The sequence below is a fragment of the Cygnus atratus genome, chromosome Z (genome assembly GCF_013377495.2).
Source record: "Cygnus atratus isolate AKBS03 ecotype Queensland, Australia chromosome Z, CAtr_DNAZoo_HiC_assembly, whole genome shotgun sequence".
Taxonomy (NCBI): domain Eukaryota; kingdom Metazoa; phylum Chordata; class Aves; order Anseriformes; family Anatidae; genus Cygnus; species Cygnus atratus.
Genome location: NC_066396.1, coordinates 62,048,506 through 62,286,723, shown reverse-complemented (window position 1 = coordinate 62,286,723; position 238,218 = coordinate 62,048,506). Strand labels below are relative to the sequence as shown.

Genomic DNA, 238,218 nt, shown 5'->3' with positions numbered 1-238,218 from the left:
ATTGTCAATGTTATGTGGGAAGAAATGTCTGTCTTCAAAGACTGAAGTAAGAAGAGTAACATATGATAGTGCAGAAAAAAGGTATGCCCTTAAAAACAATTGTTTTTCCATATGCAGAACAGGAGATTTATCTGACCTAATTGGTAACACAGGATGATGAAGTTAGAAATGTAATGCTACTGTGAAGCAGGCAGATGCTGTTCTGGGCTGTTCAAAATTTTATTTCCAACAGGGATAAACGATAACATTACTATTGTGTGTGCTGATGGTGCAAGAGTTTTTTCACACCAGTAAGAAAAAAAGGACTCATTAAAACTTAATCAGGCATTGAAAAGGATACTAAAGGAAGTGAGGGAATACTAAAGGAAATATTAAATGAATGAATGAATGAATACTAATGAATACTAAATGACGGATTCTAAGGGAAACACCAAGGGTGCTAAAGGAAATGAAGAAACTATTTTGTATGTGTGAGATTATTTTTTTTTTCTAATTTAGCAACACGATTTCTGTAGAGAAAAAGACTTTAAGTGCAAAGGACGCAGAAAGACAGTGAGAGGCAAAAGCAAAGAGTAAGTTTGGAAAATAGGTGCTTTTTAAGAAGCTATGTGATGGTGTGAAGAGCCAACGACCTGCGTTCCGGGTAAGATCTGGTGAGGGGAAAGGGTTTAGCTGTGCCAAAAAGCGGCGGCACGCTCCCACCTGTTCAGCACCCCACCGAAAGCGCTGCGCGTTGCCGCAGCTCGCCCGGCCTCGGCATTTACGGGCCATCCAAAGCCAGCCGAGGCTGTGCCCGCCGCACCCAGCAGCAGGCGACCACCAGCGGCCCGGCCGAGCCCTGCCCCGGCCCCTGCCCGCCGGCCGGGCCCGGTGCTGGGGGCGTTGCTGCGGCGCCCCACTCCCCGCCACGGGCACGCGCCTGGGCTCGGCGGGGCCGTGGGCGCGCCGCGGGGGCGCGCCGCGGGGGCGCGCCGCGGGGCTCCCCGCCCCCGTGCCGGCTTTGTGCTGCCGCCCGCCCGCGGTTAGCAGGCGCGGCGGGGACCGGCGGCTCCGGCCGCCCGAGGCTGTCTCCCCTCCTCCTCCTCCTGCTGCTCCTGCTCCGGAGCCGGGCGCATGATGGCGGCAGCCGCCGTAGCGGAGGCGAGCAGCGGCGGGAGCAGCAGTAGCGACACGTCCAGCACGGGCGAGGAGGAGCGGATGAGGCGCCTCTTCCAGACCTGCGACGGCGACGGGGACGGCTTCATCAGCAGGTACCGGCGGCGGACGGTGGCGGGCGCCGCAACTTCTCCCAAGTTTTTGCCGGCAGCGGGGCGGCGGTGCCCCCACCGGGCCGGACCCTCCGTCCCGCTCCGCTCCGCCCGCCGCTGCCGCCCTAACGGCGCCGTGACGGCCGGGGCGGGGCGGGGCGGGGCGGGCGCTCCCCGCGGGACGGCCGTTGGCCCCTGAGGCGAGGCCTGGGGAAGCGCCGGCAGCCCCAGGGTGCTCGCCTCGCCTCGAGCCCGTGCGCGTCCTGCGGCCCGGTGCTCCTCGCCAGGAGGCCAACCGGCCGGGGGGCTCGAGGAGGACGTCCCCTCCCGTGGACGTGCTGGGCACAAACCTCGCCGTGCCCGCTCCTGTCAGTCTGGAGAGGTAGGGCTGGCTGCAGTGCTCGCCCTGCTTACGTCCAAAATAGATACAGAGCCTGAAGTATTACAATGTAAGGCAAAGCACACACCGGTCTCCCAGATCACCTGATTTCCTCTCATGTTTTTACCAATATCCATGTTTTAGCACCTCATGTAAGTCCCCGTACCACTCCCAAGTTAGTTTCTTGATCATGACCCAAATTGGTAAATTTCTCGATAAGTGATGAACTTGTACAGTTGCGGTAGGTGTTTGAAGTAAGCCACAATGAAGTGTTACGTTGTCTGGAGTTACCAGCAGCGTGTTTTGCTCAGGATTGGGTTTAGTTGGAAGGATATTTCTGTGACTAGTGCTATGGTCTCACACTGAAAGTGTAAAAGTATTGAGCTTCTGAACATTAGATTTGTAAGAGATGATGGGAACTAGCATTTCCAAAATCTTCTGTTAGTTGCGATTAGTGAGTGCCTCTGGAGAGCCAGGTCAGGGTGAGGGAATTTCCAAGTTTGTCACTAACCTGAAACCTGAGAGTATGACCCTGCAGGAAGGCTAAGTAAACTTCAGTCTTCTCTGTCCTCTCTTTGGAACCAGGAAGTTGTTGAAAATCTCTAACAGCTGGCAGTCCCTTAAAAATAAAACTTAGGGGTCATGATATTTCTTATCTAAACAGTTCCCCAAACACTTTTTTTTCCCCAATCTGGTCATTATTTTGACAGTTGTGGTTCTGAAAGGTGAACTTTGAAAATCTATGCTTTTTAACCTGCATGTTAAGATCACTTCTCTTTCCATTTGTTTACTGTCCTCATGGAAATTATTCTGATGTCTGAAAACTTTGTACGTTCGCGTAAAGTGTGCACTGCCTCCTCTGAGCACACTCTCTGATCTGCACTTTGATGCTTTCCTGTAATGTAAACTCTACTGAGTTTTGTATATTTGTATTTTAAAGCACTTACTGAGAGAATGTTGATGCCGTTGTGCTTCGTACAGACAGCTGAGAGATGCTACCATGACATAAACCACTCACACTTCTGACTGACTTTTCTTACCTTTCCTAAGTTTCATTCCAACTAGTGTTATGTGTATTTCAGAACACGTGTTTCTGAATGCTGCTTGAGCTACTCTGCTGAAAGCTTTGAGGACTAAAGGACGTGTCTGAGAAGGGATACTGGATTTCAGTAGCAAACAGAAATACAGCCCAGAGGATAGTTGAATGCCCTTCTGGAGGCAGTGAGTCTGTTGTTCAGAGCTGTTAATACCTTGCTTCATAAGGGAGTTGTGCTTTCAAGGTGAAATTGGTATGGCCTTGATCAGAACATTGTGTCATAAATTACTGTCTTGCCTTAAATTTCCATATTTGCAAGAAAGTAATGAATGAATATTTAACAAATGATCTTTGACATGAGAGGGAGTAATTTCTTCTTGACTTCATTAGCAAGCCTAGGTAACCAGTCTTGTAAATGCAATGCGTTCCTTACTTTATGTAGTGTCTCAGTTTCTCTCATGATCTATTTTATGGCAATGGCTTACGCACAAGCAGACTGACTCAGTGTTTTTAAAATATATTTGTAGCATGTGCCACCACAGTCTTGAAGACAGTTCCTTCAGGTTCATGGGCACGCAGCATCCCTATGGCATAGTAACTTTTTGTCATTGTTTACAGTCTTAGTGTTTGGGTAATTGCATCTTTTTTAATGTAGTAAATTAAAATAAAGAAAAGAAATGAAATCTACTTTTGCGGGAAACTTAATCTTGCCATTCTGTGCCTACTTTTTGTCTTGCTACTTCTTTTTCTTCTCTGTACAGGCCAATTAATTGATTTTCCTGTTCCCTTTTGCCCTGTTTCCATGGTCTTCCCTTTACTGGTGGAAACCCTGGTGTTTTCCATCTTTGAGGGCAATGCTACCTTCGTTGCTTTCCGTGTAGCCCAGCACAGATGGTAAGCTGACTTCTGCATGTTACATGTGCTTTTACAGCGGGTTAGATGTTGCAATAAAAGCCTGGGCATCTGTAGGAGGAGCTGAAAACAAGAAGCTGGCACTGTAAAATTGTCTGCTTCCTTGTGGACTGGAACTGTTTTACAATCTCTTAGTAGTTTGAGCCTCTTCAGAACTTAATTATTTTCAACGCAGTGGGATCAAATTTTGCGGTTTTGCAGCTGTCACTCAACATAAGTTGTCGTATCTTTCAAAACGAGTATCCCTTCTATTCTGCTTACAGGGCTGAAGCTTACTCAGTCATTTGTTTGCACAATGACTGCAGCGGTTTGTTTATAAGGTATCTTTCTCTCCTATTCTAGAGTTGTTATGGGAGGGATTTTTGTTCTTGAAGCAAAGGCAGGCATCTTCTATGCCTGTTTATTTAGTTCATATTGCACGAGGAGAAGAGCTGTTTGCATTGCTAATGAAGTTTCATGGTGTCTCAGCTGTGGAAATGCTTTGTTGTGCATCAAACTGTAAACCTTTTAAAATAATAGCAGGGAAATAGAGGCACACAGATGGAGAGGAGGAGCACGTCCTGTGATACTGATTAATTTTCCTGCTCTTACCTGAGATACTGATGACGTCCGAGGTTCTAAATAGTTAGGATGATATGGAAATGAGAGTGTGATTGTTATGTGTGTATTGGTTGTTGGTGTTCATAACCAAGAACAAGCTAAATGATGGGGCATGAAATGCTTGGCCTGTGTCAGTCTCTGCATGTTGCATTTGACATATGAACATTGAAATTTTGCAACATCTAGCTATAAAAAAGTATTATTAAAACACCAAAGCTCTAACTTGTTGGTTTGTAGTCAAATGTTTTTTGCTCCTTTTGGGAGAAATAGTAGTTACTTAATTATTTTAATATCTCACAAGTGCTTGGTATCTTTCTGATACCTCAGCAAGAGGTAACTTTACTACTAAAAATATATGCAAAACAGTCCATGATTAAGACTGGATTTTGAACACTTGTTATCAACTGAGTCAGCCTTGCTTGGAGCAGAAGGCGGCCTTAAACTCTTTAGAGCAAAACTTAATTTTTGCAGCCGTAGGTGGATTGTGTTGTTATTAACAAAGAGCTGTTAACTGAAAAAACTGTAATTGTATTCATTTGTTGAGCTTCTGTTTACTTTGAGGAGCTTTGGACTCTGATGCTATGGTTATTTAGCTTCAGGGGGTTGGTGCCTTGGGGAGGATATAGGGTGGCATGGAGTAGAATGGAATATGTGCTGCCATTTTAAAAAAAAGTAACTTTTATTTTAATATTAGCGTATGTAGTCTTGGTGGTTGTCGGTAAGGAAAGTGAGAGCTTGCTCAGTTTTTGCAGGTGTTGGGCTAGGTAAATGCCTTTTTTAGAAACTTAAATGCCTTTATTATATATGGAGGGTACTAAACATCCATTTAGAATAATAAATTTCACGTTTACGGCAGAAGTCACTAACTGAGTTTCCAGGTTATTCTATTGCAACACTGCATGGTGTAAAATTAAGGTAACTTTAAACATAAGTATTTCCTGCACATTCAAAAAATTGCAGCTATGAGCTATGGAGATAATGGGTGAAGAAAAAAATTAATTTCATAATTAAGTTACAAATATATGCTAATTTTCTGATTTTAACTTTTAAATGCAGAATAATAATTTTTAGGGTTATGCAGCAGAAAGGCAAAGCTAGTGTTTAATTCAGAAAGAGAAATTTCATTGTTATATTAAGAATAATAAAGTTCTACTTGTACAGTTTGACAATATTTTAATCTGCATAATTTTTTTATGTTGTGCTCAGTGTCTTAATGAAAATCTCTGGTAAATGTGGAGTGAGATGTTTAAAAAAAAAAACACAAACCTGCAGACTTCTTTTTGAGCTTGTGCAGCCCATTAAAAGCACTTGCTGAAAGAGTGCCTCCTTTGACAGTCCTTTTCAGAAGTAGTTAAAAGAAACTTGTTGGGTTTGATCTATTACGTGAATGGTTTTAGTGGTACATAGCTTTGGGAACTAACAAGCTTTCCAGTAACAATCTGATGCTTCCCTTTCTAGTAGGTGCAATTGTTGGGGCATTCCCAATTTTCTTGTTCTCTGAGTATATTTTGTTAACCACTTCAGTCTTTTTCTGCTTCTGGTGGCCACATGCTGTTAGAAACAAACAAAAAAGTCTTTTCAATAAGACTTAGGTTGCCCTCTACTGCCTCAGAGTAGGCTGAGCTTTTTACTGGTTATAGTGTAGTAGCAGAAAATCTGTCCCGTTGAGCTTGTCTTGGTGGGTCTTAAGGAGAGAACATATATAAAACAGAACTATAAAGTAGCAAAGCTGTCAGTGATTTCTTTGTTTAAAAGTAGTATGAAAGTTACTTTTTTTAGCCTGAAACAATCTTCTGCTATTCCCTTTTTTACTCTCCACTTTAAAAATAAGTAATTATTGCAAAGTGTTTAGAAGGAACATAGATAACGTTTTTCAGGCTTGTACTCTGACTTTACTTGTTGCAGCTTATTGAAGGGAATACATCCTACTTTAGGCTATTGCTCCACATGAAGCCACAAATTGCATTCATGCAGAGCATTGTCAGAGATCTTGATGAAGCATCGTTTGTTTTAAAATTCATATATAAATTGGAGGGAGTGATCTGAATGTCACAGAATATGAATAAATGGTGAGTTCAGAACTCCGCTGCACACCATTATGATGAGGGGAAAAAAAAAAAAAAAGAAGAAGCTACTGATGTAGGGTAAATCATGATGAACTTCTGAAAGGTCCTGTAAATAACACAGGTAAATGAAATAAGTGTGAAGTATTTAACACCAGTATTTAATGAGAACTAAATGGATAAATGCAGAGTTCCAAATTCTCAGTAGGTTAACTGCTACTGTTTTACTAGAGGTGAAGAAAACTCAGGTTTGGCCTTGTGTTATTGCTGGCATCTCTCTGTTGCTTCTACTTAGTGGACAGAGGTGCACTGTGTTAACAATGTTAAGGTAAAACATGTATTGCTTCCAGGAGAGCTGACTGCAGCGTATCAAGGTTATAAGGTACATAAGGAAGGTACATACCTTCTGCATGGCCAGAAAGTTTCCAGACTCCTACTTCCTGCTGTGTATTTCTGAGTGTTGCAATTAAAAGATTACCAGTGTTGGTGAGAGTTCTGAAGTACACAGTTCTGTTGACAAGAAAAAAGTCATTTTTTCCTCAAAGGTTGTACTTACTAAAGAAGTTTTTACAGTGGTAGTGACAAGAAACCATACAGTAAAGAAAACATAAGCAGACCCTTCCTGTCATTATATTTTCTTTCTTCAACTTCTGGTAATGCTCTCACGTGGTTGAACTGTTTTCCCTTCACAGATGACCTCGGGCAAAGGTGAGCAGAGGCACTTGTATGGTTATAGTAACAGGGACTTGGAGTATAATGTTGAAGTGATGCCTCTTCTGAAGCTAGCCTAATATACAGACTTTGTAAAAAGATCTGAACAAAGAGCTGTTTTGTCATTTGCTCCATATATACACAAGTCACTTGTTGGAGACTTAATTTACAAACGGGTTTGTCAGAGATTTTTATCAACTTCTTTTGTTGTTCAGGGCATAATGTTTTATGTATTCTACATGCAGTTCTTCAGCCCCGTGGTCATAAAACATGATTTTTACCTGCAAGATGATTGTTTCTGAGTCCATGCAAATATAGTCAGTGAGGTTCTCTCAAAACTTAATTTGGACATGAGTTAATGCTTTGCATGTAGGTGCTTTCTAGCCCCTTCAGGCTATTCTCTGCTGGTTGGAAACAGCATAAGGAACAAAATGTGTAAGTAGAACCTGCTAAGTGCTCATCTGTGAGCAGACTAGGGAGCAATACAGCCGTACATCCTGCAAGCAAGGTGTTTAAAAATAACTCTGTAACTGAAATTACAAAAAAAAAAAAAAAAGGCTTGTGAGAAAAGGTAATATTACTCTGCTAGTTTAGCCACCTCCGTCCATCTGATTAAAAAGGCAGTATCATGTAGAAACACTCTGCAGATATCATCAAGGACAACGCATTTAGTCCTTGCATTCTTTCTGGCTCTTCTGTATATTGTTGGGTCATTCTTACCATCATGAAGTTTGTAATGTTGTTATATTCAAGATGTTCTTCTCACTTGAGATCTGGACTATTTGCTCTGTGCTTTCTTGAACCACAACATTCTAGGAATTCCCACAAAAATTGCCTGAGCCTTTTTGAAATTTACTTTGCTCTTGCCCTGTTATTTTATTTTGTTTTTCCCTGTGTGTCTTGAAAATAGTTTCAGCTCCCAGGTACTGTTCCTAGACTTAATATCATTTTTCATCTATCTCCATTAGGAAGGTGCTGCAGGGACTGTGAAGCAGAGCAGGTAATGGAAAGAGTGCTTTTATACAGTTACAGCACAATACTGTATGTCAAATAAGATGGTGAGTTGGAAGCACTGTGCTGTTTTTTACATAGTTGTACTCTTTGTTTCTTTTGCAGCTCGCCTTAGTCAGTGGTTCCACAGTTATATAGAATTCTGTGGGTTTTTATTCAAAGTTTGTCCTCCATAGGTCCTCTTAGAGCATCATAACTGAAAAAAGGAGTGAGTTATGGGGGAAATCTGAGGGACAGGTATAGACAAAAAGCCAGAGGAACACCCTGCATGCTTAGTTCGGGCTGAAGAAAAATTATCCCTGTGTTAAATATTATGTCTAGCAACCATACCAAGAATTAACATTCACTAAAGGCTTACACATTTCAAAGTCTCTGTTTGTTACCATTAATAAACAGTCAGAGGAATATATTCAAACTTGAGTTTTCTGAACCTTTCATATTTTAGCATTAGTTAGCTGTCCAGTCTTTATGTAAACATCAGACTCATGAAGAAGGGGTATAGTAAGACAATTTAGCTGGAGCTACTCAAGTTTTAAAGTTAGTGTGTTTTACACAACTTAATCCATTTTTCTTTCTCATTGGCATTAGTAACTTGTGAAAAGTGACTTAAGTATAAATATCAGACTTTTTGTTAAGTGGTTTTATTGTATTCTTTTTCTTTGAAGCTTCATGTCCAGGTAGATTGTAATGTTGAAAAACTGAGCAATATGCTCAGTTTGTTGAACTTTTTGATGTCTTTGAATGAATGTTACCATTAAGTTAACTTAAAAGTGCTGAAGCTAGTTCTTACTTTATTCATTTTAATGAGTTTCTTGCTAATACTGTGTTATTGGGGTTATTACCATAACAGAATTGAACCTCTCTTTGAAGTCAATTATTTGTGCCTTTTGTGGCCCTGGAGGAAAAAAAAAAAAAAAGTAGTAGTTGAGCAACTGGCATCTTTTTATTGTGCTTTGCTGGGTTTCTTGATGGCCATTCTGAAATATTAAAACTTTACTAATATACTTGTGACTGGTACCCCTCAGCTCCTGACCCCGGTAATATGGTTAGAATAACTACACACTATTTTATAAGGGAAATGGCTATTCTCTGTGACCGAGCTGGTCGTGTATCATTCCTCTTTCCCTTCCTCATCAGACCTTGAAGGTCCTGCACACTTGGCAAACTTCTCCCCCTCCATACCAGCCTCAAGGTTCCTGGGCGCCAGGCTGACTTCCTCAGTTCTTAACCAGCCTTGAAGGTCCCAGGCACATGGCCAGCCAGGTTCTGATGACCCCGTCAGAGAACAGGGAAACATAACAGCATACAGAGCACTGTCTATAAAATCAAGCAGCTACAAGTTGTAGGCAGGACTTGGACCAGATCTCCTGCAGGACGGCAAAACCAGTGATCCTCCAGTGTCTGGGGACATCCCACTGTAGTCTGCTTCCTCAGAGCGTTGAGTGAGTGACTTGTATTCTTTTGTGTGTTTCAAGTCCAGAATATGATTGTTATATTGCGTGCCAGGAGATTTGACCCAATCTGCAGAGGGCCTGGGTGATTAGAACAAACACATTGAGAGACCATAAGCTAAGTTGTGCTATGAATTTTTGTGGTATGCTACTTGTAAAATTCTGGAATAGAATTGTTTGGTTGGAAGGGACCAACAAAAGATCATCAAGTACAACTGCAAAAATCTGTGGTAGGCTTATTCTGATCATAAAATCCTCTGCTGATCAGAAAATTCTGTTAAATAATAAAGCTCTAATTGTAACTACAACTTAGTGCTGTTGTCATTCTGCCCAGGATCCCCAAAACAACTTGTCTGTCCTTACAGCATCGGGGACAGTACTCTTCTCTAGGCTCATAGCAAGCAGGTAGCCTTACAAGATGTTTTGGTACCTAGTCCTTCTAGCAAATCCATAGCCCTACGGTTATAGCACAGAGATCAGTGGTGGCTATTTCGGCAGTAGTATTGGGACTTCAGTAAATACTTGAATCGGTCCTATTGATGATTGCATCTTCCTCTGCTCGTGACGGACAGGGTAGTTGGCATCCTTCTTAGCCAGTGTTGGTTAGCTCATGCTTCTGTACAAGAAGCGACTTTCTAGATGATTTGAGTGTTAGGTTGCCAAAACCTGTAGTTGAAAAGTAATGGATAAGTCGACTGTTTTGGGAAGCAATTGGATGAGAGAAGACTTCTGCTACTGAGTGGTTGACTCCTTTTATTTCTTTATCTCCCGTTTTTGGTGCAGTTTGAGGATACCGTGCACAAATATTTTTCAGGCTATTGCGGATGGATTCTAAAACAATTAAGAAGTCTTTGTCTTGGATTTCTGGGGTAGGGTAATTAGTATCTGAAATTTATTCAAACAACAGGTTATGCGTGTTTTGGCAGGGAGTACGGAGCCTCACAGGATACTTGGGCACAGGGCCTTTTTTGCAAATACATAGCCCTGAGCTCGGTGCCTACATTCCTTATGAAATCAGTTGCAAAAAGTGGAGGTGTTTTGTTTGTTTTGTTTTTGTTTTGTTTGTTTGTTTTTTAAGTAAATCTAAGGGCAGGATGCTGCTGAAGGAGTTGTTCCACTGTGTGCAGTCCTGAAGTTTCACTTCTGTCTGCACTAGAATTTGTTCAGTGAGCGAGAGTGAAGAACTGCTCTGGCTGAAAACTAGCCCCATAAAAAAATATTTATTTCTGGGCCAGGTAGTTCATGGTTGTGGCTTGTCATATGGCTGTGTTGGTACAGGAGAGGGGCCAGAAACACTGGGGTTAGGGTTTAGTTGTGATCCTTCTGGCAATGTCTGCTTGATTGTTTTCAACACTGTTCGATCTAAATACTCTCAACTAAGAAACATCTCTAAAAGTTAATTCATGTCCAGAAAAACGACATGGTTTTAAAAACCACAAAACAGAGCAGAGGTTTTAATTGTACTCTTGTCACCTCAGCTTATAAATGAAAGAGATTAACTAGGCTCTGCCTAATTGTATTTTTGGAAGGATGGGCTTGGAACGGCACCTGGAGAAAAACAGTTAAGCTGTGGATTCACGGCTTCAGAAACCCACCTAATTTTTACTGTGAACACTCGTGCATCTCTAGAATAAATAGTACTTATGTGGAGTATGTCCTGGCAGAGTGACTATTCCCATATATGACTTTCTATATTAATTAACTGTAATTAACTGTAATGATTAGCTGTAATGAGTACATTTAATGTCTTCTTTCTTCTGAGAGTTTTTGTTTTTGCAGCACTACTTTCTGAAATTTAATGGAACAGTATTTATGTAGCACTAGCAGTAATTTATTCAATGAAATCCCTTACGCTATTTGTATGGGTAGGTAAGGTAACAAAGACCAGACTGCCAGGGAATGAAATCTATGCTCCTGGTAGTTCTTACCCTATGGTAGAGTCTGTAGGCTGAATTGATACTGTGTTTGTGCAAAATTTGAAACTAGTGAGCAGCACAAAGGAAAGCATAGAGTGGCAGAGGTTCTATTGACAGACTCTGCCTCTTGTCGATAAACGGACCTTTGTTTGCCTGCAACAATTCCCTCTTCAGAGGTGACAGCCTTAGCTGAAAATGGGCATATTGCTCTCACAGGTTGCAAGATGCAGTTTGTGCTAACAGTTTGAAGTGACTGTTCAGAGTACACCACTTATTTCTAATAAATAGAATGTGCATTTGTTGTTCCTGCTACAAACCAAACATTTCATTTCTGGAACTTCCTGCGAGAGATGGTTGGTCTTGTCTGCATCTAGTCTGAAGTGTAGCAGGGACCGTGAAGTGACATACTGACTGTTGGAGAAAGCTTCCCCCTGTAGGAGAAGGAGCGCTGTCATAGGCTGTGCAACGGTGGTGTAGGCTCTGTGTATAGAATGGTACTGTGAGAGGTTGACAAGCCAGGGCATAGCTGTGAATTAAACCTTAGCTGGTTGAGTTATGAATAAAGCTTACGTAGTTCAGGGGCTGGTTGGCAGTTACCCCTTCCTTCTTCCTGCTACTGCTCAGCATGATGGAACCGAGTCAGGTTGTTGAGTTTAATTGTGAACTTGCAGAACATACAGCGGAATATGCAAGGCAGAAAACAAAACTAGCAAGGAGTTTCAAGAGTGACAAAAATTGTTCCAGAATATGTAAACAATAAGAGGAAAACCAAGGAAAAGGCGCTCAGGAAAGGGAGCTAGTAAGCTGTTGGTGGCTGATGCTGAAGGGTGTAAGAAATTGTTTTGTTTGTTTCTGACACTGAAAATACTAAATACAGTGAGATGGTTCCTGTAAATAGGACTGATAACTACTACCTTGAAAGGCTAGGGGAAGAAAGAAGTTAGAGATATTTGGATTTATGTTTTAATTAGCCTTACTTGAAAAACTTGGTTTAAGTTAAGGTTCTTAAAGACAGCTTCAGAACTATTTTGAGTGTTTTCTTTTTTTCATTCTTGAGATCTTTCAGAAGATAGAAGTAACAGAAAATTGGGAAAGATAAAATATGCTTCTTTTCTTTAAAATCATGTTGAGATGGGGATCAGTCTGTAAACAGTGTTTAACTGGCAGAATACCGAATTGTTAAGAATACGTTGTATCAAACCCATATGATGTATCAGAAATCTATTAGAAGAAGTTAGTGGTAGAAGTGAAACAAGAGATGCCTTCTGTCTTGTGCTTACCAAAGCTTTTGATGTTTTATGACACTACTAGCAGATCCAATTTTTTTTTTGAAACCTTTACTTAGATTGTTAGATACCAGTAGTTTATTTTACTAGAAGATTGTATCAAATTGAAATTGTAATGGCCCAGGCCAGATCAGTACTGTTAAGGATTAATGATCTGGATGACATGATAATGAGTAAGCTTAATTAAGTTTAGGATGGCACCAAGATAAGATTGCAGATGTGCTGGAGGAGAGGACTGGAATCTAAATTGGTGTTGAGAAAATAGAGATACATCTTGAAAAAAAATCAGGTGAGATGAAGTAGGGATAAGTGCACAATAACACATTTGGTGGTAAAAATATAGGATGTGTAATTGAAGAAACTCTGAGATTTATAGTAGGTTTCAAGTTAAATCTGAATCAGTAAGATAGGAATTCTGCTTTCAGCTTTTCTGCTCATTTTAGTGTGTGCTTTAAGACGATCTCTAGTTTTACATGCCATCATCCATCAAGTTGGTGGATCAGCTAGAGATCAGAGCAGCTCACTGAATATGATCAGAGACACAGAAACTTCTTCATTTCTTTACTCAAGAGAAGATGGGACATCAGGCAATGGGTTTTAAATATATAATGACTGTTTTACCTTAGTTACTGTGATTACAGAAAACAAATTGTTAACATCCTTTCTGAAATAATGCTCTAAATTGCAGTTAGGAAGTTTTAGGTTACACAACTTGTAGGAGAGGACATGGAAGCACTAGGACAGGTCATGTGTAGAGCTTGTGGAAGCCTTAAGAATAGGGTAAAAAAACACCTGTCAGAGATGGCATGGGTTTATTTATTCCTATCATTGGTCCAAGACTGGATAATTTTTCTTTGCAGCCTTTCCCATGGCCTCATCATGTGCTGTATTTCTGTAGGGTGACACTTCAATAACATAAGGTGTGTTCTGTTGACCTTTACACACCTGAGAGTGGAGTTCTGCACTGTTCCTCTTCATATTTAAAACATTAACAGAATGTCCTCGCACTCCAAGCTTTTTCTTCACCTCTTCATGCTATTTCCCAGAATAGAGTCCTGCCTGTTTCCTTCCCTCCAAGCTCTTATGTCTCCTTTTTGTTTGTTTGTTTTCTGAAGCTTCTCTGACTCATATTTTTCCCTTAATTCTGTAAGAGCAGCTACATACCCTGGTATCCTGCTGTCGGCCCAGACTAGGAGAATAGATCATGTGTGAGAAAATAGGAGTGGTGGTTCTTAAAACAGTTTAAAGCAGTATTGTGTTCCTCGTGCATAGGTTAATAAATTCCGTCTTTAAGAAATGCTGGCATGATGTGGGCAGTGCTGCGCTCCTCTGTTCCCTCCTTCCTTGTACAGGCTATTTACTCCCTGCAGATAAGGCAGCCTAGCTTACTTCTGCAGTACTTTTCTTGCCTTCTTTTTTGGCTTTCTTTTTTATCTTTTTCTTTGAGATGTGTTTTCTCCACAATAAGAGCTTCATTGCTTGCCTTCTGCAGTTTATTTGCTGAGTTCTGCAATTTGGCTCTTGTACTTACAGGATAATCCAGCGAATATGTAAGAACCCATATAGTGCCATATAGACTCTAGATAATGGCACAGAACCCAGTGGCTGTGGAATAAAAGCTTCTTTGCAGAACTGTGGTCTGTTTTGATGATTCTTTTTTTTTTTTTCATTTGCTTTCAACTTTATGTTTATATTTTGCTTTCATCCCTTGAGATTTTGGAAAAAAAAAATCCTCTAACCAGCAAATGTCAAACAACAATCTTATGTCTTCCCCAAGTTTTCATGTAGCCTGGAAAAGCATTATCATGAATTCCCTTCCTGATCACAATGAGATGAAAATTCAAACTGAGGCTTCAGCTTTAACAAGTCCCAGCAACAATGGTATTGCTGCTCGGCATTTTAACAAGTGTGTCCAGCTAATGCCCCAGGTAACATGAGCCTGACTTGTGGTATTTATGACTCACTACAAATGTCAGTTTAGTTGAAAATGTCTCCTTTACAATCTTCTACCTTGTTCTGACATAGATCTGATACACTGAAAGGAGAGAGTATTGAGACAGTATAAAGTAAGTGGAACTTGACATCGAAAATGAACAATATGTGTTACTGCATGACATTTATACAATAGTAGACACAGACACAGACACAGATTTCTAGGTTGGAAGAGACCTCAAGATCATCGAGTCCAACCTCCGACCTAACACTAAGTACTCCACTAAACCATATCGCTAAGCTCTACATCTAAACGTCTTTTAAAGACCTCCAGGGATGGTGACTCCACCACCTCCCTGGGCAGCCCGTTCCAATGCTTAATAACCCTTTCGGTAAAGAAGTTCTTCCTAACATCCAACCTAAAACTCCCCTGTCGCAACTTTCGCCCATTCCCCCTCGTCCTGTCACCAGGCACGTGGGAGAACAGACCAACCCCCACCTCACTACAGCCTCCTTTAAGGTAACTGTAGAGAGCGATAAGGTCGCCCCTGAGCCTCCTCTTCTCCAGGCTGAACAACCCCAGCTCCCTCAGCCGCTCCTCGTAAGACTTGTTCTCCAGACCCCTCACCAGCTTGGTCGCCCTTCTCTGGACTCGCTCGAGCACGTCCATGTCCTTCCTGTAGCGAGGGGCCCAAAACTGAACACAGTACTCGAGGTGCGGCCTCACCAGAGCCGAGTACAGCGGGACAATCACCTCCCTAGACCTGCTGGCCACACTGCTTCTTATACAGGCCAGGATGCTGTTGGCCTTCTTGGCCACCTGAGCACACTGCTGGCTCATATTCAGCCGACTATCAACCAATACTCCCAGGTCCTTCTCGGCCAGGCAGCTTTCCAACCACTCATCTCCCAGCCTGTAGCTCTGCTTGGGGTTGTTGCGCCCCAGGTGCAGGACCCGGCACTTGGCCTTGTTGAACTTCATACAGTTGACCTCAGCCCATCGCTCCAGCCTATCCAGATCCTCCTGCAGAGCCTTCCTGCCCTCGAGCAGATCGACACACGCACTTAGCTTGGTGTCATCTGCAAACTTACTGAGGGTGCACTGGACGCCCTCATCCAGATCATCGATAAAGATATTAAAGAGGACCGGCCCCAGTACCGAGCCCTGGGGGACACCACTTGTGACCAGCCTCCAACCAGATTTGACTCCATTCACCACAACTCTCTGGGCCCGGCTATCCAGCCAGTTTCTAACCCAGCGAAGCGTACGCCAGTCCAAGCCCTGAGCAGCCAGTTTCTTGAGGAGAATGTTGTGGGGAACGGTGTCAAAAGCCTTACTGAGGTCAAGGTAAACCACATCCACAGCCCTTCCCTCATCCACCAAGCGCGTCACTTTGTCATAGAAGGAGATCAGGTAGTAGAACGGCTCAGGTTGGAAAGGACCTTGAATGATCATCAGGTCCAACCTTTTGTGGGAAAAAAGGAGCCTAGATGAGATTATCTAGCACCCTGTCCAGTTGAACTTTGAAAACCTCCAGTGACAGGGATTCTATCATATCCCTGGAGAGGTCATTCCCGTGACTGATTGATTGTTCTTACTGTAAAGAAATTTCTTTCTTATGTGAAGACAAAACCACTACCAGTGCAGCTTGTACCCATCACCCCTTGTCTCCTCTGTCTTCCTCATGGCCTGCCTTTGGACCCTCTCCATTCTGTCCTTGTCACTGTATGGATTGTGTGGACCAGAACTGGACGCAATACTTTAGGTGTGGCCTGCGGAGCTCTGAGTGGAGGGATGTGATCGCATCTCTATCTCTGTTGGTAATGCGCCTGTGGGTGGAGGCCAGGGTTTGATTTGTCTTGGTTGCTGTAGCAGGACACTGCTGACTCCTGCTCAGCTTGTTGTCTGCCAGGACCCCCAGGTCCCTTTCAGCAAGGCTGATCCACAGTCACACAGATCCTAGCCTGTACTGGGATCTTTGGTTATCTTGTCCTTGCACTTGTCTTTGCTGAGATTCAGACAGTTCTTGCTTGCCTGCTTTTCCAGCCTGTCCAGGTCTCTCTGTAAGGTAGCTCTCCATTCTGACATGTCCATCTCACCAGCTAGTTTGGTGTCATCAGCAGACTTTGTGTGGGTGCTTTCAATCCCCTTGTCTTAGATCATTTATGAAGGTGCTGAACAGCATAGGGCCCAGGATTGATCCCTGGTGGCCCTCACTTCGCAGAATCACAGAATCACAGAATTGTCTAGGTTGGAAGAGACCTCCAAGATCACCGAGTCCAGCCTCCAACTTCTGCAGGCTGCCAGCCCAAGTAAAAACCATTGATCTCTATCCTCTGAGTGACCACTTGCAGGCCAATTGGTGGAACTGACAGAGTTCAAGAAGTGTTTGGACAAAGGTCTCAGACATAGGGTCTGGTTTTTGGGTGGTCCTGTGTGGAGCCAGGGGCTGGACTCAGTGATTCTTGTGGGTCCCTTCCAACTCAGGGTATTCTGTGATTCTAAGTTTTCAGCTGCTAAAAAGGTTTTATGGTAATTTTTCAAGAAAACATCTGATCTTTGCCTATGCAACCTGCAGTCTAGGTGTACAAATGACTTTGAAGAAGAAAAGTCAAAATTAAAGACAATCCCAAGTTTCCTAGATGCAGACAGCACGTGTTTCTAAGCACCGGGTCCAACCTTTCCTTGAACACCCCCAGGGACAGTGACTCCACCACCTCCCTGGGCAACCCATCCCAATGCCTGACTGCTCTTTCTGAGAAGAAATGTCTCCTCATTTCCAACCTGAACCTCCCCTGGTGCAACTTGAGGCCATTCCCTCTAGTCCTGTCACTAGTTGCCTGTGAGAAGAGGCCGACCCCCAGCTCCCCACAGCTTCCTTTCAGGTAGCTGTAGAGAGCAATAAGGTCTCCCGTGAGCCTCCTCTTCTCCAGACTAAACAACCCCAGTGCCCTCAGCCTCTCCTCACAGGACTTGTGTTCCTGGCCCTGCACCAGCCTTCTAGCCCTGCTCTGGACACGTTCCAGGGCCTCGATGTCCTTCTTGTACTGAGGGGCCCAATACTGAACTATGCACTGTTCAGTAACATCCCCAGGAAATGAAGCAATAAGAAGCGGTCAATATAAAATACATGGTGGAATCACTGCAGTTAGACTACTTTTATATGTGGTAGCAGTGTGTTTAATTTATTTCTCTGGTGTAGACATCAATTTTCAGAGCATCTTTTGCGGGATGTTTACCAGACTGCTGTGTTTCTGGGCCTCATGGAGTGGCCCATCTGTTCTGACTCCCTCTTCATTCAGAGCAAGTCCAACCCCTGACTCATTAAATCATGGAATTACACTGACTCCCTGGTACTGACTTTTCTGTGAGCAAGCACACAACCCTGGAGAAAAATGTTTGTGGGTGGAGATTAGGAAAGCTCTTACCAACTTTCGCCATATTGGTTGTTACACTGGAGGTCACTGGAAGTTATTTTCTGTAGTGGTGGTAGCCCTCGGTTATTTTAGTAGTTTCTGATTTAATGTTCTTTGTAATTCATTGCATCTTTTCTAGCGCTTCTATAGGTTGCTTCAGGCAGTGCCTTCAAACTGTAGATGCTACAAATGATATTTAGTTAAGGTATGTATAACAGGAGAGAAAGCTTAGCACCTTTTGACTGTCAGGAGCCAAACATCAATTTGGAGATGGTCCTTTGTGGGCTGTAGTGAGACATGAGTGATGGAGACTTAAAGTTGTTGCACAAAGGCACTGTGTAAGGCACTCCCACAGAAGTGTGAGAAAATGCCTTTTCGGAGGCTAAGGCAGCTTTGTCCCTGAACCCCCTGACAAAATCTCTCTACACTTCATTTCCTAGTAATAATTCCAAAGATTAGTTCTCCTCTGGGGAGTCTGCCTATCTGTGGTACTGTATCTTGTCACACATGGTGTTAAGTGCACGAGTAGTTCCTTTGTAAATTGCTTTTCATAATTTTGTTGCTATAGTTGAAGTGGTACCTAAAGTAGTTGCTGTCAATGCCACCGCAGCACTTCTGTTGTTAAAGGTGGGGGATAATTCACGTTTAACTGTTGGCATCTGAATTCAGGTTAGCTCTGCTTTATATTGTTAATGTAGACATAATTTAGTTGTTTCCCTCATGAAAACTTGAATGTTTTGTCATACTTATTTATTTATTGACCAGATTAAATGCAAAGAGCAAAACTGACCAAAATTTTAACTGCAAGTATCGGTCACTTTAGGGTTGGCACATGTAATTTAATTCTCTTATCTCCGATTAGGTCAAGAAATTATTGTATACATGATAAAATACATGGTAATTATTTATAATAATAATTATTATTATTACACTTCACTCTCACTATTAGAATCTCTGCTAAAAAATCCATTGTTCTAGAACTTTTGTGTGAAACACTTACCAAGCTCCACCCAGCATACAGCTTTTTTTCTCTAGAATGGATAGACGGATAGACATGGATTGTGATACTAAATGCCTTTAGTGAAACACTTTATGCAAGAACTTCAGATACTTCACTTGACCTTGTAGACACCTTAGAAACCTTCGGAATAATGTTCAGGTATTTGTATTGAAATAATAATACTAAATATGCTATAATTCACGTAATAGTAATTTTATTACACGTTTCCTTTGCCTTCTTCCTATGGAAAGGTCCGCACAACATAAAAATGAGCAGCATTTAAAATAAGCCATGAAATACTCATACTATTTGTGGTGTGAGTCAGTGTGGTAGTATTAAGCAATCCAAACGAAAAGTTTGAGAAAATTATGGAGGGAAAGAAATAGTAAAGGGTAAGACTGCTGAAGTAGTGATAATTTTTTTAACCTTTGAAATTTGAGAGAATGATGCACCAAGAAGATCTTGATAGTGTAGAGCAGCTGTTGATTCAGATCTGAATTGTCACCCACATGTTATTTAAAATATGATTAGTTGTCATTTAACAAATATGTATCTGTCTTCCTTCAGTTGCTGGAAAGGTTGTGTCAAGATTTTGTTTCCTTCTCTTTCTCAATGCCTCTTCCTTTCTTTAAGTGAGATAGGGCCAGATGGGAGGGGAATAGCAAGAAAAAAGTATGAAATAGGGTCTTTTGCTGTCACTTCTTTTGGTGGCTGAGTCTTTCTTCAAGCCGTAACAGTCTATCAAATTTGTCTCCTGCTGTTTGTGAAAAATGAGCGTATGGAAAGGAACAGAGGTGCTGTCTCTGTATGGTCAGGAAGATTATTCATTCTTGGTTTGCAGAGTTGTGTTTGCACAAGAAAGCAGTGGTATTTTTAGTGGGTAACGTTTTGGAAAAAGTCAGTATGACAGTCTCTTCAAAAAGAACCTTCCTTTCCTGAGGGTCATTGTTGAAGAATGTCAGATGTTTGTCTAATAGTCCACTTATTCACCATTATTTAGTAATCAACTTCTGATTCATGGTGCATTTTATACAACTGTTGCTGAATTTTTTCAAAAAACGTAATCTTACTACGATTTTAATAAAGGAAGAAGACGTTGAGAATAGTGGGGAACAAATGTCTTGAAACGCATTCTGCTGAGAATAATGTCATACCTCAAATCAAGCTGAAGGTGTGTTCCTGAAGTTCTTTTCTTTTTCACACGAAATAGGAAAATAGCATTGGTCATAGTGTTGCTGACTGTTCTTTTTTTTTTTTTTCCCCTTGGCAGTATGTTTACATTTTTTTGCATGCATTTATCCTAAGATAAATCCACCGCATAAATTTTAAGTGTATGATTTAAGTATCTTCCATGTTGACCTGGTTGCAGCTGTCTTATAGCCACTCACACACAGTGCCAGAGTATTTTTCGTAGTATTGCCGTCCACACAACTTTGTGAGTTTCATTAAACAGTTGGACCAGTCAAGTTTCTTAAGAGGATTTTGTAGTCACAGCGTTTGGAGACAGGTTTCCAAATGCTGTTTCTCTTTTCTGCTGTTTTCTTTGTCCTTCATATTTGTCCTCTTTAACTTAACTGCTTTTCAGTGGCAGAAGTCCCAAGTGCGGCCTGTCGCAAGTAAAAGGGAAATTTAAGTTGCCATTGATCTTATTGGAGCATAACAATTTAAATTCTTACTATGTCACTTCTTCAGAAGATACTATGGAGATCAGCAGCAAGATTCAGCTCCCATTTGTGTCTGTCTCTGGTTGCAGAAATGTGGGTAATAGCATGAAAATAGAGGTTAACAAAGAAAAATGTTTCCTGCTTTTCCATGGTCTGTGTTGTAATTTCTTGCCAACATCATGGTTTCTTTGTTGGATTGACAAAAAAAACAATAGTTGGCTTATTGAGTTAAATCTATGCATTAATTCATTTCCAGATTAGACAGTCAGTATTTCTTCTAAACTAAATTGTTGTTTTTTCTTCTCCGTTCCCATTTCTCCAATCTTTCTTCCACTTTCATCCCTCCCCTGCCCCCATTTTCCCTCTAAAAATATCCTTAGGAATGACTTGCTGATGGTGTGCCGCCAGCTGAATATGGAGGAGTCTGTCGCCGAGATCATGCACCAGCTGGGAGCAGATGAAAATGGAAAAATTTCCTTCCAGGATTTTAGTCAGTGCCGCATGGAACTGGTGCGAGAAATCAGAAAGGAGGAAGTGGAGCTTTCTGTGAAATCGGATGACTCTTATAAAAAGAAAAAGTTAAGGGATAGAATAGCTTCCTGGCCGACTAGCAGCAATAACAGTTTAGGTAGGTATGACTTTTAAATGTCCTGCTGATGTGGTTTAACAGACAATAAACTCTGGAGTTTTTGTTACCAATTTTTCTGGCATCAGGATTTTCTGTAAAGGGTTTTGTGAATATGCTTTGGCATAATTTTGTCATATATTAGAGTGCTGTTAAAACTGATGCAGCCTTTTCATCTGGTGTGTTAACAAGTATCTGTTGCAGAACATCCTCTTCAAAAAATCCTAGTTAGCCAAGACAACAAGCTTTCTTGAAAGGACAGGAGCTGTGGAGCTCAGCTGATAACTGTGATAGAGTGAGCGTTTGTTGTCCAGAAAGCCCACAAAGGCAGGTAGTTAGGTAGGAATATAAACAATTAGGAAAGAAATAATCTTTGTATTGCAGATATAGGGTTCTCTAGGAATGTGGATGTTTCCTGGCTGCTTTAAAAATTGATCCACTTAGTTGGGGATCTGAGTGCTGCATGTGCCAATTGAGAGGATACAGTAATTCTGCTTTCCTTTTGCCCTCACTCTACCCCCTAAAAAAAAACACAAGGGAAAAAAAAAACGTATAATCTCATCTGCAGGGAGACAGGATGTAGGAACAGAAGATTGTCTGTGTCATTGAGTCCAGTCTTCCTTAGCATTTTGATCAATTGGCATAAAATCAGAAATATTTACAACTACAAAATGCTTCCTTTCACCCTGTAACAGATGCAAGAGATCAGAAGACAGCTGCTGGTCTTTAGACAATAGCGTGTGGTCAAAAACCCACCAATGCAAGCTACTGTGGAAACTGCTGAGGAGACTGTTGGCGCTCTAGCTTCCTGCAGTAGCTGCATGCTAGCTAAATATGACTGCTGGCCCATGGTCTGGGTACACCCATGCTTCAGAAGAAATCTGTGATTGTATTTAGTGAGAGATAGATCCCCATACCTTTTGTTTAGACTATATGACCCTAGATTTTTTTTAAATGCTTTTATAATAAGAGGTCTTCCATTAGCCATCCCAATAGTCTTCCCTTTTATGTGTCCTAATTAAGTTAGGAATGTATTTTTATTTTTATTTTTATTTTTACTCTTAGATATATTTCATGCTTCTTCCTGAACAGTTTGCTTGTCTCTGTTCTGGTTCCTCATGTTACTGACCTGTCATTCCTTTTCAGTAGTCAGTCTCCTAGAATGTAAAACATAGTGTGTATTATTTCTGTTTTTCGTTTGTTTAGCGGGGTTCCTGTTTTTTTTTGTCTTACAGTAACTCTGTCTGCGTGTATTCGTGTCTTGTCTCAGACATTCAAATGTTGCTTGCTTGCCTTGGATCATTGGTGAATTTCCTGTCTTCTTGCTTTTTAGATTGACTGTACTTCTCTCTCACCACCCCATCATCTGATGCTCATTTGCATTTTTCTTTTTGGCTTCTCAACGTAGCGAGTCTGTTTCACAGTGCTCTTTGTTTTCTGTCTGATCTCTTTTACTATTCTTTATAGCCATACTTTGTTGTAGTTAATATTTCCTCTGTTTATCTTTCTTTGATGTATATGCTTGAGGTAAAAGATGATTAACTGTTTAGTTTTTGTGTCCATTCTCCATCACTGGTTACATTGAATCTTCATAATCCCTGGGCTCAATTGCATTTCCAGACCATGAATCACCTTCAGGAGCTGTAGCAGACAACACTTCAAAACCAAGATGACCCCTGAATATCTTCTATATTGGATTAAGAATGGTGTATATTCTGTAGCTCATATATTCAGTTATCTTCACTGCCTTTGTTATATTGGTTGTTGTTTCAGTGCTGCTATTGTTGCATTTTCCTGGAAAATAGAAAACCTCTTCTGCCCTCACACTTCCCTAAAGTTTCCATGTTTGCTGTCCCCTATATGGCTGCTAGAGATTTCTGGCAACTTGGGCTTTAAAATGTTTTTCTTGGACAAATCTGCTTAATAATTATGGTTTATAGTAATTAAAAGAGAGGGCCTAAACTTTACTGGAGAAAGGTCTACATTACAGTCTCAAAATGCATCCCGCAAAGAAATCTTGTTAATTGCTGCCCAGAAGTGGTCAGGTGGCAGAATTGTGGTCATGTGTCATGTACCTATTCAGTCTCTACCTTTTTTTTCCTGTTTTCTAATGTCTGTATTTCTAATGGCTGTATGAGAATAAGGTTATTACAATAGATTTGCCCAACAAATGTTTCTACTCCTGTATTTCCAGGCGGCATGCCAGTAAGCTAAAATGGATGACAGTTTTAATCAAGATACAGGATTCAGGTTTAGTAATACTGAGTCATGAGCATATGAGTATATATGCTCAGCAAGCCAAACCTGCGTGTGTCTACTAGCTTGAAATTCAGTAAAGAGAGTGTAAGATTTAATAGTTTAATCTTTTATTCAAATGCATGAAAAAGGACGCTTTTCAAGTTCCAAGAATGACATTTTTAGTTGCTTGGATATCAGCAAATCAAGGCTATTACAATGTATTCTAGTTCTCACACTGTTAAAATTAACGGAATCTTTAGTTTGCAAGTACTATTTAGTGCTTTTTCTGTAGATGAAACTGAGTGTGAATTTTTTTACTTCAATGTTCTTCTGACATTCTTTAAAATGTATTAAATATGAATAACTTCTGAAAGTGTTGCTGGAGACTTGCAATGACAGTATGCTAACCTGACTCTTTAGTATATCACTTCAGTAGGATATATGGGAAGAATGGCAGTTGCTGATCAGATCTGTGGGCACTGCTCCGGTTACAGAGACTGAGAACCATGATGGGTATATTAAATCTGTGTGAATAGTGTATCCAGTGATGGAAGTGGATTCCTTGGCAAATGAGCCCTTACAGTACAGAAGAACTATGCTTCTAATGATTTAAGGCAGGAAATGACCTGAACAGCTGTGGCTTCTGTCAGGTTTTTCAGTGCTAATTGTTTTACATGTTTTATGTAAAAGCTAGAATTAGAAGCATTTATTTTATAGGTTCTATAGATTTGTGTGCACTTTCCAGGTAATTAGTAAATTGCTGTTTTTTTGTTTTGTGATAAAGATAGCCTGTTTCTAATACCTGTTGTTTTGCCGATGAATAAGAAATGATGTTTATTAGTGAATTCATTCATTAGACCAAGTGAAGGATTTTCTGTCGCACTGAGAGCTGCTTGTACTTACTGGTCTGATTTCATATTCTAGATAAACAGTTATGAATACTGGAGTCCATTAGCAATCTTTAGCTGTCAATTTGTGATAAGTAATCAGTTCATAACCAACTCCCCTTTCTCTTGAATGAAAATAAGTCCCTTGAAAATTTCATATGGTAATGCATTTACATTATGGATCAAGCATGAGAATAAATCAGAGGAATTATAGAAATTAAGTCTGAAATTTAGCTTATGGGTAAACATGAGAGGCTGGCCGGTTGGAGCTGAAAAATAATTACTTTTACTTTGCATGAATTTCATGTTTGATCTTATTGCAAATAAATTGCCTTCAAGAAACTGATGCAGTGACTACATTTATTTATGCTACATTTCATTGAAAGCTTCGGAGCTAACATGATCTCAAAGGTGCACTACAGATTGTTCTTGAGATTTATGAGCAGAATTTCACCCTGGATCTGTTTGACTGAAACAGCCATGACTATCTGTTAGGCTAAACTTAACTACGTATGAATTTACATCAACTGTAAATGATTCAGTTTATTACTTTTAAATACTCCTTTGATACTGCTGTCTTTGTGCAGAGCAGCAGACTATATGTAACCTTTTTTTCCCTAGAAACTTAGAGTGCTAAATTCTATGAGCAGCAGAATAAATGAACCTGTTTTTCTGTGGGATTTGTATTTGACAGCTGAGTAATCTTATTAAAACTGCAATATATATGTTGTATTTTAAACACCAGCAAATCTAGAAAGGAAGGTATTATATAGAATGGGTGCTCTCATCTTTGATAGGGCACATACTTGTATAAAAGTTTCCTGTGGTTAAAATATGTGTAGAAATTTAAGAACAGCTAAACTGCTTTAGTCTAGAGATTATTCTGAAATTATATCCTGTCTCTTAGAGCTGTGAGAAGGAAATTCTTAGAGAAGATAATAGGAATAGAGTGAGTATGTAATGATCTTTTCCTATTAAATTTCAGTTCAGGGACATAGAACTAGAGATATACATGCTCGTGCGCTTGCTCCCTCCCTCTGTGGAACTGTCTTCCCGAAATGAGTCTTTGAACCTATGCTGGTCTTCAGCATTTGTTATGTCCTGCAGCCAGGAGTTGTACAGCTTAATCAAGGGTGAGCATTGCATCACATTGCATTATTTTTCTCAGCAGCAGTACTGTAGTTCTCATTCTTCTCAGTGCCTTCAGGAATTTAGTATATTTGAGACTGTGACACCACTATCAAATGTCTTTGAAATTATCAAATAGCTTAAAAAATTGGAGGGAATGGGGAAGAAGGACAAGACTGGTGGGCAGAGTATGCCTATGGTGGAAATACAAGAAGTAAAATACTAGATTCTAGAATGATTTTCTCCCAGAAGCTGTGAGCTGTGTCCAGTGCACATATGAATTATGTTATGTATTAAGTGTCTTAAATGAATATCTTTAATTAACTAAATGTCACTGCTACCTCATGGAAAATAGCAATCAGACTTTGGATCTCTGCTGTCGAAGACACACAGTTGAGGTGTAACTGTGTGACCTAGAGATCAGTTGTGCTTGTAGTATCCTTCATTGTCAATTGTCTTCATGTTTGCCATTCACAAGCCAGACTCATTTGAGAAGCCGATGCAGGGTAATCTTACAATATCACACATTTCCTGATATTATGGATCCTTTAGTGCCCTACCATTTTGGTGGATTATCTCTTGTACTCTGTGAGCAAAGATGAAATCATAGAATGCCAGGTCCATCTGCATAGTCTGGTAAAGCTATCTTTTATCAAACTAAAAAGCATGTTTGTATGGATAGACTTATAGTCATGACTTATAGTCACCCACTTCTCTGTTGCAGTATGCAAGGCTTCTGCACAGAATGTTAATTGTTAGAAGATGATATGTCATTTACGTTCAGATTAGCACAACGAAATGATGCCACCACCAGAACATGGTCCTCTGTGACATTACCTTTGCGGGAGGTATGGCATCATACCTAATGGATCCCCACTTTCTGATTACTACTGTAAGAGCAAGAGTTGTATGTCAAATACAACATACATCCTGAATGAATTACCAGCTATAACTGAATTCACAGTTTTGACAACTCCAGAATTTCTCTGCTGAGCTGAGACACCAAAGGTGAATGAGTGAGGAGGACAGCATGTTAGCAGCTGGAGTTTCAGAATCTGTTATATTGGTCAAATTTAGAGATCAGAAATAAATTACTAGAGATACTGGAAATGCCTTTCTCTCTAATAGTCATGCCTCCTTTCATTTTTAGAATGTATATTTTATGCCAGGAGTGCAGACTTGAACATTTAAGAAAACTTGGGTTAAACATACAGTCACAGTACTGTCATTACAAAACAAACAAACCAAAAAACAAACCAACAATAATTCCATTTGTGACTGACAGGTGTTTTCTGCGTTGCCTCAGTGTTTTAATCCAATAGCAGATAGTGAAGTCTGTGAAGGCCACTTGGTTCTTCAACAATGCTGGTATTGTTAATTCAATGAATATGAGAGCTTTTTTGCCGGACAATGTCTTTCAAGTAATAGAAATTCACAGTGCACATACTCTGTTGAATATGTGCCATACTTAGTTCTGTAAAAGCAGGTGTGATACAGCCTGCCGTCAATTTTGTGGCTGTCCCTGTGGAGACAGGATTGTATCCAGTATTCTTGTCTACTCTGGGAGAGGACAGAACTGGTTCTCCATCTCCCCTTGTCTCCTGAGACATCTCTGCTGCTTCAATTCTGTTGGTTGCAGATTGTTGTGCTATACTGTATACTGTAGCCACAAGAGGGCAGAGATGCATAACACTGTACTTAGTAGTCAGTACCCCACACAGGATGTAATATATTTATGCTTTGGATGTTAAACAGCTGGTAGCGGTATCTCAGTTCAACTGTGCTGGACAGCTTGCAGCATGCAGCAAGATTATTCATGGTTGATGCATACTTTTGGTGTAAAAGTAATTTAATTAATCTTTAATAGTTACCTGTACGTGTAATATGAATCATGTTACTTATGTTAGTATAAAATATAATTCTTTTGTTGTTATTTCTACTTAAATGCTTAAAAACTAGTGTGTTCTCTTTACAATAAGCCAGGGAAACCATCTCTGGGTTTCTAAAGAGGATTTATCAGGTATAGCTGCTTTACAGGGCTGTTAGGATGTTGATCTAATGATACGGATTAGTTACTACCTTGCTTCCCTTCTGGATGGTTTTTCATTTGCATATTTGCAGATTTAACTTTCTTGGGGGAGGGAGTGGGAAGGCACTCTATTAATAGTTCATTATATAGTTTGTTCTTTCTCCCTGGCATTTTACTTAATAAGTGATAAACACTGATTAGTGAACACTCACTTGGAATGCTTAGAGTGTTCAGAGAGAGAAATAGCTATAAAGGAAAAACTTTTGAGCCATCATGATGGCATTATAGACAATTACTTACATTTTGCTGATGGCATGGTGGATATAGATCTTTGCTATAGTTTGTAAATCTGGATTCTGTTCTGACATTTAACTTAGAATGGGTGTTTGGACAAGTCACTCAATTGTTTTCAGTCTTCATTGTGCTACATATGAAAAACTACAGTGCTGCCCAGGGTTATTAAATAATCTATGGAATATTTTGCCATGCAAAATTTTTAAGCCTAAAATATAAAAAGATTTAAAAAGGATTTAGACTGTTGTATATAAAGCAGAAATCCCCAGGGATTAAATGGTTACTGATAAAATAAGAAAACTGTTTAAAATTTGGTTTAGGGTTTAAACCTGTCTCTGACTGTAAGAAGTTGGAAGGATTATGCAAGGAGAAACAGCAACCCTCCATCTTCCTGATAAAAAAATTTTCCCTGAAGCATTCATTGTCTCTTGCTACATGATTGTAGTGTTGCAATGATTTTTTAATGAAACACCTTGTGACTGATGTTTCTTTGAAACTTGAACTGTAACTGGCAATTCTGAGATAATGAGAAAGTGTTGACTACATAAAAATGTCATAAACTGTACACCTAGAGAATTCGTATGTTGTGTTGTTACTCACAAAACAAAAAGTTAAGAATTATGGTTTTCCTCTTCTGTTCTTTGATTAATGCTGTTTTTTAATCTGACATAGTTACTGACACTTTTTCATTCCATGGTTCTGGTTCATAACTACTGTAAATTAAACTAGTTATTTTATATTCTTTAGTAAATAATGTATGCAAATGCTTTTCATTTTTTCTTCTGGATCTTGTGATTTGGTAAATGTGCATTGAAAATGTTACTACTTCTTTTCTGTCTTTCTGGTATTGTCAGCATGTGCAAGATGGGATATTACAATGGTGGAGCTGTTTGCTTTTTATCATTCTGGAAAGGCAAGCTGGCTTGTTTCTGTGTTCTTTATACATAGCCCATACTAGAGTGGTTTTCCATTTCTGCATTTTAGGTGCCTTATCAGGAGCCAGGGAAAGCTGGGAGTATGATTCAGGAGCAAGAGACCTTCAGAGTCCAGACCTCCAGAGTCACTTTACACTACAGAAGGTGTTGGAGAATGGTGGAAGCAGTGGGACTCAGCAGGCTGCTCTGCAGAAGCTTCTATCTCAGGCCTCAAATTTTAACAGCTCAGTTGGAGGAAGTTACTTGGAACTTGCCAACACAGTAAGTGCATTTTGCCTCTGCTTTTAAGTTCTGTAGATTTTTTTTTCTTGTTTTTCTCTGAAGAAGTGTATTAATCCATCCTTTGAGCTGTCATGGAAACAATGCCAGGCTGCTGTTGCCTTTCATTTGCAAGGAAGCTAATGTGATTTTAGCAGTTGAAAGGTGCATAATATTTCTAAAGCTTGTATAATTGAGTTCTACCAGAAAGGATAGGAGTTGCTGAGGAACCAAGTTCAAGTTCTTAATTTATACAGTTTAACAAAAGACAAGGTACGCGTGAAAACTTCCTATCAAATATTTATTTATTTAAATCAGGGCATCAGATTGTTTACAAGTATTGTGCAGAAAAGTTCTTCCAGTGTTATTTCTGTACTAGCCACTAAATTTTTGATACTTGCTTTAAACCCTCTGTTGCAGCATTGTGCTCTTTATTTCTGTAATAACTATTCTCCATTGTATAAAAAGTGCAACTGTTGAAGGTATAAGGCATTATTTTTGGCTTCCCCATCAATGTATTGGGATCAAGTTTGTGTTTTAGTTTTAAGTGAGGCATGTTATAGAAGTCTGTTTTGTAGCATGTTTCTGATTATGCTGCACAGGGTTTTAAGTGGAGAAATAAAAGATGATAAAATGAAAGTGAAAAGTTTTTTGATTTTTAAAATGATTGCTTATTGTCACATTTGACTTTGAAATTGATACAGGATAATTCTAGCTGTAGGGGTAATTCTAGCTGTAAGGGAGCCTTAGGAGGTTGTCTAGTTCAGCCTCTTGCTCAAGACTTAATGTCTAATGGAAGTGGTTACTGGCAATAGAGTAAAATCAACTTCTTTAAGGTACATTACTCAAAAAGAAAATACCCTGAAAGTGTTTTTAAAAGACTTCTTCTAATATATATATGTTTTAAATTCATGAACACAGTCTGATGTAGGACCGAAGTTTCCAGGTGCAAACTGAAAATACGTAGATATTAAAACATGTTTTATCTAAAGGACAAAAGACCTCAAGGAAGTTGACAGTTCCGTAAAAAATTGTGTCCTCATTTTCTCTAGCAAGCATAGTAAGAATTAACTGTGGTAAATTGTGAGCTCTGATCTTTAAGACTGGACAGGAACATTTGAAAACTGTAAAGAGCAGAAGAAGTGCCAGCACACACATAAAGAAGGCAAGATGGAAAACCTGGGTAATTATAAAACAGTTAGCAGCATTACTTATATCTCCCAGTATTTTTCTGGAGATGTGTGCAATTTTGACTAAGAGAGGACATCTAGATTTATATAAGAACAATCATGTCCAGCCAATCTAAAACCTGTTTTTACAGAACATTAGACTTTGGGTATAGTGGAGGGATAGTAGATGATGTGTATCTCTGGTAAGGCATTTGACCCTGACTTGAATAAGGTTGTCATAATCAAATGCAGAATAGGCTATAGACTACTAATTAGGTGAATTTGTAATTGATTTTAAAATTGTGAGGTGCTGTGTTTTTAATATCTTTCTGAGCTCTTTTCTGCCCCATTCTCCGGTTTGCATGAAAACACTACCAAACTCAAATCAAACTCTACTGGTAAAATCAGTGCTTATCCATGCTGAAAACTGCACTTGTGGTCATCCATTAAAAAGGTGCAAGTCTAAGTTTAAGGAGCATAGTGAATCAGTGTTCAGCTATACATATTTCCATGACTTTGATTGGTTTGCTTAAAAAAGTATGGATTTGGAAAAATGTGAGCTACTTCCCATAAACTTATTTTAAAGGATGTAGGATGATGCTTAACAGAAGTTTAAGTGGAGCTGTTTAAGACCAATGTAGCTGTGCAAAAAGAGTGGAGTGAATATTTTTATTTCTGGGTTGGGAACTGAGTTGCTGTGTCCTTTTTGACTGGAGTTCATTCAGGTTTCAAGGTGGATGTGTACTAATACATCCTCTTTCTGTGCTCCTGCTGACTTATGGTGGTTCAGAAGCGGTGGGCTTTAGAAGCTGTTGTACGTTTGCAAATAAGAAGACAGGTCTGCAGTGTTATTCAAGAATGCACGGTGTGAAGGCTGCTGCATCGCTCTAATATGTAGATATCTTAAAAATAAAAATGCTGAAGGCTCATATGAAATAAGATCTCCAGGTATAATGGCTTTCTTTATTTCCATCTCTAAATTCCTTTTATGCTTACTGTTTTGAAAGACACCTGATCTTTGTTTTAACAAGCATCTATCATACTTCTTCTTTTAAATATTCAATGCTCTTTCAAACCATAGGTACAATCAATAGTCTCTCATTTACGTATAGATGAATATAATAGCATCTCCATTTGACTCCTACTCAAGCACTGGTGTCATGAGTCACACACAAATTTTTGCTTTGGCTTTCTTACAATGGAAAGAAGGGGTGAGAGAAAATGGAGAGAGAAATTTACTTTGTTTTTCACTATTTGCATTTATTCCATTTACACTGTTAATACTGAGGGATGTGCTGCAGTTTAAATTTAGACTTCTAAAGAGAGAGACAGGCTTAGAGCTGTGAGTTACTATGATACTTTATTCTCTGTCTCTTTCTCAAATTGTTTTACCTAACTATATTTGCCACAATGATGAGACTACATGCTCCCTCGTGTTCATTTTCAAAAATCCCAGATTGCTTTCACACTTTTGCGGGCTGAATCCAGGGAACTTTGCCATTTGTACACAAGGAGCTGGGCAGACTCCCTTGCACTGTAACTACGGTTACTTTTAAAAAACAAACAGAAACAAAACAACAACAACAAAGAAACCCCAAAAAACTGATGTATTTTTAATAACTGCATTTCTGCCCTTTTAGAGTTGATTGTTTCTTTTTGTAAAACTGTGTGATAGAAGAGCAAAAATTTTAAAACAAACCATGTATGGACATTTCCTTCTGGTACATAAATGCTCCTGAAGTTAGCCAGAGTTTTAATCTTCTTCAGAATGATTACAAAAAAGTAGACCAGAGCCCTTCTATGTCATCCTGCTCATATGAACGGTTCTTGACAGTTGAACATCTCCCAGATATATCTATATAGGCCATATGGGCACATTCTTGAAGGTAATGTTTTTTACATTTCTTTGTAGGTGTTTAGACTTCAGACTCAGAGCTCTGAAAAAGTGTCTGTTGTATGGGTGAACGTGTGTAACCTGGGTGATTTCTGGTTAGAAGTTGTGATTCTTTTCTCTCTGAACGTATGACTATGCAGTCAGGCTAAAGACATCCCAGTGGGGATTATGTACAGCATATCCTACAGCATAGATTATATTCCTCAGTTGATACAGAGGGTCTTCATGCTGCTTTTAAATATTTAAGTACTCAGGAGCATTATCCCTGTTCCTTCAAAAGAGTGATGAAATTAAAAAAAAAAAAAAAAAAAAAGAACTGTTTGAAATTTAGCCATGCATGTTCATTGCATGTGTTTCTACCTTTTCATTTCATTTTGCAATATTTTTGTTTATTAGCACATGTTCACATTCAGCTTTTGTTTTACCTGAATAATATATTCTGTAGACTTTCTATGAAGTAGAACTCTTTCAGTGTTTTTCAGATTCATCACTGTTACCCATGAATAGTAAGAACACATTTTTCTTTATAGCTTCTCACATTGGTACCAGTATTTATGACTAACATATTAAGCTTTAATGTGACCTGTCACCACTTATTGATGATGTACCTGTTTGTGTCAGTAGGTTAAATACTACTGCGAATACCTCTGACAGGAACCATCAAGTATGTTCCAAATGTAGTCAGTCTGAGTTCTTCCTTTTTTTTTTTTTTTAATTGCATTCAGATCTAAACAACTTAAATATGGTTCATGGATAGCAAAGATTTCAAGCATTTCAAATGATTTCTGTCAGGAGTGTGCCTGTCTGGCAATTTGTTTTGTATTTGTTCTTGAGTCTGCAAAGATGGATGAGAATCGCTAGTCTGGGTAGTTGTATAACTGCAGAGAAATAACTGATTCATGTAGTGTCGCATCTGCTTGCTTCCCAGGAGGCCATGCAATCTTGATTTGTTCCTGTGGTGCTATCAGGAGGAATTGCACTCTGTTGTAGAAAATGAAGTGTTGTTGTTCTCTGAAAACTTGACACAAGGCAGCATTCTGATATGATATGCACCTTTCACACTGGAATTCCAGTGAAGTTCAATAAGCTGAAGGAATGAGGTTTGCATATGTTTAATTTTCTTTTCATACTCTTCTTGCACATGATTGAAATAGAGTAGGTAAACTTGATACTTTTTCTTTATTGAGTAGAACATGTACATATAAATGCTCATGCATGTTTGTGTGCTTATTGTTGGTTTCTGTTGCCTTATTTCAGTGTTGGTAAGATTAATGTATTTGTTGTCACAAGCAGCTATATTTACATAAGTAAAACCAACTGGGATGGTTTGATGATATGTTGATATGATTTCATACCTCTGTTCTGTCAGCTGGAAATAGCTCTGTTTTGTTCAGAAAGTTCCTGCACGAAGATCTTAAATTTAGAAAATGTAGCTCAAAGTATGCTGATGTATATTTTTTAACTAGCCAGTCTCTGGACTGCTGTGATCTGGAATCCTTTAATCTCTGATTTTTTCCTTCTAAAGACACTTTAACTGTGAGTACACCTTCCTTGCTATAGCTATTCTTGTTGAAAACATTTAGGAAATATTTGATGGGGGTATGGTTGACTTGCAGAGGAGAAAAGTACAGCTTTATTTTTGTGAATAGTCTGTGGTAAGATTCCTTCATGACCACTTGCTTCTAGAAGCCCATGTTGCTGTTTCCTCTTCAAAGCAGTTGTGCAAGTACCACAGATTTGCATGTTCTTATTATCTTAGAGAGAAGGGCAAATTTACAGCGTTACCTTCATTGCTTCTTTCAGCATCTCATTGTTCTGGCCACTGACTAAGCAGGCATAATCCTGCTTTATGTTGAGCAGAGCTGTCAGTGCAAGATGAATGTGTCCAGAGCACTGGTGCAGATTGCTCCACCTGCCAAATCTGCACTCATTTCTCATCTTAAAGGGTGCTGGTTTTGGAGCATCTCCATGAAGAATAAAACAGAAAGCTAATGCAACAAGATTCTTAATGCATCGTCTTGTAACTTCTCTGGAGTGTGCTCTGGAGTATGCTCTTCCTCAGCTAATCCTGTTTGGTTTGTATGTATGTGTACCTCATTTGGAGGTATTAAAGACTATTGAGTTTGGGACTGGATTGTTTTGATCATGTGGCTCTGTGTGACAGGATGCTTTCTGTACGGTGCAATTAAGGTGACTAAAACAGATTTAGTTCTGACTGGATCATCTGTGCCAAGTGTAGGTACCATCTCTGCAGGACACACAATTCAAAAGTTTGTGAAGAACAAAGGCATACTGTAAGATTCATAGCAAAGCCATGTAGTAGTTGTATTGACATAAGCTTCTCACCATGATCACTAGCAGATGAGAACCTGATGTGTTTGTTTTAGGGAAGTATCGTGTTCTCTGAAAACAGATATTACTGCAGTACCTCTTTGTCAGACTCAGTGGATGTTTGCATTGCTAATATTTCCTTCTTAAGAGTGTTGAGCTGCAAGTTATGACAGACAGAACCATTGCTTTCGGAAAGCTATTCCTTTTAGTTTTTACTGAGTGATAATACTTCAGAAGTCACAATTTTTTTCAGGGATAGGTGGCTTTTCCTTTGCCACCTAGAAGATCTGTGTCATAATCAGGCAAAAATCCTTTGCTATGTGACTAGCAGAAGATGTTTTTGTGTAACTAAAAGTCTTTTCTTATAAAGACTGATACGATCAGATTATCACAGGTAACAGGAGTCTGCTTGTTAGTCTCATAAATAAGTTTTTATTTGGCATAACTCAATGTAGAGTGTTGAGGGAGTAAAAATGACAGTACTGAAAAGCCCATAGCACTCTCCCTCACCCCCCTAAAGCTGTAAACCTTTATATATGTACTGTAATTTTGTTAAGCTACATTATTGGCACATTTAAACTACGCTGGTGAACGCAGGTTTTTAGATTGACTCCTTAAGTACAGGAAAGGTTGTCTGGTTGCCAAAGAAAGCAAAAATGCTTTTGTAGGGAGAGGGAAAACAGGACTTCACAGAAATTTGTGACTGCTGTGGAGAGACTTTTTTATTCAGTCAAGGTATACTCTTAACAGCTATCCTAAGTATGAAACATTTTTTCTGTTGTCTAATTTGTAGCAATCAGCAGTAAATTAAGCATGAATTTTATTGCAATTGCACAGGTATTTCTTTGGGTAAACGTTCTTTTAAATAGAAGTGTCAAGGAAGTTGAAGACAGAACTGCACTTTGAAAGGTAATTCCACAGCCGGTTTGTAGGTCACTTTTGTTTCGTGTCACAGTTAATGAGACCGTACTGTTAGGCTTCTAATTTCTTTTCTAAAGTTTTTACAGTTCGACAGCTCAGTAAGATGTCCTTTCCTGGTGCCCCTTTTTGTTCTTTACCTTCTCTCCAAATTTTCTATTTTTAAATTCAGCCTGCATGTTCCTCAGTTTGGGAAGCCTCACTCCGTCAGCTTCCCCATCCCTTCTCTTAGATGCAGGGAAATTTGGACCCCAGAGCATCAGGTATCCCATGCTCTCACGGAACATTTTTTTGAATGGGAGAGAATAATGCATTTCTAGTCCATTTGCATGAGACTAGTGTTGATAAGAAAACATGTGTTTCAGGGAATTTATTCAGTGCTATGTCCACACTGTAGGTTAAACCAGAATGCACAGATTGATTTTTCCCAGGTTATTTTGTTAGGGAATCTGTTCTGTATTCAGCATCTAGTGCGTACTATCACAGTAAATCACAGGAGCTGGGTCTCTTCCCCTCCTCCCCTTATCCTCACTTGTTTTCAGTCCTACATGCAACTGTTACTACAATTTCGTTTTTATGCCAATAAAAGCTGTTAGCATAAAAATGTAGGCTAATGATTCATTCAGCTGAAACCCTCCTAGGTAGGAAGGGTTGAAGTTTAAGAAGAATTCAGTGGTGTCGACAATGGAGCCAGCATTTCATAAAATATTTGTGCCTAAGATAATCGTGCCTTTTGTGTCTTTTCTTCCAAGCTGGACATATTTCCATTCAACCAGGCTTAAAATAAGATCTGAGAATACCATTGAAGTGAAAACTGATTATGGGAATTCAGGATTCAGGAGGCTTGGCTTGTCAGAAAGCAGTCACAAAAACAGTTTTGTTTGAGGGACATTTTTTATGTTTTAACATTATGTTGGAAGCTGTTTGTCTTTGATTTCAAGCCAGCATTGTAATGGAGTTAGTTTGTTGACAGAGGCATCGTGTGTAATAGGATAATGCAATGTGTTCATACAATCCTGGCTTCTGTGTCCCTTTACTAATGCTCAGTTACTCATTTTTCTCTTTAAAGTTAAAAATGGAGATTATGGATTAGATCTTCCTGGAATCATCTATGCTATGTAGTTATTGGATCATAACAGACATAGCTGAGCAAAAGGCAGATTATAAATTTTCTTGAAAATTTCTTTTGCTTGCATATTAGCACCATTTTTTCTCTGTATTAGGTGATATAGTCCCTTTCTAAGGACTCTATGCTGAGGTTCCTTTTTTGTTTTGTTTGAATCCTGTTACTACCTCCATCTGCAGATGATCACAGCCCAATGTGATGGGTTTCAGCACAGGGCACATTTATTCAGGCAGCCTTTTAATAAATCCTTTTGAAATAGGCTTTTAATTGGATCTTTTATGTGACAGTGGAACAATATCCTGTACAACCATGTAAGGAAGGTAAAGCACACAGAATGATGGTTTTTAACCCAGTTGTAATTGTGTAATGGGAACTGGCACGTGGCAATCAGGTACTACAGGAAAAGGAGCTCTTAACCAGTCTGTCTAAGTAGATGGTTTGAAGGCCTAGCTACTGTGTTTCAAAACTTCAAATTTAGGTTAGTTGCAAGGACTTTGTACCCTGCACTTCCCCAACTTCTTTACTACATAGAAACTGTTTATGCGTCTCATTTTGTTCACTGTTGTTCATAGAGCTCTGAGTATAATGCACATGCTCAGGTCTTTTCATTTTTCCCATTTTTTTTCCCAGTTGTCTGCAATGAAGAGCAATTCACATTGTATACTGGGCTAGCACCACGGCACATAGCTATACAGAATGTAGCATTATTATTACCTGCTTGGCAGTGGTAAGCTGAGCCTGAGACCTAGGGTTAGACATCTGAACGACTTTACATCCTGCATTCCAGCGTGCCAGAAAAATTACCATGTAGCTCTAGTCACAGGAACTTCTGTCTTATCAGACTTTCTACTTGTTCTCATTTGGCTTGTTGCAGTTGTAGTTGGCTGAGCTTCTATGAACCCTCATTTATTAAACAGTTGAGAAGACTTTTCCTTCTCCCCTTTTATACATATGCTAGACCCTTATGTTTTGATTACATGATATACAGGTATTTTGAAAATGAAGTGAAAATCTTTCCACAGTTTGAAAGTTTGCACAATTGAAAATGGACTCTAAGTGCTTTTCCAGTTCAATGCTAGTTCAGATCAAATGGAGTAGTCAACCATTGTAATGTCAACTGTGAAAGACAAGGCAGGGTATCCACTGAAGTCTATCAGTGTCATGATTAAATTCATCAGGATGTTTCTGCTCTCTGGAATCATTTCTGTGTCACTGGTCAGGTTTGGGATATTGACCTGAGGCAGTGCAAGCTATTGGCACCATTCAAATTCCCTGATTCTCTTTATGTTTTGTGTTTTTGTAATGAATGTACAGTTGTCAGCATAGCTGTTCTGGGGAACTATTTTGGTGCCAGTGCAGAGAAAATGGGAAGTGAGTACTTCTTCACGTAAATTCTCTAGCACTTACTCTTTCTACATTTTGTGAAGATAGTTTTCAGTATGATTGCTTCATTTTGGGCTACAAAACCATATTGTCACTTCTCAGCTGGGAGACAGATTATGATAATACCTGTTTTGTACTACACTGGTAAACTCCACTTTTCATCATGGGAGAAAGTAATCAAAATAAACTATTTGAATTTCAGGGAGGGTGGTGTCTGTTATATGAAGAGTTGATAATGAAATGAGAACCCCGCTGATGTGCCCAAGCGAGGTTTGTACCCTTAAGCTAAATAGCCATCTCTAATGTTCTACACAGAACTTCCTATTGCTTTACCTACTTGAAGCTATAATTTTAGTGAATTGACTGGAGAAAAAGATGTTGAATCTTTCTACCTTATGCATATTTAAAGAGATGGTAAGTGCCTATTGTTGGTTGAATCTAATTTTTTGCCTGAATGTTGATTGTCTGGTATATATTATAGAAATGAATGAAAAAAGTTTTTGTTTCTGATAACCCCCCACAAGGATGCCAGGTGTTTCTTTATAATGATGAAATGTCTTGCGCTAGATTTCTAAATCATATTGGCAGAACAAACAAGACTTTTCTAAGGTGGAGTTGTGTATTTGCTGTGGTTTCATTGGTTGAAAGACCCTTGTCTGAGTGAGTAAACACTAGAAATATTTAGCAAGACATTTCTGAACTTAATGAAGTAAGGGACTATCTAGGTGAGGCATAAAAGTAAAGAAGCTTTTAGCTTTGTAACCATGTTCATAAATGGTATTGTCCTGGTTTCAGGTAGGACAGAGTCAATTTTCCTCCTAGTAGCTGGCAGGGTGCTATGTTTTGGATTAGGATGAGACGAGCGCTGATAACATGCTGATGTTTTAATTGTTGTAGAGCAGTGCTTACACCAAGCCAAGGACTTTTCAGCTTCTCGCTCTGTCCTGCTAGCGAGCAGGCTGGGGGTGCAGCAGGAGCTGGGAGGGGACAGACCCAGGACAGCTGACCCAAACTGGCCAAAGGGGTATTCCATACCATCTGACGTCATGCTGAACAATATATAGGGGTGGCTAGCCGGGGTGGGGGGCCGGCTGCTCGGGGATAGGCTGGGCATCGGTCAACGGGTGGTGAGCAATTGCATTGTGCATCACTTGTTTCGTACACATTATTACTATTAATACTATTATTATTATTATTATTGTTATTATTATTGTTATTATTTTCCCTGTCTTAATAAACTGTCTTTATCTCAACTCACAGACTTCACTTTCCCATTTCTCTCCCCCATCCCGGAGAGGGAGGGGGGAGGGTGAGTGAACGGCTGTGTGGTGTTTGGCTGCCAGCCGGGCTAAACCACAACAGGTATTTTCATGAACATGAAGAAGTGTAACTGGCTTCAGGAAAGTGTAAACAGGTCTTGGGTTGTAGAACCAAACAGCCTATAAAAAAAAGTCAAAGATAACGTAAATGCTAAAGCAAGATTGCGCCCTGTCCCTCCCAGTGTAAAAGTAAACTGTCAGGTACAAAGGGTGAAGCAGCAATGAGGCAGCAGTAAGGCAGTCATGAAGATTATGTTGAGAAACATAAATATAGAAGCATGTATAGGAAAAAAAGTCACTGGAGAAATTCAAAAGTTAAAAGGCAAAGCAGTTAGAAGAGCAGAAAACTGCATTTTGTAGACTAGACAGGCAGTTAGAGTAGAGAGCTTGGATTTTATGTTTAGCTGTCTGGAGAGAGGAAAAAATAGACCTTTTAGGAAAAACAAAGAAGATTCATATTTAGTAGATCCTGAATAGTAGGGAGTTGAGAAATGATTTGTAGACTAAATTCTTGATCTTCATGAGCAGTCACTAAACTGTGTAGGCAAGGAAGACAGCCAGTAAAATAAACTTCAGATGAGCTATAGGAATTCAGCTGCAACTGTCTTATATTTGTTGGTGGTAAAATGTATCTGGTTGAAAACTAGGGGTTTTAATTCACCAGAAATTTATATGCATCATTTCAGCTCCAATGATTGTTGAAGTAATTTTTGCTACAATTTCTGCCAGACTGAAAGCTCCCAAGACTTCGTAAGCATTCAGTGAAGTTAATGCTTGTTATTTAAGTGCTCATGAGCACAAAAAACAGTCCCGTAGGCCTTCAAGTTGGCATCTGTCAGATGCTTGCCTTGCATGTTCAGAATTCATCTGATTGAGAATGTTTCAAATGAAAAATTTCAGTCTTGATGAACCCAAACTTTGTAGTACTTAGACATCTCTATATAAGTACATTTATATAGAGGTGTGTGTATACACACACACGCATATATATAACTGCATGGGTATATATATGTATACTTGTTTATATTATAATATATATAAACATCACACATTGCACATGCATATACTTATGTATATATACATGTAGTCATAAAATCTCCAGCAGTTAATCCGTTAAGCAATCTGAAGAGATACTAACGATACATACAGAAATGAGATGTTTGGCTAGGTGGGGAGTGAAGACTCGAAGTACAGCTCTGATGTAAACCAGGGATCTCTCAGTCTTTTTGTGTCACTGTGAGCACTTAAATGATCACAGATCCAGTCCAGGAAGTTGTTTATTTAATATGCCAGTGGTAGTAAAAGTCAGTGGAAAGAATTCTTACTATGAGAAAAGATAATTGCAGACTGACCACACGTGGATGTCTTGGAAGAGTTCATGAGTAAAAGAAGTGGCCAGCTGATGAGTTGGAGTACTGAATGTTTAGAGATGAGAACGTGGCTGGGGAGTGGGGACTGGAACTGGAAGTAAGAGTGTTTGAAGGAAAAGATACTAATCTCAGAGAGTTTAGGAATAAGAGGAGAATGTAAATGAGGAATTCTCACTATCAGATATAGGAAAAAATAGGAGAGGCTTAGAAGCAGAGTCCTGGTAAGCCTTTATTATGTAATTGAGATTTTTTTGAAAGAGATATAGTTGACGGCTTATATACATGAGGGACTACAAGTTTTGTTGAAGTGGAAGAGGAAATATCTTAAAGGTAGGATTAAGCCATATGCATATTACTTAGAATGGTCTTAGAACAATAAGTATGCAGAACTAACAAGCTATTTCAAGGGAATTTAAATCAGAATGGCTACCAAGCTTACAGACACTAGAAATGAATTGAGTGAAATTACCCTGTACTTATCGCAGAATGACAGAATGGTAGAGGTTGGCAGGAGAATCTGGAGGTCGCTGGGTCCAACCCCCTGCTCAGGGAGGGACGCCCAGAGCAGGCTGCCCAGGACTACGTCCTCAGAAGATGTCCGAGGAGGGAGACTCCACAACCTCTCTGGGCAGACTGTGCCAGTTGTGCTCAGGCACAAGTAAAGAAGTGCTTTGTGCTATAGAGATGGGGCCTCTTGTGTTTCAGTCTGTGCTTGTTGCCTCTTGTCCCGGCACGTGGACAGGAGGAATGCATGACTGAACTGAGGGAATGCTGGATGATGAAAGGAAGCTCATCAGAAATAAGATGATGTGAATTGTACTTTACAGAATGGCCTCATTTTAAGCAAGGAGCAGATGAATAGTGATGATAATTAGGTGGCTGCAAGATAAAAGCAGTGTAGAAATTGCTACCATCTTTCCCTGTTGTCCTCTCAGACAAGTCTCAAACATGAATAACAGGCACACATTGATTCCCTGGTCCTTTTACTGTCCTGACCTGATGTTTAAGGCTCAGTGGGGTCAGATGGAATCAAAATGAATGTGATGGCTTTGGATAAAATGACAGCAAATGAGAGTGGCTGGTTGACAAGTTGGTGAGCATCTGCATGGCGTGAAATACTGGAGAATAGAAAAAGGGATCAAATGTAAACTCCAGGTCAAGGACATGGCTTTTTAAGTGGATTAAGTATTTGGAGAAGGGTGAAGGGGTGAGAGCAGCTGATTGAAGTGCTATTTGGAAATTACATTATTCTAGATGTTTTAGACTAATTGAGATGGTGTGATTGAAGGAAGGAAGATAAGTTTGCTTGTGTTTCTCAGAGAGAGTGCTTCATTCTTGGGTGTAAGGTTACTTGCAATTGTTTCAGGTGAATTGGATTTTTTAGATGCATACACTTCACTAACAGTAATGGGAACAGTTTGCATCAAGAAGAACCTACACCCCTTTCAGCCTCTCACTTTTAAATCATAGTGCATTAGTGCTATTGAATAAAGGATTGTCTGGAAACATTATCCAAATATTATTCTGAATTTCCACTTTGTCCATTGAAATTCAGACCTTGATATTACACCTGTGTGTTTCAAGCCAGAGTGAGAACAAAAACATGTACTCAAGTTGTGTGCAGTAGATTTACAATATATTAAGGTGTAATTTTTTGTGTAAGGATTATATGGAGTACTACTCTAATTGTAGAGAAGATGTTGAAACAAATGAGCTAAATGCGTAGTGAATTTCAGTTAGAGTCATTTTGATTACAGAGCTAATTAAACAAAACAAACTAAGCTGATCACAATTCTGGGACATATGGAATCAAACCTTCTAATTATGCATGTTGTGTGCAGAATTAAATTGTTTATCAGAGAATGGTACACTGTGCTGAAAAATGTGATACATGCATATTTAATAGATAGCTGCTTTTATGCTGTCGCTTTCTGTCTGCAACTGTCAAGGATGGAAAATTCATGTGTGGCAATTGTCACACCTGCTCCAATTAATTAAGTTAAGAAACTGAGAGAAATTGTGTGGGAAAGACCTTTTAAAATAACTGCAGTGCTAAGTTTTTCCATATTCTATGGGATTTTCAAAAGTAAAGGTGAGAAGGGCAAGACTTATCTTGCTCCATAAAATCCTATTACAGATCGTGTAAATCTTATTAAATGATTATTCAGATACAACAGTAGGCTCCTGAGTAAATCTCTGATACTTATAAATGATTGTTTTAACAAAGGTTTAAAACAGTAACAAATGGAATAGAGTGACCGTAGGACTGTTAGATCAGACACAGACACACAGACACAGATTTCTAGGTTGGAAGAGACCTCAAGATCATCGAGTCCAACCTCCGACCTAACACTAAGTACTCCACTAAACCATATCGCTAAGCTCTACATCTAAACGTCTTTTAAAGACCTCCAGGGATGGCGACTCCACCACCTCCCTGGGCAGCCCGTTCCAATGCTTAATAACCCTTTCGGTAAAGAAGTACTTCCTAACATCCAACCTAAAACTCCCCTGTCGCAACTTTCGCCCATTCCCCCTCGTCCTGTCACCAGGCACGTGGGAGAACAGACCAACCCCCACCTTGCTACAGCCTCCTTTAAGGTAACTGTAGAGAGCGATAAGGTCGCCCCTGAGCCTCCTCTTCTCCAGGCTGAACAAGCCCAGCTCCCTCAGCCGCTCCTCGTAAGACTTGTTCTCCAGACCCCTCACCAGCTTGGTCGCCCTTCTCTGGACTCGCTCGAGCACGTCCATGTCCTTCCTGTAGCGAGGGGCCCAAAACTGAACACAGTACTCGAGGTGCGGCCTCACCAGAGCCGAGTACAGGGGGACAATCACCTCCCTAGACCTGCTGGCCACACTGCTTCTTATACAGGCCAGGATGCTGTTGGCCTTCTTGGCCACCTGAGCACACTGCTGGCTCATATTCAGCCGACTATCAACCAATACTCCCAGGTCCTTCTCGGCCAGGCAGCTTTCCAGCCACTCATCTCCCAGCCTGTAGCTCTGCTTGGGGTTGTTGCGCCCCAGGTGCAGGACCCGGCACTTGGCCTTGTTGAACTTCATACAGTTGACCTCAGCCCATCGCTCCAGCCTATCCAGATCCTCCTGCAGAGCCTTCCTTCAACAATCAGCAAACTTGCCACACTAATGGCTGTAACTGGATAATTCTGAAATTATCTTGGGAAGAATCTGTCAGTGCAAATGCACTTACCTACAAGCAGCTTGCATCATGAATGCTTTAGAGGTACAGAAAGCAGTAATTGATCCGAATGTGCTGAGACTGAGTGGAAGGCCAGACCAGTATCTCTTTCTTGACAGAACACTTTTGGTGGAGGCTTTTTCTGTCATCCTCGGTGACAGTTGAGTTTATCCAGCTTGTTGTTACCTCCTTCTTGTTTGTGTCATGGTAGCACACACTGAAACATCTGGTACATCATGTGCTCTTGGGCTAAGAAACGTGCATCTACATATTAGGAGATTCTTCTTCCCATGCTCCCTGCATGTGCATCCATGCATGTACAAGCACACCCTAGCAAGTGGAGATGCTAAAAACGAAGGCAGATTGTGGGCAACAAGGGAGCATTGTTATCCTAGGTGAGGAACAGAGTCGGGCGAGAGAGAATGAACAGTCAAATGCAGAGGGACTGAATCCCTAGGCATCTCTGTCATGCTGGATCACCAGGTGCTCTGTTCTCTTTAGCATAAAATAGCATAAGTAGCATAAAATAGCATAAGTAGCATAAAATTTGCATTCTTGAGATTTTCCTTTGTTTTCTTTGAACCCTGCCTGTGGCACAAGTCAATGGGAAAAATACATTTGTTTCAATATTGTTAGTGCCCTGCTATTGCATTAGATCACTTGCATGTATTTGAAAACAGTGAAACTGTCTGAAGAAAAGTCAGATCTATCTGGGAAATTAATTTTGTGATGTAATGGTTTCATTGAGTTAGTAAATGGACTGACAGAAATGCTAGATAATGTGAAATTTCAGGGGAACAAGTTCTAAATCTTCAATGTTCAGAAGATGTTCTAGATGTTGTTGAGTATTTAAAAGTTGTGGTATAATTAGTTTAAAAGAATTACTGCATTTGATCTTAGCTAACCCTCCACAATAAACGAAAGCCTGAACAGTTTGTAGAAGACTTCAAAAGACATTGAAACAGGCAGTGGAGGTACATATGGGTTAGTAAAAGATAATGATTGATGCTTTTTAACTCAGCAGTGTGTAATCCTATACCACTCAGTGCAAGCATGCACTGATTGCAGTGGGAGTCCTCTGGAATTAAAACAAAATCATTTTTTCATCAGTTTGGTTTAACTGTTTCATTAGTTTGCACAAATTAATTTTAATTTTTAATTTAAAAATGAATATTGTTCTGAAAGTATCTGCATGTATCTCCTGTGTTCTGGTGTACATCTGAAACTGTAAATTCTGCTGTCACTTCTCAGTCAACGTCTCTATCTCTTTCCGTCATGTTACTATATGGATTTGGAAAGAGGCAGAAAAAAGTCCTGTGCAGCGTACAGGTGCAGTATGATGTGGTGCTAGCTCAGATCCTCACCCTTACGGTTGGGATGCTTCTGTAGTGCCATGTGCTCTCGTCTGTTGGATCACTGCTCTGCCTGGAATGGACAGCAATGGTGAGTGGAGAAAGTAAATCGGAACTTTTAATTTCTAAGTGCCTGTTTTTAGTCAGCAAGGAAATATTTTGCATATAGGGAGGTAATATGGGAAATGCAGTATATTGGAGCCCTAATAAATGTGATCTTACTTTAGTGAAGGAAGACTGTAGAATTTTATTTTTAGATAATCCTGGGGCCATCCCTTTGTTGGTGAACCTTTGATACAGCTGCCAAAATTGGACAAAGATAAGATCAGAAGAGATTCTAAGTATTTGAGAGAAAATATAGAAGTTGTTAGGGATACTGATACAAAGTACAGAAAAGTTTGTCACCCTCCCATTTGGGAAGCCATAACTTGGAAAAAATAAAATGTTTTAAAATGTAATGTGTCAGCTGCAGAAGGTTTTGAACTCAAGTGTTTTTTACTCTTGTATGTGAAATGAGGTAGGACACCTGTTTCTGGATATAAAACACTGTTAATCACATCTTAATGCACAGGAAATCAGTGCACAAAACTACTCTGGATACACTGTTTCACACTGCAGTCTGGAGGACCCTGCATCTTCCTGGCAGCCTACCCACTGGAGGTGGAATGTACTGTTTGCCCTGTGTCGCACTGTGCTGTGCGTCTCTTGTGGCTGAGACAGCAGCAATCTGCCAGCAGAGAGCAGTGCAGCCCGTTGTCACTGCTTGAGGGGAGATAAATGGAAACATATGTCAGGAACAAAGCACATAAATAAGGAATACAGAGAAGCACTAAATGCACAGTTAGAACTGAACATAAAGGTGAGGCAGGAAAGATGCTCTCAAGGAGTAAAATAGTGAAGAATGAAGGCAACACTTGGTGAACATAAAAAAAAAAAAGAAGGTAAATATAAAAATAGATTACTAGAAAGCAAACTGGAGAATAAGAAAAATACAGAAAAGAGAAGGGAAGACCTTGAAAACAGACACAGAGATTAAAAGGAAAAATGTAAAGAGACTGAGACATTCCCCTTTACCTTCTGAGCCAAAGTTGCAGTTCCTGATCCTGGGCACTGGTGAAGGACAGGGACACAGAAAATGCTAGTCCATCATGGATCAATATGCATGTGTTTATCTTGGCCCTACTTCTTAATGCACTTTCTGTATTGTCATTTGGATGAATTATCTGTATGTATGCATGCTGGTATTCATCTGTGATTAATAGAGGATAAAATAAAACTAAAGTCCCAGGCTGACTTTCAAAATCTTACTTTTGGAGAGCATCGTTTTACAAGTAAATGTTTTTGCAAAGGTGCAAAGGTTGTACCACAGCTTTTATAGAATTTGTTCCTGTTTCTCATAAATTTTTTTAGAACCCTTCTCAGGAATTGACACTGTTATAATACATTGTATTAAGCTGATAGGTAAATTTCAGCTGTGGAGTGTGGCATTCCCCAGTTCTAACTCAGAAATGCATCATAATCCAGCATCACAAATTGTGTAGGACTGCCAGTAGATTTTAGGGGATGGAAGGAAGGGGAACGGAGGTCTTCTGTTCTTGCAATGAGTAGAGTGTGTCTTCAAATCCAATTTCTTAAGGATTTTTCTAGGTTATTTGTTGCATGTTGAAAGCAAGTATTTTTTCCCACCTTCTTCCCATAGTATCTCCCCAAAGTCTTTGTGAAATGTCAGTGTGTTCTGTAAAACCTGCAGCTTTCTAGTGGTGCTTTTGGTTTTACTGTGACCTTTTGAGATCATTACAACCCCCATCCCCAGAATCCCCTGGCTCTCCTTACTTAATTGCACATGGGAATGGGAAAATAGGATTCCAACTTGATTGTTATCCAGGTGGCGTTTCCTGTTACTTGCTTAGCTTTACAGTTTTGGGTACAGTAATTAGTATACAGAAAGCTGGAAAGATGCCTGTAATTCCAAAATGAACTCTCTATAGCTCTCTCCCTCCCACTTGCGCTCTCCTTTTAGTACCGCCCCTTCCATGCACCCTTTAGCCAGCAGCAAGACAGCTGTGTTTGATCATAAACCACTTAAACTACAGGCTCACTGGAAGGGGAAACTTTAGCGTGAAGTGCAGGATTGGTTTGTCTTGGGGAGGGGGTTTGTCTTTTCTTTTCCCTTCTCTCTCCCTGAACATTGAAGACTTTCGCAGCACTCTCCTTTTATTTTCTCTGTGAACTTGCATGAAGCTTACCAAATCATTACATTAAGTGGCTTTGTGAGATGCCCTTAAACAGAGTTGTGGAAAAGAGCAGCAGAAAACGGACAGTGGAGGTGAAGCACGACTTGCAGATGGACTGAGACAGCCCTGGGATCTGGGCAAGCAGTTCCTTCTCTGTGTTTTCTGAGCACTCCACAGTATTAACAAATCGCTAACAGCAATGGATTATATGTGACGTGAAAACCAGTTTGGCTCTTTTAGATTATCTTACGTCATTAATTTTAACTATGAATGTGGAGTAAAAATGGCTGTCTAGAGCAAAATATGCAAGACGGGGAAAAATTGCAGAAGAAAGTATTGAATCAGTTAAACAAAGCTTCGAAGCATTAAAACCTGCAGAAATCATCAAGCTCTGAGAAGTCTCATCATGAATTCTGGAGTTGCTTTGAAATATGGAAATGACTCTCCTGCAGAGCTGAGTGAGGTAAGCAGTTTCAGTGCCCTTCTTTATGCTTTAAAAAGAAACGCTCCCCGTTTGGGTTTTCACTCTGCAAGCAATGCAATTAAAAATTAATAGAATGTGTATCTTGCTATAACTTGCTGTGCCAGTGAGGAAATGACCTGAACTTTTCTTGCTGCTTTAGACTGGTGAAAAGCAAATGATTGTAATCGTGTAGAGATGCTTTTTCCTGTTTCCCTGCAGCAGAGATTCCCTTACCTCCCAAGAGCTGTGTTTATACCCAAGGTTCATCTTTGCAGTAGGTGAAATATGGAGATCTCAGCTGATATTAACCAGATGGTGACTAATTTAGGAGGGAGGTGGGGTGAGCGGAAGATGACAAATATTTATTGGTGTGACAACAACATTGGCAAAGTTGTATTTGATTGTATTTATCCAACGTGATGTTGTTCCTTTAGGTTAGGTGAATGTTATTTTCCTTGCCTAAAAGATATCAAGCCATGGGAAACTTTCTGCTTTTCCATTGCAAAACCTAGTATGCTGTTATTTCTTTAAGTTGTGGGTATGTCTGTTTTTTGTACAACATGTTTGTGTATGTTTTTAATAAATTAGAAATTAAAGCCATATCAGATGTTATGCAAATACTTAATAAATATTTCAGAAGTGGTGTATTTCTGGCAGTCGCTGAAATGTTTTGGATGCATCATCTTTATGGGTTTACCTGTCCTGAGAACTGCTAATTTGAATTATGTTCTGAAATCCCAAGCATTTTATTGAGGTCATTTTGTAGAAAATTGAATCTGCTTTCCCAGTTTAACTGAAATGGTCCTCTTTCTTCTTTGCCTATTTCTTTGATACATCTTACATTGTAACATTATTTATTTTATATTTTATTAGAAATAATAGGACGTGCTTAGCAGAATGAGAGAGTTCACAATTTGAGGAGTTAATTGTACAGAGATAGGAGACAATGAGGTATAGCATGGAAAGTTAATCAGAATCAGTAGGCTTGTGGGGGGGGGCAGCAGTGTAGGGGAAAGCAAAGTAAATATGAGAGACCTAAGCCAGTGCAGTATCTCGCCATGGAAGATGAGTGGTAGGTTTGTGGCTGGGGAGTTCTACTAAAAGAAATTCTGTATATATTCCTCCTTTAACTACAAAATAGTTCAATTAAATTAACTCTATGTTACTTTTTCAAATGATTGTTTAGAAATTGTGTACTGGCAACACAGCATAGATTGAGTTCATAACCTCAGTATAAAAGCCTGGGTTATTTTTGTAAAGAGTCTGCCATGGGGTTCCTGGCTACACTTTTCGTGTTGGTCTGTTGTTCACTGCTTTCTGTTCCTTCAACGTTTGATTTTCAAGGCTCCAGGGTCACACACAATGTGGAGTGTCACAAAAATCTGATACTTGCTTAGCTATTTGGAGCAGGCAGCGACTCTTCTACCTTGAAACATTACCTGTTCAAGTTTACTTTACCCATCACAAAATAAGACTTTTGTTGTAAGTATGTTTTGCATCCGATGTTTTAACATGAGAAATATCAAAAGGAGTCTGTGTCCACGCACCATGGAACATTTTGTTTGTTTGTTTATTCCAATGAACTTTAATACTTGATTTACATCTGTAGTCTGGTGCCACAGATGAGTTAGAAGTAGGCCCCTTTCTGACTGCAAACATACCAGTGAAGATGTTACGTTCCTGAGTTTCCCCAGCTGCTAATCATCGTTTCTTTGCTGCTGGTTATCATCTCTGTGATTTGAGCTGCTTGTGTAAGCATGCTTTAGTCCGTTTCACTCAAAGGGCCAGGTCAGCCTCAGTATTGGTCTTTAAATAAAACAGCACATTCTGAATGAAACATGGAGGGCTTACAGAAATAAGCCCTACATGGGAGAATACGCATAAGTACTCTGAGATGCAGTTAGTTGCTTGCTTACCTTTAATTATTCAGCCAACTGTTGTCTCCATGTAATTTGCATGCTTCCATTATGCCTTTTCCTACTGTTGATTTGAACTGCTGTTTTTGTTGTTATTGAAGACAGGAAGCCTTTGGGAAAGCCTATCTGTGTTTCTCACATCTTTGTCGTGCTTTTCCCTTTTCCTTACTTTCTGATTATATCTTCTGTATGCCATATTTATTTTTGATCAATCGAAGACAGAGGCACTGTGTTCAATGGGAGAAGTTGAAACTGAACTGTCTACAAGAGGAAATTAGTGCAGTCCTACTCTGTTTTCACTTGAAACTCTGACTCTACTGTCAGCTCATATTTTCCTGTTGCAGTGGTTGTTACCAGTGTGTATGTCTACATGGCAAAAGAATGACAGACCAAGAAAGTCTACAATGCACAGTGGATTTTATTGTAGGTGCTTTTGTCTCTTTGTTTTAGTATGTGAAGTTCTAGGCATGAAACTACTATTATTAAAATAAATAGGAAAACTACAAAGCCCTGGAGGTATAGTAAATGTGTTCTTGAATGGATGCATTAGACAAAATAGAAAATGAAATTATTGCAACTCATTCCATTTGTATTGAAACTTTCTCTGCTTGAGATTTAGATCTCTCTTTGGGAAATGTGCAAAATATAAGCTACATAATTTTTTCAAGACACAGCTGTAATTGTAGAAATTTTTGTGTGGTTGATGTTTGCTCTTCCTATACTCTTGTCCAGGTAAACAGAAATCTCGATAGTCTTTATTTGCTTCTCCCTGTTCCATTCCAAAGGTCATGCAGAAATTAAATAAAATAGAAAATAATCAGATTTCTATCACAGGTAAGTCTGACTTGTACAAAACTCATGCTTTGTGGTTTCTAGCTTTAGAGTTCAAACTGTTGCTTATTGATCCGTATATCAGTATGTTGCCTTATTTTCTCTGCTTTTCTTTCCCTTCAGTCTTATTTTTGTTCTGTTCAAAGAAAGATTGGCCAATGTGCTGTTTGCATGGGAGATTCAGTGTGTTGTAACTAAATACAGTGGTAGAAAAAACATTGTTCTTGTGTTGCAAGGCTTTCTGTGGTGGTGCTAGTGTCTTTTTTTTGTTTGTTTGTTTTTAAGTAAGTGATACATTAAGAGAGGCAAATTTTTTTTTAAAATCTGAATTTCGCAGATGACTCTTTCTGTACTCCATGAGAATGCAGTACAGGCTTTGATACCTTTTAAGTAAATAGTGATATCCAACTATGTGGGCTTTCACCTGCCAATCAATATTATGCCTTTAACGTTATTTATGGAGTTTGCTTTTTAAGGCTTCATTAAGTATGGATGTGATGTGTATACAATACATAACACACAAATTAGGTATGTGCTCTTTGGATTCCTTCTTTTTCTTTTTTTTAGTCATGCAGTACTGTAAACCTTAAGAGTACACTATGTGATTATACTTAAAGCGAGCATCGTGACTGTCACTGAAAACATGTACAAGTAAGTAGTTCAGTGCACAGAAAATGCAATTATACTGTTTCTGTGTTGTTGTTTTTTTTTTAAATGTGGTTAAAATGAAACTGTATCAGAATTCATATGCTTTGTATATATTCACTTGGTAATTTTGCAGAAAGAGGTGTTTCTACAGAAGGAGCTAGATGGTCTAATCTGTACTTTCTTCTTCCAAATTCAAAGACTCTACCTCAGGAAGCCCATGAACCTTGGTTTGCTAAAGCTGAAGTAGCCTTACAGGGAGGTGCTACTACATGCTAGGCTCGTTCTTGTACCCTTCCCTAGCTATCCACTGATACGGGTGTGCTGAGGTAGGGAGATCTGTGGTCTGACCTAGTACAGTTGTCATGCTAAATATGGTCAGCAGTCACGCACATGCCTAATCTGAGACAGTTCAAATGAGTAATGTAGGAACACTAAGGGAATAAATAGCTGAGCTTTGTGATGTCCTTCTCAGTTGTATACTTAAGGGCTAAATTATATCCTTGGATCAAGAGCCAAATTATATCCTTGGATACGATTTTCACTAGAGGGAGGCTAGTGAACTTGGTGCTGCTAAGACAACGCCAAAGAGATTTTGTTGTGGGCTAAGTGTTGGTGTTAGAGTATTGCAATATATTCAGCAGTTTAGATGCAAATGTTTTGTTTAATGTTACCGTTTATGTTCTTTTTATCATTCAGTGTATAAACTGATGGTGTGTAATTTCTAAAAAAGGATATATTTTCTGCACAGCAAAATTAAAAGGTACTGTGCTGATTTAGGTGCACACTTTATACCTTCTGCTTCTTTCTTTGTGCTTGGGAGTTAGGTTTTTGCAAGCCAAAATGTTCACTTCCTAGCCTTAGATAGAGAGCGAGTGAGTCTGAGAGGAGTTGCGGGATGAGGTGCAGGACACCAGCCTGAGCCCCTCTGGGAAGGGGAAAGTTCAGCAGCAGCAGTCCCCACCCTGAGGTACTTTCCCATGTGTTTCTCTGCTCTTCTAGAACAAGCGTCAGCTTGTGCTCATACCGTACATGCATGTGAGGAAATAGCACTGATGGAATAGGGAACAGGTTTTGTATGCATTGAAGGCTGGGATTAAATCTCAAACACTTGTTCTGTCTTCTGGGTTTGGCAGTCTTATTAAGACAGTCAGCGAGCAAATGTCACGCCGCATCTGCTTCCTGAATGGTCTTTGGCTGTGCAACAGGCGTGCAAGTGCACTCTCAGTACTTCTTGTAAACAGATGAGCACCATCTCCCATTGGAAGCCTGTCTCTGCTGCTGGACGTGCCTTTGGCCTTCAGTGTGAAAGGTGTATGGAACCTGTAATAAAAAAGCATGTACAGCATCTTCCCACCAGAGAGGGTGTATGTTTTTCGCCAAGCAGATGACGATGTTCTGGGAGTTGTGGTATTGTCACAATCCTTTGAAATATTGCGGTCTTGCAACAGAGCTGAGTGAAATGTGATTATCCAATACTAAATATGGCATCTTTTTAAATTACTTAATTTCAGTAGATAAACTGAAAAGGTGAACAGTGTTTGTGAACTGCTGAGCAACAGCTGACGCTACACATAAGTCTTGGAAGAGTGAACAAAGCAACCCAGTATGCTTAAATCAAAGTGTCATAAGGAGAAACTTTCTTAAATGGATTCTAGTGGAGATCTGGGTAAAACTCTACTGGTAGCAATAATATCTGTAGTCTTAGAAGGGTGTTCTTGGTTTCAATGTTACAGAGGTGGGGAGGGACAGTTTGCTGTACCTCTTTAAAAGTCTTTTTTAGGTGAACTCTGCCCATTGCCTGTCCTTTTTCTTGATTTGAATGGCATATGTGACAACTTTAGAAATATGACATTTTAACATATTGTTGTCTTGAGGGGTGTTGAGATAGTAAATGTGAAATATAATTAAAGAATTTAAAGAGTTACTGTGCATTTCAGTTACACTGATATAGCTATCTAATTTACAGAAGAGACTTTAATGGGAAACTTTATTGATTGTGTTCCAGGATAGTAACTATTGAGTCTGAATGCAGGTTCTAGATTGGATTCACTGCTCTTCTGTTCCACAAATCTATGGATTATTCATCTCTTTGAAAAATCTAATTTATTTTTATAACTTATTTTGAAACTTACTATATGTTATATAGGTGGAACCATTCTTTGAAAGAGGAAAGCCAGCTTTTCCTGCATCATTTGGACATACATCCACAGTTTATTAACAGACAAGTTTGCTCTTATGTTATCAGTGAACTGTACTGCTGATTTTAGAAACATGGGTTGGAACATGAAATTGAATCCATAGTCTAGCTGAGGGGGTTCTATTTCTGGCATGATCAACGTATGTAATTTACGGTGTGACTGATGCCTGGTATTTCCGGTGTAAAAAATACAGTGACTTCAAAGAATGTTTACTTTCTGGATTTGTATGAGCTGCTTATCAGGCACAGAGTGTGTTCCAGGCTTGGATGTTATTAAATTGAAGCACTATAAAAAGATTACTCAAAATGCCCAGACACTGTCAGCACAGATAATGCTCTTCTGCAGCCTTCCAATGGAAAAAAGACAGATTATGTAACTTATCTGCCTGATATTTTAATATTCCTTGGTCCTAGAAAAACGTATTTGAAAAATGCCTTACAGGCTGAGAAATTAATAAAGACAAATGTGTGCTGTGAAAGTAACGTTACCAATGTATTGGGTCCTCTAAATGTTTATAGAGACTTCCTGTTTTTATTCTTACATTAAAAAGCCAAAATTCATTCCCAGGAGATTTTTGGAGATAAAGGTCAACTCGACCTTCCTTTTCTATTCTTCCAGTCTGTGTTGGAGAATAAAAACGTGTTTTTGCCTATGTACAGTCTTGAACTTACCAAGACCTGGCCACGTGTGGGAACAGTTGTGAGACTCCTTGTTTTGCAAGGGTTTTTGGGTTTGTCTTACTCTGCCATCTATGGATCTGCAGTCTGTAAAGGAACACGTAAATGAAACTTTCTGCAGGAAGACTCCATAGATTGCAGAGTCACTGTTTCCAAGGCAAAAGTGTCTATGCTGTATGTATGTGTGGAGAGAGAGCACAGGGAAAGGCTTTGTAGTGAAACTGGGCAGCTGTGGTAGGATATAATGAGATATTTTGTACTGGAGCCCTGAGTAGCGTGATACAAGATTGAAAAGGAAATGTGTTGTTGCCACTCCTTTTTTCTTTTTTTTTCTCTTTTTTTTTTTTCCCTCATGTTTAGGTTTTATAGTCTTTTTGACTTGCATAGTGTTTAAAGTTGCAGATTTTACTTCTGCTTCTAGAACGCACAGAAAAGCCTCCTTAAATTATTCTGTTGCATGTAGTAGTAATATATCAGCCAATGTACTCTACAGGGAAATGTGGTGATCTCTGAATTCAAAGATTTTTTGTGATGAAACAAGGTGTGGGGAGTGTGATCTGGTGCTGGTAATGATAATTTTTTGATGCTGTTGGTAGTCTGCATTAGTCCTGTGTCAGAATTTGCTATATAAATGAACCTTCTGTGTGAATGATTTATCTTTTCAGAAGATCTAGACTTCTGCCATCTATAATGAACAGAGATATTCATTAAAACTGGAAATTGGGTTCTGTATTCTAACTAAGTCGATGTAATCATACATGTAAATTTGTAACTTAAATTAAACTATTAATTAACATCTTTTCAGTCCTACCAAATTTAAAAAGATAATGCATAAATAATAATGATTAGGGTCACTTAAAGATCCCAAGATACTTGTAATAAAAAGTGAGTTGTTAACAAAGAGTTGTGACAGAATTCAAAATCTGACATTATAGTTGAGTTTTGAGAGCTTGGAAGCAATCAGGGTAACAGGTAAAGGTTTCCACGTTGTCATTAAGTCATCGACAGAGTAATTCTCCCTTTCATGTTCGGAAGTTTTGCTTGGAGTGCTGTGTGCTGTTGACTGCTGCTTTGACATGCACATTGAAAAGCTACTTCTCTCAATGCAAGCTGATATTACATAAAATGTTTAAAAACAGTATTTATGTAAATATTTAGACTTAGGAGGTGAACCTGAAATTGAAGCTTGTGGTATTTAAATTTGTATTTACTTTTAAACATGACTTAACTATGGTCAAATGTTTCTTTCTGTAGTATCCAGATGTCTCTGTCTTAACTATTTCTAAATGCAGATGAAAATGTGATCAGTGAAGAATTTCTGGTTTTACTTAATGTCTTGAGAACTTTTTACTTTGTGTTATTTCTAATTTCTGCTTTTGTTGCTCTGTTATTCTCAGCTAAATGCAAAGGTATTGACAAGAATAGTGACTTTTATTAGTGGCTGCTACTGTAACAACACAATTTTTGTTATTAAAGTATAGAACATTGAAAAAATAAGGCAGGAAGAGACTACCCCTTTTAAAATACTAAGTTTGTATGTTAAATATTTATAGCAATTAGAGAAATTCTAAAATTTTGGTCAGCCTTACCTTTATAATATAGCTCTTTTAAAAATTGGAATTGTAATGCAATGAAAGAGTTAATATCTTTAGGTGGGACTGATAATGCCATGGTTAAGGCTGCTTCCTAATGTAAACTCCTGTTACATTCTAGCTTTGCAAAAAGTTGACTGTTGAAATTGAAGTCCATCCATCCCTAAGTTGAATTTATTGGGAAAATTATTAAACAATGTTACATTTGTTTCCACAAATAAAGCCAGTGAAGCAGGTAAAACTTTCTCCTGTTAAAAATACAAGAACTTCTGCTGATTCTGCTGTCACCAGGGTTTGAAACAGAACTTGAAATTTGCTAGGGCATTACCATTTACATATCTTTTCTTTTAACTGACCTTGTGAAGGTAATCAGGGAGGGGGAAGGGCAAGAATGTTTGCAAGTGACTAGTTTAAGACTTGTCTAGATCAGTGCAGTTAAAGTTTCTGCAGTGAAGATCTAACTGCTTAATTTCAGAGGTTGGTGGAAATCTTCCACTGTTGTATCGCTGGGCTTTGGGTTATGCTGGAGTCACTGTGACATGGTGTGAAGATGTCAGCTCCTTTCTGGCCTCAGACAATTCCCAACTTTACCCATCCAGTCAAGTCTTACCACTTGCTGAGGATCTTGTTTTCTGATTAAAAGTTATAAAGGACAAGAGCTGGGCTTGGTGTTGTGGTTTAGCCCGGCTGGCAGCCAAACACCACACAGCCGTTCGCTCACCCTCCCCCCTCCCTCTCCGGGATGGGGGAGAGAAACGGGAAAGTGAAGCCTGTGAGTTGAGATAAAGACAGTTTATTAAGACAGGGAAAATAATAACAACAACAATAATAATAATAATAGTATTAATAGTAATAATGTGTACGAAATAAGTGATGCACGATGCAATTGCTCACCACCCGTTGACCGATGCCCAGCCTATCCCCGAGCAGCCGGCCCCCCACCCCGGCTAGCCACCCCTATATATTGTTCAGCATGACGTCAGATGGTATGGAATACCCCTTTGGCCAGTTTGGGTCAGCTGTCCTGGGTCCGTCCCCTCCCAGCTCCTGCTGCACCCCCAGCCTGCTCGCTAGCAGGACAGAGCGAGAAGCTGAGAAGTCCTTGGCTTGGTGTAAGCACTGCTCTACAACAATTAAAACATCAGCGTGTTATCAGCGCTCTTCTCATTCCAATCCAAAACATAGCACCCTGCCAGCTACTAGGAGGAAAATTAACTCTGTCCTACCTGAAACCAGGACACTTGGAAATCAGGAAAAGGCACAAAGGAGTGGTAGGCTCTCACTGGCAGGTGCAAAGGAGGCTGGAAGCAGAAACTAGGACTTGAAGTAATGACTTGACATAGAAGGATGGGGCAGTGGAGGTCACCAGGAATACTGCTTCGACAGCAAGCTGGATATGTTGCAAGACGTCTTTGCTGGAAGGTGAGAATGGGGATCTGTGAGGCTGGCGGGAGAAGTCAGCTGCAAAGGGTATGGATGAGACCTGGATACGGGCTCTGTAACAAATAGTTGGAGACAGTGTAATCTGGAAAAGAAGCCCATAAAGGAGAGACTAGAGCTGAAAATGTGTGGGTACAGGATATATATTCAAGTTTCCCATCTGTGCAGCAGAAAAACGTTATGCGGTTGTAGTATCCATTTTAATACATTAGTGTAAAGTCTTTGAATTATGTTTACATTAGCATTTTAAGTCAGGCACTTTCAAGTCCCAGCTGCTGGATTTTGAACCATTATAGTGCTTCTTTTTTAAAATAGTTGTTGGTTGTGTTATTATCGATTGCAGGCTAAACTTTGTAGATTACAATCACTAGCCATTGTAGAATTTTGGAAATGTTTCAGTGGATGCTGGCTGAATTTTTTTACCGGGATTTTTACCAGGATTTTTTACCAGGATTTCACTAGGATATAGTACATCACAAAGTAGAAATTTCCATCAGGCTTATGGAAAATGGCCATCTGATGATAACTGAAGTGAGAGTGTTCTTAAGATAGACCATTTACATGCTAAAAAATGTGAGGATGTTTCAGTGTTTGCTACAGACACAACAGTACCTCAGTACTGTTGCAACTTTTTGAAATATGTCCAAAAGACTAAATTATATAGTTGCAATGTTGACAATCGGAATTCCACAATAGAACGATGATATATGATTGTGATGACATAGAAATATAAGATCATTACTGTGCACTATGGTAAGGCCAAAATTATTTCATTGACAGCTCAGTGCCCTTCTGAACCATGTTTCCAAAGGTATGGATGAAGCTGATGTTCCCACAAAACTGAGCATGGGTGACGGTCTTAGTAAGTCTATCTTTGGCAACCTGCAAGTCCTGGTGTATCATTTGTTTGCAAAGGCCTTAAATTAACTGATATTTGCTTACAATAGGCTATGATGACTCTACCCCGAACTGCTTATACTTGAGATCTGTTTTGTAGCCAGTGTCCAGGTACCCATTTATGAACAGTGTGCTGAGGACTGTCCTTTGCTGCTGCTAAATCTGCATGAGATAATTTCATCTTTCTGCTCCTTCTCTTTCCCTTTTTGCTTGTATAACATATTAAAGTGTATGTTTTGCTGGTTATGGATGTTGCTATTGTTTGATTTGCAGACTTTCTTGGTTCTTTTTATTTAAATTCAAGATGGTCTACCTGTTTATCAGCTGGTTCTTTCTCTTTATGTATGGCAGTCTGATTCCTATAGGAACAAATGATTCTCTTGTGATGCTTGGTATACCAGAAGCCAGTGCTCAGACAGGTATAACTAACGCAGTAGAAGGATTGGCCTGTGCTAAGTAAATATACTGTTGTTTTTAGTAAGATCAGTAAATCAGTTTTGAGGAAAAATATATCTCTGCTATAGCATGATACGTCACTTAAATGCTGTGAATGGTACCAGTATGACAGCAATATCAAGGTGACTGCTATATGTAAAGGATGAAATTTGTTATGATACTTCCTTTCTTTTGAAAGGAATGACTTTTCTTCTGTCTTATGAGAAGCTGGTATTAAGAACAGATAGAATCTCTTTATTTCATCTTCTCTGCTGAGAGATGCCTTCCCTGTGGCGCAAAGATTTCTTTTTTAAAAAAAAAAGTGTGTTGGCTCATAACAGTTAAACACTGTCTGGCATAGAGATCTGTATGGATTTAGTTACTCTGATATATCTCTGCAAAACAAGAACTTTTTTCATGCTTTTAAAAATGTACAGATTCTCTCATGTCCTGCAGAGCTGAATACTTATGTATACCCATAATTATCTTTCTTTGTGAAAGTCAACGCAGTTGAATTTCAATACCTACCCCTTCTGCAATATGCTAATTTAATGAATGAGGTTTTCTTCTTTCCTGTGAACATTTCTTTAACTTCCTGTATTTCCATGTTATGTGTATTATGCTGAATCTCTTTTTATGTGTCATTTAAACATTTTAGAACTTAATAATTGATTCCAATTAGGTATAGGTGGCTGCCATATCTCATTTGGAATGTTATATAATAATATTCTGCAGTAATAAGATTTCAGTTTCCATCACAGAGTGACGGAGTAGTTGAGGTTGGAAGTAAACTTTGGAGATCATCTGGTCCAGGAATGCTGTTTAAGCAGGGCCACAAAGTGTAGGTTGCCCATGGTCAGATAGCTTTTGATTAACTCCAACGGTAAATACTCCACAACCACTATGAGCAACCTATGCCAGTGCTTAGTAATACTCCCAGGGAAAAAGCGTTTTGTGATGTTCAGAGGGAACGTGCTGCGTCTCAGTTGTGCCCATTGCCTCTTGTCCTGTCACTGGGCACCACTGAAAAGAGGCTGGCTCCATCCTCTTTGCATTCTCCCTTCAGGTGCTTATATACACTGATGAGATTCCCCCTGAACTTCCTCTTCTCCTGGCTGAACAGTCCCAGATATCTCAGCTGTTCCTCACAGAAGAGACGTTTCTTCATCATCTTCATGGCCCTTCATTGGATTCTCTCCAGCAGCTTCATGTCTGTCTTGTACTGGGGAGCCGGGAACTGGACCCAGTACACCCGGCATGGCCTCACCAGTGCCAAGAAAAAGGGAAAGAAAGATCACCAGGCTGGTGACGCTCCTCCTAATGCAGCCCTGGATATCGTTAGTCCTAGTTGCAAGGGCAGATTTCTGTCTGACGTTTGACTTGGTGCCCACCAGGACCCCCAGCGTCTTTTCTGCAGAGCTGCTTTCCAGCTGGGTGGCCCCAGCACAACCTGGTGCCTGGGGCTGTTCTTCCCCAGGTGCAGGACTTTGCCCTTCCCCTTTCTGATCTGCATGAGGCTCTTATTGACCCAGCCTGTTGAGGTCCCTCTGAATGGCAGCACAACATCCTGGTGTATCCACCACTACCCCCACTTCTGTTTCATCTGTAAGCTTGCTGAAGGCACACTGCCCCATCATCCAGCTCATTAATGGAGATGTGAAACAGGATCAAATCCAGTACTGACCCATGGTATACCACTAATTATTAGCCTCCAACTAGACTTTGTGCCTCTGATCACCACCCTCTGGGCCCAGCCGTTCAGCCAGTTTTCTGTCCACCTTGCCATCTGTTTATCCAGCCCATGCTTCAACAACATTTCTGTAGGGATCATATAGGAAACAGTGTCAAAGGTCTTACTGAAGTACGGGTAGACAATACTGACTGCTCTCCCCTCATCTACCAAGCCACTCATTTCATTGCAGAGGTTTCTCAAGCTTGTCAAGTGTGTCTTCAACCTGATGAATCCATGCTGACTACTCCTAATCATTTGCTTGTCCTTTGTATGCTTGGAAATGGTTTCCAGATTTAGGTGCTCCATCACCTTTGCAGGGATCAAGGTGAGGCTGCCCAGCCTGTAGTTCTGTGGGCCCTTCTTCTTGCCCGTCTATAAGATTACAGTGTTGTTTGCTTTCCTCCAGTCCTCAGGCACTTCTCCCAAATGCCTCGATCCTTCAAAGATTATCAAGAGTGGGCTTGCAATGCTCTCTGCCAGCTTCCTCAGCACTTGTGCGTGCATTGGCTTGCATATATCCAGTATATGTAGGTATTCCCTGACCTGATCCCCTTCCACCAAAGTTGTATCATCCTTGCTCTAGTATTTCCCAGGTCTCTGGGACCTGGGATTCCTGCTGACCAGTCTTGCTTGTGAAGACTGGCAAAGAAGGCATCCAGTACCTCATTTTTTCCATGCCCTATGTCACCAGAATCCCCACCGCTTTCTGCAGTGTGCCCACATTTTCCTTAAGTCATCCTTTTGTCACTTGTGTGCTCACAGAAGCCCTTTTTGCCTTTTACATCCCTTGCCAGGTTCAATTCTAGCTGGGCTTTGGCATTCCTAACTTCAGTCCTGCATGCTCAGATGATGTCTCTGTGTTCCCCCCAGGTTACCCACTCTCTGTTTGCTTCCTTTTTGTACTTGAGTTTTGGCAGGAGCGTTCATGTAGTAGCAAGGGATGCTTTAAAAACAAAAACCTTTCTGCTGTTCCTCTTTGTGCCCTCTCTGCTAATCTTTATAGTAAGTTGCAGTGGCTTTTTATGGAAGAAGTTTTCCCTCAAAGAGATCAAAGGAAGATTTTTGCAGTTTTAGTTCTTACTGGATGTTGAAAGCACATATGTTCTGCCACATGCATTGCTAAGAATCTCAGAAAAACAGTACTATATATATTACTGTAGGGAAGTTTAAATTTAGGTTTTGTTTCTGAAATGCAGCCATTTGGGGTTTTCTAGTGATAGCGCGTTCTCTGTTGATCCAGAATGTAATAGATTAGATATTAGAAATTCTTCACCATGAGGGTGGTGAGGCACAGGCCGCCCAGAGAAGCTGTGGATGCCCCATCCCTGGAGGTGTTCGAGGCCAGGCTGGATGGGGCTTTGGGCAGCCTGGTCTGGTGGGAGGTGTCCCTGCCCATGGCAGGGGGTTGGATTTGGGTGACCTTTAAGGTCCCTTCCAACCTAACCCATGCTATGATGCCTTGATTCTGAACACTGCAGTGTGGGGAAAAAAGGAACAGGAATTAGCATCCACTGGGTGAGGGGAAGGAAGAAGAGGAAAGAAGATGGCTGGAAGAAATAAATCTCAAATTTATTGCAGAAAATTAAATTAATTTAACTTTTGTGAACATTTTCCACTATTGCTGATTCATGACACCTTTTAAGGGGTGTCAGAACACTGTTCTGACAACTGAGTTAGTTACAAATGTAACAGTAGAGAACTTTTTTTCCCTACCTGTTGACTGTTTAAATGAGATCTGTGCTCTTACATTCATTTTTCTTTTTCATATGTCATGAGCTTAATGGCTCTTAATGTTAAAAAAAATAATAATTGCAAATGCATAATTTAGTAATACTTGGCATGCAATAACTTTGGGATATTAAGGTACTGCAAAACAATGCCATATGTATGGTAAAACATGATATATATATATATATAAGAAATCATGATAATATAAAATATTTAAACTTCAAAAATTCCTATTTAGCAGAAATGTAGATAAAGGCATAGAGGACACTGAAGAATTCTAGAACTGTTTTTTAAAGTTTTTCTTTAGCTATTTTTTGCGTATTTTTATTTTTACAACAATGAACAAATGAAATGAATTTACAAATGAAAATACATGATCAAAAACATTCACAATTGGGATACTGAAACATTCATGTGATTAATTTTAGTGGTCCTTTGGACTCGATGAAGTCATTCACAGTCCTGTTTTAGTTCCATTTTTCACTGCTTTCTAGATTGTTTTCTTCCCATCCAGCTGGGCCAGGACTAAAGCTGCACTTTTTGTTTGGCTGAATAGGAATTGTGATCAGTTGGTAACACTAAATTTTCTGACTTATTATCCTAGAATAGTTAAAGGACCAAGTTGCCACAGTTTAGTGGGTGTTGTTTATAGGCCAGAGTATAAGTAAAGTAAGTAAAGGTCCTTTCCTTTGTTCAGAACATATTAATAGGACAACTGATAGAGAGTAAACCTTGTGTTAAATTTGAAATGCCAGTAATGTCCAGTAGCACTGCAGCAATACTTTGTACTTCATAGTGCATTTCATTTGAGGAGCTGAAATAAGCTGTAAACTATTATTGATGCAATTCTGTCATTGTGTATGAGAACTTATGTTTCAATTTGTTAATTACATTATGTTACATGCTTTATCAGAAATCTTATTAGTCAAACTGATAACTCAATTCTTGTTGCCTGGCTTGGTCTCGCAGAGAGGAGTGTGTCTTATCGGGGCATGGTTATGAAATTATACTTAAAAAGACCATTTTACAGAAAGGGATTTTAGAGGATCTTAATGGTAGGTTGAGTTGGGACAATTCTACCCTTTTAAGAAAGACATTGTTGCAGACTTTAAGTAGATTTGATGGCATTGCATGAGGAGATATTGTAATTTAGTAATTTCGAGAGAATAGATTAAAAATAAAATAAGTTAACCATGACGCACAGGATTTTTAAGTCACGATGCCTCCTATTTGTACACTTAAAGATGAATTGTTAGCAAAACCATTGGCAATTCTTCTCCCACCACGTAGTAGTTGTATTTAGACCCTAGAGGCTCAATCAGCAGATGTTTATTGAATTTTATGGGTTGCCTTTGGGGAGGCTTTTCTGCTTCTCAGTTGTCTGTGTCTGCTGTTCATTCTCTTGTGTCTTTCTCACAGCTTTACTGGATGCCGTGTGTACTCTCAGCTTTCATTAGCCCTTCATTTAGGTCCTCTTACAGTTGGTAATTTATTGTTACTGCCCTTTATCCCTTTGCTTTTGTATGTGCCCAGCCCCTTCTTTTCTGTCTTTTTATTTATGTTTTGCTCCACAGTTCTGCACAGTGCTTCAGAGCTCATTCTAATAGCCTTCATTAAAGGACAAGGGAATTATACCTCTTACAGAGTTGACCATATGAGGCTGCAAGTGCTTTGAGCAGGGGGCCAGTTCTGTTGGGGTGAAGGCATGTACCTGCCATGTGATTAATTAGCATGACGTACAAAACGAACGGTCACAGTTAAACCAGCATAAAAGAGGTTAGCATGTCTTGGTCAGGGTGATCTGTGGTGTCAGTCCAGCTGTAATGCAGGGCTTTGCTTTGATGGGAAACCACTTCTTGTTTTGTAACCACAGATTTAGAGTTCTCGGGGATTGTGCAGTACTTCAAATCCTAATGCTAAAAGTAAGGTTTCTGGAGAACTTACGGTTAAGAGAGAGCTCTCCTGTAGTCTCCTGAAATATCCTCATCTTCAGTAACTTTTTACTGTTGAGGCATTTTAGAGTTGTCTGAAGGTAGTTCTTGGCACTCTGAGCTGGATTCTCAGTAGTAATATGCAGCTGTCTTAGGTCTGGTAGATCCCTGTCCCCAGTGCCACTACTGTTTCTTGTCGTTGCCCACGGCCATGGTCTTAGGGGAGCTTAAAAGGGAAAACAAAGTAATGTAAACAGTGAAAAAGCCTTATCTGTATCTTTGATGTTACTCTAGAAAATACCCTTTTTATTTATAAGAGAATAAAATGGATTTAAGGTTTAACTTTGTTCTCTTTAGTGTTCTACTAACTTATCTTTGGCATTTTAATAGAAATTATGAAAAACGATTGACCCAGACAAACTGAGACCTTTGTGACCAGAGTGAAGTCACTGACATTTTGGCACTGCTACACTCATTAGTGGTACTAACCCAAGTGTTTTGCTTTCAGCACTGCTGCATTTCATGCATAAAATTTTATACGCAGGAAGATAAAGACCTTACAACCTCCTAATTAGCAAATCTAATAAGCAATACACAATTTATGGTTATGCACCAACTACATTGATTATGATTATGAAGTCATTGCAATATAGTAATGTAATTTGTCAATATAAATCACAATCCTTCTCATTTAGTGAAAATTTTAGAAGCCACAGGAAAACGTTGTTTCTCGTTAGGCTAAAATAAAATGAATGCTGAAGTAAAAAGAGAATAAAAAGGACAGAGAGTACAGTTCTTTTGTAGGCTAGGTTCCAAAAAGTATTTTTGCAAGCCTGGCAATATGTTCAACTTTTAATTTATAATTTGGCAAACATAAAAATAATATCCTCTTTTTTTATTCACTTTTTTGGTGAATCTATTTTTGTCAAAGTGCTTTAAAAAAAAAAAAGTGCCATCCTGAAAAAATGTGCAGTTTCCATATTACTGCTAAGATAGTTCCGTTTGGTTTTGAACAGAATCCTTTATCCAAGACTGGGTCACATGAAAAAAGTAATTTGTTGATGTTGTTACATGATCAATAATTGCTGGTTAAAAAAAAATATTGACTTAATAGAAGATTAATAAAGATCACATGATTTTATGTCACTTACTAGATGGGGATTTATGTTATTTCTCCTGAAACAATTTTTTCTTTGCTCCTTTATTATTCCCTTTCCTTTGAATTCTTAAGCTTTTTCTGTCTTCATGTGTGTATGCTCGAAAAGCTATTTATTGTTTATCTGTGCCTTAGTCTTAAACCCGTGTTTTTGTAACCAAACAAGACAGTGTAGAGACCGGCATTTTTTAAGTTGTCATGCTAATGTAGCATGCAAAGTAAGTTATCAGAGCCACCAGAACAGTAGCGCTTATGGTGTTTCTAGTTTGTTGGTAAACACTGTGCACTTACAAAGCTGCTATAGCAATTAGGCTCCCTAAGAGGAAATGGCTGAATTTGAGTATTGCAGTGCATATTTAGATGGGTCTTAGATTCAACGTGTCACCGAACTGCAGTCCTAGGAGGTAAGTAGCCCTATAGCAGAGCACAGAGAGGAAGGGATAAAGGACTCAGAAAACGGAGGGAGAAAAAAAGAGGAAGGAAAAGGAAGGAAAAAGTTGCACTCACTGTTTGGAATTGTTCAAAATATTTTGACATGTTACCTTCTTAACAGTAGGCTTCATGGCAGGTCAGGTATTGCCTGCCTGAAGTACGTTACTTTTACACCTGATTATCTGTTGTCTGTCCTCCAATAGCCAGCATAAAGGTACAAGCTGGTATAAATGCTGTTATAATTACTTCTGAATTATTCAGTAGAAATACAGACATGTGGCTTTGCCCCATACAGATGGAATTTGTTTTGCTACGAGGTCTGGCAGTGTTGAGATACGATATCAATAATCATGGAACCACAGTCTAAGTAAGTAGTAGCTTTCAGACATTTATGAGGTACAAAGATAGAAAGAGGCATAGAGATGCTTGAGCTCAGTAATCATTTTCCACTGTTGTGCTGCTGTCAAGGCAAAGTATGGAGGGAGATGAAAATCAGTGTAGGAGGAGTTCTACCTGCAGATAAAATGGAAAAAGGTTTTGTTATTCTTTCACAAGAGACTGAAGAGTAGAACTAGATGATGAAGGGTAGAACTAGATGCTGAAGGCAAGCTTCAAAGAGAAGTAATAAAAAAGTGTTTTTTTGTTTAAAAAAAAAAAAACTGGGACTCAAGTTAAAGTAGTAAAATGCTAAAGCACACTGAAATCTGAGGGCATTATTAATCTTGCACCTGATCTGTGTTTATTGAGGTAGGCCTACATATGATCTTAGTGAGTATTTACATGAAAGATGAAGTTACCAGTATGAAAGTAATCCCTGTTTATGTAGAAAAAAAGTTCAATACATGTTTTAGTACAGTGTTTTCTAAGTGTTCTGTGTCTGAATGGGAACTGGACTGGCGTCCTGTGATTCTATCAAAAAGTTTTTGTGTGGGTGTTGGGAAACACTGTACAGTCATAGCGTGTATCCAATCTTTTTAACTGTTCCAGAACACAGATTTTGTTTATAATTTGGGGAAAAAAAAGGGCCATTTTTCACTTCTTTAAAACTTGTGATTCCACTGGCAATGGGTGGAATTCATACACAGGGAAAAAAATCTATGTATATTTTAAATTTCTTCAGGAAGAAGCAAATTAGTTTATTGCAGCTGAACACAAATGAAAGATAAAGTCCTTTCCTTTTGGATCCCAGATGACAATGTAGGTTATCTATTACAGAGCTTTATGGTGGGGTAGCTGCAGGTCATGAGCAAATACACGTAAGTATTTAATATCGTTGACCTGTCTAAAGTTGCAATCCAGTCAAGGGCTGTTTATGGCATATAGCTTTCACAAAGTACAGCAGGACTATTTGGACTTTTTTAGTGTGTAAGATTCTTGGCATGATTTCCAGTCTAGGTGGAGCAGAAAGCCATTAGAGACAGCACAGATTCCAAATGTCTAATTGTTTTAAAAGGAAGAGTAGTAAGTGCATGTACAGTTTTTGTCCCAGGGCAAGGGGAAACTTAGTGATCCCTCCCTTCCCATGCTTTATTTAATCAGAAAAGAAATGACTCCTATTTTTATCTATTTATCTACAATTAGAGGGGTGTTCTGAACATTAGTTACTATTTGTATAGTGTTTTGAAAACATGAAATACTGTGTATCTATGATATATTATTTGTGCCCCTTTAAAATATCAGTTATATCAGAAAAAGATGGCTTTTTAAAATTTAATTTAGGACAAGGTCCTCTGTAGGAAGAGGATTTAGTGATGGAAAAGAAGACGACATTGTTTGGAATTGTATTTTTTAAGCTAAATTACTTGCAGAATCATGTCTTGGGAAATGAGACTGACACTTTCTGCTTTGCAAATATCTGGATTTCATTTTTTTTTTCCTTCTTTGCACAGTTGATTTGAACCTCACAAGAGGCTGGCCATTTGTTTCTCATGAACCGGGGGTCAGTAGTATTCTAGCTTTGTCCTCACCTTGTTGTTGTCTAAATGGAATGCAGTACCGTTTTTTGGCTCTTGGAAAATTTTATTTTAGGGCATTATCAGCCTCCTTAAAATGTCTCCCTCCCACCACTACCTACTGTTTCAAATCTATGAAAAATCCAAGCTTTTTGAGAAATGGCATGCACTTTTTCTGTTGCTGTTGAACTGATATATTTTCCTTTGTTAACAGGGTGATATGAAATATGCTTTTTTCCCATGTTTTCCTTCATGTTTTCCTATTCCTTTGAGCCGTGCTTTCTCTGGCAGTGTTCCAGAGCAAAGGATGTTGTTTCCCCGAAGGATTACTTAATATATGTATATAATTTAAAACCCAACAATCTCAAGGTCTTTTTCTTTGTATCAAAATACTGGTCTCTGGTAGACCTGAGGACATGAGAGAGCATGTCTGAGAGAATGTCTGAAGTCACCATTAAAGTAGGTAGGATCAATTTCTTTAAAAATACTGCTCTTTGCTTTCTACCACTTCTTATCATGATTAGTTTTGGGTCCCTTTTAAAGACATATCATTTGACTTATTAAATGAATGTGCTGTTTTACTGTAGTAGTAATAATAATCCCAAAACAATTACCTGTGCAGCTGTCTGAAAGACTCTGGTATTTTGAAAACCATATCTGCTATGAATCACAGAGCAGACTTAGCTGTTATTGAAAATCCAGACTGCCCAGTGTTCCAAAGTAATGTTCTGTCTGACATTTACTGAATAGGGCATAGTTATCAAAGAAACTGGAGAGATTGCAGTAATTACACTGAATCTTTATCTCTGCTCTGATATGTAGCTGACAATAAAGGATGTGGAAAATAAATGTATTCATTTTAATGCATCCATTTATGCAGTGTTTCTTAAGAGCAGGTGGCAGTACAGGAGAGTTTTCACATCTTAGATAGTAGTTTTAAAGAATTAGCTCTTTCATAAACTCTGCTTCCATGTTTCTCTGTGATTTAAACTATATCATTTGATAATCATATACATCTGTGACTTCGGCTGAGGTCCTTGGGAGGAGAGGGTACTTGATCTAACATTTCTCCTTTACACTTGTTTCTCTTGAAAAAGTTTGTTATGTGAATGCCTGTTTAATCTCAATAAATTAAGAATTTGTTTTTGTATTGAATTTTGTTAACATATCCATATGCCATGGTTAGATCATGCTTTCTTGACTACAGCAAGTTTGCTATCTTGATGTATCAATGTTTTAAGAGAGCTACTCTCACTTGGTGACTCATCTCCTAAAGACTATCAAGCCCTTTTGTTATGGGAATAAATTATTCGTCAACACAGAGTGTTTGGTCTTGTTGGAGATGAAAATACTAGATGAAATAAGACAAGAATGTCAAGATCATTTCATAAGAATTATCCTGGTATAATCATCAAGGTTTTCAAGAGTCATAGCAATTTGTACAAACCATGTCTTTTTTGTCGTAGTGACTGTGTTTTGTCTTTAGAGCCATAGTTATGCAATGTAATTAACTGTCAAGGGAATTTGGGTTTTTGCTACATATTGCCATTCCAACAGATGCCTGTGTTTTAACTCTGCCCAGCATAAAGCCTGGCTGCTTTTAGCTTAAATGCTCCTTCATTAGAAATATTGCCCTTCCTTGAGCAACAAGTGAAGAAATTCAGGTAGGATATCCAGAAGTGTTTGGACTCACCACTGTTGGGAATGCTTGTTCTGCTGTTAAATGTCTGAGAAATGAGTTTCCTATGGCAATGTGATTTCCTTATTGGCAACGTTATGATTTCTGTTCATGTGTAAATCTGGTCTGGCTCATCTATCTTAAACTCCCAGCTGACTCTTAGACTCTTGTTCTTTCCAAAGTGATTTTCAGGTTGTATGTCATCCGTGTTCTCTTTTCTTACAGATTGGCAGATAGGCTATAACCCATGCTTCTGCTCTCCTTTACTTTTTTTCTTCTTTCCAGCCCAGTATGCGTCCTCCAATATCTGCGTTCAACTCATTGTTTTCCTTTAGTGCCTGGTAGCCATATATGCTATGGATGCATGAATGTACAGACTCACTGGTTGTTTCCATTGATCTGCTCTAAGCCCTGGCTGTGTTTGGCAGACACAACTCAGCGGCTGCGAGCTGTTGCCAGGCTGCACAATGCACTCTTCATTTGGAAAGTGTAGCCACTGATGTGTAAGTTAGCGGCTGCCTGAGGCCAGAGACTGACTCCTGTGTTCTTTGTTTTAAAGAACAGGATCCTACTACTGTAGCTGCTCTGAGCTTGGGAGCAAGCTGTCCCTGCAGAATGGAACAAATTTTCACTACCATTTTCTAAGCATCACTACTGCAGTTGATATTGATGAGAAATTGATTGAATAAAAGACGTTATCATAAATATATCTGCTATATTACTCAGTACCTGTGAAAACGCTTTAAATATGTCTTTGTAAAAGAAAAGAAAAAGTCCCAGAAACAGTCGTTGGATTTTTTGAAGACGTACATTTTGAATATTTGTATGTGTTTCTGTGTCTGTAAGTGTATTTGTAAATAGTTGCAGCTAAGACATCAAACAGTACTTCTGTGTATTGTTTGATTATTGTATTGATGATTGGATCTTGCAGTATTCCTAAGAACTGTATCGTGTTTTCTTGTTGTGAACTTGTGTCATGAGAAATATCTGTTTCTTTCCTCTGCTAAGTACCTATTTGATGAGCTGTTCTAATAGTAATTTTCCAGGGGTCAGTGGTATAATGGTGATTTAGTCGGGCAGTCAGAGATAGGGCAGCTGAACACTTTGTCCAAATTTAGAGGAATCGTACCATCCGTATCTGTTTACTGGTCACAGTTTGTGTGTTGCTCCAAGGCTTCATAAGCTGTTCCACAGACTTTTGTAACCGTACAAAAATAAAATGTTCTGTTCTGTCAGCTATTGGTGGTTTTGGCAAGACAAAATGTTACAAATTTACTGGAATACAGTTACAGTTGTGATAATCTGAAAGTGAAATCATATTTGTATTTCCTACTTACTGTACTAATAGGCTGATCTGATACTTCCAGGACATGGCATTGTGCCAAATATTGCCAGCATTTTCTGAAGTTAAAATTTACCTTAAGTCTTGATGTTTTGATCAGTCCATCATCTCCTGCCTGCTGTAATGAGATGAATATGTGCTAACAACACTTTAGAATAAAACCTATCAATGGCGTTGAGTACAGATAAACATGAGGTTATGTAAGGCACCGTGTTTTGTCAGGAAGCCACTGAGCAGTGTCTTCTGCTGCCTCTGCTGTAAGAATGGCAGCTTGTGGCCAGAGAGACAGCTGGAGGGCAGTACCTTTGTAAATTGCTTCCATGACACTTGCTAAATCTTGCTTTAGTGCTGTGAAGTTCAACACTAATGTCTGTCGTCAGTTGTGTTGCTCACAATTATGTAAATGCCATGCTGAGGGACTGCATATGTGGTTTATGTGCGGGGATACCATAGTTAGTGACACAAGTGAAGTGCTTTCATGTAAAGTTTTCTATCTTTTACTTCTGTTATTAAAAGCTTGATCCTAATAGGCATGCATCCTTTTCTTGGATCTCTGTGTATTTAAATGTAATTGCTGACTTTGATTGAGTGTGCTATCCATACCAGGTATCCAGAATAATTAGTCTTTGCCTTCTTGCCAATATAACTGACACTACATTAAATTTTTTGTCAGCTCAGTAAGAATAGCTGAAATCATGTATTCTTTTTGTTGTTGGCTAGTGTAGGTGTGCTATCAAAACTCTAGAAGTGTAGATCAGATGCAGAATTTCTGTTTTTTTTTCTATGGGGAACTGCCCTACCTGAGTCTGGAATGCAAAGTTTTGCTTTGACTATATTTTATTTGACAGTGCAGACAAACTACACAAGTAATATTCATACCAGATGAAGAACCCTCTCATAGAAGCATCAATCACTTTCTGCCACAAAATTACTTTTTTTTTATTATTATTATTTTTTTCTTCCTCTCTTCTCACCCCTTCCCTCCCCATGTAAATTGTGCTGGGTTTTCTGGAACTAGTTTCATGTGGAGATTGGATATTATGTGAAAGTTTAGTCTGTGCCAAATTCAGATTTATTTTTGCTTTTTGAAGTTTTATGTTTACAGTACCTCTCAGCACCTAGAAAGGTATGTGAAGGAAGCTTGATAATATGGTTGAGGAGGTTGATTGCAGACTACTAAAATAGCAAAGGCTTAGGTGCTTTTTACCTCTGTCTTTCATACATACTGGCATACGCAGTACCTTAGCATGAGAACAGAAATCTTTCTTTAAATGATGAAAGATTATGATACCTTAGGGAGAGTTATGAAAAATGCCTGAAAAAAAACACAAACTGAGTGTGCATAAAGGAAAAGTTCTTACAGAAAATTTGAATTGATACCTTAGGTAAAGAAGTAACTACAGTAATTTAGAGCCTGGTAAATAAAAATGTAATTTTGCTCTACAGGGTAGCATCCCTGATATACTGGCAACTTTTAGTACGTTGCTTTTTTTTTTATCTTTTTTTTCCCTATGTGACTTTGTCACTTGTTTTAGAATTCAGCTGAATTCTAGAATACATGTGACATGAATTCTTTTATTACAGTTTCTATAAATCAGAATAGAAACTTTTCTGGTTCACTTCAATTGTATTTTTCCAGCCAACATCTCTGGATAGCAGAAGAAACAGCAGTGTAATTTTAACTGCGTTTTGAGAATCCATCTGAGAACCACATGCCTTGTACCAAAAGGCATCCATGCGGCACCGGGTGGAGAGAGACTGTGAACGAGACTATGCATCAGACCAGATAGCATGGTATTCTTACTCTGAAAAATAAAACCCTCTTCAGATCTTTCTGTGCAGAGTTAAGTGTTGACCCAGCATCATGATTTCAAATGTACTTAATCGTTCAGTGCAAGCAAGCTCTATTCCAGATGTAAATCCTCAGACTCATCGCTGGGATCTCTCAACCAGGTATATCTTTTGCCTTCATGTTATCTTATGGATTTTTTCTTGTACCATTTTACCCTTGCTAGAAATGTCTTAGATCTATTTAAATAACATACAAAAACTATCAAGCTTACATTATTAAATAAAATAGGTAATAGAGCACCCAAAACTATTGTAGAGAAACACACGAACCCATCTGCTTTAAATAAGCTGTTTTCTGCATGGGATAGCTTCATTATACCAACATCTAATAAATCATGGTGTTGTACTTCTTTCAACACAGCAGTGGTTTCAGTTATTTAGTTATATTTCAGCTGAAGTTAAGTCTATAGCTTTTATTTCATACTTTTAAAAGTCCAGACATTCCCTTTGAAAGTATGCAGCATTACTGAAAATAAGTTCTTCTAGACTCCAACAGACTTACTTCAGACTACTCTGATGTGGTTATAACATCTGCCAGTCAGAAGCGGGGTGCTTATTGCTCTAAACTAATCCCTGTCTACAACAGATTCCTGAGGCTTAGATGTTAATGGAATGAATAACTTAATTCTTTTCAGGGTAGTGTTAATATTTTAGCTTTCTAAAGGTAGCAGGGACATTGATAACTCATTGCAGTGAAACATTATTTAGAGACTGTCATTTGACTTGGTTGCCATCACGGAGACGTGGTGGGACCGCTCCCACGACTGGAGTGCTGCAATGCCTGGCTATCGGCTCTTCAGGAGGGACAGGCAGCACAGAGGGGGTGGTGGCGTGGCTCTCTACATTAGAGAATCTTTTGATGTTGTGGAACTCCAGGCTGGGAATGATAAGGTTGAATCCCTGTGAGTTAGGATCCGCGGGAAGGCTGGCAAGGCTAGCATCCTGGTCGGGGTCTGTTATAGACCGCCGAACCAGGATGAGGAGACGGATGAGGAGTTTTATAGGCAACTGACAGAAGTTGCAAAATCGTCGGCGCTTGTCCTCGTGGGGGACTTCAACTTCCCGGATATATCCTGGAAACACAACACGGCACAGAGAAAGCACTCTAGGAGGTTTCTGGAGAGCGTGGGAGATAGCTTCCTGACGCAGCTGGTCAGTGAACCTACCAGGGGTGGTGCCCCACTAGACCTTCTCTTCACAAACAGAGAAGGACTGGTGGGAGATGTGGTGGTCGGAAACTGTCTTGGACAGAGTGACCACGAAATGGTAGAGTTCTCTATTCTTGGCGAGGCCAGGAAGGGGACCAGTAAAACTTCTGTCTTGGACTTCCGGAGGGCTGACTTTGAGCTGCTCAGGACGCTGGTTGGCCGAGTCCCTTGGGAGGCGGTTCTGAAGGGCAGAGGAGTCCAGGAAGGCTGGGCACTCTTCAAGAAGGAAATCTTAACGGCACAGGAGCGGTCCGTCCCCACGTGCCCAAAGACGAGCCGGCGTGGAAGAAGACCGGCCTGGCTCAACAGAGAGTTGCGGCTTGTGCTTAGCAGAAAAAAGAGGGTTTATAATCTTTGGAAAAAAGGGCGGGCTACTGAGGAGGACTACAAGGATGTAGCGAGGCTGTGCAGGGAGAAAATTAGAAAGGCCAAAGCTCATCTGGAGCTCAACCTGGCTACTGCCGTTAAAGACAACAAAAAATCCTTTTACAAATATATCAACGCGAAACAGAGGACTAAGGAGAATCTCCATCCTTTACTGGATGCGAGGGGAAACCTAGTTACTAAGGATGAGGAAAAGGCTGAGGTGCTTAATGCCGCCTTTGCCTCAGTCTTTAGCGGCAAGACCGGTTGTTCTCTGGATACCCAGTGCCCTGAGCTTGTGGAAGGGGATGGGGAGCAGGATGTGGCCTTCGCTATTCATGAGGAAATGGTTGGCGACCTGCTAAGGAGCTTGGATGTGCGCAAGTCGATGGGGCCGGATGGGATGCACCCGAGGGTACTGAAAGAACTGGCGGAGGAGCTGGCCGAGCCGCTTTCCATCATTTATCGGCAGTCCTGGCTATCGGGGGAGGTCCCAGTTGACTGGCGGCTAGCCAATGTGACGCCCATCTATAAGAAGGGCCGGAGGGCAGACCCGGGGAACTATAGGCCTGTCAGTTTGACCTCAGTGCCAGGAAAGCTCATGGAGCAGATTATCTTGAGGGTCATCACGCGGCACTTGCAGGGCAACCAGGCGATCAGGCCCAGTCAGCATGGGTTTATGAAAGGCAGGTCCTGCTTGACGAACCTGATCTCCTTCTATGACAAAGTGATGCGCTTGGTGGATGAGGGAAGGGCTGTGGATGTGGTCTACCTTGACCTCAGTAAGGCTTTTGACACCGTTCCCCACAACATTCTCCTCAAGAAACTGGCTGCTCGGGGCTTGGACTGGCGTATGCTTCGCTGGGTTAGAAACTGGCTGGATAGCCGGGCCCAGAGAGTTGTGGTGAATGGAGTCAAATCTGGTTGGAGGCTGGTCACAAGTGGTGTCCCCCAGGGCTCGGTACTGGGGCCGGTCCTCTTTAATATCTTTATCGATGATCTGGATGAGGGCGTCCAGTGCACCCTCAGTAAGTTTGCAGATGACACCAAGCTAAGTGCGTGTGTCGATCTGCTTGAGGGCAGGAAGGCTCTGCAGGAGGATCTGGATAGGCTGGAGCGATGGGCTGAGGTCAACTGTATGAAGTTCAACAAGGCCAAGTGCCGGGTCCTGCACCTGGGGCGCAACAACCCCAAGCAGAGCTACAGGCTGGGAGATGAGTGGCTGGAAAGCTGCCTGGCAGAGAAGGACCTGGGAGTACTGGTTGATAGTCGGCTGAATATGAGCCAGCAGTGTGCTCAGGTGGCCAAGAAGGCCAACAGCATCCTGGCCTGTATAAGAAGCAGTGTGGCCAGCAGGTCTAGGGAAGTGATTGTGCCCCTGTACTTGGCTCTGGTGAGGCCGCACCTTGAGTACTGTGTTCAGTTTTGGGCCCCTCGCTACAGGAAGGACATGGACATGCTCGAGCGAGTCCAGAGAAGGGCGACCAAGCTGGTGAGGGGTCTGGAGAACAAGTCTTACGAGGAGCGGCTGAGGGAGCTGGGATTGTTCAGCCTGGAGAAGAGGAGGCTCAGGGGCGACCTTATCGCTCTCTACAGTTACCTTAAAGGAGGCTGTAGCGAGGTGGGGGTTGGTCTGTTCTCCCACGTGCCTGGTGACAGGACGAGGGGGAATGGGCGAAAGTTGCGCCAGGGGAGTTTTAGGTTGGATGTTAGGAAGTACTTCTTTACCGAAAGGGTTATTAAGCATTGGAACGGGCTGCCCAGGGAGGTGGTGGAGTCGCCATCCCTGGAGGTCTTTAAAAGACGTTTAGATGTAGAGCTTAGCGATATGGTTTAGTGGAGTACTTAGTGTTAGGTCGGAGGTTGGACTCGATGATCTTGAGGTCTCTTCCAACCTAGAAATCTGTGTCTGTGTCTGTGTCTGTCATACTCTATGACATTATTCTGTAGCTTGCCCTTTTGGAAACAATGTAGATATATATTTTCGGGGGGGGGGGGGGGGGGGGGGGGAGTGTGTTTTTTCTCTCAGTTGTTTTGCCACAAAATCATGGTGAAGGTTATAAGATTTTCTGAAGGATTCTAGTCACCTTGGAAATATCCTCACAAGAGTTCAATACTATGCTGTTTGTACACTTCGGGTACCCTGCCCAATATAGTCATGTCACCTACTTTTGGGCACTTCTCTGAGTCATTTCTTCCTTAAATTAGCTTCTAAATGTTTCCAGTTATTGTACAGATTCAAATATATGTGTAATTGTTTATTCTTGTATAGCAATTTCCAGCTGTCCCACTTTATAGTTCAGTAAAAAGATGGCTACAATGTGCATGTTTCAACAGTTGCTCCCCTGAGTTGATAATAAGGTCTGGGATTGTACAGTGCACTGTACAAAGGAACAGTGTCTTAATTTTCCTCTGTCTTAAGGAGTTTGTAATATAAAAAGGAAACCAAAAGTGCAACAGAAACACATGATAAAAATAGTACTGTGAACATATTTATCCATTTGCATTTTAATTTTAAAATAAATATTAGGACTTAATGCCTTGCCTTAGAGGGGTGGGAGTTGAAGTTGCATATTTATATCCCTAAAGTGATTTGTTTAGTCTTAGAACTAATTTATCTAAATAAAAACAACACTATTTTATGCATCATAAAATCTAATTTTACAAACTATGAATATATATTTCAGTCTCGGATAAAGCCTGAGGAATTGACCTGTTTTGCAAATACTGAAACTGGGCTATAACGTGTCAAATATAAAACTGTTCTTACTCTTCTAATTTTTGCTACTGTGAAGTTAAACACTGCTGCCAGTGATACGCCATTGCCTAGTTCTTACCACAGTGTTGCCATTGATTCTGTAAATAGTTTTAGTCAAATTGCTTAATTTTTGCTGCTGAATTCTCTCTTTTTTCATAGACACAGTATTTTTGACAGTTGGTATTTTTCAGGAGATGCTTACTGTTTATGTTTAAGTGCAAGCATCCAGGTGTGATTTTAAAGACAAACAAACAAAAAAAACCACCTTGACTTAAAAAGCCAGAGCAGGGCACATCTTAGAAACAGTGAAGTATAGAATTAACATTAAAATGTTCCCTGCATTTAAGTATGTGCTATTGTCTGTTTTTGTTTTGTTTTCCTACAAATAAAATGTTATGGAATATGCAGAGTGGATGTGGATATAGGAGAAGACACCACCACAAACTCCCAATTGTGAATGAGAATGTACCTCATGGTTACAACACACAAGCATAGCAACAATGGGGAAAAGGCATTCCCATTAAAAGTGTGCTCATAGAAGGCACGCTGACAAAACCTACAATGACAAAACTGTACAGCCTCATCTACAGAGCATATCCTTGCATTGGCTGTTCCTGTACATCATACTTTATTACCTGGGCTTGGACAAGAGCTATACTGCGTGTCAAGCTTACTTGCTTCTAATGCATGGTTCTGCTACCCCTGCCATGTAGATTTCAGTTACAAAATCAGGCAGACACACAGACACCCTCACTTTTGTCTCTGCACCACTCTTCTCCCACCTCCATCACTCACCTTCATACCCCTGCTAAAGAGCTCCCACCATCACAGCAGTGCTGGTTTGCTACTGTGGCTCTCAGATATATAGGTCATGGCATTCATCGTGAATCCCTTGGGAATACCCGTACCTCTTCTGTAAACTGTGCTTCACATGCCAAGAAGCACTGGCAGGGGTTATCCAGAAGGGAGTCTTTGGATGCTGTAGTAGTCCCTGTTGTCATAAGAAATAAACATGGTGTTCCTTTGAAAGACTACATCTGAGTTTTTGAAATGACTCCATGGAAGCTGAATACCTAAATCCCAGGGAAATAAGTTTGGACTCTGAAATTCTTTGACTGCTTTGAAAACTCTGAGTTACATTTCTGGATACAGATTCCAAGGTTCTCTCTCTAATATATGCAAGACTGTAATCTTAGTTCAAGTGAGCTTTCTACATCCATATCTTTTCAATTCAGAAAAGTGTGCTAAGTTTCCTTGAGATATTTAAGGGAAGTACTAATACAGTCCAATATTAGCTTCCATAGATAAACAACAGGGAAATGTATTGGTGAGTGTTTGATCTACTTTTCTCCATGTAGCAATTTATATCTACTGCTACATAAATAGCTATGGTGCTAGTCTGGAGGCCTAAAATCTCTAAAGTTAGTTGGATAAATACTCTTCTACTGTATGTGTTTCAATAAAGTCACTAAAGACAGTAAATCAAGTCAGCTTCCCTCCTTTTCTTTATTTACCTCTCCAAAAAACAGCCTATCCCAGCAGTCAGCAGGGGAGGTGTTTATGTTGGGTTTCCATATTCTTTCATGAATTATTCAGTTCACAAACCTGTTTTAACGTGTGAGGTTTTGATGGTTCAAAATGGTGCTGTTTCACATCTGAGGTGACCATCCTTACATTGGTCCAAGTTTTCATCTCCTTACAGAAGCAGTAGTGGTAGATGTAACCAAGTGTTGGAAGTTGTTTTTTTTTTAAACCTCCTGTAGATTCCCTCAACGTTGCATTTCCCTTTATTTCATAGCCTCTCATGTATGCATCAAGTTCACTGGTTACCCGTTGTGTGACATCCCAGACACCTGGGAGAGCTGGGAATGTTCCAGAAGCAGCAGCAGCAATTTCAGTTCTGTTTAGTGCCAGGTCATTATTTTTTTTAAAATGATCCTTCCAGATGATTTAGGTGAGCAACAACTTCAGTAATATTTCCAGGCAAGACACATCCTGCCCTAAGCTAAGGGGATAGCTATTATATTGTGGAACTCCTAAAGACAGTAATTTTTGGAGGAGAGCTTAAGAAAACAGTCCAATCTGAAAAAAAAATGATGAGATTTAATGTTCATATGAAAAGAATACATGTTCTATTATCTAGAGTATTGTAATTAATTAACACTTGTAATGAAAGGAAGTAGTTATTCCCACATTATACATGAGCAAACAGTAAGGGCTTGTCTACACAGGGATGTTTTGCAGTTGTGCTGTTAGCCAGTGCACTACTATATTTAAACAGCTGTAATTATGGTGGTAGAATTCCCTGAGTGAGACTCTACTTTGACTAAAAGCATGCCCTTTTCTGGCCTGAGGTATATTACTTTGGAAGCAATTTGAAATGAGCCAAAAAAAGGAAAAAAAAAAATAAAAAAAGCTTTTGGTTCAATATAAAATAAGAGCAAATACACAGGAAGTTATACTATCCTATATTGCTTTCCTGGCTAGACAAGCCCTGGAAGGTCAGTAATGTATGTGCTTGTGTCACCATTCAACCTGCGTATTAATACAATATTACTCTCCTTGTATCTGCTCTCTTCTTCCTGTATCATAACTATTTATTGTCTCCATAACTGTAAGTCTTGTGCTTAGTCTAGAGGGGTGCTTTTGCAGAATAGTTCATATGTACAACAGTAATGCAAAAGGAGTAGAGAAGAGATTAGATCTCAGGGCGGTATTCTGAGCTGTATTATTTTTATGACAGGATGGATAATATTTATTTGTATTAATGTTGGATGTTAAATACATTCCTATTAGTGTTTAGGTGAAATGAAAGATACGTATGAGGAAAGCTCTGCAGCTCAAAGTCCAACCTGTTAGATCATATACATTCTCAGGAAGCTCTAAAGTCCACTGCAGACTAAGCTATTTTTTCTGATCAATTAGAACTGTAGAAAAAGTATAGGAAAAAAGACAATTAAATGAAGTGGGAATTGCCTTAGTCTATTTTTCTGTATTCCTTTGGGTATTTTGGTCATAAGGGTAGATGAAGTAATTTCAAGTGTTCTTTGCAAACTGTATATATGACTTTTTTATTGTTTTGTTTAGAAGATGCAGATAATTTTTGATGTTACATTGATGATATTTGAAATTATGTCAACTGAAAATCCATACAAGTTACAGAAAATCAATACAAGTTACAGATAGAAAGGTCCATGAAATTGTGTACTCCATATCTGTGTCAACGTAAGAATGCTTCCCAAAGTGTCTTTGTTATCCAGTGTATGTTTTCTTCCCAAGCTGTATGCTTCCCAAGTCAAGGGATATTTAACACTTCCGTTGGGAAACCATTATACAACTCTTCTAAATTTTTTTTTCAGGAACCCATGTTTGGAAAGTATGTGTAGATGTTCTTAGTTTCACTCCTCACATCTACCATTCCAGCTGCATTTTTTTATTATTATTTTTAAGCTCACTTTCTACGTTTCTGTATTTTCATGTGCAAAAGAGATTTGTGATTTTTCTCACTCAACAGACTGCGGCGAATGTGAGTGTACTAGACAAGTTTTCAAGTTAATGACGATCAGCTTCCAAGTTGTTCCTCCTGGACAACGATTCATTCACAGACTTTAAACTATTTTGTTCCTTTCTTTCTTTCTTTTCTTCTTTCCACCCTTGATATGTTTAAATTGCATGATTGCTTACATAGATTCATACACCCAGTAACACCTCATAATAGTTGATTAGTGTTAATTCAAATACTGTTCAGCGAAGTAACCTTTGTATCTCAAAATCATAATTGTTTTCTTGCACTTCAGTAAGATTTCCCGTTGTTCATATATGTTCATGGCCATAGAATCACAGAATCATAGCATGGTTTGGGTTGGAAGAGACCTTCAAGACCACCCAGTTCCAACCCCCTGCCATGGGCAGGGACAACTCCCACCAGACCAGGTTGCCCAAAGCCCCATCCAGCCTGGCCTTGAGCACCTCCAGGGATGGGGCATCCACAGCTTCTCTGGGCAGCCTGTGCCAGTGCCTCACCACCCTCTGAGTGAAGAATTTCCTCCTTATATCTAATCTAAACCTACCCTTTTTTAGTTTAAAGCCATTCCCCCTTGTCCTATCACCACAATCCCTGACTAGGAGTCCCTCCCCAGCTTTTCTGTACACCCCTTTAAGTACTGGAAGGCCGCTATGAGGTCTCCCTGGAGCCTTCTCTTCTGTAGGCTGAACAACCCCAGCTCTCCCAGTCTGTCTTCATATGTCAGATTTTTATTCATTTGCATGTTTCTACCCATCGTGAATGAATTAGCACAAGCCCCTAACTCATAGAAAAATGAACAAAGTAGTCCCTTCTCCTGGTGAAAGGAGGAAAGTAGAAGTTACTTCTTTCAACTCTTAGGAAAGACGTACCTCGTAGATTTAAACTTCATAGGGAAAGGAAGGCCAATGCAAATGATGGCATTGCCTCCAAAGAGGCCAAAGGATTCAAAGAAAGAAGAGGAACTGGACGCAGGGATTCTGTTTGAGGATCTCTTGAATCCTCAAAATTTCTTTCACAAAATAAATCCTGGGTTTTTATGTCATTATGTGTCCATCAGCTATTTTTTCTCTTTCACAAGGCAAAACAAGTGATCTTTTTTCCTTTATCTGCTTGTGGCTCTGTAAATCTTCAGATTTACATCTGAATGCTGTTGGAGAACTCTTCAGTAGCCTTGCAGTCACACTGTAAGAAGGTAAGAGAAGTCATTAGACCAGAAGTCTTTCTTACAAACATAACTTACAACTGTTGAATTACATAGAGTGTAATTTCACAGGGGCAGAGTTGTTCCAGTATATAGGCCTGAGAGTATATAATCTTTTGCTATTTATTCTGTATTTCAGTTTCCTTTTTTTTTTTTTTTTTCCAATTCAGAATGTTGTCTAGTGCCTGTCTTATCCTGGACGTACTAATTGGTATAAACTTTTGCTTGTGATCATTTTCGTGCGGCATTTTTTACCCCTGTTGGGTGAAAAAGGTGTTGGCATGTTGAAAGGAGAGAGGACAGAAAGATATATGGGGGGAAATCTGCTTGTTAACTTGTGGTTAGAAGAGTCAGAATTTTTGTGTGTGTGTTTCATTCAGTTTTGTTTTATTTTTCAAAAGCAGTGAAATAAAATCTGCATTAGCAGAAGCACTTGTCTTGTTACTTCTTTGCCAGTTTCTTGGCTCATGTTTCTGGCCCATTGGTAAATATTTCCAGCCTCAGACTGGACAGAGTTGTTGAATATTCCTGGACCTTTCAAGAAAAGTTTTCACCACCACTGCAGATACAAGAGAAAAGATGCCAAATCTTTGTTGGAGAATTGCCTAAGCAAGCAGTTCTCATTGGAAAAAGCATTTGGGTATCTTCTCATCTCACCACACCAGTTACACCCCATAATCCCACCCTGACCCAGATGGGACTTTCAGACTAAAGATTAGGGCAGCAGGGTTGTCTGGTAGGTTGCACTTTCATCAGTATTTGTGTAATCTTCCAATTATGTGAAAGTGCAAACACTTCAATTTTTGAAACTCATTAGTGGGTAGCGCTTGTTTGAAGTGTTGCTTGTTTGAAGGATAGAACTGTTCGCTAAATGGTTGATAACTGACACATTAACTTTGTAAATCAAACTACAGTTTCTTCACAATGTTGTTGAGAACAGTGACTGAAATACATTTTTGATTTGTTTACATTTGTTTGAGGGAGGTCTTTAACCAATTTGATTATAGTTCATCTTCCAATTTTAACTTTCAAATACTTCACATTCTATTACAAAGCATAATGTATGGGAGAAAAGGAGGAACGTTCAGTTTCAAGCACTTGACGTGCATGAAATTAGATTTAGTCCTAATGTGATAAGCATTGGTACATATCATTAATTTTGCTTATTTAATTTTGTAGATGCTAATTTCATGTTTCAAAAGTGAGGATATTTTTCTTATTTTTGCTCTCATGTCCAAATTCTGACCTTTTAGAAGAAGCTGGACCTTTCATTATCATTAATTTCTACTGTGCTTACTACTCCTTTAAAAAGTTCTGTTAGAGAGTCATAACACTGGAGCTGAAGACACTCATTCTGAGAAAATCTTTCTGGAATGAGAGAACGTAAACTACTACTACTACCTGTGGGTAAACTACCTTTGTTTGAGATAGCATAGTTTACTTTATCTCTTCTTTATTTTTCATGTCACTGTTAAAATGCAAAATTCTGGATGTCATTAATATAATGAACGATTTTTGTGTTTGGTTCTCATCTCTCAGGGAGCACAGACACATATGTTGCCTTGACTCAAGTAATCCTATGCAGTGATTTCAACAGAACTTTTCTTTCTTGAAGTCTGATATTAATCAAGCCAGAAATAGTTCAATGCTGATTATAGTCAAAAGGAAGAACAGGAAATACTGGAAGAAACTTTTATTAGTTCATTTGATTTTGATGCTGGTGCTGAGGAATGTAATTCACACAATTATTTCAGAACCGCAGGACAACTGGAATAAGATTTCCATTTCATTTAGCATGGTCAGAATTTTTCAGGTTTTTCTTTACCCCCAGACAAATGTGGCACTTGCCATATATATATATATATATTTATTTTTTTTCTGCTTCCATCTGTATCTTTTCTTTTGCTTGCCTAAGTCAACTAAATAAACTTCATGAGAAGGGAGAGGGCAGGGAGAGAAAATCATGGTTTTCTTAAATTACATATTGCTCATATGTGGCTGGGTTTGTATATATACATGTTGTATTTTAGACATAGGAATCTTCGTGCTGTTGCTCTGTCTCAATGACAGGTCTGTATCTGTATCATTTTATTCAATTTCTGATTCCTATTTGAGATTGTAGTCCTGAGTGATATAAATCTAATGCTGCCATATATATATAGATCTTAAAATCAGTTTATGTTCTTTTCCACTAACCCAGGGACCTAAAGGCATTTCACTATGACAGAGATCCTACTCTTTCCACTCCTTTTGTTCTGGCTTTCTTGAGCGAAGCATAGAAGCTCTCCTTTTCTGAAAAACAAACAAAAAAATGTACCATGACCCATTTTAATTGTTTTACAACAGTGGGAGCAGTAAATAAAACTTACTCTGGCAACCCATAAATGTTGGGGGCTGTGTAATAAAACCTATCTATGCAAATACGACTATTGAAAAGCATTTCTCAAGGGTTAGTTCAGCTGTTCACAGTGATAAAATACGTTATGCTTGGCAGAAGATAATGCTCGGCAGTTGAACAGCTGCAGAGTAAATGACAAATGCTCTTCTAGAATTTTGTGAAGATGCAGTATCAGCCACCACCAGTAGTGGGTCAGATGTGTGGTAGGAAGAGAAGCTGCACACGCATGGAGCTGCTGGGGACTTGATCCACCGGCATGGTTTCCCTGAGATCTGTATAGCAATCTGTTGCGGCCCAACCAACTCCAGCAAATAACTGGGCCAAGGATGCACCAGTGCCTCTGTATGGGAACCGGAATACAGATAATTGGGACTACGAGAGTCCTGGCCTTGTCCTCAGGCCACGTTCAGATTTCAGTCTGCAGTGTTTTCAGCTGTGGCCTCTGCTTGAGGTTTCATAGGCGATCATGAATCCAGCCTGAGCTGAGGTTGGAAGTGGCTTCTGTTTATCCCACTCTTCCAAACAAGACAAAACAAAAAAAAATCACTGTTCTTTTCCACTCCTCTGCATGACTCAGGATTTTAGTTCTTCACTGAACAATGAAGAGATAAGTGGTTATTTTCAGTTTTTGTTCTACAACTGGGACAGTGTTCCCTTTCTTTAGAGGGAACTGCTATAGTGGCTATGCTGTTTTCATTGTAGTTAAACAAGGGTCAAAAAGCAAAATTCTTTGAAGTCAAGTAAATGATGATAAACCTTTTAAGGTTATAGATACAAACTAATTTTAATGGTGTTTTAACACTGAGCCTGTGATAACTGGCATTTTTTCTCTGACTAAATTCTGCTGTGTTTGCTTTCATAGAGCAGAAATTTTGTTTCAGAATTCAAGCTGGAGTAACCTCAGGATAACTGTAAACCAACTGCTTTCCCACAGCACAGTAAACACTGAATTCAGACCAGTTTACTCAAAGCTTTATTCAGACAGGTCTGGAAGCCTGTAAGGATGGAGACTGCACAGCATCTCTGGGCAGCCCTTTCTTCTGCTTGATTGTCAGTTGAAAGGTTGTTCTACACATCCAGTTGGAACCTGCTTTTTTTCAGTTTATTTCCATTCTCTCTTTTCCTCCTGTGGTGTACCTCAGTAGTGAGCCTGTCTCTGTCTTATTGATATCCTCTTCACACCTACTGTCAGGCTGGTATTCAGCAAACATACCTCTTAAAATTGAGCCCAGGACATAATACTTGACGTTGTATACTGTAGTGGGTGAGCCTTGCTTGGCAGCCAAGGGCCACCCCAGCTGCTCACTCGCTCGCTCTGCCCTCAGTGTGGAAGAGTAGGAATGGGACAGCTAATGAGTCAAGGTAGAGACAGGGAGATTGTTTAACAGTTGCTGTGCTGGGTAAAACAGGCTCAATTTGGGAAAATGAAACTGAAAACACATGAGGAAAGCACCTTTACCGCCCCCTTTCCCAGGCTGAGGTCTGCTCCAGACTTCTCTCTCCAAGCCTTGCCGCAGGCTGCACTCCGTCCCCTCAGCACCGTGACAGGCCGCCCGAGGCAGCGGCAGGTGGGCTGAGCAGTGCGCTGCGGTTCCTCCCTGCTCCTCCTCTCTCCACACGCTTTTCCTCTGCTCTATCACAGGTTCTCCACAGGCTGTGGTTCCTTCAGGGAAGTTCTGCTCCAGAGAGAGCTCTCCACAGGCTGTGGTGGATATCTGCTCCCCCATGAAGCACCTTTTCCACGACCTCATCCTCCTCTGACCTCAGTGTTTCTTGTGCTGTTTCTGACTCTTTTTTCCTCCTCCTCTCTCTGGTGGTGTTCTTTTGTGCTTTCTTAGATACGTTTTCCCAGAGGTGCCATGACCTTGGTAGTGGTGTGTGTTATGTTGGGACTGCTGGAGTCAGCTGGCATGGGATGACAGCCCCTGGCCTCTTCACACAGAGGCCTCCCCACCCCTGCAGCCCTCACTGCTAGCACCTTGACAAGGACACCCAATACCACATGTGGAATTTGGGTAGTGACTGGGTTTTGGTTCCCTTCAAGCAATCTTTAATAGCTACAAGTGACATGTTTAGTCACGTAGCTTAGAAACTAGGTCAAGAATGGATGAACTGGAGAAACTTCAAGCAAGCTGCCTGTTACAATCCCTTGGAGGTTTGTTTGTTTGTTTTTTATTTCTATCTGTTTTGGGACCTGCCATTTTAATCCTTGCTGCTAAGAGAAGATGTGGTTTGGCTGAAGTATGTAGGTACTTAACCATTGTCAGATAGCTTCTATGTTATCGCTGAACATTTCTTGCTGTTGGCTTCTGTCAGTGACTTGTTCTGTTTTTAACCTTCAGTTAATATATGTAAAGTGTACTGCTGTGTAGGAGAAATTTAGTGGTGGGTTCCTAAACTATTCATGGAATGGGCTGGAAGATAAGCTTAGTTTTAAACTCCAAATATTGAATGTATTTATGTGTATATCTGTCACCAAAGCTTTACTTAATGTCTGCTTTCCTTGTCTGAAAAAGGAGTTCACAAAATGTAATGAAAAACTGAGAGAAGAAGAAAGAATGAAAAAAATCTTTGATGAGCTTCATAAAGCTTCTAGAGAAATGTCTCTTATTGGTACTAAATGCCAAACTATATTGTCAGGGATACGGGACTTAGTTACAAAGTACCGTGAAGTGTATTTTCAGGCCACTTCTGTGGAGTCAAAGATCTGATAACCTTTATAGATAATGGGAAATATTTCTGGGAATACTTACTCTAAAAAGGAGCCAGTTGCGCTGATGAAAACCTGTGATTAAAATAATAATAATAAAAAAATAAAAAGAATCTTTTATGCATGTAGCCTGGATGTTTATAAAGATTTCTAAAGAAAAAAAAAAAAAGTGTACTTACATGAAAACCTTGTTACGAGTGAAGTACTGAAGGTATTGTTCAAGTATAGCTTCAAATAATTCCAAAAAGTAAAGAAATGCTGTGAAGATAAAAGTTGGTAATTGTGCTCAGTGAGTGCCTGAGTTATATCAAAGTTACCAATACATACTTAAGCAGGGGGAGGTGGTTAGGAGCCCTTTGTTGTTGCTGGTAATTCAGAAGGGCTTTTAAAAATCTTTGATTTTATTCATCTTTTTAATGTAAAACTTACTTCCTCTTCTCATGTGGTATATACCCCTTCCGCATTTTACATTGTTGTATTTTGCTCATTTTTGTGATCCCTTCTGTGAAACTCACAGGAGCTGAGTTCTTTCATGCAGGGAATGAGTTGCTGGTGTGGTGGGGTTCAGTTTTGTATAGAGTCCAGAGGTGTGTTGTATGATTTTTTTTTTGTAACCTTCTGTAATGAATCTTTTTCATTCCTGATCCAGTAAATAGTAAATCCAGTAAATCCAGTAAAACTTTTGATTTCATTATAAGTTCTCATTTTGACATCATAGCATAGCATTAATTGGTTGTATGGCACACTGCCTCGGTTAATTGGCTTTACAATGGCTTGCTTAGCTCTTATTTAAGTTTTCACTCCTATAGAAATATGACTGTGGGAATTAGCAAGTTAATGCCTCAGTGAAAAGTACTGTATAAATTGTAAGTGTTGTATAGTTGGCTGCTGTTAATAAATAATAAAGAATGTTTTATTCAAATGGGAAGGGAATCTTTTGGTTTGGGGAATTTCCAGAGAAACAGAAAACTGCTTTTACTGGAACTGCTGTCTTAACTTTCTTGGTCTTTGGTGACCACTCTAAATCGGTCATGGTACAGTACCTGTTTTCCAGATACTATTTTTAACTTTGATTGGAAGGTGCAGAGTGCAGAAATTATTTTCAGAAAGTGGTACATGAAATGCCTTTTGCAGAATAAAACGGCTTGGGTCAACTGAATTTACCAAATTAAACCTGAAATGATACTTAAATATTTTGCCCAAATAAATAAATAATTCCAGCTTTTCTGAGACGTACTATTTTATGCTCTTGAGTAGGTTGATTATAGAAGTATTAATGAATACATAGGGAACAACTAAATTTAAAAAAAACACCTGATGGCAGGAGTTGGATACATGATCCAATTAAAAACCGTGTTGTTGGTTTTTTTTAATACCAAGAAAAAAAATATTAAAATTGAACCTCACTGAAAAGAAAGGCTAGTTGGGTGTTGTTTGAAACAGGATGATTGGATGTTTTAGCACTATTGCAATTCAAGCAATGCTAATTTTATCTCTGATTAGGAACTAATTTTGAAACTCTTCTAGTCATCTGGAATTTGCCAGAGTAATCGAATAATTGGATGCAGTATTTGTTGATGTGAAGGAGAACATGGCAGAATGCTGAAGTTTGGCTGTGTCTTTTCAAGTCTAGATGCCTTTTAAAGTTTTGTCAGTTTTAGAGGACGTAGTAAGCTTTTTCTATGTGATCTATGTGTCAGAAGAGGAGGAAGGGTTTTGTTTTCTGAAGAATGCAAGATGCTGAAAATTGCATGTGGTTTCTGGTCCTAACAGTGAATATAAAACATCCAGACAACTCTAGCTTCTTAAGCCACTGAACATGAATAAAGAGATCACCTCTTTAAGTTTCAAGTTTGTACCAGCTTTGCAAAATATAATACCAGTTAATAAGTGGGTCATCACAGAAAAGACTGAACATTTAGCGCAGATAGAGTTGACCTGTATCGCAGTCAGTTGTAGTTTGAACATTTTTAAGGTATGCTGAACAGGTTAAATAATCTCAAAGCAAATTTAAAACATATACTAAGACGTGCCTGATTACTAATAAAACTCTACTTCCAAATCACAACCTCTCAATCCATTCCTTTCAGAGTTGTTGACAAGTTGGCAAGAATAGACTGTGCTATACTGTTAAAAGTTTCACAGCTGTCAAGAAAATTTGCCTGAATTTGAACAGGATTTCCTTCTGGAAATCAGACTAACAAGGAAGTAGCAAAAGTGGTTAAATGATGTTTCATAACAGATTTAGCTGCACAGAAGGAATGTAACAGGTAAAAGGTCGTATCCTGTAAATGAAGCTCTCATTTCTCACTTGCCAGTAATTTATGAATTGTAACCAGATACAGCGTGTGATGTGGTTGAGTTTGGGATTTCAAGAGAAGATTTCAGTGGATTAATTGAATTCTGTAATGCTTACACAAAAACATTTAGGAATCTTGGACTAGAGTAGGGAGGAAGGAAGACTTCATCTCATAATTAGAAAAAGAGTGCTGGCCTTGATTATAGCACATAGTTTAAGTATAAACATGGGCAGATCTATTTTTTGTTTCTTAAAGTGTCAGAAAATAAGGTTGGAAATAAGCCAATATTAGAACGGAATTTTAAAAGAGGAAATACTTTACTGGTGGATGCTTTCATATCCTGAATACATCCAGATGGATGCATCTAATACAAATTTGCACAGTGTAGAGAATAAACGTTTTTATTTTCTAACTTCTTCTTTTCTCATAACATGGAGATACTGTGGAACCCTATGGCATTTAGTTCTATGTGTTTGTGTCACTGCTGACAAACGGCATAGGCAATGGAAAAAAGTCAGCCTGCTTAGTTGTCAGTTCCCCATAGTCCCTCAGACCACAGTCGAGCTGAATGCTTGAAATCTCCCATGGTTAGAAGACCCAGCCAAGCCCCTGTCTCCCAGGAAGGAAGAGGTGACTGGCTGCCCTGACCTTTGTGAGTGCTAGCAGTTGCTAGGCTGATGCCTTTTATTTGGATGGGGGATTTCAGGGGACTGCTGGATAGACTAGCTTCTGTGAAATGAAGTCTCTTTGCCTATAAGAATCGTGCACATAAAATCTAAAGGATTATAAAGCAAACAGCAACCGTCTCTAAGGGAAGCAGGGTTTATGAAGGAAAAAGTATGCTTTTGGATTAAAAATGTGTTTTATGTGTTTTTGAGAATCCTTCTGTTGTCACTTAATATTTGTAGTCTGTATATATATGTTTCTGTTACCATTGTTGGTTTTTTTTCTTCTATTGGCTCTTGTGATAAAGTTGATTCAGAAATTATTTAAAATTGAGTAGGATTCTTCAGACTAGAACTGAAGCAAGCTATGCAGGCCATCCTCATGAGGGCATGATCTTGAATACATTCACCAGAACAATATTGCTCATCAGTAACACAAGAACAGAATAAGATATCGATACACTTCTAAATGAGACCCACAGAATAAGCTTTCTAAAATAAACATCTCAGAAAAGAGAATTTTCTTAAGCAGAATGGGTAAGTGTGCTCCCTTGGGTCACTTTATGCTCCATCCATTTCAGTGAAACTTAAAAAAAAAAAAAAAAGTAAAATAAAAAGGTTGCAAAAACAGAAATGGACTCCTTCCCATTTCAAAACGAGATTAAAAATAAAAGCTGTTGTCTGATACTGCTTGCTTTCTGCTGCACTGGTCAACTGCCATCCCAAGTGTACCAGGAAGACTGCTTATCATCCCCAATTAAATAAGCAATGCAGGAGTTAATGATTCACACTCTACAATTACTACTGTCGCTAGCACCTAAGCTGCTTCCTGTCAGAGATCAGTTGTTCATATCTTGAAAACTTGATCTTGTAAGTCTCCAGACTTGCCTCTTCATCACATTCCCATCACGTTTTGCAGTTTTCGCTGTGATAGTGACAGCTGAAGACCAGTTATTATTTCTTAAATTTGCAATGTAGAGGAGAAAAAGCAGCTTTGCAAAGGGGCTGATATCGCATTGGAGCTCACCATACCAGTTTTTGAGTGTTCATTCTCTTTTGCAGGAGTAACATCTCAAAGTTGTATTTCCTGGGTAGAGGTTGAGTGAAAGATCGGAGTCCCTAAGATAGCAGATTTATTTCCAAACCTCCCATACTGATAGAATTGCAATTTAGACATTACTTAATGTGTTACCTACTGCAGAGGAAGTACTAGTGAAGGTGTCAGTTGCTACACTACGGAACTGGTAAGGCGAAGGCACAGAGAGTACGAGCTAATACCGGTGGGCCGTGAATCTTTTTGTAACAGATTAAATAGAGAGGGTTTAGAATAGCAGAGAGAGAAAGACAGAAGTCAGCTGACGAATGGAAAACGGGGACTAGTCTTCCTTTGCACTGTCTCAACACAGTGTGAAATGCTTTTGCTATTCAAAGTCCAGGAAAACACTCACCAGGAAAAGACGGGTGGATATATGCTCATTTTAGAAAAGAGCCGATTGCACACATAGAGCACTGCATCTGTTAAACACCAACAGGAAAACCTTACAAATTACCCCATGTGTATGTGCATGAATGCAAATGAGACTCCTCAGAGAACACTTCATTGTCATAGAGGTGTGGTAGACTTCAGATTTGAATTTACTAAAGGAACGATACTAATGGCATCCGCTTTTGAGTCACCATCCCTGGAAGTCTTCAAGGAACATGTAGATTTAGAAATCAGTAGCATGGTTTAGTGGTGGATTTTGTGCTAGGTTCAGGGTTGGACTAGATGGTCTTGGAGGTCCTTTCCAACCTGAATGTTTCTCTGGTTTTAGTTGGGACTTTTTTTTTTTTTTTAATATACTGCTAGTACGTCTCTTAACAATAAAGACTATGCAAACAGAAGGAACATCTCTATCAAAAACATGGCAATGCCCCTCAAATACATGCACAGCCAACCCACTCTCCTAATGTTGGCCAAATTCACATAGGTGCTGTTTCCACAGAATGTTTCAGTGCTGGGATAGGGGCAGAAATTAGTACTGAAAATCATTCTTCTGTTGCTCAGTATGCTCTGTGATCTGCATGTGAACTGCCCCCTCCTTGTGAGTGACTGAAATGCAGACCTCCCGGTCACTAACAACTGTACCTCTCGGTGTTGATGAGGAGAGGTGTTACAGGCCCTGGGGAATTGTTGGGTTGAGTTACCCCCACCAGAACAGGAGTCTTACTTTGCTACCAGCTCACATTTAAATGCCTCCTGAGGGAGGAATGGCAGCTAGTAGCAGGCTGTGTGCGTTGTCCTTGTGTGAGTATCATTTCTGATGGTGGGAGGTCAGATACAGGTGAGTGCACCAAAACCTCTTGTGAGCTGTTTGATTTACATGCGCATACCCAGACAGGCGGTGTTGGGTATTGCCAGTGCCCTGGCAGTGTATGGTTTCAGAACAGCTTCCTAGGAGTCAAAGTTTCTCTCCACTGAGGTGAGATGGCTCTTAATGGGTATTGCCCTCTGTTTAGGTAGTCACAGGGAGTAAGTACCATGCTCCTGAACACTCTGAGAAACCTCAAAGTGATGTGTTTCTCTTTGGTAAGGGAAAAATCATGATAGTTGAACTTGAAGTAAGTTCTTTTCAGATACGTGCTCAAATGTGTCATTTGTCTGCTGGTATCTCAATGCACAGATGATAAAATCTGATACTCAAAATCCTTTTAGAGTACTTATTATATTAAAGCTCATGAACAAGTATGTCTGTGATCTTGAGTTAGCATGTGAGAACATCAGCAAAAATTTTTTTTTTTTTTTCCCCTAGAGCTTTAAGGACTGTAGTTATTTCCTCCCTTTGAAACATGGCTTGAAACAGACTTCTTTGTTTCTGTTTGAAAACCTGCTTACCAACAGAGGATTCTTCAGCGTGTCTGGTCCAATCCTTCTCTGTATTTTAAACGTTTCTGAATAAAAGTTGGTAGTTTATTGTCTTCCTTGGATCATTTATCTCATTTATGTCATCTTTTTTATTCTCACTTTGGTACTGCTGTTTGGCATTAGTGAACACTGGTGCTGTCACAGACTGGCAGCTCTTCCAATGACATGGTGTTTGCGTGGTGGTCAAACTTCTGCTGACACAGTGTGCTAAACACATGAAGAAAGCTTAATACTTTCTTTTTTTGGTAAACAGAAATCACCTCGGTCTGGTGTGTTTAATGGAATTGAGATTTAGCTTTCAGTTAATCCACATAGGGCTGAATTTTGACAGGGGGATTCACAGTGCTGTTGCATAATAGCTTGCTGGTCTTCTTGACACAGTCTGTGTTAATCACGTCTCACATTTCAGCCATGTGTTCCAGGACTGCTAGCAGTACTAATCTTGTCAAGGAACGACTTAGAGTAAGAATAACTAAAATGTTCCCGGTAGCAGCCGTGGTGGTCTCAGGGGCCTGGTTCATTAATTGGAACTTCAGGGAATTTGAGAAAGGTGTAAAACTATCCCTTCCACACCTATTAACAGGTCTTTTATCTGTGTTTGTGCTGCTGAGCTGCACTGGAAAAAGCCCCGTGCAGAATCTGTTCTTTATCTCTGTGGATTAGATTCTCCCTTGCAGCCCTGGCTCTTATCCTGGCTGTGGAAAGAAGCTGCACCATTCTTGGCACTCCAGTGAAAATTTTCCTTCTGTAGGCGCAAATCTCCCTCCTCTGTAATGTTCACCAGGTGGTTTCATTTGATATTGTCACTGAATTGGTAGTTGAGGCTGCAGCTGAACGGAAATAGCTCTTGTGCACATCTCTCTCCTTTTTTTTTTTTTTCTTTTTTCTTCTGTAAGATTCTCTGCTCTCTCTCAAACACGTATTTTTAAAACCAAGCTGTCCCTTCTCCTTTCACACACTGCATTCCTGGCTGACTTGATATATGAAACCTATACGATGATGTGTTCCCAGCTTCAAGGATTTTTGAACTCCTCCAAAATCCCAGATCTTTTCCTCCGTGCTTTGCTGTGACTGCTACCAGCTGTAGATTGCATTCTCTCAAAAGAAAATACTCTATATAAAACTACTTTTCTTTCTCATTCCTTCAGTGTTTACTGCTGAACCTCTGTGCTGTTTACCTATCTAAATCCTAGTGATACCTTGGTAAAACCTTGGTGTGAATGCTTTAAGTACTCCTTTTCACTTTGCTGATTGATCTCATCACCTGCTTCTTCTGCTGTACTGTGTTCAAGTTGCATTCCCATTCCTCAGCTTCAAACTCCTGAAGGGCTTTTCTTCTGTTTTCTTCTTCTCTTCCTCTTCCTCTTTGTGCTCTTGCAGATTTTTTTGCTTTTCAGTCAATATCCCCCTGGAGTTTGTTTATCTTATTGAAAACAAGCAGCACTTAATTTGGGGGGAAGTGGGGTGAAAGAAATTGTTCTTGCCCACTCAGGCAGCAGCCAAGCAAGCTGGCATACAAGCCAAGCAGTTTGGCATGTGTGAGGAGGTGGAATGCCCTAGGCAGAAAGCAGGAGAGGGGCTGGCACTTCCCTCTCTGAGAGGAGAATTTCTGTTTCGCTGGTGGCAGTTCTGCTGCTGGAGGCTTATGTTCTTGTGTCCGTAACGCACTGCTTCCATCTGGGCTCAGTCAGCCCAAGGTGAGGGTCTGGAAACATCCTTGTGAGAGTGGGATTGAGCAGAGGGACGTTGAAATGGAAAATCTTTGATTAGAAAAATGAGCTTTTGGGGGTTGTAGAAATGTAAATTGATAAATGAAAAGGCAATTACTTAACCCACACTGAAGGGCCATCAGACTACATCAGACCAGAAAGCCAGCTACGCCACTATCTGATTTTAGGTGGTGGCTGAAAACAAGTGCTTGTCCAGAAGTGAGACACCGTAAAACGCTGCTACCCTCTGCCAGCCATGTGCATTAGGAGACTTTCTGGGCTAGAGCTGTTCTGGGAGTAGGCAGTTCTGCTTGATAGTTCTTGGAGGATTTTTCATGCGTTAGTAGAACCATAAATTCTTTGAATTCATGTAAACTTCCAAGATCAACAGCATTTCAGGGCAGTTGTCCCTAAGCTTGATGGCACATTGTGTGAGGGTTGCTATTTGTTTTTGTAGAGCCTGGCATCTGATCATTTCCAGTGTTACAACTTTATTTTTGCATTTTGAGACAATAAAGACTCAATCCTCAATTTTCTTGTCCTTAACAGTCAGTATTTTAAAAACCTTGGCTTTATTCCATGGCTCAACCATCACTCTTTTTATACTCTTTATAGTTTGTTAAATTATTTTTCTTGTGAAGACCCTGGATTGTTCCTGATGTCCATCTTTGCTTTATTTTTAGCTCTCTAATGTCTTTGCATACCTGGGTTAGGTGCCACTTAATAGCTTCACCCTCAAATTAGCATAGTCTTTGCATTCATTCAATTATTTTCACAGAAACATTTTAAAAAGATTTTCCTAACATTTTCTCCTTATTTTATTTTACACTTACAGATATTTTTTCTTGTTTTAACATGTGATTGTTTGCTTTAGTTTTTCATCCTATAGACATTTTCTAGTTTAATAAAATGTTTTCAGTTCCCACTCCTTGAGGAATAGACCATATCTGTGCTTTGACTCAACAGATGCAGGTGAAAAATGGGGTGTGGGTTGGACTTTGCTGTTACTTTTGTTAAAACAGAATGAAAAGACAGATTGGTGTTTTTTTTAACTACAAAGATTAAAAACAATGAAAAACGACTAATGTATCTGCTGTAATGTAAGGTGATAGCCAAAAGCCTCTAACGAGAAACCAGTTACCAACTTCTGAGTTTCTAATTTTAATTGCTTGTGTTGTAGGAAGCTATGGAATTACTGAGACACAGCTTTGTAACATTGCGTGTCCATAGTTCACTGGAGATCATACTGAATCACCTTAATGTTCTTCATAACAGCTTTGGAACAAACTGGGCACAGGAGGCTCCCTCTGAACACCAGGAGCGCTTCTTTGCTGTGCAGGTTACCGAGCACTGGCACAGGCTGCCCAGAGGCTGTGGGGTCTCCCTCCTTGGGGATCTCCAAAAGCCCCCTGGACGTGGTGCTGGGCACCCTGCTCTGGGTGGCCCTGCCTGGCCAAGGGTTGGAGCAGTGCCCCCAGAGGTCCGTGCCAGCCTCAGCCCTGCTGTGATTTTTTTTTTCAAAGGGTTAATGTTATGATGAAATATTAACATGGTTGCATATTAATCTGGGGAGCTGTTTATACCATTAATAAAGATTATACCAGGCACTGCTGGGAATGGTGTAACTGAGAACTATTTAGCAATGGAAGGAAAGAGCAATAGGGGTTAATTATGTCAAAGAGCTTTAGAAAAATCATTTACTTTTTAAAGTTGTAAGGTTGTTATCTCAGATGAATAACATTGATAGGAGGGGAGCTTGGTTTCATTAAATAATTTTATTAAAATATTCTGAAGTAAGGTTAATGTGGCTGCTGATTGGAGGAAATATGTTCAGGAGCCAGGGTGCATATAAGTTTTAAATCTAGTGCATGTGCAGACAAATGTGGTTTACATTCATGGAAATACTGAAGTAACTCTGGAAAAAGTTTTGAGACAACGTAAGAGGAAAATCAGCGGGGAGATATCTCTGGAAAGGTAAATGTATACTCATGCAAAACTGTAAAAGGGGGAATAGCTTTGTGACATCAGTGAGAAATTGACTCTAAAATGGGGCTGTTTGTAAGGGGAAAATATTTTTGCAATGATAATTTTGGGCAACAAATTTAAGAAACTGTATATAGTGCTTCTGGCCTTGATTTAGGTTTAGATTTAGACTAGAATACTTTTCCTCAGTGTTGCTTATATAATTGAAATATAATTGAACTGAAAAGGTACAGAAGCTGTAAGGATCTCAGCTTTCAATAACTGTAGTAAGGAGCATAAGAAAAAAAAGATACCAAAAATGCAAGTGTAGAATTTACTCAATTACCATCTTAATACTTTACACCTGAGTAGACCATGTGGTATGCTCTTAGTAGATACAGCGGATATATGTCTACATGTAGAGTATACCAGCCTCTTGGGCTGCAAGTTGAAAGCATTTACAAGAGACTGTTTTAAGCTCTCAGTTGCACTGTCAGGCAGAGCTAGTTTTTACGTCTGAGGCTGTCCATCCACCACTGAGGCTGCTGCTGTCTGTAGGAGACCTGGCTCAGCTGGACGTGAGCGGGGCTTCTCAGCCTCCTTATTTGCATGGCTGTGTGTTGGTAGAGCCAGAAGCTGGGAATGATTCATAGGCAGCGGTGGTGGCTGAGGAGCAGGCAGGTATGTATTCCTGAGGTAACCAGAGGGGTCATGCCAGGAAAGAGCTGCTTCAGCTGCACCACCTGGCTCTTCCTGGCAGCGTGAGTCAGAGCTGGGAGCCCAGCCTCCTGCCCTCCTTCCCCTGCACAGAAAGCAGACAGCCCTAGTTTTTGGTATGACACGATGTGCTTTCGTGTTTCATTATAAATTCCTAATGGAGAGGAGACAAGGCTGTTTCCACAACAGCTGAAGTAATTCCCTGCAGTCGTCTACCTTACCTGGTTTATCCCATGATGACTGAAGCCTTCATCGCCATCATCTGTGAAAAAGCTCATATGCCAAGATTTCTGAACTCCAAAATAACGTCCTTTTTGTGGTTAAGATGGTGAAAAAACAGCCTTGTTTTTCAATCAGTCAATCTCTTTAAAACTGTTTTCCCATCTGAAATGCGGGAAACAGTGTAATATCATGGAAGTATGGAGTTGGTGCAACTTAATAGGATTGAAAAAATATGAGAAGCTGTAAGATAACTTGGATAACTTTTTGCAATTAAGTCAGTGGCCTGTGATAACAGCATTCTGCTGGAAACTCCTCCCTCAAACCATATTGCCTGTTGGCCCAAAAAAACACATCCTGGTTTGCTTAAAGATTACATGCTCTCTCGTGCTCTTTCTATGTATATTTTAAAATAAAAATTATAAGCATGAAAATAGTATTTCTGCATAAAAAGCATTATGCTGACTCTTGTTTACTAAAGGATTACTGTATTTATAAAAGAACAAACACAGCCATTGTCTTCAGTTTATACACGTGAATTGATGATGTCTCTGATAAATGCTGAAAACGTTCTTCAAAAGGCTGAGTCCAATGTTGAACAGGGGTTAGGCAGAAGTGTCTCTAGAATACAGACTACAGGGACCTGAAGTGCTGTGTCCTTCAGCATGGTGGGTATCACGTTAGAAGCTGCCAAAAAACATATCTGAACATCAGCAAAGTAGGAAAAAGCCCTTGTGTTTAGTTAAGGATTTTATCTTTGTTTTGGTATCTGTATTAATTATCTAGACCATCTGTATAACTCAGAAGGAAAACTTGGAATGTAAAAGGCAGATCGTGGTTTTGTTCCAAATCTTGCAGAAACACTTTTGGTTTTAAAACTTGACGGGCAGTGGTGGTAGTGATAGATGAAGCAGAATTGAATATAGCTTCCTCGTTAGTTCCTATAGCACCAGAAGAAAGAAATCAGAAAAAAACCTTCTCTTTAACAACAATGTTAAGATGTTGTCACCTGAGGATGCAGAGAGAAAACAATGCACCAAGTTAGATGGTGCAGTTGCAACATTGTTGGTTTTCCAACTCCAATCACACTGTAGTTCTTTTGACTTCACTTTCCAAGCAATTTGTTGCCGTTCTTCCAGAAAGTTTTTATTGCATGAAATGATTTGGCAGACAGGTACAGTAGGCAAAAACTTTGTCTAATGCTTGCTCTGCTGATTACTGCTACACCTGAAAGGGCAGGAGAGAGTTAACCTGAAGGTAGATTTCTGAGGCAGACCACTTTGGTTACTTTCTTTGGTTTTGATTTATGATAAACACGGTAGGGGAGCATCATGAACAGAGTATGTGTGTAGGTTGCAGCCAGAAAGCTAATATATTTCTGGGATAAATTTTCTCATTATGTCAGTACTTGTGGGTAGAGATTAGGTATATACAGAACCTAATTTGATGAAGAATATGAACATTTGAAATAATTTGTTCTTGACAAGCCGATTGGTTTTGTCTCTGTGACACAAACAATATGTTTATACTTACAAAATATATCTGCAACATAAGTCTTACTAAAATGTTTGTGTTGAAACGGTAGGTGTCTGCTCGTATATCTGAATAATTTATTTACCTATGTCAAAAACAATCAGAAGTTAAATGAATGTTGGTCTTGGGTTATTTCACTTAGGTGTTAGGGCTTTGAACACCTTGACTTGAGAAAGCAGTAGGAAACCCACAGCAGCCATGCTGGAGAGCTGCTTTGGATCATCCATGGGGTGTAATGGTGACACAGGGTACAAATCTGACTGAGGAGCAGCACCCATTGTCCGTCCTGATGCAGGGAGAGAGAGCTGCTGGCATTATGGTTGCAACTATTGCCATTATCCTGTCCTGCAACACCCTGCTAATGCCCAGGTGTTACATTGGGTACCTGCACTTCCCGGGGCGCCAGACAGATATCTGCTCTGCTGGAGAGGGAGCTAATTCGGCTGTGCTGAGCAGTTTAACAAGGGACTGCTCTGTCAGCACAGCTGTGGGCTGGTAGAATGTGTGGCAATAATGTCTGGATCTCGAAGAGGATGTCGCTCCATGCTCTGAGAAGTGTGCTTAGGAGGTGCAAAGCCTACCTGATGCAGCATGCTTTGAATTAGCATTGTAGGTGAATGTTTCAAAATGGATCTGGCAAAACCAGTGTTGGTGAGTTACCGTATCAGACTTGTCACAAAGGCAACTAATTGCTAGGTGGGGTTATGTAGCTTGTGTTGTGCAGGAGGTCAGATTAGATCATCACAATTTCTTCTGGTTTTAAATTCTGCGACTCTAAAGCAACCAGTTGTTCCATGCAATCACTGTCCATACTTGTTTATCACTGGCACACCCAAATCAGCTTGCATCCTTGAGTGGCTCACGGTATAATAGAACTGCCTGTTTTCCAGGGTGTAAAGAGCTTTCACACAGGTCAGTGTGGCAAGCAAAATGAAACTTAGCTCCATGTCATGCAAGTATATAGTTTTTAATCTGGGGGGAGAGAGGAGACTGAAAATTACAAAATTTCGAATTACAAATTCAGCCATTCTTGACTAACTTAAGCTAAATCAGTTGAACCTGTTGTAAACTGAGGTTGTGCTTCACTTAGATAGGTTGAGAAAGAGGTGTAGTAGAAAGACACACTCAATTTAAACCAGATTTGGATTGTAATCATAAATCTATGCATAGAATTGTAATACACAACATACTGCATCAGTTGCTAGATTTCTCTGGTTTTCACTTCCACCTTAAGTCTTACTGCAGATCTTTTTTTCCAGGTAATGCACTGAGAGTATATCAGTCACAGACAGGCTTTGCTGAGAGTATGTAATGGCAGAATTTTGCCCATAGATCCTGGAATAGGAATGTATTGAGATTTTTCACACACGTTTAACTAGATATCTTTGTGTATATATAATGCAACTAATTCTGTGTAATTACTTAAAAATGGTGATATTTTATTAGAACATGTCAATATCATTCCATTTATTAATACTAGGAATTTGTTAAGAAAGGAAAATATTGTTTCCTTGAACTTAAATGTTTTATCTCTAATCAACAAAAATGTCAGCAATCGAAGTTTCTGATCAATTTGCAGAAGTGTGTCTGTTCTGTTTATGTCATTTATGTGTGTTTTGCAGAAGAATGAACTACGCAGAAAATTGCTTGCTTAGACATTGATCAGATTTTTGAACTGCCATTTCAGGATGGATAATGCTTTTAACTTGTCTTCACCCATTGTCTGAACAAGATGTAGAACCAGTTTAAGTAATTATGAATGGATAGGGCTTGGGAATGGGGTGTACAATATTTGCTTCCACTTAAAGCTTTCCAGAGTTTGCACTACTTTGGGACTTTGCGTGAGTGTTTGACATCTGTGTTTACGTAGTAGAAGTTCTTTTCACGTAGATGAGGAGTTGACACTGATGCTCAATTGCATGAACTTTATCAATGGGCAGAGTTACCTTCTTAAGTGTCCCCTCAGCCCCTTCAGAGAGAAAGGAGAAAGAGAAAAATAAAAAGCCTACATGCCCAACTTATCATGCATGTTTGATTGACGGGCATATAGCTGAAGTAACACAAAACTAGCGACAAAACAGAATGGCCAACTTCCAATAAACTGTTGCTGCGTGAAAGCTTTTTGTATTACATTGGCCATGTTCAAATGAATGTTTAGTCTGTCTCCATTATTGGGCGTTCAGAGTACAGGTCAGAATTGGCCAAAAGATAGGTTCAATCAGGTATATTTGGAATCCTTGAAAATAATGCCTTTTTTTGTGGTTGAGATGTGTGTAAGCAGCCCTATACTTGTGCTGGTAAATCCTCAGCTCTCCCTTTGTTTCCACATACACTGGTTACAGGCATGGATTTTGCTGTGCATGCAACTTTAGGCTAAATCTGAAGGGACAAGTAGCGGAATACTAACTTTTGTTTGTATGAGAATTAGTGAGAGAAAGTTAAAAGACTAGGTTTCAGACAGTTTGTATGCATGGAATATATAGAAGCTATTAATTAACTGTAGGTATATAAAAATACAAAGGAAGACATTAATTATTGAAGAAGTTGATTTGTTTTTTTTAGCCTACGTGAGTTAATTTTTAGTTCTGCAGATGGAATCTATTGGTCATATTTAGTGTGCCTGGTTAGTGTTACTGCAATGCTGTTCACTGTATTTGTGAGATGTGAGGCTCTCCACGCCTTGAGTTCACTGCTTCCTGGAAACAGTTGTTTCACCAAGCACATTGCTTTGTGAGGAAGGGACGGGAAGGCGTGATTTTCAAAGCAGGACAGGATTGGAATGCATGTCAGAGCACTGCCCACATTTTAATAAGGTCTGAGTCAGCACCACTCCAAGCTCTTAGCGCCCTGACTCAATTTATCTGTCTTAAGGTACTTATTTTTATTTGATGCAATTCAAGCAGATTCACAAAAACAGGTAAAGTAGATGTGGGTAGAGTGATTGTCGTGTAATATTAGTTAGCATGCTGACAACTGTACTGGAGATTTCTCTCCTTTCTTTGCAAGGTCTGTGATAGGATGATAAGTCTGAGTGTTTTCCTCAGTCAAACAAATACTTCATTTGAGATGGTATATAAATTTTACTCAACAGAGGTCATTAGAAAGTTACTAAGGAGGATTATTTTTAATGGAAAAATGTATAAATACTGAACTCAGTGTTATCTTTGATATGTTCCAAACATTTTTAAATGTCTTTCCGACAGATGGTCTGCATAGCTCTTCTCTGGAATCAGCTATGCCATTAAAAGCGGGAACATAAATAGGTCAGATGAAGCTGCTAGGTGTTGTAATGTATCAGAGCACCTGGCATAACACAGGCTTTTGGTACAACGCCACATCTTTTTTATTATTGTCTGAGGAATATGTTGCAGCTTATCCAAAGGAAAAATTGTGTATAGAGATGTTGAGCTGTTGCTTATGTTGTATTTTTCTCTGACACCCCTCACTGTTTTTGCTTATATGGTTTGGATGGATATTTGCTGTGGTTTGGCTGCATATTGATTTAGTTTCTCTGAAACAAAAATACAGATTTAAAAAGTAATTATTTAAAAAAAACACACTCTTTAAAATCCAGTTTGCCTTTAGAAGAACGGGGAGAAGTTTTAAAGTCTGAAAATAATAAAAAATAAATAAATTGCTACATAATTTATTTTTGAGGTTACCATTTCTGCAAGGTGCCCAGGGATTACTCTGGCATTACTATTTTACATATTTGTTAGCTGTAAACAGATATATTTTGGGTGAGTGGGGAGGTGGTTATAGCTACTTACAGCTTTTAGGGTTATCATTACTGGTTGGCAGGATGCCTGGCTGTGTCTTCTACCAAGTGTTTTCCAACTGTCTGTGCTTCAGAGGCTCATCCGCCATAACCCCCACACTTGCGTGCTCATTTACTTTTGCTGTTATGTTGTACTATAAACGTGAGGTTTTAACCATTTTCCTTCACAAGCTCTTTCTAATAGTAAGGGAACTGGTTGCTTCTGGTGGCATAGGCTACCACCAGGAGCACCCACCTCTGGTCTAATTCTTTAAAAGCGGTTTTATTAAAAGTGCTTTAATGATGTCAAGATGCTGGTCAGAAACTTGAGTCTTTGAGGGTACGTTTAAATATGAAGATACCAGAGTTTTTCACTTGACTAACCAGGAGGCAATTTAGGCAACTTTATTCAGCTGTTTTCAGTTAGTTTGTTATTTATTTTTAGCACAAAAGGCAAAGAAAGAAAAAATAAATAAAAAAGGAGGCTTTTGAGCATGTGAGTGTCAGAAGTAAATAAGTCCTGAGAACTTGCACATCATCTAAACCACCTTTCTTTTAAAAAACATCACAATTTGCTGATGAACCCAGAGCAGCTCCCTGGGGTTAGAGAGGCATGCTGTTATCCATTATGAGGAATGGAATGGGAAGCACAGCTTCATGTGAACCACAAGTGCACAGCTCAGCGGTGGGTACGGCACTTGGGGCAGAAGCAGAGTCTGAAATAGCCTTGAACAGAGCAATTACAGCAAAATTATGCAGAGATATCTGTGCCCTTAATATTGCCATAGTAGAACAGCAGAAGAACTATGTGGTTAACATTGTATGTATTAGAAATAATCATAATAATAATAATGTAATGCCAAAAGCTTGCAAGGCAGGACTGTTGTAGAATGTATATGGAGACGGTGACTTGGAGTTAAACCTGTGATTTCCATTCTCTGGGGAGCTGAGGGCAAGAGCTCTGAAAACAGTATGTCCGCGGAAGCTCCATGTCACTCAAGATAATTAACAGACATTTTTTGTGAGAGTGTTGTCAAATAATTCATTTTTTAATATGCTTCTATTCTTAAAGGAATGAACAAAATTTAATTTTCTTTACCATATTCAATCTAATTCCCAGTTTACTTGCTCTTAAAAGGAACTTATATCTACACAAAAGTATTCATACATTCCAGGGTTTAACTCCATAGCCGTAAGCGTATGAACTTAGGGAATACAGTTGTGAGTAAAGTAGCTCAAAACTGAAATTTGTCATTCATCTGCAAACCAAACTTAATCAAATTTATCATCTAGCCAAGTGTTGCCAATTAACACAGTTTTTCTAAGAGGATTTGTGCAAGAGATGGGCATTCTCTTGTAAATGATTGACTTTTCTAGAGTGGCTTCCTTCCATAAGACAGCACTTAGAAAGAAGAAAGCTTTTGTACTAATCCATAGGGAAAGAGACGAAAATATTAGTCTGACCAGGAGATATTTGCCTTTGTAGGAACGGTTGCAGGCAGAAGCAACAAATAGCATGTGCATTTTCTAACAGAAAGCATCATGTGTGAACAGTTACACAACAGTCTACATTGCAACATTCTGAAGATGGTTTTGTTGTTAGGGTCTGGAACCCAGGATTTTATTTGGAATAGATTTTAGAGTGATTGCATTTGTGGGCTGAGTATTGATAATGATGTTTTATTGGTCTTCTGCTGAGCTTTCGTATCAGCATACATCCTGTATTTGTCACGTTTTCTTTTTTAATTAGTGATTAATGATATTTATTAATAGGTATAATTTTTTAAGAGCTCAAAATACTTTCCAGAAAAAAACAGAATGTCTTCCTGTGTGCTTTTGCACTTCTTAGCATGTGTTGGATGCCCCTTGGTTGATACAATCATATGATTGAATTTGCGTTATTAAATAATATAGTATTATTTTGTCAAAGTGCTATTTAGTACTGTGAAAATAGATGGATATACGTTAATAACCTGTTTACAACCTGAGACTTTTGTGAACTGTAGACTGCTTTGTCCTGTGTTATACTGCATATTTATTACTGTAGGTTTGGTTCTTGGGAATTTACTACAAATGTAAGTACCTGAAAATAAACCTTTCGCCCAGCTGGAAGTGCGATAAGCAAAGGGAACACTCCAGCCTCCAGAGAAGGTCTGCGAAGTACCATTGAGACGTAAAGTAATCTGTGGTTTGGGTCGTCCTGAAAGCTCTTACTGGTATGAGGTTGGTCTCGATGGAGCTGTCCGGCTGTCATACGATCACTGTGCTGCCGGAGAGCAGGGAGGGTGACTCAGTTGTGCTGGAGGGAGGGAAGGCAGAAGCTGAGGTACGTCCTATACCACAGGCACTGAGGGTGTGAAAGGAGCTGATGATGTTCATTAAGCGGGACTGATTAAACAGTTGCAGAGTTTGTTAGGCACAAGATGCCCTGTTCACTGCTCACGGGACAAGTAAGCAGTGCATTAAGGTAAGGGCATGGCTCTTCAGAAACAGATGTTGAAGCTGTGTCGGCTGTGCATGTGGTGTGGTGTTGTAAGCGCAGCCTGCTGCTTCGCTGCTGGGAAGAAATTGGCTGCCCTGTAACACGGCATTGTCAGAGAAGCAACTGGAATGCAGAAATGCCTTTGAACTCAGGATGCGTTTGTTTTTGCTTCCCAGGCAGTCGGCATCAGTGTTTTTGAACAAAAGGGAGGAGGCCGGTTACCGCAAGGTTTCCTGTTCGTGCGGATAAGAAGCCCTCTCGCAGAAACAGGAAAGCAGGAATTCTCGCAAACAGGCAGCGCCGGGCTGCAGGCGGTGTCGGCGGGGCGGCAGGTACCGGGACGTGCCCTCGGCGGGGCAGCCAGGGCCCGCGGGCAGCCGCCGCGGGGCCACGGCGCGACGAGGCCGAGCGGGCGCAGGGGGACGAGGCGGCGAAGCTCCGCTGCCCGGCAGCCCTTCCGGCGGGGCGGGGCGGCGGCAGGCCCCGGGGGCCGCCTGTCCGTCCGTCCGTCCGTCCTGGTGCCTGCCCGTCCGTCCGTCCGTCCGTCCGTCCTGCCGCCGTCCCGCCGCGGCGAGGTGAGGGAGGCGGCGGCAGGGCCTCCTCCCGGCTCTGCACCAGGCTGGGGGCGAGTGGTCGGGTCGGCCCGCACCGCCGCAGGACCGGGAGCAGGCTCGTAAACCGTGAATGCTTTGTCTCGCTCGTGTTTGCCGGCTTGTGTTCCAGAGGTCAGCAGCGTAGGTAACGCGGAGAGGAAGTTTTAGCGCCGCTGGCGGCGCTGGGTGGTGATTTAAGTGGCCTGGATGTAACGATTTCAGAGCTGTGAGATGTTGGACGTGGGGGCTGCAGCAAAAGAAGTGAAGGAGATCCCATGTTGGACATGCAGGTGAGAGGACTTACGTGGCTGAGCTGACCGTAGAAACCTTGGCAGTGAGAAAGAACTTTGACTTACAGGGAGGGTTAAATCGATCAAGGGCCTAGAGTGTGTACGAGGAAACTTTTTGCTCTCAAAAGAGTAAACCAAACAAAACCTCACCTCGTAGCAAATCCATTCTTTCCTTTGAACTGGAGGCTTTTCTGTAGCTTTCAATCACCTTCATCCAGATAACTAAAGAGAATAATAAATAAACAATAAAACAGGAACAATAACAAGCTAATTTTATATAAAACATTTAGAAAAATTTTGCTGCATTTTTGTAGTGGAAGGAGGTACAGGATCTTGAATTCCTTTAAAATGCCTGTTTCTTGCAAGTAACCGTGTAACAAAGTCTGTCTGCACTGTGTTACAGTACCATTTGAAGTGAATGTGGTGTTGACAGCATTTTAAAATGGCTTAATTTTACCTGAATATAAAAAGTTTATACCATTAGATTTTGATCAGTGTTATAGGTGTATTGCTAAGTTGATACACAGCAGAGGTCAGTGGCAAGAACAGGCCTGTTTTCAATTATCGGTCCTTTTAATTCACATCACTGCTTTTATTGTACTGCCAAGTACAGATTGCTTGTAAATAGCATTTTGATATGAGCCTACCTGGCAGTACTACAGAAGAGCTAGAGACAGATAAATAAGAGACCATACCTAATTGCAGTAACCATTAGCATTTAGATGATACATCTGACTGCATTGGATTTGGGGGAAACTTAATGTCTTCATGTTCTTACCTAGAGTATAAGCTTTTCTGGACCAGGCTGTGTGGGTGTTTTCAGTGCATGGCAGGGTCTATGCATAGTGGTCTGTTGCAACAGATAATGGTAATAAAGGCTTCTGATAAAAACATAGATTATTTTTTTTTCAGTAAGCATTCTGCTTTTAATCTCAACTAACGTGTACAAACTGTTGTTAAAACCTTAACCTGCTTCCACATTGTTTGTATACATTAGATTTTTATTAGAAAACAAAGCAAACTTTGGCATTCAGTTCTTGAGCCGGGTAGTAGAGGTGAGCTCCAGCAGCCTGTAATGCATTTATTTACACATTATAAGAAAGGCTGCATAGGAGAATGGTTAAAAAGTTTTCAAGACTCCTGGAACCCTCTCCATTTGAACCCTCTCTATTTCAGCGCAGATATGACAGCCACAGAGCTCATGAAAATTGGAGGAGGAGTAGGAAGGGGGTGGGGATGGTATGTGATGTGCTAAAACAGCAGTTCTTGCTAACAAGCGTGGAATAAAGAAGGTAGAAAAGAGGGTTCATTGCACCCTCTCCTTTCATCTGTGTGTTAGGGTTAATGTGTCTGTGCTACATCCAGCATTTCTTGTAAACTTCATTTTTCACTTTGAGTTGGGCAGCCATTCTGCAGAATGATTCAGAGAGGACCTCTGCTTTGCTAAGTAGCTGTCAGTTGCTTTGGGAGGCACAGGCAAGGCAGAAAGGATTTGCGGTGCAGGATCCTCTCCATTTACTTCCCTTTGGCATAGCTCCTTTCCTGTTGCCAGGCATATGGGGGGGAGCTGTGTTCAAAAACATGCTCTTGGGAAATCTAATCCTTTCTTTTCCAAAGGTACCCATATTTTAAAAATTAATAATTGTAAATAAAATCTTTTTTCCGGCCTGGTTCTCGAGTTTGAAGGCCTTTCAACAAGTATGATATGAGAAAGACATATAGCAGCCTTCCCCTTTCACTGTATATTTCTCTGACATCATCTAAGTAACATTAAAATGGTTCTTTTCTTATACCTAGCTTACTGCTTTGTTTGTGCAGTCCTTTCAAACTACCTGACACGTTTTATTTGTTCTCTTTTTTCCACTTCTTTTAGCTTTTGGAGGTGCTTGGGCTGCTTTATGTTAGCACTGTATCCATCCTATATTAATCACTATACACTAAAACTTCTCAACACCTGTGGTATGAAAGCCATGCCTGATTTTAACCAAACTACCTGTCTTTTTGCTGTGTTCCTTTTCCTCCTGTTAAAGGAAGGTCTTTCCCAACTTTGAGCGAAAATGGGAGGCATGCTGAGTACAGCACTTCTGCTGCTCTAGAGATGTCACACTCCCTATTTATCATTTTACTATTAAGTCTGTTCTCCACCGTGCATCAGCAGTGACAGAAGTTCAAACCCATTATTGACTTCGCTCATTGCTGTCACAAGGGCAGCTCTTGTGTAGACAGGACTCAGGTGTTCTTATTTTTAACAGTACATTGACCAGCCCTGCTCACTATTAGAAGATGATGTGTTTCAGATTACCTCAGCCCAAATACAGCAGGGAATAAGGAACAATTTTAATCCTCCATGCAGAGCATTTCATTGACTGTGTGTTGTCCTTACTTCCTCTGAAATGCAGAATTTTAGTCGATACTGAAGACAACACCACAGATAGGTTGCTTTTCTTATTCGGTGTGGCAAATCCTCCATTTCCAGCCCAAATACATACATTATTGTTGGTATTAGAGAGCTCCTTTCCCTTTGTCATTGTGTAACGCTATAGCACGGTGAATAATGAGAGCTAGCATGTGTGATCTAACACTTCAGCCATGTCCATGGCCCTTCCTCTTGTGCATTCTCCCATTTCCGTCTTTGCACTCACTGAGTGTTTTCCAGCTGTCTCCGGGACACTTGTCTGACTGGAGTAGCAGCCATGCACATCTTGAGACCCTGGCTTGCTCACATGCTCTGTCTTCCATGAACTCCCTTAACCCAGTTCACACTGTCTCTCACTGGGAGACGAGATGAAATTTCACCTCCCTATAGTCTGGATGCTCTGGGCAGCACAGGCATCTAGAGGCCAGGAGCGTGAGATCACAGCCCAGTAGCACGTTGGCTCATTTCTCACGAGGGCCACCATTCTGCTTTACAAAATACGGGTAGACTATGCTTACTTTTACACCATGAAGTTCCAGAACTAAATTTGGGGAAGTCTGTCACAGTCCTGCTTATGTGACAGCTTTTTTTCTCTTCTGGGGTATGCATTCAGTAATTCAAAAAAGAGCGAAAAGCAAGCCATTCCCCATGAACACCTGAATAAAACACCTGTGAAGACAGAATCAAAAAATTACCACAGCAACAACAGAGGTGTTTTAAGCTGAGTGGTGGTGCTTGCTAGAATATGAAGACAACAGTGTTATTCCATGATGTTTTAGATATCCTAGGGGATGTGGCAACAGTCAAAATGACCAAAGCACAGCGCGGGTATTTAACAGAAAGGTGTGCTGGGGAGGAACAAGTGGCAAGCTTCAGGAAGAATCTCGTTCTGAAACAAGCAGAATTAACCCATTGAGTGTGGCCAAAATATGGGTTTTTCCCACTCCAGTGGAGATCAGGCAAAGAGAGAGATTGCTGATAGGTTTCTGACTAGTGATGTGAACCAGCATGAAGAGAAGGCACAAAGTAGCACAGTGAGGTGTGTCAGCAACTCCAAACCCAGTGCAGGCAGAAAATAGCAGGATAGACCAGTGGGATTACATGAGGTGCAGGTATACACCAAAGGGAAGGTGATAACAAGGAACTCAGCTTAATCTGTGACCCAGTGAGATTCCATGTGACTCAAGAAGGACAGTCAGCAGGACAGTGAAAATGCTCATCTCCTTGAATTGCCTCAGCTGAGAGAGCCTCTGAAAAAGCCTTTCAGAAGGGTTTCTCTGATGATGGAGACAGCATTTTTCCCCTGCATCTTTGTGTTGGGGCTTCGTGACTGTTGCATGTTAGTTCCATGCTCCTGACTGAGAGCCACAGTTCTTGGTCGTAGAATCTCCTGGGCTTGTTTCCTAAACAGTGTTTGCTTGGCTTTCTCTGTGATTTCACAGTTAGCTTTGCTACCATTTTTTGTCTGGTTGTTTCTTCTGTTAGAGCTTCGGTAAGAGCGGAGGTTTAATTTTAAAGATCTGAAAGAAGCTTTATGGCCGTGGCCCCTTTTTTGTCCAATAGAAGAAACCTTTTGGATATGGTAAAACTCATTTCATATGAGTTCTGAAAAGCTGCAGTGGACGTGACCTCTATGTGCCATACCCGTAAGTCATTTTGTGTTCTGGCCGTTGCAGAATAAGGAACAGATTGGTATTTGATGATTTTCCAAGTTGCTTCTCTCTGAAATTAGTTGTGCATTAGTCAGACCTGCAGAGGCAAACCTCGTTCTTGCTGAGTTGGATTACAGCCAGCATGAAAGCAGCAAAGTCAGAATCACTCATTTAGAAGTGAACTCCCTCGGTTTTTTAAAGCTATTTTTAGGCGATTGTAGAAGTCTCCTCTGCTGGCACAGAGCATTTTCCTGTATTTCAGTGAGTTATATAACATCTCGTGTTTTGGAAAGTTCATTTTAACAAGCTTCTTAGCACATCTTTTCAGTTTATTTAGGTAGAGTTAAAAAAAAATATTGCTAGACTTGCTTCCTGCTTTTTACTGATTCATCTGCCTTCTTTGCCATTCTTGTTTTAATCATTCATTGAACTGAATTTAGCCTTTAGAGTGGTTTGTAAGAAGAGAGAGGATCAAGATGCTGTAAATGGTATGGATTCTTTCACCTGGGAACGCATGGGATTGCTGAATGCAGTTGAGCACAGTGGTGGGTTGACCCTCTGGCGGCTGAGGCCCCATCTCATCGCTTGCTTGCTGGCTCCCAGCACCGTGGGGGAAGGAATCAGAAGGGCATGCATTTTCAGGGTGTCTTCTGTGACAAGCCAGAAGTAACATCAACCTAAGGCAAAATCAGAAGAATGCCAATCAAAACTACACTTGGCTTTCGGGTGAATGGGTTTACATGCTTTCTTGCAGCATTACTCATTTAAGACAAGTATGACTGTTCTAAAGAATTCAGACACAATTGTTTCATGCTTACTGGATGTCTTTTTTAAGAGAAATTATTAGTGTATGCATGAGAGGTCATAATACAGTAATAATGATCTTCTGGTACAAATCTAGTTGTGCTGTTACGTCTTCTTTGTTTTAGTTATAAGTTGTTTGTTGTTGTTTTTTAAGGATTTAGATAAAAATAATTCCATACCTTCATTTTCTCTTGGGCTTTTCTTTTTTTCTTTTTATATATATATATATGTATATTTATGTTCTGAGCTTAAGAGATCTGGAGGATTAAATGCAAGGACAGTTTTTTAAGATACCCTAGAAATACACAACACTGGCTGTGGCAAAAGGCCTCAGTGATGATTTCCCTGCCTGTGCAGGATTACTCTTTACAGTATCTTTTAGAACCTTTTCCAACTCTTCAACATGTTTTAAGTAACGGAATTTCAAATAATGGTAATTCAAAAATGTCTCCAGGGATTGTTCAAGCAGAAAAAAATCTTATAGTCAGAAAAAAGTCACAATACACATTCCTTTCTTACTCTTCCCCACCTGAGACCTTGTGGGCCAAAGTGCATTTACTCATTGGGTCCCTACCCTGGAATTAGCTGCCTGTGTTCACGATCATTTACCCAGATTATGCACCTCAGCCTCACGTGTGCCTCACAGATGTACACGTCCTGTTGTGATGGGCAGGTAGGCAGACACACAAAGCAATCATTAGCTTTATGATTTTCATTGGTTTGTTGTTGTTGTTTTCTGAATTTCCCTCAGTACATCAGTCTTGGCTTAGTATTGAGTTATTCAGGACTGGATGGATTATTCCAGATGGCTTCTTACCTGAGCTGCACAAACAAGAGGTGTCACCTTCTTGACTCGCTAACAGTGTCCCTCCCATAAACTGCTCAAGGTGCACTTCTTTTTCCTGCTTCTTCACTTCTCACTTTTCTTCACTTCTGTGTGCTTCCTTCAGGGTGCTCCTATATGCTAACTTACTCTTTGTTTAGTATTCTTCCATTTTATATTACCTGGCCTTTTTCCAAATTCATCTTAATTTCCAAACCGTCTTTGTAAATCTTCTGTATTGTTCCTCATCAAACTGTTTCCAGCACCACCCAGTTTACTCTTATTTGCAGATGTCATTAGTTCATTGTTAGTCCCCTTTTATAAATGTTGCATAAGTTAGTTAAGATGGGGACTGGTCATTTAATACCCCTGCACAGCTTAGTATCTTGTTTGTTTCCTGTATTGTGGCACTGTTTTCGTGCAAGAACAAGTTAATCACATTTGAAATGGAAGTATTCATGAGACACTGACATAATTTCTAGTAAAATTGAATGCATTTTACCTACTGTGGCTGCAAAATCTAGGGCTTTTCTGTTTGTTTGGTTTGTTGTTGCTGTAATAAAGCTGTGGTGGCAGAACGGAACTGAAGCCACTTCCTACTGTAGTCTTGTTCCATTTGTATCAAGGTACTTGGGAAAACTTTTTCAGGACTACTTCAGTTTTTTTTCCCTTCTGTCATCTAGGCATTATTGGTGAAGCTGTTTAGCTAATAAATAAAAAGCCAGTGTTTTTAAATCCATTGTGCCTTGTACTGTACACCTGTTACTTGCTATGCCTGTTATGGCTATGTCTGCAGCTTGGAGCCTCTCAGTACAACAGAGATGAGTGGGCCCAGTGGAGGGCTGACAGGATGATCAGGGGCTGGAGCACTTGCCCTGGGAGGAGAAGCTTGTTCTGTCTAGGGAAGGAATGGCTTCAGGCTGATATACAAGAAGCCCCCGAGGCCACAGTGGGTTGTTGTGAAGATGGAATCAGGCTCTTACTGAGGTGCATGGAGAGAGGGAGCATAGACATAAAGTGAAATGGGACGTAACTGAATATGTGGAAATTGTTTTCCCTGTGAAGGCAGTTGAGCAGGCGAGCTGGTTTCTTGGAGTTTGTTCACTCTTCATCCAAGGAGGTTTTCAAGACCCAGCTGCACAAATACTCCTGGTCAACCTTGATGCTGCAGTGAGTGAGAGATTGGACTAGAGACCTCGTGTCCAACCTGAGAGGTCCTACTGTTCTGTACGATTCATCAGCCTGTACCACTGCTGATCTATCAGACCACTTGTGCTACAGCATTTGCTTCCCGGTTTACATAAAAGTACACTGAATTAACTCTAGTTTCATAGGTCATCTAAACTCCGAAGTTGCATTTCCAAACATGTCTTACATACGCTGGCGGATGTATTTTTATCTACTGATAGGTGCTTCGTAAGGAACTAATTTCCTTTTATTTTAAAATGAGCGTAGGAATTCTTTTTGTCAGCCATTCCTGTATCTCCATGATGTCTGACAACAGAGCACGTTACCATGATTAATTTGTAATAGAAAACAGGGTGTTCTGAAACAACTGCAGGGCTTGCATGAAACGTGAACAAGTTGGAACTAACGTAAGCTACATCTATTATTTCAATTCCCCTCTGATGTTCTGCTTTCTTAACTATAAGTAACGTACAGCCCCTTTTACATCCTTTGTTCTGAACACTTGTGCTCCGTGTAACTTGCATATATCTTGTTTCTATTTTAGTTTTAAATTCTCCTCTGCATTATAGCTACTGCATTAAAGTATATTAGGGTATAGGGGGATGATGTGTAGTCTTTTTGTTTGTTTGTTTCTGGTACACAGAGGCTGCATAAAGTTTTGTTTCTCTGTTCAGCACAGACAGATTAAAATATCTTAACTACAGTACCTACTGGACAATTTCCAAAAAGGAGTTATCAAATTTTACGGTCTACAATGGAAAAAAAAAACTAATTTCCATATTCATTGTAGTAAACAATAAAAGCTTTTCTTTCATTCTCATTTTTGGTTTGGACAGATACGATCAGTGGTGCATTTGTGATTTGATGTGAATTAAATGTATTTTCTCAACTACTATTGCAAGATAGACTTGCTTGTTCTTATTTTCCTAACCTAAAAATCCATTATTTGTCACCAAAAAATGGCAATGTCACCTCACTTTTCACTAAAAAAAAAAAAAGTGTATTAACTTCAGAGTTTTATCAGTTTGTAAGAACTAATCATTTTTACGTCGATACCGTAGTGCATAATTCATGCGCAGTAGAATAAGATAGTAGGCAATGTTATCACTATGTTGTGCTTGCCAAAATAAATTCATGAAGTACATTGGGGGCCAAGATGGTTGAGTGATTAGAGCACTGGTCTGGGAAATGAAACACCTGGCTTCTAGTGCCAGGTCTGCCATTCCCTGTCTGATGTTTGCAAAAGAAAACCAATCTCATTTGTTCTGGTCTGTGAAGAGAAATACCACTACCCACTTCTAAGTAATAATACTATATAAATACTTAGAAGTGTTTTTACCTTTCACTCAAAGATTTCTAAGTATTATAAATTTTATTTTCTGACTTAGTCTAGGAGGACCAAGGATGAATAACATATGCATAGCATATGGTGTGTACAGGCTTTAATTCAGAAAAGTGATCTGTAATGAGCTCCTCAACTCCTTGCTTAAATGGGGTACAGCAGTTTCTGGGTGTAGCGTTATTGTTTGTCAATGTTACTTGGAAGGTCAGGTTAGGTGATTTTGCCTCCAAGACTATGAAATGGTCTTCTTGTTGGTTTTGGAGGTGGGGTGGTTTTTTTTGGTTTGGTTGCATGTTACATTTTTTTTTTAATGGAACATGGAATCTGCCCCAGTTAAATGCTATTTTGTTTTTTTTTTTATTTTTATTATTTTTTTATTATTATTATTATTATTAATTATTAAGTGCTATTTTGGTTTATCTACCTATCTGAGAGACTTAGTGAAGGGTGATCAAGGTCTTTCTCTTAAAAGCTCTGCCCATGTGATCATTTAAAAATATATATATCTTTCACAGATGATAGTGTAATTCCATCACCCTGGGCATGGAAGTCTCTCCTTGGCCTGCGGGGAGTGCGGAGGAGGAGGATGTAATAGTTTAAAAGTGGATGATTCAGGCTGGTGGGAGAAACAGCTCCATCCTGTGTGTAGGGATTAGAAACCGAAAATCTGCTCAAATATAAATTAAGCTACAATGTGTAAGGCCTGCTGGGATTTCAGGGGGCTGGGTCGTTCCCATCTGTGTTCATTCCGCCTCTGGCTGAGGAGTGGGCTGAGCAGACAGAGCAATTGATTCTCGCAGCTTCCATAATTTTGTTGGCAGTTCAAATCTGCCCATTGATAGTCACATAGCTGGGCATGTAAAACAAGACCTAATTTTCCATTGGGTGATTCTGCTGCAGTTGTATCTCTCGCAGTATATACTCACAGTCCTGGGTTATGGGATAATGCTGGAACTGTTAAGTCAGTAACACTGGAAAAATGTGCCAGAGTTGTGCAGAAAGATGTTTATATTTAAATGTAATGTTCTTGCCTAGAGCCATCTGGTTTATACTGTCCTCGAATTCTTTTCCAGATCTCTGTCTTAGTTTCTGATTTTGTAATGTAATGGAACATTTGCTATTAATTAGAAGAGAAAAACCCTTAATGTCCCTAGTCAGGAAAAGCAGCTAACTTAAATCTCAGGAAACTGAAGTATATTAATTCAGAGCAGGGTGGTCTAATTCACAGCACAGTTTACAGACCAAGTGCGTGCAGTCTGCCATCATAACCTTTGGGAAGAGGGGGAGTGACTGCAGGGTCAGCATATGTCAGTGGTGCAGCTGAGTGTCTCCTTGTGCACAGCCAGGTAAGGAAGCTGTGAGCTGCTGTTGCTGCACCCTCATGCAAAAAGAAACTGAGAGCTCCAGGGTATGGCTGGTGGGTGGCACTGAGTTAAGCAGGAGGGACATAAAATAGGTGTTATGAACTCTGTCACCATTGCAATGTTTGGACCATTGTGACTCAAAAAAGGCTCTGTTAGCCACAACGCGTACATGTTCCTGCTCTGTTTTCTAACAGCAGCCCGAACTGGCATTTATTATCCAAATGTAGAAAAGGGGGGAGGGGGGAGGAAATAAGGGTTCCTGTGGTTTCCCACACATTGCATTCCTCAGTCTCTTGTTTGCCAGATAGTTGGACCTGACTTCAGGAATAAGTTTTAACCAGGTTAATCTGAATCCAGTTTTGACCCAAAGCACCTTGAGGAGGCTGTGTGCTGTTCTGCTGGTGCAGGCAGAGCTGTTTCAGCCTTGTAATAAATATATAAATGGAGCTTCAGTGTGTATGGTCTGTGCATGATCATAGCTCAGACATGAAGATTATAAATTTCTGTGGTTCTCTGCTCTTGAGGCTGGACAAATGCAAAGTCCCAGTAACAAGGTTTAAGAGCGCTACAAATTACGTTTACAGAAATACTCTTCTGGAGTTATTTGGAGTTATTTGAAAAGGTACATTTGAGAATCTCAAATCGTTGGTGGACACAAACTGAGGAAATATTTCTTCACCTCCTGCAGCTCCCACTTGCCTCCCTTCAAGAAATACCTACACTTAAGTTTGACTGGTTGCAAATGTATTTTACGAACATGCAGAATTGCATTAAAACTTAAATATCCTTGCTAGGTAAACCCCTCTGTACATGCAGTTACACTTCTGTGATGATCTTGTCTCTGAAGTGAGGAGGGAACAGTAGTACCGAGGCTTTTTTTATCTCTGCTATGGAAGTTTGGTGAAATATGTTTATAATAAATTTTCTGCCTCAGTCCAGACCTTAGATATAGCTGTTTCAAAGTGCATTCCAATAGAAGTTGAAACCTTTTTACTCTAGCACTATAGGGTATGTATCAGCAGCTTTTTATTTAGAGTGACACAGACTTTCAAATACAGTCTGGTGCTGAGACCTTAGAGCAAGAGGAAGAAAAATTACTTACTTCCCCCTTTTTCTGTGTTGAATTCAGTTTTATTTTTTCCTCTTTGTTGTAGTGGACATACGGATTCATGCTGTTTAACTTGCCTTACAGTGATGTTAGGGGAGGAGGTATGCCTTTTTTTGGCTCAAATGATGCTTAGTGACTGAAATTGAACTGTGTCTTCTGGAGCATTAATTTGAGGTCCCATGGTATGCCTTCAGAAAGAAACTCTTAACTTGCTTTCATTTTTTCCCCAATCTTTCCCAACCAGAAATTTCAACATATGAAGAAGAAAGAGTTGCAGATAGTCTCAGGTACACGTAGGGAAACGGAGCAACCAGCTAAAGTGTATGTTTTGGGACCAGTCATGGGATGCCTCAGGTTTGCTCTGTGAGTCCCAGATTCTGTAGAGAGGTTTCCTCCAACGTGGAAATGGCAGGGCCTCTGGTGGGATTAGAGAAAGAGTAAAAGATGCTGTGATGGTGACAATCTGCTGCTACAATGGAGAGCTTTACACCAAGCAGGTGTCCCCAGGAGCAGGGGGCAGACTGGGAGTGGAGATGTTTGCATTTGGCTGGTCAGTGTTGGCTTTGAATCAGTGGGGCTTCTACCTGTGTACTCACTTCGAGCATTGCTGCTTGTATTTCAAGCAAGAGTGAATTGTTTCAAGCATGGCTATTTTTTAGTACTATTTTTGTGTAAAATTCACTGAGTCCATTGAATGGCAAACTTCAGAGAATCAGATGAGACACCTAAGGCACAGCTATGTAAGAAAGGTTGCTGACTGCCTTCTTGTGTGGGTTATAAGAACAGAAAAATGCTTTTAGAGAACTTGAAAATGGACTCAGCAAGATGTTTTGGGGGAGCGCGGTGGTGTTAGAGAAGGGATGAGCACCATCTTATTGCAGAGTAAGAACATCCTTGTGAAGAATTAATGTCAGCTTAATTGGTTTTCCGCAACTATAACTTTGTTTTGATGTCTCAACGGTTTGTTTCTAGTCCTCTTCAGAGAAGTGGGAATCAGGAAAAAAAAAAAAAAGAAAAAAGAAAAAAAAAGTTTTCTATGTTCCAAAATACTCTGGCATGTGATTTAGCAGTTAAGTTTATTTCAGCTCAGCTGAATAATGAAGCAGTCGACAATTTTAACCAGGTTCAAAAAACTGAAATGATGGGGTACTTTTTAACACTGCTGCTCTTTTCCATCAGTAGCATATTTTATGCTTGATCCTTAGTGTTTTAAACCTGATCCTTATCACACAGTTTTCACAATTTATATATCTATATATATATTTAAATACCTCTTTGTTAATTTTAATTTCTAGAAAGAGACTTTAGGATTTCAGGCTGCTGGTGCACTGCTTCTCCAGCATGCTCAGTATTACAGCAGAAATAGACAAAAATGGTGCTTGCAGACTGAGACAATATTAATTGCTCCCTGCAATTAGGTAAATAGCTGCATCAGTGTGTAACAGCAGGAGAGAGAGGGTTAATGAGGGGCTAATTCCCTCCTCAGAGGGACCACAGAGCAGTCTGGAAACAGCCGCTGTACTCCAGGGCTCGGGGTGAGCAGCGCGGCAGGCAGGAGGCTGCTGTGGTGAGCCTTGGAGTTTGGTGAAGAGAAGACTTGGGAAAAGACTGCTGAGTAGGGAAGAGAGGGAACAATCCAGAAATGGAAGGATACAGAGAAGTGTCCTGGGTCTGGAGCCCCAGGAGAGGAGAACAGTAACCGAGACAGGGTGGGATGCAGGGGGTTCAGGCTGGAAGTGCACGTCCAAGGAGGGGGTGCAGCCATCTGAATGCCCTTGCCCTTTCTGAGTGAACACCATGGCTTGCAGTTAAGTCAGTAATATGCAGAATAAGCCAGCTATATCCAGTATAGCTTGCATAATAAAACAGCACAGCTGTGTTAATGGGATGCTCACCTAAGCTAGCTGGCTCAGTTACAAAGCAGGGGAATGTTACTCAGGAGGGATGCAGTGTATATATGGCTGTGTTTATCCAGAATGGAGCTATTTGTCCAGAACTGTGCATTTCTGATGGCACCTAGATGAGACATGAGGAGGAAATTCTTCACTCAGAGGGTGGTGAGGCACTGGCACAGGCTGCCCAGAGAAGCTGTGGATGCCCCATCCCTGGAGGTGTTCAAGGCCAGGCTGGATGGGGCTTTGAGCAACCTGGTCTGGTGGGAGGTGTCCCTGCCCATGGCAGGGGGGTTGAAACCAGGTCTTTAAGGTCCCTTCTATGCTTTGATTTTATGATTTGTCCAAATATGAGTGATGTTAGCAGTTTGATTCACTAACGTCTGAAACAAAGAATTAAAATTATCCAGAGTTATATAGGATATGAATAATTCGGATAGTTGTCACCTCTGATAAGTCACACAGTATTGTTACGTGCAGGTAGCATCTTTCTGTGCCTGTCACATGCATAGAAATGTCTTGTGTTCCTACTTACACACTAGGAGTTGTTACTGGTATTCATACACAAAACCTTTCTGCAGACACCTGCTTGTGTTTTTAACCGGTGCTTGCTTGTGTGGATGGGGACACTTATTAAGATAAAGCATTCTGGGAGCCTTGAGTTGGAGCCTACCCACTTCATAAAGAGGAAGCTGCTAATGCCTTTTCCACTGTGTTCTCCTGAAGACAAACATTTTTCCCTGCAATTGATACAGTCAGTTGGGGAGGGAGAGAACAGTCTGGGACTTCTCAGTACAAAGAACCATGGAATATACTCTGGGGTATACTTCAGAATACAGGGATTGCTTATGTACAGGCTAGATTAACCCAAATGTTAATACAGCAGAGACCAGTGATGTAATGTATGTGTAGATTTAGGTTGCTGACAGCAGAAAATGGTTAGCTATGTCAGCTGTGCTGCCACGCACTGTCCCACAGGGCTGCAATGTATCGAGCACCAGAAGTGTAAAACCAGAACTCTACAAAGAAAGACAAAAGGAGGGATCAAAAGTGAAAGAGCAGCTTCTGTTAAATACATTAATGCACGTCAGTCTGAGATGATAAGGGGGGAAAAGGGCTATATATTTTGAGAGGGCATTGTAAATTCATGAGTGGTATGAAGATCAAAAGGGAAAGTTACCCGTGAGCTGCAGGACGTGGAACGCAATACCAGGGAAGCATTACAGATGTGTACCCAGGTCTCACACTTCTGCTTTAGCTTCTGTTAATGACCACTCCCAGAGGCAGGATACTGGGCTGTCAGCCTGTGGTCTAGCCTGATACAGCACTTCTGAAGTCTGCTGCTTGATCCAGGATATTGCTTAAAGGTGGGGAAAATGTCGTCTTTTTTTTTTTTTTTTGACTGACATTTCTTCATTTGGATTGGACTGGCTACTGTTTCATTACTAGAATTATATTAAAGGTAATGCTTCTAGTACGTCTATATTTTAGAACCCACAGAAAGTAATTTTGAGAATGTGAATTAAAATGAAAATAATGCACCAATGTAGTGCTTCACATGAACTGTGAAGTATTATGTTGCACAAATGTTGAAGCCATGAACTACCAAAAAAATAAACTTCCACTTTCCTTCTACCAAGTTACATGAGCGAGATATAAGCCATGTGCTATATAAAGCTACAAATGAGAATGCTCTCTCTATGAGAGAGGAACTTGCCCTATGAAGAATTACCACAGAATATCTGTAGCTCTGGTGTAAGCAAGCATTTGGGCCTATGTAGCGTACAAGAGTGAAAAATAAGCCACATGTTAAATGGATTAATGCAGTGTTGATCCTTTTCTGTCAGGACAATTAACATGAGTAAAATATTTGCCCTACTTTAAACAGATAAGGAGGTACTGTATTGTGTTCTTCTTAAGATTGATGTTCCTATATGGGTAGCAGAGAGCACAAGATTTATTTCCTGAACGTTATGTAGATTTATGGCTGTGCCAGTTACTGCTTGAAAGCTCTTTATGAGCCATATTCACAGCAAGTCTTTTTTGTGTATGTTAGAGAAAGTGGTCATATGAAAGATGCAGACATTTTGAAGTGTTAAATGGTTTGTGTGACATGTACAATGCCTTTAAAATACATATTTTGACTTGTTGTGACCTCTGTGTTTTTTTTGTATGTGTACATATGTTTGCATGTATTTGTATTATATAAACATAAAAATTTATTTTATTAAATGCTTTAGAAATAACTTCCTTTGCTGTCCTGACTTCCTTAGAGAATTAGTAATTTTTTTTTATTGTTGTTGTTGTTGTTTTTGGTTTGGTTTGGTTTTTTTTGTGTTACTATTTTATGATTTAAACCAAAGAAAATTACACTCAAGGAGAGAATGACAATCTTATGGGATATATGCACTTCCCTTGCAACTGTGCCCTGGACTCATAAATATCTATGCAAATCCTGTTTATTTAATAGAATTGCATGAGTGAAATATGGGGTAAAATTTGGCATTCAGAATCCAGGATAAGGAATGAACCTGCGTTAGACTGGGTGGAGACAGGCACGTAAAGGTGGAAATACTATGTAAACAAATCTCAAAATGTTATAGCAGTTTTTATTCTTAATTTTTGTTTTACTGAAGCTTTTGGCTTTGCTAATTGCAAGGGTCTGACGTTTCATTATTAATTGCAGTTAAATTTTAAATGTGTATGTGTACCAGTTGCAGTGAAGATAAATTGTCTGCTAAACAGTAAAAATATTTTAAACTTAAATTTTATTCTTCTTCTGAGAAATAGCCTGGAAAAGATCATGTAAAATGGGTAGTCTTAACCAAAATATTGGTGGTCTGGCATAGAGCTGGTTAGAAGATGGCTTAGATAATTTAAAACAATGTTTATGCATTTTTTTTTTTGTGATGAACAAGGGATTTTTTGACGTCAATTGAAAAGAAAAAGGCATCCTTGCTGGAAGAATAACTATATCTCATCTGTCAAGTCGCTGCATCTCAGCTTACAATACAAAAGAACAAAAATGAGCTCATTGTTGGAGGAGAGGTTATGAGAAACAGATTTCATCTTGTACTAGGGTTTACTAGACACCTTTTCCCACCCATGAGTTGTGCAGAGCTGTTAACCATACTTAATTCTACTCATTACATTTGTTGGGATTGGATTAGCTTCAGGTTTGTCATTACTGGCTACTTGTACTTTGGAATTACTTCTGATCCTATCTTTACAATTACTGTCACCTGTTGACTCAGCCATTAGAATTTTGTCATGCGATAGAGATTTGGTTCCCTACAAATTTTACAGCTACTTTCATGTCTGTTTAGGAGAGCGTACAACATAAATTGCTGAGAAAATGTGAAGCTACTTGAGCAAGATACTGTGCTAACACCACAGACAAAGATACATGTTGGATTATTAGTAGTGTAGTGCACAACAAAAGAAAACATTTCTTCTGAATGGAATAATATATCCAGGTGTTACTGAAATACCACAAAGCCTATTTACATAAATTCCTATTCAGTAAGCAAATTGAGGTATGCCAGCTGTGCAACCTTGCCTGTGCCACTGCAATTGATAATAAAAATTTATTATTGTTTATTTTGACCTTTTCAGTTTTTTGTGCAATGCAGGTTCCATTCCTTAGAGTATCAGCATTATAGTGACTCAGAAAGATAAACACATGGATGTAATTGAATTTCTTTCAGAAAGCCTGGTTCATAAATGCTCTGTGCTGTCTGCTTCTTTATGGGCGTAGATGACATGAAGAAGGAGCTTGGGGCATCATGCAGAAATCTTGCAAAAGTTTTTCTTGTACTTAGCTCCGGATATGAACATGCAAATAACCAGTAATAATTGGATTAATGCAAAGTGTTGGAGGCCATATTCTGTTTTTCAATCCTTCAACTCACTGCTTTGGCAGAAAAGCCAGTGGTTTAAACTAATGAAATTTTTACCCATGTGTTCTTTGTTTTTTGTTTTTTTTTCTCCAGAAATAAGAATAGTTTTAACTGGATGGAGCTCTTCAACAAAAGATTTGTTTCAAATGAGTTATACCATAGAGATCAAAAACTTACTTGGATAGACCTATGGACTGTTTTTAGACAGAAGAAAGTTTGTTAGGATAGAACATAATATGTGTGCTTGGTTTTGTTTTGTGTTTTTGTTTGTTTGTTTGTTTTTTAATTTAAGGTGCTTTCTTCAAGAAAATCATCATCATCTTTAAATATTAAAAAAAAAATAAGAAAGAAATGACTGACTAGAACCCAGCCAAACAGATTTTCTTTTTTCCTGTTGCAGGCAAGCTCCTCTAAGAGCCTTGTAGTAACTCACATTTTGAGCCTTAGTAACATACTCATTTCTAAAAGTGATAGATGATCATAGAGTGTTGTCAGGGCTGTATTTTTTTGACAGTAGTTACTTTATATCCAATTTGTTAAAGTTGTGGTTTCACTAATAACATCCAGTGCAATGCAAAATGCAACAGGATGTAACGAGAAGTCTCACCCAGTTACCCACCTAATGGCAAAGCTTTCAGTAAAATCAGTTAGATTTTCCCTTGTGTATTAACCTGGTAATAAGAAAGAGGAGACGTTGAAAGATGCAGCACTGGAGAAGTCTAGAAATGCTGAAATGTGCTGGATGTTGTTTACGCATGAAGTACTCAAAAATAACTTTTTACAAAGGTTTATTGTGTGTATCTAGAGAAAAACTGGGGTAGCTTCCTGCAGAAACTGAAGTTATAGTAGCACAGGTAATTTTCCTGCCTGAGGATTTTTGCATTAAGTTTGAAAAAGTTAATTCTGCATCAAGGTTTGAACTGGTTGGCTGGTGAGGATTGCAAGGCAAAAGAGCCAAGATCTGCCTAAAATGACGACTGACCACAGGAATGCCACTTGTGCTGAGAACTGACCTGGACTGTGTGGTGGTTTTACCCAGCTGGGCAGCCAAGCTCCCTCACAACTGCCCTTTCACTCCCCGTCCTCAAAGGGAAAGGGGGAGAAAAAAAGATGAAAAGGGATCGATGGTTGAGATAAGGACAGGAAGATCACTCAACAGTTTTCGTGAAGGGCAAAACAGACTCAGAGTAGGGAGGTAATAAAATTTATTGCCTATTACTAACAAGCTAGAGCAGTGAGAAACTAAACAAAACAAAACGAAAAAATAAACACCTTCCCCCCATCCACCCTCTTCCACCTCCTCCCCCCGAGCGGCAGCAGGGGAACAGGGAATGGGGGCTGCGGTCAGTTCCTGACGCTTCATCTCCACCGCTCCATCACGGTCACTCTGCCCCTGCTCCACGTGGGGTCCCTCCCACGGGATGCCGTCCTTCCCGAACTGAGCCTGCGGGGGCTGCCCACAGGCAGCAGCTCTTCAAGAACTGCTCCCACATGGCTCCGTACCACGGGGTCCATCCATCCCCCAGGAGCAAACTGCTCCAGCACGGGTCCCCCACGGGCCCGTGTTCCTAAAAGAAAAGGTGGAGGATACTTGGTAAACAGTATACAAGTTGAGTGTTGTTTATAGTATGCTGTCTTTCAAAAAATAAAAAAATAAAAAAGAACAAACACTGCTGTCTTGCAGTCTGGGTGGTCACCAATTAACTCTGTCACCCTGGAGAATGTGTAACTGGGGGAATTACAGGTGCAGTTGTGGGAAGAATTGCCACCACAGGTCCTGTGAGGAAGGAATGGCCGTGGCCTGAGATGAAAGCAGCAGGAAGGGCCATGTGGACGTTCCAGAGGTGCCGATAACCTCTCAACAATGGGGTAGTTAAGAACTGAACCGTGTATATTTTGCTAAACAAGCACTTGCTCATCCAGGGAATTTTGCTGCCACAGCTGGGGGCTCTGTTTAGCCAGGTTTTAAGAAGAATTGCTTTATAGAGTTGTAGTTCGAAGCTACATGATGGGCGTTCTGATAAAGTGCTTTAGTGCATGAGGTGATTAAGAAAAGTTGGAAAGAAGCTTTCTCTCTGTGAACAATTGAAAACGTATGTTACAGGGTGTTTAGCTGATGGGTTTGGCATTTTGTTTTCTTTGGTTTCTGTTCTTACTGCAGCATCAAATTTTGGCTTATGGCAGAAGAAGAGTATTGCATTTGGTAGATCACTGATTTGACCTGGCGTGACAAATTTTCTCTAAATTTGTGGTGACAGCAGATCATGTGGGCCATTGTTGAGTTGAGGATCCATGTGTCACTGTAAACACAGCTCTGTTGCAAGTCCACAGTCCTATCTTGGGAAATCAGAAATTATTTTCTGGTTGAGAAGTTTTGGAAAGATTATGAGAACCATGGGATGCTTTTTATTTATTTGTTTTTTATTACTAAATTAGCACAGTAAGTAATACTTATTTTTGAGTGGCTCTCAAGTGGCAGTCTCTACTTCAAAAGATCTAGTTTGTTCTCAGAAAAGACTGAAGGTGAACGAGCAAGGCAATGTGATATAAAAAAAGGTGGGGCTGCTAGAAAACAAGTTGATGTAAATGAACTTACACCCCATCTGTGATATTTGTTGTATCCAGCAGTAGAATGTGGGCCATCATAATGCTAAATGCAGAGGGTTGAGTGGAGTGCCTTCTTGGGATTAGTTCTCTACTTCTTTCTTCCCCGAGGGGAGAATGGTATGCCTGCCACCTCTGGGTGCTCCTTGCAAACTGGAAAGGAACAGAGAAAAGGCTGAACCTTGCTGTTCATCTCCCTTCCTGATTCAGTTTCTTCAGTTGTGTTGGGCCAAAGGAGAGGTTCGAAAGAAAGGTTTTTTTCCTCTTTCCATCAATTCAAAGTGACACAAACAAAGAGATAATTTATCTTAATTGAATTATATTGATAGTCCTTCTGCCGGTAATTGTAAGGACAGTAAGGATGCTAAATAAATTGACTGAGGTGGGATCAAATCTTGCTTAATATAGACATTTCAAGCTCCTCCTAGCTTATAATGGTATTCTAATACCAGTTTTTAAATTTCGAATTAAAGAAAGGCAACCCTGTGATTACAGATGGTATGTTGAGACTGAGGTGAAATGAAGACAGTATTTTGTCCTAAGTAGATCTCTCCACCGCCCCGTTTCCATCCGCTGCATTACTGTTACGTTGCTCCCCACAAACAACTGGGAGCACAAGTGGCAGTGGTTTCCCCCTTTGGAGGGCAAAAGCAAGGCTGAGCCTTTAAACGTAGCACAAAAGCCATATGAGAGGGTATCACCGTGGACACGTGGGTTGCCTTGCAATGGGACAATTAATACTGTTAAGAATCCCAACAGAGTAAACTTTGCAAGGTGTGGTTGTTCTGTGCGATCTTCAGATTCAGATGTTTGCCTCTCTGGTTACTTTTGGACCACGTGTTTAGGCTGTTCTTCTCTTGTCACCTAAAAATTTCTTTCCCATGAAGGTGTGAACATCTGTTGTAATAGGAGTAGACCCACTAATCTGTCCCTCAGGTGGACTCATGAAGTACAAATTAGCACATGCTCTGTTCATCAAGTGCAAATTGTCTGAGTAATTTTTCAAATAAGGATGTATTTTCCATGATTATGTCTTTTTTTAATGATGTTCTAAAACTGATCATACTCAGTGGGATAGCACCAAATTATCTGTTCCATTACACTTTTGAACAATCCTGTAGTGTATTTTCTTTATCAGATACTTTTCACTGATTAAGGCAGGAATTCACTGTGATTTTTAATGTTTTTGTTTGTTTGTTTGTTTGTTTGTTTTTAAGAAATAGTTTGAAATATACACAAGCATATGAAGTGCCTGGAAATGTTAATTTCCAATTAAAAAAAAATCTCAGTTAAAATTGTTTATAAATAACATGAACAGATTGAACACATCTTCTGCAGACTTTTCAGATTAAAACTAAGTGTGCCTTACGAACATTTGTCTTTGTTTTTTTAGAATTTGGATGGTTCCTTCATGGCTTGTTTTGGCACGTTATTTGTTTGGTATTGCACAAACATATGATGTAACTGTCTAATGTCTAATATGGCAATAATTGGTTCAGCAGGATAGTCACAAAATGTCCATTTTGTATGTCATTTAAAAATTTGTAGCTTTTTTTTATTAGCACGTAATGATTGTTTGAAACCTTCAGTTTTAGGGCATGTTGGTAGACATATCGAACAGTTCAGTGATATTGCTCTTTTAGTCATTTTGACTTTGCCGTAGGTATTTACGTAAAGGGCAGTTGGCAGTGGTATTTCAGGTTTAAGCTCTAGAGATCACAAAGCTGAAATTGTCTGGAGAATATTGAACTGTCCTGTCACTACTTCTGGGAGATGGCTGTTCTTTTACGTTTTTCAGTTTCACCTTGTCAGTACATTCACAGAAATGGGCTTTGATTATATTTATTTCATCACTTGTACAATAACAATGCACCTTTCATGGAGCCTGAGTGAGAAAAGGAGGCATGAAAGACATGTAAGACTGAGAAGAAAAACAGTTTAGAGTATCTACACATTTACGTAGCAGTCGCTTTAAGTGTATTATTTGCATATAACACCCTGTCTGTGCTACTGATAAACCATAAGCTTACCAACACCGTTATTACGTACAGCAATTGCCTGTAACACAAGTTTCATATCTTTAGCTCCTCTCAGATGAAAGTTTGTTTTCAGTTTTGTTTGCTTTTGTCTTGATGTTTTTTAAAGATGTGAACCCGTGCTGTAATTTTTCATGCTATTTTTTTCCATGTACATTTCTCCTCTTTTACCTTTGTTATGCAAGTTCTAAGTACACATGCCACATGTTAGTGTGACAGGTTCTCTTTCATCTCAGCCGCTGACATCCAGCCTTGTCAAAGCTTTTCCTGGGCTAACCATGACATTGTTCTTGGCTGACATTAAGGAGAGTTGTGCATCTCTGAAACTCCTCAATTCAAAATCCAGATAAAGTTTTTTCTGTCTTAAAATGTGTTTCTCATTATAAACTTATGTTACTGACTCTTTTTATTTCCTTGACAGCAATTGTATGGTTTAACCGTATTTTCCTCACCTTGAAGATGGGTGTCAGAAAATACAGTACATAGGCACTTGTTGTTTTGCCCTTTAAGTTTTAAGTGAGATTCTGACTGCATTTTGCATGCTGTACTTGAAATCTCCCATCTCTCATATTACAAAGCCGCTTTGTAATGACATTTGATAAGAAAAATTTGGTAGGCTTTCACAGATGAGGCAGCATTTTGAATATTTGATCAGGCGTGCTTGTGTATACAGCCTGCCATTAAAATGAGTCGTAAGAAAACAAAGAAAAAAATAGGTGTTGTGTGTTATTTGCACTAAACCATGCAAAATACAAATGGAAAATAGAGGAAAGGGTGTCAGAGTCCAATACATTGTTAACAGGTTCTTTTAGATACTCCTTATCTGGAGGGTGCAATGTTTACTATTAAATGCACTTATTTGAAAGTAGGTGATATTACACAATTTTTGAGTTATAATAGTGACAGAAATACGCTGAAAATACAACACAAATGTGAGTTACACTTAAAATACATAGCAATTACATTACACAGTTCAATCTCTATACCAATATAAGCTCTGTTACTGGTCTATGTAATGCTCTCACTTGTCACAACGCTGAGAATCCCCAGTCCCACCAGGAAGGCATGCCTGGGTTGTAGCCAGCTCTCCTGCTGGCTCATTCCTCTCTTCAATGGTTGTTTAGTTTTTAAAGTCTGTGTTGGGCTGAACCATGTCTACACCTCCCCAGTGCTGGTTGTGCTTTTTTAATGATCTCAGGGAGGAACATCTAGACCACCAGTTCATCCACTCAACTGACATAGCTGTTTATTTGAAATGATGGCCACCCTCCAGTCCCATTTGTATGGAGATAAAATCAGCTTTTTTGCAGCAGCTGTGGTCAGTCACACCCTTCATTATTCCCTCAGCTTCGTGGGGGCATTGCCTGGCCCATCTCCACTGGGCCTTCTTCCAGTGCAGGGGCTTATTGGCCAGTTGCAGAAGACACAAGCAGAACAAATAAATGGGTCATTTGGTGTTTGGCTACTTCATCTTGGTTAATGGGTTTATAACTCCTTGCCACGATCTCGATACTGTTATGGCTCACTTATGTCAGAAGTTATGTTTCTGAACACCAGTTCCCAAGCGGATGTGCAGCGTATGGTAGGTGATGAAAGCAGGAAATTAGGAAAGAGGAAAGGCTGGTTCCTTAATTTCAGAAGGAGAAGGTTGTCCCTTTTATGAGTGTTCTGTTGAAAACAGAAAAAGCATACCTTGAGTACAACTGGTTTTAGCAATCGAATTTAACTAGGCTATTTTCAGGAGGAAGGGAAGAAAAAAGAGGATCAGACTTAGTGATGAGGTTAATTGTAACCTGTCATTTTTTTCAGCACAGTCCTTCATTGCTCTTTGCATCTTTCTCTTGTTTTGGTCTTGGCATCAGAACACTTCCAGCGGTATGTACTACAGATATTTTAGTAGTATCTTGCTTCCTTGTCATTCAGTTCATATTACTATCCCATCTGCTTTTGCACTCTTCTCCCCAAAAAATTCTTGAGACACCTGACTGCCAACAAATACTGATTCTAATTGTACCTGCACAGAAAGTGTCACAGAGCCCAGCACCAAAAGCGGCTTTTAAGGCACTATACAAACAGTATATACAATATATACAATATATACAAACATCATTGAATCATGTCTGCCATACATGTGTGAGGTGTTGTAGAGGCAGGTAAGATGGGGAAGAGAGGTCAGGAGCTTGGTTTCCGTAAGCTTGTGATGACTTTTTTTTTTTGAATTACTGTATCTTTCAAAACGTATCAGTACAGTGGTTTTCACTTTAAAGGCAGCATGCTATGCACAGATTGCTATTTGTTTTATATATGTTTTATATATTACATATATAAAAATATATATGTATTATTAACAAGTGACAGGATAGTATTGGGTATAAAATGTGGTTTATTTATGTTTCGGTGAACAACCTGCAGTTGCCATTGCATAAAATTTTGTAGAAATTATAACTTCTGAGTTAAGATAGGTGGTGCATTTTTTAACAATCACGTGCATCTGCTTTCTTGACTGAAAGAATTCTTACTTTGGCTGATGGTAGAGAAACAAGTTAGTTTGCCTGTCTGATCCCTTCTTTCTTGATATTGCATTCATTTGTGTTGACCTTGCCTGTCCTGTTGGACAGTTTGGGTGCATTGGCATCGTATAGTGTTTTCTTTTTTTTTTTTCCTGTGAAATGTGAGAATTCATTACGTCCTATATTGGATCAATATAAAGTGTATGAACAATGCTGGCTTTGTCAATGAACTGTTCTCCCTGTACTCAAGTAGCTCTTCATGGGAGCTGTTGTTTAAAGGTTCAGACCAATATGTTGTGCAAACAGTAGTCTTTGTGGTATATAACCTAATTGTTGCAAACTAATGAGTTTATGATTTGTTTCATGGTGCAGCCCTCCTTGAGTTATACATGTCTGATATCAGTGTTGGCAATAGTCAGTCTGCCTTGTCTGTTGTTTGCTGAAGGGGGAAAAAAAGTTGTGTGCCGTATGGCTACTTCCATTCTCCTCTTTTTCTCAGCTCTCGTATCGAGAAGTGGTTCACTACTGCAGAATTGCAGTTTTGACAATCACAGAATCACAGAATTGAAGGGGTTGAAAGGGACCTCGAAAGATCATCGGGTCCAACCCCCCTGCCAAAGTGGGTTCCTTAGAGCAGGCTGCCCAGGTAGGCGTCCAGACAGGCCTTGAATATCTCCAGAGAAGGAGACTCCACAACCTCCCTGGGCAGCCTGTCCCAGTGCTCTGCCACCCTCACCGTGAAGAAGATCTTTCTCATGTTGGTGCGGAACTTCCTGTGCTCCGTCTTGTGGCCATTGCCCCTTGGCCTGTCCCCACAAAACACTGAAAAGAGGTTGGCCAAATCCGTCTGTCTCCCACACCTCAGGTATTTATAAACGTTGATGAGATCCCCTCTCAGTCTTCTTTTCTCCAGGCTGAACAGACCCAGGTCTCTCAGCCTTTCCTCATAGCGAAGATGCTCCAGGCCCCGTATCATTGCCTTCTAGATGAGATTTTTAAATGGAGTCTTTCCATCTTTAATAGTTCAGATTATTCATTTGAATTCTAAATACGGGCTTTTTTTTGCAGGGCATTTTTTTTTGTTTGTGGTAGCTCTTTGTTCAGATGTTTCCTTATTTCCTTAAGGAAAGATGCAGCAATACTTCCTAATAACTTTTTTTTTTTTTTTTTTTTCTACAGCCAAGGTCAGACAGCTACCCTACCTTTGCTAACCTTATTTTTTATCACAGTAGTAGCTGGAGGCACCACTCACGTATTACCTACTGCCATTTGCACTGGGTTCACCGAAAGAGCACACTGAAACTGAAGAGTATCCCAAGCAGCATTCCTTTCCGTATGATAACTTCATGTTGTCTAGTCTGATGTTTCAGTTATGCTTTTTTTTTTTTTTATTATTAGCATGTAGAAACTGACCTGATTCAAATTATGAAAGGAAAGGATCATTTTGGATAGCGAAAGTTGCAACAAACTTTTTGTAATTAAAAAAGCAGCTCTGGTTATTTGGAGAAGAGAGACCCTATGGTGAAGGGGAGGCAGGTGTAGCTCGCCCATTGTATACCCTCATTTGGCCGGGGCTGTCAGGCTGGGCAGCAGCATTGTTGTGAGGCTGGACACATTCGTGCTGCTTCTTACCTTGTTTGGGGTGTGCTAGGGGGCGTGAAGAAGAGCTGAGCGAGTCTTAGCATGGGAAGGATCAAAGACAAATCCACAGGAAGTCAGTTTCATCAGTTCCGCTGTTCAGAGAACAAGTTGGTTTTCATTGAGATTTTTAAATTAATGGTGTCCTTTTACAGCTCCATGTGTATGAACATGTAAGTCTGGTACTTAATTAAAACCACAGCTGGTGAACATTTAATTACAGTGTGCAAAAGGGAATGATACTTACTTGACTACACACCATTTTTTTGTATACAATTTAGAGAATTATAGCCATTTTTTCACATATGTTTTGAAAGCTGTGTTAAAGGATGCAAGATCTGATGAACAAGCTGATGAGCTTCATTGCAGCACTTCTCTGTTAAGGCAAAAAACAGTGACTTTTAAGTTCACCAGCTTTCCTGAAGATTGTAAGTCAGTTATGAACAGATTGGTGCCATTAGGCTGGTTCTCGTTTCTCCACACTGTAAAACCAGTCCATGGTTTCCAGTAGTAGGAAGGAAAGCCTTATTCCAAAGGCCAACAATACTTGAAGATCTGGGGAATTTCTGGACCTAAGACATTTCAGAACACATATTTGAAAGAAACTGTATAGCATATGCCCATAGCAGGCCTGAACTGCTGTTTTTTTCACTTGAAAAATGAGGGTCAAGAATCTTAAACATACTGCAACATAAAATTGCATATGTGTATGTTTATGCTGAAATGAACAACTGCATGCGTGTAACACATTTTTGTAGCTGGCATAATAAAAGTGTTTTAGACTGAGCTGACAAATGAGCACGTCCAGAGCTTTTAGTGTAACTAGTTACACTGCAGTTAAAACTACAGAATTCATATTTGAAATTTTTGTGCAATCAAGTTTCCTGTGCTGAAGCCAGAAGTGGCCTTTTCTACAGCAACAGGAATACTGTATGTGAAGGAGTTATCGCTAAATGACCGAGTCTCTTTTCTGTATTATGACTACTTTCACACATCAGTACATGAAAACACATATGGCTTTGCCAGTTTTTGGTATTGTGAAGGTAAACTGATACAAAAATGGGACTCATTAGCAGATCGGCTGGAAATGGAAGAAGAAAAATAACTTAAAAGAGACCCACCCAATAAAATGTCAGACTAAGTGATAGAAGAAGGGTTTGTCTTTCAGTTCAAGTCTTTGCAGCAGAGCAGTGTTTGCTGTGTTACTTGGTTCAGTGTGAAAGGTCACTTTAGTTTTCACACCCAGTATGACTTGGAGTTGTTTCTTTAGTGCTACAAATAAAGGCTTCAGAGTTATTGGCTAGTTTTCCTCCTGGGCTTTTCTGTTGTGGTTGTCAATACAGAATGTTGAATTCTAGCTGCTACTTTTGCTGTAATAATGAAAGGGTTATATTGAGGATAAAAGAGAATGTGAATGCATTGTAACTGTTGAGTTTTTAATAAGAATTGTTCTTGATTTCTAAGTTAGGTAGCTAACATAACTTAATTGTGTTGTTTATCTTAGTTTCCTATGTATTTCCAAATGCTATCAATTAAATATAGAATCATAGAACCATAGCATATCCTGAGTAGGAAGGGACCCACAAGGATCATTGAGTCCAGCTCCTGGCTCCCCACAGAACCACCCAACAACCAGACCACAAGTCTGAGAGCACTGTCCAAACGCTTCTTGAACTCCAGCAGCTCAGTGCTGTGACCGCTGCCCTGGGGAGCCTGTCCCAGTGCCCGACCACCCTCTGGGTGCAGAACCTTTCCCTAACACCCAGCCTGACCCTCCCCTGTCCCAGCTCCATGCCGTTCCCTCGGGTCCTGTCGCTGTCCCCAGAGAGCAAAGATCAGCATAGGTAGATATCTTTCATCAAAATAATCTATTGCAGAATGAAAATCGGTTCACGTTCTTAACGTTTGGCTTCAGTAGATTAGAATCATTGCAGCTTACTGAGGTGAGGTTGAGGAAAACAACAATAAAGCAGTAGCTCAGAGTTGAATAAGCAGTAATTGCAAATTTAAATTGAATCCTATGCATGGAGTTGTTCCCTTTGCCACACTGATAACCTCTTTATCTCTGAAGACATCAAAACACAGAACACCTTCTTTTATATTACAAATCTGGGTTGACATTAAATATAAGGTTTTATAACACAAAGCTTGAGATACTTCCTATTAAACTCATGCTAGAACTGAGGTGCACATTTCCAGCTGAATTACTCTGCATTGTGTTTATCCTTATAATGTGTTTTCTGATGAAGGAATGTGTGAACTAGCACAAGAATACAATTGCATGTTAAGAAAGTTTAGTTGTATGTACTTTGCTTTTTGACTTCCATTATTCTAACTTCTTATTAACTACTTAGAAATCTGCAGATGTTTTAGCTGCTGTGTAATACTGTATCTTCTTTCAAATTGTACTGCTGTATGGCTTGTGACTTGGTTAATTTGTTTCTTTCCCTTTTGTCTTGTAGCTTCATTTAGCAGCCCTGGCATCATTAAAGGGAGACATAGTGGAGCTTAATAAACGTCTACAACAAACAGAAAGAGAGCGTGACCTGCTAGAAAAGAAATTGGCAAAAGCACAGGTGAGCTAATAGTTCAAGATTTTGAAGATGGTCCTTGGTTTTGTGTTATTCTTGTTCCACAGAGAGGAATATAGTATGTGGGGAAGGGATGAAATAATGTCATGTGTGAAAAGAATTTTAGGACTGTAAGAAACATAGCTGCCAGGGGTTTTAAGTTCTATGTGCTGATGACATTCTTTTAAAAAATACCAAGAAAGAATTAGATTGATTTTGTTTTGAAGCCAACATAAACAACCTCTTTTAATGGTGAGTGCTTCAAAGCATTTTAGAAAATAAAAATTGCAATTCTCAGTGGATTAGGTAACTGATCACAGAGTCTTTCAGTCTTGGGTCATGTTCAAATAGCACAAATTAACACTGATCAAAAGCTATTGCCAATTTGCAGTGCTTTGGTGGTATGTGAGAAGCGATTAGTGATCTCAGTGTAGCTTCTAGTAAGCCAGTTTGTATGTATCTGTTATGGAAAATACAGTCAGTGAAAAGTCAAGAGATTAAATAGGAGTAAGAGCTGGGTTCTAATGCCTTCTCAGCTCTTAGAAAAAAGATCAGATTAGGATAAACGTAGAGAGCCAGATGTAAACAGAAAACAACAACAATAATATTTCTACAAACAAAACACTTGTTTTCAGGTACTGCCATTCTGGCAAATACCTTCTGTAAGTACTTTACAATTCAAAACTAATGCAAAATATATACTAATTTACACTAGCAGAGAGCCAGACAAAGCATTTTGTCCTGTAAATTATCCTATCTTGTTTGTTGCCCAGAGAAGCTGCAGAATCCCCATCCCTGGAAGTACTCACAAGCCATCTGGAGGTCTCGGACAGCCTGCTGTGAGTGACCCTCCATGAGTGGATGGGGTTGGAGAGGTGACCTCCAGAGGTCCCTGTCAACCTCAGTCATTCTGAGTTTCTGCAAGTTTAGCCTTCAGTATTCAGGGCATTTTGGTAGGGGCTTATATCTATGTGTTACTTAAACTCCAGCCAACTTTATAATGGTTCAAGCAGTCTGGATTTTAAGGCTTTTACTTCAGTTCTTCAAACACAGAATCACAGAATCATTAAGGTTGGAAGAGACCTCCAAGATCATCTGGTCCAACCATCCCCCTACCACCAATGTCACCCGCTAAACCAAGTCCCTAAGCACCATGTCCAACGTTTCCTTGAATATCCCCAGGGACAGTGACTCCACCACTTCCCTGGGCAACCCATTCCATTGTAGACCCTTGTCTGCATTCCCTGATTATTTTTTTCAGCTACTTTCAAGGCTTTTAGGCTTGTAAACAAGACCCTTATTTCATCCCATCAATGCAGCATACACAAGTAAAAAACAGTCATCCCCTTTATTCCTTTTGATCTATGAGCCAGAGTCACGCACACCATTTATCAGCTATTATCTTGAGATCCTTTTCTAACTTCAACTGCTCTCTGAGGTAGAGTCCTCTTTCTGAGGTACAGCTTGACACGATGCTGCATTTGGCAGTCATTAAGCAGTCAGATGGGTCCACCATCTAAGCAATCTTTATCGTTCTGAGTGGCTACACTGACTTTGTTGTTATTTATATCTCTACAGAGTCTTGTACTAGCTAGAGTTTTGTTAGGTTCGGGTCTTTATGAAAAAATGTGTATAAAAATTTCAACAAATGAAGAGTACCTTGTAGGTACCCTCCTCCACTCAGAGCGTGGTGAGGCACTGGCACAGGTTGCCCAGAGAAGCTGTGGATGCCTCATCCCTGGAGGTGTTCAAGGCCAGGTTAGATGAGGCCCTGAGCAACCTGATCTAGTGGGTGGTGTCCCTTCCAATGGCAGGGGGTTTGGAACTAGATGATCCTTGAGGTCCTCTCCAACTTGAGCCATGCTATGATTCTAGGTGCTCCCATGCAATGATTAATCCACATTGATGGTTAACTGTGCTCTGTTAGCATGAGATTGTTTAGACTTTTCCTTTGATTGGTTACTAACTGTGCATGCATGTAGTGACAAATTTGTAATGCCGAAGGTTTTTTCCAGCATCTTGGGCTGTGTGGTTGTAAACAAAGCAATAGGGATGACTGCCACCTGAACTGTGGATATCATTAAATCAGAATATCTGGCCTTTCAGAAGTCTACTGTGCTTCTGCTGCACCTTTCTCCATGATGAAATAAATACCTCTGTGTGCTCACCTAAAAGGAAAACTGTAAAGCTGTGGGAGTGGGGCTGAAGAGGAATGCTGATGGGAACAGAGAAGTTTAAGGGGAATGGATGACTGAGCTCACTGGTTGTACGGTGGTGATTATCTGTTGGCTACAGAAATGACAAGGACATCTGGAATGTCTAAAAGGTGCTCTGTAATGCTACATTTGTGGCTGCTGACAGACTTTGTCACAGTTGTGTTTTGGAAAAAAAACACTTTTAAATAATTTTTATATAGTTTTAAATGTTTTGGCATTTCACTTCTACCCACTTGAGGGCTTTAAAAAAAATTGAAGCGTGGCAAAGTTTGAAATGTTCATTTTTTACATAGTCATTTTAAGCGGTTGTTTAAATAGTCTTTAAAGTCATTCATCAAGGGCAGCTTATATATTCAATAAGTTGGCTATGTGTAAGTGCTGAGAGACTCTGATGGCCCACCTTACCTTTTCTTCTTTTTCTAACTGCATCACTTTTTCAAGTAGATGCTTTACATAACCTTTTTTTTTTTTTTGCTCTTATCCTCCTAATCCACAGAGATTTCTCCATATCCATATCATATTATATGTGTCATTTTATCCCCTATAACCTCTGGCTGATGCATTTCTTCCTCACTGATATGAATTAGAGGTTCAGAAGGCATAAATTAGGTAAGAAGTGTTTGAGGTTCTGCATAACTGTTTTCAGGAGCTAGCTGTGCTAGCATTAAAATCTCACTTCTGCACCTGGGCTATACTTATGAAGGCAGAGCATTTTATTTCAGCTGGCATGCTAAATGCATGGTAAGTGATACAAATGGTTCCTGAACCACATTTTTGGTAACATCTTTCCCATCGTTTCATGAGGCATATGAAATGCTTTGGAAGAACGATTAATGATTTGCAGAAGGGAGGTGATTTGGGGAGCCACAATTCATGTAACAGAGATGAGAAAGGGTTAAGAAAGATAGTTGGATAGCTTGTGCTTAAAATTTTTATAAAGGATGTAACTGATTAATGGTTCGTATATGTATATGTATGTATATGTATATGTTATGTGTTGTATATGTTATGCATATGTTATATGTTATATGTATGGTAGAGCTCATTTCCAAAACTGCAGTCTGTAGAGACCCTGCTAGAGTATTTGTCTACACCCTTGTATTATTTCCACAAGACATCAGACCTCCTTGCATCTGTATTTGTATTGGTGTACAGTTTGGTACCAGACTGATCTTTTGGATGAAATTTGCTGTAAAGTGGTGGTCAACCACAGCTAATGTCGTCTTCCCAAATCTTTCTGTGGTTATGAGAATAAAAGCAGTGCTTTCTGCTAGTGCTGTCTGTCCTGGTGTCCTGGCTCTGATAGTGATAAATAGTAGCTGTCTGAAGGGAGAGCGCAAGAAATACATGTAGAGTTGCTGTTCTTTGTATGTCCCTCCCTACCTTTCCACCATCAACAATGTGTGAACTTCCTGAGCAAGAGGCTGCATCACATTTAATAGTCCACTTCACCTTCACTTACTGAGCAATTTGTATCTTAATCCACAAGTTTTCTTCCTTTTGCTCTTCCTTTTCTCCTTCCCTGTCCCACCGTGATTATTTGGTGCCTCGTTACCTACCGCAGTTGATCTGTAACAGCTCTACAGTTTTATGGTAGACGTATGGAATTGAGAAACACACTGACAGTTTCAGTAAATACAGCAACAACAAACAATTCACTTACTACACCTCACTTATCCTTTCATCTTCTTTCACAAGGTAATTCTGTTCTCTTCACTCATTCCTAGTAATTTCAGAGTTTCATAAGAGCTCTAGACACAGAGTAAGAAATACTCTGCTGCAACATTCTGGATCCTTTGTCAGAGGAGCTGTGGGTTCCATGACTGCAATTGTAATTTCTTGCCATTCTTCCAGTTACTCACAATATAGGATGGACAGCAGAACTTCAGTATGCGAATAAAACTAACATTCTGTAGGCATGCACACTTCATGGGAAAAAAAACAGTTCCTCAAAAAACTGATTCTGTTGTGTGATGTCTTCATCGCATGCAGATTAGCCCTGTTTTCTTGTGTTCTTTTTCCACCTTAAGTATACACTGAATAAACCACAAAATAATTAATTCTGACCATGTATGTATTCATGATTGAGGCTTTGGCACAGTGGACGTGTGTTTATACTTTAAATTAGATGAATTGATTGCCACTTTAATATCTGCCACTCCTCTTAAATTAAAATGCTGTATTACTTGAGTAAAGATTTTTAGTTCCTGTGAGCCCGTTAGACAGGTTTGTCATTGTGGCTAATTCAGGTGATGACTTGCATTCTTCCTGAATAATGCCGTAGCCAGTGTTTGTGTCTGTGCAGGGCCGGAGGCACTCAGGAATCTGTTAGCCTAGCACCACTGCTGATGCTTCTTTTCCTTTTTTTTTTTTTCTTTTTTTTTTTTTTGTTTTGTCCTCTGACTGAGCAGGTCGAATTTAACACAAAGGTCTGCACTGTGTCTTGGGTTTGAAATTTGTGTACATTAGTGGGCAGTAGCATCGTGTTGCAACAATATCCTTGGATTTAAATATTTTGTCTTGTCACCCTTTTCTCGCATACTCTTCTGCTTTTGTGGTTGTTTCCCAGCATGGAGGTCAGACAAAGGTCTTTCCAGGCATCGTTAATTTATTCCATAATTGAAATAACCTTTTTTGTCCGTACCAAAAACCAGCCAAAGATCACTTACATAGAAAACTGTGCTGGAAACTTTTCTCCTGACCTCAGCTATCACTCATCTTTTGCAGCCTCTTAGCGGATTATCCCTGTATTTGTGTTCTCAGAGAATTAGAGCCCTTAATGTTTTGGTCAGAACTTAAGTATGAGGCTGGAAGAGGGATGAGGAAAAGGGTGTAAGGTATTTGTTTTTAGAAGTTTGTGATTGACATATGCAAATAAATCATAATCTAAAAGAAATAGGAACTGGTGTGAGATCATTGTTCTGATACTCGGAAGACACAGAAACTAAAGAGTGATGAACAGGCTGAGTATCACAGGAAAAAAAAAGAAAAGAAAGAAAGAAAAAAAAAACTTTAGTAATTGATACCAAGAGATGCATTTGTTTCTTTTCCCTTTCAAGCCTTGTGATAAATGTGCAATAATAAGGAGCAATACTGTATAACCATAAGAATTTTGCATTGCTGCATTTTGGGATTCATACTGAATTGTATTTCCATTATGTGGATGGAAACCCATTCTCAGTTGAGACTTGTCATGACTGACCACAATCTATTATATGTGACCCTGTACCCTCCTCCAAGACACGGTGGTCCTTCTTAGCATCATGTCCTATCTCCCCCTGAGGTTTCTTTCTGCCTTTTCAAGTTACTTTTGCCCAAGATAATCCAAGAGGCCTTTTAAAAAAATCAGATCTGAAACTGCTGTCTTTATATTGCCAGACTGCTGGTTGTTCACAATGTATGTCATGTCACTAAATTACTGTTATTCTGAAAAATGGTGACTGTGAAATGGCTGGAAAAAACAGAAAGCAAGTCTGGTAATGTGGCTGAGGTCCATTAGCGGGAGTCCATATATCTTCAGTCAAGATAAACAAATTCTACTTTTCAGTGCAGAGCTTAAAAAGATAAAAATTGTTGTGATAAGCATTTTATTTATTGCTGAAAATAATTATTACACACTCCATCGAAAACATCCTTTGGTTTAAAAGAAAAAAACTGATTCAGTGTTCTGGAAAATGCTTAACTAGTGTTTGTGGACCTCAGCATTTATCATGAAATGTAGATTTAGAAAGGAAAAACAAGCAACTATTGTACTTAAAAGTTATAATTTTTGGTTAAACATTTTCTCTGTTACTGTTGCACTTTGAAAGCAGTTTTAGTAATTCAGCCAGATACAGTGTTACAATATGGAAACCTGAGAAATAAATTCTTGAATGATCCTACAATAAGAGTTACAATGATATACATGTCAGTTGTCAACATGAAGTCTTAAAAGCCTAGTGAACATTACCAGTCTTCTAAAATTTAACCCTTGCTTTCCTCTTCAGTGTGAAGGCAGACGTACTCTGTCTTGATGAAATTGCTTTTGATTCAAGATTCACAAAGAAACTAACATTTTCTTGTAGTCTGTGGAAGGGCTCTAATGTCTGGAACTACAACCTTGCAATGTGCATATTTCTGAAAGTTAAAAAATATTGAAAGAAAGTTATTAATGACTGTAAAGAAAAATGTTATTGAAGTTTGATTTGAAAAAATAAGTTTTGGTGCAATGATGTTAGAGGTCCTCATACACTACTATGAATTGTAGCCTTTAGAATTGCTTTTAGGACCATCTATTTCAGCTCTTCAATTAACAAATATGTTTTTTATACTATCTGTTTGTGAGTTTTTCTCTTGTTTGCAGCACAGTACATACCATTGTGCTGTTTCCTGCAGGGGGTCAGAAGCAAAAGGTTAGAAGTATTGCTCTTTCCAGCCACTACAAAGCATAACTTCAATCAACATGCATTACTGAGAGGCTGTAATTGCAGTAGAGTGTCTGCTGGCAAGAAGAGTAAACCAGAGAGGCTGGAAATAATACTCAGTTGGAACGAAAATGTAGTATTTCATGATACATTTTTAAAAAAACAACCAGAAGTACAGCCACTTAATTGTTTATAATAAGCATTTTATTATAGGAGATTTTAATAAGGAAAATGTGCAAAGGTACCTTAAAGGGTAATAAAAACAAATATTCGTACGGGAGAAGTCATAACCTTGAAGTGTGGTTGCTCTTCTTTGTAATAATGTGGTTTCTGCTTTAGGATTTTTTCTAATTCACATATTCAGTGTTGGGAAGGCTTCTGAGGTTTCTTGATGCATCATGAATCGCATGGATTCAAAGCTGATATATTGGTAGCTGTTTTGAGTTAAAAACGATGGGTTTTGTTCAAGCTAGAAGGGCAACTGTTCGATATGTTTAGAAGAAAATAATAATAAAAGTACACTGCATAGTTTTCCATTTCCTAAAAATTTGCTAATTACATACCTTTATGTACTTGTCAATATTTTGCTTCTGTCCTTTTTTCTTGCTATGCGGTTTTGTTTTGATGGGTAAGACGACCCATAATGCTGTGCACTTCTGCCTTACATTTGATCTCTATGCAGCTAGTCCTAAGACCCTTTCTGTTTTCTGCTTCTCTGCTTTAGTGTGAACAATCCCACCTAATGAGAGAGCACGAAGATGTGCAGGAGCGAACAACGCTACGCTATGAGGAGCGAATCACAGAGCTGCACAGTATCATTGCTGAATTAAATAAGAAGATTGATCGACTGCAGGGAACAACAATAAGGTAGGGAAAGTCCCTGGAAACTCTGGACCACGTGCAAGAATGATGGAAAGCATAGTGTGAATTACGCTGTAAATATAAGTTGATCATGACTTTGAGGTATCTCAGCATGTTACGACTGGTGCTAAATGGCTGCCCATAATTAAGGTGTGTAGAGTATCATCCAAGGCTCAAAAGCGCTGCATTCTCACTGGCAAAGTCACGCTCTGCTCAGCCTAATGAGCACTGCAAAGAACTGCACTGTGCCATCTAAATATTCATTCCGCTAAACGTATATACCAAGAGACAAGATTAAGTGGATAAAGCAAGATGTAGCCAACCAATCTGCAGCTCAGCTTTCGACTTCCTTCTGTGGCATCCTATAGATAACATAAGCCAAATCACTTGTGATGAGACGTATGTCTCAAATGGAATGCAGTAGTTTTGTATTTACCTGTACTAGTAGTTGTGACAAAACACAGAATGATCATAGAATCATAGAATATCTCAAGATGGAAGGGACCCGCGAGGATCATCGAGTCCGACTCCTACAGATCATACTGTTGGCTGTTCTTCAAGCAGCAAAGCTTGGTCATTACTTGTTACTGTTTTAAAATAAATCTTACATTTGACTACAGGAGAACGGTTATTTTTCCTTGCTTGGACTAAAAGAATGAAGGAGCTTGTTAAAAGATGAGCTTACGGGGGGATGCAGGTATACCACTAGAATCTATGGATTTTCTAGAGAACATCCAATAACAGTTGGCACCTTTTAGGTAAAGCTTACATGATTTTCTAAACTGATGGTACGTCTCTGAAAAAAAATCCCAGTGACTCCCTTGTTCATACACACTTGATAACTCTGCATGCAAAATTTCCATTCATCTTGTTTCGCATTTGCTTTTTAGCATGAGACTGGCTGCCCGCTTCATCTTCCTCTCTGATAAAACTTTACCAATTTCAAAGGCTGACTGAAAAATGAAATCTGAGAAGTATGAGAGCTGAATTGGCCTTTTTTTTTTTTCTTGAATAGCAGGAAAAACTCTGTAAGAATTAAGAAAAATCATACATAGAAGCCGTAAGAGTTTTTTGATTAGAGTCTCTGTGGTAAGCTAAATGCCAAATTAGATATCGATTGCAAAGTATTAGGATTGGGTGGATACTGTGAGTGTTTATCAGTGGCATAAACAAGGGAGCTATGGCATGCACAGGGAAGTGAAGCGTAGGAACTGTGTTTGATACAAAGTGCAGGCTGCTTCTCCTGAGAAGTGCAGTTGCTGCCCCTCTGGGGAGCAGACATTTGAAGGCATCAGAAAAATACTGCTGCAGCAAATATCAAAGCACTGTCATGCCCCACCTGTTTGGCCTCACCATATGAAAGCTCTTTTGTTCAGACAACTAGGAGGCCACCTGTTTTGACTTTTTTTTTCTTGTTTTACTAGCAAGAATAAATGTATTTATGAAGTTAGTGTTTTTTATTAATTTTAAAGATTGGAGTGCCTTGTTTTCCTTGGCTGGCCAGTAGCTTAGTGTTTGGGGAACAGAGGAGGAATATTTCTCCTAAAATGGCAAGCAGAGGTAGAGTTGGAGAGACGTCATACAGTTTGTAACAACAGCTGAAAGGAGTAAAACTAACACTTCCTGCTGTGACTTTCTGTAAATTCACCGTGGGATCTTCCTTGCATCACCCTTTAGAAGCTGTTCCATCCCACAGAGCAAGGGTGGTGTAATTGCCGTCGCTGCTGGGACAGGTGTGACTCACAGCGCTCCACCCTTGGCCCTCGGTAGTGTGAGCCCCAGAGCTGGAACAACACGGCTGTTCCTGGGCCTTGGCACTTACACTCTCTTGCTAAATCAGAATGCAGGAGGGATTTTAGTTCTGAGATCTTCATATGACGCTAGGACACCTGCAGGTACAACTGAGAGGAGGTTTTGGTTGTGATATCACAAGATTTAGGGTTTCTAAAAGCAGTTTCCTGAGTTAACCTTAGCTGCAGAACAATGCAGATAAATGTCTCTCCCATGCTAACACAGAGATTGTTCAGTATTTCCCTGTATTGTTTTTAGGATGCAAATATAAACTAACATGTAGCTTGGTGTACTGCTGCTTCATGACATTCTTAATGGTTCTTTTCAATAAACAAAAGTATTCTGGAACTGATTAGAAGATAGCAGAGTTTCATGGAGAGTATTCAACTATCCTCCTGAAGCTCTGGTATTTATAAATTTGTAATTGCTGTTCTGAATGTGAATAATACTCTCAGAAAGTAGGTAGAAGATAAACAGGAAGGAGTGTTTTAAGTGTGAACGAGGTATTACAACAGCCTCAGGACTGCTGTCATGCTGTATAAAATGGTTAGCCCCCCTCATTTTTTTCCCCTTTCAATGTCTGGGCGTTTCACTTAGTTTGTAGTTTGATGGCTCTTGCTCACATGGTTTAAAAGCTTAAGGTGCCTGTGCATCTTCCCAGGTGTATTTGATGTGCTGATCTTAGTGACAATAACCTAGGTTTGTTAGCCATTTTTTGGAACAGTGCGTTCCATGTGTGTGGTCACATTAAACTAGTTGCTGCTTTTGCACTACATTCTTCCAGCATTCCTAACAAAAATGAGGTCACCGTGGTTGTGGGAGCAAGCCAACATTCATCTGCAGTTGTCTCGTCTCCCTGCTGCTGCTCTGGGCAGCTCAGCTGTCTTGGAAGCCCAGCCTCATTTAAAAAAAAAAAATAAAGTAAAAGTTGTTTCACAGCTGTAACTGATTTCATATTAAAGCTAAAAGAGAGGTGACTATACTTACTGTGCGTGTAGAAAAACCTCTTGCTTGCCTGGTTCCCAATATCTGACACTGCAGAATTTACCCAATCTGCTCAAGAAGCTGGGTGCAAAAGAACTGTAAAGAAGTGGTCAACTGGCATGAGCATGCTTCTTTGTTTGAGCAGTCCAGAGACCTAGACCTTGGCTCTGTTTGTTCTTGGAAAATTATAACTGGGTGACAGTGTCTCACTGTTCTTGTCTACATTATTAGGAAGAGAGTAGGAGGATGTGGCTAGTATATTGTTTAAGATTGTTTTCAATCTTAAGTCACAGGCTTTGGTAGGACTCAGATCAAGACTGCTGCATGGAAGAGTTTGTGCAGGGAAGGTGCCAAGCATGTTTAGTCAGCTTCTTTAAAGGTCAGTGTCTTTCACTGAGTGGTACTAGGTTGGAACTTCTGTTAGAGGTCAGCTGGGTTCACGTAGCCGTGTTACCCCTACTTCTGCTGTTTCAGTTTGTACGAGAATGTTTTTACATTCATCGTTTTTCTGTCCTTTAACAAGGTGTATGCTTACTTCCTTTTTCTCTCAAAGTGTCTACAACTTACAAGATAGCAAAGCCAATCAAATGAGTCTTTCCAGTTTCAGAGTGATATTTTAAATGTTGGGATATAAAGGATACATCCTGATAACTCTGAAGCAAGGAAAGGATTTACAAATTATGCAGTAGTGTACTAATATGGAATTAAGTCTGCATTAAAGGTGAATATTTCCTGACTTCACAAGTTTTGAGTATTGCCTTATATTTATTCAAACTCATCTCTTTTTTCCTTAATCCTGAATTTGTCTGGGAAAACCATCTGTAATCCAGTTATGCAGAACTAATGTTGGCCTATGACTGACAGTCTTCCTTAGGTGTCACCTTGAAGGTCAGAAAAAAGAAGAAAGTGCAGAGATCAAATTGCTTTTAGTTCTAAGCTAGTGACTGTTTGGATTCATCTGTGCAACTCTTAAACATAATAGTCTGTATGAAACAGACAAATACTGCTTGGTTTATTGGTGCCTGCTAAAGGTTATTTGAAACAATCTTTAAGAAGTTTGTAACCCATTGCTGGAAAACCATTCCTACAGGCTATAGCTTTTAATCCGAAATAAAACATATTCAGAAAGTAGTTTCTCATGGAGTTAATGAGGAAGGAGAATGAGTGGTCTACAGCGTCACAGGAAATAGCACAAGGCACTCAGTCATGTCTATACAATGACCTAGAGGTGTAATTCTTGCTTCTGAAATGTGCTAGGTGGAAGCTACTGAGACTCAATTCAAATTGAATCATAGAACCACAGGATTGTAGCATGGTTTGGGTTTGAAGGGAGCTTAAAGACCACCCAGTTCCAACCCCCTGCCATGGGCAGGGACGACTCCCACCAGACCAGGCTGCCCAAAGCCCCATCCAGCCTGGCCTTGAACACCTCCAGGGATGGGGCATCCACAGCTTCTCTGGGCAACCTGTGCCAGTGCCTCACCACCCTCTGAGTGAAGAATTTCCTCCTTACATCTAATCTAAATCTCCCCTCTTTTAGTTTAAAACCATTACCCCTTGTACTATCACTACACCCCCTGGCACAGAGTCGCTCCCCAGCTTTCCTGTAGGCCCCCTTTAGGTATTGTGAGGCCGCCGTAAGATTTCCCTGGAGCCTTCTCTTCTCCGGGCTGAAATAGCAATGTGTGTATGATAGCCCAAGCCCCACCTGCCTTGAGTGATTGACTCCCACATTGTCTCAAGTGTGTCTCTTTGTTTACATGTGAACTAGTTCAGACAGACCTCAAGTGTGTAAACACAGGGAGCAGCCAATCTCTGGGTTGCAGTGCTCATACACCTGTAGTATTTTCTATGTGAGGGTCTTCAAATGCTTTAAAAATATTTGTTCAGTAAAATGATTGTAAAAAAACCTGCTGGCACCTGAAGTGTGAAACTGTCCACTGTTTGCAGCTGTGACAAGAATGTGCACCGTACCAGGACTGTGGCAGAATTCTGCAGTGGTGTGAAAAGATGCTGAAAATATGCTTTTTCACACATTCAATATTTGTTCAAGTTTTTCTCTACAGCTGTCTAGTAGTTGTGATCCTTGGTTTCACCTAATGTGAGAAAGAAGTAAGTTAAGATGTACCTGTAAAGGACACTTTTTTGTTCCCAGGCTGCTCTGTGCTCAGGACAGCTTGGTCTGGTCTTAATTGTCTCCAGCTCACCATGGCATTTCAGCAGCGGAGCACCTTCAAGGCAGACAACAAATATCTGCTTATTCCAGCCAGGCCCTAGCTGATGGCAGCAGGGAAAGAAGCAAGAAGGTTCCCATGAAAACTCCACCTCTTATGGGTGGTGGTGCAGGAGCTCAGTGGGTAGTCAGCAACTGTAAAAAGCCTGGTATTTCCAGTGCCTGTGCTGGAGGAAGGGGAATCTCAAACAGTATCTTCTGTTACTGACTACTTCAGTTTTAAACACAGAATTTCTGTTTGTGGTACTTCTTTGTCCTCAAATTCCCCCGTGCATTTTTAGCCCTCAGTCAGCAGTATGCAAGGCTGGTGGTGGAGACACCAATTGACCTTGCTGTTGGTTTACCAGAGATGGACTTCTGATCTTGCTGGTGAGGTCTTAGAGGCATTAATTCATTAAAAAACTGGCTTCTGACTTGTGTCCTTGGAAAGGTGTGAGTCCTGCCACATGACATACTTTTCAAGTGCCCCAAGATACTGAGGGTGTTTTAAACTGGGAAAAATAAAAAAAAAATTAAAAAAAGGAACAAAAAAAAAGAAGAAAAAAGAAGAAAAAAAAAAAAACAAAAAACACCACTAGGGCTAGCTAGACAAAGCTATGTTGGATTTTAAACGGGAAGTCTTAAGCAATGAGAGCTAAAATGAGAGTGGTGAGAAATTATTATTGTTCTTGTACAGCAGGCATTGTTTTATGATCAGTACAGCCTTTTATCTATTTATAGAGGTAATTCAGGTTTTAAAATGTAGGAATAATTGTAGAGAAGGCTGACATAATTCATTCTTTCACTTATGTTCAAATCAAAAAAAATTCAGCTGTTTGAGTATGTGGTAATTGGTTTTTGTCTAAAGCTAGTTATCGTTGGCCTCTGCTTTGGCTAATAATAAACTTATTCATGGAACATTAACTCACACTTATGTGTCTTCATTACACTGTTTTAATTCCTGCTATTCATGATTTAGTTTTCACACTTTCTTAAACATGTATTGCGTAGTACCTAAAAGACCTTTCTTTGATCTAAATCTTAACTTTAACCAGCTGACCTGCATTTTTGTTTAATAAGTGCTTCTGATAACGTCTGATTTTCTTTTTTTGAACTGAAGCAAATGTAAGAGGTAGAAGAGCATACTCACTGCTGTAAGAATTACATCTCAGTACCTTAGAAAAAACTGCTTGGCAAGCAAGCTGAAATGCGTTTTTTGAGTTGGCCTGATTCATAAATTGTCATCTTTGCTACTTTGAGAGCAGACCTTTTTTTCTGTTAGTGTTCCATGTATTCATGGGCTGTCTTCTCTGCTATTCTCCCTGGCAAATCCTGACAAACCTCCAGGGGAAATCCTGCAATATTTCTGCATCAAACACTCATCACCATGTAGCATACACACAGAAATCTTACAGAACAGATGCCCCTCCCAGATGCAGATCCTGAGATAGCTCTTTGGATTTGGAACCAGAAAGAAATAGCAGACAGTTCTATTCTCATGCTATGTTTCTTATCCACTGTTTTGCTCAAACTGCAGCAGAATAAATCTCTGCATTTGATTTAAAGGGTAACAAATTGGTGGCTCTTCGCCTACTTGTCACAGGGGCTCTGCACCAGGATAAACTGGTGTTTGTCTCATGTTTAAACTATACACTTTAATGTCAAAACAATCACTATGGAATTTTTGTAGTCCAATCAGCAAGTGGATCAAAAGAAAAGATGTTCACAAATGTTCTCAGGCAAAGCTATTATTCATTTACTTATCTTCTTTCCAAGCACTTTGAACTCTTCATGTGGAGACAGGAGGGAAAAGACCTAATTTTTAAGCTCATTAGCTTTAGCTAAAGTCTTCTGTGTCCTAAATGATTTTGGTAGAACCAGCTGGACAAATAACTTAAAACCTAGGTAATTGAGGCTTTTTGTTTTCCAGCAACTCCAGCAGTTCAGTTTTGTACTCACTTATCTGTTCTCTTCCTTTTGAGAAGAGAAAATAAGAACCTACCTGTCCCCATGAGAATTCAGTACACATATTCAGGTATGTGCATGTATACGCTTGCTTTGCATATAAGCTGATGGCATCCTCAAACGGAGGAAGAGACCAGAATCAGTTATTGCCAGTCCACTTTGGGATCAAAAAGCCACTTGTGCTCATTAAAAATGGTCAGCTGGTAAGTTACGGCAGAGCAGTCTGAGTCCTTGCACGTGTTCTTACCTGCACTCAGTTCCACTCCTTGTTTCATTGTATGGTGTTCTGGAGTAATAAAGAACAGGGGAGTAAAGAAATGGAAACTAGATGTTAGCTTCTACAAGCCTGTGTTACAGGTACAGCACCGTGCAAGCTGCTTTGCAGGTATAAACCTTTCACTAATGGCTGGACAAAATGCCATTAAATTTGTGGGGATTGTATCCTGTGGCTCAGTTTACAGGTCTAAAATAAGCGTCACGGAGTTGCGTATCTCCTCAGAGGATTTTATTTCTGCCTTTGCTCTCTCATGCAGGGAGGAAGATGAGTATTCAGAGATGCGGTCAGAGCTCAGCCAAAGCCAACATGAAGTTAACGAAGACTCACGCAGCATGGACCAGAATTCTGTTTCTGTACCAGAGAATCAGTCCACCATGGTCACTGCAGACATGGGTGAGTGATGCTTCTTAAGAGACACAGAATCACAGAACCATACAAGATCCTGAGTTAGAAGGGTCCCACAAGGATCATCTAGTCCAATTCCTGGCTCCACACAGCACCACGCAAAAACTCAAACCCATATTTCTGACAGCGTTGTCCGAATGCTTCATTGAACTCCAGCAGGCTCGGTGCCATGACCACTGCCCTGGGGAGCCTGTCCCACCCTCTGGGTGAGGAATCTTTCTCTAATCCCCAGCCTGACCCTCCCCTGTCCCATCTCCATGCCGTTCCCTGGGGTCCTGTCACTGTCCCCAGAGAGCAGAGCTCAGCGCCTGCCCCTCCGCTCCCCTCGTGAGGGAGCTGCAGGCCGCCATGAGGCCTCCCCTCAGCCTGCTCTGCTCTGGGCTGAACAAACCGAGGGACCTCAGCCGCTCCTCATAGGTCTTCCCCTCTAGGCCCTTCACCATCTTCATAGTCCTCCTTTGGACACGCTGTAATAGTTTTATATCCTTCTTATACTTATACCCCAAACTGCACACAGTGCTCGAGGTGAGGCTGCACCAGCATAGAGCAGAGTGGGACAATCCCTTCCCTTGACCGGCTAGCCATGCCAGTCACTGCTGACTCATGTTCAACATGCGTGTCTACCAGAAACCCCAGATCCCTTTCCACAGGGCTGCTCTCCAGCCTCTTGTTCCCCGGTCTGTATGTGTACCTACAGCCAGGGTTGTCCCAACACAGCTGCAGAATGTGGCGCTTGCTCTTGTTGAACTTTATGCAGTTGGTAACTGTCCAGTCCTCTAGTTTGTCAAGATCTCAGTGGTGCCTTCTCATAGCAGAAAGACATCCTTGTAGGAGAAGTACATCATAGCCTGTGAAATGCCAATCAAAACATTTGTTGAGGAAATAAATAAATCAATGCTGTGTTAATCAAAGCAAATGCTGGAACTTCTCCATGACTATGAGCTTAAATGACTATGTGACTATGAAACAGCCTCTGTGCCTTTATGTAGAATAGCTACAGAGTCTCAAATGGAGCAGTCTGTTCAGGAGAGCTTATGACTCTTAGAAAAGAAGAGGAAAGATCTTCCTTTTCTTCCCTGGGTAAACCATATTGGTGCATGAGAGCTTCAGTGGGTGACAGTGTACACAAGCAGTATTTTAGGAAATAATTGAAAACAGCAGTTTTAAGCCTTGTTGCAGAACTTGGTGAACCTTAAATATCAAGCTATTAATGCTACAAGGGGCTTTGTTATCAAGTAACATACAATATTTTGCTTCAATACATAGGACACTGTAGTAGAAGAGTTTCTAATTGTTTGGAGCAGTGCAATTTATTATTGAGAACTTTAAGCACCTTTTAGAAGAATTGACGTGAGAGCAGACTGACTTTTGGGCACACTATTTATTGCCCTCAAGTGGAGGTTAATAACATGTTGATATTGTAAGCAACCATATGCAAGAGATTTTCTGTATGACTTCTTAAATTGAACTGAATACACCAGCTCCTGAACTGTACTTGTTCATAAATGCAAGACCTGTCACAGCACATTTGTATTGCAGTGTCTTGAATTTCTAGAAACATTTCTTTTACTTTTTTGAACCACAAATTTCAAACTAATTTAGTACTCAGCATTTATCTTGCTGAAGTATTTCGGTGAGAGCTTTGGTTTTGTTCCTCATGGGAAGGAACTGAAGTTGTACATTAATGGCAAGTTGTCTTTTTAAGTTTCTGCTAACAGTCGGAAATAATGGAAATGAAGTGAAATACAGCAGTGCACAAAATAAGAACATTCACTAGGAATTCCTGCATTTTTCCATGTTATCCCTCTGTGCAAAGATTTTGTCCTGTCTGGGTTTTGTTTCACTATTCCTTTGAAAATAAATCCTTTTCGTGTGTGCATGCATGCAAATATATATATATATTATCCTTATATTTTAGAATCATAGAATCATAACTAATAACTGTGCATAGCCCTGCTTACTGACCTAACAGAATGAGCATCAATGACTTAACAAAAAAGGTAGTATGTCATGATACACTAATGTATTTGGATATGTTGCTCAATTGCTACAGGCAATCAAACAGCAAGAGCTAGAACTATGAATGCTCCTCAGTATGTCTTGCAGAGCTTGTGATCAGGTTGTTCTGATTTCCTGGGTAATGGAGGTCTCTCATTATTGTAAGCCCTTGTTTTCTGGGGAAAAATGTTACTGTAGGAGCAAAACTGAGCATACAAGGCCTTTTGTGAACGTTGTTTGTTGAAATGACAAAGTATGTTATATAAGATGTAAGGGAAACAAAGGAATTCAAGAAAATAAAATAGATATTTTTACAATTAAACATCCTGCGTGGTATATGCCACTCATAAATGTGTGTTACTATAGGGATTTTTGGTATTCTTAAAACAGACAGGTGGCTGTTAGTCTGAAACTACTTCTTCAGGACTTCAGGAGTGGAATTTTGCTTGCATGTTGTCCGTTCCTATTTATTATATGATACTGTGATGAATTCATTATACACTCTTTTCTGTTGGTCAGCAGTAGGTTCATGTTTATATGCATTATGCTGTGGATGTATATTTTTTGTAATGAGTTTACAGTTTTTCAATTTCACCTCGTCCTTTCATCTCACCTCTTTTAGTCTTCTCTTGTATGAAGAGTTTTTAAGGCAGTCTAAAATAATCTGATATCTCCAGTCTATTAAAATTCAGATATAGTCCAGTATCAGACTCGTTTATGCCCCATTGAGTACCCCATCCATGAGGCTCAAATTAGGAGATTCTGACTGTGGCAGAATGCTTGGAGCAGTAGTGTAGAAATAACACCCTGCAGCAAGAGCGCCACTGTTTTTAATAAGGTATAGGAACTGATGATGCACTGCTGTCACATGGTGCACTACTTGTTATTGCAAGCTCTTAACTAGTAAGGCAGAAATACCAACTGTCATGTTTGAGAGAGCCTAAGAGTGAATTCCACCATGTCTGCCATAGAAACTACTGCTATCTATCACCAGAATGTGAGCATCATAATGTCATTGAATGTACCAGGCAGAAGACTTGTTGAATTCACAGAGAAAAACCTTAGAGGGTAATCAAATCAGGATAGTAGGCCATGAATAGCAAAAAGAACAGAATAGAAGTGGCGTAACATAACATTTAAGATTAAATTTTAAAATTGTAATTATTAATTTAGATTTTAAATTGTAAATCTTAACATTTTGTCCTCCGAAAAAATGTTTTTGAACTGTGAGTGAACACTGTGGATAAGTAGGGGGAGTGTTACTTGTAAGATTGAAGGTAATTCATGATTTCAGTTGATGTAGTTATAGTATTTACGCTGATCAATTGGTGGGGAAAAAAAAACGTCAGATTATCAGGACATGCTTTTAACAAAAGGAGCCTTAGCTGTTCTGCACTTCATGGGCGAGAGTTTGTTCTTTAATTGAGTCACTTATTGTTGCAATGTAACATGCTTGTTTTGTTTGTTTTGTTCTAGATAACTGTAGTGACTTGAATTCAGAACTGCAAAGAGTGCTGACAGGTCTGGAAAATGTTGTCTGTGGGAGGAAGAAGAGCAGCTGCAGTTTATCGGTGGCAGAGGTGGACAGGCACATTGAACAGCTCACTACTGCCAGTGAACATTGTGATTTAGCCATTAAGGTAACAGTAACATTAGGCTCTAAATGTGTTGTGCATATTGCATGAGACATGGTAATATTCTGTAGAAATAGCACTTTACTTCTCAAATCAAAGTGCATCACAGAAATCAACTCTAGTTCATTTTATATGTTGGATAGGTAGTAGTACACCTGTTTTACACTAAATTATCTGAGGCACAGGCACTGAGCTACTAATAGACTTTTGGTCTCTAAGCAGTAAAGTATCTGTCTTATACTCATTTCAGAGATAAGAGAAATTAGGACACTCATCAGTTAATTTACTTTCTGAAGGTTAATCCTGAAAGTAAGTTGTCACTTTCCCAAGGTCGCACAGATAGTTAATGACTGGTAACTGAAAGCACAGTATGTAATACTTGCTGAAACTTGAAGGTAAAATGCCATAAACTGTACGTAAGTTGTGACTTTGCTGCCTTAAAATATAAAACTAACATTTAAAACAAAACATGTTATGGTATATTAATTTTAATGGGGAACAGATAGTTCACCTGATACTTGCATGTCTAGTTTTTATTATGCATATAAGAGAGTAATAAAAAGGAATGCCTGGTAGGACGCGTATTAGAATACTTGCTACATATGGAGGAAGAGGTGAACAAGTTTATTGTGTCAGGTGGAAAAGATCAGCGACTCAGTTATATAAGAGCAATTGTATTGACACTTTGCTCTTGAAGTGGGGAGATCTGTGACCACTCTGAACTGCTGAGGTAGGCCTTTGGTGTGCTACTGGGAAAAGTCTCCTCTGCTCCTGGTGGTGCCTGAGGAATATAATTGCCTATAAAGAAATCAATACTGAGTAGCAGTTTGGAGAATGGGTATGTATGAGAGAGACAGACTGACTCCTGGATCTCTTGGGAATGGTCTTAAATCAGCTTATTTGAGTGTCTCAGAAGATTAGGATCAATACTTTGAATGTTACCCAGCATTTTCTGGAGTTTTAGGATTAAGTGTTCTCAGAAGTCAGTACTCGGAAAGAGAGAGATTGTGGATCTTGGAAAACAGGTAGAGATTGGTCCATGTATAGTCCCCAGAGGTATCCAAAGTAAGAGGAGATGAGAACTGTCTCAGGAAGAGGATTCAGTTAAAAAGCCAAAATAGCTGCCATAAGCGTTCCTCTCAAGCTTTTTGTTTTAGGCACATTATTCACTGTTGATTCAAATTAACTGCAATGAAACTTTTATTATTCTGAGTAACTGTTCACAGCTTCTTCCTGGTACAAAATACAGTCTTTCTCTTTTCACATAATCTCATAGCCATTTTTGGGCCGTGGAAGGGGAATGCTTTTCCCCACTGCCTGTGCTGCAGAGCCTGCAATTGTTTGTGTTAGACAAGTGATAGCATGCAAAGGATGTTAACCTTTCAAGAAGATAAGACTCTCTGTCATGCTCAGATTGTGAGCTAGGGAAGCGTGTCACTACTGTTCTTAATGTAGCAACACCAACATGTAGAGCCTCTGTCTGCAGCTCCATCCATGGCTGCAGGTAGTTTCTCCTTTCCTGCTTTCTCAGATTGAGAACTGAGGGACTTTTAAAACAGATGGAATCATGAATGCAAAACTAGAACATTGTCATGTGCTTTGACTGTTGGCTCTTCTCTTCATTGGTGGGCTGTTGCCTTTAAATGTTTTGAATCCTTTTGCTTTAATGGTTAGATTTCATTGTTGTTTGTTTTGTTTTTTTTTAATGCTATTCCTGGTAAATTTTCTTGTTTATTTATGCAAGTCATGTGACCCTAGCTAGTTCACATGTTTCTGCCCCACAAAGAACAAGAAGACCTTGAAATGAGCAGATCATCTGATAAACTGGACAGTTACACAGCTATCATTTGTTTTAGAAAATTTCCACAGAATATGCTGGTTAATGCTTCAGATGTTTTGAAGAGTAAATTACTATCAGACCCGGGAGCAGATACCAAGTACTAACAAACTAGTGATTCAAAAAGTTGTAAATATTTCTAAACATTATCTACTTAAAACATGAAAACAGCTATCTGGATTGAACCGAAAATCCATCTGTCTGGCAGGAGATGTTAATGGGAAAACTGCATCAAACAGGACATTCATAGTATGTCCTTATCCTCCTTCCTTCATAGATGCTTCCACCAAATGCAGTTAGGAACATCTTGAGCCAGAGATGTTGTCTTTGAGTTTAATAGTCTTGAGTGTAATTTTCCTCTATGTTTGTTTCTGATGGTTTTCGGACTGATCTAAATTATTGTCCTCCATAAATTCTGGTAGAAATAAGTTCTACCATTGAGTTAGGCCTTGTGAAAAAGTACTGTTTTTCTGCATCTTTTAAACCTGATACTTGCTGGCTGATTCATCTAACATCATATGCATAACACAACACCTCTTGTAAGAATACTGATACAGAGAGTACTGATGACAGTGTCAGAGACAACACTGGAATTACCATGATATGACTTCCTGCCCTGTGCTCAAAACATCACGCGTAATGCAGTCTGTGAAACCAGTCTGTAATTCGGTCTGTAAAGTTAGACCTGAATTTATCTGCTGTGCAGCAGCATGCCTGTTAAAACTGCTCTGAAATATTGCTTTGGAAAAAAAAAAAAAACACATAGTAGTTTAGGGAGTTACATCCATGTACAATAGGTATGTTTTATTTGTGTGGAGGAGGTAGTGTGCTGATCATCAAACCAGAGAACAGTGGTGGTATTTCAGTCATCAAAAGGATACTGGTCAGAGCAAAGTGAGGTAGCACAGAAGCAAGCAGAAAGGTCCCTCAGCTTTGTTAAGGACTGTTGGGCAGCCCTTAGTATGACAGATGTGCCCATGCTGATGCTATCACTGCCTGAAGTTTGTAGTTGTGCAGGCAGCAATGGAGGGTGTGGGGAAACAGCAGCAGCAGCCTCTCTGTCTGATGATACCTCCATGGTCATGAGCCATTGATGCTTCATCTTTCAGTGTTGTTCTGTGCTTATCACCCACAATGGTGCTCTGAGGAGGAGCAGAGGCTCAGAAAACAAAGGGGTTCTCTAAGAGCGTGGGGAATAAGGAAGAAGGAGACAGCAGCAGAACTTGGCATTAGTGGGTTGAGGGAACAACAGGGGAAGTGCATGAAAGAGGAGAGAAGGTGTGGGGGTGAAAGGGAGTGGAGAAGACAGCAACAAAGAGGCACTCTTGAAAATAAAGCTGGCATCATAAAGAGAGAATGCTCCTGCCGTTACAAAGCTTTTCTTCATGTTGTAAGATTAATTACCCAGTGCTTATTTAGAACTTGAACTCCTCATCATGTGCTGAAACAGTTTTACCTTGTTTGAGACCTGTAGGTGCAAGTGGAATTAATATAAGGAAGGATTGTGGCATCTTTTGTCTTACAGAGATAATGCAGCACATTGTTCTGTAGAAAATAAATTGAAGCTTACTACTAAATATGTAAATAGAATTATGATTTAGATACTCTGTCAACTGGATTTTATATTTGACTCTAAATGTACAGCAGTTTTATGGGGGAGAGATTAAATATGAGTTAAAAAAATAAACTGAACCTGACTGCAAAAGTTTTGTCCCTACTTTTTCCACAGAGGCTTATAGTCTAATCTTGAATTGGTTGATGGAAGTAGTTTGTTTTTTTCCTCTTCTATGAGTGTTTTTTCATTACCGCTAAGGAATTTCACTATACCCAAAAAGTATTTAACATTAATGGATTGAAAACAATAAATGACCATCTTTTCATTATTATGGACAAATAATGATATGTGACTAATATGTCACCTTAGTGTCACACTGCTGAAAATGCTGGGAGTATTTCCTGCAGAAAAAAACAGTGCTGTTTTCAACTTGGCTTGTCCTTTTCAGCTGTACTCTAGTTGGACCTTTTATTCCCTCCCTAGTTAAGGACATAAACTTTTTCATTTTTGTTATATATAAAAATCAAATTCTTTTTGTATAAAACAACTAAATGGGCTATTTTTACCTTGGTATACGACTTATTTATCTTACATATTACACTTAAAAGTACAGGTTTTAGCTGTGACATATTATTGGAATGTCCAATGAAATGAAACTTCTAGGTTGCTTCTAATGTCATGTGTTCATTTATTTTCCAAGTCTCTTGTTACCATGTAACACAGATTGATTTAAAAGAGATCCAAAAGCTCATAAGGAACAGCTGGAGGTTTCTTGATTTTTGCAAAGGTCCTGGATAAGTTAATAAATTTAATGCAAGTATAGCATATGTTAACTGCATAATAGTGTAAGAACTGCTTAGAAGTAGTTACCTGAGTGTTAAGCAATTTTAAGACACTGAATGATCAGTCTGAAGACTAAAAGTTTATGCATGGCAGTGTTGACTTGCTAGTGGTGTGTGCATGTAGGTCAGTTCCAGCCAGTGGAACTTGCTCCATCTCTTCTGTGTTGAATGGTGCCTACAAGCCATAGTTGTGAATGAGGGAATGGCATGGAACATCCTAAAAGGCGTTAAGTCCCACAGTAACCCAGCCTATTTTAGACAGCAGGAGGGCTGTAAAATCTTTGGGTACTGTGTAAGCCTAGCCAATGTCTGTTTTATTTCTCTGTCCCCTCCAGGAGAGAATATGCTCAGGGACATGGGAAAAAAAGAGTCCTCTGCTCTGTACTCTGTTCCCTGCCCTTTGCGTGAAGTTGGTCTGGTGTTAAGAAAGGCCCCATGCCCTTCACATGCAACCACAGGGTATGGACAGGCTGCTGCTTTCTGCCTGTTAACCAGGCAGGGAAGCAACAAGCTCAGTGCTTACCTATAGCAAGTAGTCATTAATTTGTTTTAAAATGTTTTGAGATGAAGTTAACAGGGACTGCTGTCATTTGTGGGTATTACAAAAGTAATAGAGCCAATTTGCACCTAAAACATCCCTTGGCTTTGGTGTTGGTCAATACAAAATATTTTAATAAAATGATTGTTCCTAATACCAAACAAGAGAAGCAAACTAATGGTGTTGTGGGACTGGGTGCTTGCACATAATTATATAGTTGTTTGTTACACACTTCTGTGCTGTGTATCATTAGTCTTGTTCAATCATATTTGCTTCTTTCTCTTTTATGATGACTGTATTTTTTGCAGACAGTAGAAGAGATTGAGGGTGTACTGGGACGTGACCTTTATCCAAATCTGTCTGAAGAGAGATCTCGATGGGAAAAGGAGCTTGCTGGCTTGCGGGAAGAGAATGAGAGCCTCACTGCCATGCTGTGCAGCAAAGAGGAGGAGCTGAACAGGACCAAGGCCACCATGAACGCTATTCGTGAAGAGAGAGACAGATTGCGTAGAAGGGTAAGACCTTATGACTATCTGAACACTGCATAGATGATCACTTCTTACAGGGGAAAACTAGCCTGTGCAATGTTGTCATTAGAGCAAGTGTCCCTTCCGTCATGCTTCCAGTACTGATTTAAGTGTTTTCTGTTTTTAAAGCTGAGATATATAAATGACAGAGCTAGGACAAACCTGAACATTATTGAAAAAGAGTATGTGATGAATAGCCAAGGTGTACAACAACCTGAAGTCAGAAAACATGTGCTGGCAGGAATTCTGATATTCATCTCCAGTGGAGCATATGTAACTCGTCGATAGAGAAAGCAGATGTTCATTTAGTGAATTTTCCTGTGAGGCATGTTTTTTCCTGTAAACAACAAATATTGCTTTTTTTTTTTTTGATGGGAATTCAATTTGTGATTAGGAGAAAGAAAAAGAACAGGACTCCTGTCACTGAGTAATAATTCTCTGAACAGAACAATGTGTAGTCCCAGCCATGTTCTGTTTCCCTGTCTAAGTTTTATGGTGCTGCTATTTCAGATAACAGCTTTGTGCTTTGTGTGAAGTCTTAAGTAAGAAAACTGGAAGTTTGTTTACAGAAAAGAAAGATCAAGATAACATGACCGTAACATCTGTTACTTTTATAATAAGTTAACTTTGTCCCTGTTATATCTGCAGAGTTTTAGTGAGATATCAAATAATTTTGTTATTAAAATATGGCTGTTTAAAATTCATGCTTAGTTTGGGTAACAATTTAGACCACTGTACCTTGTCAAAATTACAGGAAGTGTTGCTCTTTACCTAGTGGCAGCAAAGCAACCCTTTATGCAAATACAGTGTTTCTGAAACAACATTGTTCTGTAGTGACTGTATCATTTTAGCATGAAGCTGCATTGTGTGAGACTTCAAATTTTCAGATACTAAGACACAAATTACCTTTGCAAAACTCTCTAGCCTCTCTTAATACTAAGTTACATAAAGCAAAACCATTTCCAACTTTTTTGTAAAATGCATTTCTATTATATACCATAAGTGTAAGTAGTTTTCAGTCCTGACATTTTTGGACTGATCTTAGACAGACACTTCTTTTCGAATAGAGGCAGTACCACCTTGAGCTATGGAAGTAGTATTTATGCACATTGTAGAAGTTTTGCAGGGAGTGGGCAGAAAAGAACAGAAGTGTGTGCTTGTGAAATTTACTTAGAGAAATGCAGATACTGGCACTAGAGGTGATGTAGATCAGTATTGGGATATCATACAAGAAAAGAATAGATGCCTCTGAGGATAGAATTAGTAGAAAAAGGATTACATTTTGAGAAGTATGGAGTAGAAGTTCATGGGTTTAAAAGATTGATAATGAATTTATAATGACAACCAGGAGCTCCTCAGTTAAAATAAATTTAAAAGGGGGGTGGGGAGGGGGTGCAGAATTGATGTTTGTACCCTCAGGGATCAGCATGTGAATAAGCCATTGATGCATGAAGGAAAATGCAAACCTATGATGTACCAGATTAGATATTTCCAGAAGAGAATGGAAAGACTGCTGCACTTTGTGTGAAGAGTGGTGAGATCCGATCTGTAATATTTTATGTAGTTTTTATCTCTTACGCTTAAAAAGATTCAGTTTAAATTGACAAACAGATGTAGAAGATGGTCTTAAAAATGGTCAGCTTATTTGTAGAAGTGACTAAAAGATTGTGTTGTTTAACCTGGCTAAGCAAAATCTGAATATGATTTCTCTTTTCAAGTGCTGGAGAAAGCAAGTAACAGTGGGAGCTAATGGCTGTTCAAGTTTAGGGACAGAAATGGAGCAAGAAAAAATGAATATAAACTATCCACAACTATGTTAGGCTACTAGGTAGAAATTAGACTATGAAGTGTCTAACAGACAAGAGGATTGTGGTTCTGAAGAAAGAGTAAGGAGAGAGTAAGTAATTTGAAAATGGAGTTTGAAAATATTAAATATATGTTTGTATGATGAAACATATCACTGTATAGATACCTGTCAAAGCCAGGACATTAGGAAGGTATCAAAAGAAAAACAAAACAAGAAAAAATGCTTTTAATTCACCTGGTTAATACAGCTGCTTTAATTCTAGTGTTAGGTTTAGTATCTCTGCACAGAACTGTAGTATTTTGTCTGTTTGCCATCAATAGCAGAGGACTGGATTAGATGAGGAAGAAAATGCTGTTTAGTTCTGTGTATGTGGATAATGCTTGAATTGGTCAGACTCTACTGGAATTCCCAGTGACCCAAGCATGTGTGGAACTACACAACTGCTGGCTATATTATGAAATTCATGCACAATTTCTGTTGTAAAGGCAGTGACTCGGAATGAAAAGGTGGTGTGTTAATAGTGTTGATCTGGTAGTTGTTGGCCTGTCTTTTTGAGCTGTTAGCATGGATGCTGCATGCATTACTAATGTGTGTCTGCTATGGAAGCATCTCTGGTGGACACAGAATTGAGACATCAACTTGCTTCATGTAATTGGCTAGCACAGTTGTCAGATGGTACCAGCAGGGTGACAGTACTGATCTGAATTGTGTTTGGACCACTGACCATGGAGATAGTAAGTCTTAAGCTGCTCTGTAAAAATTGTGAGCTGTGTAGAGTATAGAACAAGTTGGTATAAAAGTTGGTTCTTTTTTAATTAAGGAAATTCTTCTTGGATAGATTGGATAGATACCTTGCAGTAACCTTTCAGTAGGTGAAGAATTAATGTTGGATTGGCACGTGCATAATAAAATCAAACAAACTGTATTCAGGCCCAGCTGGCAGGGTTTTTTTCAGTTGTTTTCACTTAGTTTGCACCTACAGAGGACGTTATTGAAATATGCTTTTTAATATCACCCTGAACTTGCAGAGCAACTGGTTTATTGCCCCCACTGGAGAAGTCTATGACATAAGACTGGCAGCAACACTATGCGACTGTTGTACTGGAAACCATATTTGCATTTGTAATATAACTCTGTGTCCGTAGTTGCAACAAAATAAATGTTTTCTGTGACCTATTGAATATTTTCTATATGGTACCTGAACTCAGAGTCACTTCAAATTATTTCCCTGGAGAGTAGAAAAGGAGATCCAACTAAAATTTAGTTATTGTTCTTCTCAAATTAAATTGGATGAAGCAAATAAGCTGAAGTTGGCCAGATCAATAGGTCTGTTACTTTAGACCAATGTCTGTAATCAGGCAGAGTGCTTTCAATACATTGTTCTCAGGCTTGTTGGAGATTTAATTTAATTAGGTATTTAATGTGCTCAGTTAACAGATTGTGCTGCTTTCTAGAGCAGTAGCTATGGAACAACATATATAAAGAGTTTGTTTCTCACAGGTCATTAGTAAATGAGGTAATTGCTTATTTCTGTAGGGTGCCTGCAGTGTAGCTAATTTCATAATACAGAGTTTTATTTTACCTCTGCGTGATATTGCCATATTAAAAATAAAATTTATTTAGATCTGGGCTGGTCTGTGCCCTGGAAGCTGCTTGCCAGCACAAAATTTATCAAAGTTCTGAATCCAGTAATACAAATAAGATGCTGGGGAACTTCTGTACCAGCTCCTGGGATTAATATTAGAATAAAATTGGAATCAGAGTAGTGCTATTTACAACTGCTACATATAGTAGCATATAGTGGCATATAGTAACAGGCATAAGCAGTAGTAGAAGTAGTATTTGTGTTCGTAGGCAAAATCCCTTGTATCCACCAGCCAAGTCAGATGAGCAATAAATATAGTGTGTATAGCATACAACCTGTATCATGACTGCAGAATAGAAGTTTAGTTTTGTTTTTAATGAGAAATAAGTAAATAAAGTTGACAAATTAGCAGTGCCATGGTTCAGTACCCTGCAGTGTGTTGGCATAAGAAGTGATAAGCATGGGCAATGTTCAAGCTTCCCTGAGGCTGTGAAGAACTAAGTCTAAAATGAGAAGGCAGTGTCAGCTCTGGATGTCTGTTAAGTCTATTCTCTGCATAAACCATATGTCACCATTACAATTTAGAGTGCAGTTAATCAAATGCTTTCAATTGTCATGTTTGTTTGTTTGTTTGTTTTTATCTGCTCCAAATTCACCAAACTAACCAGAAAAAAAAAAAAACAGACTTAATATTTTAGCTATCTTTGACTTAAAACCTTAATGAAAATATAACCCACAGTAGTATAGAAAATCGCAGTTTTAGTGCGTAATCTCTCCAGCTGCCCAGACTGCTCCTGCTCCAAAAAACTGTTTTAATATGAGGGCTCTCCCAAGATACTTCATTCTTGCAAGCAGTTGAAACCTACCCAGACCACAGAACGAGTCAGATTTTTGGCCATGCAGGCATTCTTGAGCCCACACTGTTCTCAGATGACACAAAGCTGGCATGAGCAGCTCGACTCTCCTTCTTTTGGCATCGCTTACATTGGGATCAGAAGGCATTGCTCCAGATTGCTAAAGAACACCGATATGTTGTGGGCTTTTAGAGGTTATTATAAGCTTGCACAGCTTAAAGTGATCCTTGAGCTGTTGGGTCACCTTGAGTCTTGCCAGAAACCTGCAGTAGCATCAGAAACGTATTTCCAGTTCTCCACCTCCTTCAGTTGCATGGTATTTGTTTACGCAGCAAGATCTCAGCTATTAAAGTAGAATGCAAGCTGTTCTTCTTTTTCCAAGCTTGTATGGAAAAGCTCAGTGAATAATCTAAAATTAAATGAGGAAAAGAGATAGGTGTACTGCTCTCACTTGTGCTTGTTCCCACTGTATGCTAGCCTGGGTCAGAACTCTCCAGTTTGTGCCTGGAGCTTTCAGGATCCAGCCTTTGCACCCAGTGTCACATCCTTGTATTTCCGTGCTTCGCATCCCTCAAAGAGGTGCAGCACCCAGATCCTTCCCATGGATCAGCATGGAGCACAGTGTGAGGGACTCCTGTAGAGCACCCGGTAACGTGTATGGAGCACTGTAAATTCTCCTGATACTTAAAAATCTTGTGTGTATTAGCCTTGACAGCGTGCTTACTCTCCCGTAGACAGTTATGTGTCTGTGTGTTGTTCCCTTTCTCTGCTTCTCAAAATAATTTTTCAAATTGTGGATTGATTTTCAGTCCTGCCAGAGGAGTAGAGCTTCCAGTGAGTTAAATCCTTATGTATTTCTTGAAATTACATCTCTTTGTAGAGGAGAGAGATTCTGTAGATGCTTCATCTGAACTGATTCAGCTCCAGAGAATTCATTGAGAAGGCTCCCCTAAATACAAGGAAATACATTTGTACGATGCAGGCTTACAGCAATTCAAGACTACTATATTCAGTCAACCAAAACAGACAATTTGTAGGAAATCAGGCCTTGTTAGGCCTGTTGGTGATGGTTGCTCAAACATTTATGAGAAGCTACATCTGACTGAAAACAATTGCCCTAGGCATGAGTGAATGTTTCTGGAGTGCCCAAGGTGGGGAAGGCCCTCACCACTCAGAGCAGCTTGAGTCATCACATGAGTATTGCATTTTCCACCTTCTCCTCCACAGATTTGCAGCATGCATAAATAAAATGGAAAGTGGGAGAGATACTCACTTCCTGTGGTTTGTTGTACTTCATGTTCCTCCTGTTTATAACAGGAAAAAAATGATGTGGTATTAAAATGCTAGAAAACAAACAATTATGTTACATAAAGGGTTCAGAGATACTGAGTCAGGTCCCAAGTAGAGTAGAAAGAAAAGAATCTCAGGCATGCCTCTTATTTGGTTTAGGAACAAAAGCAGCAGGTGTCCTTTGAATTCAGAAATGAGTAAAAATGGATAATTTCTGTTTTTTACTTAGGATATGCCAAAAAATCATGTAGTTGTGAGTATGCATGTGTAAAACACAAAGAGTAAAATATGTTTCTTAGACTTATGGTTATAGACAATGAGCAGGTTCCACTAAAGTAGTTTCTATAACCTATTTTTCATTTCTGCAAACAAGTCCCTGATGCTTCTTAATCAATTTTGAAGTCTTTTGTAAGTCCAACATCACTGTAGCATGTCATCCCCCTTTTTTCTTCTATCTTTGCTGTCTTTTTATTTAGTCCTTAAGGTACACAAATTATGCTTTTTCTCCCTATTTCCTTCTCCAGTTCTCAGCTTTCTAAGAAAAAAGAAATAGAAATGCAACTGAGCAATTGCTAAATACCAAATTAATAAATAAAATGTGAGGTCATGTAAGTTTATATTAATGACCTGAGAACATCTGTTTGCACTTGACTTAACATTGGTAACTAGGCTATCTATTGCTTTGAAGTCTAATGACTCTGTTGCCCTGTGTCTCACTTAATGCTCCTTCTGCTGATGTTTCCAAGGTTCTACCACTTCTTTACTTCTATAATTCTTTCGGCTTTCTCAGGCTGTTCAGATCTCTCCCCTTCCCCTCTTTTATTTTTTTTTCAGTTGTGGTTTTCGCAGGTGTTTCCTTGGATTTCTCCTTTTTTTAACCTCTGTCTCTCCTGAGCCTGTTTTTTCTGATCATATAATTAGATCTGCTTGTCTGCCACTTTCCACCTCAATTTAGAATTTTAGGACTTTATAGCAATTTTGATAATCCTTCTGGATGTTCCCATCTTTAAACTAAATATGATGCAATGACATAAGAAATCTGTGTTTAAATCCTTCCACATTATTCCTCCCCAACTCACAAATCCACTTTTTCCTGTCTTTTAGCAGAACTTTTTTTTTTTTGCCTAATTTGTCTTAACCCATTGGATTTTTCCAACTTTGTCATTCGTTTCCTGTAAGATCTGCCCTTCTTCTCTCATCTGTTTCCAAGTGTTTATTGTGTCCCATGTGCAGTACTGCAATTACTTTCTATCTACTAAAAAAAGTAATCCTTCAGAATAATTTATATCGTGACGGTGACAAGACTCAAGATGGTAGATGAGGTGGTCAGACAATTTTTAGCCATGGCTTTTAAACCTGTCCTTTCATAACTCATGCATTCACCAATCCAATGAAGACACCTCTTTTAAACTCCTTTTTTTTTTTTTTTTCTTGATTCCTGTTCTTTGGTGTTCCATTAAAATTATTACTACTAGCGTGGAAAAGTACCTTCTGAGGAGATTCTACATACTGCTCTATTTACAGAGAAGGTTTTGGTGACGAGAAATAGTTATCCAAGCTGTCTCTGGGCAGACTGGGGGAGGGGGGGAGGGCAATCCTTTATGAGATTCTGACTCATTGAATGTATGAACTGTGAAATCAGTGATTTTGCAGGTAAGACAAAATTGTTCTGTTATCCTTTAGAGAATTACCATCCAGTACTCAGTGTTGCTAAAGTTAGGGCAGTTATTTATAGCAGTTAATTTAGTATGTAATTTCTCAGATGAAAGCCTGGATCAGTAAATATATCAAGAAAGCAGACAGCTTAATCATGCTTTTTTAAGTTGTGGTTGCTTATGTGATATGGTATTAAAGCAAAGACTTGCACAAATTCATAAATGTGCTGTGCTCTGTGTTTTCTTTTATAAATGCTCTCTTGAGCAAAGCTTAGCCTGACTACAGTCTCAGTTATGTTCATTTTTCTTTCTTCTATGAATATTGTTTTAGATATCCATAAAGAATAACTGCCTTTGTAATTGTGGCCAATAACTGCTTCTCACTAATAAAATAAATAATTAAACGTAAACTAAAAGAAACCTATTTACATTAGTTTTATCTAATTTTGTCCTTACGTCAGGTAACTTTAAATTTTGGTGTAACTGATTGTGTAGTATTTTAATCAACTTCAGTACTGTGCTTCCTGGTTGCTGTTACATTTAGAATGTTACACATGTTTGGACTGAAATCTTCCAGGGCTAGCTTCTAGGCATAGGTAAATATTTTAGCAATTTTTAAGTTGGACATCAAGACGGGGATTTGATTTTAAGAAGAATGCATTCCTATTGATTTTCCAGTTTGTATTCTTATAAGCAATACTTTAACTTAAGCACTTGGGAATTTAGTTTGGAATAGCGTGGCTTTAAAGAAATAATAATAAATGTGATTTTAATTTAATGAAATTTTGGGGTTGCTTTTTTTTTCCCAGTGAGTGTTAATGCCACAGTACAGATCCTGTCTGCACTGGCATACCACATCTGCAAGTATAAACATACATACATGGTTTATTTCAGTTTTATGCATATCAGCAGGCTAAAATGATTGGTTTGCAGCAGTACAGCACTTCTGTCCTTAAGGTTTGCATTAGTACAGCTGTACCCATGTTGAAATTATATATGTCTTTATGAACAATGGAGGCCCTAGCTGAGAATACGTAGAAGATAGATGCTCTGAATGTGCACTTCATACACTTCGCTGTTAACTTTATGATGTCCCAGAGTTTTACATCTTAAGTCTAATTACAAATGCCCGCATCAATTTTTCAGTAAATTTCCTTCATTGGGGATTTCCTTTGGAGGTATTGTATACTTCACTTTTTTTTTTCTTTTTTTCTTTTTTACCAGAGAGATCACAGGAGCTATTTGGCTTCACCTTGTTTAAGGTGTAGCACTCCTCCATGGCTGAACAGTGAAGTTATGAGTGCAGTTAGCTTTAATGTGCTCTTATTGTTGCCCCCTACAGCCTTTTATTAGGAACATGCAATTGTTCTACTCTGCTATGTAAAGAATCTGTGATTGTTGTTTCTGTTTGTTTGTTTGTTTTTCCTCCTCATGATTTGCACCTACCTAAAAATTCTGTCGTTTTTGTAGGAAGTCCTCAGACTACCTGACCTTCAGTTTGCATAAATTCTGAGGCAGAGGGAATGGGACTCTTCAGGAAAGTAAAAGCAGACTATGGGGGATTGTAGGAGATGTAAGATACTACTAGTTTGGTGACTGGAGAGAGTTCCAGCTTGAATTCTTTCCTCTCTGTAGTAGCTTGAAGGGATCTGTACATGTGCAGAGAGGGTGCTGACTGCCACTCCTTCAAACAGAGACTGCTGAAGCACTGACAGTGCACTTAGTGAACCTATAGCTGAAGAAGACCCAAAGCTTTAATGCAACTTTGATGTTTTCTGACAAAGGTTTGCTTTGTCAGCTTGCTTAATCTGTTCTTTGTGTGAAAGTATTATATACAGTTGGATATCCCACCATTTTTATAGAATAGGTATCAGGGCTATTTCATGCTTCATGGGGTTATCAAATAGACTGAACTCATTCACTGGACTTTTGGTAAATTTTCACAAGTTCTGTTTTGCAGGTGGACTGTTTTAACACAATGCATGTAGAAACCTGCATGTTAAAGTAAACAGTCTACATTCAGGGAAACTTCCTTTTTATGTTTCCACCCCCTTCTCTTGTCTCACACTCTTTGTTTCCAACCAGGATGCTTATTCTGTGGGAAGAATGAGCTCTGTCACATTACCTTGCGGCATAATTGTTGTGTTAAGCAGACTGTTTATTCTTTGTTAAGAATTATTCCAAGGTAAACACTATAAGCTTTTGCTCAGTAGTACACCTTGGCTCCTGCAGGTCCTCCTCTTGCAGGTCCTGAAACTCTTTTGATGTCAGTTGTTCAAGTATCTGATGTGTTATGAGGGCTGAACAGTGTTTTGCAGAGAGCTTCTGCAAACTGTTGGTTGGGCACTTTCCTCGTATTTTCTTCTCTGTACATTGCTCACTGTACGATAGCTTTATTTAGATATAGTTCTGAAAGCATGATTAACGTTTGAATTTTTTTGACCTTTAAATGTGACAAAGTCATCCTGTGATATATTTATGTCAAGAGTTTCTTCAACATTGGAGCTTTCCATTAACAACATGACCTTTGTTTTTTGTTTAGACATCATAATCTAAGGCTAGAGTATTAGCTTCACATCAGAGAGAATAATTTCATTATTTATAGTACTGCTACACTGAAGGGGTTATATGAAACAAGATGAAACATAAAGTAATTACTCTACCGTATTACATTTGCATATTGCACATGGCAGATAGTTTTTAAAAACTTGACAACGATGAAGTTTTAAAATAATGTCCGTGCATCTGTTCCCACATGAAAACTTGGCAGCCACCACAGGACAAAATACAACGTCTGTGTTGAAGCCAAGGTTTGGCTAGAATGATGAGAAATTGCCTGAACTATTTAAACCATAAGACTGGTAAAATGGAACTTCGTTTTATTCTTAGGTTCGGGAACTGCAGACGCGTTTGCAAAGTGTGCAGGCAACAGGCCCATCCAGTCCAAGTCGTCTCACTTCTGCAAATCGACCCATTAACCCCAGCACGGGAGAGCTGAGCACAAGCAGCAGTAGCAATGACATTCCCATAGCCAAGGTGAGCTATTGTGTGTTTCAGTTGTGCTTCACATCACCTGTGAGAAGCAGGCTTCCTTTAGCTGCTGTGCAGGGGTATAATTAACTGGGAAATATGTAGAATCCCTTGAGAAATTTCTGGGGTCCTAAGCAGGCCCATGAACTTCAGCAGCAGGAAGAAATAAAGTGCCAATGGTTGTAATTCTCTCAGTTACAACACAGGTGTCAATTCTACAGTAGTTTACTTCAGGTTTGTAAATATGGCTACTGAACAAATGCATTTTGTATAATGTTCATGGTTCCTGTGTAAGCTGTACAGCATTCTGACTTCTAGATTGCTGAAAGAGTGAAGTTGTCAAAGACAAGATCAGAGTCTTCATCATCTGACAGACCTGTCTTAGGATCAGAAATCAGCAGCATAGGGGTAAGGACCAATAATTACGCATGAAATCTTCTAAAGATGAATTGTGTTCTATTAGCACTGTTTTCTTACTAAATTAAAATATGAGCTAACTGAAGAAAGTGTAAAAGTTATATTGAAAAAGATATTTCAATGGAGAGGATTTCACCTGATGTCAATATCTCGTTTTCTCATGACTGTTGGCTAGAAATCATAACCTGAGTAACATTAAGAGGATAATTTTGGAGTCAGTTAGTCCAAAATGTAACTCCTCAAGAAAAGACTAGTTGCATTCCACAACTTCCAAACCATCAGAGAACTAGATTCTGCTTTGCAACCCCAATGTAAATCCACAATGGTGTTGCTACTGTGTGTTAATATTTGTTTCACTGAAGAGCTTGGCTCAGACATTTTGCTAAGCTTTCAAGAAAGTAAATAGCTTGCTGTTCAGGCTTTTTAAATCTATCATTAAATAATGGGCTTCACCCTTTGGTTGGTAGACTTTTAAATAAAAATAGCTTCTTAGAGTAGAAATTTATAAATATTCTACTGAATGTAAAATTCATAGTAAAAAACGAATAATGAATATCTTGAGGTGAGCAAAGAAACCAAGCTCTCAATTCAGACTACCTCTGAGAGGAATCTGGTTGGTTGCTATTCACAATAATCTGTTAACTAACCTGTGCAGGTGTCTAGTACTGTGGCTGAACATTTGGCACATTCCCTCCAAGACTGCTCAAACATCCAGGAAATATTCCAGACTCTTTATTCACATGGATCTGCTATCTCTGAAAGTAAAATCCGAGAGTTTGAAGTGGAGACAGAGAGATTAAATAGGTAAGGTGAAAAGTTAGATGTGCTCAGTTGTGTTTTCCACTGTTAGCTCTGTTGAAGTTGCTACTTTTTTCTCTTTTTGAATATTTCACAGTTCAGTCCAAGCTCAACTGTGGCAGCTGCAGATAAGCATGAAATGTAGTTGATGAAGAGAAGATTGAATCATATGCTAAGGACTCTTCCCATGAGTATGACAATTTTGTCATCTATTATTAGAGCAGCACAGTGCCTTCATCTGTGCTAGTTTGGACTATAGAGTGTCCTTCACTATGGCCAACCAAGTAGATATAGTATAGCATCCTTTTCCATAAAACACATCAATGCTATAAATTTCCGTTACTTACTATCCGTCATTCCGGAAATAGCTTGCTTTGCTTTGTCCTGAAGAAGCAGAATTATATCATTATCATATCAATAGATGTACTGATACATGATGGTGTGGCATGTATACCATTGAATAGACTTCTGGCTGCAGAAGAAAGATTGCAGTGTTCTTGTTGCAGTGTTGCAGTTAAAATACTGCCGCTATCCTTCAGTAAGCTCTATCAAAACCAATGCTTCAGTGACCTGTTTGGCACATAAGATCAAAAACTGCGAATGAGGAACATGAGAATCATGTTTCAGAGTTCTTCAAAGTTCTTTGTTCCCCACAGCTATCTCAAATTTATTCCCCACAGCTATCTCAAATTCAGTCTGATCAGTACAATATCTCTGTTACTCGTAGTTCCTGTTCCAATAGTACTACACTCTTTTTAATCCTTTTTTTTATTCTCTGCACAAATTTTGCATTGACATTGTGTCATTACAGGAGGTGTCAGAGAAGAAATAGGAGGTGAAGCATCTGGAAGGTCTAGCAACTGGGAAAGTCAGGGCTTCATTCTGATCACTGAGGAAATAGTATCCTAGCCTTTCTCTTTCTTGTGTTTGTTAAGAAATCAGTGATTTCAGTGTTGATTATGGCATTGATTTCTTTACTAGCTACCCATCTAAGCTTTGAAATCATTTACTTGTCTGTTCACAGTATATGTCCAACTCTTGTGATTAGACGTAATAATTGATGTGTGTTGTTGTTAGCAGCAGTGAGAATAATCAATAATACTAATATTCTGAAGCCTTATTTTCAGATTCAGAGTTTAACTCATTTAGAAGAATATTAGAATTAAGTTCTGATACAAGCTGACCAACGATTTGAACATTGCCAAATTTGTGGAGATTTCATTGTGTCACTGAAACTCAGTTCATATTTTGGAAGTTACCTCTTTAATCATGGCTTAAACTGTACTCTAAATGAAACAGTTATTCTGAACAGTCCAAAGAAAAGGGACATTTATGTAGCTGTATGATCCCCACACACACCCACACATTGCATTAATGTATACAGCACTTAAAACAAGAAGCAAATGTGGTAACAAGAAGTGAGGAATGGAGGCAGAAAGATTAAGGAAAAGGTTAATAAAGTAATTATCCTATGCAGTCTTGTGGCTACAAAATAAGGGTACAGCTTTCTGCTTGCTGCTGTTTCACAGGGTTATGTTTTACTTAGTAAATTTTACGGGAAAGAGACGAGAAGAGGTTGTCCAAAGAGAAACAGATACCCTCTTGGCTCTTGCTATGGGACACAGAACTGATAGGTTTTGCTGTCATCATTGGTCTACTGCTGTCAATAGACCAAATGGTCTTGTTCTTTTAAATGGTCTTGTTGTTTTAAATTACAATTGGTTTAGAGTTTTCAGGACAGCGCCTGCAAGCTAAGCAAATAATTCCTTTTCAACAGCCGTATTGAGCACTTGAAGTCCCAGAATGACTTGTTGACAATAACATTGGAAGAGTGCAAGAGCAATGCTGAGAGGATGAGCATGCTTGTGGGAAAGTACGAGTCCAACGCCACAGCTCTCAGGCTTGCGTTGCAATACAGGTATGTACCTATGCAGAGGGTGGCTTAGCCAGAGAAAGGGGGAGCAGAGGAGACTTGATAGAATTGTCTGAGAGTGAAATTGTTGGTGTGTCATAGTAATGCTCTTAACTTTTGATTCCTCCCTGAAAAAAGTGCTGTTGGTTAAACTACCTGACAAACTACATAACTGAACTTATTGGTACAAGTGTATCTCAGCCCTAGTTCAGCATCAGCAAACTCAGTCTACTGGTTATATATGGATTTACCTTTTCATTTTCAAATACTGAATTAACATTTGAGATTGGGAAAATTTATTTTATCTTTTGTACCTTTGTGCACACATGGAGCTACTATGATAGTTATATCTGGGCGGTGGGTGAATGAAAAATCCAGATATTTGCTAGGAACTCATCATACTTGATAAACATTGCTAGCACTTCTTGTCATACAGCAGGAGAAGGACTGTATCATGATTCTCTAAGTTGCATAACATATTCATAAGTGCAGTGTCTCCATTGCCCAAATACCATCATGAGTAGCTTCAGACATTTCCTCTGAAAGCAGAGCATTTCCTAAGCAAAAATACTGAATACCTCTCCTATGAAAGCAGTAGTGTTCCATTCCTTTCAGTTATATATAGGTGTGGGCTATGTCTGCTGTTTCTGGTCTTAAGGCACAGAACAAGGGGGAATGGGCTAAAGTTGCGCCAGGGGAGGTTTAGGTTGGATATTAGGAAGAAATTCTTTACTGAAAGGGTTGTTAGGCATTGGAATGGGCTGCTCAGGGAAGTGGTTGAGTCACTATCCCTGGAGGTCTTTAAAAGACGTTTAGATTCAGAGATTAGTGATATGGTTTAGTGGAGGACTTGTTAGTGTTAGGTCAGAGGTTGGACTAGGTGATCTTGGAGGTCTCTTCCAACCTAGACGATTCTGTGATTCTGTGTGTTTCTATTAGTCTGTATTTCTGTACTAGTCTGGCACCTTTCACAAGAACAGTGGACCAAGGAGTTTTACTGTACTCCATGTAATTTAGAATGACTTTAGAGTCACTCCACGTAATTCAGAGTGACTTTCCAAAATCAGTAAGAATTTTGGGTGAATTGCTTGGTATTTGATTACAAGTATCTAAATTTACTTTTAACTGTATATAAAAAGATGGTCTTACTCAACTATGACTGCAACTAATTTGGAACAGGCACTTCTGGTCCTAGTAGAAATTGTGTACCTTTTAAAGAATGCATTCTGTTACTCTCAGCCTTGGGCAAATTATAAGGAAATGTTAATTGCAGATAGGTATAGTCATGTATCTGTTCTCAAAAGCATTAAAATACAACAGGAATGAGTGGCTCACAACTCTACATAGTATCTTTTGACTTGTATGGAGGAAAATCTTACAGCCAGGAAACAAGTGTTTTTCTTACATTTTCTTCTTACTATACTTTGTGTAGAATTGTTCTATAATATAGTATTGTTATATAGTATAGTATAGAATACTACATTTTATGTAGTAGGAAGGTCTGAAAAGAGTTTCTCAAAGGAATAATCTCAACCGTCAGTCATGTTACTAACTGTTTCAAACATGCTTCTGGAGACCTCCTCACATCAGGTCATTATCTTCCGCTTTAACTTGTTAAATTACTTGAGGCCAGCCTGGGACCATCAGAAGGCAGGAGAGACTGTTGAGTGTTTGTGATAGAAGCCATGTATGTTATGTCTTTTAATATCTCAGCTGCTAGACTCAGGGTAGGGAATCATGTAGCTCATCAGGTACCTCTCTTTTGTTGCTGATCATGGGTATTTTTCCCTTCCAAATTATAGATATGTTTTGTGTGATTTATTTTCCTGTTGTTTGCTTTCTCTTTCAGTGAACAGTGCATAGAAGCATATGAGCTGCTGTTGGCACTGGCAGAAAGTGAGCAGAGTCTCATTCTTGGGCAGTTCAGAGCTGCAGGAGTTGGTTCTGTTGGTAAGATTTCAATGAGTCACTTTATTGTATTTTTTTCCACGTTCATTAGCGTTAGAGTTAGTTATAACAGCATGTCAACTCATGACCTGCCACTTAAGAAGGCTTTCTGCGCTTTTCTTGTTTTTGACTAAGTAAATAATTTTACACACCGAAAGAAGAGGGGAAAATTAAGAGAGAGCCTGGAATGAAATCATAAAATTCACCAGCGATTTAAATTAACCTGCGTGTGCTATCACAAGGAGGTGCCTATTCTGGCAGTGGTGAGGCAGCTACAGTCATGCAACTGTACAGAGTGGAATAATTAAGTGATACTCATGAGCACATGTGGCTTAGGACCATACTACTATGGTAACTGCAAATACAGATTCTGTTTCAACCAGCAACATTGACACCCCCTCCCCAAAGCTGAGTATAGTCTGTTTAAAATTGGAATAAAGAAAATACAAAAGTAACACTTAGTTAGGAGAAGAAAAAAAAAATCTCTAGTTTTTCACTCTACATTTCACCTTTGCTCTGAAATTGTTTAATTTTATACTTTATTTTACTGTATTGTCTGGGATACTAGTCTATGTTCTTTGTTTTACTTATTTTGTTGATATAATTTTGTGGCTAGAGTCTTGTTTGGCTTTTTGTTTGTTTGTTTTCGAATATACTATTCTCTAATTTATAGAGTGAACCACTTTCATGGGTACTGTTCAGAAGTGTTTTGAATTTAACATTACTGCTGTCTCTCCTTTACTAATAGAAAGAAGCATTTATACAAAGAATCTTAATCTGCATTTTAGTCTCATTCCTCTTACTGTTAGGAGAAGGTAGTCGTAGTAGTCTTCAAGTAGGAAGAGGGGAAGCCCTCAGAGAGGGAAGAATAGCTTTGCATGCTCAGCTGAGGCATAGTAGCTGCACAGTTGAGACAGTAATTTACAGCTCTAGCTTCTCAGGAATCACTGAAATGTAAACCAAAAGCTTTTAGGAGCGAAGTGACCATCTGGCTTTAGAGCCACAAGACTGATGGGTACAGACTGTAGTTTCAGAAGGCTGGATGCACTCATCCCACAGTCGCTGTACTGTTAACCATTCAGCTTATTTTGTGTCTCCTCTAGTACTACAAGCAGGCCTTTGTGCAGCTGACTTTGTCTGTACAATGTACGTCATGCAAAAAACAGCAGAGTGGATGTCTGATTTTTTCACCCACCTTTCTTCCAGAGTCTGGTCATTCCTCTTCACAACGTGGTTTTCCTGCAGAAAGTGACCAGGGGCCACATAGGTGACAGAAATCCTAGAAAGGAGAAATATTTTAGTTTTGAGTAGGGCATCATCTTACGTGCATTTTATGAAAGAAAAGGTGTTTTTTATATAGGTGTCTGTTGACAACTATTAATTATTGCATTATCAGTTACAGCCCTGTGATAGGAATAGTGTCAATTTCATGCTACATAACACAGTTTTGGAGGAGGTTGTGTTTGGTTTATGTACCTTCATTAACTGTGAAATTTAATTAAAAACCGTTTTGATGAAATAGCAGATTCTTCGTCTGAAGAGCAGACAAGTTTTATACCAACATGCATGATTGGAAATGCATGGAAGGTGCTTCTGCATCACTTAGAGCTGTGCACATACAGCTGCTCCTAACAGAGCATTACAGTTATTTCTACTGCATGCACTTCACTTAGCAAGTGTGAAGTATGGGTAATTAGTCTTTGACTCAAATAAGGATGAAATGAAAGTCTGACATAGAGCAAGCTGTTGTTTGTTTATATTCTATGACATCTTTGCATTGCATTTGTTAAAGTTTGAATATATTGTGTGTTTGTTCAGACTTTCAGTTTAGCCACAAGGTTGCCTTTCTTTACAGATTTGGCCACAAGATTGTCTTTCTTTACAGATTTGACTCCAGCTGCAGTTAGGACTACAAGAGTAGTGACTGTGGTGATTTCTGTCCTGCCACTGCTGAAAGGATGGCTTAGCAGCTGCATGGTCACTAGAAATTATAGCAAATCAATAAACAACAATGCTAGTTTTCTTTTGGTTTGGTATGCGTGTTTGTAAACTCTGAAAGGCTGCTTGTACACCATAAAGCAATCCTTCCAGGTGGAAAAGGCTTGAGATAAAAGCATTTTGAGAAAGGGCACTAGAAATGACTGTGCTGTGAAACAGCAGTGAACTGCTTGGAGTAAGAGTTGTAATTTAGCCTGGTGGTTTTCCATTGTGTTATTAACTTGAGACTCTTAACTTAACCCTTATGTGCAAGGCATGCCCTTACAAACTGATGAGCTCACTAAGGTCACTTAAGACAAGTACCTGTAGTTTATGGAGAGGAAGGAGATTCATTCAGGCCAGAAACCCAGTTATCACTGATGCTCACACAGAAGTGAAGTTGCTTTTACATCACAGATCTGTAATTTATTATCATTATCTTGGTATAGACTGAGAATGCATGGAAACATCTCTACTCTTGCTGTAATTTTTATCACCCTCCTCAAAGCTCTGAAACAGTTTGTTTGTTTGAAAACTAGGGGACCAGACAGGTGATGAAAACATCACCCAGATGCTTAAGAGAGCTCACGACTGCAGGAAGACAGCTGAGAATGCAGCAAAAGCCTTGCTGATGAAACTAGATGGGAGCTGCGGGGGAGCCTATGCAATTACTGGCTGTAGCGTGCAGCCATGGGAAAGCCTCTCATCCAACAGCCACACAAGGTAACTGCAACTCATCTGCTCTCCTAATCCCCAAGCATTTGATTTCAGGCCAAAAGTTATGTTTTATTATATTTGTTCAGCTACCTTCTTCACCTCAGTTTACTGAGTTTGTTGCTTTGTGTTTTTTTTAAGTTGTCATGGCTCAGTGGTCTAATTGTCTTTAGACTTTGAGCAACTGCAGCCAGAAGGTTTTGTTGCAAATGGGTGATTTGAGGCTTTGATCTTCCTCATAAAGGGCAAAACCATTACATTTGTTTTACTTCAGTGACTTTCTTGCTGTTTTATTGAAACTTGGATTGTGTAATCCTTGTTCATATCTATTGTATAGAGATAGCATGTATGTACAGAGAAACAGAGATCAGAAGTATGCTCCCACTGGGTTTTTTGAATGTTCAAGAGTTGTTTCCTAAATGTTGCAAATCCAGCCATTTCATTTTGAAACACCTCCTCTCACTTCTCATTTCCCTTTAACCCCCTAAAAATTCTTACTTCCAATGCTGTTCCTCTGCATGTTAAATAGCAAATGAGCACTGTGAGCAACAGAGCAGATTCTTCCAGAAAAGGGATGGATATTGCAGTTTTTCTGAAGACCTGTAAAACAATGAAACGTAAATGAGCTATTATTGCAGCAATGTTCTAGTTCAAATACATCTGCTAGCAGATTCATTTTGAGTCATTGCCTGCCTGCAGTGTAATTGTACTATGTGCAGTGAATATGCGTGGATGTGTATGGATACAAAATTGGCAAGCATCCTGGATAAATATAGATGAACATTTGCCTTTTTAAAAGTTATTTTGGTTTCTCTGATCCACTCTAAAAATTTATTTTAATTCAATTTCAGAGCCAGTTCTTTATTCAAATGTTGTCATTTTTTGTCACTTTTAGAAATTTTAGTACTATATCATTTCCTTTTCTTGCTGATGTCGCCTCCAAAGGATCTTATTTTCTGCCTTGTGACTAGCATGGAATAGCTAAAAAATCAGCAAAAAGGTCCAAATCTGAGATAAACTTTAACATTTTATTTCAAGAAGTCTTATGATGATCTATCAGTCCAAGAAAGCTGTATCTTTTTTTCAGAAATTAATATTGGCAGCATCTGTACTTGTAACACATTGATCACTCTTCGTGCAAAAATGATCCACTTTAGAAAGGTTACAAAAAGCTGTTTCAAGTATTTGACTTGCCTTACTCTATGTGCACTTATGCCCTATCTACAGCTATATTTGAGCACGTTGCAAGTGGCCACATGTGCAATATCTCTACCCAAGCTGATCCTCTTTACCACTCTAATGTTTAAAAGGGTCATTTTCACTGGTTCATAACTACCTCAGTGTTTTTCTTCCTTGTGAGATGTCTAGTATGTAGTTGAGGCATAGGTGTTTTGGTTTTGGTTTTGTTTTTCATGGGGTTTTTTGTTTAGTTGGGTGGGTGGGTTGTGGGGTTTTTTTGGGTTTGTTTGTTTTTGTTTTTGTTTTGCTTTTTAAACAATGTGTAGTTCCCAGTATAGAAGGCGGAAACTGTCGAGGGGGTGAAGGGGTGCTGTTTTTGTGTTTGTTCTCTTAGCTGTTTGCTGGTGGCAGTTTGTAGGTATATAGCATTTTCAGTCCTTGCTTTGTTGAACATCACTTTTATTTTGTTGAGGGGGAGGATGATTGAAATGTGTATGTGTTTGGTAATGAAAATCATCCCTCATGCTCTTTGTTTGCAGTGAACTTTTGGAGGTCAGCTGGCACTATGTGTATGTGTGCATATAACGTTTTGGTTCAATCAATGAAGTTTCAGCAGAGAGTGCTTAAAATGGCATAAGATTTCAAATTTCATCAGTATAAACTGTGGAATGAAATGTAAAAGTGCAAATGTAAATGTTTTCTCTTGCAGGGGGGGTATCTTGTAGCTTGAGTCATTATCATTGTAGGATAAATTTTTCTGGTTTGAAGCAAGATACTGTACTGAATAAGATAACAATTATTGTCTGCTTTGATATGTGTGGAACCTGGGAAAAGAAAACTTCTTTCATTCAGCCAAGGGGCACAGAGCAAGTCAGGAATTTTTCACATGGACATCTTGATCTGATCAGCACTTAGATATTTCTGCCCCTCCCACTTCCCTGTGCTCCCAGTGTGATTTTTCTTTTTCTAAACACAAAGTTTACTGAAAACATTTCTGAAACTCTAGCTCTTGCATGAAATACAAATCTTCTTCTTTCCTTCTGTTGTGTTCAAATGATACGATAGAGGTGTTTTCAGATCTATCACACCTGTGGATCTTGTCTCAGAAGAGAAGCATTCCCTCTTCAGCTTACAGACACCTGACACCTTTGTGGCAACCCATAGATGGAAAATCTGTATTGGTTCAAAGGGCAGACGCTTTCTATATTTATGTCAGTGAATGTGCTATCTCAGTTTTAAAGAATTTAAGATTTTCTCTTTAAATCTCCTCTCCCTGTCATTCTGGATCCTTTTTTCTCTTCTCTCCAGGACCCTTCTTGTGTTTTTTGGTGTTATCCTGCCTATATTGCCAGCTCTCTCAATCCATGCATATGTGCTTCTTTGTCGCTTGGCTCCCTGCTGCTCTAGCCAGACATCCAATCGGCACAGACTTTCAGCCCTCTGTGATTCTTCTATACTGATGGTTTCCATTTCCTTTTCTTTTCCACTGCAATAGCAATCAATGCAAAGATAGGAGGACACACTCTGGATTTCTAACTGTTCCTGCAGGCTTAACATTTTTTATTTGTCTTAAAGAACTTGTCAGTCTATAAAACTGGGGAGTAGAACAAGCCCACATTACTAGTGAGTGCTGTGTGAACCAACATTTGGGGACCACTGCACTTAAATGAAAACACTTTTACATCATGTGGTGCAAATGTACTCTGAATCTGCAAGACTGATCTTTTGCTGTAACTGCTGTAGTGTTGCAGGCTTCTAGTTCCAGATACGCATTGCTACCTTTTCCCTTTGTAACCAAGTGAGTAGAGGGGGACGAGATGATGAAAACCCTCCTTCACTGAGAACTGTGACAAGTGAATAATTCTCCCTGCTGTTTGAAATCCTGTAGAATAGGGACTTATAATGGAAGTGTTGACCCATCTTTAGCTTTGGCATTTCAAATGTGATTGTGAATGTCAAATCGCTGAACGCATTACTGAGAAAAAATGCTTGGTGAGCCACCAGTGACAAGCGTTTAAAGACTGTAAAAGGGAGCAACTGAAGTGAAATGAAAGGGCATTGCAGAGGTTGTTACTGGTGAAGTGAATAAAAATAATAGCAAGCATCTCAATTCATTTGACTGGCAGCAGCACAACAATGTTGCCAATTAATTTTTGAAAATAGAAATAGGTCTGTGGTGTAGTTTGAAGTCATAATTACTTTAATGGAGAGAAAGTAACTGCGGAACATTGCCAACAAGACTTGACAGATTGCACCTTAAAAAAAAGAGGGAAACAAAAGAAAAGAATAGCAAATGTGATACCAGATGAAAATGATGGGGTTTATTCCCTGCATTGCTAGTGACCCTGACCTTACATCTGGATTCACAGCAGGCAAAATCTTCTCTGTTATATGCAAAGGGAATCCTTGTCAGTATTACGTAGTGTCACAGAATACCTGGACACAGCCAAACAGACTCTACCCCTCATCAGAATCACCTGGGATTTCAGATAAGAAATCTTAAAAATTTCAGATTATTATCTTGTCTAAAATGTGGAAATAAGTTATTTAGAAATATCGTAACAGGTATCTTAATGTTATCTATGTAACATCTATCTGTCTATCTAAGTCAGTCCTTCAGAAAGAATGAGGGTGGATTCACCAAGGGTTCAGGTTTTAGCCTTATGTACTGTTGTTTGTATTTTCACTGGTTGTAGTATTTTTCAGTTTTTCTGAAAGTTACAGTTTTTCGGCATTGTGCTGTTTCAGATCTCAAGCGACAGGATTCACCTAGAAGATGGCTGGCTTATGTGTGCTTTGTACCCATCAAATTTATTCTTTAAAGTGTAAGGTTGTGTGTAGACATTCAAGCAAGTATTGCGGATTCAATATTGACAGCATTATTTTAGTTCTGTCAGCTTTGTATTATCTGCACTATTGCTGAATTGCAAATGTATTTATTAACTTGATTATTAATATATTAACTAAATGTTTTATGGACAAAATTCTGTAGTATAAAAAAGTTATTCGCTCAGTGACACTTTGGGGAGAAGACTTGTTCATATCCGTGTACTATATTTCTATATACACACATGCAGATGAACAGATACATACGCACGTAAGCCAGCAAATAAAACTGCATATTGTACCATACCAGCCTGCATTCTGTTGATCTAATTTCCTTTGTCCTGACTGCCATTAGAAGGGAAAGCAGTATCTGAAATTCAGGATCATGTGCTCACCAGCTGTGGACCCTTCAACAGAGCAGCAATGGACTAGCATTACGTCTGTAGAGAGACGTATGGTAGGGCTTTTAGGGGAACACACCCAGGCAGAGCTGTGCTGTGGGAGTTCAGAAACACTGCAGTGCTGTTGCAGTTGCTCATGACGCAGTCCTGATTTCACAACTGTTCAAAGTGGGCTTTGCACCCTGCCTCTCTGCTACCCATTCTGCTTCCTTGCCTCTGGGCAGGGGCTTGCTGCTAAATGCAGGGGTAGAAGGAAGGTTCTTGTCCCTCGTTGTGCTGGCTGAGACAACTTCCCCATTAAACTCCCTTCACCTTATTAAAAAAAAAAAAAGAAGAAGAAGAAGAAGAAGAAGACCTTGCTAGCAATTCACTGGAGGAGCCAGCTCAGCTGCAGACAGGCAGGCAGGCAGGCAGCCAGGACTGAAGTAAAAGCAGCCTGAGTATCACTGGCAGCAACCCAGACTGTCTTCCTTAGTTTGGACTGCTCTCCCCTAAGATATACTTACACAGTCGTGCAAGGGCCAAAATCTGTGACTGTCCAGTATGATTTTCAACCCAACACAACAATAGACTTATCAACATTTTTGCTTATGTTTCATTCCCAGCAGGAGAGGTAGATTTTCTTTCCTTTACAAGTGAAAAAAAAAACTAAGAGGAGCTCTTTGTGTCCAAGATTTGAAGCCTGTGTAGACTTTCAAAGTTGTCCTTTCTCCAGCAACAGCTGTTTTACATTTAATCCAGAAAAGCTGTGCAATTTTTGTCTTTGGGTGCAGAGGAAACTTGCAACATGACTTCAGTATAGAACTAAATGTTTCTCACATTGTCTACCCCCATGATTTTTACATCAGTATCTACTTCTGAGGGGTACCAGTGGATATAGCAAAGCAAGGCTTATGAAGTGTTTCAAGATTCTCTAATAAAGAGCACATATGACAAAAAAAAAAGTTTCAAACTGAAAGAGTTTCTGTGCAGCACAGGTACTGGGTGTTTTGTGTTTCATGGTAGATGAAAATCAATGAAAACAAAAGCAAAGACCAGTTTACCAGTATTGTGGTAAATGTGGCACCTGTAAGGGAAAAGAAGAATTAAAAAAAAGGAATAAAAGGAATAATGGGAAATTGTTAGAGGACTGTAGGAAAGAAGTGTAATGCAATATTTCATGACGGGGAAAGATTTTGAGAAATCTTTGTAGATAGCCAACTCTCCATGTCCTCCAGGATTGTGCTTGGAATGTGTGGGAAGATTAGCAATTATTTCAGGCACTTAAAAATCAGTGCAGCTTTAGCTGAAGTAGAACTGAAAGAAAAGAGAAAAATCAAGCCTATCTTCATAGGCTTTCCATTTTTCACATGCATAAGATATTTTAGGACATCATCCTGACTCTCACAGCATGTAGTGGGTGGGGCTTTTTTTCTTCCTACAAAAATGTTGAACAGCAGTGCAATTTGATACAGAAAGTGATTTATTCCCCTGCTGATAACTGAGATCATCTAGCATTCCAGACAAACACAGTTAATGGATGACTTATTCCTCACCCGGCAGCTGATTACAGGACCTCAGGAGACAGCAGGCAGCTTTGAGTGAGGTTATAGAAACAACACAGCATTTTATTTTCCTTTTAGTGTTATTGCAACTGTATTGAGCCCTGGAATGCTACAGCTGTATCGGTCTTGGCTCCCTACAGCATTGGCAAGGTTGTTGGTGAGGAGGCAGCACTGAGACACCTTTGCTCTTACCAAGACCTTAGTTATCCCCTTCTGTAATCTCTTCGTAAACAATTGTGGGGCAGGCTAATGGGCAGTCATTTGTTTAAAACCATGCTCATAGAAAAGTTTTGGCAAGTCTGATGATGACTTTTTATTTAAAATCCTACTGAATTATGACTTTAAGCCTCTCTGGACCTAAAAAAATGTCAGTATACTGTGGAATCTACCTTAACATGGATAGAAAGATGTTAGCACCTGGTATCTGCCAGTGGATTTTTTCTTAGATTGATTCCTATAACTGTCTGTTAAGAAATACGTGACATGGTAACTGGTATTGCCATCAGCAGATAAAAATGAGGAGAGGGCTGATTCTTTTTTCTCATCAGATGCTTCTTCCCAAAGAAGATGAATACTCAGTGGCTGAGCAGCAGAGAGAAACTTGCTCTGCTAGGGTATTGCTAAGAAATCTTAAAAGACTCATTTCGGAAGACACCATTCTATAAAAAGTAATTCAGTTACATCTCACTAGATATCTGGCTTTTCAGAGAAGTTGTCACATGATCTGATTCTTTCATGCAGCTTAGAGAATTAATTTATTTTCTGAATTTAGCACACCCCTCTGCACCTTCTGAGTATTGCATCATCCAGTCCACGCTGCATGTCCTTTCTGTGAACTTCTAAGTAAGACTCACCTGTTCCTGAAGTATTGGGAGAGTGATATAAAAATACAAATTTTGTTCCTAATTTTTAATACTGTTTTTTTCTCTTTCTAGTACTACAAGCTCAACTGCAAGCAGTTGTGATACAGAGTTTACAAAGGAGGATGAGCAGCGGTTGAAGGATTACATCCAACAGTTGAAAAATGACAGGGCAGCAGTGAAACTAACAATGCTGGAGCTGGAGAGTATCCACATTGACCCCCTTAGTTATGACGTTAAACCTCGTGGAGACAGCCAGAGGCTAGACCTGGAAAATGCAGTCTTGATGCAGGAACTTATGGCAATGAAGGTAATTTGATTATGTGCACCACGCTAACTGCATAGCTGACAATGCCCCTGTGCTACAAAACAAACTAAGAATGTCACATACATGGGAGGCACTTACAGGGATTGCTGGGTAACAAGGGGTTACTTTGTTGAAGCGAACAATCAGGGCTGAAAATCCTGGAGTCAGAAAGTGACAGAAGGCAGTGCATTAGCAATGACAAGATGTGGGTGTTTTGAATTAGGCGAAGACTTCATCCACGGCTCTAAACTTGGAATGTTCTCCTTGACAACCCAGATGCTCTCTCTAAGAGATATGGCAGTTAAATCGCTTGAGGGTGACCAAAAGCATGATACAGCATTTCCCAAGAGCCTGTTCATTATTTCACTTACTTGCATGCAAATGTGCATCTTAAATATTTGTGAACTGAAGCAAAACAAATTCCCTCCTTTTAGTATTGCTGTGGGAGGAAGAATGGTCTGTCAGAAGCTATCATCCGTAGTGCTTTAAGCAGTCACAACTCCAGAGCTGTTCTAGACAGCGTGTTGCAATTAGTAGTTCTGGTTGCAGCTGGAGCAAAGAGTTGTTGTAATGACTAACAGGAACAGAGGTTTTAGGAGAAAACTCCAGTCCTTTTGGCCTGGTTTGCATGCCCAGTTGTAAAGGTGGGATCTAGACAAACTGGTCTTTACTCACCAGGTACACAACTTATAGCACTTTAAACCTGATTTCTGTATTGTATTTGTAAATTGAGAGATGAACTAAAACATAGCATCATATTAAAAGGAATGTAACCTCGTGTCTGCATTTGGAAGTTGCCTGGTTTTGGTTCGGTTCAAGTAAGTTTAATTTCTGCTTGTTGGCAAGGCATATTTTTGTCAACTACTGGCAGTCAACTACTGTGTCAGTTAAGAGTGTCATCTGGGGCAGCAAATCCTAATAGCTTTATAAGTTTCTAAAGCTATAGATTTTTTTCAGGTCTCTTAGTGCTGGTTTACTGGTGGCATAGTAATGACAATTATATTCTTAGTGGCACTGCCCTTCCATCTACTGACAATATAGTTTTGCAATAATACTTGTGGTATTTGTAGTCAAGAAAAATAGAAAGTACCTGATACTAGTCAGAATTTTTAAAAAGCAACGCTGTGAATATATTATGGCCAACAGGAATATATTCCCCATAACGAAAGTTATATGAGTTGTACTGAAAGACATTTGTAGATTATTAGATGTACATTTCAGGCATCACACTTCCTTCTCTTCTTTTGCCTCCAGATCTTCACTGAAACCTCTTGTACACTATTGTTGCCTCTATTTTTAAACCAATTAGTAAGGGCAAACTGCAAAGCTATCCCTTGTGATTACTGCCCATGCATTCCCCTAACTTGACGAGAACACCCACAGTTCCATATTAATTCTGGCACAGTTTTGAGTGATGGTAATCCTTTAATTCTCTAAACAATCATCTAACTTGCTTTTGACATAAGGTGTCCACCCATAACTTTTGGCTGCACCTAGCACATTGTGTTTTCAATGCAGGAATTTTTTCCAGGAGTCATCTTTCTTCTTGATTGTTTCTGTGCAGTGCATACTGGAATAGATGCACATCTTACACATGTGGCTAGCATCACCTTCAGTTCTTTCAGGCACAGAGAAAATGACAGTAGTGTTCATTGGTTATCATTTGCTGTACTTTGCTGGAATTCACAACTGCAGAAAAATTCTAGATTTCTGAAGGGGATATGGTAAAAACTCAATCTCGTCAAAACTTGAAAAGGAATTGTTAGTAAGTGCTCTTCTTCTACAGAAATTGAAAACTCCCACCTTTCTTCAGCATGTAAAGCATTACAAAAAGCATGGAGTCAGAGCTACATTTTGCATGCTTTGGTCCCAAGAGAATGTGTGACCTTATTACCATCCATGGTTGTTGCTTAGGTCTGCGTTACACCTTGCTCATCTCTGTGCCAAGCTGTAGCATAGCTAAATCTATGGGCAGGACTCACAAACTTGTTGGCTTTCAGAGTTTAGTATTTTATCTATTATTTGGAACATGCAGTTTATACAGAATAGTATATGTCTGCTTTCTTCTTTAAGTTGAAGCAGATGTACCCATCTGTGCTTCATCATGTAGCATCTCTTTATCTGTTTCCTCCCTTCCACATTCTTAGCAAAGATGATACAGCTTGATTGAGCTACTCAAGAATTTGCTGCATTGTTGAGTCTTACGACCTTCTTTGTTCTTGAAGCTTGCATTTGCTTAGCATCTCTGCTGCACCTTCTGTCACCTTCCGTTTACAGCTCACAGTAAAAGCTGATCGCTGCATCAGTTATATTGCTTCATGCATCTATGCTAATGAAGTTCTGATAATGCTTTTACACCAATTGTTCTTTATTACTGATGAAGCAGATCCACAAATGGATAGGTTGGAGCTGGTATCTGGAAGCCTCACATTTTGTTCTGTTCTTCTGTTGCCTCGTTTATTTTTTTAACTGATCCAGAGTCTTAAGACCTAGTGGTCCACTAGTGCTTCTGTAAAATCCAAATCTTTGCTTCAAGCAATAATTAACCATGTTTCCAAATATATTCCTGTATGTGGTTTGTTGTCATTCTGTGGGTCTTATATTGAGGTCAGTTGTTGTTATGCCCCATTTAGCAAGGAGATTACTTCTGATGGGTGTAAATAATTCTTGGTTTGTAGGCTTTCTGCATTTCAAAGTACATATAACCTATTTAAGAAGACTCAGCTTTCTACACAGATAATTTTTCCTCTTTTGTATACAGGTGATGGTAATATTGCTTTGAGACTACAGTCTACTGTTTGCTGAGAATGTTAGAAATACTTTTGTCCACCTTTGTTACAACATTTAGCAGTCTTAGACATGTTTAGAGTAAAATACACTTAACCAGAACACCACTTTTATCAACTCCAATACTTGTTTTTCTTCTGAAAGATTCCACCTTGTGTACAGTGATCCACTTGGCATCCCTGTTCATGAATTCTAGAACTTTTTGCCACATAAGGTCCTCACAGTTTTATTCTTTTGATGTGACCACATTCAACACAAATTTTAATTTGGAGGATGATGTGGTGTTTCTGATTATATTGAGTTGGGATGTTTCCTTCTCATTCTAGTTTTCACCCAAATTCAAAACAAGTACAAAATATACCTAATTCAACGAATTAGTTCTGAAGTGAGTGGTTTGTCACTAGAAGCTTGTGAAGTTGCATGGGTTGGTTACCCAAGTCATCTTGAATCAACTGGAAGAGTAACAGCTGTCTACCTCCTCCTTCAGTGTTTCATTTTGTACGGGCAACTTTTGCTTCAGGTCCATGCTATGAAGAAGCTGCTATGTTAAACTACACAATAATTCACTAGCATCCTGTAATTAAAAACAAAACAAAACACAACAAAGCAGGATAGTAGATATGCAAAGGCTATATTGTCATTGAAATGAAATGTTATCTTAGAAAACATATTTTCATAGAACAATTATTATGTATGTAAAGACTAATTAACTCTATAAGTAAACTTGAGTTACTTAAATTTTTCCACATGGAATCTTACAAGTTGCCACCCTGTCTCACAGATTTCAAGTGTCAATACCAGAATCTTCAAGTGTAGTTTTAGTTTTCAATTTCAACCTTAACATTGCATCCATTTCTGTTCTTTTCAATTCTTCCACTTTACCCTTTCTTTCTCTTCGCATCTCTTCTTCAAAGTCCCATTGCCTTGAAAGAATAAAACTAACAGATGGGGGGTGTTTTGGGAGGTCATATTTCTCTTGTGGAAGGATACAAATTTGTGAACTCACAGTGACTGTGTGATGATCTAAGCTTACTGTCTTCATAAAAGAAGTAGTTAATCCACCATTGGTTCTCAAATTTGTTCTGAGCTAAGATATGTAGTACAAACAAACATCCAGTCTTTAAGTAAAAACTCAAGTGATGAATAAAATAAGTTCCATAGATCCATTGTTCCAGAGGTTAAATTTTTCTTCTTCTTTTAGAACACTGATGTCCCTTTTTTCTAGGCTGAATTTGCCTAGCTTCAGCTTCTAGTCTTGGAAGATTGTGTCATGTCCCTCCCATGTAGATTGACTGTACCCCTCTGTCAAGAATATTTTCTGCTCACATAAGTGCCAAAATACTCTGCTTAAATTACTTCTCAGCATTCACTCAACAGGCTAAGTAGATTAATGGCTTTAGAAATAGAGGATTAAGAAGCTAAGTGTATATGCCTTAAGTATACCAGACAATCCAGTTAAGTTGCTATAACCAAGTTGCCTCATCATTATTTACATTTTTACTGTTCACAGGCGAAATTAATGTTAAGTTTGCCTAACATTTAAATTTCTGTAAACCACATAGAATGAAAGAGATTGTGTTTCTAACTTTCAATCCACAAACAAGTAGATGAAAAAATGAATGATTTTAAAGCTCATAAAACCTTTATAAGCCTGAGGGTTTTTAGGATGTCAATCTTATTTTTGCATGGATGGTATTTCTGAACAAGGCAGTGATTACCTTGGCTACAGTATGCTCTCTGTAACTGTACTACACATGTATGCACTGTCTACATTTAAACCAGACAATGAATTTTTGTTAGGAACACATTTTCTTCTACAGAGAAAATCTATATAGGTCTTGACATTGTTTATATAATCTTCTTTAATAACAGTTGTCTTACAAAGAGCATTATTTTTGAAGAATGAGACAAGGCACCTGAGATATTCTTGTGACTAGAATATGTATTTCAGTTTTTAAAAAAAAAAAAAGTAGTGATTTGTTTTTAGGCTGGGCATCCAACAAGGAACTTCCTTCTTTCAGAGAATTACAAAGTGAACCAGTTTGTTCTGAGCTGTGTTACTGCATGAAATCAGCATGTGGGACGGACTAGAGCTTGCCATGACCTAATAATGAGAATGTGATTCTGGCTTTTTTGTTGTTGTTATTTTAAGGGTGTTTTGTGTATTTGATAGTGTGGTTCATTTATTTATTTATTTAATATAATCTACGTTACGTTTTAGGGCTATTTCTCTAAAGGCTTTGTGGAGCTGGGTTTTCATGCGTTCAGAATAACTAGGCGTTCCATGGAAGAAACTTTTCTGAAGAGTCCTTAAACACAAAGGGCCTTCTTATTCAGAAAGCCTGTTTGTCGCAATTCGTGGGAGGTTGGGAGCAAGTGCTGAAAGAAGGGTCACCTCACTCATGCCTTGTTCTTATGCTTTTGCCCAGTCACTGTCAGAGTAGATGTTAGAGTAGAAGACTCTCCCCACATAGCAGTTGTGTTATAATGTCAAAAATATCAGAATAGTAGATCAATTGCACACAAGAACTAGCTTTCGGGATTGAGTTTCCTTTTATGAGGTACCAGTATCCATTTTCTGTGGATAATATTTATGGAAGAATAATAAAGAGTGCAGTTTTGTGACCATCCAGTTGTATATAGTTGAGATTCTGGCCATCTAGAGAAGGAATATTAAAAATAGATATCTGATGATGCCATACTCAGTTGCCCTTTTTAACTAACTTGTTCTACTGCAGAGGCTAGTAGTGTGAGGCAGGAATACATGATCTGTGTTTGCTGTCCTAGTCCCTCAAACATACTCCATTGTAATGAGATAAACCAACTCTAATTCTTATGTATCAGTAAAAAACTGGATTCTGTGATTTAGGGAGCTGTTTGATGAGCAGATCAGACACTCCTGTTTTTAGGCAGCACGAAGGGCAAGATAGAACGAAAGAAACTTCAGCAGCTGTGGCAACCCTCTCAGATCCCCGATACTCTAATTCAGGCATCATGTTATATCTGAGACAGATGGAGGGATGAGCTCAGGGTACTCGCTCTTAAAACATAGTGGCCTTCTGACAAATAGGGCATGCAGTCATAAAAAGCCTTCTGCATGCTGATAGTGTTCTTCATGGAAAAAACACTCAAGTAGGGGAAGTGGAAGAATGCTTTGTTTGATCTTATCTTCTTTTATGTATTTAGTCCCATGAAACATCATGCTGTTTATGTTTTTTCATCAGGAGGAGATGGCAGAGCTCAAGGCACAGCTTTACCTACTGGAAAAAGAGAAGAAAGCATTGGAATTGAAACTGAGCACTCGAGAGGCCCAGGAACAGGCTTACCTTGTTCACATTGAACACTTGAAGTCTGAAGTGGAAGAGCAAAAAGAGCAGAGAATGAGGTCTCTCAGCTCAACCAGCAGTGGAAGCAAAGACAAATTGGGCAAGGTCAGGAGTCAAAATAAGTTTCTAAAATCAGCATAAACAAAATTTATTGTGTCCCCCACCTCTCTACAGCAGTCTTTAAGCATGTTAATCATTCTCCTCTTCTGTTTGTATGTTCATGTCTTTTCTCTGTTCTCTAGTAGTTGGTTGGTTTTTTCCATCCTGTGACTTTTTAGAATTACTGTTAAGCCTGGGCTAAATAAGGTTGTCATTCTGGGGAGGAGTACAACAAAGCCACTCTTGTCAAACTACTGTGGCTAAGCGTGTTATGTCTTGCCTGTTGCCACTCACTGGAAACAGATAGTGAAAGAGAGTCTAAATAAAACATGATTATGTCCAAGCCCCAAACATGAAAAATTAGAGCACATTTCTATGAAGCAATTAAAGCATTGTAATGACAGTCTCTTTTTGCAAATCACTGTGTAATGATTCGAGAACTAAAACTTTTTTCCCCTTAGTATAATAAAAAATAAACAGATTTCTGCATTTGCATTAATCACAGAATCACAGAATCGTCTAGGTTGGAAGAGACCTCCAAGATCACCTAGTCCAACCTCTGACCTAACACTAACAAGTCCTCCACTAAACCATATCACTAAGCTCTAAATCCAAACATCTTTTAAAGACCTCCAGGGATGGTGACTCAACCACTTCCCTGGGCAGCCCATTCCAATGCCTAACAACCCTTTCAGTAAAGAAGTTCTTCCTAATATCCAACCTAAACCTCCCCTGGCACAACTTTCGCCCATTCCCCCTTGTCCTGTCACCAGGCACGTGGGAGAATAGACCAACCCCCTACCTCGCTACAGCCTCCTTTAAGGTACCTATAGAGAGCGATAAGGTCGCCCCTGAGCCTCCTCTTCTTGAGGCTGAACAACCCCAGCTCCCTCAGCCACTCCTCGTAAGACTTGTTCTCCAGACCCACCAGTTTTATTGCCCTTCTCTAGACTCTCTTGAGCACCTCCATGTCCTTCTTGTAGCGAGGGGCCCAAAACTGAACACAGTACTCGAGGTGCGGCCTCACCAGAGCCGAGTACAGGGGGACAATCACTTCCCTAGACCTGCTGGCCACGCTGCTTCTTATACAAGCCAGGATGCTGTTGGCCTTCTTGGCCACCTGAGCACACTGCTGGCTCATATTCAGCCGACTATCAACCAATACTCCCAGCTCCTTCTCTGCCAGGCAGCTTTCCAACCACTCATCTCCCAGCCTGTAGCTCTGCTTGGGGTTGTTGCACCCCAGGTGCAGGACCCGGCCCTTGGCCTTGTTGAACTTCATACAGTTGGCCTCAGCCCATCGGTCCAGCCTATCCAGATCCTCCTGCAGAGCCTTCCTACCCTTGAGCAGATCGACACACGCACCTAACTTGGTGTTGTCTGCAAACTTACTGAGGGTACACTCGATCCCCTCATCCAGATCATCGATAAAGATATTAAAGAGGACTGGCCCCAGTACTGAGCCCTGGGGGGCTCCACTAGTGACCGGCCTCCAACTGGATTTGACTCCATTCACCACAACTCTTTGGGCCCGGCTATCCAGCCAGTTTTTAACCCAACGAAGCGTATGCCAGTCCAAGCCATGAGCAGCAAGTTTCTTGAGGAGAATGTTGTGGGAAACGGTATCAAAAGCCTTACTGAAGTCAAGGTAGACCACATCCACAGCCTTTCCCTCATCCACTAAGCGTGTCACTTTGTCATAGAAGGAGATCAGTTTCGTCAAGCAGCACTTGCCTTTCATAAACCCATGCTGACTGGGCCTGATCGCCTGGTTGCCCTGCAAGTGCCGCGTGATGACACTCAAGATAATCTGCTCCATGAGCTTCCCTGGCACTGAGGTCAAACTAACAGGCCTATAGTTCCCCGGGTTTACCCTCCGACCCTTCTTGTAGATGGGCATCACGTTTGCTAGCCACCAGTCGACTGGGACCTCCCCCGATAGCCAGGACTGCCGATAAATGATGGAAAGCGGCTTGGGCAGCTCCTCTGCCAGTTCTCTCAGTACCCTCGGGTGGATCCCATCTGGCCCCATCGACTTGCGTACATCCAAGTGCTGTAGCAGGTCGCCAACCATTTCCTCATGAATAGCGAAGGCCACATCCTGCTCCCCATCCCCTTCCACCAGCTCAGGGTACTGGGTATCCAGAGAACAACTGGTTTTGCCGCTAAAGACTGAGGCAAAGGCGGCATTAAGCACCTCAGCCTTTTCCTCATCTCTCATCACTAAGTTTCCCCCCGCATCCAGTAAAGGATGGAGATTCTCCTTAGTCCTCCTTTTGGTGTTGATGTATTTGTAAAAACATTTTTTGTTATCTTTAACGGCAGTAGCCAGATTGAGCTCCAGATGAGCCTTGGCCTTTCTAATTTTGTCCCTGCACAGCCTCGCAACATCCTTATAGTCCTCCTGAGTGGCCCGCCCTCTTCTCCAAAGAATATAAACCCTCTTTTTTCTCCTAAGCTCGAACCACAACTCTCTGTTCAGCCAGGCCGGTCTTCTTTCACGCCGGCTTGTCTTTGGGCACGTGGGAACAGACCGCTCCTGAGCCATTAAGATTTCCTTCTTGAGGAGCGCCCAGCCTTCCTGGACTCCTCTGCCCTTCAGAACCACCTCCCAAGGGACTCTGCCAACCAGTGTCCTGAACAGCTCAAAATCAGCCCTCCGGAAGTCCAACACAGCGGTTTTACTGGTCCCCTTCCTGACTTCGCCAAGAATAGAGAACTCTACCATTTCATGGTCACTCTGCCCAAGACAACTCCCGACCACCACATCTCCCACCAGTCCATCACTGTTTGTGAACAGAAGGTCTAGCGGGGCACCTCCCCTGGTAGGCTCACTAATCAGCTGCGTCAGGAGGCTATCTTCCATGCTCTCCAGAAACCTCCTAGACTGCTTTCTCTGGGCTGTATTGTGCTTCCAGGATATGTCTGGGAAGTTGAAGTCCCCCATGAGAACGAGCGCTGACATGATTTCGCAACTTCTGCCAGCTGCCTGTAGAACTCCTCATCCGTCTCCTCATCCTGGTTCGGTGGTCTATAACAGACCCCCACCAGGATGCATGCCTTGTTGGCCTTCCCGCTGATCCTAACCCATAGGGACTCAACCTTATCATTCCCAGCCTCAAGTTCCACAACATCAAAACACTCTCTAATATAGAGAGCTACACCACCACCCCTTTTGCGCTGCCTTTCCCTTCTGAAGAGCCTATAGCCAGACATTGCAGCACTCCAGTCATGAGAGTGGTCCCACCACATTTCCGTGATGGCAACCAAGTCATAGCCTGCCTGCTGCACGACGGCTTCCAGCTCCTCTTGTTTGTTACCCATGCTGTATGCATTAGTGTAGATGCACTTCAGTTGGGCCATTGCCTTCTCCCCCAGCCTTGCCATTGTTCCCCCTGGCACAGCTCCAAAAAGCCTTATTTCAGCCCCGTCCCCCTTCTTACCTAGTTTAAAGCCCTCTCAATGAGCCCTGCCAGCTCCTGGGCTAGGATCCATTTTCCCCTTTGAGATAGGGACCCGTCTGCGGCCATCAGGCTGGGTGCTGAGTAAAGCGTCCCATGGTCAAAAAAAAAAACAAAATTTCTGTGTTGGCACCAGCCTCTGAGCCACGTGTTGATCAGGTGGGCTTTCCGTGTCGTTTCTGTACCCCTCCCTGCCACTGTAGGGATGGACGAAAACACCACCTGTACTCCCGCTCCATCCACTAACTGTCCCAGTGATAATAATTTGCATGAAGAAGTAGTGATACCTAGAAAAACTTTAATCCTGTTCTTCTAGTGCTTCTAAGTGTGTTTAAAAATAAAATCCAGAGCTAGTGTATAATTGTGCCCTTGCTTAACTGTTTCTGGCAAAGCATCATCTACATTCTTTGATTGAAGTGTGGGGTCAAGAGCAATGCGAGGCACCAGTTTATGCACACTATAGCAAAATTTTGCAAATCAGTGAACTGTGGTGGTTTAGGAAACATTAGAAGGATTTGTACAGTGTTAATTTGCTAGTCCATTTCTTGTTATATTGATGTGCTGCTGTATTTTTGTGACACTGATGTTTATTTCACCTCCATTTCAAAAGTAGCTGCGTACATAGAGCTTTATAAGAGTTTCTCCATTAAGATGATAAGTAAATTCAATGGAGATGATCTTGCCTCATTTCTCAGGAATGCAGCGATGGCACCGCAACACCGTTAACACTAGCTGAGCTGAGACCATACAACGAGAGTGAACTGACTGCTGAACTCACAAATGCACTCAGGCGGTAAGCGTCTTCCCTTACCAGAGACATGACTTGTTCTGCGGGTCTAGGGTGAGATTTCTAGTTCCAAGCCCATACTCTTACCCTCAAGTGTTTTTTAAGATTGATCACAGATTTTTCCTGTGAGATGGAAAAGGATCAAAGTTTTTCTAATCTTCCCCTCTCTTTTGCTCTTGTTCTTAACTTGATAAAAGTCCTTCCATGGTGCTCCACTCCATTCCTCTTAAAGTTCTTTAAAATTCAGGTGAGCTTTATCCTTAAGAAACCCTTGAAATAACAGGAAGTCTGTTCCATATTCAGGCAAGAATATGGACACAAACCAGTGACATGACTTGCTTGAAGGCATGCAGAAAACCTTTAATAATGATGGAATTTGAATTCTGATCTTTGGCTAAGAAGGTTGTTTGCAGGTTAGAACTTGGGAAGGAGTTACAAGAGTGGGAATTAACAGTGATTTTGAGGACTCAGATGCTGCATCTGCCTCCTGAGTATGTAAGGGGAGCCACAATTCAATTACAGAGAACGTTGTTGCAAGAAACATTAGCTTTCCAATGAGAGAGAAAATTGATGTCTTGACAAACTGCTGTTATCAATAGCCAGGTTTTAGCCAAAGCTTTCGGTACAGTTACACATTAACTAGGTGTTTGTTTGTGCAGCAGTTTTCACTGGACCAACTCTGATAAACTTCATGACCAATACATTCACCGTTTCAATTGTTGTTTCTGTTACTTCTTCCACCTTATGTAAGACATGGCTATGTAATGTCTAGTCAGGTTATTGTATTTTGAACCTGTCCAAAGTGCTATCAAGAATTTTGGCTGGGAAGAGTGTATTTTGCTTTTCTGATGTTTGCTCCCTCTCTGATGGTAGAATATCCTCTCAGGCAGCTCTGGTGTTTCAGTCCTGAAGTGTTTTTTTCGTAGGTGCAACTTCCAGTGTGCCTTAGGGACACTTAAGCCTGAAAGGCATTACGTAAAAATGTAAGGATCATTACCACTGCAAAATCAATATATCTCATACCATTGGCTTAATAGTCTGGCAGTCACTGAATACTTAGTTTTCTTAATAGTCTGGCAGTCACTAAATACTTAGTTTGCTTGATGCAGGAAACAAAATTCTGTGGTTAAAATAATTAAAACTGTCATTTTTGTGTGGGTGGATAAAAACCATCAACAAAGTTACTTGCATAAACATTATTCAGAGCCATGGCCTTCCCCACATCCCCCACGCTCCAGTCCAGTCCAGTGAGCAGCTCCACTGGCATTTTCTATCTTCACACAAACTGTAGCTTTTTCCTGGTCTTGTTATTTCTTCCTGGATTTTGAGAAGATGCCAGTGACCTTAGTAGAAGCTCGAGTAAAGTCATGAAATGTGGTTTGCTGACAACACAGAGGAAAAAAGAATTGCTTTTTCTACTATGCCTTAAGTTGATTAGCATGGATTTCCAGCCAGGGGCCTAGCAAGTACAGTCTGTCAGGCAGAAATGGGGAAGAAAAATAATCGGATTAAACTGTACATAAATTTTGGAGTGAAGGCTCTCTGTGTAATGGAAATATGAGTGTACTAAATGTGATTGCTACTGCCAGTGGGGCTCAAGCACAGTTTCCGTGAGCTGTATGGACAGGGTATTTTTCTCCCTAATCAGTGTGCCAGCCAAGACAGCCTGAATGCTTAGTCTCCTTATCCTGAAGTCTTCTGTCTGGAAATGGGTAGAAAGTCTGTCTAGCACATGGGAAAAACATACTGGAACTGTTTAGCAACGGCTATGCTAAAAAATACCAGCAATTCCTAACTGTGGTACTGGGATAAATGGGAGCCTCAGATGCAATGAAATTTATACCCTCGTGGATTCACAGAAGAGTTTTCAAAGTAACTGAAATATATTTTCTTCTGTGCTACAACAACACAAAACGGCCTGAGGTGAGTGGAATCTGTAGGGAGAAGTGGATTTAACTCTTTGCCAGTTCCTCAGTGCCCTTCCTGCCTGCATGGGAAAACACGTACTGACACCGCTTGTGAACCAGGAGGTCCTGTTGGCTCCCCCTTGGACACTCACACCACCAAAGAACTAGGACCAGAATAAAAAATGAAAAAAGTACTTCGCACAGTGACTGTGTTTTTGGGGGGTGGCAGGAGGAAGATGCGAAACAAGTGAATACTTGCACACTGAGTCTGCAGTCTAGAGGCAACATTTAAATGCAAATGTTTGGGAGTATTTCGGTACTGGTTGTAATTAGTGGATGCAACCAGCCATTGAGCCTATCTGCTGTTTCCGCAGGCAGCAGACACTGGTGCAGGGGACAGCCAGGAGCTGCAAGGTGAGGAGACTTGGACCTGGCAATTCAAAAATCCATTTGCTTTTGATTCTGTCTCTGAGAGGGAATGTGATATCAATCAGCAGCCCTGCTTGATGCCCCTCTCCCCATCCTGTCCTCACAGAGACAAAAGCTCTGGCAGCCCCCCGCTACTGCTGCTTTCCCGTTCTGTCATTTTGTAGCTGCAGAGCTGTCAGGTTCTTCTGAGTTAATTGAAATAGAGTGAAACCCAAATAAAACAGCAGGAGGCAGTTATGGTTTGGATTTTAGTGTAGTTGGGAAGCATTTGTACGTTCGTGGTCTGCAAACAGCTTTGCAGCAGAACAGTTTTGTCTGCAGAAGTAGCCTATCTTCTCTCTGCAGACCTGGACTTTCTCTTAAATCTGGAATCCAACAATGTGTCTTGAAACTCCCTGAGTTTCCACTGGTCGTGCCCATCAGCAGAGATTCAAGGCAGGAGCACTTCTTCCTTTATTGTTTCGTAACACATTTGTTGCAGTAGGACTCAGGGTTTCCCAGAGCAGTGTTTAGCATCAAAACCCATCCTACGGGCTTTCTACAGAAATGGCTTTTGTTATCCATGACCACCATGTTAACTAGTAGAAATCCAAGTTACCTGCAAGTTCCTTATTGTAAAAGTTACATCTGGGTGACCAAGGCAGTGGCATCACAGGCTTGGTCCGCTAGCTTAGAGACAGGGTCTGTTCCAGCCAAGAGTAAATACTTTCTGCCAGACTTTAGCAATTTTGTTTTTCATCCTCTCCTTTCTTGGTGGAATGATGGAATGTGTCAATGGACATGAAGCCTCTAAATACCATTCCCTTGAGCTTAACACATCCATAAACAAGGTTGTTGGCAGGAAATACTTTATTCTTGGGAGAGCTAAGTGTATTCCCAGCAGCCTTATGGCCTGGCATCTATGCACAAGTGATTGTGCCAGAGGCCAGTTTTATGAGAGAGGATCTGGTCTGAGTGCCCCAAAGACAGGCAGGTTACGAAGTCTCTGAGGAAGACCCTAAAATTACATGTTCCTCGCTGGCGTGTTCTGCTCTGCTGCAGCAGGGGAAAGGAGCACTGAGGATAACTTGTGTGAGCTGTTAACTTAGTGAGCACATACATGGTTGTAAATGCATTAGATACGGCAGGAAGGAGGCAGTAAGAAAATTTCCAGAAGGGAAATTGCTTTAGCAGGGCGATAACAATGGTGAGGCAACTAATTTTTTTTCTTTTCCAAACTAAGTTTGTTCATTCCGTGAAAAATGGCCAAGCTGGCAAGACTGAAACTTCTCCCTCTCACTAAGCCTTGGTAGGAATGCTGTAGCTGTTGAAGTCCTCCTGCAGCCTCACATTGCATTGCCAGTTTCTGATAGCTTTTCTTTCTGCACAGCGTTGTATTTTCTGTATGTATTTAAAGATTTATAGGATATTTGGGCAGGAAGGGCAGTGACAGTCATGGCAGACAAAACACACTATATCCAGTGTGACTGTTCAGACCCCAGCTGGGTAATCAGTGGGCACAAAATGATGATCTCAGGGCTGTGCAGGGTTACACGTATTATCTCAGTCTAGATGTGATTCAGTATCTACCTCGCAAAAGGGTGACTTTCCATTTGGCAACACAACAAGCAGTACATTTACCATCCCTTGACGACTTGTGAACACGGAGAAGCTGTTAAGTGATGCTGTTAATTGGAAAGTCATCATGTAGAGGGAAAGGGGGAGCAATCAGTAGAACTGGCAAACAGTTTTCTCTCCCTTCCTCTCTCCCCCTTCCTCCCCCCATAGAACTGTTGCACTGCCTCTCTGGAACTGGAAACTGTAGGTATTTCCAGTAGGACATAGAAAATTTGTCTTACTGCAGTAGGTTCTTTGTGGTCTACCATGACACAGTGGTGTTCCTAGTAGTCTTAGGGCCTTATGTCTGTACAAAGACCCCAGCCCTGTGTTGCACCAACCTTCTTGTTTTGAGAGAGCAAACATTTCAACAGCAAGCTGCACCAAAGCATGGCAGTGACTGTGTCCTCGCACGGTGTCTGTCAGAGTTTTCAGGGGGCACCCTTATTTTCATGACAGCAGGGTCCAGTAGTAGGTGGAAGCGTCTCTGAAATTCAGGCTCATCTTGACCATCAGTGAGTCTAGCTCTTGGAAATGAAAAGAGGAACACCTAAAACACATCCTATTGTAATAATTCAGATTGAAAACAACTCTTAAGAACTGAGGCAGTAAAATCCTCTTTCTTCCTTGCCAAAATACAGCATGAGCCTACAGTGGATAAAAGGGAAGGGATGGGGGGGTCTATGCAGGAGCTACTGATAAGTTTTTCCAGTGCATCACCTGCTGCTTTTTTTTAATATATATATATATTTGCCTATTCCTAGGCTCTCATTGCATGCCCACTAAATGGGGAGATGTGGAACTGTGAAACATTTGAAAGCCAGACACTGGCATGGATTGCAGTCACTGCAAATTTCAAGGATCTCTGTCTGTTTTGTGACTGTGCAGTCTCCTGTTGTGGTTTCCCTTGGCTGCCTGAAGGGCTCAGGGGGCACTGCATGCCTGTGGAAATTCCCCCAGAGAACCCCACTGGGAGGGCTCTTGCAAGAAGAGAAATGACTCACAGTGATAGAAGAGACAGACTCCTCTGAAGTGCCCTGGGTAGCTATTATTCCTGCGTGCATCACAGATAACTGTCATTTTTCTTTTTCTGTGTTATTGACATGGAATAAGTAGTTCTCCTTACCACTGAGTGGTTATCTGAGCTGCTGTGCACTCCGATACCATTGTCACAGGGAGCTCCAAATAGCTCCAGGCCTGGAAAGCCTCCAGGCTGGGCTGGCAGAGACAGTGAGGCTGGAGCACGGAGCACGGCAGGCACACTGCTGCCTCCCCCAGGTCCGTCCTCCCTTTATGCTGCTGCTCTTTTTTTTTCCAGCACTGCACCTGGCCTGGTACCCACTGGCTCCTGAGACCCACTCTAAGCATCTGGCAAAAGAAAAATGAAAAAAAGCCGTGCAGTGTCTTGCACCAGCAAAGTATGTTTTAAAGCATCCACCATCTTCTGCGTGGTCAGAGCAGCGTACTTCTGCACGGGCAGCAGGCAGCACGGGCGTTCTCAGGTCTGCCAGTGCCCAGGGGGGTGAGGCAGGAAGGCACAGCATGTGAAGAGGGCAATTTTAACACTCTTCTGGCATCTGTGCAGTGTTGTTTTGTTGCTTCTTAAGAACACAAAAAATGTGTTATATATTAGTTGCTTTCCTTAGCAGGCCAACCCAAACCAGAGAGAGAAGCGTGCTTTCGAATTGGCTTGAGGGTTCTGCATGCAAGTCTGACATAAGATGTTAGTTTAAACTAACATCTGAGGAAAACTAACTGCTGATGAAAGGAGAGGAATTTATCTGCATTCCTTTTGAATGTCCAGCTGTGATCTCCTGAGAAAAGAGGAGCCGGATGCCTAGAAAAAGTAATTACGTGTCACCCTGTTCAGCTGGAACGGGAAGAGGCAGAGGGGGAAGTGAGGGAGCATGCCAGGTTTTAAACCGCAAGAGGAGGGTGTTGGGAAAGGGCTGGGAGCGAAGCGAGGGGCAGGGTGGTGCGTGCCTGCCCTTCGGAGTGGGCTCCTGGCCAGGGGTTGTGCCGAAGGTGCTCCCCCTGACAGGGGCTGGGGGGCTGTGCTTATCACAGGCAATGCTTCCTGTGGGGGAAAGGATGCTCCTAGGGATGTTGAGAGGTAAGATCATCGGCCCCGAACGCCCCTGACTCCTCTGCCCCGTTCTTACCTCCTGATACAGGGAGAGCTTATTATTCCTCTTTTGCTCCAGGTTTGGCAAGAGCTATAGGTGCTCTTGATGCCAGGGCAGAGGGGTGATAGCTTGTGCGTTCACCAGGAGGGGAGTTAGCTGGGTACACTCCAAGCAAAGGGCAGGAAAATCATCTTTCTGCATGCCAGGGGAGAGCAGCTTCCTGTTTGCAACATCGGGGAATTCTGGATGAGATGAGCAAGGGCAGGAAAATCTGCCTGGGAAGGTTTCTGGCATGTAAAACCCGAACATGTCTCGAAAAGCCCAGACAGGAGGGAAAATACAGGGTGCTCAAGACCTTGCTTACATTTTTCTGGTCCGTACATGGTGTCACTGTATGGAGGCCAAATTGACAGAAATGTGCCCTGTGTTATATAATTTCCTGCATGGCTCTGGCAGGGTTCCACCTTCTGTGCAGTGGTAGCCGTGAAACCAGAGAAAATGCTAGGCCCTGTCAGCTCACCTTTCTATTAAAACCATCCCCTAAGCCTGAAACAAAAAGCCCTTGAAAACTGTTTAACAACTGTCCACTGAATGTTTTGATTGTGAAAATGTAAAACAAAAGTCTTTGTTACCAGAATGTTACACATTTACTGAGCATACTGGTAACAGTGGATGTCAGAGTAGGCTCTAGGCCTCCGAAGACATTTATTCCGAGTTTTTCCTTGGAAACTGTAGTCAGGGATTTCCCTCGCTGACTTCTTGAGTGCCCTGCAGCAGAGTCCTTCTGCTGGAGGTGAAGCAAACCGTACTCTCAGATCACGAGTCTGTTCCCTCTTCTGAGAACTCGTGCTCGTATTCTCTGTGCACAAGGTGGTGAGGCTGTGCTTCCTGCACCTCCCGCTGCAGCAGCCCGTTGGAAGAGGAGCTGGTGAGAGAAAGCAAGGCTGGCTTCTGCAGTCCAGTTGACTTGTGAGTTGGGAGATCACATAGCAATAGTGTTCTCCTAAAAATATTTGCCTCTCCTCTCCTCTCATTAAAATACACCCAGGATCTGTCCTTTTCTGTTTACAACCCGGGGGTGTGAAAGCAGCGTGAGGTATGAGTTTGGCATGCAGGCTGCTTCACTGCTTTGCTCCCCAGACTGGCAGGCTGTCTGCCTGTGGTCGCACCAAATGCAGTTCCTTCCCTGGTTCACAGGTTTGACACTGCCTCATCCTGGAAAGATGCTGCCTATGACTAAGGCTATTGTTTTAAAATATGCTGTTTTATTAAGCCTGTAGAGGCTGATTCTTCATATCCTACTGATTTACAATAGCAATCAGGACAGTGAAGTGGTGCTAGAAATCCCATGAAGACAGCTAACTGTAACGCATTAAAGGAATACAAAAGAGCACCTCAGGATTCATTATCACTAGCTTTTGCTGCCAGACTAGAGAATCAGCTCTAGAAGGACACAATTAAGGACAATTCTCTGTCCAAACAGAACTAATTAGTGTTAGAAATGAAGAGAAGTGAGAAGAGTTAGCATTATGAGGCATAGATTTTTGTGAAGAACAGGGCATTTGCAGACCCACTAGAGAGGTACAGCTCTGAGGTCTCTAATCTGCTACTAAAATAGAAGGCACAGCCCTGTGGGAAAAAACCTTAAGTGTTTATGCAAGTAATAGGCATTAAGCAGGTATATAGGCATCCCCATTTTCCAGGCTAAAACAAATTATTTACTGCTCCTTTGCTGTTGCTGCTGTGTCTCTCTACCGAGGTGATACTTCTGCTGTGAAATGACACTTTAAGTAAAAATATTTGGACAGTCGTGTTTTAAATCAGGAACAGTAAGCATAGCAGTAAATCCCTATGTCTTGTTTGTGCAAGATTTTGGGGCATTTCAGTGCACGCAACCAAGCTGCCCATTGCTTTCCCTGAGAGCAAGGTGAGAGCACACGCGAGCTAGTGCTCTTCCCACTGACCTCAAGAGAAGGCAGCAGATCTGTCTGGATCCTGTCACTGCACGTCAGGGAATACACGTGTCCTGGTGGTGTAAATCTGTGTTTGAGGCACCCAGGTTTGAAGCACTGCCCTCTGTTACTATTTAGGTGGATGGTTCAGACCCGGCCTCTGAATGTTGTAGAACCAGCCCAATGAGTTCGGGCTGAGCACCACCAGCTGGGAGGCAGGGGTGCGGGAACAGGCAGAGGCTGATGTCATGCCTCTATCAGGCAGCAGTCACCTTAGCAGCCAAACTTCATCATGCGTGAAAAGCTCCTCCAGGTCTTTCCACTGTGTTCATTTTCCAGGCAGCTTTTGTTACAGAAGGTGTGTTGTGGACCTGAGCTACAATAAATACACTGTGGCTCTGCAGGGTTGTTTCCCACTGGACTGCGGACAGTGTTTTCACAGCTATGCCTTTCTCACACACTGTGTTGCATCGACTAACAACAATTGTTAGTTTCCTTCTCTCCCCATCCAAGTACGTTTTTCCCATTGCTGCGCACGCTAGGTTGCAGTGCAGGGCACCAGAGCCCCTGGCTGCAAGTCCTTTGGAGCAGAGGAGCACCAAATCTACATCACGCTTATCCACGAGTTACCATGTGCCACACACACATGAGCTAGCAGCTCTGACCTCTGCTGGGTCTGATCTTACTTATCTTCTACTGCAAGTAAACGCTGGATTTTTTTAGTTTCTGTTTTCTTTGCAGAGCGTAAATTTCCAGTGTAGACAGTGCTGAGTCAATCTATCAGCTGAGATAGAACGTAAAGACATGAAATTTATACTTGAGGTGGGAGGTGGTGAGCTTTTAACCCCCGAGGAAAAAGATGGAGTAATTTGAAAATTGCGCGTGTTACTTCGGGGAAAGGACGTGTAAAGAATATTGATGGCTCTTCATCAACAAGGCCTCTCTTTAATTCGCCCGGTAAGCCAGCGCCTGCAGTGCGCCGGGATATTTCCCCGGCTTTCTGTGTCAAAGCCCCTCTGTTGCTGGAGCGGAGGCGGTGAAATGTGCCTCACCGCGTGCTCTGCCCGTGTCTCCTGGTGAAAGGCTGCCACGGCACGGCCAGCCTCGGCACTGCGGGCTGCCGAGCAGGGACCCTGGCTTGGTGTGCTCCGGGGCAGCTAGCACGGGTTTTGAACTCCTGCCCAGCGCTGGGACGTGCTCCAGCAGTGAGGTGTCCTCAAGCCAGAGCGCTCCCCAGCAGTGTCCCGACGAGCCTCCTGGGTTTTCAAAGCGACCACCATCGGTGCGGTACCTTGGTGTTGCAATTTTCCATCCCGTTCCCACAAGGCTCATGATGCTCATGCAGGAGCTTGTGGTCGCCGTGTTACTGAGATGAAATCCAGTTTACTCATTGAGCAACAGTGCAACAAAAACAGGAGGGAAAAGCAAATCGCTGCAAAGCATTCAGGGCAGTAAAGCACAGATGGATGTCTCCATACATGCAAAGTTCCCAAGTGTAAGGTTTGGCATTACAAAACCTAGCTTTTCTCCCAGTTTACCCCAGCTCTCTGCCACTCGTCACTGTTGTTCCCCTCCCTTGCCCCTCTCCCCCCCACACTTTTTTTTCCCCTTTTAATCTGAGCTTTTCTCTGGGCTGCCTACACCCTGAGAAGTTTCAGAGAAAGGCTCCTTGGTCTCTGCACCAGCACCTGGGAGAAGAGGTGGGGAGGCCCCAGGTCTGTGCAGAAGCACATGTGGGCAGCCAGACCTCAGCTCTGCTTCAGGGAGCTCCGCAGGAGGAAGCTACTGCCTCATCCTGCCTGTGCTGGGAAGTTTTTACAGCCAGCTCAAACCCCACGCTTCCACACTGAACCCTATCTAGAACTTCTGTGTTGTTCACATGGTTTTTTTGCTTGTAGAGGTAGGATATTTTATATTTTACTTCCATTTTGGCACACTTCTTATAATTAGTTTTCAGTTGTAATTTGTAGGTATTTTAAGTGATGGTAATTAATTATATTGTATTGGTATTTTAAACGTTGCTACTGTAGTTTAGAAGACGCCTGTGCTCTTTGTTTTGTATTTCCTGTGCTTGCCCTTTTCTGTCTATTCTCCCCTCTCTTGTTCTCATCTTTCTCTGTTTCCTACTGCCATATGGACTGGACTTGCTGCATCCTGAAGAACCCAGTGATCTACTGTAATATGGAGTGTAGTTTAGATTTCTTGTGTAAATTGGAGATTGTAACTGAAATCAATGGGATTGCTCTCCACCTATAGTAGTTTCTAAATGAAAAGAGATTCAGTAAATTACATTTAAGGGTAATTCTTCTAATTTTTATTACAACTCCTATGTGATTACCACCATGCTTGATTTCTCTTCATAGTTTCCTTTGTTACCTAATTCAAGACATAGAAGGTGGCATGTTCCAGATATACTTAAATAAAAATATATCTTTCTGATTATTTGTTAGGGTGATTTGGTACATAGATCCAACAGAGAAGTTTGTTTTCTATTTTGTCTGCTGCACCTCTGAGCCTATACTCTAAAATGGTGAATTGTATAAAATCAGTCTTTGGAAAAGTTTAACAGAAGAACTACCTCCTGCATTGTCTAGGTAGTATTAAAGAAAATATTTTCAGCCTGTAAATACAACATAGGAGGAAACTTGATTACCACTCCTGCTTTTGTAAGCTGAAGTGTTATTTCTGTTTTGAAAATAGTTTTCTCTCTCTTTTTCTCCTGATTCAGGGAGAAGAAACTGAAAGCTAGAGTGCAAGAGCTAGTGAGTGCTTTGGAGAGACTCACAAAGAGCAGTGAAATCAGACATCAGCAGTCTGCAGAATTCGTTAATGACCTGAAGAGGGCAAACAGGTAAAAGGATCTACCAGCAGATGGATGCACCATTGATTTTTTTTGCCATGTTCTCATAATACACTGTACTCTTCCCCCTGCCATAATGCCGTTTCTAGATGCTGGCATTCACACAAGTTGAATCCTAAAGGTTAGACGTGGGGGAGATATAAACCTCCCTTGTAGGATGCTGAAAACTATATAGCTAAAAGCAGAGTGGGGAAAATAAATAGGTTAATCTTAACTGAGTTACTAGTAAATTTATTATTATTAAAACAAACAAAAACCTAAATCCTTCCATTTAGTCAGATTTATTAATTTGTTATTTTGATTAAATTTGCTCCTTTTTCTCTGGTTCTGGCCTCCTTATTAATGAACTGGCTTCAATAGTCACACTTACACAGCTTAGTCAGCAGGTCTGGATGAACTGAGAATATGATGGACTGTACCTGCCTTTCCTGCAAGTTCTCAGTGTAATTTTCATTAGTAAATTACACTTAGTAGAGAAGGCCCTTGTGGTAAGAAAGAGCACCCATCTCAAGCTTCCCTACTGAATCAAGGTGGAGGCATACAAGATACTTAGCAGCTGACAAATTAGCACAAGATGCCATAGACATAATGTTAGTTTTTAAATGCGCCTGTTTACTCGGTGCTGGGTTTTTGTAAGCAGGTTCTGGCCACAAGAGAATCCTTCTGTAAAGCATTATATGTTTAATGTGAAGCACACACTGAGTCTCAAACAGTGCTCTGCGTGGTCATCACAAGCAACCGTTAGCCAGCACTTTGAACCATGTTTAAGGATGTTTTCAGTAACTGCTAAGAGTGTGTGCTTGACCAAAAACGATACAGAGGTTAGCAGATCCAGATCGGTCCAAATCTGGATCAGTGAGGTTTGGATCAAATGAGTTTTAAGGCTACATCAGTTTTAGGAAGAGGATCAGTATCAAATTCTGTAGTTCCCTGAAGGTGGTAGGGTGTTTTTTTTTAGGTTAGGTTTTGTTTTGTTTTCACTTGCTGTGAGCAAGCTTTTTTGAATAACCTTGTATTTTATTTCTAACAGCAACTTGGTAGCAGCTTATGAAAAAGCAAAGAAAAAGCATCAAAATAAGCTGAAGAAACTGGAATCGCAAATGATGGCCATGGTGGAGAGACATGAAACTCAAGTAAGGATGCTGAAACAAAGAATAGCTTTACTAGAAGAAGAGAACTCGAGACCACACACCAATGAAACTTCACTTTAAGTGCATCTTTTTCAAAGATGCGTAGTGCCATTACAAATTTCTCTTTTGGAGGCTGGCTTTTAGGTTGCTTGTATGCTAGAATATCTGACTGTCGACACAGTTTAGCACCATCTCTTAGATCTCAGCTGTCCAGCCAGGAGTTATGGGGATAATCTAAACATTAACTAAGGACTGTTTAATAATGTAAAATGGCAGTGCCTGAATTATCGTGCTATGATTATGTACATTGTCTGTCATTATGTCTATACTTATACATGTTCTTCTCCATTTTACGTCCTACGGATGACAGTGTCACATAACAAAATACTTCATGTTAATAGATTTTAGTTTGGGCAGGTCAGAGGTAATTTGAGTTTTCCTGATTCCTGGGTCCCTCCGTACACAGCTGTGTATTGCATCCTCTGAACTCGCTGCTGTGGGTAATGACCCGGACAGGCAGCTGCAGAGCAAGGAGCCAGCAGGCCGGTTTGCTCTTTGCACCATGGCTGCAGTACTGTTGCTCCCAGTGCAGATCAGGTAGGAAAACTGCTGTTGATTTGGGGAGGGAAAACAAAACAAAACCAATCAACTAATGGCATCTCTTCAAAGGATGGTACATTTCCTAGGAGTCGTCTGCGAGAGGACTAAAAGCTGTAAGTTTTACCATGCCAGGTAGACAGTGTATGCCCAAGGGTGGTTAAGAAATCACAAGCCGTCTCCTGGTATTTATATTGCATGGTGTTTGCGGTTATTTTGTGAAAATTGAGTTACGTTGTCAGTACATTATAGCCAAGGTTTTCTTTAAGAGGCTGGGCCATCTCTGTTACCTATAGAGCCTTTAGTACATCCTTCTACAATCACAAAGTAGAATGTCATCTTTTTATACTTGTGACCAAAAAAGGTACTTACTAGGAATGTACCTGTTTAGTATTGAATAAACATGCACAAAACTATAAATGTGTAGGTGTATGGATATACAGCCACAAGCAGAATGTGAATGATGTCTTCATACAGCTTTGTAAGGTTAACTTTTGTTTTACTGTTGTTTTGTTTAAGTCACATCATGTTAATGTGTTATCAAAGTGAATGAATGGAAAAATACTGGCCTATTCTAGCAATGAATGTTAACTGAAGCATGGGGATCAGGTTGATTTCTCTAGGGAGCAGATGGAGACTGCCCTAGTACCTGTTTCAGACAGACGTTAGTTCTTCTTGACTGAGTGCATAAAACAATTTCCATGTTTAAGTCTGGTTCTAGTTTAGCCAAACTGGACTCCGTTAACTTTGTTAGCCTGTTGCTGTTACTCCTCTATTTTGCATTTTTCAAGCTGTGTTCTCTCCAGTGAATCTGACTTGAGGAGCTGTCTATCGTTTTTGCTTTACCTGCTGAGTTGCATCTCAAGTTTTATTATAGTGTATTTAGAATTATGATAACGTCTCTCATTTAGTCCTACAATTTCTAGTACAAACAAAATATTTTTAGAGGACTTGAACTGGTTTTGTCTAGTAGAGGTTAAGGCCAGGCAGCCAAAACAGTTGTGAGAATTTGCGTTCAGAATATGGCATTGTTGTCAGCGGTTGGTTACAACTGGCCCTGAAGCAGTTTGTGTTCATGACTTCTTGATTTTATTGCTGATGTTTTATTTCACTTACTGACACGTAAGACCAGGAAATTCCGAAAGCATGTTGAAGAAAAGTTCTCTGTTCTACCGTTGCTGCCGTTTTCTTCTTTCCTTAGGGTACTAGTTATTTCATACTTTTCTAGAGTCTGACACATCAGCTACAAAGCCAGCATCATATGTGATTGTTTGCAATAGCACATTAAAACAATGCTGATTTCAAAATTAAGTTGGTGGTGATGCCTTGGGGTTGATTTTGGTCAGTCTTCTTTGTCAAGTGATTTGTACTTAATTTATAATGCAAATGGAAATTTTTGAGACCCTACTGTTGAGGGAATAAATACATTGATTTCGTATTATCACTGGTTTTGCTCAATGTCCATGGTGTTTCTCTTCTTGGTCAACAAGTTTCTCACCAACAGGAATGTGAGTTTTCGCCGTGTTTCAGTAGTAGCTGATCACGCTTATTTCTGAAGCAGCGTTCTGAAGAGCAGTGGATCTTTTCATGTGGCAGAAGTGCACTTACACTTCTGTCTTCTTGTATCTAAAGCACCCATCTAACCTGAGGTCATCTCACACTGTCACTGTGAAATACCTGTCACTTAAGATAGCTGGAAACCGCTCTTACACCGCCTTTCCTCAGGCTCCGTTTTTTCTATTCCATAGTACCTGAAGAAGCTGTTAAGTTCACAGAACACAATAAAACTTAAAGCATTTGAACGGAAACCTCTCTTTATAGAGAAGGTGTGCATTAGGAAAGCATAAAATGCCCCTTGGTTAGAAGCATAGGAAGTTGCAGTGCCCCTCTGTGTCTTTCTAAGGCCTCATGATTTGCTGGTTCTGCACAACTGAATGTTTCTTTACTACATTCTCCATGTATGTCCCATGCCCACTGTGCTCTAAAAGTGTTCTAGAATAATTTATAAACAATAACCACATGTAAGTCATTTTCCCTTTCTTCCCATAGGACTCACAGAAAAAAAGACTGGTGTCATACAGCCCCAGCAGTAGCTATTATTTGCCAAAACATGTTACTTTGCCTGAGCAAGCAGCTACCCCCTTTATTGGTCGGCATGCTGGAAAAGGCCAATGGGGGAAGTGGCAGAAGCGCTACTGGTGTGGTGGGAACTGTTTCATATCACCATTGGTTGTAGTTCCAGTGTACTGGTTGAAAGGTCACCAGTCCTGAGACTAAATACCAAAACACAAATTCCTGTTACGTACCTGTTTGAAACACAAGTACACCGGCCTAGAGCCAGATGTGTATTACCTGTACGCCACTGATGCAAATTACCTTGAGTCACAGCAACTTCACTCAACTGTTGCAGAAGTAATAACTGTGCATAGCAAGAAAAACAGATTCTCTTGGCAAGAACCACCAAAGCTGTTCACTCAATTAATTAATCTTAGGGTATCTTTTTTACTTTCTAAATTGTCAGAGTGCATGAAATTTTGTATTTCGGTGTGTTCAGAAAGTAGTACTTTTTTTTCCTAATTGAACATATAAATCTTCACCAGCTTGACTGCACTGTTAGCTATTGCAAAGCACATGTAAGTTTGCATGAATGTCAGTATTGTTTTCCTGTTTCTATTAGGACTTTCTCATTTGAAACCTCATTTAATACTGTACCATACATTGTAATTTTAGATCCTTCTCACCTTACTGAATTAGCTTTAAATGCGTTGGTTTTTAGTCTCCTAGCCGCTGTAAAATAGCTATTTTGTGTTTATTTGATATAGAATTGTAAAAACTGCATTTATTTATACAGAGACATTTATAATACTTATTTTACAAATGTTCTTATATTCTGAATAAATTTCTAATGCTGTTTCTTTTCCTTGGGGGTTGCTTTACCATACTGTGTCACCTTGCTGTTCAGGGGCTCTGCAAGGAGGTACCGTAGTCACCTTCCCTGAGAGAAGGCGACTGAGGGAGATGGTATGACATAGTCAGGACTGTTCCCATAACTGGGACGTGAAAAGTTTGAAAGAGCTCACCGGAGATCTGATCATACTTGCCAAAAGCTTCCTACGTCAAGGAACACTTCACAGAAATGGAAGGGCACATATGAAACCTTTTCTACACATCCAGTCCTTTTAATGACAAATTATATGAACCAAAAAATATGCTACTTCATAAATACTTTAAAAGCAGTGATTGAAATTCGTGTACTTCCGTTCTTCAGTACATCTAACACTTCAAAAAACATTTTTGCTACCCCTTGTGTTTGATATGCCCCTCATCCACCTTTAGAAATAGTTCTAGAAATGATAATGCTTTTAACTGGCACATAGAAATGGTGAGTGCTGCTAATTTGTTTAAGGCAATATTAGTTTAAACATTCTACAGTGAAGGAATAAACAGGACAGATTTTACAATTCACACTAATCAGTAATGCTCATATTCATACTTAAGTTTATACATAAAATCATTTAATTTTAGAGAAAAATTACATTATAGAAGAAACTGTCAATTTAGTCATAGCCTTTTAACTGGTGTGCTTCAGTTTCCAAATCACTGAATAACAATTAAATCACAATCATCAATACAACATTTGTTACAGGTAGTTACAGATTTTATTTGCTAAAATTGAAGAGCTGACCAATACAAACCCTCTTCAAGACAACATAGTGGAAATTGAATAAAATCTGTAACTTTACATAGGTTCAACTCACAACTAGCTGTAAGTACTTTACACTTAGCACTGATATGCCACTTACATACCAGTGAGGAAAACAGATTAAGTTTTTGAGCTTAGAACAAACAGGAGGAAGACATAACCCATCATGCATGAGCCATATAATAAAACACTGGCTCCCTGTTTTTCTGCAAGGCATGCAATGCTGCACAGAAAAGTTTTCTTTGGGCAGCAATTCCTGAGTCAGCCTAGGTCCTAGAACACGTACAAGGATTCAGCATTATGCCAAAATTAACGAACAAAACCCCACCTAGCTTTGTGGGGTCTGTTTTGTTTTGTTTGTTTTTCATGTTAAAGTGCCTTGCAAACCCAGCTAGACTGCTCCTCACAGTTGAAGTACTGCTTCCACATACTGCAACGCCATGCAGACATGGTAAAGTTACTTAAGGATCCTGTTTTAAGTATAGGCTTGAGAAGTTATTTGCTGAGAGCTAATCATGCAATTTTACAAACCTTTCCTGCATAACAAAAATACGTACCCAACAGTAAGAATAAATGGTTCATCTCCTTAGTTTAAAAATTTTACTCAAACATGCTTAAAAAACCTTGCAAAGTAATTTTTTCTCAGTAAGAGGTGTGTAATAGAGAATTGAGTCTATAGGATCTGTATTCTTAAAAAGCTATCAATGCCTTGTTTTACAATGATTTACACCCCATGGGATGTAATCACTTTCTTCAGGGCACTGAACAAATCAAAAGCTAGTTCTTCTGCTAAACAATGTAAATGCTTAAGAATGATAAAATACTCATCGGTATTTTCCATAAATTTCAGGGTGGACCTTTTCAATTTTAAGCATTCTGTACCCTGAAAATTCCTGACGATTACAGAAAAACATGCTTCCCCCCGCGCCCCAGAGTACTGAAGGATGAATTGAAGACTCTTACACTTCCTTCCCAGTATTCCACAGCTGAGAGCTGTTTGAAGATAGGTGATCCTGTAATGTGGAACCTGTACAGTTGGTCTAGTTTAACCTAACACTTTCAATGAAAAGACACGTTACAACCCAAGCATTTATTTTTAATGTACTCTGACTAATCCAGGACATTTTTTATCTTGTATGATTTTGAATATGGCCAACGTAATTGCTACATAAGTTGTCTTGCTTGTAAGTTCACAACCTACTTTAAACAGTGAAATGCACACACAGCACAAGTACTACTGTATCTATCAGTGCTTATGTACAGTATGAAGAACAGTGCAATTACAAGCATTTAGCCTACTTCTTTCATTCTTGAACCAGACTATTGCTATAAATGCGTAAGGACAGAAACCTACTATGCAAGAGTAGTGACATCGCCAAGCCTAATTTACTGTTAAAGCACCTTCATTTAGTAGAAATTTACCACATCTTAAATAATTTTGGTTGCTTCAAAAGCTGACATATTGTAATAACAAAAGCAATCTGAAATTAGTATGAAGTCATGTATAAGCACCAGACTCTTTAACAGTAACAGTGCAAGCTCAAATTCCTGTAAATAAACTGCTTTTAAATCAACAAGAGAGGCTATTCTACCAGCTCTCAATAGTCGTGAGCTTCTGAACAAGTTTACAGTTAACTTCCTAATTTAAAAGATGAAGGCACCTGACTTTACCTCTGGGGAAAAGAAAAAAAAAAAGAAAAAAAAAAGTTCTGTTGCTCAGAATTTGTAAAAAATAAACAGAAAACAGGTAGCTGAGAATTAAATGGCTCACTGACCCAACAACTGGAAAGCCAGTCACCCATGGAGCAGCAAGACCATTTTGTATCACAGGGTATTGGAGCTTGGATTCTTAATGTAGACTCTTGCTCTTTACACCAGAATGACACGAGCGCTGCTATATACTGCAAATCGTTAAAAGCAAACCTACTACAGTAAGTAAGGGTTGGAAAAAACAATTTCCAATCTGAGAGCAAGTCTGCTAGGAACAGCCAGACCCGAATCCTGCCTTGTTTTTAAAAGTAACTGTTCCATAAATTACAGCTGCAAGTAGGTGAAGGAAAAAACACAGTAAGCATTGTTCTCAATTCACTAAATCAAATCAGGAAGGTTGGAGCACAGCACAGAAGCCTGAAACAATGACTAGGCCCAAAACTCTATTACAAACTATTTATGCAAGTTTGGTCTAAGAAATTTACATTGTATAAAAAAGAAATACTTTGATTGTGCAGTAAATAAAGCTATTTACCCTCTTCTCAACACTGCTATTTCCTGACTTCAAACTACACAAGACACAGGTACTTTAAAAAGCATGCATGTGCATCAAGGAGTTGAAGTTAGTATTTCAGCATAGAACACAATTAATTCAATTAGGCAGATCACTCTTCAGTCAAAGTTCAAACCACTCTGCAAAGGAGAGATGGTAGAAATTTCACAATAAACATGGAATTTATGTCGTCCTAGAAACTGCAAATTAGTACTAGATTCATTCCCAGTACCCAAACATTTGTGTTTTTTTTTTTTCAAAAAGTTTGGTTAATTCCGTGTCTTCTTTAATTTCAAGAACACTGAGTGACCAATCATACTCTGAATAACCCCTTCTAGACAAGCATTCTGAATTGCTTTAGCCCTAAGCATAAGTTGAGTAATGTTTAATTTTCAAGTATCTTGACATGAGCTTGAGTCTGACATGCAAACAGTTATTCATTTTTCTGTGTCTAGTTCCCAGGAAATAAAAACTCACTGAAATCTATACCTCACTTGTAATTTCTTCACTGTCTTACAGAAACTAATGTAAACTGTATACTTCTAAACTTGAAAATATACTTAATTATAAAATGATGGCGAAATAAGAACATGAACTAGTAATAGTAAACAATTCAAAGTGTTCACAGTGCGGGGCATGATGGAAACCATAGGGTAGGTCACATGCTGCCACACTCTTGTTGTTTTAGCAACCTTACTGAGGAAGCAGAAAAGCAATGCTGCTACAAGGAACAGTACCCTTATACAAGGAAGTAAAAGTTATTGCATATTTATCACATTTATCCGCAACTCACATTAAGGCTAGATTTACTAAGATCATGACATGAATAAGCCCCACTTTGGGCTGCTTAACAAAGCAACCAGCTTCTCTTACACTGCACCAAGCTTTCACTAAGACAAAAATGACCCAGCGAACACAGAGGGCAGTCAGCATCTCCTGCTCGTAGGACATGCTTGCTTCATTTTAAAGACTTCCCTCTGTCTGTGACAACAGAAGTTCACTGTTTCATCAGCATTCCCCTTATTTCACAGAGCACTAGATGAAATAACTGATTTTTTTTTTTCTTTTTAATATATATATATTTTAAGTCAACCTACTTATTAAAGATTCCCACAGCCTGATAGTGAATCATGCCTTAGGAGAGTCTTGCTAACTCCACAGGCAGTAGCAGCCTCATGATATGAATACAAACTTCTGCCTCACTGTGAGTAAAGGCACTTTTGCTGGGAAATCAACTATTTGCACTAGAAAAGTAACTAAAGGTTATTTTTCACCTGAAGCTGAGTAACATAACATCCTCCAGCATTATCCCACCTTCTCAATTATTACTATTTACCCATTTACTGTTTTCTACAGCCTTTGGATTTATTTTTTTTTAAACTAGGTGAGACAAAGCTAGATTGAGTTATTTCATGATTTGGTCTTGAAAGACAAGGCCCTCAGGACTCTTGTCCTCCAGAAGGAGGAAATGCTGCAGTCTGTTTCTCCTGTTAACTCATACAGAAGTCCAGGGTTCCTACTGCCGAAAGCATTACAGCATTAGAGTCCCAAATCACCTGGTGTCAGGCAGGTAAACACACCAGAAGATAGTTCTAAAGCTATTTCTGAGGAAAACCACTAGGTAATAGATGAAGTAGGGAAGTTGAAGGAAGACCAGGATTGTGTTTTTGGATGCCACATGAGTTGCATAAAGACTCAGTGCACGAGCATACACTCTGAACGAGAGAGGAAGGCCTAGTTCATTCAACTAGGAAGTTACCAATTGCTCACCTTTATTTTAGAGAAGAATCAATTCTTAAATCTGGGACAAATATGCTTGGCACCACAAGCTGCTGTAACAAGTGAGTTCAGTGCATTTCTCTCAACTGCAAAGCTTGTGTTCGAAACACCCTAACTTGAATCATGACGGTGATGTAACAGTTAACAGTTCATCACCTCCACTGTTATGGTTTTATTTTTCTTCAGATCTTTGATATTTTTACTAAGAAAGCGTTGTAGCTCCAAAAGACTGAGGCTACATCATTTAAATGCTAACTGCAAGTGCAATTCAAGACAACTATATACAGAGCATACACTACACAAGAGAACTGAGGACAACAGCACAGAATACAATACTGGACATCCTTAGAATAGTTATTGCAAGCCTGATTAAGCCTTTTAGTGTCACACAATGATTCTATTATCCATGCACCTGCTTTCCTCCTGGCAAGATCTACAGAGGCTTATTTACATTCAGCATAAATTCTACATGAGTAACTTCCCACAAACGAAGTTTGAGCTTTTCTTCTTGAAAGCAGCTACAACTGGGATAACATGAAACTTTTCAACTTCTTTTTACCCAGCTGGGGACAGTGCATGAGTTGAAGCTAGACACTTTGAAAGGCTAAGTTCTACCCAGTTTGTGTATCCTTACAGGAAACAGAGGCAGAGTAGGTACAGAAGAAGTCATGCTATAAATTTGACTCAAGTATTACTGATTGCCAGCCAACAGAAATTGACTTTCAGTGCGAGGGAAAATATTGTGGGCAAGCCACCAGGAAAAAGAAAAGATGACAGGCTGAGGCTAGGTTTGAAATGTGCAACTTATGGTTTCAAAATTACTGGGACAGAGAGAGGAGTCCTCTGAGAATCAGCTTCATTGCCACTGTCGTAATATTGCAATGTACTATAAAATAATGACTAACAAGTCCAATAATTTATATCAGAGCAGTTAAAAGTTTAGCAAGCTGGTATACTCCAACACTACAAAAAAGTCAATGTCAATGACAATCTAAAAAACACACAGCAAGTTAAAAAAAAATGAGGAAAAAAGAATGCCCTCTAATGCACAGCTAGGAACAAGTTAACTGAACACTGGAAAGGTACTTTTGTGGACAAAGGCTATACTGCATTTAAAGTGCAACACTTGACTATGCCACTCCCGTACTGCAAAGAGAACAAACCCTTCCAAACCACCAGTCAGTCCCTGCATTGCATTTAAAAACACATAATCAAAGAAAAAAAAAAAAAACAACGACAACAAAAAAACTCCTGAGAAAGAGTAAGGCTGGATAAGAAACCCCCCGCAATTGCTATAGGCAAATCTGATCTTTGTTCATAACAGATTTGCTGTCAGGGGTCAAAACATTTCATTATGGCATCATGGTCAAACTTGAAACTCAAGAAAGCTCTTGATGAGAAAGCAAATTTGTTATTGCCGTTGCATGCCACAGAGTGCCCCTCTACATTTTCTACCACCGGGTCTTCACTGGAACAACACATCTCATATGGTGCATCTGTTTAAAGAGGAAAAAAAAAATATGGAACAAATTTCAGATGTCTAGTTATCAGTGAAAGGATCAATGATAATACAAAGCCATACCTGAAATGCACATTTAATTAATATTTATGAAAAAGTCTGTTTCCATGGTCACAAACAGAAAAAGGTAAATCAAACAGCCATACTTACAAGTCATCTAGTGGCTAGAACAAATCTTAAAGTCACAGCAATTTGGGGGCACTTTCAATTGACAGTTTTACCCACAGGTTACTGCTTTGCAATTTATATCATAATGAGAAGGAAAGAAATGTGGCCCTATTTTCTGAGCAGGAAGTAAAGCACTGTGTAAGCACTCCAGAGTAGCCCTGTACTGACTGCAGATTATTGTTAGCAGGACAGAAAGCCTTCAACCAACACATAATTAACAGCATTCTGTCAACTGAGATGCTACTTTCCTAAACCAGCCTTTAGGTACTTTTCACCCAGCAACACAGTGTAATCTGGGAATTTTCACAATTAATTAGAAGAATTGTAAAACCAACATGATTGCATCACATTAAATTAACCAGATAAAGAGGAACTCAGACTTCCTTAGAAAAATACGACTTTATAGCACTTGGTAGATTGACATACAAGGAAGGAACTGCAACCATCATTAGTCAGGTGCTTTCAGTTTTTAATACATGACTTCAGTGCATAAATCTGCACTGGAACAGGCTGCCCAGGGAGGTTGTGGTGTCTCCTCCTCTAGAGGTATTCAAGGCCCATCTGGATGCCTACCTGGGCAACCTGCTCAGGAGAGAGAGAAAGAGGGAGAGAGGGAGGGAGGGAGGAAGGGAGGAAGGGAACCTGCTTTGGCAGGGGGGTTGGACCCCATGATATCTTGAGGTCCCTTCCAAGCCCTACAATTCTGTGATTCTGTGATCTCTGGAGGTATTTAAGAGGCGTGGATGTGGTGCTTAAGGTCATGGTTTAGTGGTAGACTTGTCAGTGTCTGGTCATGGTTGGATATAATGATCTTAAGGGTCTTCACGTGTCTTTTCCACACTAAAATGGCTCTATGATTCTATGACTTTGGATGGAAATTCAGAGTATACTTGCCTGTTTCAAAGTTATCTTGAAGTCTTCTTGGATTAAGCCTTTTTTCACATTTCTGGTTAAGAGAAAAAACACATATTACCCTTAATTAAAAAAAAAAACATTCCCTTTCTTGGGAGTATAGCTTAAGTGTCAGCTAAGAGGTGTGACTGTTATATTTGATTTGATACACCTCCTGTGTGAATTGTTTTACTTACAATTCAGGATGAATTTATTACTTTAGTATGCATCAAACCCACAAGTCTTTCGGAAGCATTGCAATCTTGTAGCAAGTGACCAATCATTCTTAAAATGCAAGCTTTTAAGAAAAAAATTGACTGTTTTCTAAATACTGTAAGCCCGAAAGGTCTTGCAGCATGATGGTATGGACTCGAAATTGCATATGCATAAGCCTGTTCTTCAATCTGCTTTTCTCAAAACCCAAGGGGTGTGTATTTGCAAGCAGGCAGCTACCGCCACTTAGATTAGCATGTATTAGAGATGCAAAATTAGAATTCTCCAGTGAAAAGAATTAGCCTTAGGTATGCTGCTCTATGAACACAAATACAGAGAAAAGTATTGCCCTTTGCACTATGCAAATTAAGAGTCCCAAGCCTCCAAACGGCATTAAAATGTTATCACTGGGACATGAAGTGTTTAAACTTCAAAGGACTGACAATCATGAAAATGCAAATGAAACACCACAGAAGTGGCAAAGTCTGTAAAGAACCTGCACAGTAGAGTATTGACAGTTTCATTTGTTTCCATCAAGATCCCACAGATTTCCATTATTACACGTTCTTCTACACAGCCAAATTTCTGGCCAGTCATTTCCTTGGCTTTTCATTCTTCTACTTGCAGACCTAAAAGCAGTTAACTGTTTCTTGCTAAGAAAAGAATTCTACAGGACGGAAGTAGTTACATTTTCTGCACTTTTACACGAAAAACAGAAAGAAGGTAGTAACTGCAAGCCAGAATGAGAAGAATCTACTTAAAGTCAGTAATCTAGAAAAATTAAAGCAAGCTGAGCTGCATGGAGAACAGTGCATGCAGCTCAATGCTGCACAAAAGCCAACAATACAGACAGAGAGCCATAAAGAATAGCGGGGAAAAAAATCAAAATGTTGTTGTAAAACAGGTATCTCAGTGAACTTTCTCCCAGCCAGCAAAACTTTGGGGACAAGGATATTTAGTTAGTGCAAGGAAAAGGTAATAAACCAAGAATGCCATGCTGCAATTTACAAAGTGTAATTCCAGTATTTAATTTAAAATTATATGAGATCAAGGCAAGTCTGTATCTCATTGTTTTTGCTGTTGAGGAGGGAGATAATAAACATTAACACTTTGTATCTAATTGTCCTACAACAAAACTCTGTTTACAAAACATAAACATGTCAGACATGTCCTATGTTGACTTATTATGGCATCCTTATTATGGCTGGAACCTGGAAAGCTGCAGAAGACTGTCTGCTGACATGGCTGCTATTTTCAACAGCTACAATAAGCCTTGGTTCCAAAAGGCAAACTTTAGAGGAAGGATGCATTGTCTATAGATCTGTATGCTGTAAGGTAAGAAATGTCATACTCCTACAGACACATGCCAAGTATATTGTTAAAATATACTTTGAAGCAATAAGCACTTTCTCTCAGCAGGACGTCTGCCTGTAAATTCCTTAAGCACTACTGGAACTTGTTAATGAGATAGCTACTAGGTTTTTCTTACCAAGGTGTGGTTTTGCTTTGCTGGTTGACTGTGGACTCCATTTGTTTTTTTCTTTTGGGTGGGAGTGTCTTGATACTGCTTTTTGCCGTTGCCCCTCAAGTTCTGACTCTGCTATTATGTCCAAAAGGTAGTAGAAGGAAGAGTTTAAATGGCAGCATCAAAAATCATTTGTTGACAATCCCTATTTATCAGCTAAAACTAACATAACACAACTACCACCTGATACACACCACCTCTAATGTCAGTACCAAGCAAACAATCTGAGAAACCCCCTGGAATTTTATTTTAATGTTCTGATTTTGCATGCTATAAATAAAAATCAGTATTTCATTATTAGGTGATAAAATTCAGTATTTCAGTTCCAGGGAGGAACACTTATGAACAAAGACATTGGTCTTAAATAGTCCAGACACATACGTTTGCCTAAGAAACAACCTACCTTTATTTTTAATGCTTCAGACATCTCAGGATGATTGTATGGCTTTTGTGTTTGTTTTGGCTTCATCCACTGCTCTCCTGAAAAGCCATCTGTGACCACCTGCTGACTACTGCGAAGTTTGGATCTAGTACATGAAAACAGAGTTTACAAAACAACTTAAAAACTATTGATAGCAGAACTGAAATAAAGAACTTTCTGCATTTTGAGAATAATCTCAAGACAAGTTTAAGTAACCTAGTGTGCAAACTGCAACAAAGATCACTGCATTCATACAACTTTGTTTTGACTGCTGGTAGGAAGTTTATGTTCAGCACAGACAGCAAGCTAGTCCCACGTTATCATTTTTAACAAGTGTTGGTGCTAACCTGATCTGAATTACTGGAGCAAAGCCTTCTTTTTGTGAGTCCAGGTTTTAAAATTTGCTCTACCACTTCTAGCTTAGCTGAATCAAAAACCATACCAGCATATAACTTGAAACATTCAAAGGTATCCACTTTTTTTTTTTTTTTTTTTTTTGGGGGGGGGGGGGGGGCGGGGGGGGGGCCGGGGGAGGCATTCCCATAGACTGGACTCAAGGAATTCCGTCAGTTCCATCACACTGAAGAATTTTCCAAAAAGCACATCATGATGATAATTATTAAGTTTTCATCCTGTTCACAGGCCTGTAAGATACACCTCTAATTATTTACTTATAATTAGCCTACTCTATTACTAGAATAGAAATATTCAAAGAAAGGACAATTGGCTTCATATGACCAACATTTTACAGAAAGGATATAGAGATGTTAAACTGACCTGGTTCTTACCTAGCTTTTTCCAAGTTGGGCTTAGAGGGTGTGCTCGCTGTAGGTGAAAAACCACTGTCACTCTCCGAGGAATCTCCATTCCTTCGGGAAATCCATTCCCTCAATGGCCTGGTAAGCAAGCAGAAGTTCAATATGATCTATTTACTAAAACAAATCTAAAGAAATAAAAGTTTTCTGAAAGGCACCGGCCTAGCATTTGCTTCATCTTGAACATACCTGATGAAAGGAATGGCCATAAAAAATTTGTTAGGTGCCAGACCTAGCTTGGACTTGGGGGTCATGTCATTCCTGTGGCATGGCAATTTGTCAATGGAAAACCACTCAATATTCTAGAAGAACGAAAAATAAAATCAAAATAACCCACTGCTGTTGCTGCAGAAAATACATTACAAACACATTTCAAACTTACTATGCTTAATTAAAAAGTTACAATGAAAGGCTTATTATTATACTGCAAGTTTTTTTCTACAAATCGTTAACTAATGATGGGGTTGTTCTTCTGACAGCAACTACAGAGTAATGGATGGTACACCTCATACACATTCCAAGATATAACTAAAACATGAAATGTATTATCCAGCAACTAAATTCTGAATACGGATTTCAGAAAACAAGCAAACAAAAAACCCACTGCACACTGAATGCAGTAAATAACGGTAGCAGCTTCAAATAATTTTCCAAGCCACTAGTATTCTTGCTGCTTTTATTTAAAATCAAAACCAGATTACCAATACTAGCTCAAAAATTATCAGAAACAAGGGAATGAAGTTTGATGCACAAGTTTCAGGTTTTGTTATAGAGTAATAATAATTAAAAAAAAAGCAGGAATAACATAAAATGATTAGCACACAGACTACCTAAGAAAGAAGATGGGGGGGAACTTCAGTTTGACTGCATGTACTAATGTTGTTTTTGTGACAAATGGAGATGCCAGAGATTGTTAAGAATCAGTCTTTCCATTAAAATTGCAACAACATGACAAGACTCTACAGTGACAAAACACTATTTGTAATTAGTATTTCAGGTATTCATCATGTTTGTTAGTTTTTTTATTTCGCAGGCTATTAGCTTTAAAACCCAACCTCCACAATAAGGTAACCGCAAAACTAAACAATTTAACATACCCGAATTTCCCTCCTGGTTTTAGGGTTGAATTTTGTGTTCTTGGGAACGCCTGGAATGATGTAGAGCCGTGCTAACTGATCATTAATTCGCAGCTCAATGTATTCTTCTTTACAGATATAATCTTTTATGTCAAACCCCGTTTCTTCAAACACCTGAAAAACATAAACGATATCAATGCATATACTGAAATTTATCCTTTTAGGACCTATCATCACAAGGCAAGACACAAATAGTTTTCAGACCTACTCACGAGAGCAGGCAACTGAAGAGGAGAACCACAGGTATATGAAATGGAAAAGGCTATTAAGCCCCATTGCCAGTAATCCAGAGGTAGGACTCCTCAGTTAAATTTTTAAAGACTAGATTTAGAACTAAACAGTAGGACAGCATCTTCAGTAAAGCCTCTTCTATTAAACTGTGAAGTTTAAAGCTCCAAAGCTGTGCACTGCTCCTTTACATTAACTTAGCTGTTTCCTGAAACAGTGATGTGTTGACTAGAAACTACACAGCTTGTGGTCCTGCCTGTGAATATGTAAAACAAAAAAATAAAACTGAATAACCACCTAAAGTAGCTACAGCAGGTAATACTTACAATATCTTGTGGTCAAGTGCATATATCAATATCAGCAAAATGGTTTCAAGTTCAATTTTTCAAAATGTAGAGGAAATTAAGCACAAATATTAAAAAAGACTCAAGTTCTTAATACAAAGCAAATAACTGACACTCAGTCTTCAAATTAGTACTAAAAACCCTTACATAAAGATCAAAAGCAAACCAAGCAAATCTTAATGTCTAAGTGCATTAGGAACAGCAGAGTTCAAAAGATAACAAGCATAATGTCCTGATTCTTCCTGATTCTTAAAGATGATTTAAATGAATTCATCGCAGAAACTCGTTTTGCCTAAACGGTTAACCATATAGTATGGTTATTCGTTCTGAAATAACAACTGAACTGTCTAGGCACTGCCCAGAGAAGACCTCTTCAATTAGACCACATGCAGGTGCAGTTCAAAGTTTTAGACCTGTGCTGATTCCAGAAAAGAAACAAATAAAAGATTTACACACACATTTTACGGACATTACAACATTTGGCAATGTGTTAGCTTTGAAAAATTTACAAGTTCATCCACAATGACAATTTACCTTCATGGAAATAGATCACAACAAGTGTTGTTCACTAGTGTATTATAATACATTCTCCAAATTAGAAACATCAAAATACTTTTCCCAGTATAACTGTGCACACTTTAAATGCTATGTACACTGTTTGTGGTCCATATATTTTTCTTTTCTTCTTTCCCTTCAACTGCAACCCTTCAGACACGCCCCCACCCCCCCCCAAAAAAAAAGGAAAAAAAACACACCACACAAGCAACTGCCTAGCAAAATTTTAATCAAAGAATCTATTTATGGTGAGGTGGGGGATTGTAAGATGTGCATTCAATAATTAGTTTAACCTTATTAAGTCTCTGCTCATCCCTTGAGCTGTGCAGTGACAGCCCACTGCATCTACTGCTCAAGTATTTCACTTGGCAAGCCATCCAATACTATATAAATAACACTACACACTGAAAAATAAGGAAGTACTAACATGAAAGGAATTCTCATACATGCCTGTTGCATAAAAGCGTAGTGTTAAGATCTAACGCTTTATTTTGCTTTTCCAAGTCATTCCTAAATATCTTAGGGGTATGGAAACCACCCTCAACAAATCAGAAATGCTGAATTTTACATTCTTGCATCTTCAAGAGGCATATTTAAGAAAAGTCCACAACTCCTCAGATACCAATTCAGTCCAACCATGCAGAAAATTAAAGCATCTTGCTATTTTCCCTCACCTTAGTTTTCCTTGTCAGAAGTTCCAGATGCATTATGTTAGAGGAACATTGCGTTTATATCAGTATTGTTCTTTCACAGACTATTTTCAACGTAAAGCTCTACTATCTGCTGCAGCAATAAACCTCACAGACTGTTTTCTTTAGCGCTTAATTGCCATATATCAATATTGTTGCTTGTTCCTGTATCACTGAATAAAAGTTCTTCACAATTTTTCCATAATCTTCTACAACCTCCAGCTCATCTCTTCAGTCTCTTTATACAGCCCAGCTCTCGTACAAGTTAAATTCCCATTCTTCTACCACCTTGTATGTGCAGTGGCCTCTCAACTTAATATTCAAAAAGCCATGGAGTATCTCAGATTTTCCAAGCACCAAAAGTAATACTTAGAAATCAATTAATAGTTCAGAACTGAACTTTAAAAATAGCATTCATTTAACGTAGCATGTTAGTACAAAACAATGAAAAACATCAAACACTGATTATAAACTACTTAATCACACCCTTGGTGATCACTCAGAAAAGCGCTAAAAGCTACGGCAGAAGACTCCAACAAGAACAGACAATTTACTTCCCTGATTTCAATAAAAGACATACCTAAGTAAAACGTCTTTTCATCTAGCACATATATCCTGCCCTCAGCAAAACTTCACGTATTTAACTTTAAAAAAGTTTGGTGCCCTTAAGCTGATTTTTAACTTACCTCTCTAGCAGCACAGTCATGAGGAGCCTCTTCTTTATTTACTTTCCCTTTTGGAAATCCCCAACCAGACTTTGCTAAATAGCCCTGAACCAAAAGAACCTGCAAAATACAGTAAAGACATCTGTCAACACCAACTGTTCTAATTGATTTCTATTAATTCTCTTCCCTTCACTGTCCTCTGCTTCCGACCCCCCAAAACAGGGACTTCAGCCTGGAGGAGGAACCCATTAGGTTTTCTGTGTTCTAGCAAAAACTGCATTTTTTTTAAATGAGATCACGTAACTCAGAATAAAGAAGCAAAACTGAATAGGAAAGCAAGCAAAAGAGTATTTACTGTCTCCCATGTTTTATTCCCATATTCTATTTTTGTACACACTCAGTGTCAAATATCTGTCAGGTTTTTGTGAATCTGAAGTGTGCACTTTTTTTTTTTAAACTAGACAACAAATGTACGCTACAAAATTATAAAATGTAAACTACAAAGATTACTTTTGCCAGTACACGCCATCCTCCCCCCAAGCTCTTCACAACTATTTTCATACTTACATTTTCAAGTGTCTCATCAAGAATAATTGCACCATAGGTTGGCACTCCCATTTTATATTCCTTCCACTCGTCTAAAACCTTTTGTACATCTTCACCTTGAGGCAGTAAAAAAGGGCAGTGACTGAAGAGTACAGCAGCACGTCAAGGAAGCTAAAACTTGAGTAACCAATCACTTGCAGTCATACAAAAGATAGCCATTTCAGTATTTACAATAACCACACACTATCCTCCTAGTACTTTCAAAATGCAATCTCTTGGAAGTTAAAAGTATCATGGATAATCCATTACCAAATTCTAAAGATAAAAAAGCATTAATTAAGTAATTTGGCAATTCTAGTGCAACCCAATTAAAAGATGAAAAAAAGATGGTGCTTGTTTGAAAGTGTCTTCTAATTTTGAAGAAAAGATATCCACATAACTGCTGTTTTAAATGTGTTAGTCTTAAAAATTTTTACATTTTGAAACTAATGGGACAGACAAAAATACTCTCTCTTGCTTAAAGTGGAGAATTTTTTTGCACAATAATTTGTTAGCCTACTGTGCAGAAACCCTTCTTAAGCATTTCCTATTTAAAAAAATATTTTTAATGGCATCATGTTACAGAAATCTAAATTTAATACGCTTTATCAAAACTCACCACAGAGAAAATAAGAACAGAACTTTTATAACTCTAAAATTTCAAAGGGAATCTCCAGATGCTTTAAAAGAAATGAGAAAGTTACTATATTATATACAAAATTATACTACCAATAAGAAACATTCAAACATTCATTAGCAGTGTACATAACATAAGACACTGCAGCAGAACTAACATTTTTTAGCAAATGTAAGCCAGGGAGGGAAAGATATTATAAATGAATATTATCTGTCTTACTGTATTTTTCCTGCACAGCCTACAATTGCCAGAGAAATTATGCTGATCTGAAAACTGTTATAATCTAAAAAAAATACTTAAAAATAATCGCATAACGTCAAAAAACAAAAGATCACATTTCTACAGTTCACTGTTAAAGTAGAAATTCATTACCAAACTAACAAGGAATATTTTGGGTAGTGAAACCAGAGATATCATGAAAGTTAGAAGCAGCACGCAGTCCCACATCAACGAGAAAAGCTTACCAATAAAACAATTACTGGATGCTGGCATGAAATTTACTTTATGAGCTTTTCCCCAGTGAGGACTACATTGTCTAAGTTTTATCAGGCCTTTTGAGCAAAGAAAAAAAGCGGAAGTTAACTATTAGAATTTAGTAGTCATGCGTCCTTTCTCCTGCCAACAGGACTGTTTATAGCAGCATCTATGCATGACACAAATACATACAGCTACCCATCAGGGAACACATACCATCTTCAGCTTAAGATTTACATCAGCATTTCCTTGGAAAGAGATTAAATTAAGGAGAGAACACCATGAAGAGCTCCAGCATCTCTGAAGCCCACCTACTCTGTCAAACTGCAGCCACAAGGAAAAATCCTCAGAGAAATTACCTGTTGTCCACAGTCTTAAGCCAAATGAGAAACAACTCTTCTATGGATGCCACAAAATTATGAAAGCAATGAAGAGATAAAAATCACATATCTAGCAATAGCAAGTTTTAATCATTAACACATGAACTGTCATTTTCCTGCTGCAAGTATAAAGTTTTGTTAACAATATTCAGTTTATACTTCAACCACCGAGACAGAAAGCAATCACAGTAATAAAAAGGATATCAGCTTTCGCAAAATCTCTTATCCCACACTGAGGTAATCCTGGTGTGTTTTGCATGTAGAAATCCAAGTAAAACCAATGGGCAAGTTCAATCTGAAAGCATACTCTGATTGCATTGTCTCTCTCTTCGCTTGGAATGTGCAAAATAAATCGGCTGCCAAGAAATAAAAAAAAGGCATGATTAGCCAAGTCTATTGATTTAAACAAATCTGAAAACAAAAATGCATTACAGCAGTGGAATTCCTGATCCATTAACACAGAGCAACAGATCTTCCTGGGGGTCTGGACAGCAAAAGTTTTTTCTTATGAAAATAAATCTTTAGAAGTCAAGAAAGAGAATGGATCATGATGTTCTTCTACAAAAATCAATTACAAGGAACTAAGTAAATTAAGTATTGTGAAAACAGGGAGGGGAAGGACAGCCTATGTAAACAGCTACAAGAATGAAAACATTTTTAAATGTCCAGTAAAGAACATCTGCAAACTCTTGATAACAAGTCTACACAGTTCTTCTGAATACAAGTTAAACACAGACGTCTATTTTCACTGAAAAACACGGTAAACTATTAATTCACACAAATTTTAAAACTCAGTATGGTCCCATTAGTTTTCGCAATCTGGAACAGAAAGTGGACAGTTGGTTTATTTTTCAAGTCTGCTTTACGTTTCAGCTCAGATACTGGCACACACAGTTCCAGAGATATACAGCCGAGTAGCAATACTCTGCGATAGCTCATTTTATTTACACAGAAACTTTATTTATCAATTGTAAGATCAAGAATAAAATAATTTTACTTTTGGATATTTATGGCCACCCACCTGATTGAACTTAAAGCATTTGACAGAGCTGTTTTAAACCCAACTCCTGAGGCACACCAGGTAAAATCCAAAGGCCTGTAATATCTTTGCCAGAACTGACAGCACTTCAGACATCTTTACTTAAAATTTACAAGTGTGAGTCATTAAGGAATGCCAAGATCAGCCTCCTCCTCCTCCACCAGCTGTGGCCAAGGATGCCCTCCTGCCCAGCCCAGAGCCCAGGGCCTCAGCTGCCCTTTCCTGTTCACAGGCTCAGCCAGTAGTGAGGCCAAGCACCCATCCCAGAGACCACGAGATGGCCAGCCACACAGGCAGCCCCAGACAGTGCACCTGCAACAGGACCCTGTCCCTGAGGGACAGGACCCCGTCCCTGAGAGGCACAGCACCATCTCCTCCTGCCCTGGGGCTGGCAGAGCCAGCAGGCCCTGGTGCAGCACACAGGCGACGTCCCCAGGCCAGCAGGACACACACATTGCACATCCACCTCCCACAGCCCTGACACAGCCCCTCTGCCCACCTGGCACTCCTGCCCCTCGCCCGCCTGCTGCTCCCATGTGAAGTTTGCTAGTGAACGCACATACACATCACTTTTGGGGAAGATACAGATGCTCGCCCCCCACCCCAGTTCTGCTTCTGGGGAGATGCGCTGCTCCAGCCCCAGTGGCTGGCAGCAGGGACCCCAGCCGCTGACACCCAGCCCTCTCATGCAGCCAGCCCAGCGGCCACGCTCCAGTCCCACAACCTGAAGGGCGCTCTAGAGGTCCAGACAGCGATGAGCCCTCCTGATACTGATGCCAGGACCCTCGCTCCCTCTCCCCGCCTCACCAGTGGCTGGCACTTGCAGCACACCCACCCGTGGCACAGCGAGAGCATGCAGACTGTGAAGGAAAGACTGAGTGAGACACAAGAAGACCGGACAGAATGTGGTGATCGGGTGCAGGGCTCTGCCAAAGAAGCGTACTGATGGTCCTGTTTCACACTCCCTTCTGCCCACCCACACTTTGCACGTCCCCCCGTGGGTCTGTACGGCTCCATCAGCCTTATCAGCCGTGAGGTCCAGGCTGATCTTCTTGGAAGCAGGGCCTGTAGTTTCTCAACAGCCCGTCAGCCACTGCAACCAAGGGGTTTGTTTCTTGTCCCCACCTCCATTTTTCTTTTCCTAGAAAGAGTGTCTGTGTCTCTGTATATTTTTGTTCTTGGTTTCCCCTTTTTCCCCTTCTTTCCTGACTGATAAGGTTCCCAGTCAGACAACCTCACTGGAATAAACGTTCTCACTTTCTCATGCCCTCGTCAGTTAGTCAGGTTGATCAGGTTTGGTTCTCATCGCTGCCCCTCTTATCACTTGTCTGTCTGGTCTGTGTCCCAGTATGCTTTATTTATGGATTCCTCCTTTGCTCATTATCCTTTGCATTGAAAAAGGTCCTTGACCAGATACTCTTACATAAATAGCCTTATTCACTTCAACAAGAATATTTTCCTCCTTGGCAATTTTCACTTTGTAAGTAACACCCACACTGCTCCCTTCTTGAAGGCTCTATTACTGCTGAAAACATTCCTTACATATAAAACTGTGGTAGCTCAAAGTTGTTGGTTTTTTTTAAAGCCTATTTTACATTATAACTAGTAGATGCTTTCTTACCCCTACACTGCAGCTAACATTAATCTGAAGATACAATACACAGAAGTAGTACCCAAAAGGAATTAAGAACATGTCAGCCCTAGCAATAAAAGCAAAAACAATTAATAATACTACTTACAAATCAAAAAGCTAACTTTTCTAGAGTAAGTGAAGTCTAACAACCTGCACTTCTAAGTGTCACAGGGCACTGCCCCATGCCAGACACAGCCGATTCCAGACGGCTCCAGCAGCCTCACCGCAGGGCACGGCCGGGCCCTGCAGCCGCGATGACGGCACGCCGGGAAAACAGGTTTAAGAAAGGGGGGAAAATGCTGGGCAGACAGAGGAGTGGAGGAGAAAACAAGTCTGAAAGAGCTGCACAAGTACAGGTTCAGAGTGCAGGGATAGAGGACAGGGCAGGTGCCCACACTGTAGCCCGCTAGTAGAGCAGCAGGATGCTTCCTTAGGTGCTGCATCCTGCGGGAAGGACCCACAGCAGAGGTGGACGGAGCAGCAGAGAGGAGCTGGGATGGACTGAACGTGAGCCCCATTCCCCATCCCTGTGCATTGCTCAGCATGGGGAGAGGAGGCACAAATGCAGGAGTGCTTGTAGGAAAGAGAGCATCAAGCCCCAGACCCTACATGAAGACACTGTACCTCCTTACTCAGTAAAGTACAACTCAGCAGCACAAGGCAGCATGGTGAAGAATAATGTGGACACCTGTGACATATTAAAAGAACAGGTCAAAATAGTCCTATTATTTAAGTATAAACACACGTTAAACTTACCAGAACTAGAATAAATTGTAACCTAGCATTCTGTAATTCCAAAACAGCCTGAGAACTCAACAAAGGCTTGAAGACATTATGTACCTGGCTTTAGCTTTCAACTTGTCTCCACATGCTGCCAAGTAACACATAACGCTCTGAACAAGAATTGTGTTTAATTTTTTTAGCTTAGTTTAGTAGCACGAAAAAGCTGTTATGTAGCTTGAGAAGAAATGTTCAGGGCAAATGCATTAGACTACTGTTGTTAATCTTATTTTGTTACCCTTAGGAGAATAGTTTTGCAAGGAAAGCATTTAACAATAAACATCACCACCATTATCACCTATACTCAATCCTCAAACAGCCCCCTGAATTTGGAAGCCTAATTGTTATTTTCAACTGTTGGAAAAACTTGTGGCTTTTTGTTGTTGTAGTTGTTGGGGTTTATTTTTGATGAATACTACAGTTGCTACTAAACTGCCAAACTTTACCCTCACCAAAATACACCACTGCACAAACACTGCAAGCCAAACTTTTTGAACAGACTAGCCCAGTTAGTAACATTGTCACAAATCCTACCTAAGACTCAAAGTTTACCCATCTCCAAACTGAGTTACTTAAGTGACTGCAGACGATAGAAATGCAGATACTTAGCCCAATTAATCATACAATTGAATAGTATTTGGCAGTAAGATCAAAACTGGTTACTGCAAGAAGAAATCCCATCATCCTGCACATTACATAAGAACTGGGAAGCTTTAAACCACAATGGCAAAAATAAAATAATTCATATGGCAAAGGTTACCCAGCAGTACCTCTTTTTTTCCCCAAACTATCTAGCAAACTAATTAACACACCACACCCTCACCTCAAGTCATACAAAATGAAGATACCAGGTAAGGTACCTTTGTATGCCTTTGGAGCCAGGAACAGTCAAAAGGATTACCTGCAGGGATTAAAACAGCTGTAGCTGCTCTGAACGGCTGAATTACTACTTAGACTAATTGGCTGAACTAGGTGGAACAGCTGAAAGTGATCTGCGGACCTAGCAGGAACCTCTCTGAGTAGCCTCTCTGAGGCTTCTAAAGAAAGTGATTCAGCTTAAAGGAAAATCCAAACATATTTTAATTCATCGCTTTGTACGTTAATTGCATTAACTCCAGCTCACAATGGTCCTTCTGTCATAAAGAAATGTATTAAATGTCAAGCAGGTTAAATAGCAGATACAGTCAGAAGTATCTGATGATTGTGTCTCCTGTGTACACAAACATTTAACAAACAGAGTTAACAAGTTAGAGGATCCAGACTTTTTTCCCAGCGAAATTAATAATAATAATCCTGTCCAAAACTGAAGTGTTAAAGTCTAAACGATTCTCCAATACTCTCAAGACACAAGAAGACAATAGTTCTGTTCTGTGGACATCTAAGTTTCAACTTAGTTTTTTGGTTTTCAAACTTTAAAAAAAAAACCCTAAACCCTCAACTACTAGGCAAGCATGACTTGGAAGGCTGTTTTTTGTCACATTATTCTTACTAAACTAAAAAGTGCATGCCATCTCCTAAAAGTTCACCAACAGTTACTTACATTTGCTGTTTACAATGCTACAGTTCATGTAAAAATGTAATAGATAGGTCCTATGGGCCCTGTGAGTTTCCAAACCTGTTATATTGAAATTACCACAATTACTTAAGTAGCAAAGTGTCATTTGCTGATAGAATTAAAGAAGTTATATAGTACAAGAATAAACTATACAGTACAGGGTATAGGTTGGGCTAGAAATTTTCTTCTTCTCTGTAAGCACTCTTCTCAATAAGCCTAGTAACTGAGTATGAAAATTTGCTCTTTCAGAATTTCTGTCAATATCATGTGTAGATAGAAGAATGTAGGAAGTGATACATGTTTTAATAACCCATTTATAGCCAACCACCTGAAGCACAGCAACACTGACTGATCTTCCACTTATTTAAAATTTAACCTCCCTTGAGCCAAGGCCTATCAGGCCCTGTCATTTCTTTTTGTGCATAGCAAAATTCTCTTTCCCACAGACTCAAAGCCTGACTCCTCTGCTCCCTTCAGTTGTTCTGTCCATGCCCCACACACGGCAATGTATTTGAGGGCTGATCCATTGGCACTAATGCAAGTCAACAAACCATGAGGAAAAGATGAAGAACAGGACAGATGGTAACTGCAAGTCTACTATTCTGAGGCTTAAAAAAATAATAAAAATAAATAAATAAAACCACTTTACTAAATTTGTACGATTACAAGGCAAGACACCATTTCAAATACAGAAGAGGAGAGCAGCCTGGAACAAGGTAAGAGAGTGTAGCTAACCCCGTAACAATGTAAGACCTGATTACTTGTGTGACCTTCTACTAGTCACCCCACAGGACTCGCACTAATAGGCTGCCTATTTCAGTTCTGTATTTTAATTCTCCTCCTGACTTTCTGAAAAAGCCTTAAACCCTTCTTCATGTGTGAGCAGACATCTGAAAGAGCCCCAGCACTGTGTAGGGAGCTCAGAGCAGACACACAGAAGTATAACAAGCTTCAAAAGCCGAAACTAAAGAACTGAAAGTTTACTGGTGTATTGCGTGCTCTGACCCTCACGTTTGATAGGTGGTGGGGTGAGCAGAGCAGTTCCAGCTTCCTGCGGTGCTGTTACTCCTCAGCATTTTCACTCACTCGAGAACACTAATTCCGGGCAAGCAGACTACGCTTTGTCTCTAGCAATCTTTTCCTATTGCACGTACGCAGTTCAGACTTTTGGGGCGGCAGAACAGGAGGGCAGTTTTTTAGTCACGAAGCATCACAGCCACTTTCGGGCGCCACATCCTGAGGATGGCCCCGTGACTTCAACAGCCCTCAGACGACCGCAAGCTGAGATCACAAGAAAAATAAAAATAAAAAAAATAAAAAATAAATAAAAAAGCTCCCCGCCCGCCCCAAAGAGAGCCCCCACGGGCGCCGAACACCCTCACCGTGACGGGACTGCCCCCCCCCCCCCCCCCCAAGACCGCCGGGGCCGGGGCCGGGGCCGGGGCCGGGGCCGGGGCCGGGGCCGGGGCCGGGGCCGGGGCCGCTCCGTCAGCGGCCGCCCCGCCCCCCCTCCCCGCCCAACGGCTGGGCCGCGCGCCCGCCCCCGCAACGGTCGCCGCGCGCCCGCAGCACCACGGGACGGCGGGGGGGCGAGCCTGGCGCCCTGCCGGCAGGCCCCCCACCTGCACAAGTCGTCCAGGACGCTGCTGGGGATCTCGGCCCGTTTGGTCTCCATGGCGGAGCGCGGCTCATCCCGGCGCGGCAGGGCCCGGACGCGGCGCGGCGGCGGCGGCGGCGGCGGCGGCGGCGGCGGCGGCGGCGGCGGGGGGGAGGGGCGGGGCTGCTGGCCGCCCGCCCGGCGGACGGCGAGGGGCGGGGCCGGCGGTGAGCGGCGGCTTCCTCCGCCAATCGGCGGCGCGCAGCGGCGCGGACGGCCAATGGGAGGGAGCGGCGCGGCGCGGAGCGCGGCCCTCGGGTGATCGCGGGGAGCGGCCAATGGGGCGCCGCTGACGGGACGGGGCGGCCGCCGCCATCTTGGGGGCGGGGGGCGGCCGTCTCTGTGCCCGGCTAACGGCCCGCCTCCGTGTGAGGCGCTGGGACCCAGGACGCTTTGAGTTCCTGGAGGGCGTAATAAGGCACCGAACGCATGTAAAGGGCTCTCTGCGGCGGCTGCAGCCGCCGGGGGGCGCCCGCTGCTCGTCCCGCCGCGGGTTTCAGTCAGAGGTGCGGGTGTGTTTGGCACCGCCATGGTGCCAGGGCTCCCTCAGACCGCAATCTAACTGTCAGGTTGCTGCAGTCCCATCCTTCTCTGCACTGGAACACTGGGGACAAAACAGGTGGAAAACTTACAGTATAAAACGGTGAATAGCTTTCTGCTCTAGCTACGTGGATGAGCAGGATCAGCTATGTCACTATCCGTGGAGGAGAGAGGTTAAGAATGTGTGAGCGTGAGGCTGATGGGATGATAGTTGCACCAACCTCGAGTAGGTTAATTGGAATGAATTTACCCAATCTAACTTGCTGAAAGCTTTAGTGGGACTAAGTCCCGTTTCATGCTTCCCCCTGCTGTTCTACCTCTGGCATGCCAGCAGGTATTGAACAGTTGAACTGAGCACGTTCAACTCCCTGGTTCAAATTTCAATCTTAGAAGACAACTAGCCAAGCAAAGAAACAAAAACTTATAGAAAAATGCCATGATTTTTGGCTCTGGCTGTGCTATGCAATTAAACACTTCAATATGAACTCAACATGCTTACAGGCGCATTTGAATAAAGAAAGGCACTAATAAAGACACCAGGTCAGTGATGTCCTGAAGACACAAGAAGCATATTCACAACTCATTTTTCAACTGTTAGGGAAGGAAAATGATAAATATATAATCTGCCTCCTTGCTAAAATTAAGGAATAAAGACACTGGTGGCTCTGGAAGTGACATGTATTATAAGAAAATTTTGGAGCACAATCTTGGTAGAAGCAGCAGATTTAGATATATTGGCAAACTCTGGCAGTGGTATTTGACAATGACGTTTGCCCCAGTACCTTTTTTGTTGTGATATTTGAGATGATGGGTGGCTGGCATCAATCTTCACACATGGAAGTAGTTTGAATGAGGAAGGGATGGCTCTTGATATGGCTAGACAGAGACAGGTGGAAGGCTCTGAGTGCAAACTAGTAAATCCCATTGCTCAGGCTTCCAGTGAGTTCTGTTTCTACTAGAAGGGGTAGATATACAGGGTCTATAAAGATACATGACCTGTATCACTTTCAGGGTACCGACTTCCCCGGGTACTTGCTTTTGCTAATTGATAAATGCAGAATATTGTCCGTAAGTTGGTGAGCAAAGGCTTCAACCATACTTCCAAGCAAGCAGCATTTATCTGGAACGAAAGTAGCTCATCACCCATCAGAAAGAAATCACTTGATGGTGCTAATTCCATCATTCCTACCAGCCAGTGAGAGGACTATGATATCAAGATGCCAAAATTGCGCAGCTCACAGTCACTCTGCTGGAATCCGTTTCCTTGTCCCTGCCTTTCTCTTCTCTTCTTTGCCCATATTTTCCTTCTTTATTACTTGTCATTGCTGGAGACATATAGTTATATAATACCAAAATTTAAAGTCTAAAGCTTTTCCTGCAGAAATCTTTGCACTTACAAGTGCTTTTTATGTGCAGAAGGCTGCAACTCAAGATCAGTTTCCCTGGAGGGCTAAGAAGCAATCTCTTTTCCTGAAACCCCCACATCCTGAAGGGTAGAAGGGAAATATCCAGCCAGTTTCTAGGAGGTTTCTGTTGTGAAGCAGGGATCAGACAAATCTTCCTGCTAGTGTTTCTCTCTGCTCTGCTAGATTTTCTTTTTTTTTTTTTTTTTTTTTTTTTTCTCCCATGCCAATGTGGTACGAAGAACCCCATCAACTGATACAGAGAGAAAAGTGTTTTAGAAAACGTACCTTGACACCTTATGTCAGCTAAGCTATTATAAGCCCATTCACAGCTGGGGGGGGAGGTGATACAATGATACACTAAATGTATGTAGTGTTACAGACCTTATGAAACACCCTTAGATAATTAATTGCTTAATGCATGAGAAACTGAAGAACATAATGAAAGCTTAGACACTATGCTGCCAAGCCCCCAGGACAGGAGAGCAGGAGAGACACATTTGCAGAGTTCTTGCTGCACTTTTGAAATGTTACTGAAAGACACTAAGTTAGCCATAACAGAAACTCAAGAGTAAAACTCTTGTTATGTGGGATTTGGAACTGCAAATTATTTTTTTCCTCATTTAGAGGAAATTCATGGCTCAACCTTTTCTATGCTAAAATAGCACGTACTCCTTTCTCCCATAAGCTCATGCAAAGCAAGTTTAGTTAAAGCTGGCACATTACACATTCAGGTTATAGCATTTCCCCAAAGGTAAGTCTACATATCGACACGTCCTGGGAAGGTGCATGCAGAGACGTATTGAGGGCAGAGTTGACAATGCCTCTTGTCAAGCTGCAAGCACGATTAGGATACAAGGATGGCGACACATAGCATGAAGAACTTTTCCCTAGTACGCACAGCACCAACCAACCTGTACAATCATCAAGTAATGTAGTCAAACAGGTTTTTAGTATTTGCTTATCAGACAGCCCTGGCACTCAGTCAGAAAGGCAACAATAAAAAGTTTGGAAATTAATGTTAGTTGTCTGTTTGCACTGGGACAACGAAAGAAGGTAACAAAATAAAAAAAAGGTCCACACTTTGTGCCGTCAGAAAGAAGTCTTAGAAAAAGATCTAGACTGCAAAGGAAAAGCAACAGCTGAAGGTGGAGAAAGTCTTGCTTGGAGAGGCTGACCGAGGCGGACGACAGAATTGTGTTTAATAGGAGGAAACTCTCAGAAGCTAAGAGCCAGCCAAACCCAGAGCTCCGTAGCATGCATTTGCAGCTCATTAATTAGAATGAAGACAGAGGCAGCGTGTGGAGAGTCTGCAAACAAATGACCAGGGCTGAGGCTTGCCCAGGTCATCAGAAACAGGAGTTCTTTCCACTCAGCCCTTCAATAAATGCTTAGTTCCTATAATAAAATCTCCAACAAAGGACGGCTAACAGAGGTAGCAGGGGGGCTGAAAAGCACTGACATAGTCCTTGTAAGAAACATAAGCTTACATGAGCTCAGCACTGCCAGCTGCTGTAAGTTCATATTTTGGGTTGAATTTGCATAAAAATTACACAGAGACAATTCAAGCGCTACTTCCCTGTTCTGCTCAGTTATCACAGAATGGTTTGGGTTGGAAGGGACCTTCAAGACCATCCAGTTCCAACCCCTTGCCATGGGCAGGGACACCTTCCACTAAACTAGGTTGCTCAAAGCCCCCGTTGCCCCCTGGCCTTGAATACTTCCAGGGATGGGGCATCCGCAGCTTCTCTGGGCAACCTGTTCCTGTGCCTTATCACCCTCTGAGTGAAGAAGTTCCTAAATTAGTTAGTGTGTTACAAGGGAAATGAGCTGAGTGGGAGAGCACGCACAGGCATCCAGCTCAGATGGGTGATAGAAGTCAGCCAGTGCTTTATAAACCATAGTGGGAAAGAAACATAAATACTTAAAGAATTTGAAGATGAATTTACATATAGCAAATCACCCACCCAAAGTTAGTGAAAATTTAAGCTTGAATTCATGTATGTCTCAGTTCCCTGTTTAAGGAAAGTTAACCACAAAGATCTTCAGAAAATAATTTGGCACATTTTGTGTTTTTTTGTTGCTGTTGTTGTTGTTTGTTTTTAAGGAGACGCACTATAGGAAAGACCACACATGTAGTGAAGCACAAGAAATTATAATAATAAGATGCATTCAGTAGAAGATTTGAATGAAGTATAGTAACTAAGCACTGGTGGAATTCTCTGAATGCTGCAGAGGAAGTAGGCAGTCTGTGGAAAAAGAAAAGTCTGTGATCACATGGTTACAGTATGTACAAAGAGCTGTGGTAAGGCCGCACAGAAAATCTGCATTTAGGCTTTTGCTAACATTATGGTATTTTACTCAAGTAATTTCCTGGTTTGTGAGTTTGCAGGTAATAATTAATTTAATGGCAATAATATGGACATTGTTATACAGACAAAACAAGGCTGCAGTGAAGCACAGCATATGCTACAGGGCATGCCTTACTTAAGGCAACAGTGAACTCAAACAGGCTTACCCAGCTCATCCACATAACAATTTACACATCCCTTGGGCATGATAATCCCCTCAAAATCCAATTTAGGCAGATTGTTAGATGAAGTATGCACCTGTGCTAAAGCCAGAGCTTAACCTTTAACTGTGGATGGATGACAGGAGTGGACCACAGTTCAGGATGAGGAACCACGTAGATGGAAAAGCAGATAAAGAATCAGTGAGCACATCTGGGTCATTCTGATCCTCAAATCAGACTTAATAACTTAAAACACCAAACTGGAGAAGGAAAGACATCGATTTGAACTAATGGGGAAGTAAAAGTAGAAAAAAAATAGTATGCACAAAAAGAAAAATGAAGAATGGAGGAGAACAATAGAACAGAAATAACCCCGCTACATGCCATTCTTATTCACTTCCTCTTAAAATGCAACCCTCACAGGGACAGAATATGCAGCCTGCCTGCCTGGATTAGGCTTAGGTGGGCAAATCCTTGCCCAGCTCTGCTGTGTCCTGTAGCCTGTGACTCTAGATGCCTGTCTACCATTACCATGTCATGGTAATTACAGCTAGAGGCACAGTAGCCTGTAGAAACAGGCTACTACTGCATGTGCTTTGGTTCTGTCTGAGGACCCATCTTGCACACTATCACTTTCAAAACTTGCAGGGTAGGAAACCACTTGTTTTTTGGACCTCCACAGGATTGTCCTGCTGCATTTGTGTTTCTCCAGCAGAAGCTCCTTGGACAGGTCGTTCAATCCTCCTTCTTCTCTAGGCTTGCTCCTTCATGTTGCAGTATTCTTCCTCTTAGTTTCAGGCTTTCCTAGGAACAAAAAAGAATACTACCCAATATTCTCTATTCTCCATGTTATGTTGGAAGAGCATTGGCACAGTGGTCTATCTTTATTTATATTTGTCTTTCCAGCCTGCTTCTTCTAGCCACCCATTTTGCTCTTGCTCCATAACAATTAACCCACCATAAACAAAACAGTTAAGCACATAACCATTAAAAGGAATTTCCTCACCACATTGTAGTGCATTGACAATGCTTGTCTAACATAGGTCCCCTACATTCTCTATAAAAGTCCAGACAATCAGATGGATAATGCAGACAGGAAAGGATGGGGTGGCAGTGGGGGGGGTGGCAGTGGGGGAACTGGGACACATTGCATAGGAGGAGAGACTCAGAATCTGGGACTGTTGTGCTAGTTCTCAGAAGTGAAGGCTACATGGGGATATCTAATGGCTATCATCAGCTGTCTGTCTGGAGGGTAAGAAGAACAAGACCCTCCTCAGATTTCCTCTTCCAGGGGACCAGGACAAAGGACAAGATGAAGCAGTCACAAGTGACATCAAGGGAAATTTCAGTTTCAACCGTATGGAAAAAAGTCTTTTTTTGTGAGTGCAGTCAAACACAGCAACAGCCTGGCCAAGGAAGCTGCAGAATTTCTATCCTTGAAGATGTTCAGACCAAACCCTGAGCACCATGGTCTAGCTTTCACATCAGACCTGCACTGAGTAGAAGGCTGGACTACATGGCTGCCTAAGAACCCTTCCAAATGTGTTTTATGATTTCATTAAGGAAATTAAGCCCTTTATCACCAAAAATAAATAAATTAGTTAAATTACAGTACGAACATTTTACCTGGAGTTACAGACTAGGTTACTAGCAATTAATCTAGTTCAGCTAAACCACACAAGGCAGCCTGGAAATAGTGGTGAGTCATTGTAACGGGTGTTCCCTGCTGCAGGGGACAGAGACACTCACCTGTCAACCTGATTTATGGATTAGGAAGGTTTGCTGCCTGCCAGGGATGCAGAGCAAGGAAGCTGGATGTTTGCTCTGACTACTACCTCCTGCTCTTACTCCACATGGGTGCAAATGATACTGCTAGGGGAAATCTGGGCAGTATCAAACAAGACTACAGAGCCCTGGGAGCAGTGGTCAAGGGCACGGGGGCTCAGGTGGTGCTGACCTCCTCAGTCCTGCTGATGAGAGGAAAGGACATGAGAAAGAGGGCACTGATAGAAGAGGTCAAAAATTGGCTGTGGAACTGGTGTGGGCAACAGGGTTTGGGGTTCTGTGACTGTGGGACCCTGTTTGAGGATCAGGGTCTGCTTGGGAGAGATGGGGTACACCTCTCTAAGTGGGGAAAGGACATTTTTGCCAATAGGATGGCTGATCTCATAAGGAGGGCAATAAACTAGGAAGAGGGAGAGAGTACCCAGAGGCCCTGTGAAGGAGTGACGCACAGGGCTGCTAACAAGGGGCACAGGGTGACGTGGCAGGCAGGGATCGCAAAATGAATGATAGGGCTAAAGCAGGCTACTTCCAGCACTTGCAGGCTAGCAAGTAAATGCCTACAAGGCATTATTATGGAGAACTCCCTCAAACACCTTCTAGTAACACAACGTGCTGGGGTACCCCTCTGAAGTGCCTGTGTGGGGAATAAACAAGAGAAGTTAGAGGTGTGCATACGCTTCCAGGGCTGTGATCTTATCAGCATAAAGGAGATGTGGTGGGATGGCTCCCATGACTCGACTGCTGGCATGTTGATAAGTGTCTTT

The 238,218-nt window shown here is 40.1% G+C and overlaps 2 protein-coding genes across 12 annotated transcripts; one reads left to right on the top strand and one right to left on the bottom strand.

Moving 5' to 3' along the window:
• The first annotated feature begins 970 nt into the window (after positions 1-970).
• On the top strand, positions 971-208,477 carry MCC (MCC regulator of WNT signaling pathway). Of its 10 annotated transcripts, XM_050716462.1 has the most exons (21): positions 18,140-18,166; positions 18,997-19,120; positions 20,048-20,132; positions 21,006-21,253; positions 28,811-29,022; positions 133,248-133,361; positions 140,699-140,841; positions 148,321-148,457; positions 151,944-152,107; positions 157,182-157,388; positions 167,481-167,627; positions 167,940-168,029; positions 168,694-168,842; positions 170,614-170,754; positions 172,598-172,698; positions 175,212-175,395; positions 182,272-182,506; positions 188,515-188,721; positions 192,872-192,969; positions 203,702-203,824; positions 204,864-208,477. In XM_050716462.1, the coding sequence occupies exons 4-21, from the start codon at positions 21,019-21,021 to the stop codon at positions 205,042-205,044; spliced, it is 2,868 nt and encodes a 955-aa protein (XP_050572419.1). In that variant the 5' UTR covers positions 18,140-18,166; positions 18,997-19,120; positions 20,048-20,132; positions 21,006-21,018; the 3' UTR covers positions 205,045-208,477. The 10 variants fall into 10 exon arrangements, with proteins under 10 accessions (XP_035418499.1, XP_050572420.1, XP_050572421.1 ...); XM_050716463.1 differs by lacking the exons at positions 18,140-18,166; positions 18,997-19,120 and adding an exon at positions 1,202-1,250; XM_035562608.2 differs by lacking the exon at positions 20,048-20,132 and having other exon boundaries at positions 18,136-18,166.
• Positions 208,478-209,053: 576 nt separating this feature from the next.
• DCP2 (decapping mRNA 2) lies at positions 209,054-231,344 on the bottom strand. Of its 2 annotated transcripts, none has more exons than XM_035562614.2 (11): positions 231,180-231,344; positions 224,755-224,906; positions 223,042-223,169; positions 222,496-222,594; positions 219,955-220,107; positions 219,047-219,159; positions 218,831-218,938; positions 218,025-218,148; positions 217,586-217,696; positions 215,887-215,938; positions 209,054-214,801 (listed from the first exon to the last, which is right to left on the bottom strand). In XM_035562614.2, exons 1-11 carry the CDS (start codon positions 231,230-231,232, stop codon positions 214,638-214,640), a joined length of 1,257 nt encoding a protein of 418 aa, XP_035418507.1. In that variant the 5' UTR covers positions 231,233-231,344; the 3' UTR covers positions 209,054-214,637. The 2 variants fall into 2 exon arrangements, with proteins under 2 accessions (XP_035418507.1, XP_035418508.1); XM_035562615.2 differs by having other exon boundaries at positions 217,586-217,693; positions 231,180-231,308.
• Between the last annotated feature and the right edge of the window lie 6,874 nt (positions 231,345-238,218).

Excerpts from the sequence above, each read along its gene's own strand:
- DCP2 (XM_035562614.2), bottom strand. The coding sequence starts at position 231,232 with ATGGAGACCAAACGGGCCGAGATCCCCAGCAGCGTCCTGGACGACTTG. Across the intron at positions 223,170-224,754 it reads AAGAGATTTTGCGAAAGCTG|TCTTCAGTCACTGCCCTTTT; the intron begins ATATCCTTTTTA and ends GTGCTGCTGTAC. Across the intron at positions 219,160-219,954 it reads AAACCAGGAGGGAAATTCGG|AATATTGAGTGGTTTTCCAT; the intron begins GTATGTTAAATT and ends TCGTTCTTCTAG.
- MCC (XM_035562606.2), top strand. The coding sequence starts at position 1,114 with ATGATGGCGGCAGCCGCCGTAGCGGAGGCGAGCAGCGGCGGGAGCAGC. Across the intron at positions 168,030-168,693 it reads CAGAAATCAGCAGCATAGGG|GTGTCTAGTACTGTGGCTGA; the intron begins GTAAGGACCAAT and ends TAACCTGTGCAG. Across the intron at positions 192,970-203,701 it reads CTCACAAATGCACTCAGGCG|GGAGAAGAAACTGAAAGCTA; the intron begins GTAAGCGTCTTC and ends CTCCTGATTCAG.